The 274,165-nt window shown below is 42.9% G+C and overlaps 4 protein-coding genes, 1 long non-coding RNA gene and 1 other non-coding gene across 12 annotated transcripts; 2 read left to right on the forward strand and 4 right to left on the reverse strand.

The window, feature by feature from the left end:
• Positions 1-52,117: 52,117 nt before the first annotated feature.
• Positions 52,118-65,069, reverse strand: LOC110497573. Its single transcript, XR_002469688.2, has 4 exons — positions 64,876-65,069; positions 62,676-62,944; positions 60,616-60,894; positions 52,118-52,411 (listed from the first exon to the last, which is right to left on the reverse strand). It is a non-coding gene; the product is annotated as an uncharacterized LOC110497573 (long non-coding RNA).
• Positions 65,070-69,176: 4,107 nt separating this feature from the next.
• On the reverse strand, positions 69,177-69,249 carry trnar-ucg. The gene has a single exon. It is a non-coding gene; the product is annotated as a tRNA-Arg (tRNA).
• A 3,113-nt stretch (positions 69,250-72,362) lies between these two features.
• fanci (FA complementation group I) lies at positions 72,363-97,147 on the reverse strand. Of its 3 annotated transcripts, none has more exons than XM_021573755.2 (38): positions 96,801-97,147; positions 96,439-96,543; positions 96,074-96,146; positions 95,812-95,942; positions 95,458-95,611; positions 95,299-95,356; positions 93,572-93,613; positions 93,327-93,450; positions 93,151-93,236; positions 92,872-93,004; positions 92,547-92,624; positions 92,153-92,289; positions 91,628-91,811; positions 88,040-88,127; positions 87,720-87,850; positions 87,565-87,635; positions 87,204-87,318; positions 86,916-87,038; positions 86,305-86,373; positions 86,130-86,231; positions 85,752-85,946; positions 84,006-84,124; positions 83,552-83,707; positions 83,268-83,447; positions 82,951-83,117; positions 82,344-82,429; positions 77,953-78,069; positions 77,800-77,851; positions 77,021-77,148; positions 76,681-76,746; positions 75,238-75,334; positions 74,869-75,053; positions 74,429-74,485; positions 74,265-74,324; positions 73,939-74,016; positions 73,744-73,839; positions 73,419-73,520; positions 72,363-73,086 (listed from the first exon to the last, which is right to left on the reverse strand). In XM_021573755.2, exons 2-38 carry the CDS (start codon positions 96,532-96,534, stop codon positions 73,024-73,026), a joined length of 3,999 nt encoding a protein of 1,332 aa, XP_021429430.2. In that variant the 5' UTR covers positions 96,535-96,543; positions 96,801-97,147; the 3' UTR covers positions 72,363-73,023. The 3 variants fall into 3 exon arrangements, with proteins under 3 accessions (XP_021429430.2, XP_021429439.2, XP_036812379.1); XM_021573764.2 differs by having other exon boundaries at positions 96,698-97,147; XM_036956484.1 differs by lacking the exons at positions 95,299-95,356; positions 95,458-95,611; positions 95,812-95,942; ... (1 more) ...; positions 96,439-96,543; positions 96,801-97,147 and adding an exon at positions 94,034-94,068.
• A 1,828-nt stretch (positions 97,148-98,975) lies between these two features.
• LOC110497588 (F-box only protein 31) lies at positions 98,976-126,004 on the forward strand. Its single transcript, XM_021573777.2, has 9 exons — positions 98,976-99,960; positions 101,435-101,506; positions 107,952-108,028; positions 108,227-108,394; positions 109,162-109,236; positions 109,588-109,697; positions 117,253-117,406; positions 122,793-123,229; positions 123,565-126,004. Exons 1-9 carry the CDS (start codon positions 99,540-99,542, stop codon positions 123,785-123,787), a joined length of 1,737 nt encoding a protein of 578 aa, XP_021429452.1. The 5' UTR covers positions 98,976-99,539; the 3' UTR covers positions 123,788-126,004.
• A 9,928-nt stretch (positions 126,005-135,932) lies between these two features.
• On the reverse strand, positions 135,933-174,283 carry ces2b (carboxylesterase 2b). Its single transcript, XM_036956492.1, has 25 exons — positions 174,102-174,283; positions 171,080-171,269; positions 170,814-170,952; positions 170,042-170,175; positions 168,850-169,003; positions 164,350-164,454; positions 164,086-164,187; positions 162,306-162,449; positions 160,213-160,290; positions 159,977-160,124; positions 157,889-158,035; positions 157,691-157,760; positions 150,687-150,866; positions 148,953-149,153; positions 148,601-148,739; positions 145,491-145,624; positions 144,393-144,546; positions 144,105-144,209; positions 143,881-143,982; positions 142,886-143,026; positions 142,092-142,169; positions 141,838-141,985; positions 139,332-139,481; positions 136,537-136,609; positions 135,933-136,448 (listed from the first exon to the last, which is right to left on the reverse strand). The coding sequence occupies exons 1-25, from the start codon at positions 174,178-174,180 to the stop codon at positions 136,265-136,267; spliced, it is 3,279 nt and encodes a 1,092-aa protein (XP_036812387.1). The 5' UTR covers positions 174,181-174,283; the 3' UTR covers positions 135,933-136,264.
• A 12,703-nt stretch (positions 174,284-186,986) lies between these two features.
• Positions 186,987-256,642, forward strand: LOC110497605 (protein BANP). 5 transcript variants are annotated; one of them, XM_036956501.1, is made up of 14 exons: positions 187,057-187,172; positions 188,726-188,788; positions 194,452-194,530; positions 194,898-194,986; positions 195,308-195,507; positions 195,898-195,999; positions 196,250-196,422; positions 201,388-201,627; positions 212,181-212,342; positions 215,000-215,112; positions 217,104-217,175; positions 218,276-218,320; positions 243,816-243,959; positions 255,532-256,642. In XM_036956501.1, the coding sequence occupies exons 3-14, from the start codon at positions 194,461-194,463 to the stop codon at positions 255,646-255,648; spliced, it is 1,527 nt and encodes a 508-aa protein (XP_036812396.1). In that variant the 5' UTR covers positions 187,057-187,172; positions 188,726-188,788; positions 194,452-194,460; the 3' UTR covers positions 255,649-256,642. The 5 variants fall into 5 exon arrangements, 4 of the variants coding, with proteins under 4 accessions (XP_036812401.1, XP_036812389.1, XP_036812396.1 ...); XM_036956498.1 differs by lacking the exon at positions 187,057-187,172 and adding an exon at positions 187,199-187,279 and having other exon boundaries at positions 188,726-188,790; XR_005038448.1 differs by lacking the exons at positions 188,726-188,788; positions 255,532-256,642 and adding an exon at positions 240,728-242,966 and having other exon boundaries at positions 186,989-187,172; positions 243,816-243,952.
• The last annotated feature ends 17,523 nt before the right edge of the window (positions 256,643-274,165 follow it).

Raw genomic sequence — 274,165 nt, forward strand, 5'->3', positions numbered from 1 at the left:
TATCGAGGCGTGATTGACCAATCAAAGCTCAGTATAGTTTCCAGCCACTACTGGATTGGCTGTTGATTCTAGCACTACCTAGCATGTTTGCTAGCACACAAATGAGGGCGAAGCCAGCGTGGCTATTTCAATTATCATTGTATTGTGGATCACGACCATGAGAGAGAAGTTGCACTGTTCACTGCAGCTGTTCGATCCTCTCTCCATAGTCCTAAAGCCAGCCAGCCAGCCAAGCAAACAGCCTTCAAGCCCGCTCTAAGGCGTCCACATGGTTCTAAGCCCGCCCGCGAATGGTCTAACAGTGTTACACTATAGTAAACAAAAATATAAATGCAACATGCAACAATTTCAAATATTTTACTGATTTCCAGTTCATATAAGGAAATCAGTCAATTTAAACACATTCATCAGGCCCGAATATATGAATTTCACATGACTGGGAATACAGATATGCAGCACAGATACCTTAGAAAAAAGGTTGGGGCGTGGATCAGAAAACCAGTCAGTATCTGTTGTGACCACCATTTGCCTCATGCAGTGCAATGCATTTCCTTTGCATAGAGTTGATCAGGCTGTTGATTGTGGCCTGTGGAGTCTTGTCCCACTCCTCTTCAATGGCTGTGTGAAGTTGCTGGATATTGCCAGGAATTGGAACACGCTGTCGTACACGCCGATGCAATTGTGTTAGTTGTCCGTAGCTTATGTCTGCCCATACCATAACCCCACCAGCCCCATGGGGCACTCTGTTCACAACGTTGACATCAGCAAACTGCTTGCCCACACGACTCCATACAAGTGCTCTGTGGTTTTGAAGCCAGTTGGACGTACTGCCAGTTGAAGCCAGTTGGACGTAATTCTCTAAAACTATGACTTATGGTAGAGAAATTAACATTCAATGGTCTGGCAACAGCTCTGGTGGATATTCCTGCAGTCAGCATGCCAATTGCACGCTTCCTCAAATCTGTGGCAATGTGTTGTTTGACAAAACTGCACATTTTAGAGTGGCTGTTTTTTGTCCCCACCAAAAGGTGCACCTGTGTAATGATCATGCTGTTTAATCAGCTTCTTGATATGCCACACCTGTTAGGTGGATGGATTATCTTGGCAGAGGAGAAATGCTCACTAACAGGGATGTAAACAAATTTGTGCACTACATCTGAGAGAAATAAGCTTTTTGTGCTTATGGAACATACACATGCTTATTGCTCACATGGGGCAATCCAAACAAAAGACAACTAACTACAAGCACGTTTATCCTACCAACGGGAAATTAAAAACTGTAATATCTTACGTTTCACCGAGTCGTGGCTGAACGACGACATGAATAACATACAGCTGGCAGGTTATTCACTATATTGGCAGAATAGAATAGCAGCCTCTGGTAAGACAAGGGGTGGCGGTCTTTGTATATTTGTAAACAACAGCTGGTGCACGATATCTAGGGAAGTCTCAAGGTTTTGCTTGCCTTTGCCAGCTCATGATAAGCTGCATACCACTATATCTACCTAGAGAGTTTTCATCTTTATTCTTCATAGCTGTCTATTTACCACCACAAACCGATGCTGCCACTAAGACCGCACTCAATGAGCTGTATACAGCCATAAGCAAACAGGAAAATGCTCATCCAGAGGCGGCGCTCCTAGTGGCCCGGGGACTTTAATGCAGGGAAACTTAAATCCGCTTTACCTTATTTCTACCAGCATGTTAAATGCGCAACCAGAGGGAAAAAAAATTAAAACCATCTTTTACTCCACACACAGAAACTCGTACAAAGCTCTCCCTCACCCTCCATTTGGCAAATCTGACCATAATTCTATCCCCTGATTCCTACTTACAAGTGAAAATTAAAGCAGGAAGCACCAGTGACTTGGTCAATAAAAAAGTGGTCAGATGAAGCAGATGCTAAGCTACAGGACTGTTTTGCTAGGACAGACTGGAATATGTTGAGATTCCTCCGATGGCATTGAGGAGTACACCACATCAGTCACTGGCTTCATCAATAAGTGCATCTATGACGTCATCCACACAGTGACTGTACGTACATACCCCAACCAGAAGCCATGGATTATAGGTAACATCCGCACTGAGCTAAAGGGTAGAGCTGCTGCTTTCAAGGAGTGGAACTCCGACATGGAAGCTTATAAGAAATCCCGCTATGCCCTCCGACAAACCATCAAACAGGCAAATCGTCAATACAGGACTAAGATCGACTACTACACCGGCTCGGATGCTCGTCGGATTCGGCAGGGCTTGCAAACTGTTACAGACTACAAAGGGAAGTACAGCCGAGAGCTGGCCAGTGACACGAACCTACCAGACGAGCTAAATTATTTCTATGTTCGCTTTGAGGCAAGTCTCACTGAAACATGCATGAGAGCATCAGCTGTTCCAGACGACTGTATGATCACACTCACCGCAGCCGATGTGAATAAGACCTTTAAACAAGTCAACATTCACAAGGTACCAGGATGTGTACTCCGAGCATGCGCTGCCCAACTGGCAAGTGTCTTCACTGACATTTTCAACCTCTCCCTGTCTGAGTCTGTAATACCAACATATTTCAAGCAGACCACCATAGTCCCTGTGCCCAAGAACTCTAAGGTAACCTGCCTAAATGACTACCAACCAGTAGCACTCATGTCTGTAGCCATGAAGTGCTTTGAAAGGATGGTCATGGCTCACATCAACACCATTATCCCAGAAACCCCAGACCCACTCCAATTTGCATACCGCCCCAATAGAACCCCAGATGATGCAATCTCTCGTGCACTCCACACTGCCCTTTTACACATGTACAAAAGGAACACCTATGTGAGAATGCTATTCATTTACAGCTCAGCGTTCAACACCATAGTGCCCTCAAAGCTCATCACTAAGCTAAGGACCCTGGGACTAAACACCTCCCTCTGCAACTGGATCCTGGACTTCCTGACAGGCCATCCCCCAGGTGGTAAGGGTAGGTAACAACACATCCGCCATGCTGATTCTCAACACGGGGGCCCCTCAGGGGTGCGTGCTAAGTCCCCTCCTGTACTCCCTGTTCACTCAGGACTGCACGACCAGGCACGACTCCAACACAAAATTAAATCAAATCAAATTTTATTGGTCACATACACATGTTTAGCAGATGTTATTTTGAGTGTTGGGAAATGCTTATGCTTCTAGATCCAACAGTGCTGCAGTATGTAACAGGTAATATCTAACAATTCCACAACAAAACCTAATACACACAATCTAGTAAAGGAATGGATAAGAATATATAAATATAAAATATATGGATACAATAGATAGTATAGTGACAGAGCGGCTAAGATGTAATAGATAGTATAGAATAGATAGTGTAGAATACAGTATATACAAATTAAATAAGTAATGCGAGATGGCATTTATTAAAGTGTCCAATGATATCAAGTCTGTAGGTAAGCAGCTGCCTCTCTGTGCTAGTGATGGCTGTTTAACAATCTGATGGCCTTGAGATAGAAGCTGTTTTTCAATCTCTCTGTCCCAGCTTTGATGCACCTGTACTGACCTCACCTTCTTTTTTTCCCCCCTTTGTTTGTTGAATTTCCCCCCTTTTTCTCCCCAATTTCGTGGTATCCAATTGTTTTTAGTAGCTACTATCTTGTCTCATCGCTACAACTCCCGTACGGGCGGGAGAGATGAATGTACACTGCCCTATCCGCCCGGCCTGCCACAGGAGTCCCTGGTGCGCGATGAGACAAGGATATCCCTACCGGCCAAGCCCTCCTTAACCCGGACGACGCTGGGCCAATTGTGCGTCGCCCCACGGACCTCCCGGTCGCAGCCAGTTGCGACAGAGCCTGGGCGCGAACCCAGAGTCTCTGGTGGCACAGCTGGCGCTGCAGTACAGCGCCCTTAACCACTGCACCACCCGGGAGGCCCTGACCTCGCCTTCCAGATGGAAGCGGGGTGAATAGGCAGTGGCTCGGATGGTTATTATCCTTGATTATATTTTTTCCTTCCTGTGACATCAGGTGTTGTAGATGCCCTGGAAGGCAGGTAGTTTGCCCCTGGTGATGCGTTGTGCAGAACGCACCACCCTCTGGAGAGCCCTGCGGTTGTGGGCGGTGGAGTTGCCATACCAGGCATTGATACAGTCCGACAGGGTGCTCTCGATTGTGCACCTGTAAAAGTTAGTGAGGGTTTTCGGTGACAAGCCCTCACCTCCTCCCTGAAGAGGCGCTGTTGCACCTTCTTCACCACATTGTCTCTGTGTGAGTGGACCATTTCAGTTTGTCCGTGATGTGTACGCCAAGGAACTTAAAACGTTCCACCTTCTCCGCTACTGTCCCGTCAACGTGGATAGGGGGCGGCTCCCTCTGCTGTTTCCTGAAGTCCACGATCATCTCCTTTGTTTTGTTGACTTTGAGTGAGAGGTTATTTTCCTGTCACCACACTCCGAGGGCCCTCACCTCCTCTCTGTAGGCTGTCTCATCGTTGTTGGTAATCAAGCCCACTACTGTTGTGTCATCTGCAAACTTGATGATTGAGTTGGAGGCGTGCATGGCCACGCAGTCATGGGTGAACAGGGAGTACAGGAGGGGGCTGAGAACACACCTTTGTGGGGCCTCAGTGTTGAGGATCAGCGGAGTGGAGATGTTGTTTCCTACCTTCACTACCTGGGGGTGGCCCGTCAGGAAGTCCAGGACCCAGTTGCACAGCGCAGGGTCAAGACCCAGGGACTCAAGCTTAATGATGAGTTTGGAGGGTACTATGGTGTTGAATGATGAGTTGTAGTCAATGAACAGCATTCTTACATAGGTATTCCTCTTGTCCAGATGGGATAGGGCAGTGTGCAGTGTGATGGCGATTGCATTGTCTGTGGATCTATTGAGGCGGTAAGCAAATTGAAGTGGGTCTAGGGTGACAGGAAGGGTGTAGGTGGTATGATCCTTAGCCAGTCTTTCAAAGCACTTCATGATGACAGAAGTGAGTGCTACAGGGCAATAGTAATTTAGTTCAGTTACCTTGGCTTTCTTGGAAACAGGAACAATGGTGGCCATCTTGAAGCATGTGGGGACAGCAGACTGGGATAGGGATTGAATATGTCCGTAAACACAGCAGTCTGCACATGCTCTGAAGATGCGGCTAGGGATGCCATCTGGGCCGACAGCCTTGTGAGGGTTAACACGTTTAAATGTTTTACTCACGTCATCCATGGAGAAGGCGAGCCCACAGTCTTTGGTACCAAGCCACGTCGGTGGCACTGTATTGTCCTTAAAGCATGCAAAGAAGTTGTTAAATTTGTCTGGAAGCAAGACGTCAACATCCGCGACAGGGCTGGTTTTCTTTTTGTAATCCGTGATTTTCTGTAGACCCTGCCACATATGTTTCGTGTTTGAGCCGTTGAATTGCGACTTCACTTTGTCTCTGCACTGATACTTTGCTTGTTTGATTGCCTTACGCAACGAATAACTACACTGTTTGTATTCGGCCATATTCCCAGTTGCCTTGCAATGACTAAATGCGGTGATACGTGCTTTCAGTTTTGCACGAATGCTGCCGTCAATCCACAGTTTCTGGTTAGGGAAGGTTTCGATAGTCACAGTGGGTACAACATCTCCTATACACTTCCTTGTTAACTCGCTCACCGAGTCAGCGTATACGTCAATGTTGTTCTCTGAGGCTACCCGGAACATATCCCAGTCCACGTGATTGAAGCAATCTTGAAGGGTGGAATCCGATTGGTCAGACCAGTGTTGGATAGACCTAAGCACAGGCGCTTCCTGTTTTAGTTTCTGCCTATAGGAGGGGAGCAACAAGATGGAGTCATGTTCAGATTTGCCAAAAGGAGGGCGGGGAAGGGACTTGTATGCATCGCAGAAGTTAGAATAGCAATGGACGAGCGTGTTACTCGCTCGTGTACTGCATTTGATATGCTGATAGAATTTAGGTAGCCTTATCCTCAAATTAGCTTTGTTAAAACCCCCAGCTACAATAAATGCATCCTCAGGATATATGGTTTCCAGTTTGCATAAAGTCCAGTGAAGTTCCTTGATGGCCGTCTTGGTATCCGCTTGCGGGGGATATACACGGCTGTGACAATAACCAAGGAGAGTTCTCTTGGGAGATAATACGATCGGGATTGGATTGTGAGGAATTCTAGGTCAGGTGAACAAAAGGACTTAAGTTCCTGTATGTTGTTATAATTACACCATGAGTCGCTAATCATGAAACATACACCTCCGCCCTTCTCCTTAACTGAGAGATGTTTATTCCTGTCGGCGTGACGCACTGAAAATCCCATTGGCTGTACTGACTCCGACAGCATATCCCAAGCTAACCATGTTTCCGCGAAACAGAGTATGTTACAATCCCGGATATCTCTTGCCCTGATTTCGTTGACTTTGTTAACAAGGGACTGGATTTAGCGAGTAATATACTCGGAAGCGGTGGGTGGTGTGCACGCATCTTAAGCCTCACTAGAAGACCACTCCGGCACCCTCTCCTCCAGCGGCGTTGTTTTTGGGTCGGCCTCTAAAATCAGTTAAAATGCCCTGAATTGTGCAGACAAATGATCCGCTTTGGGAAAGTCGTATTCCTGGTCATTGTGCTGGTTGTGTTGTTAAGTTGACGTCTCTCTGATATCGAATAGTCCTTCCCGGCTGTATGTAATAACACTTAAGGTTTTCTGGGCTAACAATGTAAGAAATAATATATACAAAAACAAAATACTGTACTGTTTCCTATTGTTATTTTACTGCTGCTCTTTAATTATTTTGTACTTTTCTTTCTTTTTTTTGTTGTTGGTATTTTTCTTAAAACTGCATTGTTGGTTAAGGGCTTGTCATTTCACTGTAATGTTGTATTCGACGCATGTGACGAATACAATTTGATTTAGTTTGATTTAAATGATGGTTATGAAATGAACCCAAGCTAGTTTCTCACAAGTGTAGAAGGTTGTGAACTCTGCAAACAATGTTTCCACTTCGATAATGAGAATGTTAAATGACTAATTAATACATGAATTAACAGAAATTAATGTAGCCAAATGACGAGGATTAACGGTACATTTATTAAGCATACTGGTGACATAGGCCATATAATGGGGAATATATCAAATAAAAAAATAATAGCCTGGGAAAACAATTCACACAATGAATCATTGAATGTGCAAGAATTGGAGGGAGACATCCGAGTGCTTTCTGGAGAACTGAGTGCCCAGCCAGGTCACCCATGATTACAAGTCAGTATTAGACGTCCATCCATGTCTCAGGATGTCGGGAGATGATGTGGAAACTGGCCACTAGGGGCCACAGTGGGCACTTTTTCCATCAAGTAGGTTTTGGTTTTGCTAGGGTGTTGTTGATGGGGATGGTGGAGTATAAGTATCTGCCTCTGACACAAAAAGTTGCATGTTTGAATCCAGCAATAGAAAATACCTTTTTTGATTTTTGTTTTAAGCCTATCTCAAACCTTAACCCTTACTTTAACCATTCAGGGTTAATACATAACCTTTTTGGAGTTAATACTTAAACTGAACCTTAAACACTTCAGAATTTGACTTTTGGAGTAACTTCGAAATTTGACATTGGAGAAACATAGATGAACGTCTAATTCTGCCATGAGACTGGAGAGAGACACCCCATACCTTCACCACACCCCTTATTTTCAACATTTTAAATGATATTCAAGACAAATTATCGCACATATTTTAGATGTTTTCACTAGCAGCCGCAACTCAATAATCAGCTTGGCCTATTGCCATGCAGGCTGCCCAAATTGCAGACTTACCAAGTAGGCATGGGCCTACTCACTTGTGTTTTAAAACAATCCACAGCTATTAAAAACTGAAAAATAAGCGAATAATCCTTTGTGGCTAAGTCATGGTCTCTGGTGAAGTATTTTGCATGATTTGATTTAGTAATTACATCATTTTGGCAAAACATCAATTTATTTTTGGGGATGCCAGCATCAGAACAGAGCACCGTGCACCCGCCAATGATCCTTTCCAATTTGCGAGGGGCTGAAACCAGAGATCTGTATATCATTACAAGATGCTCATGTCTCCGCCCCCAAAAATATTTTTGGAGAGTGATCCCTCTCGTTTGTCTCTTCCTCTCTGCTGAAACTAGCGAGCGAAAGAGCGCCCCTCTGTCTTACTAGATGTAGCCCATTTATCTAATGATGTCTGAACAGAAATAGTATGACATGCTATACTCTTTTTTTCCAGACAGAATCAGATATATGGTCTACACATACTGAGACAGAGGGGCGCTATTTCGCTCACTCAAATGCGTCTTTCTGTTGGTGCCTGTCTTGGTCAAATAAATTATCAATATTTCAATATTTTATTTGGAAGTGTAAGGAGGCATGGTAGGCATACACTGCGTATAGCACAATGGTCTGCTGCCAAATGAGGATATTTTACATAACACGTCTTTTGAGGCTTAAGCATGGCCTGGTGTAGCATAAGAAATGCCTTTGTCCTCATAAGATGTAAAATATTCTGATGGCAGCAAACCACTGCAGCGCATGCCCACCGCTAGTGCAAACAATCCATGTTTGGGTCCACCCAGTACTGTGAATATTGCCTCGAATAAGTGGAAATAGCATGGCACCATCACCTCTTACCTTGTTCTTTCAGAGTTTTTGAGATGCTGAATTGGAAAGGCACGTACGTGTGTTGGAAAGTTGAACTGGAAAGTTCATCTGTCCTGTGTTGATAGGGGTGTTCCATATTTCTGGATGGGTGCTTTCTGACAGTGACCTTGACGTTGAAAATGACTATGATACTGCTTTTAGAATAGGGGATTTTCATGACAGTGTCTGGGAGGTAAAAAGCATTTGCCATTTGTGAGAGGAGGATTTTGTCTATTTAGGAGGTATTTGTCTATTTGATGTTTATCAATATAGAAAAAGAACAGGAACCAACTTTCAATTCCATTTAAGTGAAGCAATAGAAAGAGTGTACTGGTCAGAATTTATGAATAAACTGTCTGGCTGAGGCCTTGATATGATGAAACCATGTTGGAGAAGATGTGTAGCCGATATATTTACTTGAATTCGATGGTTGACGTTTAAATATGTGTTTAGGGGTTTCAGGTATCAGTGTGTATCAGTTTCACACATAAAAGTTGTAACCTTAATGTAACCTTTGTCTTTCACAGAACAGAATCAAATTCCTCTGTGGAACAGTCAGAACTGACGCTAGAGCCTGATGTCATCTCCCCCCTACACTTTCAACTAATTTACTTATCCTGCACTGACTCCTGCTGGACATAAACCAGCCTCCTGCTCTTCACCACTCTTTATGGGGTCCTGTTCATGGAATTTATAGTTCATTTGTACTACTTTAGATGGAATCACAACAATAACTTCCTAAGAAACACTGACACTTGTTATCTTTGTTTAATGAAATCACATTTTTATTTCTGCTTCATTCTAATCTCTACGTTATAAAGCATTTAATTAAATCTACCCATTTGAACAACTTCATCACTAGAAGTGTTTGATGAGACTATTATTGTAGTCTAGTAGGTCTACTGTGTAGTCTACTATGTTCTTTGAAACCACTCCAAACAAGAAGCTCCCTCACAGGAAAAATAAAGTCATTCTATATATGATTTCATTTTGCATGTCTGCTGCTTTGTTGAAAACAATTAAACATTTTACATTGAGAATGTGAAGACAACTGTATGTCACTCAGTTGTGTATTTGAATGATTCTTATGTTTAAAAAACTGTGATTTGTTTTAAACAATGTAAGTTATATACCACAAATATGGATATTTGTACTGTTACGGAACTGACTAGACAGCCTACTGTTAACACTTTACATTCTAAGTCTAGGGCTTCTAGGCTTGCCTAATGGTTCTGCAACCTGAATGAATTTGTGAATAAATGTGAGAAGTAAGCATAGGCAACCAGTTGTTGAATGTTCATGTGCCCAGGGAGACAGTAACCATATTTTAGGTCCAGGGCCAGCTCTGTCTTGACTCCTTTCGGTCCTCGAGCCCAAGCGGATTATTACGTTCATATAGTGAAGGAAACAAATACTGTATACTGTATACAAAAAGGAAACTATAAACAGGCATGCCCAAACTAAAGATTCACAACCAAAACTAACTGTTACAGAACCGACTAGTTTCCTTTCTGAGGGAATGGTCTTGATGGCATCTACTTTGATGATGAGATCTACTGGGATGTGATACTGTACTAAACCATTAAAGGCTAATTGCATTAATATCATGAAGACTGCAAAGTCCTTTTGGAACTATCTTTCTGAAGGTAATTTTCTAGTCTAATTTTTAGTTGAGAGAATTTAAATCTAAATAATTGTACACTTTTTATTTTAACTGATTTATGTCATTGTTAAAGGGAAGTGTATGTTTCTGTCACCCCTGTCACCTAAAAAACAGTGTTTCCCTCATACTGTCACGTCCTACATGGAATGGCCAGTACCAGTATTTAGCTATTAGCTTGTCTCCAGTCCAATAAGGGTTGTTTATTGTTATGTCTAAATGGTCTTTGGTTTGAAGAGGCTGAGGAAGGAAATGGTAGTGGAAACTATGTTTACCTCTTCTTTTACATGATATTGGAAGTTCTAATAAAAATGTTATATGATGATGATGATTTCTGCCCCCAGTTACCTGAGGATGAAGAGAACAATCCACCTACCGTGGAGTACAATAACCACATGCGGAACAATGCCGTGTAAGTAGCAGATTTGTGCAACTGTATGATTATGGAGGTTGGATTGTAAGGTTTTTGTTTCTTACACCTCATGGTACACCATGAGAACTGCTTTGGTTCTCATAAGATGTGTTATGTCAAGTATCATCAAGATGGCAGCAGAGCACTGCTATATACAGCGTATAGCCTCTGATAGTGCAAACAATCTATGTTTGGGCCCACACAATACTGTGAATATTGCCTCAAATGTGTGGAGACAGCATGGCACCATCACCCTTACCTTGTTCTTTCTGAGTTTTTTAAATGCTGAATTGGAAAAGTGTGTATGTGTGCATGTTTTATTTTATTTATTTATTTCACCTTTATTTAACCAGGTAGGAAAGTTGAGAACAAGTTCTCATTTACAACTGCGACCTGGCCAAGATAAAGCAAAGCAGTTCGACACAAACAACGACACAGAGTTACACATGGGATAAACAAAAATACAGTCAATAATACAGTATAAACAAGTCTATGTGAGCAAATGAGGTGAGAAGGGAGGTAAAGGCAAAAAAAGGCCATGGTGGCAAAGTAAATACAATATAGCAAGTAAAACACTGGAATGGTGGATTTGCAGTGGAAGAATGTGCAAAGTAGAAATAAAAATAATGGGGTGCAAAGGAGCAAAATAAATAAATAAATAAATAAAATACAGTAGGGAAAGAGGTAGTTGTTTGGGCTAAATTATAGGTGGGCTATGTACAGGTGCAGTAATCTGTGAGCTGCTCTGACAGTTGGTGCTTAAAGCTAGTGAGGGAGATAAGTGTTTCCAGTTTCAGAGATTTTTGTAGTTCGTTCCAGTCATTGGCAGCAGAGAACTGGAAGGAAGGGCGGCCAAAGAAATAATTGGTTTTGGGGGTGACTAGAGAGATATACCTGCTGGAGCGTGTGCTACAGGTGGGAGATGCTATGGTGACCAGCGAGCTGAGATAAGGGGGGACTTTACCTAGCAGGGTCTTGTAGATGACATGGAGCCAGTGGGTTTGGCGACGAGTATGAAGCGAGGGCCAGCCAACGAGAGCGTACAGGTCGCAATGGTGGGTAGTATATGGGGCTTTGGTGACAAAACGGATTGCACTGTGATAGACTGCATCCAATTTGTTGAGTAGGGTATTGGAGGCTATTTTGTAAATTACATTCCCGAAGTCGAGGATTGGTAGGATGGTCAGTTTTACAAGGGTATGTTTGGCAGCATGAGTGAAGGATGCTTTGTTGAGAAATAGGAAGCCAATTCGAGATTTATCTTTGGATTGGAGATGTTTGATATGGGTCTGGAAGGAGAGTTTACTGTCTAACCAGACACCTAAGTATTTGTAGTTGTCCACGTATTCTAAGTTTTAGCCGTCCAGAGTAGTGATGTTGGACAGGCGGGCAGGTGCAGGTAGCGATCGGTTGAAGAGCATGCATTTAGTTTTACTTGTATTTAAGAGCAATTGGAGGCCACGGAAGGAGATTTGTATGGCATTGAAGCTTTCCTGGAGGGTTGTTAACACAGTGTCCAAAGAAGGGCCAGAAGTATACAGAATGGTGTCGTCTGCGTAGAGGTGGATCAGAGACTCACCAGCAGCATGAGCGACATGTGTGGTGTGCAGTGACGTACCGCACTGCACGCACAGGACAAAAAGCAAATTTGAGGAAAACAGCAAATTTCCTGCAAGTTTACACATTTTGCCATGGGACAGAGGGAAAAGGTTGCATTTTTTTAGCTAATTTCCTGCTTTTCTACACACGTTGCTATGGCTTATGACGTGTTCATATACTATCTTTTAGGATGGGGGGCAAAGCTTGTGGACCCCCCGAACTGCGGGGGTGTGTGGTACGCCAAATGTGTGTGTGTGTGTGTGTGTGTGTTGGATCAAATCAAATCAAATCGAATTTATTTATATAGCCCTTCCTACATCAGCTGATATCTCAAAGTGCTGTACAGAAACCCAGCCTAAAACCCCAAACAGCAAGCAATACAGGTGTAGAAGCACAGTGGCTAGGAAAAACTCCCTAGAAAGGCCAAAACCTAGGAAGAAACCTAGAGAGGAACCAGGCTATGTGGGGTGACCAGTCCTCTTCTGGCTGTGCCGGGTGGAGATTATAATGGCCAAAATGTTCAAATGTTCATAAATGACCAGCATGGTCAAATAATAATAATCACAGGCAGAACAGTTGAAACTGGAGCAGCAGCACGGCCAGGTGGACTGGGGACAGCAAGGAGTCATCATGCCCGGTAGTCCTGAGGCATGGTCCTAGGGCTCAGGTCCTCCGAGAGAGAGAAAGAAAGAGAGAATTAGAGAGAGCATACTTAAATTCACACAGGACACCGGATAGGACAGGAGAAGTACTCCAGATATAACAAACTAACCCTAGCCCCCCAACACATAAACTACTGCAACATAAATACTGGGGACTGAGACAGGAGGGGTCAGGGGACACTGTGGCCCCAACCAATGACACCCCCGGACAGGGCCAAACAGGAAGGATATAACCCCACCCACTTCGCCAAAGCACAGCCCCCACACCACTAGAGGGATTTCTTCAACCACCAACTTACCATCCTGAGACAAGGCCGAGTGTAGCCCACAAAGATCTCCGCCACGGCACAACACAAGGGGGGGGCGCCAACCCAGACAGGAAGATCACATCAGTGACTCAACCCACTCAAGTGACGCACCCCTCCTAGGGACGGTATGAAAGAGCCCTAGTAAGCCAGTGACTCAGCCCCTGTAATAGGGTTAGAGGCAGAGAATCCCAGTGGAAAGAGGGGAACCAGCCATTCAGAGACAGCAAGGACGGTTCGTTGCTCCAGAGCCTTTCCGTTCACCTTCACACTCCTGGGCCAGACTACACTCAATCATATGACCCACTGAAGAGATGAGTCTTCAGTAAAGACTTAAAGGTTGAGACCGAGTTTGCATCTCTCACATGGGTAGGCAGACCATTCCATAAAAATGGAGCTCTATAGGAGAAAGCCCTGCCTCCAGCTGTTTGCTTAGAAATTCTAGGGACAATTAGGAGGCCTGCATCTTGTGACCGTAACGTACATGTAGGTATGTACGGCAGGACCAAATCAGAGAGATAGGTAGGAGCAAGCCCATGTAATGCTTTGTAGGTTAGCAGTAAAACCTTGAAATCAGCCCTTGCCTTAACAGGAAGCCAGTGTAGGGAGGCTAGCATTGGAGTAATATGATCACATTTTTTGGTTCTAGTCAGGATTCTAGCAGCCGTATTTAGCACTAACTGAAGTTTATTTAGTGCTTTATCCGGGTAGCCGGAAAGTAGAGCATTGCAGTAGTCTAACCTAGAGGTGACAAAAGCATGGATTCATTTTTCTGCATCATTTTTGGACAGAAAGTTTCAGATTTTTTCAATGTTACATAGATGCAAAAAAAAGCTGTCCTTGAAACAGTCTTGATATGTTCTTCAAAAGAGAGATCAGGGTCCAGAGTAACACCAAGGTCCTTCACAGTTTTATTTGAGACGACTGTACAACCATTAAGATTAATTGTCAGATTCAGCAGAAGATCTCTTTGTTTCTTGGGACCTAGAACAAGCATCTCTGTTTTGTCCGAGTTTAAAAGTAGAAAGTTTGCAGCCATCCACTTCCTTATGTCTGAAACACATGCTCCTAGTGAGGGCAATTTTGGGGCTTCACCATGTTTCATTGAAATGTACAGCTGTGTGTCATCCGCATTGCAGTGAAAGTTAACATTATGTTTTCGAATGACATCCCCAAGAGGTAAAATATATAGTGAAAACAGTAGTGGTCCTATAACGGAACGTTGAGGAACACCGAAATGTACAGTTGATTTGTCAGTGGACAAACCTTTCACAGAGACAAACTGATATCTTTCTGACAGATAAGATCTAAACCAGGCCAGAACTTGTCCGTGTAGACCAATTTGGGTTTCCAATCTCTCCAAAAGAATGTGGTGATCGATGGTATCAAAAGCAGCACTAAGGTCTAGGAGCACGAGGACAGATGCAGAGCCTCGGTCTGATGCCATTAAAAGGTAATTTACCACCTTCACAAGTGCAGTCTCAGTGCTATGATGGGGTAATTTGCTTTCTAATAATCATGATCTTTTCCTCAAAGAAGTTCATGAATTTATTACTGCTGAAGTGAAAGCCATCCTCTCTTGGGTATTGCTGCTTTTTAGTTAGCTTTGCGACAGTATCAAAAAGGAATTTCGGATTGTTCTTATTTTCCTCAATTAAGTTGGAAAAATAGGATGATCGAGCAGCAGTAAGGGCTCTTCGATACTGCACGGTACTGTCTTTCCAAGCTAGTCAGAAGACTTCCAGTTTGGTGTGGCGCCATTTCCGTTCCAATTTTCTGGAAGCTTGCTTCAGAGCTCGGGTATTTTCTGTATACCATGGAGCTAGTTTCTTATGAGAAATGTTTTTAGTTTTTAGGGGTGCAACTGCATCTAGGGTATTGCGCAAGGTTAAATTGAGTTCCTCAGGTGGTTAAATGATTTTTGTCCTCTGGCATCCTTGGGTAGACAGAGGGAGTCTGGAAGGACATCAAGGAATCTTTGTGTTTTCTGTGAATTTATAGCACTTATTTTGATGTTCCTTGGTTGGGGTCTGAGTAGATTATTTGTTGCAATTGCAAACGTAATAAAATGGTGGTCCGATAGTCCAGGATTATGAGGAAAAACATTAAGATCCACAACATTTATTCCATGGGACAAAACTAGGTCCAGAGTATGACTGTGACAGTGAGTAGGTCCAGAGACATGAGTCGATGATGGCTCTGAAAGCCTTTTGGAGTGGGTCTGTGGACTTTTCCATGTGAATATTAAAGTCACCAAAAATGTGAATATTATCTGCTATGACTACAAGGTCCGATAGGAATCCAGGGAACTCAATGAGGAATGCTGTATATGGCCCAGGAGGCCTGTAAACAGTAGCTATAAAAAGTGATTGAGTAGGCTGCATAGATGTCATGACTAGAAGCTCAAAAGACGAAAACGTCATTTTTTTTGTGTGTAAATTGAAATTTGCTCTCGTAAATGTTAGCAACACCTCCGCCTTTGCGGGATGCACGGGGGATATGGTCACTAGTGTAGCCAGGAGCTGAGGCCTCATTTAACACAGTAAATGCATCAGGCTTAAGCCATGTTTCAGTCAGGCCAATCACATCAAGATTATGATCAGTGATTAGTTCATTGACTATAATTGCCTTTGAAGTAAGGGATCTAACATTAAGTAGCCCTATTTTGAGATGTGAGGTATCATGATCTCTTTCAATAATGACAGGAATGGAGGAGGTCTTTATCCTCGTTAGATTGCTAAGGCTAACACCGCCATGTTTAGTTTTGCCCTGCCTAGGTCGAGGCACAGACACCGTCTCAATGGGGATAGCTGAGCTGACTACGCTGACTGTGCTAGTTGCAGACTCCACTATGCTGGCAGGCTGGCTAACAGCCTGCTGCCTGGCCTGCACCCTATTTCATTGTGGAGCTAGAGGAGTTAGAGCCCTGTCTATGTTGGATAGGCTACGTGCTCTGTCTTTTAGTTAATCTGTTCTGTGTTGATAGGGGTGTTTCATAGCTCTGGATGGGTGCTTTCTTAAAGTGACCTTGAAGTTATAGAAAATGCATTTGATGTGTGTAAGAGGAGGATTTTGTCTATTTAGGAGGTATCTGTCTATTTGATGTTAAACAATATAGAAAAAGAACAGGAACCAACTTTCAATTCCATTTAAGTGAATCAATTTGAAAATAGAAAGAGTGTACTCGTCAGAATATTTTAATTAATAAACAGTCTGGCTGAGGCCTTGATATGATGAAACCATGTTGGAGAAGATGTGTAGCCGATATATTTACTTGAATTCGATGGTTGACGTTTAAATATGTGTTTAGGGGTTTCAGGTATCAGTTTCACACATAAAAGTTGTAACCTTAATGTAACCTTTGTCTTTCACAGAACGGAATCAAATTCCTCGGTGGAACAGTCAGAACTGACGCTAGAGCCTGATGTCGCTCCCCCCTACACGTTCAACAGATGAGCCTATCCTACACTGACATCTGCTGGACAGAAACCACTTCTCTCTTCCTCATCACCGTAGACGGTTCTGTTCATGGAATTTATAGTACATTTTTTACTACTTAATTTTATGAAATCACATTGTAGCCACATGTAACCTGTTTGTTCTAAATATGTTATTTCTGGTTCATTCTAATCTCTGCGTTATAAAGCATTGTATTAATTCTACCCATTTGTGCAACCTAGTCACTAAAGTGTTTGATGAGACTATTGTTGTAGTCTAGTAGGTCTACTGTGTAGTCTACTACATTCTTTTTAAACCACTCCAAACAAGAAGTTCCCTCACAGGAAAAATAAAGTTATTCTATCTGTGATTTAATTTTGCATGTCTGCTGCTTTGTTGAAAACAATTAAACATTTTACATTGAGAATGTGAAGGCAATATACACTGTATGTCAATCATGAATGATCCACATGTTAAAAGAACTGTCATATTTGTTTTACACCATTTAAGTTATATACCACAAATGTGGGTATTGGTACTCCTATTGTAACTGCTGTAATCAAGTGCCTTTTTAATATAATGATGATATATTGCATTCAACAGAATGTGACATTTGAACAAATAATAACACTTTGCAGTAGGTGTGTCTCCCTATCTCCCTCAACTCAAACTCAACTCATTACCACGCATTTGGACTTCACCTCGTCCAAGACACAAAATACGTTACTTCTACCCCCTCACCCCAATATGTCACCATTTATTTCACTTATGAAAATCACCACCCAAATGTTCTGGTTTGTCCTCCTCATTTAGCTCTTTAGCTATTGATTTGAATCTACGGTTCATGAGAATTCTTAAAATGTTATGGAAATGCATGGAAGCTGTTTCATAGCACACAGCAAATTGGCCAGCATTAACTAGTGTTTATTTTTCAGTGTTATATTTCTAGTGTTGACTCAGGGGTTAAATGAACACTGTAACAAGTTAAATTAACACTCAGTGATGTAAAATAACCCTAGTTGTAGTGTTATTAACCAGAGTTGAACCAAAACCACAGCCATCATTATCATATTTCCAAACATGCTCTATTAAGGGTTGATTTTTAAATGGTTTGTTTCAGTATCTATGTTTTTGCATGTACATTGATTGACTAAGTCATCTAATGATAGTCAAATATAAATAACATACATTTTTCTAAACTATTCCAATCTGTTACTTGGATTTATTGCACCCTTTACTGAAATGGTTGTTCCAGATTACATGCATTAGGTAATCTCATATCTTTATCTTCACAACCCTATCAGTCATTCTGAATGCTGGTTGCAGGTGAATTAAAATATAAAACGTTGAATATCCCTACTCTGGCTGGATTCCAGTAAGAATTACATATCATTTTGCAAACAGGCATAATGTGACTTGCAAGCCAGATGTGGCCTGTAAACTATGCATTTGAGACCTCTGTATTTGGGTAAAACTAGTAGTGATGTTAAATTTCATACCGGAGCAGTTAACTTCAAAGCAGAGCCACGATGACGGTAACATTTTAATCGGAAGCACGTGATCAATGACTTCCAAAGCTTTGTTTTGTCAAACAACCACCTGATTGGTTTGGCAATGGTTTCACTAGAAGATAAAAAGGCACCTCATCAAAAATAATTTGGCTGTTCTTCATTCTTTTGACCGGCAAGTGCCACTAGTTTACACTGTGTTGATCAAAGCCTTGAGTGATCAAAGCATTGAGTAATCAATCTATTTTCGACACAATTGGCTAGAAAGCCTCAACGATTAAGGAAGATCAGTCTCCCCATCACTAAAAATAAGGCCGTCAAAAGAAGGCCTTATGAAGTTTCTATTGTCTTAAAGAACACAATTGCAATGGCAACACAGTCACTTAAAATCTTACAGAATAAAAGCCACGGGTCTGAATACAAAACTTGTAACGTGATGGGTGTGGAGTCAGGCGCAGAGAGCAGAAGTTTCACAGGAAAAAACGCTTTAATGTCCTCAGTAAACAGGAACAGGTACAAAAATGGGTGAAGCCAAAACACAGGCGCAATACAACCCAAATACCACTGTTAAATAAACCGGACAGCGAAAACCCAAAATGAACAATACACCTACAACAAGCCCGCACAAACACAAGCGGGCTAAACGAACTTAAACAATACCCATCCCAAAACCTCAACAAGGAACAGGTGGAAACAATTACACCAAAACAAACCAAAAGGAAAAAGGGATCGGTGCCAGCTAGTAGACCGACGACCGCCGAGCGCCACCCGAACAGGAAGGGCAGCCACCTTCGGTGATGTTCGTGACAAAACTAAAACAAACACAACTCTGTCAATAGCAAACACATTCATGGGTGAATATGGTAACTCTAAAATTCACTCAAAAGGCACCCTGGGAAATATACAAATAAGACTTAAAGCCACACAGCAGGGCTATTCAATTCTACTCCTGGAAGGCAGAGACATTTCAGGATTTGGATTTTTGTATGGTTTTGTATGGTTCCTAAAATCCTGTTTAGGGTACTTCAGAGATCCTAAAATGGTTCCCCTACCAAACTGTAGCACTCACATATATAATCATGAAGTGCTTTGAAAGGCTGGTGATGGAACACATCAACTCCATCAGGCCATCCAGATCATCATGAAGTATATAAAGGTATCAAAGGGGTCAATTTTGGGACCTGTTCTCTTCACTACTTACATAAATACCATTGGTCAATCTGTTAAAAATGTTCAATTCAATCTATATGCAGATTATAGTATTATGTACGCTATTGCCCCGACTGTTGATCTGGCTGTGTCAAAACTACAGTCAGATTTTATAGCTATGCAACCCTTGCTGCAACCTTTGCTGATTTAAAACGTGCAATTAATACAGGCAAAATGAAATACATGTTGTTTTTAAACTCTCGCAAGAATGTTTAAGATGAACTACATGTTCACTCATTAGATGTTTCTCCAATTGAACGAGTTCCCACGTATAAATACTTAGGCATTTGGATTGATATGGATTTGACGTTTAAAAAACATATAGATGAACTGGTTAAGAAGCTAAGATTTAAAGTGGTCTTTTTCTACAGAAACAGATTGTGCATTTCTCTAAGCAGTAGGAAGTAGATTATTCAGTCAACCTTTTCATCTGTTCTTGATTATGGTGATATTATTTATTATAGAGCACCTGCTACTACTCTTAAACCTTTGAATGCTATCTACCATAGTGACCTTTGTTTTGTTATAGTTGACAGTTTTGATACTCGTCACTGCATCCTGTGTCAGAAGGTTGGCTGGACTTCGCTAAAGACCCGTAGTAGATCTCTTCATCACTCAATTTTTTGTTTACAAGGCCCTACTTCATAAACTTCTGTCTTATCTAACTTTTCTGTTGGAGTAGACACCTGAGTTGCCTAACCAATTCACAGGATTGGTAAACTCTTCTGTTTCCTAGAATCTCCGCTGAGCTAGGTAAATCTGCTTTTAGTTTGATGGTACCGTAATGCTGGAAGAAAATTCTAAATACATTTCATCTTAAAGTTCTGGTACCGTTTGGGCAATTTAGAGTATTGATTGGGGACTTATTTGTGTAGGAATGTAAACTGTTTTTCTGGGTGACTTGTGATGTTTTCAGATGACTGTGTTTGTGTGTGTGTGTATATATATACAGCACCAGTCAAAAGTTTGGACACGCGTACTCATTCAAAGGTTTTTCTTTATTTTGACTATTTTCTACATTGTAGAATGATAGTGAAGACATCACAACTGTGAAATAACACATATAATCATGTAGTAGTGTTATATAAATATTCATACACATAGCTCATATAAACAAAGACATTCCGTCGTAAGAACACATACACCCAGCCATAAGACTGACCCCCTCTTCCTTATATAAACACACATCTCATCTCCCTCTAACTGGCCGGTCCCAAGAGCAAAGAACTTTTGCTGTGCACCAATGGGGCCCGCTCTGGCTAGAGCAAGGCCCGCCTCCAACCCTCCGACCAGTCAAGAAGACCGAAACGGCAAGACTCCACCTACTTTATTCTATGTATAAAAATGTATGTAACCATTGTATAGGCCTCTTTTTCACCTGGCTCCTTGCCGAGTTATGTGAACTAGGTCCGTGCACGTAAAACTGCGGGACAAGATATCTCTGACTCATTAAAACTGTCTTTTGTTACAACTGAAATCCACTCTGTCCAGCGTCCGTGATTTGGTCTCAACTCTCCAGTATTTGAACACTAACAGAATTGGTAGCAGAGGATGGTTGTTCTTGAATTCGATCTATTATAAGTTAGTGTGAGAGGACGAGACTGATCATGGCTAAAAAATCAGACGGAAGAGTGACTTCCCCAGCCATTCATCTTGCCTCAGGAAATCTGATCGGAGCGCTCTATATAAAGGTGAGCAGAGCCCGTTATATCGAAATCTGCATATTGTATTATAGCCTAAACCAAATTTTGATCAGAAAGTACTGGGCGTGAGTATGAATCGGTGCCCAAATTTTTTACATAAGAACCTAAGACATTGATTAAAGATATCTTGTTTTGTAAAGAAATATATATATATATATTCTTATTAATGGGCCTATACTCAGTTATTTTAATAGGAATGTGTGAATTGTGATTGACCAATGTGTTAAATTCCTCCAGGGACCCTATTTGTTCTGAAATCTGCATAGAAAACTGTCCTAATTATATATGTATTGGGTTGTGTATAGAGGTGACGTTAAATAGTGGCTGTGTTTTAACACGTAATGGACACAATTATGGATGTTGGAAATTCAATGAGAATTTCATACGAATGAATGAATTATAGATGAACCGAATCTGCAAGTAAAAATGTCCTATTTTGATATGTTCTGTACTATCGAATAAGGTCTTGTGGAGGTGTGGTTATAGATGAACCGAATCTGCAAGTAAAAATGTCCTATTTTTGATACGTTCTATACTATCGAATAAGGTCTTGTGGAGGTGTGGTTATAGTTGAATTATGGATGAACCGGATCTGCAAGTAAAATCTCCTGTTGATACATATAACATCGAATAGGTCTTGTGGAGGTGTGGTTGGATTGAATGAATCTGCATGAAAAATGCCCTATTAAAAAAGCTGTGTATTATTTAATAGGTTTTGTAAGAGGTGTAGTCGAGTAGATACAGGATATGTAAGTTTGGCGTTCCACAAGACAGAGATCGGGAATGATGTGGCTATTGCACATCAAACAATAAACATAATATGAACCAGAGTTGACATTCCATGATTTGGAGATGGGGGAAATTAAATTGAAAGAAACGTTTGTCGCGGAGTAGGTTGGGATACGTAACTGGGCTATTAGGCACACAAAGCCACCTTAGTATCGAATGGCCGTGCAATTTTGATTGACAGCAGCCGGGCTGGAATACTGATTTTCGTTTTTTTTCATTCCTGTTGATATTGCCTAAAGTTTAAAATTATTCTGACAATTGCTATAGAATCGCTTGAATTTACTGATATAAGTTCATAAAGGAATTTACTGAATTGTTTACAGAAAGTATTTAAATAATTCACTGAACAACTCTTAGGTGTCTAGAAATTCTATCTATATTTCCTAAAGAGCTAGAATTACTCTGAAAATTGTTATAGAACCGCATATATTCACTGATATATTGTTCCAAAAGGAAATCGCAGAATCATTTTTAGAAAATACCTAAACGAATCGCTGAACAAATTCAAATAAAATACCGGAGAAATAGACACGTGGCGGGCGTCACATACTGATAACCCCCTTGGTATGCGAGGGTGGGGGTAGAAGAGATAAGCCATTGCCAGTACAGCAGTATATCTAAGCATACAACGATAGAAATAAACACCACATAGTAAGGATTGAATATACCTAAATAACGCATTATACACATTATCAGACGACTTAGATAAAATGTCTGCAGCCATCACGCCCAAACAAATGATTGCAGTAGAAACTCAAGACCAAGGGAAGCAGCCAGATAACACTCAGATCGTGGCACAGACTGTCTCTCAGATGATCCAACAGCAGGCAGCCCCACCACCCCATTACCCTCCCCCACAGCGGTATATCCTGCAACGGCAACGGGCTCAACGAGGCCCCTACACTGGACCATACAGAGGGGGAAACTACCAGTGGTATAACTGAGGAATTCCCGGTCACTATGCCAGATATTGCACGAAACCACTCTCCCCGCAGCAACAGCAATGGAGAGAAAGAGGAAGAGGACGTGGAGGGGCACCAGGAAGAGGAAGAGGACCCTCTCCTAGACACATGCAGCAGGAGCAGCAAGATTACAACCAACCCTCCCACTTCAACACCTGATCACCCAGTAAGAATGATGAGGATGCCACTCCTGCCGATGACCACACTGTCTGAAGCCCAAGAAGTGTACTGGCTAAAATGCCTACCCACAGGGCCTGCCACCCCTCACATCCAGTTTAAGTTCAACCAACTGAAAGCTCAAATCTACACGCTGCACCCATATAAGACTCCCCAAGCTGAGATCCATTGCACACTCAATGCAACAGAAACTGATGACTGCCTCTACACTGCAGACTGGGACGAAGACATGATGCACCTGACCCCACCTATCAGGTGTTGTACCATTGGGTGTGGCCCAGAGGGGGTGGCAGCACCGGTCATCCTACGATCAAGGAACCTCCATGCACCCCTGGCCTGGACGGCTGAAGCATCAACAGCCATAGCACTCCTGAAAACAGATCTATCAGCGGCAGCAGCTCTGACTGCACCTGACTACAAGAACAAGTTCCATTTGGATGTTTCTGGAAGGGAAGGATTCACCTCATCCGTCCTATTCCAGAAACAAGAGGGGGAGAGAAGGGTCTTGATGTACTACTCTTCAAACTTGACCACATTGAGATAGGACAGTCAACATGCTCCAGATACATTGCTGCAGTAGCAAAAGCTATTGAAAAAACAGCTCACCTCGTGATGTCACCCTTCAATCAGCCATCATCCCTCAACCAGCATCGGCCAAATTAGCTGAAATCATCGGATTGACGCAGGTCCTCATCAGAGGAAAAGGAAAGACTGAATATCTATACAGACTCAGCCCATGTCCATGAAGCAGTCCACACTGATGGACCCAGAACTTTTATGAGAAACACATGGCCCCACACACGAAGGCAAACTAAAGACCCTCCAAAAAGGCCTCGCACATCTGGTGGCACCCTCACATAAAAAATATGACTGACTTATTTTATGACGATGATTTATTTTGTGACGAATGCAATGGTTGTGACAGACACAACCCAAAGACACCATATCAAACACCAATGGGCTCATACGTAATACCTAATGCATGTTTTCAGGATATTAGTATAGACTACACCGACATGGGCCCCGAAAATTTATCTAAAGGCAAACTCTATCTCCTAGTCATAGTAGATAGGTTCTCCAAATGGGTAGAGGCAATAATAACAAAAGGGGAGGATGCTAGGTCAGTCTTTGAGTGGCTACAAACCAAACTAATACCCAGGTATGGCATCCCAAGACAAATCAAATTTGACAAATGGCTTACATTTAACAAACACCTGAGACAGGTGGAAGAAAGATTTGGCATAACCCACAGTTTTGGATCTGTGTACAGGCCCCAATCCCAAAATCTGGTGGAACGTCAAACCAAAAGCAAAAGCTAAGATAGCTAAAGTATGTGCCTCATGGGATAATCATATGCCCGCCCTTGATGTACAACAAATTGTAATGTCTAATTATGTGAAAAAACTGACGGTTCTCTCTGCAGCACTCTCTACCCAGGTTCACAAGGTCCAGGAGGGGGAGCTGCCGGGGGACACGCCACTGCTGAAGGTAAAGGTTGGTGACGGGGTGAGGGTTACAGTCCACAAGAGAAAGTGGCTGGAACCCAGGTGGACTGGACCGTACGAAGTGAAGGAGGTTACTTCACACTCAGTCCAGGTCAAAGGTAAATCAGGCACACCTTGGCACCGCCTTACACATTGCACCCCAGCCCCAATTCCTTCTAGAACACTGACTGAAGTCAGAGCTGATTTGAGCGGCCTAAATTTGATTCCAAATGAAGACACTCCTTCCTCAGGTGATGCGGCATCAAACTCCGCCTCCCCTGAGAAGGGAACCTCGCCCAGTTAGAGGGAAATTTCTCCCTCTCTGGGTGAGGCTGGGGATATCTGGTCCCTTATTTGTGATATTCCTACTGATATTTGGAGTAACCCTAGGACTTTCACATGGTTAATTGAACAACTATTTCACCCTGCCACATCACATACACCAACCCCTACACATGTCCCTAACTCCTTTCCTGATATCACTCCCTCCAATCACTCCCGTCCCAAACGTAGCACTACACCTACAGACCCACCATGCAAACCAGACAAGGTTAGGAGCACCACCTTATGTATACCCACGATTGCAACCGCCACCTTTCTGCTATAGTTTTCACGTCTAATAGACGTGAAGAGGGGGATTTGTTATATAAATATTCATACACATAGCTCATATAAACAAAGACATTCCGTCGTAAGAACACATACACCCAGCCATAAGACTGACCCCCTCTTCCTTATATAAACACACATCTCATCTCCCTCTAACTGGCCGGTCCCAAGAGCAAAGAACTTTTGCTGTGCACCAATGGGGCCCGCTCTGGCTAGAGCAAGGCCCGCCTCCAACCCTCCGACCAGTCAAGAAGACCGAAACGACAAGACTCCACCTACTTTATTCTATGTATAAAAATGTATGTAACCATTGTATAGGCCTCTTTTTCACCTGGCTCCTTGCCGAGTTATGTGAACTAGGTCCGTGCACGTAAAACTGCGGGACAAGATATCTCTGACTCATTAAAACTGTCTTTTGTTACAACTGAAATCCACTCTGTCCAGCGTCCGTGATTTGGTCTCAACTCTCCAGTATTTGAACACTAACAGTAGCCAAAAAAGTGTTAAACAAATCAAAATAGATTTTAGATTTTAGATTCTTCAAAGTAGCCACCCTTTGCCTTGATGACAGCTTTGCACACGCTTGGCATTCTCTCAACTAGATTTACCTGGAATGCTTTTTTAAATGTTTTTACCTGGAATGCTTTTTCTTGAAGGAGTTCCCACATATACTGAGCACTTGTTGGCTGCTTCTCCTTCTTGGTCAAATAGCCCTTACACAGCTTGGAGGTGTGTTGGGTTATTATCATGTTGAAGGAAAAAAATAATATCCCACAAAGCGCAAACCAGATGGGATGGCGTATCGCTGCAGAATGCTGTGGTAGCCATGCTGGTTAAGTGTGCCTTGAATTCTAAATAAATCACTGACCGTGTCACCAGCAAAGCACCCCCACACCATCACACCTCCTCATCCATGTGTCACGGTGGGAACCAGACATGCGGAGATCATCCGTTCACCTACTCTGCGTCTCACAAAGACACTGCGGTTGGAACCAAAATCTCAAATTTGGTCAGATTTGCAGTAACTCAAACATAAAAGCCTGATTCACGCAGTCTCCTCTGAACAGTTTCTGTTGAGATGTTTCTGTTACTTGAAATCTGTGAAGCATTTATTTGGGCTGCAATCTGAGGTGGAGTTAACTCTAATGAACTTATTCTCTGCCCCAGAGGTAACTCTGGGTCTTCCTTTCCTGCGGCGGTCCTCATGTGAGCCAGTTTCATCATAGCGCTTGATGATTTTTTGCGACTGCACTTGAAGAAGTTCTTGACATTTTCCACATTGACTGACCTTCATGTCTTAAAGTAATGTTGGACTGTCATTTCTCTTTGCTTATTTGAGCTGTTCTTGCCATAATATGGACTTGGTCTTTTACCAAACAGGGCTATCTTCTGTATACCACCCCTATCTTGTCACAACACAACTCATTGGCTCAAATGCATTAAGAAGGAAAGAAATTCCACAAATTAACTTTTAACAAGGCACACCTGTTAATTGAAAGGTCACTACCTCATGAAGCTGGTTGAGCTGATTCAGCCGACAGAAACTTTCAACCGGTTCTTGACGCTACCCATCCCTTAAGCGGGATAATTGTCATGAGCAACCGCTGAATAGCATAGCGCCCCAGTCAAATAATATTACAAAAAATATGCATATTCATGAAATCACAAGTGCAATATCGCAAAACACAGCTTAGCCTTTTGTTAATCCACCTGTCGTCTCAGATTTTGAAATTATGCTTTACAGCGAAAGCAATCCAAGCGTTTGTGTAAGTTTATCGATCGCTCGACAAAACATTAAGTACACACAAAATCAGAAAAGCAATCAAATTAATAGTTTACCTTTGATGATTTTCGGATGTTTTCACTCACGAGACTCCCAGTTACACAACAAATGTTCCTTTTGTTCCATAAAGATTATTTTTTATATCCAAAATACCTCCGTTTGTTTGGCGCATTATGTTCAGAAATCCACAGGAAAGAGCGGTCACGACAACACAGACTGATTCCAAATAATATCCGTAATGTCCACAGAAACATGTCAAACGTTTTTTATAATCAATCCTCAGGTTGTTTTTAAAATATATAATCGATAATATATCAACCGCAACGGTCTTGTTCAGTAGGAGAGGGAAAGGAAATGGCTGTCCGAACTCTGTTGCGCGAGCAAAACTCATGTGACCACCTGACGCGATGTTATCTTTCTGGCTAATTTAAAAAAAAATAAAAGCCTGAAACTATGTCAGTTGACACCTTGAGGAAGCGATAGGAAAAGGAATCTGGTTGATATCCCTTTAAATGGAGCAATGGGAGGCTATGGAACATGGAGTTTTCAAAATAGAAGCCACTTCCTGGTTTGATTTTTCTCAGGGTTTCGCCTGCAATATCAGTTCTGTTATACTCACAGACAATATTTTGACAGTTTTGGAAGCTTTAGAGTGTTTTCTATCCTAATCTGTCAGTTATATGCATATTCTAGCATCTGGTCCTGAGAAATAGGCCGTTTACTTTGGGAATGTTATTTTTCCAAACATAAAAATAGTGCCTCCTAGCTTCAAGAGGTTTAAGCAACGAGTCGGAGTCAGAGGCCGAGCCTTCTCTGGTCTCTCCTCCACCCGTTACGGGGTCTGAGACGTCGAAGTCTCCCACCATTAGCTCTGACAAATTGAAAATCCTGGTCATTAGCGACTCCATTACCCGCAGTATTAGACTGGGGCGGCAGGGTAGCCTAGTGGTTAGAGCGTTGGACTAGTAACCGGAAGGTTGCAAGTTCAAACCCCCGAGCTGACGAGGTACAAATCTGTCGTTCTGCCCCTGAACAGGCTGTGCCTAGGCCATCATTGAAAATAAGAATTTGTTCTTAACTGACTTGCCTGGTTAAATAAATGTAAAAAAAAAAAAAAAACTTAAAAATAATCATCCAGCGATCATACACTATTTACCAGGGGGCAGGGCTACCGTCATTAAAGATAATCTGAAGATGGTGCTAGCTAAAATTGGCGAGTGTAGAGAGTATAGGAATATTGTTATCCACGTCGGCACCAACGATGTTAGGAAACAGTCAGAGGTCACCAAGCGCAACATAGCTTCAGGATGCAGGCCTCCTTATTGGAAACAGCAGGGCTTTCTCCTATAGAGCTCAATTTTTATGGAATGGTCAATAATGGAATGGTCAATTATGGAATCTTCAATAATGTCGGCACCAACGATGTTAGGATGAAACAGTCAGAGGTCACCAAGCGCAACATAGCTTCAGGATGTTGTTTCTCTCTCTGAGAGACGCAGACTCGGTCTCGACCTTTAAGTCATTATTGAAGACTCATCTCTTCAGTAGGTCCTATGATTGAGTGTAGTCTGGCCCAGGGGTGTGAAGGTGAACGGAAAGGCACTGGAGTGATGAACCACCCTTGCTGTCTCTGCCTGGCCGGCTCCCCTTTATCCACTGGGATTCTCTGCTTCTGATCCTATTATGGGGGCTGAGTCACTGGCTTACTGGTGCTCTTCCATGCCGGCCATGCTAGGTTCAGTTTGTTATATCTGGAGTACTTCTCCTGTCTTATACGGTGTCCTGTGTGAATTTAAGTATGCTCCTTCTAACTCTCTCTCTCTCTTTCCTTCTTTTCTCTCTTCTCTCGGAGGACCTGAGCCCTAGGACCATGCCTCAGGACTACCTGGCCTGATGACTCCTTGCTGTCCCCAGTCCACCCCAGTCCTCCTGCTGCTGCTCCAGTTTCAAATGTTCTGCCTGCGGCTATGGAACCCTGACCTGTTCACGTGCTACCTTGTCCCGGACCTGCTGTTTTTGACTCTCTATCTCTCTGCCGCACCTGCTGTCTCTAACTCTGAATGATCAGCTGTGAAAAGCCAACTGACATTTACTCCTGAGGTGCTGACCTGTTGCACCCTCTACAACCACTGTGATTATTATTATTTGACCCTGCTGGTCATCTATGAACGCTTGAACATCTTGGCCATGTACTGTTCTAGTCTCCACCCGGCACAAGCAGAAGAGGCCTGGCCAACCCTCAGAGCCTGGTTCCTCTCTAGGGAGCTCTAGGGAGTTTTTCCTAGCCACCGTGCTTCTACATTGCTGTTTGGGGTTTTAGACTGGGTTTCTGTATAGCACTTTGTGACATCGGCTGATACAAAAGGGGCTTTATAAATACATTTGATTGATTGATTGATTGTTTGTGTTGAGAAACCATCCGTCTCATAACCTCAGATCTTACCAATGGCTGTCAGGGAACACCAACATCAAGAAATCCCCCAAATTGCAGTCTGCAATTACACTATATTCGACACCCTAGGTCCACTCCAATTTGCATACCACCACAACAGATCTACAGATGATGCTCATTTGCATCTCATGTGCACTCCAGTCTGCTCTCTCCCACCTGGACAAGAAGAACAGTACATGAGAATGCTCTTCATCAACTACTTCTCAGCTTTCAATACCATAGTGCCCTCCAAGCTCGTCACCAAGCGCTGGACGCTGGGACTGAACATCTCTGCAACTGGATCCGGGATGTACTTGACTTCCTGGACTTCAGGTGGTGAGTGTAGGCAACAACAACTCTGCCATGCTGACCCTCAACACAGGGGTGTGTGCTTAGCCCCCCCCCCCTCCCGTACTCCCTGTTTTCCCACAACTCTGTTGCCACGCACCCAGTGGAGAGGGCCAAGAGCGTCAAGTTCCTCGGTGTCCACATCACTGAGGACTTTAACATGGTCCTCTCACACCAGCACAGTCGTGAACAAGGCACGGCAGCACCTCTTCTCCCTCAGAAGGCTGAAACGATATAGCATGGCCCCTCAGATGTACCATCGAGAGCACCCTGGCTGGTTGTATCATCGTCTGGTATGGCAACTGCACCGCCCTCGACCGGAAGGCCCTACAGAGGGTGGTGCGGACGGCCCAGCACATCACTCGGAGCAAGCTCCCATCCATCCAGGACATACAGTTGACGTTGGAAGTTTACATACACCTTAGCCAAATACATTTCAACTCAGTTTTTCACAATTCCTGACATTTAATCCTAGTAAATATTCCATGTCTGAGGTCAGTTAGGATCACCACTTCATTTTAAGAATGTAAAATGTCAGAATAATAGTTGAGAGAATTATATTTTTTCAGCTTTCATACTTCTTTCATCATATTCCCAGTGGGCCAGAAGTTTACATACACTCAATTAGTATTCCTAGCATTGCCTTTAAATTGTTTAACTTGGGTCACACATTTTGGGTAGCCTTCCACAAGCTTCCCACAATAAGTTGGGTGAATTTTAGCCCATTCCTTTGTAGGCCTCCTTGCTTGCACACGCCTTTTCAGTTCTGCCCACAAATATTTTATAGGATTGAGGTTAGGGCGTTGTGATGGCCACTCCAATACCTTGACTTGTTGTCCTTAAGCCATTTTGCCACAACTTTGGAAGTATGCTTGGACCCATTTGCGACCAAGCTTTAACTTCCTGACTTATGTCTTGCGATGTTGCTTCAATATTTCCACATAATTTTCCTTCCTCATGATGCCATCTATTTTGTGAAGTGCACCAGTCCCTCTTGCAGCAAAGCACCCCCACAACATGATGCTGCCACCATGTGCTCCACGGTTGGGATGGTGTTCTTCTGCTTGCAAGCCTCCCGCTTTTTCCTCCAAACATAGCGATAGTCATTAAGGCCAAACAGTTACATTTTTGTTTCCTCAGACCAGAGGCCATTTCTCCAAAAGTACGATCTTTTTTCCCAAGTGCAGCTGCAAACCGTAGTCTGTCTTTTTTATGGCGATTTTCCTTGCTGAGCGGCCATTCAGGTTATTTCGATATAGGACTCGTTTTACTGTGGATATTCCCCCAGCATTTTCACAAGGTCCTTTGCTGCTGTTCTGGGATTGATTTGCACTTCTCGCACCAAAGTACGTTCATCTCTAGGAGACAGAACGCGTCTCCTTCCTGAGCGGTATGACGGCTGCGTGGTCCCATGGTGTTTATACTTGCGTACTATTGTTTGTACAGATGAACGTGGTACCTTCAGGCGTTTGGAAATTGCTCCCAAGGATGAACCAGATTTGTGGAGGTCTACAAAACAAATTCTGAGGTCTTGGCTGATTTCTTTTGATTTTCCCATGATGTCAAGCAAAGAGGCCCTGAGTTTGAAGGTAGGCCTTGAAATACCTTAACAGGTACACCTCCGATTGACTCGAATTATGTTAATTAGCTTATCAGAAGCTTCTAAAGACATGACAGCATTTTCTTGAATTTTCCAAGATGTTTAAAGGAACAGTCAACTTAGTGTATGTAAACTTCTGACCCACTGGAAGTGTGATACAGTGAATTATAAGTGAAATAATCTGTCTGTAAACAATCGTTGGAAAAATTACTTGTGTCATGCACAAAGTAGATGTCCTAACCGACTTGCCAAAACTATAGTTTGTTAACAAGAAATTTGTGGAGTGGTTGAAAAACAAGTTTTAATGACTCCAACCTAAGTGTATGTAAACTTCCGACTTCAAGTGTACATGCCAGGCGGTGTCTGAGATAAAGGCCCCAAAAATGGACAAAGACTCCAGACACCTGAGACATAGACTGTTCTGCATGCTCCCACCGGCAGACGATACCGGTGCATCAAGGCTCAGACAGTCTCCTAAACAGCTTCTATCCCCTGGCCATAAGATTGTTAAATGGACATTGAGTAAGGAACTGGCACGGACCTGTATATACTTGCTTTCTTCAACCTATATGGTAAATCTTGTGTGTTTTTTTTATTGTTATTTGTTTTTTTCTCTTTTCTATTATTATCACTATCACTGCATTATTGGGAAAGAGCTAACGAGGTAAGAATTCCACTGTACTGTTTTACGCCTGTTGTATCCTGTGCACACGGCGAATAAACTTTGAAACTTGAAACTACAGCATCGCTCTCAAGAACCTTATTTGGTTCTAACTTGCACCTCTATTTTTAAGAGTGTAAAGTCAATCTCCAGGTTCTGAACCAGATCCTCCACAGTCCTCTCCAAAGAGATCACACAGGGGTCAGGGGTCATGATGTCATTCCCCAATGCTCTCCTGGGACACTAGAGTCAGCTACACACGCACGGGAGGGAGAGATCATGTCCATATGCTCTCTTGGGAGACTAAAATGACCACTGGGACAGGAACACATCAGAACCCAGCCCGCAGCATCAGTCTCAACACGCCCCAAAAGGTTCAAAGGTTTGATCAAGTACAAGGTCACACTCAGACCTCCACAGTCACATGAATGATTTCACAAAGGTTTCAGGATTAACATTTTCATCTAAATCTCAGTTAGCTCAGTATGGATAACTGTAGAAACAATTTGTCCCACTGAGTAGAGAAACAGTAGGTGAGACGATTACAGCCTTTCTTACTTTTGGGTACTGCATTAGACCCTCTGAATCACGCTGCCAGATTATACTGAGGTTCACTGTATTTTTTCACCACAAAAATGTTGCCATTAATACAAAAAGATACAGTCTAACAGAAGATCTCTGTTGTGCGTGTTGTTTTACCTTGTTACAATAACAGCAGCATCCACTATTTATTTATTTTACTACTATGCATCAATATGATCTGCCATTATGCATTTACAGTTCCCTCTGCAGTGATGTTCTATTGCCCCCCTGAGAGTGTAACTCATGATGGCTCTGAACAAACTTTATTTGACTCTATGTAGACTGGAAACCACATATCCTGAGGCTGCATTCATTGTAGCTGGGGATTTTAACAAGGCTAATCTGAAAACAAGACTCCCTAAATTGTATCAGCATTTGGTTTGCGCAACCAGGGCTGGTAAAACCTTGGATCATTGCTATTCTAACTTCCGCGAAGCATATAAAGTCCTCCCCCGCCCTCCTTTTGGAAAAGCTGACCACGACTCCATTTTGTTGCTCCCTGCCTACAGACATAAGCTAAAACAAGAAGCTCCCGCGCTCAGGTCTGTTCAACGCTGGCCCGACCAATCTGATTCCACACTCCAAGACTGCTTCCATCACGTGGACTGGGATATGTTCCGCATTGCGTCCAACAACAACATTGACGAATACGCTGATTCGGTGAGCGAGTTCATTAGAAAGTGCTTTTAACCAGGGCAAGGTGACCGGAAACATGACCAAATACAAACAGTGTAGCTATTCCCTCCGCAAGGCAATCAAACAAGCTAAGCTTCGGTATAGAGACAAAGTAGAGTCGCAATTCAACGGCTCAGACACAAGAGGTATGTGGCAGGGTCTACAGTCAATCACGGATTACAAAAAGAAAACCAGCCCCGTCACGGACCAGGATGTCTTGCTCCTAGGCAGACTAAATAACTTTTTTGCCCGCTTTGAGGACAATACAGTGCCACTGACACTGCCCGCAACCAAAACATGCAGACTCTCCTTCACTACAGCTGACGTGAGTAAAACATTCAAACGTGTTAACCCTCGCAGGTCAGGGACGGCATCCCCAGCCGCGCCCTCTGCACAACGCCGGGGGCAAACTACCTGCCCTCCAGGACACCTACACCACCCGATGTCACAGGAAGGTCATAAAGATCATCAAGGACAACAACCACCCGAGCCACTGCCTGTTCACCCCACTATCATCCCGAAGGCAAGATCAGTACAGGTGCATCAAAGCAGGGACCGAGAGACTGAAAAACAGCTTCTATCTCAAGGCCATCAGACTGTTAAACAGCCACCACTAACATTGAGTGGCTGCTGCCAACACACTGACTCAACTCCAGCCACTTTAATAATGGGAATTGATGGAAATTGATGGAAAATATATCACTAGCCACTTTAAACAATGCTACTTAATATAATGTTTACATGCCCTACATTACTCATCTCATATGTATATGTATATACTGAACTCTATATCATCTACTGCATCTTTATGTAATACATGTATCACTAGCCACTTTAAACTATGCCACTTTGTTTACATACCCTACATTACTCATCTCATATGTATATACTGTACTCGATACCATCTACTGCATCTTGCCTATGCCGTTCTGTACCATCACTCATTCATATATCTTTATGTACATATTCTTTATCCCTTTACATTTGTGTGTATAAGGTGGTAGTTTTGGAATTGTTAGGTTAGATTACTCGTTGGTTATTACTGCATTGTCGGAACTAGAAGCACAAGCATTTCACTACACTCGCATGAACATCTGCTAACCATGTGTATGTGACAAATACATTTGATTTGATTCTATGTTGTGAGTGCAGATGATTCCCACACATCAGTAGCAGCGAAGCATCCATCTCCTCTCCCTCACAAAGGCAGGCTTGGAGCTGTTTTATTTTGTCATCTGTAACGCTTTGGAGTAAAGGAGATAACGGAGCCACAAGTGCTTAAATTAAACCAGATGCAGTCCTGCTGTGAAAAATTGGTGAGCCACTCCCCCCTTCAGACACTGACTGCACTCTTCCCCCTCCGCACACACTTGCATCTGCCTGTGCCCGTGTGTACACACACAGACACACACACATTCACACACACATGCGTACACAGACACACACACAACATTCTCCCTGACACCCACCTCTCTATCGCCCCTCCTGCCATTCCAAACTCAGCTCATGTTTATTCATCAGCCACTTAAAGGACCTTGTTTAAACTAAATCAGAGGCTCTTTTTATGGTCCTACTCCTTACCCCAGGGGTCAGACAAGTTGGTGCTGAGGGGGACATGACCCTGGGGGCACAGAGTTGAGGCGGGAAGGTGGCACAGAGTTGAGGAGGGAAAGGGCACAGAGTTGAGGAGGGAAGGGAAAACAGAGTTGGGGAGGGAAGGGGCACAGAGTTGAGGAGGGAAGGGAAAACAGAGTTGAGGAGGGAAAGGAAAACAGAGTTGAGGAGGGAAAGGGAACAGAGTTGAGGAGGGAAGGGAAAACAGAGTTGAGGAGGGAAAGGGAACAGAGTTGAGAAGGGAAGGGAAAACAGAGTTGAGGCGGGAAGGGAAAACAGAGTTGAGGAGGGAAAGGGAACAGAGTTGAGGAGGGAAAGGGAACAGAGTTGAGGAGGGAAGGGAAAACAGAGTTGAGGCGGGAAGGGAAAACAGAGTTGAGGAGGGAAAGGGAACAGAGTTGAGGAGGGAAGGGAAAACAGAGTTGAGGAGGGAAAGGGAACAGAGTTGAGGAGGGAAGGGAAAACAGAGTTGAGGAGGGAAAGGGAACAGAGTTGAGGAGGGAAAGGGAACAGAGTTGAGGAGGGAAGGGAAAACAGAGTTGAGGCGGGAAAGGGAACAGAGTTGAGGAGGGAAAGGGAACAGAGTTGAGGAGGGAAGGGAAAACAGAGTTGAGGCGGGAAAGGGAACAGAGTTGAGGAGGGAAAGGGAACAGAGTTGAGGAGGGAAAGGGAACAGAGTTGAGGAGGGAAAGGGCACAGAGTTGAGGAGGGAAGGGAAAACAGAGTTGAGGAGGGAAGGGGCACAGAGTTGAGGAGGGAAGGGAAAACAGAGTTGAGGAGGGAAAGGAAAACGGAGTTGAGGCGGGAAGGGGCACAGAGTTGAGAAGGGAAGGGAAAACAGAGTTGAGGCGGGAAGGGAAAACAGGGTTGAGGAGGGAAAGGGAACAGAGTTGAGGAGGGAAGGGAAAACAGAGTTGAGGAGGGAAAGGGAACAGAGTTGAGGAGGAAAGGGAAAACAGAGTTGAGGAGTAGAGAGGAGCAAGGGGAAGGAGACCCAACTATACTATAATTTGGACAGAGACACTGACCTAAGTGATGGATAAGACTGAAGGGGGGAGGTGGTGGGGAAAATGAAGAGGAGTAGAATGTGAAAGAGAGTTAGAGAGAGAGAGCAAAAGAGAGACAGACAGAAAGTATTCGAAAGACAGAAAACGAGAGAGAAGGTAAGAACAGCTTGAAAGAGAGAGCAGGAAGAGACAGAAAAAAAGAGTGAGGCTTCTCTTCTTCAGAGCTGATGACTGACCTGCCTTCTAGGGTCAATCAAGACTGTTGATTGACAGGTGTGCAGAGTGAAATAAAAGGGTCAACTCAGGTACCGCTTGCCGTGCAGAAGCAGAGAGAACAGTCTATGGCTTGGGTAGCTGAAGACTTTAACGATTTTCCAGTACTTCCTTTCCTGGGCCTTCCTTGCATTGTAGATATGTGTTGTGAAAGCTGTTGTAAAATGTAATCTAATGTTTTTAATTGTATATAACTGCCTTAATTTTGCTGGACCCCAGGAAGAGTAGTTGCTGCCTTGGCCCCTCCTGCCATTCCAAACTCAGCTCATGTTTATTCATCAGCCACTTAAAGGACCTTGTTAAAACTACATCAGAGGCTCTTTTTATGGTCCTACTCCTTACCCCAGGGGTCAGACAAGTTGGTGCTGAGGGGGACATGACCCTGGGGCGCAGAGTTGAGACGGGAAGGTGGCACAGAGTTGAGGAGGGAAGGGAAAACAGAGTTGAGGAGGGAAGGGAAAACAGAGTTGAGGAGGGAAGGGAAAACAGAGTTGAGGAGGGAAGGGAAAACAGAGTTGAGGAGGGAAGGGGAAGAGAGTTGAGGAGGGAAAGGGTCCTACAAGGCAGGAATCTCGGCCCCAGTGATGTACTTGGCTGTCCGGACCACCCACTGTAGCGCCATGCGATCGAGGGCGGTGCTATTGCCATACCAAGCAGTGATGTAGCCAGTCAAGATGCTCTCAATGGTACAGCTGTAATACTTTTGGAGGATTTGAGGGCCCATGCCAAACCTTTTCAACCTCCTGAGGGGGAAGAGACACTGTCGTGCCTTCTTCACAACTGTGCGCATGTGTATGGATAATTTTATGTCCATAGTGATTTGGACATCGAGGAACTTGAAGCTCTCGACCCGCTCCAATGCAGTCCTGTCGATGTGGATGGGAGGCGTGCTCCCATCCACAGCGAGTATAGGAGGGGACTAAGCACACACCCCTGTGGGGGCCCTGTATTGAGAGTAAGCGTGGCAGAGGTGATGTTGCCTACCCTCACCACCTGGGGTCGACCCGTCAGGAGGTCCAGGATCCATTTGCAGAGGGAGGTGTTCAGTCCTAGGGTCTTAAGCTTGGTGACGAGCTTGGAGTGGATAATGGTGTTGAATGCTGAGCTATAGTCAATGAACAGTATGCTCACATAGGTGGGTGTGGGCAGTGTGGAGAGCAATTGAGATTGCATTGTCTATTCTATGGATCTGTTGGGGCGGTATGCATATTGGAGTTGTGGAGTTGATTTGTGCCATAACCAGCCTCTCAAAGCAGTTCATTATTACGGATGTGAGTGCTACAGGGTGGTAGTCATTGAGGTATGAAGCCTTAGAGAATGATGGTGATCATCTTAAAACGTGGGGATTACAGACTGGGGCAAGGACAGGTTGAAAATTACTGTGAATATGCCATTCAGCTGTTCTGTGCAAGCTCTGAGAACACACCCTGGAATACCGTTGGGCCCCTCGGCCTTGCGGGTGTTGACCTGTTTGAAGACCTTACTTACCCAGGCCCTCACACCAGTCCCTCACGCCCCGGCATGATGTTGTTATTGTCAAGGTGTGCATAAAATGCATTGAGTTCATCTGGTAGAGAGGCATTGTTAGGCAGATCATGGCTGGGTCTTCCTTTGTAATCTGTAATGGACTGTAGCCCCTGCCAAACGCAGCTGGCATTAGAGCCTGTGTAATATGATTCCACCTTATTTCTATATTGTCCTTTTGCATGTTTGCTGACTCTGCAGAGGTCATACTGGGACTTCATGTACTTATTCCTGTCCTCAGCCGTAGCCTCAGGGTTGTCTGTGGTAGCCATGTGTGTGGTAGGCCTGTCCTTTAGTTTGGCCCCAACCTCAGTGTTAATCCAGGGCTTTTTATTGGGAAAGCAGCAAACCTTTACTATGGGGACAACGTCGCCGATGCATTTCCTAATGAAGCCAGTGACGTAGGTGGATAGCCCGTCGATGTTGTCGGCGGAGTCTCAAAACACATTCCAATCAGTGCTAGCAAAGCAGTCCTGTAGCATAATCTCTGATTCTGGTGACCATTTCTCAAACGGAGCGAGTCACAGGTACTTCCTGTTTGAGCTTCTGCTCGTAAACAGAAAGCAGGAGTACAGGAGTCATGGTCTGATTTGCCAAATGGTGGACACGGGAGGGCCTTGTATGCTTGCTTGTGGTTAGAATAACAGTGGTCTAGGATTTCCTCGCCCCTAGTGGCGAAGGAGACATGTTGATGGAAGTTGGGCAACACGTGTCTTAATGATGTGGAATTAAAATCGCCGGCACCCAGAAAAGCAGCCTCCAGATGTAATTTTTCCTGCTTGTTTATAGCCCCATACAGTTTGTTAATTGCCAGCTTTTTATTTTTCTTGTCCTGAGGTACAATGTATACAACAGTCATGATAACAGCTGAAACCTCCCTCAGGAGACAGAAGAGTCGAGAATCCATCGAGTTGTCCGAGATGCATGTTTCAGAAAAGCAGAGAATATTTCAGTTTCGCGAGTCCCGTTGGTACCAAATCCGCAAACGGATATCATCCATCTTATTGCCAATTGACCAGTAGAACGGAGGGGAAAAGTTATTGTTAGTTTAAAAAAGTTATAGCTGATACATTTCGTGAAATTAAAGTAAAAAGAATCTACAAAATAATCACACAATAGCTAAATTGGGTGACGCTTATGAATGATAAAGATCTGCATCTCATCTATTAAAATGTTGTTACAAAGTTATAGTCTGTTAGTAGTCTGCTGTACTTGGAAAAATAACTGTGACATAGAGTAGACCGCTTACAAGTAAGCCCATTAAACCTTATGAGCATGAATCACCATTCATTGAGTGATTATTTTTTATTGGGGATAAGAAGGTATTCATTTTTTTAGATCTAGACAATGAACACCTCCCGCCACAGTTGGTGACAACCTCTCGATCAGCTGATAAACAAGTTCCATCTTTATCAATCAGACTCTTAATCCGATTTTATATATTGGTGTATTCAAATGTCAACTCCAGAAAGTTAACTTTATGAGTTGCACGTCTCAGACCCTCACAGTGTACAGAGGTATTCAGGGCCTTATGTTCAGTCTCTCATAAAGACACTTGTAAAAACATCCAGAAGTCCATAAAAGTGTTCATAAACTCTATGTATACTCTCTTCGCATTATCCTCAGCCTCTCCATAGTTTTCTCAAAACAAGCTTCAGCCTACTGTCTGACCAAACATATCTTATTAGGAGATGTGGAATGTGATGGATACATAAGACTTCTATCCATGCCACACACATCCAACAGTAGCGCATAGGAACGGTAATCCTTCCACCCCCCACCCTTTTCTGCTCTGTCACAGCCCACTGACCACCACCACTGCCCAGCCCTGGCCGCCCCAGGCCGCTAACTGGCCCCAGAGGTTGGTTAAGTGTCCCTATCGGACCACAGTGGAGAGGAACAGCAGATTAGCCATGATCCTATCCATCTTATCCACTAGCGGTCAGCCCCTTCATACGCTCTGTTACACCAGTGTTTAAAAGGAGGAGGTTTGTCCATTCAGGCCCTGGCATATGAATCCCAGACGCAGCGCACAAGAACAGGCTCTTTCAGCCACAGAAAATAGGCCTTTTTGGCACCTTTTATTCTGGTTGCTAAGGACCCCAGGGTTCAATGGCGAGCCCCTGTTGTGAAGGGACAATGGCCCGCCGTCGCCCGACGACGGTTGCCAGAGGAGGCATAATGTATGGGGAGGGACAGCGGGTGTTGTGGCCAGACGAAACGTCTCTCTTAAGACCGGCAGGATCTGGTGATTGACAGGTGGCTATATGCTCCAGTGCTGATCGCCCAGGAGGTCTGTATGTGTGTGTGTGTTTGTGCACTACCAATAAAATAGCATTGGTGAAACCCTGAGAGTTCAATAGGATGGGGTCTCTCAAGTTTCAACTTCTAGCACATATTCTGGTCCATAACCAGCCCAGTTCACTATGGCCTTAAGTGGGAAGTATGCTCCATCAGTCAATCAAGTGCCACCTACAGTAAACTCCCAGTGAGTCCACTATATGTCTGCTGACTGTCTGGGCCCCACCAGAACATCCATCACAGCTCTTTGTTCCCCCTAGTCACGACCAGGTTCCCAGGGCCCTCAGACTGCTTTGTAAAATGCAAAGTGAATCAATGTGGTGTTAATGTACATTCTATTGTCTAAAAAGACAGTGCAGATATACAGTGTGGGATTCTGATTTCATGTGTTTATTTGCACATAAGGATATAATGTGTTTATGCAGTTAATATATGTGTGTTTGTGTATGCTAGTACCTCTTTATCTTTGTCTGTGTACCCGCTTTACACATCCCTGTCTGGGAACCAGCACCCCGCAGTACCCAGACAGTCCCTCAGCAGTCCCCCTGTTCATTTGGGCCCAGGGGGTAAGGGAAACCAACAGAGGGGTGGAGTGGGGTTGGGTGAGGAGCTCTCAACCAGACATTTGGAACAGTCTGGACCCTTCTCTCCCAGACAGGGACCCCTAGCACCCCCAAATGTGCTCAATATGCTCCCATCCCTCTTTCCCATTGACCTTGACCCCCCTGTCACAGTGGCCCTCCAGACAGACTGGAGTCAAAGGTTAGCCTGATAGCCACACATCAGACATGGTTGATGGCCCATGCCTGCATTGATGTGCATGGGAAATAATAGTAATCAGATTGAGAGTCAGCCTGTTGGAATGTGGCTAGTGCATTCCTATAGACATGAACCCAAAGACTTCAAATAATTGCAGCAATAAAGCGCATGAACAATCCATATCATATGGCCAATGGATTTATTTTTAAAAGCATTAGCTTATGTTTAAGCACATGACAGGACATATTGCTTTATAATTGCTAATTGTTAATGTTGTTGTTAAAGGGCGACTGTCTCTAAAATTAACTTCTTGTTGAGAAAATGGCCTATGTGGGATCGAGTCAAAATTGACTACAAAGTGTGAATAGGATAATTTTGGTCATAGTCAGTCTCGTCCAAAACTGAGATTTGCAAGAGGTTAGGAAAAGATTGTATGCCACAGAATGAAGGGTACCGTAACAGTTTTCCATGGGTTGGGTTAATTTTAATTCTGCCCACATGTCCACAGCACCCAAGTAATCATCAATTTGGAGCACAGGTGCACACCACCCGATCATAATGTCCATGGTCAATTCAATATCCCTATGGGGCTAGTTAGGGACCATCAGTAAATTACACTATGTACAAGCAACAATATTTCAAAAGGTAACTAGCTCCAAATTTAGATTACTTAAAAACCTCAAACCATAAACTATACATTGTATAAATCCATATACAAATATTGAAAGCATGAAATGAGACAACTGAAAGATGTGCAACATTAAAATATTGTACCATTTACATTCTGTGATTTATTGACGGTCCCTAACTATCCCCAGAGATAGGCTGTCCAAAGTCAAACCAATTATTCCAAGATTGCACACCGGCTGGCTGAAATGAATTGGCTAAATCATTTGGCTAACTCTTCCCACCTGCAAACACAGACAATAGACTCCCACATCAAACCACACCCCGAAACAGACTCACGTTTGAAATCAGTCATGGCCGCTAGCATTTTTTTATGATCCAAATCTAAAATGAATAAGGAAGTGTAGTCGCCCTTCTGTAAAACGGTATAGAATCACCTTGATCCCCTCTGTCAAAGACGCTTGGACCTTCTTTTTGGATTTTTCAGTGGTATCGTTAACAAACAGGCCCCATAACGAAAATGAGAATTAAAAGCAGGTTCAGCCCCTGGTTCGACTGTGATCTTGCAGAGTTACTCCACCTCAAGAATTGAATTTGGCAAAAGGCTCGGCACACGCATACTAAGGCTGACTGACTCTCGTTCAGGCAAATGAGAAATAATTGCACTTAGGTTATCCGGAAGACCAAAGTTAGTTACTTTAAGGAGCAGTTCTCTCTCTGTGGGTCTAACCCCAAGAAGTTCTGGAAAACGGTTAAAGACCTGGAGAATAAACCCTCCTCCTCACAGCTGCCCATGTCCCTTAAAGTTGATGATGTAGTTGTTACTGACAAGAAGCACATGGCTGAGCTCTTTAATCACCACTTCATTAAGTCAGGATTCCTATTTGAATCAGCCATGCCTCCTTGCCCGTCCAACATTTCCTCATCTCCCACCCCTTCTAATGTGACTATCCCCAATGCTTCTCCCTCTTTTTCCCCCGCCACGCTACAAAGTTTTTCCCTGCAGGCAGTCACTGAGTCCGAGGTGCTAGAGGAGCTCCTGAAACTTGACCCCCAAAAAACATCTGGGTCACCGCCAAGGTTATCTCCGACCTTTTTAACCTGTCTCTCCTTTCTGGGGAGGTTCCCATAGCTTGGAAGGCAGCCACAGTTAGTCCTTTATTTAAAGGGGAGATCAAGCTGATTCTAACTGTTATAGGCCTATTTCTATTTTTCCTTGTATCAAAAGTGTTGGAAAACATGTTAATAATCAACTGACTGGCTTTCTTGATGTCTGTAGTATTGTCTCTGGTATGCAATCTGGTTTACGCTCAGGTTATGGATGTGTCACTGCAACCTTAAAGGTCCTCAATGATGTCACCATTGCCCTTGATTCTAAGTAATGTTGTGCTGCTATTTTTATTAACTTGCCCAAAACTTTTGATACGGTAGACCATTTCATTCTTGTGGGCCGGCTAAGGAATATTGGTGTCTCTGAGGGGTCTTTGGCCTGGTTTTCTAACTACCTCTCTCAAAAAGTGCAGTGTATAAAGTCAGAAAATCCACTGTTTTAGCCATTGCCTATCACCAAGGGAATACCCCAAGGCTCAATCCTAGGCCCCACGCTCTTCTGAATTTACATCAACAACATAGCTCAGGCAGTAGGAAGCTCTCTCATCCGTTTATATGCAGATGATACAGTCTTACACTCAGCTGGCCCCTCCCCGGATTTTGTGTTAAATGCTCTACAACAAAGCTTTCTTAGTGTCCAACATGCTTTCTCTACCCTTAACCTTGTTCTGAACACCTCCAAAACAAAGGTAATGTGGTTTGTTAAGAAGAATGCCCCTCTTCCCACCAGTGTAATTACTACCTCTGATGGGTTTAGAGCTTGAGGTAGTCACCTCAAAAAAGTACTTGGTAGTATGGCTAGACGGTGCACTGTCCTTCGCTCAGCACATATCAAAGCTCCAGGCTAAAGTTAAATCTAGACTTGGTTTTCTCTATCGTAATCGCTCCTCTTTCACCCCAGCTGCCAAACTAACCCTGATTCAGATTACCATATTACCCATGCTAGATTGTGGAGACATAATTTATAAATCAGCAGGTAAGGGTGCTCTCGAGTGGCTAGATGTTCTTTACCATTCAGCCATCAGATTTGCCACCAATGCTCCTTATAGGACACATCACTGCACTCTATACTCCTCTGTAAACTGGTCATCTCTGTATACACGTCACAAGACACACTGGTTGATGTTTATTTATAAACCCCTCTTAGGCCTCAGTCCCCCCTTTCTGAGATATCTACCGCAGCCCTCATCCTCCACATACAACACCCGTTCTGCCAGTCACATTCTGTTAAAGGTCCCCAAAGCATATACATCCCTAGGTCACTCCTCTTTTCAGTTCGCTGCAGCTAGTGACTGGAAAGAGCTGCAACAAACACTCAAACTGGACAGTTTTATTTCAATCTTTTCATTCAAAGACTCAATCATGGACACTCTTACTGACAGTTGTGGCTGCTTTGCGTGATGTATTGTTGTCTCTACCTTCTTGCCCTTTGTGCTGTTGTCTGTGTCCAATAATATTTGTACCATGTTTTGTGCTGCTACCATTTTGTGTTGCTACCATGTTGTTGTCATGTTGTGTTGTTACCATGCTGTGTTGTCATGTGTTGCTGCCTTGCTATGTTGTTGTCTTAGGTCTCTCTTTATGCAGTGTTGGGTTGTCTCTCTTGTCATGATGTGTGTTTTGTCCTATATTTATGTTTTTTATTTTTTTATTTTTTTATTTTTAAAACCAGCCCCTGTCCCTGCAGGTCTTTGGTCGTTTGGTAGGCCTTCATTGTAAATAAGAATTTGTTCTTAACTGACTTACCTAGTTAAATAAAGGTTAAATAAATAAAATAAAGTGACCTCAGACCTGTAAAATATGACAGACAATTTTCTATTCAACTTCATTATTGGATTTGCTATTAAATATATATAGTTTCAGCCACTGTTCTTAGTAACGTTGTTCTGTTTCTGTATCCATAACTCATAGCTCAAATACACTCTACCTTTTACCTTTGGTGACTCCCCCTGGTTTCAACCAATACTTATTTCACTCTCATCCCTGCCTCTTTGTTGTGACTGATCTTTAACAGAGAGGATGGGCTTCATTCTCACTGCACTGATCACCTGGTCAGTCCATGTATCATGTAGCTCAGATGGCTCCCCCTCTCTCTGACTGTCAGCATCCTTTCTTTCTCTCTCCTCCTCTCCATCTATCTCTCTTCCTTTCTCTCTCTCTTTTTTCTTTATCTTTCTCTCTCTCTCTCTCTCTCTCTCTCTGTTTTCCCTCTCTATCTCCTTCTTTGTCTCTGGAAGATAAATCCTGCCATTAAGAGCTAAGATAACATTAGGAGATATGCCACCAATCCAAACACATTTCAAGCCAGGGGCAAACACAGACAACATGAATCTTATTCACTGGCTAATAAATGAGTAGCTCTAATGAATCCTGAGAGCTCTTTTCAGGTGTGCAGCGCTACAGAACGTTCAGATAGAAATGTATTGTGTAGAACAAACCTGGTTGACTGCCATGTTGAATAGGAGGCACATTTCTACATGCAATGTTTGGAATGTTTCACCTTTCTGAAAACACCCATAATGAGTTACTCAAATTGGTTTGATTATTTTCTAGAGTGGCGGATGAAATTGCACTTTTCTCATTCAACCTCCTTAGTGCATAGCCTACAAGCAGTAATGGGCTATTTGTTTGTCTCTTGCTGTAAGAAGGAGGGAGACTGAATGTATTCAGCATTTCTCTCCTCCACCATTGGACATCAACATTAGACCCATGCTGACTCCAAAGGTTCCCACAGTTGTGTTAAGTTGGCTGGATGTCCTTTGGGTGGTGGACCATTCTTAATACAGACAGGAAACTGTTGAGCGTGAAAAATCCAACAGTGTTGCAGTTCTTGACACAAACCGGTGCACCTGGCACGTTTCAGCATATTTTAGGCAGTTTTGCGCCATAAGAAATTGCTTTGCAAACAAGTATAAATACGAAGATTAAAAACATATGTTTTTATGCAAAACTGCCTTAAATATGCTGAAACGTGCCAGGTGCACCTATATATATATATATATATATATATATATATATATATATATATATATATATATATATATATATATATATATATATATATATATATATTTATAGACTATTATAAATACTAATTTACAATATACTGGAAGAAAATTAACGAAAATGTGTGCCAAAATCTCTATTTCCCTCTCTCCCTCTTGTTTTCGTTTAACAGCATTTACGGCATTTGCCTTCATCAGAAGGAAAGGCCTGTACAATAGCCAGAACAAAACAGTCTGAGAAATGATTGCACTGATAAACGTCAACTATTTGACTGTGAAATATTTGTATCCCACTTTCGACTAAAATGTTTTCTTTCTCAATTGAATAAGAGAGCATCAGAACATTCCCTTTCACTTGCAGAAAGGCTTTTCAAGACGTTTTGTTGACATATTCCAAGTTTGATAACAATTAGCCCTACCATTAATTGCTAATATGAGGATTCAATCAAGAAATGGAAAGGGAATACACTTTTTTTTGATTTGCCATTGTGTTGTAGCAAGTGTTACTGTTCGAAAATCAATTCGAACAATATACTGTAATTTCGTAAGAAATGCGAGAATGTAAAATACAACATTTATATTCCAAATATAGCAAAACGTTTGAGGACAAGGAGCTATTCATATTATAGGCCTACATGTTATGCACCAATTGTACAGGTCTAAGGTAAGATTTTTTAAGACAATGATGTTGAATAAATTATATTCACACCTTGTTTTGAGCCCTACTTATGCTCTGGGAAGAGAGCCAAACATCGCTCGCCTCCAGTAGGGCTACATTACCCAGCTGTTAAATGTTCCAGTTTATAGGTATTACTAACAGGGCGTCAATTATTCTGAGAGTGAGGCTTACGTTGTATCATATAGCAAGTGCCACGGACTTAAGAGCATTTACCCAATCTAATGCATTGAGAGAGTGATGTCTGACATTCTTACTAATTGATTGTGACCTTACATTAATTGCATCTATTATTAAATGCAAGTTATTCGACGATGTCATAACAATACATCGATGAAAACGCATACGACCTAAATAAAACGGTTATTATTGAATATATAAAGACACAAACTGGAACCATATCATGTGCATAAATACAGATTAAATAGGCCTTCGCTGTTTGTGTCTGGTCCTGAATTGCAAGCCAGTTACAGATTAATTGGAAGTAGTTTATGTGGTTACTTAGCACTTCGAATCCATACCATAAATTAGCCTCTCTGACATATGTAGTGGTATTCCTAATTAATCTTCCCTTTCTCCCAATAGGCCTTGGCTACAAATAAGGTGTTGCTGGTTAAGTGGCCTAATGTTTTGTGTCAATATTTCATTCAAACCAATTGCAAACAATGAGATGTCCTGAATTAAAGGTACAAGGCACAAATTGTCAAGGAAGCTTAAATTAAGTCAATTTTCTCAAAAGGTGTAATTAAATAGGCCGAGATGCACATTCTCTGTTATGAAGGGCTTTTTTTATCCATATTCCTGACATTCATGTGAGACTGGATTTTACAGCCTGAAATGTTTCTTCTCCATGCATGAAGGTGTCAGTCTTTCAAGCCAGCCCTCAATGACAGCATCTGAGACTCCATTGCTGAGAAGATTGAACATTTCACTGAAGCTCTGTCACTATCTCTTTGATACAAATATTATCCTCTCAGACCAGCTTTCTGCATCACGTTTTATGCCTATTGCATTATCCTTATTATAATTCACACCTTTGAATTAGCTGTTCCAGTTCAGTGACACTTTGGAATTGAATGTGAAATTAGTGATTATGATCAGTGACACCAGTCTGTTACTTTTACCATTCTAATTAGGATTAGCCACAAACAGCTTAGTGATTATGTGGAGGCCCAGGTTCTTTAGGAAGAGAAAGGGGCCCCTGTTGTCTCATACCAGCTCCTCAGACTCCTCCAACATCCAAGTCCAGATGCCCATAAACTGGATGAGGGTTGGGTACCCTATAGTTTGGAATTGAGGTTGGTGTATGCCTTAAACAAACTGCTGTACCCCCAGTCTGAAGAAGTGGGGGGTGAGGATGTGTAGAAGGGATACAGCAGTTTGTAGGATACATTACATCAGCCTGATTAGGAGTTTAGGCATGGCACAGATCTGACGGCAGCTCTCGAGTGATACTATTTACATCCCGAGAGAGAGGTCAATGGGTCAGAAAAGTTCACAGGACCCATGCCTATTTTCATGCTAACGGCTGATACACTCACTGTATAGAAACATTAACAAATCCTATTCTCTACTGTGAAACTTACTTCCAGCCCCCACAGACTGCTGAATTGGAAAATAAACACAATCTTCCGATTGTTTCTTTCATTTACTACTTGCCATATAACATTTTTAAAACTATTCCCTTTTCACAGGACAACGTGATTTTAACATTGTGCAATCATCAATTATCCATCAGAAAATAAACAAAAGTGTAGTTACTACAGTATTATACAGATTACCACATATTATGCTTGAAATATGCCTGAAAAGCTGTGTGGTAAATATCCCAGTAAACACACTCTGTAAAATGTCCCATTATTGCTCCCTCTAGTAGTCTCCTGATTGTGGTAAATAGGCTGTAATCACTAGTTAGTTTAGTTAGGTCATCACTATGTAGTGTTTGGTAAAGCCTGGTCATCAAGGACTTCCCCAAGCCTCTGCCTGTCTCTCTCAGCCAAACGGTCACTGGGGAATGGCAGGAAATAGCCACTTAATTACTGGCCCTTGATCGCTGGCTGTGACCCCTGACCTTGATATCTCGCTGGCACTGTTTATTGTCCTCTGGGGGACTGTCCAGAGTTGACCTCCTGACCCCAACCTCTAGCCGCCACAAGGACATTATACCAACAGGTCCATGTGCCTAGGACCCACTTTGTCTCATCAAAGAGTATGCTTTCATCACCTCAAGCTGCTAATTTAACTGACTCAATACTAACAAAGGAGGTGGAGAGTAGGCAAACTTTTCAATAAATAAATATTACATTAAATTATAATAATATACATATATAAATTATTCTGTGTTTTCCTTTGTTGTCCAGTCAAATGAGGCAAATTACGTCCACTTGTGATCATGAACTACAATATAGACCATTATATTCATGATGAAGAGAGCTTGCTGCCTTATATTTCAGGAAATATTTTTTATACATGTGAAATACATGTGAAATGTCACAGTAAATTTGTAAGATTACTTGTGCAGTTGTGTAAATTCTGTCTTTGGGAGATGAAAGAAAATATAATGATTTATCAATTTAAGAAAATATTTGTTAGAAAAAAAAATCTAAATGAATAATCATAGTTTATAACAGTTCTGCAATTGTATTACATTTCAATGTATTTCAATAATTTCACTCCAACAAAACATCAATAGTTGCACAGTTTTTCAACTTAAATTAAGCAATATCCTAGACAACTTTGTAAGTGTTATCAACAATACCAATGATAAGCATTCATTTACTACATTTTGTCTGTCACCAACAAACATGTTTTGACTATAACAACACAAAGAAATAATCCCCTCTTGACCTTACTCCTGTCCACATGTCGTTGAATTTGGACTGATTGAGGTCAAGGGTGAGATATTGGAGGGTCCATCAAATCAGACCTACACTGTATAATCCTAATCCAGATTTGGTGTAAAAAAAAATGGTGTCACTAATCAAGTCTGTTAAATCAAGAATTAGGAGCAGCCTCTTGTCAGAGTAAACAACTCCATCAAAACACGATTCTAACTTCAGATTTACCCTATTTCAGAAATTATAACATTAAATATGAGAATATTCGATTACCTTAGATTTAGTTTACTAATTGACATTTTATCACGTGTCTGAGGCATAGAAATTCACACAAAAAAATACTGAATTCGTATTTTCTAGCACTTTTTCGTATGTTGTCTAGGCATACGTTTTAACACAGTACAAAATACCCTGCCACCCTGCAAATGCCAATTTTAATATCAGGGGAAATTTAGTAAGGCGGGTGCTTGGAAAGCCTACTGTTTCCCACACACCGGGAAATGGGGCGGATTCCGTGCACGTCCTAACGTCTGGTCCTCACGTCACTGCCATTCAGTAGCCTAATGGCAGCTGGCGGTGGGGTCACGCGGAGACGCTTTCTCACACATATGCGTGTGAATCTGTCAAAATACCAGACAACCTGATTGATAAGAACCACTTCCAGAACGCACCGTCTGTCTTGTCCACAATTGTTTTTTTACTCCCGCCTGCATAAATTATTGTGTTATAAGCCTAAATGCAAAAGAAAAGAGCTGAAGCCTAACCCATTGTATTTCAACAGTGTTGTTCGTGTGGCGCTGTCCAATGTACCAATGTACTTAAACAAGACGGCTAAATTATAGGTTGCTTGCTTAGTTGACACTGGCCAGCTTCAAAGTTTTTTTGCAGCATGGTAGATTACAATTGTTTTCATCACCATACTCCTGTGCTACTTTTCTAATTCCGGTTTGGGGCAGGTGTCCTTGGTCCTACTCCCCACCCAATGTGTTATTTTGGTTCCCTACATTTGCCTTTACTTAAAATATTGATAAACATGAAGCAAGACACAAATTATCATTGTACAATGCAAATTGTATAATTCTATTGAAAATAATGCAAAATCCCTTTCTTCAGGGTTTGTAAACAGCATTGTCATCCACATAGTTGCATGTATGCACACGTACACGCATGCACACGTACATGTACATGCACACACACATACACATACAGCAATGTCATCCACATACAGTGCCTTCGGGAAAGTATTCAGACCCTATGACTTTTTACACATTTTGTTATGTTACAGCCTTATTTTAAAGTGGATTAGAAAAAAATCCCGAGCATCTACACACAATACCCCATAATGACAAAGCAAAACACTGGTTTTAGAAGAAATAAAATTAAGAAATACCTTATCTATATAAGTATTCAGACCATTTGCTATTAGACTTGAAATTGAGCTCAGATGCATCCTGTTTCCATTGATCATCCTTGAGATGTTTCTACAATTTGATTGGAGTCCACCTGTGGTAAATTCAATTGATTGGACGTGATTAGGAAAGGCTACATAAGGTCCCACAGTTGACAGTGCATGTCAGAGCAAAAACCAAGCCATGAGGTTGAAGGAATTGTCCGTAGAGCTCCTAGACGGGATTGTGTCACGGCACAGATCTGGAGAATAGTACCAAAACATTTCTGCAGCATTGAAGGTCCCCAAGGACATAGTGGCCTCCATCATTCTTAAATTGAAGAAGTTTGGAACCACCAAGACCCCGACTTTCTAGAGATAGTCTCCTTGCCAAACTGAGTAATCGGGGGAGAAGGGCATTGGTCAACCCGATGGTCACTCTGACAGAGCTCTAGAGTTCCAGAAGGACAACCATCTCTGCAGCACTCCACCAATCAGGCCTTTATGGTAAAGTGGCCAGACGGAAGCCACTCCGCAGTGAAAGGCACATGACAGCCCGCTTGGAGTTTGCCAAAAGGCACCTAAAGGACTCTCAAACCATGAGAAACAAGATTCTCTGGTTTGATGAAACCAAGATTGAACTCTTTGGCCTGAATGCCAAGTGTCACGTCTGGAGGAAACCTAGCACCATCCCTACGGTGAAGCATGGTGGCGGCAGCATCATGCTGTTGGGATGTTTCTCAGCAGCAGGGACTGGGAGACTAGTCAGGATTGAGGCAAAGATGAACTGAGCAAAGTTTAGAGAGATCCTTGGTAAAAACCTGATCTAGAGCACTCAAAGGTGAAGGTTCACCTTCGAAAAAGACAACACCCAGCCAAGACAAAGCAGGAGTGGCTTCGGGACAAGTCTCTGAATCTCCTCGAGTGGCCCAGCCAGAGCCCGGACAAAGCTGTACATCCATGCTCTCCATCCAACCTGACAGAGCTTGAGAGGATCTGCAGAGAAGAATGGGAGAAACTCCCCAAATACAGGTGTGTCAAGCTTGTATCGTCATACCCAAGAAGACTCGATGCTGTGATCACTGCCAAAGGCGCTTCAACAAAGTACTGAGCAAAGGGTCTGAATAATTATGTAAATGTGATATTTATGTTTTTATTTTGAATAAATGCAAAAAATGTAAGTATCCTGTTTTTACTTTGTCATTTTGGGGTATTGTGTGTAGATTGATGAGGGGAAAAACCGATTTAATCCATTTTAGAATAAGGCTGTAATGTAACAAAATGTGGAAAAAGCACACACACACACACACACACAAACACATACATTTTCAGTACTTTTACATCAAATACAGCTGAGTATATGACTGTCACTTGTGATTTGAGAGCATAAGTGGGTTCATAATGTTTTTCATGATTATTTAATTGAATCAGTAAAAGAACAACAAAATCAATCAAGGGTGAAAGTCAAAGTGTGAATGTATTCCATGAAAGAAATATCAGATTTCTCCAATATTTTCTAGTCTCTTGTGATTTGGTTCTGGGTGCTGAGATTAGTATTTTCAGATATTGTCCCACCCCCATTCTATGGAAGGAGATACATTTTTTGGGGGGGGAACCAACGTATCTCTTAAGCAGTGGCGGTTCTAGCTTTAATGGCTCCCTGGGTGAACCCCCCCCACCCCCCCCCCCCCTGACTGTCATTTTTATTCAGACATTAGGAACAACACAAATAATCATAGCATTTAAAACTATATAAATATATACAAAAATAAGACTCAAATAATAAATATCAAAAAGAAGTAACAAAGACAAATAGAAACACATTGTAGTATATAAATACAATTTAAAAAAATAATCAAATCATTACACTATTACCCTATTGCTAACAAAAAAACACACAAATAAAACTAAATTGCACAAATCTTCCCTCTTCCTTGTCGTGGTCCTCTGGTTGTATAAACTTTGTATGACAGTGACAGAGATGGTTTCCAATAGTCTGATTGTTGTTTAGTGGTTTGGTCCATACTGTACCAGGAACACCAATAGAGTATGCAGAATCTCCCTCCCTACTGACCACTCCACATCCAAACCTGAGAATATAGGACAGAAATAAATGGTTAAGAATCATTAGCATTAGAATGAGGACAAGAGCTACAAAACCTGCAGTTAATAGACAACCACACGAGCACACACACAGACATGCACACACGCATGTATGCAAGCTTATTGGCAAGCTTATAGGAAGCTCAGATGCTCAATCAAGCTGAACGACACCCTACAAGGTTTAACTATAAATGCATTTCACTGCCTACCCGAAACACTTACACAATCTGTAACAATGCCAGATCCTTGGTCAACATGATAGCCACCTCCACAGTCCACTATCGTTATTTAGGCTACCATAACATAATTCATCTTTATTTTTTTGTTAATTTTAGACACTTTCAAACATTTATTCAAGCCTGAAAATGCAAACAGTATTTTTCAATATTTCAGCATGCACTGCACTGTGTGCGTTTCCTCTCCTCCATTTTAACTCTGTATGAATGGAGCTCTGTAGGCTTTAATCACTTCAGGGAGCCGGCCCAAACTCTTTCTCTGTCAATTTTCACCCACTCACCCATTCAAAAAGTCTCTTTCTCTCACCAGATCCACAATGCAGGGTTTGTCCTCTCTCTCTTTGTCCACCTCTGATATATTTTTTGACTGCTCCCACTTCTCAGACGGCATGCAGCGTATGCAAATAGAGACCCTTTCATTTGCAAGACCCCTCCCCTGAACGGGTACAACCTCGAAGGGAACCACACTCACACACGAACAGACTTACAAATGCAAACACTGGCACATACAGACTGACATATCAGTTATTTTACACTGAAAAGTAAAACTGTTATCTGTCCTGGCCTTACCACAGCCATAAGGTGGTTCTGTAACACTGGAGGTTTATGCCATCCAAATGAATCCTCAATTCAACACAACAATATAAGACAATACAACAGAAGCATTCTACTTCAAATATTTGTAGGCAAAGCATGCAGTGAGTGGCAGAGGGAAAAGTTTTAATGTAGGGTCGAGGATGCATGGATTCTCTTCTATATGGTGAGGGTGTTGTTGTAGACTTTGAGGTAGAGTCTAGACAGGGATCAAGGGTGGGGGTTACCCTACACAGATCTACGGAGGGGTAGATTGAAGGAGGGGCCAGACTGGAGCTATGGAGCGTAGACTGAGTACTTGGGTTTTGGGGGTGAACTGTGTGCCTATGGTGGGTTAGATTGTGTGTCTGAAGTTGGGGTGCCAGTGGGGGTTGGGTAACTGGAGTTGTAGTGGGGGGTGGAGGGATAGACTGGAGCTGTAGTGGGGGGTGAAAAATAACCTCACACTCAACATCAACAAAACAAAGGAGGTGGAGGGATAGACTGGAGTTGTAGTGGGACTGGAGCTGTAGTGGGGGGTGAAAAATAACCTCACACTCAACATCAACAAAACAAAGGAGATGATTGTGGACTTCAGGAAACAGCAGAGAGAGCACCCCCTATCCACATCGATGGGACAGTAGTGGAGAGGGTAGTAAGTTTTAAGTTCCTCAGCGTACACATCACGGACAAACTGAATTGGTCCACCCACACAGACAGCGTCGTGAAGAAGGCGCAGCAGCGCCTCTTCAACCTCAGGAGGCTGAATAAATTTGGCTTGTCACCAAAAACACTCACAAACTTCTACAGATGCACAATCGAGAGCATCCTGTCGGGCTGTATCACCGCCTGGTACGACAACTGCTCCGCCCAAAACCGTAAGGCTCTCCAGAGGATAGTGAGGTCTGCACAACACATCACCGGGGGCAAACTACCTGCCCTCCAGGACACCTACACCACCCGATGTCACAGGAAAGCCATAAAGATCATCAAGGACAACAACCACCCGAGCCACTGCCTGTTCACCCCGCTATCATCCAGAAGGCGAGGTCAGTACAGGTGCATCAAAGCAAGGACCGAGAGACTGAAAAACAGCTTCTATCTCAAGGCCATCAGACTGTTAAACAGCCACCACTAACATTGAGTGGCTGCTGCCAACACACTGACTCAACTCCAGCCACTTTAATAATGGGAATTGATGGAAATTGATGGAAAATATATCACTAGCCACTTTAAACAATGCTACTTAATATAATGTTCACATACCCTACATTACTCATCTCATATGTATATGTATATACTGTACTCTATATAATCTACTGCATCTTTATGTAATAAATGTATCACTAGCCACTTTAAACTATGCCACTTTTGTTTACATACCCTACATTACTAATTTCAAATGTATATACTGTACTCGATACCATCTACTGCATCTTGACTATGCCGTTCTGTACCATCACTCATTCATATATCTTTATGTACATATTCTTTATCCCTTTACACTTGTGTGTATAAGGTAGTAGTTTTGGAATTGTTAGGTTAGATTACTTGTTGGTTATTACTGCATTGTCGGAACTAGAAGCACAAGCATTTGTTGTAGTGGGGGATGGGGGATAGACTGCAATTGTAGTGGAGGGATAGACTGGAATGGTAGTGGGGTGGAGGTGGAGGGATAGACTGGAATTGTAGTGGGGTGGAGGTGAAGGGATAGACTGGAATTGTAGTGAGGGTGGAGGGATAGACTGCAATTGTAGTGGAGGGATAGACTGGAATGGTAGTGGGTGGAGGTGAAGGGATAGACTGGAATTGTAGTGGGTGTGGAGGGATAGACTGGAATTGTAGTGGGGGTGGAGGTGGAGCGATAGACTGGAATTGTAGTGGAGGGATAGACTGCAATTGTAGTGGGTGTGGAGGGATAGACTGGAATTGTAGTGGGTGTGGAGGGATAGACTGTAATTGTAGTGGGGGTGGAGGGATAGACTGCAATTGTAGTGAGGTGGAGGAGGATGGATAGACTGGAATTATAGTGGGGTGAAGGTGGAGGGATAGACTGGAATTGTAGTGGGGTGGAGGTGGATGGATAGAATGGAATTGTAGTGGAGGTGGAGGGACAGACTGCAATTGTTGTGGAGGTGGAGGGATAGACTGGAATTGTAGTGGGGTGGTGGGATAGACTGGAGTTGTGGTAAGGAGGTGTCTGATGAGCATAAAGCCCTCCTTCCCTCAGAGCTGACATCCCCCAGCTCTGGGCCTGTGCCGTGTGTGTGTGTGTGTGTGTGTGTGTGTGTGTGTGTGTGTGTGTGTGTGTGTGTGTGTGTGTGTGTGTGTGTGTGTGTGTGTGTGTGTGTGTGTGTGTGTGTGTGTGTGTGTGTGTGTGTGTGTGTGTGTGTGTGTGGTGGGGCTGATGTGTCTTAGACAGCTCAGCCTTCTCACTGGTGCACTACCCTCCCCTAGCAACCTCCACAGGGGTCAAAGGGAAAAACAACTCCTCCGCACCACCTCCAAGACCACCTCTCCCACTGGCCAGACACGAGGCAGTTTGACAGCCATGAACATGAACTTGACGAACTTGAACCATAATAAAAAAAATGTAGAAACAAAAAAGCCTGCTCATTATATAACTTTTGATAAGACGGTGATATTTGTCAAAAATAAATTGTGTCAAATAATATAGAATCAGTAGTAGAATGATCAAAATGGAGAAAGAACCAGTATGCAGTATCAGTAAGAACTGAGCGTTAGAAATCTATACAGTGTTGACACTGGAAAACTGACACTCCTCTTTCTAAGTGTTCCCTGCTTCTCTCAGTTCGCAAACCTGAAGTATTTCAGAGAAGGAAAAACACAATAATTACAGAACTGTAGATAGTACTATACAGTAGCTATACATCTTCAATCAGATTAAGAGATATGCAAAGATTTTTAAAAAACAGGTCACCCCATCCTCCCTCCTCCAAACTTCATCTTCCCCTAGTGTGATTATACAGTATAAGAGTACTGTAAGCTCAGTCACCTAATTCTCTACTTTCATTGGAGAACAGAAGACCCTTGCTCCAGGACTACTAGGGGCAGACAGACATAATCTGAAAAGTCCTGGATATAGATATTTCTCCTGTGTCTTCCTCTATAAGATACTTAAAGACAAGGCTTTGTGCTAGATTAGTCTCGGCAAGAGTTACATTAAGGAGGACTGATGAGGCCAGCCTGACCCACATTGGACCCACAAATAAATGCGCACACACCCAGAGACGACCCATGAGCCAGGGTTAATATATATCAGAGTGAACGTTTATACTATCCACACAGCGAGAAAGCAGTCCAGAGAGGTAACTGGGGAGCTGAACTTATTTCATTACCTGTTTGTGGGCTACTTAACTTACCTATAGAGAATGGGAAGTGTAGGAACACACATATTTGGGCTCCCGAGTGGCGCAGTGGTTTAGAGCACTGCATTTCAGTGTTAGAGGTATCAATACAGACCCTTGTTCGATTCCAGGCTGTATCACAACCGGCCGTGATTGGGAGTCCCATAGGGCGGCACAGGGTAGGGTTTGGCCGGGGTAGGCAGTCAGTGTAAATAAGAAGTGATGTGCCTATATAAATAAACATGATCACTTTTTGTTTTGACTCTCAATCACTGAAATAACTCCAAACATTAGAAAATACTTTATTCAAATAATAAAATAAATTTAGAAAAAATATCCAACAGGTCCAGAAACCTCAAACAACAGTTATATGATTAAATTAATGCTAGGCTCCAATATATTTTCTAATTCCTTCTATGGTGGTCACCAAAGCCCACACATTACATCCCATATACGGATAGCTACATTTGTTCAGAGATTAAGGTAAAATCTATGGTTGAGGTATCCATACACGGGAGGGGGAATCTTGGGAACATTTAGATCCCAAATCCTCTTGACACCATGTCTTAGTGCCACTGACCTTCATGACCAATCACTGAATGGACATGACCACATTCTTGATTGAAACCTGTTTTTTTGTTAAAGAACAGATTTAAGTCTTCCTCCTTAAGCATCTCAATACTGGCACGTTATAATGACCATCAAGCTATGCCACATTTGACTTGTTTTGGATAATTTTGGTATTTTGTGTTAGAGTTGATTTTCTGTTTTCTGTTTTGATAACAATTGAGGTTTTACTTCCATACCAAATGTATATGATCTGGAACTGTTGGACAGAATGTATTATATATGAACTAACTGTGTTCTTTCCTTCATTTAATGCAACGATGGCTTAGTGTATCATTAAAGAAAACACATAGGGGAACAGTGCATGTCTGTGAACACTGAACAGATATGCATGGACAGTACTGGGGCTGGATGGGGGGTCTAAATGCATGCATGCCCGCTTCCAGTATTTGAAAGAAAAACGTGTCTCACTAAATACTAGTAGAGTGAGCATGAATACATTTAGATCGCCTGACAAATCTGCCTCGGTCGTCACTGTGCCCCTGCCAACGACTGTACCATCTGTCACATAGAGCTGCGCACACGCCCGCGCGCACGCACACACATACGCGCGCACGCATGCGAGCGCACACACACACACACACACACACACACACACACACATCCCCCTAATGCTCCATTACTGATATGCAATTCCACACATAGAGATCCTTTGGAAGAGCCTGCGTCTCACTGTTCCTCTACTTACAGTAGCTTGTGCTCTACGCAGGGAGACAGAAGGAAGAAAGATGGCAGCTCACCCTCTACACACTGTCACTTGTCTCTCTCCTCCTCCCACTTAGCATCTCTCTGCATCTCTCTCCCTGTCCTTTTCCACTCCTTTCCACCCATCTGTCTTTCCCCCTTTTCGATGAACAACTGTCATCAGAAATGGCATTCTATAGTTGTTTTTACCTTTTCAAAAAGCAGATTGTCTGTCAAACAGGTTTTCTTTCTCTCTTTGTTTGCTATAACACAGTACACCACTTTAATAGAAAAAGAGATTAAGTATAATATGAGCAAATTGTCTCTCTCTTTCTGTCTCCATCATAGCTCCACTTATGCTGTATAGACATAAAACAAATCGCCCTAATGCAGTTACAGTACATATAGAGCTGTGAGTATCATTCATCTGAATAAAAAGGCAATACATTATGGGCAGGTTCTGATTAAGTCTGTTCCTGGACTGAAAAGCATGCTCAATGGATATTCTCTATTTAAAGTGTATTTTAGTCCAGGACCAGTCTTAATCTGGGTCTGAGAAACCAGCCTTCCAAATATATACGACACATTCGTTAAACCTGCATGATGAAGAAGATGGATGATTAGTCTGCTGTTTAAACACACAGGTTTGCTGACAATGCTCAGTCAATCAATACATCACTTTTCATCTACTTCACCCAAATTGACTACCATTAGATTTCCTCTGATACGGCCAGTGTTTCAGTGTCTTTTCTTTATCTTTACCTGGTTCCTTTGTGGAACCCGTACCATGCACCCCAGAGATAAACAGAGAAAAATTAGGTAGAGGAGGAGAACTTGGCAGAGAAGAAGCACGTCAGACCCACTAATAATACTGAAACACTCCCTGGCTTTGTCTCCAAATCTATTTGATCACTTAAGGCAACACAATCTAGAACGCAAAATACAATACGTTTCTCATACAATCAAAATAAGAGTGATGAGTAACATTTCACTGTGTAAACCTACCCACCATCCCTCAGCCACCCAGCCAACATATCAAATGCACATATTAAACACACACCACACACACATTAAACTCAGTCGCTCACAAGACCCTCCTGATCGGCTGTGAAAGTCTAATGTCTGTGGCATCTGCTCATAGTCTAGTCTGGAGGGCCTTTCCCACCCTGCCCCCGGCCCCAGGCCCTCCAGACCCAGGGCCTGCCGCACCACCAGCCCTTACAATGGTGGGAAAGCATGGGCTTTTTTGAAGGGTGGGTGAGTGGGGTGGGGTGCGGTGGTGGGGTGGGGGTGGGGGTGGGGGGGGTTAAGAGGGGGTAGGGGTGGATGAACAGCCATTGAGGGGGAGAGAAAGTGGGTCTGAATGATAATGTGAAAACGGAAGGCTCTGTTCATTAACACGCGAATTCAGGCTGCAGCTGCACATTGGCCCTTTAAGGAGACTCTCTCTCTCCCCGTTTCAGGTTGTGGCAGAAACAGCCAGGGGCACAGGGCGTTATTCATATCAGACACAAGTCTGATTTTGGTGTGAGTGTGTTTTGCATGTTCATAGAGCTTAATTACCACAGTAGTGGATACATTGAAAGTCATTTGATTAGGATGGCGAACACACACAACCATGAATCAAGGCAGTTGTGCAATATATGCAATGCTATTTCTATAATAGTTGTGAATATAATGGTCTTATCACCAATATTTGGGAGTAGAGTATATACAGAAATGTGGGAGTAATTTATGAGTAAACTATGCTCACACAGATGCAGACACGCACGCATGCACACACACACACACACACACACACACACACACACACACACACACACACACACACACACACACACACACACACACACACATTTGATTCAATTTTATATAGATTAATATTAATAAAATAATAATTTGAGAATCGCAACACACAATGCAATTAACAGCCGAGCATGAGCCTTTCCTGTTTTACAATCGAACTTGTTCCTGTGAGTCTTTGTGGATAAGAGTATCTGCTTAATTACAAAAAATGTCAATGTAAATCATGCTTGAAGTGTGTTTGATATTCTCCCACGAAAGGTAAATAATTATTCTAGATCAATTATCATTCAACAACTGCACTGTATATTAGTCTTCATCTGAACAAAAACATAATGAGAAGAAGATTGAGAATTAATTAATAACTATTTGCATCAAGCAAACCAACCATCAACACAACCCACACTAGCATATTTTCCTAGAGCACTAAGCCTTTAGCCTTTCAGAACAAAAATGTCCCTGCCACCCTCCAAAACACAACAAAGAATAACCAACTATTATACAGTTACATTATTACATAACATAATCAATGGCTTCTCAGAATAACATATTCTACTTGAGTGGGAGGAATAGGCCTTCAGCATGTGTTCCTCTACTGTAAACTAGGAAAAGACGTTGGGGGCGGGAGGGGAGTAAAGAGTAAAAAGCCGCCATGACAAGAGAAAATGGCAGGCTTTCTTGCAATCCTCCAATCGGTGCCAGCTCATTCATTTTGTTTGCCTCCCAGCCCTCTGCCTCCTCCACCTAGCCCCAACCCATTCTATTCTAATTAGTAGTATCAGATAGGGCGAGGGAAGAAGTGTGAGGTGTGAGGAAATAGGGAACACCCTCCTCTATTCATCACCCACAAACTATTTTTCACCCCAACCCCACCAAACACAGGACCATAATGCAACTCACGTCGTATGCCAGCCCAGCCATCTTAGGTGCTGCAGCAATGTCTCCCAAGATGGCTCCTCTCTGCTCTCAGCGTGCCCATCCTCTGGAGATCTGGCTTTGTCCCCATCTTGGCATAGGCACAGTGTCTCTTGTCTCCCATTTTGCAGTACAGATGGCATTAGAGGCCAGTGGGTAAAGGGGGTGGGGTATTGTGTGGCAATTCTCCTCCTCATTTGCTTTTTTTGATGATTCTGTCCCCTATTTGAGCTCCTTGATCACACCATGTTGTGAATGAGTCGCCTGTGAGGAAGGTAGGTGGAGGAGAGAGGACATGAGAATTAACAATAAAAACAGACACTATGTTATGAGGTTATTATTGCAGATCTGAAACCATGGCAACTACCTCTGCAGTTTATTTATAAGAGACAAATGTGAACACAACATTCCTGTATTGTTCCTTTAGTTCACTATAATGATAACATACAGAAACCAATTCTACAGTGATGTAATACACATTCTACTAACACAGTGATTAAGTAATTATTTCATACAATACGTCTAATACACATTCTACTAACACAGTGATTAAGTAATTATTTCATACCATACGTCTAATACACATTCTACTAACACAGTGATTAAGTAATTATTTCATACCATACTTCTCCACATATTCTACTAACACAGAGGTGAATTGTCTGTCAGCTGCCTCTGGAAGATTGTATGGTAAGCACACGCACACACGCCTCTCCCAGAAGCCTCTCCCCAAATCATAATTTTTACATCATACAACCAGGCTAACAACACCACAATTAATGGAATCAAAGGAAATCTAAATTATTGCAAGATTTTGTGATGGTATACAGAATTCCCAGAATACTGTGAAGACCACACTGAGTGAAAGCATTGGCCCATACCTGCAAGGGAAAAGACCTTGGACTTTTCGCATAAATCCAATCTCCCTATTTGGATCAAAGCAATTAGCCAGGCATGGACTGACAGTGAGCTTCACTGCAGCAGGTAGTTAAGGGGATGAATGAAAACTCATCTCACTTTAGAGCTCTCTAGGCTTTACAATCTCAGTTGCTTAATTCTCTGCCCAAAGCATACAGAGTAGGTGAAGTACCAAGTTCAGATGTTCAAGCCCTGTATCCCGGATGCCCCTGCCCTTGTTATTGAGAGGTAGAGGTCGAGGTATTGGTAGAATTACTCCCAAGCTCTCAGATGCACTTTAATTTTAACTGCAGTCTGCAAGTGTTTTTCTTACCCATGGGTGTATTCTTAGAGTAGGCCTAAACCATTCAACTTCAGTTGCATTGCTAGTGTATTGTTTATTCAAATAGCCTACACTGCCTGAAACACTTAGTGCTTTGACCATTATTTCAAACATCCTTACATTTTTTGTTTTCCTAATGGCTTGAACAAGGAATAGGCCTACTATAATATTTTGCCAAATTGTAAGAGAGATTCATTTCAGTTAGGAGGCCTAATTATGTACACATTGGTGGTGATGACGCTAGAGAGCGCGCGCCGTTCTCTCCGAGTGGGCGCGAGCTGTTTAGCATTCAGCACCATATTCTAGAATGGACGGGACAGCTCCCAAGTGGCCAGGCTCCGCGGATAATCGCCCCAAGAAGACAAACTAATCCAACCAATCGAAACAGATTCATACAACCCCGACTAATGCCACCAACCAAAATTAAATCGAAATCGAAAAACATTTGTCAACATCAGGCCTATTTATTTATTACAAATGTTAAGAGAGGCCTGTAGTCCTTATTAGGCCACAAACATAGTCATTAGGAAACAGCCAAATATGCCAAGAAAAACTGTCGAGAGGGCCATATCAAAACTAAGAAATGTTTTACGATGTCAGTGAGTTGGGAGAAAAGTAGGCTGGGCTGTTCATATTTTTTGTCTGAAATTAAAAAGTCTGCCATTTTTTATTGTTGATTTGATTCGATTTGTAAGCGTTTTACAAAATATTAAAAACACCATAAATTTGTACCAATTCCATTGCAATCAGTGTGACAACAAATATGTTAATTGTTTTAAAATTAACAACATGACGTGTTGCTTACCTTTGAGGTGGAACTTGACGAAACTTGTCAAAAGGCTTAACTTAGTTTTAGGCATACCCTAGGCCTTATTTTCCACCGGAACAAGAATGTGGAAGTAATTTCTACTTTCGGTTATCTAGCTTTATGACAGGTATTTAACACTCATACAGCTAGATAACCAAAGACAGAAAACGACCTCCGGTTCACATTTTCGTAGACTACTTTATCTTGCTGCCTCAGACTCATGACGGATTGGTGAGCGGGTAGTGATGGCGTGCTTCATCAGACACCTTAAGAAAGGAAGAATTACATATATGATTTAAATATGTTTATGACCATTAGGCTATACATTTCCTTTAAAATGATGGCCGAAAATAAGAGGGGAAGAATTATTTTCTATTCTAGAGATGTCTATTTATTCTATTCGTAGATGTCCATGTGGCGTGAAGACAGGACACTGACAGCAAAGCAACAAAGTCATTTTTAAAAGACCAATAAGACCTGGAATAACATGGACTATAAGTGTGTTTATACAGTTTGGCTTGTAATTACAATATAGCACCACTTCTTTCAGGCTATGATAACAAAAAGGCCTATACTGATACACATTATTATTAATAGGCATGTCATTCGATTATATTTACTTTTCTAATATCTATAATAGATTCCAAATAAAACAGAATCAATACTAAGTTCCATTAACAAGTAGCCTATAAAATATATAGGGCTACAATCGATTCGAGTTAAAAACTACATGGCCTTTGATTGAATAAAACATATATGTATGTGTAGCTTACCAAAACAAAAAACAAACAAAAAACAGTACGAACAGAGAGGTTCATCATTTGTGTTTGTATCATATGCGCATGCGACCTGGTTTATGTTGAGCCTATATTTCTCTTTCACCAAATTAAATTATTCAAGTATCGTAATTTAGGGGATATCTCTACAACATTTTGGAGATGTTTCCTTGCCAATTTGAGATGTTTTCATTTATCTCGGAGAGAGAAAAATAATGGATATTTTCCTGTAGTCTAGTAGAGATCATAGTCTAGTAAAATAGTATATTATTGTGTTATATCTTGAAAATGACAATTGTAATATTAGTAGGTAATTCAGTAAATGTGATGTGAAAAGTGTTGATTAATTAGCATGACACTGACCTAACCAACAGGTGCTTTGTTACATTTAATTTGGCTAAAATAATTGGACAACACTTACACAGAAATTAAACTATTTTGCTTCCACTGAAAAAAAGGCTAAATTACATTTCTATTTACGAAATTACTAATTAGTTGTGTAAGGGTTTAGGCTGCATAGGGCGTACTGGTTTTGTTTGCATTTGGTCAGTTATTTTCCTTCTATCCATTAATAAATAGGTTACAGAACTACAACCAAATTGAACAGGTCCTTGTCTATAATCAAATTACATAGGCATATAGACAATTGAAAGCAGGCCTAGGTTTACTTATATTCTGGGATTCTTCTTAATCGCAATACTTATTTGTTGTGTATATAATTTTAAGAACAACAACACTAGGCCTAGTTGTGCATACTAGCTTCAAAAACTGATTTGCTCATAGCCTATACGTCCCTGTTTAGAAGTTTAACATATTTAGAGGATGACTTGGACGTGCAATGAAAATGGAGAACAGATCGCACAGGTCTCGGCCCTTTGCCATGCTTCGGTTCAACCACGTTCCGATCTAAAAACCACAAACATACAAGACATGAAAGGAGACCTATTTAACAGACTGTCATATGATTGCAGAGTTGCCTTTGTGTGCTTCTAGGCCTGATCACTTTTAATGAGACTTCGTGCCAATGACCTGCTTTCTGAACCAAGGGCTATTCTCATCAAAAGCAAGGCTATAACCTACACAATTACTGTACTGTAATCTATTACTGAAAATAACACAGTAGGCCTACACTGTTATAATCCTTTGGACAAGAATGTAGGATTATTTTATATTTGATGTAAAGAAATAACATATACCCCAATCTGCTCAATGTCACCGATGCCAGAAGCGCACGCCTATTTCTAAACATGGCACAACTAAAAACCGATAATTGTAAGTAAAAGGCGACCACCAGCAAATCCGACACATCCAAGGTAGCAGGCAGACCATGGAAATGACGAGAGAACAGATTAATTGTAAAATGCAATCAATCCATGGAATAAGATACCATGTCAGTTCTTAGTGATGCTGATATGGCTTACTTGTGTTTTAGGTCCAAGATAAAGAAATATATTTTTGGAATCCCTTTTATTTAGTCTTCAGTTCTATCTTCCCTCCAAGTGCGTATGTCTGGCTAATTCGCGGTCTCACTCTTCATCTGTCGATCCAATCATTGGATAAATACGCACGGTCTTCTCCGGGTTAGTCCGTCTCCTTCACTAGTCCTCCGAGCTCTACTCGTCTGCTGCGCGCGTCCTCTGTTGACAATTTACGGCCGTCGTGACGTCATTCCAGTGACAGTTCGTTTTATGTCCAATCACAGAACCAGATGTAACCAATGGTTTTTATGTGCGCATGTGTTCGTAAAGTGCATGGGAGCCACGGGTATATAGTCTTTAAATTTCTTATTAACACTTATTGAGTTACTCCATTATCAAGTCAGTGCCAATTGCGACACCTTGGGAATCCAAATGTGCCGGTTATTGAAGCGTTATTGTATGCTTGCGGTTATGTTAAGGCAATGCAATCTACACGGAGCAATCTACAGTATAATATATTTGGTGATTCCCAGTTATGGCTTCTTACAACAAACGTTATGACTCATGTTTACTCTATAAATGTAGGCCATCACATAGCCATATAGGGAAAGCCATCACGCAGACACAAAACTAAGAGGTATTTGTAAATTTCACTTGATAGCTATAATAATTTATGCGTAGGCCTAACTGGTGCGTAAAAGGCGATTTTTCATCCAGCAACATTGATTACAATATGGCAACGTACACGTAGGTGATTGATTAATGTCATAGTAGCCTAATTCAGTAACATTCAATTCTAACTGATCTATGGCTGAATGATGACTCAATTCCTATATGGGAGTTTATATTTGATTCGAAGCCATTATATTATTTGAATTGGTGGAATTTGAACTCAGACTTTATTTTTCCATTTGACTAATCTGCCATTAATTAAATTATGACTTTTCTCTCAGAAGTTGGTCCAATGTTCTGGTGTTTATTTTGTTTGTGAACACAAACAACACTTATTGTGGTGTAAATTGAATATATGTCCCTATAAACTTTCCAATTAAATAGATGACTAATGCGCGTTGAAACAGCCTATATGAGTGATGTTTTGAGAATGGCTTTGTCCAAATAACTGTTCGAGCTTGGATATTAATTTCCTGTCAAAAGGGACATGACTGTCTATCTCCCAAAAAAAAACTGTGAGCATGTGTAGCCTACAGTTAACCACCTTGCATGGTTTAACTGTATAGCCAATCAGCCAGATGGTTCAAGATTGACGTCAAAATTGGATGTCTATCCATGTCCTGAGGACGTCAGGAAATGCCTTCAAAACTGGCCACTAGGGGCAGAATTGCGCACAATTATCAGAGTTTCTACACCCAGAGGCGCAACATCGCGAGACTAAGAAGCCAATCTTACTGAAACATACAGTACTCTAGTTAAAAATTGGACACACCTACTCATTCAAGGGTTTTTATTTATTTGGACTATTTTCTACTTTATAGAATAATAGTGAAGACATCAAAACTATGAAATAACACATATGGAATCATGTAGTAACCAAAAAAGTGTTAAACAAATCAAAATATATTTTAGATTTCAGATTCTTCAAAGTAGCCACCCTTTGCCTAAATGACAGCTTTGCACACGCTTGGCATTCTCTCAACCAGCTTCACCTGGAATGCTTTTCTAACAGTCTTGAAGGAGTTCCCACATATGCTGGCTGCTTTTCCTTCACTCTGCGATCCAACTCATCCCAAACCATCTCAATTGGGTTGAGGTCGGGTGATTGTGGAGACCAGGTGCAGCACTCCATCACTCTCCTCGGTCAAACAGCCCTTGCAAAGCCTGGAGGTGTGTTGGGTCATTGTCATTTTGAAAAAAAATGATAGTCCCACTAAATACAAACCAGATGGGATGGCGTATCGCTGCAGAATGCTGCTGTAGCCATGCTGCTGTAGCCATGCTGGTTAAGTGTGTCTTGAATTCTAAATAAATCACAGAGTGTCACCAGCAAAGCACCCCCACACCATCACACCTACTCCTCCATGCTTCACGGTGGGAACTACACTCTGCGTCTCACAAAGACATGGCGGTTGGAACTAAAATCTCAAATTTGGACTCTTCAGACCAAAGGATAGATTTCCACCGGTCTAATGTCCATTGCTCATGGTTCTTGCCCTCAAGCAAGTCTCTTCTTATCATTGGTGTCCTTTAGTAGTGGCTTCTTTGCAGCAATTAAATCATGGAAGGCCTGATTCACGCAGTCTCCTCTGAACAGTTGATGTTGAGATGTGCCTGTTACTTGAACTCTATGAAGCATTTATTTGGACTGCAATCTGAGGTGCAGTTAACTCTAACGAACGTGGCTCAAACACATTAAGAAGGAAAGAAATTCCACAAATTAACTTTTAACAAGGCACACCTGTTAATTGAAATGTATTTCAGGTGACTACCTCATGAAGGTGGTTGAGAGAATGCCAAGACTGTGCAAATCTGTCATCAAGGCAAAGCGTGGCTACTTTCTCCTCCCTTAAACAATTATTGCCTCCTTCTGAAAATATTACTTTTCCAACAATTATTGCCTCCTTCTGAAAATATTACTTTTCCAAGCCAAAATCTATTTTTAGCCTCCTTGAGAGACATGCTAAGCCCTGTACTCCCTCCACTTCAAACTCGGTCAGCCCAAACTGTTCTTCTAACTGAAGTCTACATCAAATGGGCATTACTGGTGTACAAAAATCGGTACAACGTTCTAGTTGAGTGACCCCCAAAAAACACAGCTCAATCAAAACCGGCAAACGTATAGCAGAGCACTTTTGACACACCCACTCCTTTCCACACGCCCACTAATTTCCTTTCGACACACCCACTCGCCCATACTCCAATCGCCATATTGGGATGCAGCTACCCCCTGTCACGCCCTGATCTGTTTCACCTGCTCCTGTGATTGTCTCCACTCCCTCCAGGTATTGCTTATTTTCCCCAGTGTATATATCCCTGTTTCCTGTCTCTCCGTGCCAGTTCGTCTTGTATGTTTTGTCAAGTCAACCAGCGTGTTTTTCCCGTACTCCTTATCCTAATCTCCTTTTTCTAGTCCTCCCGGTTTTGACCCTTGCCTGTTTCTGGACTCTGATCTGGTTTTGACATTTTTGCCTGTCCACAACCATTCTTTTGCCTACCCCTTTGGATTATTAAACATTGTAAGACTCCAACCATCTGCCTCCTGTGTCTGCATCTGGGTCTCGCCTTGTGCCTTGAAAACCCCCTTCTCAGATTGTTGACATTTAAGCTATATTTTGTCTCCAATGTTTATTGATAACAAAGTTGCACAATGCACACATTTCTCTCAAATACATCGTTACAGTTGTTGGTTAGCTAGCACATTTTAGCCATAGACGTGGCAGTCAAAACACCGCAAAACAAGACTTGGTATCAAGAACAAGATCAAACGAGCCACTTATGATTCAACACATGGCAGGCAGTTTCTTGTCATTGTTGCTAGCTATCTGACCATCCAGAATCACAACAACACATGGACTTCTGCCCCACTGATGTATGCTCATCGTTCGTGACACTGTCAGCTAACCCAGCTATAACAAAGCACATGGAGCAGGGCAGGGGCCAAGTTCTTGCCGGTGACCCTACCAGAGCTACGAGACTGTGACCTACTGGTGTCCACGCATTCCACTCCCTTTGCACCACAGTGGCAACATTTTAATGCATTTCATTTTTTTTTATGTAGGCTTACATTTGACAGAAATTATGAAAACAATGTCTTATAACATGCCCACATGTAGTCCAAATAGCTGATTTATGCCACGAGAAATTGACATATAATAAACGTAAGGTCATTCTACTGGGCCTATCACCATCATGACTTTGTATCATGAATATCGGCCTATCTAAGTAAAGCAATGAAAGCCCAGTTGTGTTAATTCGTTCTGAGATTTTGTTATTGATGTGTGCCTTCCTGCATGCAGAGGTATATTTTCAGTTTGAATGGACAGACTGACCCCTAGCGATGGTTTTCCATAAGAATTTTTTACATTTTTTAAATCATACTTTGGTTAAGGATAAAGGCCAAATCAATTGAATAGCTCAGCAAGTTTACTTTGCAAAGAGCATGAAGTGCAGAGAATGTTATCAAGAGATGGATTTTGCTATTCAGGAATAACTAAGAGACGAACATATCGTTGATTCCCATACTATTTGCCTGTTTGTTGTATGTTTGTATCCGTGATCAATCACATTGACTGACGAAGCAAGTCGTGCATGTCGTGCATCCATTTATCGGTCAATCATTTCCAAAAAACCGACCCCGGCAGGACTCGAACCTGCAATCTTCTGATTCGAAGTCAGACGCCTTATCCATTAGGCCACGAGGCCGTTAAGTAGCTAATGAAAACACGCTGTAATATTCGATAATATTATTTGTTTTAGCCAGTGACTAATTGATTTATTTAACATATTTTCGTCAAATACTGGCCATGTACTTTGCAAAACATTCGCTTTATTTTACACACTCAGGCAAGGGGAGGTCATCCCTGCCACTGGATATCGCTAGATACCTGGTCTGCTGCAATGTTTCACAATCCATGCCTGGAAATCCCGATTAACATTGTTTAAATGTGTCACATTGATGCGAGTTGAGGATTGCAAAACGTTGGCTAGGAATTTTAGGGATATTTTTATTCTGTTGTAAACAGCATTCTGACCATTCTCTGCAATGCCACTTGTAGTTATAGCAGTTTTCTAAAGTAGGCCTATTTAGCAATCATCATGTTTTCATGTTGATTATCTTAATATTACATTTAATGTTTATTGATTATTTTATGGCTTTTATTGGATGGTTTCGTTATGGTCACAAAGTTGACTCTCTCTCCATTAAGGTTTTCATCTTGCTCCTGACCAATGTCCAAGGGGAGGAACAATTGACTGTCAGGACTAGTGAGACAATTCTGCATCTTCGTCCCCTCTGGAGGCCTTTATCCTATGGGGGACACTATGCCGCACCTCCTACTCCACCTAGCAGCCCCATTCTCTCCAGGGCTCCCACCCCCCAGAAACCCGCCTGAACCCGCTCAACATCCAGATGCTGTCCCAAAACCATCAGAAGCAGATCTTCCGCGGCGCATAGCAGGAGTACAAGGACGAGAAGGTGAAGTGGAGTATCAGGCACCTGCAGAGGCACCAGCTGTGGGGAAAGAGGTCTCTGCTCCCTGGCATGAAGCTCCAGCTGCCCCACATGGAAGGGAAGGACATCGACGGCCAGTTCCGCCTGCTGGCTCAAAAGCAGAGCCTACCCTACCTGGAGGCTGCCAGCAAGCTTCAGCAGGCCCCGCTGCCGCCCATGTCCCAGGACCTGGTGTGGGAGGTGAGCTGGATGCGCTACAGGCCGGATGGGGAGGCCAGACGGGTGGATTTCCCAGACGAGGCAGGCCACACTGGCTGTGGCTGTGTCTACCACTGCCTGGTGAGACTGAAAGAGAGGACCAAGACCCTCTACTGTGGGAGGGAGGGTTTTACGCTGGAGGAAAATTATTACTTTATTTCAGTACAGGACAGTTTATATCACTTCTTAGTATTTGTAACTGTAAAATTATCTGTAAATGTAAAAATGATTCGTAAATGTAAAAAATACTGAAAGGCTTTTGTAGTGAGGTTAATAGATGGTGTATAATATTGTGTTGGGACTGGGCAGGAATGATTGCAATTATTTAACAAGGACTATTCATTCTGAGCCGGAGTGGATTGCAGTTTCACTGAATACTCTGTATTCTATCATTCTGTTTCCTGACAGGTACTCGTGGTCCAGCAAGCGTCTGATAGAGGAGAGATACTCCTGATCCAGCCAGCTGATGCCTGCTGACCTCATCCCCTTGGAGACCTGGACAACTTTTGAACTTTACCCCTGTCCCGGGCTGCAGGATCAGCAGACCGTGAAGGATGAGTTCTGGAGAACTTATGCAAACACAATCATAAAAGCACATAAAATGTACATAATTATAACACACACACGTAACACACACAAACACACACTTGTTGTAGATGAAAATATTAACGTGTGTGTGTGTCAGTTCATCACCAGCAGGGTGAACTGGGTGGTACAGAGTTTGGCGGTGGACTACTCCCACTCTTATGCTGGTGGCCGTAAACTGACTGATGGAGGAGCATGACATCAACGGATGCTTCCTGTATTAGTATCAACAACGAGGTGCGCTACCTGGTCCGCAGTGAAGAAGGCTACTGGGCAGCACTGGCTCTGCAGATCACCAACCTGCTCATTCACTGTCTCCTGCTGACTTCTTGCCAGGTCACCCTAGCAAAAGATCTAACATCAATTGGTCTTTTCGGGCTAAATAATACATAAATGACCATGTGGTCATTTAAATGGTTGGGATGTAGCTAATTGTAAGTTAAAATTGAAAGTATTGTCATTCATAGCCAGTGAATTACTCGTTTTACATGTCTCAAACGTCTGTTCAATAAGCTGCTTATGTGTTCGTCCATCTTTTATCGTTGTGCTTTAAAAGTGTATGTTTGCCCATGCGCTGAGTATGCAGGACATGCCCCAGTCATTGGCTTTCTTCAGTGCCGTGGACATTGACCAGTGTTTGAGCAAGGAGGTGACCATGGACTGTGTGACTCCCTCCAACCCCACAGGGCTGGAGTGCAGATATTGCCTACCAGAGGGTGTCTTGTATATCATCATTGTACTTCATTCTTTAAAGTCTTTGCGTTATAATATTGTAGTGTGCATGTGATGGCAATCAGATCTATATTTAACAAAAATATAAACACAACATGGAACAATTTCAACTATTTTACTGAGTTACAGTTCATATAAGGACATCGGTCAATTGGAATAAATTAATTAGGCCCTAATCTATGGACTTCACATGACTGGGCAGGGGCACAGCCATGGGTGGGCCTGGGAGGGCATAGGCCCACCCACTGGGGAGTCAGCCAATCAGAATGAGCTTTTCCACACAAAAGTGCTTTATTACAGAAATACTCTGTTTCATCAGCTGTCCGGGTGGATGGTCTCAGACGATCCCTAAGGTGAAGAAGCTGGATGTGGAGGTCCTCGATTGGAGTGGTTACATGTGATCGGCAAATTCTTTAAAATTACATAGGATGCAGATTGTGATGAAGAAATGAACATTAAATTATCTGGCAACAGCTCTCTGGTAGACATTCCTGCAGGCAGCATGGCAATTGCACGCTCCCTGTAAACTTGAGACATCTGTGGCATTGTTGTGACAACTGCACATTTTAGAGTGGCCTGTTATTGTCCCCAGCATATGGTGCACCTTTGTAATGATCATGCTGTTTAATCAGCTTCTTGATATGCCACACCTGTAAGGAGGATGGATTATCTTGGCAAAGGAGAAATGCTCACCAACAGGGATGTATACAAATTTATGCACAAAATCTGAGAGAAATAAGCTTTTTGTGCACATGGAAAATGTATTTAAGTTCATGAAACCAGAAAAAAATCTATTTCACACAATTACATTTAATGTATAATTTTTCAGATTGTAAAGTAACAAACATGTTTACATAATGGCATTTTTACTGTAAATTAATAATTACAGCAGAAATGCTCTTACATGCTCTCAATCTTCTTAGTAAAAGCGTTTAACAAATGATCATAATGCAAAACATCGTTTTTGATCTTTCTCTGTACAGTATGTATACCTAGAATAACAACATTGACTCTTCACCAAATCAGACATCACCAAAGGCTCTCTGGGAAAAGGGAAATAACAGGGTGAACCGAGCAGTCCTCTATGATGTAGCTAGTGTAGCCAGAGGCTTCATGGGATAGATACACAAGTCCTCCAGAGCTGCCCCAACCCAGGCACTGATTCATCAAACCAATGACGTCAATAGGAACTACTGGTTCTATGCAGGTTCATGATAATAAGGCACTAAATAGAAGAAAACGGTCCGAAGCGGGGCTATCTGAACTTGTCCAATAAGAAACACACATTTTTGTTGTCTGATGCAAAACATTTTGCTACGGTGTGGCCTAATGAGCACGACCCAACTCAGCAGATCATCAGAACGCATCCGGATGAATGGGGGCAACTCCAGACTGGTTAAGAGAGGAGTGTACTGAGAGGTTTAGAAGGGCCAGGGTATTATTGATTTCCATTACTGCTTCTTCCTCTTCTTCTTGGGCTCCTGGCTCTGCTCTGGCTCCTGGGAGGCTATGGTCTAAAGCGAGAGGAGAGACAAACCAGCACTTACACATGTATCCTCCTCAAAACGCACTTGGATATGTGGTGTCAGACACTGACGAAATGAATTACTTCAGCTCAGACCATTGGGTTTGGGAAACACACAAAAACGATCCATGGAGTTCTAACTTTTGAATGTGGGCGATAGCAGTAGATGTGAGGAATGCGGGAGTATGGACAGGACTAATTAAGCATTAGTGAATTTGGTGTGACAAGTCATGTTGGGGCTGAGTGAATAGGAGACTAAATCAAAAGTTTTAGATCGCCGTCATCTATACAGTATGTGTCAGTGGTATGGTTGATGCTCACTTGCTGACTGTTGTCGTGCTCCTGCAGCGCTGCCTCCAGAGTGGCTGCGTTGATGCGGAAATCTCTGGACGTGCTCAGTTTCATGTACTGCATCAGGTTCACCTACACAACAATAACACCCAGACACCTGTTTCTCACTGTAGTTACAATAATGCTGTGCTTTGGTTAGTTCTGGAGATTGGTCTGTTACTGAGAAGTGCCCATACGGCTCTATATCTTCTAATTGTGTCCTCCATTCCAGATCTTGATTTGTCTGGTTACAAGCAGCTACACTCATCAATTCAATGTGAGACAATCTCCCATCCCAAACCACTCCCTTACATACCTTTGATTTCTTGGAGAGGGTGATGAGGTATTTCTCATACTGTTCTATACTGTAGATCAGGTTGGGAATGGCCTTGGTCTCACGTAGGAGTTTGGCCTTGAGAATGGGAGAACAGCACACATGGTTTTAGTTAGACCAAGGCTCCGAAGATCAGTTGAAGTGGTTGTAAATAAAAGGTCTAACAGAAACTCTTACTGATGCTGTAGCAGTGGCCTCCCCCTCCTTTTTCTTCTTCTTTTTATCATCTGCACCTCCACCGGCCAGCTCACCACTCTGCAGGAAAACACACATCTCAAAGGTCATAACAACAAAGGCCTCCTAGCTAGAGGACAGTGTCAACAAGAAATGTTTAATTAGCATTTGCACCGGGTGAAAGTCTATCCCTTGCTGAAAAAAACAAGTGCAGACACTTAGTAAATCTGGCCCATACTGTCAAATGTCGAGGACAGAAACAAATGATGCCACCTGCTGGCAGACAATGGCTGATGGGGAGGCTAGATTACGTCAACACGAGGCTATACCTGCACGTAGGTGATGAAGGAGTAGCACTGTGGAGTCAGGTGAGAGCCGGACAGTTTGACCTGGAAATACAGGGGTATTAGAGATTTTAGTGGACACACGCACACCTGGGGCTCATATGACAGGTAAAACAGTAATGTACATTGGGACAATGTTGCAGACTCACCAGCTTCTCCACACGTGCTGGAAGCAGGCCCTGTTGGCCTGAGCACAGTTGGATATACTGCAAAGGAAAAGATAAGTGGGTAATTCATTTTAGAGGGAATATAGTAGGTAGGTATAGTGAAGTCAGACTTACATATTTGACCAGGGTGGTGAGGATGGTGTATGTAGGTATAGTAAATGTTAACTCGAAATGACACAACGACAAGGTTCCAGTTTAACAACGTTTACTATACCGTATTAGCAAACTACATAGTTGCCATTGCACTCAGGCCAGGTTCATCGACAACGAGACTGCTGCGCAGGCGCACTAATAACAGAGTGATAGTCCCGTAATAACAGAAATATAGGGATACTTAAAACATGAACTTAACAGTTAAGTCAGACCAGGGTGGTGAGCATGGTGGATGTGGGTATAGTTAAGTATAGTTAAGTCACACTTACATATTTGACCAGAGTGGTGAGGATGGTGTATGTACGGCTCAGCTCTCCCAGCAGTGTGTTGGTGCAGACTCCAGATGGCAGGGCGGTCTGGACCAGCTCGTTCAGGGCCGTCAGGAGAGTCCCCAGCTGCAGCGTCAGCGCCTTCTCCACTGGGTCCTGCTGGCCCGCAGCCTGGGTGGCATCACCTGGAAACACACACATGAAGATGAAGGACAAAGATGGTGCATGTGTGTGTGTGCAGACAGGACGGGGACGGACAGAAAGACAAAATAGGGCAACTACCACATTCACACACAGGTTGCACATATCCTCTCCCCTGCTACTCATCCTTCCCAGTTGAGGACTAGTCATGCGGTGTGTGTACCGTACCAGAGCTGAGCCTGTCAGGGACCAACTGGCCTTTCTTCTTGGTGATCAGCCAGTCCACCTCATCCAATACTTTCCCCACCTGAGACAGCACCAGGAGCTGAAAGAAGAGAAATAGGACAAAGGTTAAGTAAGAATTTTGTCCACAAATGTACCGAAATGTCTATTATACAGTGCATTGTGAAAGTATTCAGACCCCTTCACCTTTTCCACGTTGTTACGTTACAGTCTAAATCTAAAATGGCTAAAATACAATTTTCTTCATCAATCTACACACAATACCCCATAATGACAAAGCAAAAACTGTTTTTTTTAGAGATTTCTGAAAATATATTAAAAAAACAGACACCTTATTTACATAAGTATTCAGACCTTTTGCTATGAGACTTGAAATTGAGCTCGGGTGCATCCTGTTCCCATTGATCATCCTTGAGAGATGTTTCTACAACTTGATTGGAGTTCACCTTTGTTAAATTCAACTGATTGGACATGATTTGGAAAGGCACACACTTGTCTATAAAAGGTCCCACAGTTGTCAGAGCAAAAAACAAACATGAGGTCAAAGGAATTGTCCGTAGAGTTCCGAGACAGGTTTGTGCTGAGACACAGATCTGGGGAAGGGTATCAAAAAATGTCTGCAGCATTGAAGGTCCCCAAGAAAACAGTGACCTCCATCATTCTTAAATGGAAGAAGTTTGAAACCATCAAGACTCTACCTAGCGCTGGCTGCCCGGCCAAACTGAGAAATTGGGGGAGAAGGGCCTTGGTCTGGGGGGTGACCAAGAACCCAAAGTTGCTTCAACAAAGTACTGAGTAAAGGGTCTGAATACTTACGGAAATGTGATATTGCCATTTATGTTTAATACATTTGCACAAATTTCTAAAAACCTGTTTTTGCGTTGTCGTTATGGGGTATTTTGGGTAGATTTGATGAGGAAAAAAATGAATAAGGCTGTAACGTAACAAAATGTGGAAAAAGTCAAGGGGTCTGAATACTTTCTGAATGCACTGTATATAAATAGTTACAGATTAGTGAAGGCCATCATATAGTTATTTTGTTAAATACTTTCCCTTATTAACTGAAATCAAACTTTTTCAAATCCATTTTAGCTGTCGCGCTAGGTGTTTGGTCCGAACAGATCCACAAATCATGGGAATTTGTCACGCAATGCAGACCCCCCCCGAGGGCCCTGTTCCCTCCGTGGCTAAAGCCAGTGTGAGAAACGTGCTTAAGGTAAGTCTTGTAGATCTTGAAGGATGGGATAGGTATAATCTGTCTAAAATCCTGCCGAGCATTCCAAAAGCTAAATGGACATAACTGTGAAGTTAACACCAAGAATTTACTTTTAGATCTACACGTGCCTAGGGGTAAGGGTCAATTAGGTAGGAAGGGTGAGACACAATAACACTTTGCATTTAAAATGCAGGTAGGTAAGCGCCACTCACTGTTGTCGGCGAGGCGGTCTTCATGTTGACGATGGCAAAGTGAGACTGCTTCTCCACTTCCAAATCCTGTTATTGTATAATTAAACCACAACAGTATGGCTACAGTAAAACAGGATTGGGGTCAATTCCACTTCAATTCAGGAAGAAATTGAATTTCAGTTTAATTCCTGAATTAACGGAATTGAAATTGACCCCGACACTGCAGTAAAGGCAAAAAGAGCGCTGACATTTTCTCTCTGATCATAATGATTTCTTGTTTCGGGTCAAATACTGTGACCGTCTGAAGGCTGTTGTCAGTGAGATTGCCTGGAGATACAGTGCGGTCTGTAGCAGTCGGTACCTGGTCGATGTCTCCCAGCTGACTGTGTATGTCTTGACAAAGCTCCCACAACAGACTGACGGGACTCTTGTAGAGCACGTGCAGACTGAAGAGCAGGGAGAGCAGGCCTTTACTGAACGCTATGTCCTCTGGAGGGAGGGAGGAAAAGAAAGCCAGAGAGAGGGAGTGAGTGAGCGAGCGAAAGATTGAGGGAGGGAGTAAGAGAAATAAAGAGGGAGGGAGTGAATGAGGAAAAGAAAGGAAAAAGAGACATAACCACTTCCCGTTCTACTAAATGCAGAACTCTTAGCAGCATTAATGCCAAACTGATTCTTAGGAACAAAAGCTCTTGCGTATGTTGTGACAGAATTCAAATGGCTCCATTGTGTCAGTTCAGACCTGTTCAATCTGCAGTGTTTTATAATCAATTAATTTAATTTTAATCAAAATTGCACTATTGATATGTGCAATATCTCATGCCATGAGAGTAACATTCTAACCTAATAAGGGTCCCCTAGGAAACTCTGACCAACACTTTCATTCCTACAACGTCTACTGTACCTGGCATTTTCATTAGTTGTAATGCCAAACAACACCAGCCATAGAATCGGAATACATGTTTTATTTCTATGGTTCCAACAATTCACCAAAGGGTTTTAATCTAAATCACAAGTAAAATCACAATCGCAATAGTTGGCAAAAAATAATTAAAGCAATTTGATTATTTGCCCATATCATGCAGCCTTGGGCCTAGGGTTCAAAACTGCAACACTTTACCTTGACTGTTGCCATTTACTCACCAAAGCTGGTCTCCTTGCAGATTTTCACTGTCCATGTGATCATTTGAACAAACTGGGAGAGAGAGAGCGAGAGGGGTGAGAGTGAGCAGGAGGCCTAGCCCACTCATCTGAGTCCTCACTGGCTCTATGAAGTGCACTTGGGAGGTTGCCTACCTGCTGGGAGGAGGGTTCTAGCTGGCGTGAGAGCACACTCAGGATGTTTACCAGGATCTGAGCCTCCTTGCTGCTGAAGTCCTCCTCCCCTCCACTCAGCTGGGTAAACAGTGCCCTCTGTGGATGGACAGGGCAACAGCGTTAATTTTGGCACTTTTCTTTTAGATTTAGCCTAGTCTTAATAATTTTTGCAAATGCCTTTTCATTTTAGTCACATCACATTTTGCATTGCCTCATTAAAATCACTGACTTCCATGTGCACAAACATACAGTACCAGTCAAAAGTGTGGACACCTACTCATTCAAGGTATTTTCTTTATTTGTACTATTTTCTACATTGTAGAATAATAGTGAAGACATCAAAATTATGAAATTACATGAAATCATGTAACCAAAAAAAGTGTGAAATCAAAATATATTTTATATTTGACATTCTTCAAAGTAGCCACTCTTTGCCTTGATGACAGCTTTGCACAATCTTGGCATTCTCTCAATCAGCTTCACCTGGAATGCTTTTCCAACAGTCTTGAAGGAGTTCCCACATGTGCTGAGCACTTGTTGGTGGCTCCAACTTGGCTGGTTTTCCTATACTCTGCAGTCCAACTCATCCCAAACCATCTCAATTGGGTTGATGTCGGTTGATTGTGGAGGCCAGCTCATCTGATGCAACACTCCATCACTCTCCTTCTTGGTCAAATTGACCTTACACAGCCTGGAGGTGTTGGTTCATTGTCCTGTTGAAAAACGAATGATAGTGCAAACCAGATTGGATGGCGTATAGCTGCAGAATGCTGTGGTAGCCATGCTGGTTAAGTGTGCCTTGAATTCTAAATAAATCAGTGTCACCAGCAAAGCACCCCCACACCACCTCCTCTAAGCTTCATTGTGGGAACCACACCCGGAAATCATCCGTTCACCTATTCTGTGTTTCACAAAGACACAGGGGTTGTAACCAAAAATCTCAAATTTGGACTCATCAGAACAAAGGACAGATTTCCACCGGTCTAATGTCCATTGCTTGTGTTTCTTGGCCCAAGGAAGTCTCTTCTTCTTATTGGTGTCCTTTAGTAGTGGTTTCTTTGCAGCAGTTTGACCATGAAGGCCTGAATCACACAGTGTCCTCTGAATAGTTGATGTTGAGATTACTTGAACTCTTGTGAAGCATTTATTTGGGCTGCAATTTCAGAGGCTGGTAACTCTAATGGCAGTCCTCATGGCGATCCTCATGAGAGCCAGTTTCAACATTGTGCTTGATGGTTTTTGTGACTGCACTTTAAGAAACTTTGACTAACCTTCTTGTCTAAAGTAATGATGGACTGTCGTTTCTCTTTGCTTATTTGAGCTGTTCTTGCCATAATATGGACTTGGTATTTTACCAAATAGGGCTTTCTTCTGTATACCACCCCTAACTTGTCACAACACAACTGATTGGCTCCAAAAATTAACTTTTAACAAGGCACACCTGTTCATTTAAATGCCTTCCAGGTGACTACCTCTTGAAGCTGGTTGACAGAATGCCAAGAGTTTGCAAAGCTGTCATCAAGGCAAAAGGTGGCTACTTTGTAGAATCTCAAATATAAAATATATTTCGATTTGTTCAACACTTTTTTGGTTACTACATTATTCCATATGTGTAATTTCATAGTTTTGATGTATTCACTATTATCCTATAAAGTATAAAATAGTGTGAACAAATCAAAATATATTTGCAAACTCTTGGCATTCTGTCAACCAGCTTCAAGAGGTAGTCACCTGGAAGGCATTTAAATTAACAGGTGTGCCTTGTTAAAAGTTAATTTGTGGAGCCAATCAGTTGTGTTGTGACAAGGTAGGGGTGGTATACAGAAGATAGCCCTATTTGGTAAAAGACCAAGTGTAATTTCATAGTTTTGATGTATTCACTATTATCCTATTAAGTAGAAAATGGTACAAATAAATAAAAACCATGGAATGAATAAGTGTGTCCAAACCTTTGACTGGTACTGTACATACTCTTGTCCTACCAACATATTTGTATGCATTACATCCTATTCTCTTCCCAACAGCAGAAATATTACAAAAATATATAGGAACATATAATACTTATCTGGCCATGTAAATGTCTAATTTAGCCTACATAGATATTGCACATTACATACAAAACAAACAGACACACGCCAGAGAGACAGAAGCAAAATCACCAGATGGTGCCACAAAGAAAGTATTGTCAAAGTAGTATGAGTTGCACCTCCGTCAGTCGGTCGTGTCATTGCCATTGTAATCAATGTTCCACAGACGCTGCAGACACATTGATGTCCAGAAGTAGAATGGGAGCTAATGACTGTTTCGCCCAGTGATGTAGTCAAGTCACTAAACCAAGTTCGAATCGAGTCCCAAGTCCCCTGTGCTCAAGTCAGAGTCCAAGTCCAAGTTCTTTCTGTGCCACGTTCTTGAACTTTGGAGATAGAAATGCCATGAATAGAGAAAACGTTATTCCTTATTCATCATGTCTTATTCATCATGTTTGTTCTACATAGCATACTTCCATCTGAACGTTCCAAAACTGCTGAACGCACCCCAGGTTGTTAGCTATAGCTAGCTAATGGAGTAACATGACTGAACAAGGTGTAGCCTAACAAATGGTCAACAGTCCGGTCCACAAGTAGCCTAGTTTTAGAACGGTCCGCGATATGCTTTATGAATATAAAATGCGGCCCACCAATGCACAATAGAAATAAAAAGAACGTAGCACCACTATTATGGGTAATTTATTTTGTGCGTTAATCTCTCAAGCCATTTTCTGGGTAAAAGAGAGAGACTTGGCTACGTAACCTGGCTATGAAATGCAGTGGGGAAAGTGGGAGGGTTGAGTGAGACTACAAATGCAAAGACAGCCTACTTTTCTAAACTCAAGGGAGAGAAAAACAGAGCTCGACTGTTGTTAACTATTAAACTCAATGCTGCTATTGTTTTTAAATTTCAAAAAGCAGCTTGTGTTTCTTAACCAGGCAAAGGGTAGTGGCTGGTGGTTACCGGTTAGCTGCGGGGAAGCAAGACCTGCTCGATGTGTATAATCAGATCTGGAGCGAAGCCTTTCTGCCCACACTCATTGCTTGCGCTCACCAGCTGATGTTGGCTGTGTGTGCGCATCCTTCCCATTGCTGAACAGAACTTCGCTGATCTTGGAATTCTTGACAGGCTGCCCCCAGGTGGTAAGGGCAGGTGGCAACACATCCGCCACGCTGATCCTCAACACGGGGGCCCCTCAGGGGTGTGTGCTCAGTCCCCTCCTGTACTCCCTGTTCACTCATGACTGCATGGTCAAGCACGACTCCAACACCATCATTAAGTTAGCTGATGACAACAGTGGTGGGCCTGATCACCGACAACAACGAGACAGTCTATAGGGAGGAGTTCAGAGACCTGTCAGGAATTATTCTGAGACCTGTGGTGCAAGGACAAAAACCTCTCCCTCGACATGATCAAGACAAAGGAGATGATTGTGGACTACAGGAAAAGGAGGACCGAGCACGCCCCCATTCTCATCGACGAGGCTGTAGTGGAGCAGGTTGAGAGCTTCAAGTTCCTTGGCGTCCACATCACCAACAAACTAACATGGCCCAAGCACACCAAGAGATTTGTGAAGAGGGCATGACAAAACCTATTCCCCCTCAGGAGACTGAAAATATTTGGCATGGGTCCTAAAAGGTTTTACAGCTGCACCATGGAAAGCATCCTGACAAGTTACATCACTGCCTGGAATAGCAATAGCTCGGCCTCCGACCGCAAGGCACTAGAGGGTAGTTTGTTTGGTCCAGTACATAGCTGGGGCCAAACTTCCTGCCATCCAGGACCTCTATACCAGGCGGTGTCAGAGGAAGGCCCTAAAAATTGTCAAAGACTCCAGCCACCCTAGTCATAGACTGTTCTCTCTGCTACCGCACGGCAAGCAGTATCGAAGCACCAAGTCTAGTTCCAAGAGGCTTCTAAACAGCTTCTACCCCTAAGCCATAAGACTCCTGAACATCTAATCAAAAGGCTACCCAGACTATTTGCATTGCCCCCCCCACACACACTTTACACTGCTGTTACTCTCTGTTATTATCTATGCATAGTCACTGAAATAACTCTACCTACATATTACCTCAATTACCGTGACTAACCGGTGCCCCCTCACATTGACTCTGTACTCTGTATTTTACTGCTGCTCTTTAATTATTTGTTAATTTCATTTATTTTTAGGTATTTTTCTTAAATATGCATTGCTGGTTAAGGGCTTGTGAGTAAGCATTTCACTGTAAAGTCTACAGCTGTTGTATTCGGCACATGTGACAAATAACATTTGATTTGAACAGAATGATCTAGAATCTATCCAAGGTCACATCCTGTACACTTTCACACTTCAGTCACACCTGGAACTGGCGAATGTAGAAAGCAATCTTCTCTGTGACGCTGGCATTCCCTGGCCCGTGATCACTCCCTTCCTCCACAGAGAGATCTGAAAGGAAACCACCACATTATATGTTTTTACAAACTGTTACGGACAAGACATCTGTTATTCACAAAATCATATCTACAGGAACCGACTTTGACGAGGAAGCCATTCACAAGAACTTATTTAATTCATTCAATTGACGGGTGTGAATGAACAGTTCTGTTTGGTAGTTCAAAGTGTGTGGAGTCAAGACTTGGACTTTAAGGAAACTCCCTGCCCTGTTCTGAAAGCATTGTGAATGAGAGCTGTCTGGGGATTTTAGTATTGTGGTCTCAAACTTGCTTCATTGTGTCTGTTCCGAATGTATGATCATGCGTTTTTAAACTGGAGACATCTTGGGCAGCTCTCCCTTATAAAAAATATTCTGTATCTCAATGGGATATCCACTGTGGTTTTGCATTGATATCAATAGATTATTTGAAAGATACTTTAAAGTTTCAACTATCTCATTTCAGGATTTGAGCTTTACAGAAGACCCCTTGGTGTGACGCATTGAGAATGAGAGCAGTTTGTGTGTGTCCCACCGATGGCAGAAAGGAGCTGGGCCACCCTGGCTGGGTAGCGCTGCTGCCCGGTGCTGAAGATCCTCAGCAAGCCCTCCAGACACAGCAGGGACACACTGCAACGCTTCTCCTTCTTCCCAGCATCCTCCACTGCACACGGGATGTTGGTGTACCGCCACATCAAGACACTGGGGGAGGAGGCGGAATAAACCAGTTGAGGTCACAGAGAATATGACCAGTTGATGTCATAGAGAACCTAACCAAGCGATGTCATAGAGAATCTTACTAGGTGGTGTCACAGAGAATATAACCTGCTGATCTCTCAGATAAAATCTGACCTAGTGATGTCACAGAGGTGGTGGAAGGTCTTGTCTGTGTTCTGTCCGTCTGGACCGTCAGTGTGTCCAGTTTCCTCCAACTGTGTAATCTTTTGCAGAGCCACGTTCACAGCGTAACGCAGGAAGTCCCCACTAGATCGCAGCACCAACAGAGCCTCCTCTCTGCTCTGAGCGCTGTCTCTGGAAGAACACACACACTTTCAGGTACTGTATGACTTTGAACTAAAATGTGGCACTTGTCTATGCAGCCTTGACAGGAAATACATTCCCCCATACACACACACCTGAAGAGTGCAGTGAGCAGTGTTGACACAAAGCCCATAGACAGCAGGCTTCGGGGGCTCTTGCTGCTCTTGCCCTTTCCAGACTTCTCCTTCAGGATCTCAGACAGCTTGTTATAGCGACTAAACAGCTCCAGGAGTTCCTCGAAAAGACTCTTACTGCAACACACACATTGTCATAGTAAAAGACAAATTCACTCACTGTCTCACAATGTAGCATATTATCCATCCCAGTCCTACATATCCTCAAGAGTTTTGTTGCTTGACACATTGAAATAAATACAAATCCTAATCAGCACGTTTCCCACTCTTTTACTTCACGGGGACGGAGTATCCGAAAAAACATTCCTAATTTCTAAACATTGATTTAAGCATCTGAGCACACAAGTTCATTATTCAAAACACTGATACAGTAGCTTCTCCCACAGATCCAGTGAGCCAGACTTCTTCAGGTTACCTGTAGTTGGCCTTGGTGAAGTTGTATTCGATGAGCACCTCGTACACTCCCATCACCAGCACGGCATAGATGCTGTTCTTCACCCCCACACTGGACAGGGAGAATTCAGCTGACTTATCCTAGAGGGGGGTTTGCACAGATATAACATCACTTCAGTCACAGTGTACTGTTGATGTAATCTCTGCCACTGGACAAGCCATCATTGTAAATACAAATGTTTATTAATTGACTTACCTGTATTGATAAAGGTTAAATAAGGAAGATTTATATATCCTCCCTCGTGTACACGTACAATTCAAAACACTATGTGCACGTTTCAAGTTGATAGAGCGAAGAGAAGTTAAGTTATTATGGTTTAATTGGACACAAATGTGTTTCTTTATAAAGATGCCTTATGGGTCCTTGAGGAAAATTTGGTCCTTATGACAAGAATCAACGCTATACCAAGTTTTGTGGTTGTACGTCAAAAGGGGCGAAGGGGCTGAGCCTTAAACTTAAACCAATTGGTGACGTTTTTTGGTGTCTGAGAGTAGCGGTGTTGATATAGCCAAAGTATACTTTTTAACCAATCGGGCAATGAGACATTGCAAAATAAATCATTCCATCAGAAATAATAGGTTTGCTTGCTTGCAGCGTCGCTGCCAGCACCACTAATAAAATACAGTACTCTACTGCTGTTCATTCTACCAATCAAAAGCATTCCGCTTTTCTCCCCTGTAAGATTTTATTAGAGTTGACCTTAACCACAGATTACACTACCATTAACCACAACCTTAGATATTACTACAGTACTCCTTAAGATAAACTAAACTAATCATAACTACATATTTTTAAATGTTTATTTGAGAGAAGGTTGAAAAAAGGCCCAAAAAAGACTTGTAATGATACTGTTGGAATCGGCTAAACTTTGATAATTGAGGTAGTAAATGAATGTTAGGAAATGAAAGAGACTGGCTGTTGTGTTACAAGTTAATGGTTTTCTGAAGAAAGACAGAAGGCTTTGGAATGTGTTTGATGGAGGAGAGGAGAGTGATGTGTTGATATAGGGAAGACAGATGGATATCTGTGGATTTGGTGAAGGAGGGGATGAGATCAGGAGGTGAGGTCAGTTCCCCTTAAGGGAGTAATCAGGATTAGTATCTGGTTACCTTCTTTCCTGTGGAGCCATAAACTGTAAGGAGGAGGAGTGTCTTAAGTAGGATACATATAAACTGTGATATCTGAAATGTTTTGCTGTCTGATTTCAGCTGTACAGAACCTTTGGGAATAATTACACTTGGTTAAAGCTTCTCCAGTGTCCGTGGGTTATTTACTCTGAAAAATGAGAACCTAACAGTACAGATGGCATACTGCGACGCGTGTGGACCAAACAGGACTTTCTGTATGTGACCTGCTGTAATATAATATGCGGATTTCAGGGCTCTACTCGCATACACACCTAAATATTTTGCTGTGCGACCTGGACATTAAATTTGGGAGCATCAGTGAGCCTAAAAAAAATCTGAATGTTAGCTTTATTACCTCAAATATTTTTCATTGTGCTCCTACATTTCTTTGTGTACACCTACATTTTTCAATTGACACATGGTCCTTGTAAAATAGGTCAGCGTAGAGCCCTGGATTTGCTCCTACCTGTATATACAGGTAACTGCCAAATAATGGAAACACTTGAGTAAATGATGGATACAAAGTATATTTAAGGTGCTTCACAGACTGTTCTATGAAAGTCACTACTCTGATACACACCAGCTCAAAGTCCTCCAATTCACACTTGATCATCCGGCGCGTGATGCTCTCCAGGATGCTCTGCAGCTCGTCCTGAAATCCCCCTTCCTCTTCATCATCATCATCATTGTCACTCCCGCCTGCGTTGGGCCGGGCTGAACGGCGCATGCCCTGGTACCACAGCAGGCAGTGGACTGTGCAACTCAACAGATGGGCCTGAGAGGAACAGGAAGAATCTATGTCTTGATGTTCTTGTGGACCTACGCCACACACATACAAGCATGCCAGACAAGGGAGAGAAAAGCAGAAGAGTAGAGTGCTGCTCACTAGTTGGGCCACTTCTGCACACACGCACTCACGCACACACGAGCACGTGACACAATAGGTAAAAGTTAATACCAGAGGCTCCTGGAGGAAGACTTGGTCTCCTTGAGCACCGATGCATAACTCCAGCTTCACTGGGGGCAGAAGGTCCTGCTCTGGCTCATAGTACCGCCTCACCTAGACAGAACACACGCGTCAAATCACAGTGCAGTATACCACATGCAATTACACCTTAAGATATCACACACACCTGCGAGAGCAGGGTCTGCATGATGGAGCTTGCTAGTTGAGAGTTGCGGCGGAGGACATCATGGAAACCCTACAAATAAGGCACACATGACAACCTTGTGTTAGAATATAATATGTATACTGAAAAATATAAATGCAAAAATGTCAAAGATTTTACTGAGTTACAGTTCATAGAAGGAAATCAGTCAATTGAAATAATTCATTATGCCCTAATCTATGGATTTGACATGAATTGGCATGGGTGCAGCGACTGGGGAGCCAGGCCCAGCCAATCAGAATACGTTTTTTTTTACACAAAAGGGCTTTATTACAGACATAAATAATGTGTGTATATGGAGATTGCATGGCTGTCGATTTTATACACCTGTCAGCAACGGTGTGGTTAAAATAGCAGAATCCACTAATTTGAAGGGGTGTCATACTTTTGTATATACAGTGTAAGTACTGTACATTCAGTCTTATAACACTTATCAGCCAAAGCTGGCATTGTGTAGCTTCATCCCAAATATTTTTTGTGCTGTTTTGTGAACACCTATGGTCACTGTCTTGTAATGGTCATTGGTACGAACAGATCTGGGACCAGGCTAGATGTTGTGGTGTGGCGGTTCCGACCTCGTAGAGCATGAGTCGTACATCGGCCTGCTGGCCCAGACATCGGCGCAGGCTGCTGAGGATCTCCAGGCAGAAGGCCTCGTTGGCAGCAGAGTTGTAGCGGGAGTGAACGTCCACCTGGACCTGGGCACAGGACACGTCACAAATGAATGGACCAATAGAAATTCCCTCATAATGGCTTGAATACATGAACGAAAGTGCAGGGGTACACTCAGTGTGCACCCAGTCACTATGAGTGGTGGTACTGATATCAAGACACTAATATCAGACAGACCGAGACACACACACCTGGCTGGAGGAGATGGCCTGGCTGGCTTGGCTGGACGCCATGCTACCCAGGACCCGGAAGTTCTTCAGCAGCAGCAGGAAGCCCGTCACCGCAGACTTCCTCCCATCCAACTGGCTGCAGGGGGTCAAATGACAGGAAAGATTAATTGAGTATGAGCCCAGGGGCTGTATGAATCAAGTGTCTCAGAGCAGGATTGCTGATTTAGGATCGGTTTGGTTTTTTACATCACAATGAAGGAGACAACATGGACAGGGGTGACCTGATCCTAGATTAATACTCCTACTCTGAGACACTTGATACATACGGCCCCATCTCTGATCAGAGCTATGTCTGGTTAGGACAGAGGGAGGGGGAACTTACCTGGAGAACATGGCCTTCCTCAGAACGAGAATCAGAGCATCCTTCATGGACATACTGACCTTCAGCAGAGGCTGGGGACACCACAGAGAGAGAGAGATCACACAAGCAGCCCCTGCACTGGGCCTGGTGTGTGTGTGTGTGTGTGTGTGTGTTACCTGGACAGCCTTGAGTAGCCCCTGCACAGTGGCCAGTGGCAGGTAAGACAGGTGATCAAACGTCTCTGTCACCTTGGATGATGACTCCAGAAGGATCATGGGAGCCGAGACCACAATGTCCGAGAGGAGATCTGATGATGAAGATGAGAGAGAGAAATCAGACAACATCCAGAAACAATCCCTAGCCCCAACCGTCTGGACACGTGGAGATCGGAGAGGATTGGACATGTGTACGCAAAAGGTCCAATGCCAAATAGCAACAAGCAAATAAATACAACTATCCCATCAGAGCGCAAGGAGAACAAGATAAGTATATTTACCTATGAAATGAGTGACAGGGGAGGCCGTTTTGGTGACCAATCGGTTCAGGACTTGCTCCAGAATCTCACCCCTGATTGGCTCATGCATCTGTTTAAATAAACCAAAGAAAGTGGTTGAAATTAGAGGTCGACCGATTAATCGGTATGGCCAATTAATTAATTCATAACAATCGGAAATCTGTATTTTTGGGCACCAATTTTTTTATATATATATTTTTATACCTTTATTTAAAAGGTACACATTCTTATTTTCAATTACGGCCTAGGAACGGTGGGTTAACTGCCTTGTTCAGGGGCAGAACAACATATTTTCACCTTGTCAGCTCGGGGGATCCACAATCTTGCAACCTTACAGTTAACAAGTCCAACGCTCTAACCACCTGCCTCTCATTGCACTCCAAGAGGAGCCTGCCTGTTACGTGAATGCAGTAGAAGCCAAGGTAAGTTGCTAGCTAGCATTAAACTTATCTTATAAAAAACAATCAATCAATCATAATCACTAGTTATAACTACACATGGTTGATGATATTACTAGTTTCTCTAGCGTGTCCTGCGTTGCATATAATTGATGCAACGCTGGGGGATGATTTAACAAAAGCGTATTTGCGAAAAAAGCACAATCGTTGGACGACTGTACCTAACCATAAACACCAATGCCTTTCTTAAAATCAATACACAGAAGTATATATTTTTAAACCTGCATATTTATCAAAAAGAAATCCAGGTTAGCAGGCAATATTAACCAGATGAATGTGTCACTTTTCTAGCGTTCATTGCACGCAGATTCAGGGTATATGCAACAGTTTGGGGAGCCTGTCTCACTGCAAACTAATTTGCCAGAATTTTACGTAATTATGACATAACATTGAAGGTTGTGCAATGTAACAAGAATATTTAGACTTAGGGATGCCACTCGTTAGATAAAATACCGAATGGTTCCGTATTTCACTGAAATAATAAACGTTTTGTTTTCGAAATGATAGTTTCCGGATTCGACCATATTAATGACCAAAGGCTCGTATTTCTGTGTGCTATTATATTATTAAGTCTATGATTTGATAGAGCAGTCTGACTGAGCGATGGTAGGCAGCAGCAGGCTCGTAAGCATTCATTCAAACAGCACTTTCGTGCGTTTTGCCAGCAGCTCTTCGCAAGCACAGCGCTGTTTATGACTTCAAGCCTATCAGCCTAATGGCTGGTGTAACTGATGTGAAATGGCTAGCTAGTTAGCGGGGTGCGCGCTAAATCAAATCAAATCAAATTTTATTTGTCACATACACATGGTTAGCAGATGTTAATGCGAGTGTAGCGAAATGCTTGTGCTTCTAGTTCCGACAATGCAGTAATAACCAACAAGTAATTTAGCTAACAATTCCAAAACTACTACCTTATAGACACAAGTGTAAGGGGATAAAGAATATGTACATAAAGATATATGAATGAGTGATGGTACAGAGCGGCATAGGCAAGATACAGTAGATGGTATTGAGTGCAGTATATACATATGAGATGAGTATGTAAACAAAGTGGCATAGTTAAAGTGGCTAGTGATACATGTATTACATAAGGATACAGTCGATGATATAGAGTACAGTATATATGTATGCATATGAGATGAATAATGTAGGGTATGTAACATTATATTAGGTAGCATTGTTTAAAGTGGCTAGTGATATATTTTACATCATTGTCCATCAATTCCCATTATTAAAGTGGCTGGAGTTGAGTCAGTGTGTTGGCAGCAGCCACTCAATGTTAGTGGTGGCTGTTTAACAGTCTGATGGCCTTGAGATAGAAGCTGTTTTTCAGTCTCTCGGTCCCAGCTTTGATGCACCTGTACTGACCTCGCCTTCTGGATGATAGCGGGGTGAACAGGCAGTGGCTCGGGTGGTTGTTGTCCTTGATGATCTTTATGGCCTTCCTGTGACATCGGGTGGTGTAGGTGTCCTGGAGGGCAGGTAGTTTGCCCCCGGTGATGCGTTGTGCAGACCTCACTACCCTCTGGAGAGCCTTACGGTTGTGGGCGGAGCAGTTGCGGTACCAGGCGGTGATACAGCCCAACAGGATGCTCTCGATTGTGCATCTGTAGAAGTTTGTGAGTGTTTTAGGTGACAAGCCGAATTTCTTCAGCCTCCTGCGCCTTCTTCACGATGCTGTCTGTGTGGGTGGACCAATTCAGTTTGTCTGTGATGTGTACGCCGAGGAACTTAAAACTTACTACCCTCTCCACTACTGTTCCATCGATGTGGATAGGGGGGTGTTCCCTCTGCTGTTTCCTGAAGTCCACAATCATCTCCTTAGTTTTGTTGATGTTGAGTGTGAGGTTATTTTCCTGACACCACACTCCGAGGGCCCTCACCTCCTCCCTGTAGGCCGTCTCGTCGTTGTTGGTAATCAAGCCTACCACTGTTGTGTCGTCCGCAAACTTGATGATTGAGTTGGAGGTGTGCGTGGCCACGCAGTCGTGGGTGAACAGGGAGTACAGGAGAGGGCTCAGAACGCACCCTTGTGGGGCCCCAGTGTTGAGGGTCAGCGGGGTGGAAATGTTGTTGCCTACCAACACCACCTAACAGCTTTTCAAACGTCACTCGCTCCGAGACTTGGAGTGGTTGTTCCCCTTGCTCTGCAAGGGCCGCGGCTTTTGTGGAGCGATGGGTAATACTGCTTCGAGTGTGGCTGTTGTCGATGTGTTCCTGGTTTGAGCCCAGGTAGGGGCGAGGAGAGGGACGGAAGCTATACTGTTACACTGGCAATACTATAGTGCCTATAGAGAGAAATAGTCCTATAAATACTATATTAACTATAACCTAAAACCTCTTACCTTGGAATATTGAAGTCTCATTTTAAAATTAACCACCAACTTTCATATGTTCTCATGTTCTGAGCAAGGAACTCAAACGTTAGCTTTTTTTACATGGCACATATTGCACTTTTACTTCTCCAACACTTTGTTTTTGCATTATTTAAACCAAATTGAACATGTTTCATTATTTATTTGAGGCTAAATTGATTTTTATTGATGTATTATATTAAGTTAAAATAAGTGTTCATTCAGTATTGTTGTAATTGTCATTATTACAAATTTTAAATACAAAAAATAAAAATTGGACAATTAATCGGTATCTGCTTTTTTTGGTCCTCCAATAAATAGGTATCGGTATCGGCGTTAAAAAAATCATAATCGATCGACCTCTAGTTGAAATATCAGATGAACAGGAGATATCTTACAGGAGAGCTGCTTTAATATTCAGTGTTCCAAAATACATTGCCTGTTACAGCACTCTAATATTATAGCCTGGTTAAAGCAGACTGAATTATGCGCTCACCATTGTTTCACTGAGCGAAATATTCGGTCTGGTTTAACCAGGTTAGTCCTAATAAAATCATCTCTTTGAAAGGCAACTGGGGATCAGAATCATCCCAAATCAGATATAGTGCTTCAGCTGAGAACTAACAGATGGATCATAATCACTATAATGACATTAGCACGTGGCTGTCACTTCAGATCCTGTTCGTTATATAATCTATTCATTAATCACCGTCAGTCTACATTAAGTGATCCAGGGGAGGAGGCCATAGTCACCGTACCTTGAAGCCCTCCAAGAGGATGTGTCCCCCCAGCCGACAGGCCTGCTGTGTGGGTGTTTTGGCTGTGGCGTTGGCCCCTTCGGTTGCAGTCTTCCCGAACGGTCCTGCCTTGGGGCCAAAGGCGTCCATAAGGATGAAACCCAGTTGGACCAGCCCCTGGGTCACATGGTCCCAGCCAAACACACTGCAGGGGTCAAAGGTCAGTGATGGTGTCCTTAGTTACCACACTAAATCAAATCAAATTTTATTTGTCACATACACATGGTTAGCAGATGTTAATGCGAGTGTAGCGAAATGCTTGTGCTTCTAGTTCCGACAATGCAGTAATAACAAGTAATCTAACTAACAATTCCAAAACTACTGTCTTGTACACAGTGTAAGGGGATAAAGAATATGTACATAAGGATATATGAATGAGATGATGCTGGAGTAAGGATCAGTTCTCCCTTTTAGATCATAATGAATAAGATTATATGCTAGATCAGCACTCCTACTCCAAACTGCTTTCTGAATACGAGCCCTGACCTGTTCTTGACAGTGTCCAGGATCATCTGAGCAAGGCTGCAGCGCTGAGGCAGCAGGTCCTGCAGGAACTTGGAGCCCTGCTGCAGATGCTCATCCTTGAAGCCCTTAGTGATCGTCCCCTTCAAGAAATCAAACAACTATACCACCAGGGAGGGAGGGGGTAAAGGGTAGAACAGGGAGGGTCAGAGAGGCTCTTTCCCCAATGGTCTTTCCTCAATTCCTTGCGTACAGTCTCCTCATTGGAAACGTAGTTTTAAGCTCCTTCCCCTCTAAATCTTCTCCTCCCATGCATTTTGAGAAGCATGCAAAGAGAAGATGCGAGGAACATAGGAAAGACAAATTGAGAAAGATCATTTTCTTTATTTTTGTGATTGGAGGTTGTCTGGGTTCCTACCTGCTCCTCGTAGCGTTGAATCCTGGCCACCGAGAGCAGCAGAGCAATGCTGAACGGACAGAGCTCCCCCTGGCACCCCTGCAGAGGACAGAGACCAAACACACAGTCAATACTGTCTAAGCACCATACTGAACATTATTCATCATACATACGGGTGACTAAATTCCTGAATATCTGGATAATAACAATGTTCAATTTATAGACAATTTAAAGCCTCACCCCAAAAGCAGTTTGAACAGCACACCAATAAAACACCCATTCTTTATCATTACTGTCAATCTATTTAAGGGGTGGGTGAGAGAGTATGTGAGAGAGTATCTGGGACCTTAACACTTTTCAGGAACTCCCTCCCTAGCTCCTGGTCAAGCCGCACTGCAAAAACTATGTGCAGGATGGCTGTGCCCTCCACATGCCTCAGCTGGTCCTGAGGAATGGACTGAACCTCCACGTCCATAGTCCTGCGTGTGTATGTGTGTGTGAGTGAGTGAGTGAGTGAGTGAAAGAGAGAAAGAAAGATCGTAGAGTCTTCTCATCAAGGAAGTTCACACACAGCTTGTCATTGAATTAGACATTATGGATTATTGGTGTCATAATGCTCACTCACTCTCCATCTTTCTGTTCCTCTTTCTGGCGAAGATCCTGCTCTTTAAAGTAGCTGATGATTCCTTCCAGGACCTGTTTCTTACAGCCCTGGTAGACAACACAAACACAAGAGGTTGTTCATTCACCAAGCTATGTGGAAACATATAGGACATTGTACATACAAACAGACACACATACCTTAGCAGCCAGCAGCAGCAGCTGGTAGACCAAAGGTGGGATCTCCTGCAGGTCTAGTTTGAGGAACATCCTCAGGACCTTCTCGACCAGGAACTGCAGCTCCTCTGGTGCCAAGGGCACATCCCTGGAGAAGATTGTTTAAGGCAGGGTGTTGATGCACTCATTAACTTAGTGCCAATGCACTCATCAACTAACATCAAACATTTCTATTGAAACCAAGTGAAGCCCAATTCTTTCAGGTTTACCTGAACATAGTGGTCAAGTGGATCACACACTGTGGGTCCCATCTGTAAACACAGAACAAATACATCTATGTTGCATTGACCATAAGCTCTGTGTGCCATATCAGTAAGCAACCATGGCTCCCTGAAGTACATCCAACTGTTTACATCAAATATCCTTATGTGAAATATATCCATATATCCCTCTTAACAGTGCGCTGATATGAGACTATTATAACAGCACCTTAAACACAAGCCATTATAAGACTGGTGTCAGGATCTGAATTAATTGTTTGTATGGTAACCCTTAGAAGAAGAGTGTCCCTCAATGTCATGAGGGAGCTTTCTAAATGTAATTTCCAGTGTAATCCAGGACTTTACCTGCTAGTGATAGGATTATTATATATATTTTTTAATCGAGTTACATATCGGGATATTACTTTTGCCAATATATCGCAACATTATTTTTGCGCTAGTCAGCTGTACCTGCATAGCTTGCTCTCCATCTTTTTAAATAGTGAGAATTTGCTTCCAGCACTTTTATTTCAATGACTGATCAAAACTTGTGTTCTCAAAGCGCCCTCTTGTCCCTCTGCAACAGACATATGGTGAGCAGTATGTTAGAAACATTTAATTGCAATAAAATAGCAGTATTGAAACGCAATATATATATATATATATATATATATAGAGAGAGAGAGAGAAAATCGTGAGAATCTAAATACACATTGTATCAGTACCTAAGTATCGTGATAATATCGTATCGGGAGTTCCCTGGCAATTCCTAGCCTTGGTCATTTTCATGAAAAAGGACCCATGAGCAGCAACATGTGAAATTCATGGGAGCATATCAAATATATATATATATATATATTAAATTAAGGTATATATCTGGGTTTCCCAAACTCGGTCCTCGGGACCCCAAGGGGAGCACGTTTTGGTTTTTGCCCTAGCACTACACAGCTGATTCAAATACTCAACCAATCAACAAGCTTTGATAATGTGAATCAGCTGTGTAGTGCTAGGGCAAAAACCAAAACGTGCGCCCCTTGGGGTCCCGAGGACAGAGTTTGGGATGTGCTGGCATATATACATTTTTCCTTCAAAATATTAGGAATAAGCAAAAGCTTTGATTTCTGCTCAAACAGATGGAAAAGGGATCTCAGAAAACATCTACCAGAAAAAAAATTAGGTCTTAAAAAGTATAAGAAATACATCAAATCACAACAATGTTGAAATAATGATCCCCAAAAACTAACATCAACACAAATTTAAATGATGGATAAATGTTTCTGCCTTCTGTAAGTTTAAGAAACCTTGCCTTAATTCCGGTAACAAAAACCCACTTATCGAAGATATTTTCTCTCCCTCATGAGAGAAGGTAAACCTATCAATTAGTTTGTGTTTTTACTGATATCAATTTTGTTATTATTAAGTGATTAAAACTCGAAATTACGTTACAAAAATTTAATTTTTAAAATATTTTTTCATCGGTAATGGAATTTCTGCAAATGAATTGGCTACAATGGGAAATCATAGTAGTCACAAACCACAGTTGGGTTCACCAGTTTGAACAACACAGTAGAATACAGTAAAGAAAATCAGAGTATAGTGTGTTTTTGTAAACGTTTCTGTGAAATTGTTAAAAGTAGTCCTTGTGCATGGAGTTGTATAGTTTGTTAAACTTTTAAATCAATGTTTTTTATTTATCTCTGCGCAATTCCGTTACCATGGAATCGCCCCCCTATTACCTGCTGGAACAGAGGCTGTTGATGAGCTGCTTCTTGTACTCTTCCCCACTGAGCTCACCTGTAGATATATCAGGGTAGAAAATAAGGGTATAGAAGACGATTTAGACAATTCTGTAAGGTCAGGTTTCTGCATTCATGGTTTTGAGTTTGGTTTTGTACCTTTGCCATAGGATAGAGCCTCAGTGGCAGCCAGGGCAGTGAGGACTGTGGGGAAGAGCTCCAGGGATTTGCCACTGCCCATCTTACCCAACTTAATGGCATCAACGAAGAGAGACGCCAGCTGTGCCAGGGAGGGGCCGGGCAGGTTGTGGGTCTAGGATGAGAAAATACAGGGACAGGGTTATTGGAACAGATGAGTCTAATTATCAATACCAAACGACTTAAGTTTAAACATGAAAGAAATGGCAGAAACAACCCTGCTCCGGTTTGTGAATAAATAAATCTGCCTATGAAACTGCGTAGCCTAATTAATGGCCGCGCGCAAAACAACCTTTGTAATAAATATCACTGTACCTCTAGCATCAGCAGTCCAATGATGTCTGATGCCACCTCTGTTTGGAGATCTCCAGACTCACACAGGGGGATGCAGTGCTGGTACAGGAGCAGCCTGCGACTCGCTCCCTCTGGGGCACTGGGCGGAGAGCCTGAGAGAACACACACACTTTGAGACACCATACTTCAACATTGCAGAAGCATCCAAAGGAAATACCATGAGACAATGACAAAGGCCTGGGTCATAGTGTCAAGAAATGTTTTGTATATCACACATGGTTACCTTTGAATATGGATTTGACCATGGCTCCAATGTCCTTCCCCTTCAATGCACTGTTTGTGACAACAGTGGTCAGCTAGAGGGAAAACACCCAGAGATTATTCAAGAGTTGGGTAAATAGTTTAGCCTGGTTGCCACTCTGTTTCTGCTCTCTTATGGAAACTTCTTATGGAATTGACATGGCATGACAATGACAGTTGGCAAGACGGCACAAACAGATCTGGGTACTATGCAATAGGTACAAAGTAGTAATACAATGTGTCAACTAATACATTATTGAAATGTGGTCAAATGAATAATGTGTATTACAAGATACATTATCATAATTGTGTTGTAGGGTGTTGGGAAAATTTGTGTTGACTGGTAACCTGGTCATCAGTCAGGGATGAGAGGTACTGCTGCAGCTCAGGGATGCGCTCTCCATCAGACAACGAAACTATCTTTTCCATTATGTCAGCTCTCATGTTGGACGTCTACAAGGTAAAATACATACACTTTCTGATATGATTTGCAGTGTATTGCACAATGTTCAATAGGGTGTTAAATTATAACAACGTTGACAAAGTTAGCTAGGTACACCACTGCCAGTTCACTACTAATCATTGGCTTTAAGATAACATTAACTACCTCACGTTAGGCTAGTTAGCTATCGCGCTTCCAGTCGTGTGAAAAAAGTTGCTTAACAAACTTTCAGATGACACTACAATACCACCACTTTGGTTGAACCTACCTTTGCAGGTCCTAATTTTATTTTATCGAGTAAAACGGTTTATTTTTGTATTTGTCGGACAATTTCACCAGTAGCTAGCATGCCAGCTTCTACTAACGTTTCGAATTAGCAGCGAAATGAAATTCCGTTGTCACTAGCTAGTTACCACATTCACAAAGTGAAAATGTTCAATATCGTAAAAATGTATAAAAACAAAAAGGTCCTTTTTGTTTTTAATTTAATGTTAGGCATAAGGTTATCAGTGTGGTTAGGGTTAAAGTTAGATTTTAAGAAGATACATTTTAGAAATAGTCGGAATTTAGCCATAATGATGACTTTGTGGCTGGAGTAACTAGTGACGACCGAAATTCCCGCCAGTAAACCTTTTCCTGTTGTCAATGTGTGCATGCCAGTGATTGGCTCTGTGTGTGTATGGAACGCCCACCATGTGCTGCCTACAAATGTCTATTTCTTTACAATAAAAAAGAAAAGCAGACGAGTTAGCTAATAGCTCATTCAAATTTCCAACGATTAGCTGGTTAGCTATATGAACTAATGAAATATGCATATTCCCACGTTGTATACCAGGTGTTAGCTGGATAATTTATCTGACAGTGTCAAGGTAACGTTAACAGACAAGACAGACGAGATATGGAAAAACATTCACTTAAACTGTCTTGTTTGCTAGCAGGTAACATCAGTGCATTAGGCTACATCGCGTTAGTACAGTTGGCTAACAACTTAGCTAGCTACAGTACTTAAAGTAACAGTAGCAAGCTGTGTTTTGACAGGTTGTCTAAATAGTTTGTCACATCATCATCATCAAAATAGTCTGTCAGACCCAATATTTCCATACTTGTGTGATTTCATAGTAGGCCTATGTTTTGTCACACCCAGCTATCTAACGTTGGATACTTTGAAATTACTTAAACGTTACTGTGGCTAGCTAGCAAGACGTTTATATTGAATAAACATGTACTTCTGTGTGTGTTCTAATGTGCTGAGGAAGCGAAGATGTTAGGTAAAGGTTAGATGCCATTCATTTAATGTTCCATCTATACATCCAATCAGCTCACTGTTTTAAAATGTACATCCTATACTCATCCTCCCTCTTATTTCTATAGCAGACATGGTGGCCCATCTTCAAAAAGTTACCAGATGAGAGCCGGTCTGGCTGCATCACCACATGTAAAGGCAGCTGCACTGGAAGATCACCAAGGACTTCAGCCATAGCCTGTTCTCGCCACTTCCGTCTGGCAGACTATAACGGAGCATCCACCACCTCGCCATGAGACAGTGGAAAAGCCTGGCTATCCACCTGCAGAACCTGCTGTTCACCTGCACCGTAAGAGACTATTTCTACTGACTCTGTAGCAGTATTGCTTCCATCCCTCTCCTTGCCCCAACCTGGGCTTGAGTCAGATCGACAACTTGAACGGATCGACAACTTGTCACCCACAAAGCATCGTTATCTATCACTCCACAAAAGCTGTGATCTCCACACCTGTGTCCAGCTGGGCCTCTGTTCATGACCTCCACATCTATGCTCCGTTGTCCCTCAGTCATCCCCATCCTCTGCTCTACTCCAGTTGCTCTCCATTTTCAGTAAATTATATATAATTGTAATTATTTGTTCAATTGTTTGTCCCTCTGTGGTGTTTATTTAACTGTATATACAGCATAATTTTTCATTGATGTATTACTCAACAGTATGTCCCCCTTCCTCTTAATTCACTCTGAGCAAAAAAAGCCCTTTGCTGAATTCTCTAATTACATTTTGATCAATTAATGTGCGTTTTTGAAAGCTCCATTGTATAAACTATTTAATTGTCCTGTTTGTGTGCCTTGTGCACTGATTTCAAACAATTATTGTATATTTGTCATTCTCATGTCTTCCTCCAATTCTGTGTTTTCAATTGATTTACAATCAAAACAACTTATCTAACATTAGGTTTATAGATGTGAACTTGATATTAAATGTATAGATTAAGCCATTTCTCTTATTGAGATAAACAAGATTTAACTACTGTGGTGTTTTTTGTATGTTTTTATTTAACCTTAATTTAGCAAGTCAGTTAAGAACAAATTCTTATTTACAATGACGGCCTACCCCGGCCAAAACCAAACGACGCTGGGTCACATTTAGGCAACCCCTCTATAAATTCGAATCCTGAAGCGGGTGAACGGTTTGACAAAAAGAGACCGGTTTTCATAATAAAAATGTATGGATGATGACAGATTTACGGGGTAAAAGGAACGAGGACTGTCGGAAGAAGCCCGATGCTATTCTACTCTCAGATTTTCACACGAAAGGAAAATAAAGCATAAAACAACAATTCAACAAATACGTCAGCCGTGTCCGGATTCCATAAATGTTGATCCTTCGTAGCAAATGCCCCTCGAATTGGCTAAACTTATTAATTCCCGGTGGCATGACCTCGACTAATGTTATGTCAAATTGATAACGCGTTTGACTCCTGACTAACGTTTTTTTCCGCATCTAGGTAAATTGTATTTAGACAGATATTACTACATTCCATCACGCATTTACAACGCATGTAAAATGCATAGATATACAGTATATCCACGTTTATCTGGTTGAAACCTGGTTGACAATTCAATTGGAAGTCCCTACGTAGCTACGTCAACTTTGCGTCATAGGTTTCCGCCCAGGCACGCAAGGACGGGGGAGATAATCGAAACTGCAGCTAGTACAGTTGTTGTGGTGATGTAATGTTACCCTTTTGGTGACTACTACGGATGGCTGTGTGTGCCAGGCTCTGCGGAGTGGGTCAGTCGCGGAGGTGCAGGCGGCGACAGCGGCATAATCAACAGGACCAGGGAAGCGACTCCGACATGGACGACGAGGAAGGGGTGCGGATTGTGGGCAAGACACAAGCCGTCACTGGCGGCCCCGAAAACCCCTCGGCCGCGGCAGGGCCGAGTGTGGCCCACGAAGCCACTGCTGAATGTGGTCGTGCAAATGTCAGACTTTCGTATGGGCAAAGTGCAAGCACCGGACCACCGAACCCGCAGTCCCTGTTGGATCTGCCCCCAGAGCTTTTGGTGGGAATATTCTCCTCGCTGCCGGGCACAGAGCTTCCAAACCTTGCGCTCGTCTGCAAGACATTCAGGCAAATCCTCAGCACAGAAACCATCTGGAGAAGGCGATGCACGGAGGGTAAATAATGCGGTGATCGCTCATCATTGCAGATATTCTTCTATCATGTCCTATGCTAAATGTGGCGTTTTATCAAACGGGAATTGACAGTAGCCTATATGATTTGGGACGTAGGTAAGTCTATAGGTTGGGCCAGGGAAGGGTCCGGGTATTGCGTTGTTGTTGGTTTTCTGAAAGCTTTCTTATCGACCAGTCTACGGGCACCGAGAAGGAACTTTGTTGATTGCTGTTATGCAATGCACTGTTCCAACCTTTGCTTTGAACACACCATTATGAAAGACTACATTGCCTCAACTATCCTTGTCTTCTACAACCCTATCTAAATATCATAACCCATAGACATAAATTACTGTAAAAGGGTTCATGTAGCGCTACCTCCTGTCAATTATTCAAATCGGAGGTCCAGAGTACTGCTGGTTTTGACTTACCTTATAATTATTGCACCCATCTGGTGTCCCAGGTCCAAATCAGTCCTTGATTAGAGGGGAAGAATGAATTGGCTTCAAGGTCTAGATTTGAATTTGCCTGGTATACACCATGTATTGGATTTAGATTTTTCTTACTACGTTCGTAGTATCCAATCCATTATTGGGTCAGTATTGCTTTTGAAATGTGGGATGTGCATATCTCATACAAGACTGGGGGGCTTGATCTGAATGTGTTTAAGCCCAGTGGTTCCCAAACTGTGGGTCGGCAGGGTGGCCGCGGGGTCCCCCCACATTGTTTTCACTGCATAGCTTAGAGAGCTGTTTTATAACTTGTCAGAAATGTCCAGATCAACAAGCCCATGTCAGCTAACATTTTTTTACTTAGTTTTTTTAGCCCATATATATTGTTGTCATTTTTAATCACTCAAATATCACATGAATATACACAGACATGCCAATATGTATAGAATTGCAACAAAATTAGTTTTAAAAGTGAACATTTTGTGTCATGAACAGTGCTTGTGCCCATAGAAATAGACGTGGGGGCGCGGGATGTTCCACAATGCTGGAAGGGGGCACCTCGAGTTAAAAAGTTTGGGAACCCCTGCTTTAGCCAACGCTTGACTTTTATTGTCATGCCATCATGTTTTGCACAGTTGCCTGGTCACTAGATCTGTATGCACAATTAGCTTTGACCAGGGTACTGTCACAACCTACTTTGTCCTTCAGTGTCACATGTCTGTTTTTATAGAGAATGATAGAGGCCACTGGGGAGTGGCCAAAAGTCCATATTGGCATGGGCAGAGCTGTTGAGGGCTTCCACTATTTTAATGGAGGCAAATAGGTGGGACTTCCAACTTCATTGGCTGATCCCTCCTGGTGACCCTGTTGGAGTCATGTCCAACTGGGTCATCAGGAGGGATTAGCCAATTGTAAAGAAGTACATTTACTACTTCAAAATGGAGTAGTCAATTTATATAATGGCACAGATACAAAGATGAGTCATCTATCTATCTCTATGGTCTGTCTCTATCTCTCTCCCACAGAGTTTGGCATGAGGGAAGACCTGCGCAAGATAGAAGTGGTGGGTGTGTCCAGTCGGGAGCTCTATGCCAAACGTGAGTCTCTCTGTAAAACCCAACCCACTCCCTCACCCCTACCAACTCGCTCGGGGGGTCCTTCATTGTACCATGTTGCTGACGAAACTCAGAGGGTGACTTCCAGAGAGTGGCGAGGGGATCAATAGACCCATAAACTTCGGGACACACTCCTGACTTGAATGATGCAATTCATGGTCCACTTTTAAATAATACATTTAGTATGATATTCAAATGAACTAACCCCCCTGTTGTTTTACAAGATTTAGACCTCTGTAACAGTTAAACATTTCATTTGGGAGGTATTTAACAGTGGAGGCTGCTGAGGGGAGGACGACTCATAATAATGTCCAGAATGGAGTGAATGGAATGGTATCAAACACAGTTTCCATGTGTTTGATACCATTCTATTCACTCCATTCCAGCCATTACGCTCCATTCCAGCCTTTATTATACGCCCTCCTCCCCTCAGCAGTCTCTACTGGTATTTCCTCTGTTACATGTGTCACGTTGTGAAATCAGACAAACAATTCAGGTGGCTTATAATTAGGAACACCTAGGGCTGTTGCGGTGACAGTATTACCGCCACACCAGCGGTCACGAGTCATGAAGGCAGGCAAATTCCAAGTGACTGTTTAGTCACGATAATTAGGCTTTTCCAAGCTCTGATGCTGCTGATGGTCATTAGTAGCTTACCAAACTTGCTTACTGCCTGGTCCTCTGCACTCTATTGTCCCTCTAATCACTTTGACAGCAATGCAAATATAATAGAAAATCTAATCAAACACGTGATGAGAGCCTATGAGCTCATCTTGCGCAACATTTCTATAGGCTATGTAATTGCGTGAGAAAACAGAGTGATGGCCTCTAAAAAAGAGTAGGATCCCATCAGCTTTCTATAGGCTAGGCCTACAGGAGTATAGCCTACCTGGCTGGTATGAAAATTAACAATGGGAAAAGCATCCTCCATTCGCTATTTAAGTGCATAGATGACATGTATGTTTTCCTGCTGCCCCTGTTTCGAGACAGGTGCTTGATAATGGCCCATTCTAAATAAAACATTTCGCACATGTTATTTAGTATATGTAAAAACAAGATTAAATCAAGAATAGTTTGATGGCGACAATATTAGCTGATCACTAGTGAGTTATATGTTATCACTTGTGAAGGGGCAAGGGGGTGATTTGGGATTCAGCCACTCTAACTAAAACATCCAAAATACACTGCTCAAAAAAATAAAGGGAACACTTAAACAACACAATGTAACTCCAAGTCAATCACACTTCTGTGAAATCAAACTGTCCACTTAGGAAGCAACACTGATTGACAATACATTTCACATGCTGTTGTGCAAATGGAATAGACAACAGGTGGAAATTATAGGCAATTAGCAAGACACCCCCAATAAAGGAGTGGTTCTGCAGGTAGTGACCACAGACCACTTCTCAGTTCCTATGCTTCCTGGCTGATGTTTTGGTCACTTTTGAATGCTGGCGGTGCTTTCACTCTAGTGGTAGCATGAGACGGAGTCTACAACCCACACAAGTGGCTCATCCAGGATGGAACATCAATGCGAGCTGTGGCAAGAAGGTTTGCTGTGGCTGTCAGCGTAGTGTCCAGAGCATGGAGGCGCTACCAGGAGACAGGCCAGTACATCAGGAGACGTGGAGGAGGCCGTAGGAGGGCAACAACCCAGCAGCAGGACCGCTACCTCCGCCTTTGTGCAAAGAGGAGCAGGAGGAGCACTGCCAGAGCCCTGCAAAATGACCTCCAGCAGGCCACAAATGTGCATGTGTCTGCTCAAACAGTCAGAAACAGACTCCATGAGGGTGGTATGACGTCCACAGGTGGGGGTTGTGCTTACAGCCCGACACCGTGCAGGACGTTTGGCATTTGCCAGAGAACACCAAGATTGGCAAATTCGCCACTGGCGCCCTGTGCTCTTCACAGATGAAAGCAAGTTCACACTGAGCACATGTGACAGACGTGACAGAGTCTGGAGACGCCGTGGAGAATGCCTGCTGCCTGCAACATCCATGCCAGCATGACCGGTTTGGCAGTGGGTCAGTCATGGTGTGGGGTGGCATTTCTTTGGGGGGCCGCACAGCCCTCCATGTGCTCGCCAGAGGTAGCCTGACTGCCATTAGGTACCGAGATGAGATCCTCAGACCCCTTGTGAGACCATATGCTGGTGCGGTTGGCCCTGGGTTCCTCCTAATGCAAGACAATGCTAGACCTCATGTGGCTGGAGTGTGTCAGCAGTTCCTGCAAGAGGAAGGCATTGATGCTATGGACTGGCCCGCCCGTTCCCCAGACCTGAATCCAATTGAGCACATCTGGGACATCATGTCTCGCTCCATCCACCAACGCCACGTTGCACCACAGACTGTCCAGGAGTTGGCGGATGCTTTAGTCCAGGTCTGGGAGGAGATTCCTCAGGAGACCATCCGCCACCTCATCAGGAGCATGCCCAGGTGTTGTAGGGAGGTCATACAGGCACATGGAGGCCACACACACTACTGAGCCTCATTTTGACTTGTTTTAAGGACATTACATCAAAGTTGGATCAGCCTGTAGTGTGGTTTTACACTTTCATTTTGAGTGTGACTCCAAATCCAGACCTCCATGGGTTGATACATTTGATTTCCATTTATATTTTTTGTGTGATTTTGTTGTCAGCACATTCAACTATGTAAAGAAAAAAGTATTTAATAAGAATATTTAATTCATTCAGATCTAGGTTGTGTTATTTTAGTGTTCCCTTTATTTTTTTGAGCAGTGTATATTATTGGGACTTTAAGTTTTTCCTGACCAGACCCTGTGACCTGACCTGGAAAAACTACAATACAGACTACAATAGGCATCTTTTTCCACACTGACTAATTAAACCAAGTCACGCTAGGGTCACTTGTGCATTGAAGGTCCAGGAATAATACCACAAACTGTCACTTTCTGCAAACCATTGATGATGGTTTCTTCCTCCAAATTCCAGCATCTTGACTAGCCTCGAACTCATCTGGACAGGGGCTGCTGTTAAACACTTTCCAGTGGTTAGCACCCTTGGAGGGATATTCATGCCTTTTTGTAGCTGTATGGGTCATCTCAAGATTGCATGTGGGAAATTGCTCCTTGGGGTGTAGATGGTGCCTACTCAGCATCTACGTCATGACATTATCAGGCCTTTTACAGGATTAGGGGTAGGTTGGGTATGGTTGTAGTATTGTGTGGTTGGTCATTGATAACAAACCCTGTACTACGACTAAGACAGGCTAGGTGTTTCTCGATCCTCAAGGTCCTTTCAAGCTCTCTTTTTGTTTCCCTCTGTCTAATCTCTCTCTTCTGGCTCCCACTTCCCCTTCTTCCCTCAGTGGTGGTACCAGTGGTGTGCTCCGGGACCCTATGTGTCTGCCGCTCCCCTTCTCTCTCTCTTTACCACCAATATAGAAACCACCTCACACATGTAAGAGGTGTTTCAATTGTTCACTAAAATGTTTCAACGAGGCCTCCCAGGTGGCGCAGTGGTTAAGGGCGCTGTAGTGCAGCACCAGCTGTGCCACTAGAGACCTTGGGTTCGCGCCCAGGCTCTGTCGTAACCGGCCGCGACCGGGAGGTCTGTGGGGCGACGCACAATTGGCCTAGCGTCGTCCATGTTAGGGAGGGCTTGGCCGGTAGGGATATCCTTGACTCATCGCGCACCAGCGACTCCTGTGGCGGGCCGGTCGCAGTGCACGCTAACCAAGGTTGCCATGTGCACGGTGTTTCCTCCGACACATTGGTGCGGCTGGCTTCCAGGTTGGATGGGTTGTGTTGTGTATCGGAGGACGCATGACTTTCAACCTTCGTCTCTCCCGAGCCCGTACGGGAGTTGTAGCGATGAGACAAGATAGTAACTACTAAAAACAATTGGATACCACGAAAAAGGTTTATTTTTTTATACATTTTTTATTTTTTTATTTTTTTACAAATGTTTCAACGCTGGAAATACAGACGGACGGAGACATTAGATGGAAGAGACATTAGAGACATTAGACGCCAGAAAGACTGATACAGACGGGACACTGAACAGACTAGATGGAAGGATGGACAGAAATATGGATATATACTGAATTTAAATATAAACAAGTGTTGGTCCCATGTTTCATGAGCTGAAATAAAATATCCCAGAAAAGTTCCATATGAACAAAAAGCTTTTTTCTCTCAGATTTTGTGCACCAATTTGTTTACATCCCTTTTAGTGAGCATTTCTCATTTGCCAAGATCCATCCATTGCCACAGATGTCTCAAGTTTTGAGAGAGAGTGCAATTGCCATGCTGCCTTCAGTAATCTCCACCAAAGCTGTTGCCAGAGAATTGAATGTTCATTTCTCTACTGTAAGCTGTCTCCAACGCCATTTTAGAGAATTTGGCAGTACGTCCAACCAGCCTCACAACCGCAGACCACGTGTAACCACGCCAAACCCAGGACCTCAACATCTGGCTTCTTCACCTGCGGGATCATCTGAGACCAGCCACCCGAACAGCTGATGAAACTGAGGAGTATTTCTGTAATAAAGCCCGCTTGTGGGGAAGAACTCATTCTGATTGGCTGGGCTTATGCCCTCACAGGTCCACTCAATGCTGCGCGCCAGCCCAGTCATGTGAAATCCATAGATTAGGGCCTAATTTATTTATTTCAATTGACTGATTTCCTTATGAACTGTAACTCAGTAAAATCGTTGAAATTGTTGCATGTTGCATTTATATATTTGTTCAGTATGTGTATATATCCATACTAGTCCAAAGTTTGGACACACCTACTCATTCCAGGGTTTTTATTTATTTAGACTATTTTCTACATTGTAGGTCTGTCAATCCGGAACTTTAAAAAAAACATCAAGCGCTATGATGAAACTGGCTCTCATGAGGACCGCCACAGGAAAGGAAGACCCAGAGTTACCTCTGCTGCAGAGGATAAGTTCGTTAGAGTTACCAGCCTCAGAAATTGCAGCCCAAATAAATGCTTCACAGAGATCAAGTAACACACATCTCAACATCAACTGTTCAGAGGAGAATGTGTGAATCATGCCTTTAATGGTCAAATTGCTACAAAGAAACCACTACTAAAGGACACCAATAATAAGAAGAGACTTGCTTGGGCCAAGGAACACGAGCAATGGACATTCGACCGGTGGAGTCCAAATTAGAGTTTTTTTGCAGAGTAGGTGAACGGATGATCTCCGCATGTGTGGTTCCCACTGTGAAACTTGGAGGAAGAGGTGTGATGGTGTGGGAGTGCTTTGCTGGTGACACTGTCTGTGAATTATTTAAAATTCAAGGCACACTTAACCAGCATGGCTACCACAGCATTCTGCAGCGATATGCCATCCCATCTGGCTTGCGCTTAGTGGGACTATTATTTGTTTTTCAACAGGACAATGACCCAACACACCTCCAGGCTGTGTAAGGGCTATTTGACCAAGAAGGATAGTGATGCATCAGATGACCTGGCCTCCACAATCACCCAACCTCAACCCAATTGAGATGGTTTGGGATGAGTTGGACCGCGGAGTGAAGGAAAAGCAGCCAACAAGTGCTCAGCATATGTGGGAACTCCTTCAAGACTGTTGGAAAAGCATTCCAAATGAAGCTGGTTGAGAGAATGCCAAGAGTGTGCAAAGCATCATCAAGGCAAAGGATGGCTACTTTGAAGAATCTCAAATATAAAATATATTTTGATTTGTTTAACACTTTTTTTTTTGGTTACTACATGATTCCATATGTGTTATTTCATAGTTTTGATGTCTTCACTATTATTCTACAATGTAGAAAATAGTAAAACATTTACAAAAATGGAATGAGTAGGCGTGTCCAAACTTTTGATTGTTACTGTATAAACTATCAGCATATGAACTACAGGGACATGTACAAGCACTGTATATACTGTTGCACAAGCCTGACCTGACTGTCTCGACACGCGTGTGCTAGTGTGTGACTGACTCCCATACGGACTTGTTTTATGTTATTGCAGCCGGTTGTGACATATACCATTTGTTTACTGACTGTGTGATGTGGTTTTGAAGTGAATGCACTTTGCCCCTTACCTTTAACTGGGACATCTGACGACTAAAACTGGTACTGAAAAAAATCACTGTATGTGTGATGTGTGCATTTAACATGCTTGTCAACATGGTTAGTGCTTGGTGACAGCGCCCTGTTTAATTTGTCTACATCATGCACTCTTTTGGAACAATGGAAACCATGCCCTTGATATAACTTCACGTGTCACCCGTCTTCTCATGTGAGTACAATAACAATGTGTCCCCTCTGCCATATCTGCTGTCCATGAGTTAAGGCCAGACCTCGACTATGGTATGTTAAGTTGTCATCAGTTTCTCAGTCTAAATTCTGTTATGTATTGCTGTGATACCCTGTGATTGAACTGTTCACCACTTAGTGTTTAACCCTTTGTTGCACTGTTGTGTTGCAGTGCTGCACCCATACAGACACATCCTGGGTCTTTGGCAGCCTGACATAGGGCCGTACGGAGGGCTGCTCAACGTGGTGGTATGTAATCAGAACACACACTATTGTGTTCCTTCTTTGTCACATTTAAATAAATAAAAAGTGTATTTTAAATTGTTCAGCCCACCTTGTTGTAGAAATGAGTCTTTTCCCATCAAAACATTTTATTTGTGCTAGGTGGTGATCACTTTTTCCTTTTCTTCTCTCTCTTTACTTCTCTACTACACCATCCCTCTCCAGGTTGACGGGCTATTCATCCTTGGCTGGATGTATCTGCCCCCCCACGACCCTCGGGTCGAGGATCCCATGAGGCGGCGGCCACTCTTCCGCATCCACATGTTGGAGAGCAACAAGGCAGCAGTGGAGTGTATGTACGGACACAAGGGCCCTCACAAGGGGGACGTCCAAGTGAGTCCATTTTCTTCTTTTGTGTTTTGAATGGGCGTAAAACCAACATTGGTGATTTATTGTACAGCCACCTGCAGTTCTTTTTAGAGGGGCAATCTGCAGTTGGCAAAAATCTGAGGGATAGGCCTGGAGAAATGTAACCACTCTTAAATTCATGAGCTATTGATGCAAGGACAATATCCACAGTATCGAAATTATGGTGTTAACCATATTTTGAGTCTATACGGTATTTGTTTATGTTTACATAAACAAGCTGATATTTTGGGTTCTGATTGGGTTTGACAGTTGAACTAAGCTTGCGAGTCATTTCTAAGTTCTATTTCAATCAATTAGTATATACTGTATCATTCATTTATAAGTTAAAAAAATGGATGTTGCAACTGTGGATTTCCCCTTTAATGTTTGCTCAGGAGTATAATTTAACTGATCTACTGACCTGGATGGCATTCTTTGAACCAGCAAGTCCCACCCAGTCAACTACTTTAAAATGTTGTATGTCTTTTGTCACCAGTTTTTGTTGCTTTTCCAACTTTGTAGTGCCCATAAGAGGGACTGTTAGGTGAGACCGACAACACAACTGATTAATCGATAATATATAATATATAATAAGGGAAATAATGATGCGCTTATTGTGCTTAAATAGTCATAATCATCACTGATGTTATCCTTTTGTAATGTGTAAGCCGGTGCACTCACTGTGTGGTGAAGTAGTCCCCTGTCTTCCATGGCTTTGTGATTTAAGATGGGATGTCTTCTCCTATTTCCAGACTGGGAAGAAGGACGAGTTCTCGACCAAGTGCAACCAGACAGACCACCACCGCATGCCAGGGGGGAGGCAGGAGGTGAGGAGGGGAGAACGATCTCTTGTAACTTCGCAACAGTTTGTATATTGTTCTCACATGGCTGAGGCAACTCAGTATCTGTCAAATTAATTAATTAATCAATCACATATTTGTATAGCACTTTTTGCAAACACATTTAACCTCAAAGTTATCATACTGAAAGTGTTCCGATTGTCTAAGATTTGTGTTGAATCAAGTCATTCAGCAGATGGTAAATGATTATCAAGCAGGCAAGAGTGACTGCTATGCATTGTTACAGGATAGATACTGTGATGACAGTTGATTTCGATAGGGGATTGGGGCAAATCGGTAAGTGGGCATGACCGTGGGTTTTTGATGTTCTGTTGGCAGGAGTTCCGGACGTGGCTTGAGGAGGAGTGGGGGAGGACACTGGAGGACATCTTCCATGAGCACATGCAGGAGCTCATACTCATGAAGTTCATCTACACAAGCCAATATGAGTAGGTTTTCCTTATGACATAGTCCAGGGGTTCCCAAAATTGGGTCAGGGGTGTGTGCAGGTACTGCAGGGGGTCCGTGGCCAGATATCTTTCTCTCTCTCGTGTGTGTGTGTGTGTGTGTGTGTGTGTGTGCTACCGTTCAAAAGTTTGGGGTCACTTAGAAATGTCCTTGTTTTTGAAAGAAAAGCAACAAAAAAATTGTCCACTAAAATCATATAAAATTGATCAGAAATGCAGTGTAGACATTGTTAATGTTGTAAATGACTATTGTAGCTGGAAAAGGCTGATTTTTAATGGATTATCTATACAGGGGTACATAGGCCCATTATCAGCAACTATCACTCCTGTGATGGTTACACACTTCATGAAGCTGCCCGTTGAGGTCTTGTGAGGCATCTGTTTCTCAAACTAGACACTCTAATGTACTTGTCCTCTTGCTCACTTGTGCACCGGGGCCTCCCACTCCTCTTTCTATTCTGGTTAGGGCCAGTTTGCACTGTTCGGTTAATGGAGTAGTACGCAGCGTTGTACGATATCTTCAGTTTCTTGGCAATAACTTTCCTCTGAAACTCATCAGTCTATTATTGTTCTGAGAAATGAAGGCTATTCCATGCGAGAAATTGCCAAGAAACTGAAGATGTCGTACAACGCTGTGTACTACTCCCTTCACAGAACAGTGCAAACTGTCTCTAACCAGAATAGAAATAGGAGTGGAAGGCCCCGGTGCACAAGTGAGCAAGAGGACAAGTACATTAGAGTGTCTAGTTTGAGAAACAGACGCTTCACAAGTCCTCTACTGGCAGCTTCATTAAATAGTACCCGCAAAACACCAGTTTCAACGTCAACAGTGAAGAGGTGACTCCGGGATGCTGACCTACTAGGCAGAGTTCCTCTGTCCAGTGTCTGTGTTCTTTTGCCCATCTTAATCGTTTTTATTTGTATTGGCCAGTCTGAGATATGGCTTCTTCTTTGCAACTCTGCCTAGAAGGCCAGCATCCCGAAGTCGCCTCTTCACTGTTGAGGTGTTTTGCGGGTACTACTTCTACTTTTCTGCGTTTCTAACCTGAATGTAAAACCACATCAACAACTTTTTCAAACTTTTTATAAACAGCTGAATGTTTGACCTCTTTCCAAACAGGTTACACAAAACGTTGGAGGCTATGACATCTTCGTCTTCTCTGCTATTCAAATCTGTTCGCGGAAAAAAAATATCCAGTACGGATTTAACCGTACAGCTGTTTTAGTAACTGCATTTAAAAAAAATCTAACTTTTTCCAAAGAACTGCTGTTTTTACCACTCCCCCAACAAGTCAGACAACTTTTAACGTATTAAATCTTCCTCTACTTCTCTGCTATTCAAATCTGGAATCAGAACAGAATTATTTTACAGCTGTTTGTAGGAGGTTATGCATTGCTATGCATACTAACAAAAACTTAAAGGCTATGCATCTTGTTCTACTTCTCAGAAAATAATGATACTACTAATCAAGAGGTACAGCTGTTTAAGTAACCGCATCACCTAATTTAGCTGACTTCCCACTGTTGAATTAGCTGCCATGGAACCTTCAAATTATAACAATGGGGCAGCACATAAGAGCTATTATGCCAAACAACTAAACTCGCCTACCACTGCCTGTAGTTATCTTTTATCTTTAGTACTGGTCTGTAGGCTAAAATTCTGTGCTCGCCACCTACTAGAACCAAGGAATTTTCAAAAATTTCTTGACTATAACCCGAAAGTAGGATTGGAGACGACTTTCTTTTGATTTAAAACATTCTTTGTGTGGAGTAAAGAAGGACATACTGACTTACACAACACATTCACAACTCCCATTTGACCGAAAATGTCAATTTATTCACATTCCATATCTTATCTTTGCATTCATCTCTTCATCCATTAGGTGCCTCTGTTCTGGACCTGTCATAAATTACATCCCTAATTTAAAATGTCGACACAAGAAGAAGGGAATGGGTGTGTGGCGAAGACTCACTATAGGTGCATCTTTCTCCAGAATGCGCTCTGTCTTCCGCTAATTCGTGCGCATCATTGTGTGAATTCTTTGCCCTTTGTTTGTTAATGTATCTTTTTTTTATATGGGATATTTTACTTCAGCACTCGTAGAAGTACCTATCCTGTGTGCAAATGTAGGCCTATTGAAGTTCCTATCTGGGGATGACTGAGCCTAGTATTTCTGAGCTGCGGAACTTCTCAAAATATTTTTTTCATCACCTCACACCGAAGGTCAACAGAGTGTTTTACATCCATTGCAAATGACAATAGTTCCTCACTGCATTTGAAAAATGACCCCAACCCTCTCCCCACTGGGCAAAAACTGAATCAACCAAAAGTATTCAGACCCCTTGACTTTTTCCACATTTTGTTCTAAAATTGATTAAAATATGTTTTTCCCTCTTCAATCTATACACAATAACCCATAATGACAAAGTGAAAACAGTTTTTTAGAAATGTTTGCTACTTTATTAAGAATAAAAAAAGATTACTTACAGTGCCTTGCGAAAGTATTCGGCCCCCTTGAACTTTGTGACCTTTTGCCACATTTCAGGCTTCAAACATAAAGATATAAAACTGTATTTTTTTGTGAAGAATCAACAACAAGTGGGACACAATCGTGAAGTGGAACGACATTTATTGGATATTTCAAACTTTTTTAACAAATCAAAAACTGAAAAATTGGGCGTGCAAAATTATTCAGCCCCTTTACTTTCAGTGCAGCAAACTCTCTCCAGAAGTTCAGTGAGGATCTCTGAATGATCCAATGTTGACCTAAATGACTAATGATGATAAATACAATCCACCTGTGTGTAATCAAGTCTCCGTATAAATGCACCTGCACTGTGATAGTCTCAGAGGTCCGTTTAAAAGCGCAGAGAGCATCATGAAGAACAAGGAACACACCAGGCAGGTCCGAGATACTGTTGTGAAGAAGTTTAAAGCCGGATTTGGATACAAAAAGATTTCCCAAGCTTTAAACATCCCAAGGAGCACTGTGCAAGCGATAATATTGAAATGGAAGGAGTATCAGACCACTGCAAATCTACCAAGACCTGGCCGTCCCTCTAAACATTCAGCTCATACAAGGAGAAGACTGATCAGAGATGCAGCCAAGAGGCCCATGATCACTCTGGATGAACTGCAGAGATCTACAGCTGAGGTGGGAGACTCTGTCCATAGGACAACAATCAGTCGTATATTGCACAAATCTGGCCTTTATGGAAGAGTGGCAAGAAGAAAGCCATTTCTTAAAGATATCCATAAAAAGTGTCGTTTAAAGTTTGCCACAAGCCACCTGGGAGACACACCAAACATGTGGAAGAAGGTGCTCTGGTCAGATGAAACCAAAATTGAACTTTTTGGCAACAATGCAAAACGTTATGTTTGGCGTAAAATCAACACAGCTGAACACACCATCCCCACTGTCAAACATGGTGGTGGCAGCATCATGGTTTGGGCCTGCTTTTCTTCAGCAGGGACAGTGAAGATGGTTAAAATTGATGGGAAGATGGATGGAGCCAAATACAGGACCATTCTGGAAGAAAACCTGATGGAGTCTGCAAAAGACCTGAGACTGGGACGGAGATTTGTCTTCCAACAAGACAATGATCCAAAACAAAAGCAAAATCTACAATGGAATGGTTCAAAAATAAACATATCCAGGTGTTAGAATGGCCAAGTCAAAGTCCAGACCTGAATCCAATCGAGAATCTGTGGAAAGAACTGAAAACTGCTGTTCACAAATGCTCTCCATCCAACCTCACTGAGCTCGAGCTGTTTTGCAAGGAGGAATGGGAAAAAATTTCAGTCTCTCGATGTGCAAAACTGATAGAGACATACCCCAAGCGACTTACAACTGTAATCGCAGCAAAAGGTGGCGCTACAAAGTATTAACTTTAAGGGGGCTGAATAATTTTGCATGCCCAATTTTTCAGTTTTTGATTTGTTAAAAAAGTTTGAAATATCCAATAAATGTCGTTCCACTTCATGATTGTGTCCCACTTGTTGTTGATTCTTCACAAAAAAATACAGTTTTATATCTTTATGTTTGAAGCCTGAAATGTGGCAAAAGGTCGCAAAGTTCAAGGGGGCCGAATACTTTCGCAAGGCACTGTATATCAACCGATCGGGAGTCTCTTAGGGCAGCGCACAATTGTCCCAGCATCGCCCGGGTTATGGGAGGATTTGGCCTGGGTAGGCCATTATTGTAAATCTAGAATCGGCTTCCTATTTCGCAACAAAGCATCCTTCACTCATGCTGCCAAACAACCTCGTAAAACTGACTATCCTACCAATCCTTGACTTCGGCGATGTCATTTACAAAATAGCCTCCAACAGTCTACTCAGCAAATTGGATGCAGTCTATCACAGTGGCATCTGTTTTGTCACCAAAGCCCCATATACTACCCACCACTGCGACCTGTATGCTCTCGTTGGCTGGCCCTCGCTTCATATTCGTCACTGGTCACCATAGCAGCACCCACCCATAGCATGTGCTCCAGCAGGTATATTTCACTGGTCACCCCCAAAGCCAATTCTTCCTTTGGCCGCCTATCCTTCCAGTTCTCTGCTGCCAATGACTGGAATGAATTGCAAATATCACTGAAGCTAGAGACTCATATCTCCCTCACTAACCTTAAGCATCAGCTGTCAGAGCAGCTCACAGATCATTGCACCTGTACATAGCCCATCTGTAAATAGCCCATCCAACTACCTCATCCCCATATTGTTATTTATTTTTTTGCTCATTGCACCACAGTATCTCTACTTGCACATTAATTTATTGCCTTACCTCCCTAATCTTACCTCATTTGCACACGCTGTATATAGATTTTTTCTATTGTGTTATTGACTGTACGTTTGTTTATTCCATGTGTAACTGTGTTGTTGTTTTTGCCGCACTGCTTTGCTTTATCTTGGCCAGATCGCAGTTATAAATGAGAACTTGTTCTCAACTGGCCTACCTGGTTAAATAAAGGTGAAATAAATAAAAACTCACAGAGAATAATATTCGGTAGCTTCTAGCTATGCTTGTATAACTTTGGATTTGCTTGTCTTTGCAATTTGTTTTTACATTTTTGCTCGTTAGCATTTAACTAGCATGTGATTTTTTTATTAGTTGTGCAAATTTTGTTAGCAGTCTACTAATAGAGGCCCAATGGGCTTTTCTTTAATTTGTAGCGCCCCCTTGTGTGCCATGCCAGTAATACTGTAAATCCCAGAAAATAAGAGAAGGAAGGTACACTATATATACAAAAGTATGATGACACCCATTCAAATTAGTGTATTTGGCTATTTCAGTTACACCCATTACTGACAGGTGTATAAAATCTAGCATACAGTTATGCCATCTCCATAGACAAACATTTTCAGTAGAATGGCCTTACTGAAGAGCTCAGTGACTTTCAACGTGGCACCGTAATAGGATGCCACCTTTCCAACAAGTCAGTCCGTCAAATTTCTGCCCTGCTAGAGCTGCCCCCGTCAACTGTAAGTGCTATTATTGTAAAGTGGAAACATTTAGGAGCAACAACGGCTCAGACATGAAGTGGTAGGCCACACAAGCTCACAGCACGGGACCGCTGAAGCACGTAGCTCGTAAAAATCATCGGTTTTCGGTTGCAACACTCACTAACGAGTTCCAAACTGCCTCTGGAACAACGTCTGCACAATAACTGTTAGTCGGGAGCTTCATGAAATGGGTTTCCATGGCCGAACACAGCCTAAGATCACCATGCGCAATGCCAAGCGTTGGCTGGAGTGGTGTAAAGCTCGCCGCCATTGGACTCTGGAGCAATGGAAACGCGTTCTCTGGAGTGATGAATCGTGCTTCACCATCTGGCCGTCGGACGGACTAATCTGGGTTTGGAGGATGCCAGGAGAATGCTACCTGCCCTAATGCATAGTGCCAACTGTAAAGTTTGGTGGAGGAGGAATAATGGTCTGAGGCTGTTTTTCATGGTTCGGGCTAGGCCCCTTAGTTCCAGTGAAGGGAAATCTTAACGCTACGGCATACAATGACATTCTAGACGATTCTGTGCTTCCAACTTTGTGGCAACAGTTTGGGGAAGGCCCTTTCCTGTTTCAGCATTACAATGCCCCTGTGCACAAAGCAAGGTCCATACAGAAATGGTTTGTCGAGATCGGTGTGGAAGAACTTGACTGGCCTGCACAGAGCCCTGACTTCAACCCCATCAAACACCTTAGGGGTGAATTGGAACGCCGACTGCGAGCCAGGCCTAATCGCCCAACATCAGTGCCCAACCTTACTAATGCTCGTGGCTGAATGGAAGCAAGTCCCCGCCGCAATTGATCCAACATCTAGTGAAAAGCCTTCCAGAAGAGTGGAGATAGCAGCAAAGGGGGGACCAACTCCATATTAATACCAATGATTTTGGAATGAGATATTTGATGAGATATTTGGTCATGTAGTGTATGACTATGAAAATCTGGATACCGCCCAAGCCAAGTGATGATGTGGAAAACTGATTGGGTTTGCAAAAAGTAAGCAATGTAAGGGAATTTAGACTTTTTTTCACCAAACTTTTAACCTAATTCCAATGACATGGTGACATTTGTTGTTGGTTGACAACTCAACCAAATGTAAATCCAAACTAGACGTTGAACTGACGTCTGTGCCCAGTGGGTCCTTCTCGATAGGCCTAAGTAACCACCGTGCTTCAGTGTGAAATAGCAACCTATTGCTGATCCCATATCTCCAGTGAGAAAGTCATAAAATAGGCCATCTGAACATTTACAGTTATGTCTGTTCTGAGCTCATTGGTGCGGGAAACGGTCAGGGCCCAGTTGAAACAATGTTGCAAGTTTGCTATAGCGAAAGCTCAATCCAGACCAAGAGAGGTTGAAAGGCAGAGGAGAGCACTTAACGCTTTTGACTTAACCAACCGCCATGCATAGCAAATGTGATTTAAAGAGGATATTTAAGCCTATTTTCATCAGGATGTTGTCTTTCGGATTTCGGATCTGGTCAATATTTCACATATTTTCCGTCAAATCCGAGGTCCATGGCCACCGAGGTTGATCCAAACCAGGATCCGAGGGTCAACTGCAGAATTTTGCATCCGACCTGTTCATATATCTGGTTGGTAATCGGGTTAAGGTATATTCGTGAAGACCTCTAGTTAATATAGCTAAAACAAACTTCTAAACTTCTTCCACTAGAGGCGCCATTGTATTTCCCTCCCCAAATGATAGCATAAACTTTTCTAATTCCTTATGTGTAATTATTACAGTTTGTATATACTTTGGTTTTCTAGTAGGATAATTTGAAAGTGTAGTAGTATTATTTGTGATGAAATATGTGATCCAACTGCCCCACACTCTAAAGTAAATATTGTCTATAAGACCAGACTTGACTTTATTTCACCACTTCACTTAAGTAAAATGTTTTAAACTTCTTCCGTCACCATAAAAATATTTTTTCAAAGAGCTGAAGCAAGTCGCACAATTTTTCTTCATGGAAAATGACCATCTAGTTGGCTTCATTAATGTTGATGATGCTGTAATGTTATTTTCTGACAGTAACTGCCTGACGTACCGGCGGATCTACCTCCCTCCACGACTGCCCTCTGATCTGTTGCAGCCGGGCCTGTTCAAAGGCACCTACGGCAGCCACGGCCTGGAGATCATCATGCTCAGCTTCCATGGGCCTCGCGCCAGGGCCACCAAGCTCACCGTGAGTACCCCACCTCCACCGCACCCCGGCTGGGCTCCCACCCCGCCTAGCCCCTAATGTTTCCAAACCAACAGTTTTTGGAAATGGAAAACCAAATTAAATGTTATTGGTCACATACACGCTTAGCAGATGTTATTGCGGGTGTAGTGAAATGCTTATGTTTGTAGCTCCATCAGTGCAGTAATATCTAACAATTCAAATCAAATTTTCAAATCAAATTTATTTATATAGCCCTTCGTACATCAGCTGATATCTCAAAGTGCTGTACAGAAACCCAGCCTAAAACCCCAAACAGCAAGCAATGCAGGTGTAGAAGCACGGTGGCTAGGAAAAACTCCCTAGAAAGGCCAAAACCTAGGAAGAAACCTAGAGAGGAACCAGGCTATGTGGGGTGGCCAGTCCTCTTCTGGCTGTGCCGGGTGGAGATTATAACAGAACATGGCCAAGATGTTCAAATGTTCATAAATGACCAGCATGGTCGAATAATAATAAGGCAGAACAGTTGAAACTGGAGCAGCAGCACAGTCAGGTGGACTGGGGACAGCAAGGAGTCATCATGTCAGGTATTCCTGGGGCATGGTCCTAGGGCACAGGTCCTCCGAGAGAGAGAAAGAAAGAGAGAATTAGAGAGAGCATATGTGGGATGGCCAGTCCTCTTCTGGCTGTGCCGGGTGGAGATTATAACAGAACATGGCCAAGATGTTCAAATGTTCATAAATGACCAGCATGGTCGAATAATAATAAGGCAGAACAGTTGAAACTGGAGCAGCAGCACGGCCAGGTGGACTGGGGACAGCAAGGAGTCATCATGTCAGGTATTCCTGGGGCATGGTCCTAGGGCTTAGGTCCTCCGAGAGAGAGAAAGAAAGAGAGAAGGAGAGAATTAGAGAACGCACACTTAGATTCACACAGGACACCGAATAGGACAGGAGAAGTACTCCAGATATAACAAACTGACCCTAGCCCCCCGACACATAAACTACTGCAGCATAAATACTGGAGGCTGAGACAGGATGGGTCAGGAGACACTGTGGTCCCATCCGAGGACACCCCCGGACAGGGCTAAACAGGCAGGATATAACCCCACCCACTTTGCCAAAGCACAGTCCCCACACCACTAGAGGGATATCTTCAAAGACCTCCGCCACGGCACAACCCAAGGGGGGGGGGGGGGGGCCGCCGCCGCCAACCCAGACAGGATGACCACTTCAGTGAATCAACCCACTCAGGTGACGCACCCCCTCCAGGGACGGCATGAGAGAGCCCCAGTAAGCCAGTGATTCAGCCCCTGTAATAGGGTTAGAGGCAGAGAATCCCAGTGGAAAGAGGGGAACCGGCCAGGCAGAGACAGCAAGGGCGGTTCGTTGCTCCAGAGCCTTTCCGTTCACCCTCCCACTCCTGGGCCAGACTACACTCAATCATATGAACCACTGAAGAGATGAGTCTTCAGTAGAGACTTAAAGGTTGAGACCGAGTTTGCGTCTCTGACATGGGTAGGCAGACCGTTCCATAAAAATGGAGCTCTATAGGAGAAAGCCCTGCCTCCAGCTGTTTGCTTAGAAATTCTAGGGACAATTAGGAGGTCTGCGTCTTGTGACCGTAGCGTACGTGTAGGTATGTACAGCAGGACCAAATCAGAGAGAGAGGTAGGAGCAAGCCCATGTAATGCTTTGTAGGTTAGCAGTAAAACCTTGAAATCAGCCCTTGCTTTGACAGGAAGCCAGTGTAGAGAGGCTAGCACTGGAGTAATATGATCAAATTTTTTGGTTCTAGTCAGGATTCTAGCAGCCGTATTTAGCACTAACTGAAGTTTATTTAGTGCTTTATCCGGTTAGCCGGAAAGTAGAGCATTGCAGTAGTCTAACCTAGAAGTGACAAAAGCATCGATAAATTTTTCTGCATCATTTTTGGACAGAAAGTTTCTGATTTTTGCAATGTTACGTAGATGGAAAAAAGCTGTCCTTGAAATGGTCTTGATATGTTCTTCAAAAGAGAGATCAGGGTCCAGAGTAACGCCGAGGTCCTTCACAGTTTTATTTGAGACGACTGTACAACCATTAAGATTAATTGTCAGATTCAACAGAAGATCTCTTTGTTTCTTGGGACCTAGAACAAGCATCTGTGTTTTGTCCGAGTTTAAAAGTAGAAAGTTTGCAGCCATCCACTTCCTTATGTCTGAAACACATGCTTCTAGCAAGGGCAATTTTGGGGCTTCACCATGTTTCATTGAAATGTACAGCTGTGTGTCATCCGCATAGCAGTGAAAGTTAACATTATGTTTTCGAATAACATCCCCAAGAGGTAAAATATATAGTGAAAACAATAGTGGTCCTAAAATGGAACCTTGAGGAACACCGAAATTTACAGTTGATTTGTCAGAGGACAAACCTTTCACAGAGACAAACTGATATCTTTCCGACAGATAAGATCTAAACCAGGCCAGAACTTGTCCGTGTAGACCAATTTGGGTTTCCAATCTCTCCAAAAGAATGTGGTGATCGATGGTATCAAAAGCAGCACTAAGGTCTAGGAGCACGAGGACCGATGCAGAGCCTCGGTCCGATGCCATTAAAATGTAATTTACCACCTTCACAAGTGCCGTCTCAGTGCTATGATGGGGTCTAAAACCAGACTGAAGCATTTCATATACATTGTTTGTCTTCAGGAAGGCAGTGAGTTGTTGCGCAACAGCCTTTTCTAAAATTTTTGAGAGGAATGGAAGATTCGATATAGGCCGATTTAGTTTTTTATATTTTCTGGGTCAAGGTTTGGCTGTTTCAAGAGAGGCTTTATTACTGCCACTTTTAGTGAGTTTGGTACACATCCGGTGGATAGAGAGCCGTTTATTATGTTCAACATAGGAGGGCCAAGCACAGGAAGCAGCTCTTTCAGTAGTTTAGTTGGAATAGGGTCCAGTATGCAGCTTGAAGGTTTAGAGGCCATGATTATTTTCATCATTGTGTCTAGAGATTGTGTCTTTCTAATAATCATAATATTTTCCTCAAAGAAGTTCATGAATTTATCACTGCTAAAGTGAAAGTCATCCTCTCTTGGGGAATGCTGCTTTTTAGTTAGCTTTGCGACAGTATCAAAAAGGAATTTTGGATTGTTCTTATTTTCCTCAATTAAGTTAGAAAAATAGGATGATCGAGCAGCAGTAAGGGCTCTTCGGTACTGCACAGTACTGTCTTTCCAAGCTAGTCGGAAGACTTCCAGTTTGGTGTGGCGCCATTTCCTTTCCAATTTTCTGGAAGCTTGCTTCAGAGCTCGGGTATTTTCTGTGTACCAGGGAGCTAGTTTCTTATGAGAAATGTTTTTAGGGGTGCAACTGCATCTAGGGTATTGCGCAAGGTTAAATTAAGTTCCTCAGTTAGGTGGTTAACTGATTTTTGTCCTCTGGCGTCCTTGGGTAGACAGAGGGAATCTGGAAGGACATCAAGGAATCTTTGTGTTGTCTGTGAATTTATAGCACGACTTTTGATGATCCTTGGTTGGGGTCTGAGCAGATTATTTGTTGTAATTGCAAACGTAATAAAATGGTGGTCCGATAGTCCAGGATTAGGAGGAAAAACATTAATATCCACATTATTTATTCCATGGGACAAAACTAGGTCCAGCGTATGACTGTGACAGTGAGTGGGTCCAGAGACATGTTGGACAAAACCCACTGAGTCGATGATGGCTCCGAAAGCCTTTTGGAGTGGGTCTGTGGACTTTTCCATGTGAATATTAAAGTCACCAAAGATTAGAATATTATCTGCTATGACTACAAGGTCCGATAGGAATTCAGGGAACTCAGTGAGGAACGCTGTATATGGCCCAGGAGGCCTGTAAACAGTAGCTATAAAAAGTGATTGAGTAGGCTGCATAGATTTCATGACTAGAAGCTCAAAAGATGAAAACGTCTTTTTTTTTTTGTAAATTGAAATTTGCTATCGTAAATGTTAGCAACACCTCCGCCTTTGCGGGATGCACGGGGGATATGGTCACTAGTGTAGCCAGGAGGTGAGGCCTCATTTAACACAGTAAATTCATCAGGCTTAAGCCATGTTTCAGTCAGGCCAATCACATCAAGATTATGATCAGTGATTAGTTCATTGACTATAATTGCCTTTGAAGTAAGGGATCTAACATTAAGTAGCCCTATTTTGAGATGTGAGGTATCATGATCTCTTTCAATAATGACAGGAATGGAGGTGGTCTTTATCCTAGTGAAATTGCTAAGGCGAACACCGCCATGTTTAGTTTTGCCCAACCTAGGTCGAGGCACAGACACGGTCTCAATGGTGATAGCTGAGCTGACTACACTGACTGTGCTAGTGGCAGACTCCACTATGCTGGCAGGCTGGCTAACAGCCTGCTGCCTGGTCTGCACCCTATTTCATTGTGGAACTAGAGGAGTTAGAGCCCTGTCTATGTTGGTAGATAAAATGAGAGCACCCCTCCAGCTAGGATGGAGTCCGTCACTCCTCAGCAGGTCAGGCTTGGTCCTGTTTGTGGGTGAGTCCCAGAAAGAGGGCCAATTATCTACAAATTCTATCTTTTGGGAGGGGCAGAAAACAGTTTAACCAGCGATTGAGTTGTGAGACTCTGCTGTAGAGCTCATCACTCCCCCTAACTGGGAGGGGGCCAGAGACAATTACAATTATAAAAAAAATTATAATTCAGTCTCTCGATCCCAACTTTGATGCACCTGTACTTACCTCGCCTTCTGGATGATAGCGGAGTGAACAGGCCGTGACTCGGGTGGTTGTTGTCTTTGATGATCTTTTTGGCCTTCCTGTGACATTGGGTCCTGTAGGGAAGGTCAAAGGTAGTTTGCCGCCGGTGATGCATCGAACAAACCACACCACCCTCTGGAGAGCCCTGCGGTTGCTGTACCAGGCAGTGATGCCTGACAGATGCTCACAATTGTGCATCTGTAAAAGTTTGTCAGGGTTTTGGATGACAAGCCAAATTTCTTCAGCCTCCTGAGGTTGAAGAGGCACTGTTGCGCCTTCTGCACCACACTGTCTGTGTGAATGGAACATTTCAGTTTGTCTGTGATGTGTACGTAGAGGAACTTAAAACTTTCCACCTTCTCCACTGCTGTCCCTTTCGATGGATACGGAGGTGCTCAATCTGCTGTTTCCTGAAGTCGTTGATCAGCTATTTGTTTTGTCGACATTGAGTGAGAGGTTATTTTCCTAGCACCACACTCCCAGGGCCCTCACCTCCTCCCTGTAGGCTGTCTCATCATTGTTGGTAATCAAGCCTACTACTGTTGTGTTGTGAAAACAAACGTCTCTATTACGTCCCTATTACCGATGTTTGGGTAGTACCTCTTCCATTTCAAAATGTTTTCCCCCCTACTGAACATGCCCCTGTCCTTTCTCCTCCCTCCCAGGGGGATCCCAACGTTCCAGCAGGCCAGCTAACGCTCGATGTGGACCTGAATCGGCCTGTGCATCTTCCGGACCTCGAGCACCAGCGCAGCGTGGAGGAGCTGTCTCGCCTGGTGCTGGGGGTGCATGAGGAGGCGCAGCAGGAGGCGCAGAGCCCAGATGTGGCCCCCCAGGGGGTTGCTGTTGGAGAGGGGTCTGTGGCCCCCCAGGGGGTTGCTGTTGGAGAGGGGGCTGTGGCCCCCCAGAGGGCTGCTGCTGCAAAGGGGGCTGTGGATGGTGACGGGGCAGAGGGTCTGGAGTTGGCTATGGAAGCCCAATCAGAGAGCCGCCAGCCTGGGCCCAGCAGCAGCAGCAGTGCTCCCTCGGAGGCCCAGCCCTTTGTCCTGCCTCTGGGGGTCATGGCCCGCAACGAGGTGTACCCCCGTACCTGCAAGATGTGGTGAGTCCATCTATTTCACACATGTTCAAGTTGTTTTGCACATGTCCTCGTATAGCCAAGAGTGCTTGTCAAATGTAGCTGCATAGCGGAGTGAGAAGAGATACTCACACATGTATGTACACTTCTAATAGAATATAATGGTAATTTAGAAGACTCCTTCATCCAAATGGACTTAAAGTTAATGCATGTATTCAGTATATGTGGCCCATGTGGGAGTCAGACCCACACAACTCAAGTGTTACAAGCACAACACTCCGGCCATCTGAAACATTGGATCGCAACATGTAGACTACGCAACAGGATATCTTGATAATTTTTTTCTTCATCAATTTCAGTTTCTACGGGACAGGCCTGATTGCCGGCCACGGCTTCACAAGCCCGGAGCGCACGCCTGGCCTCTTTATCCTGTTTGACGAGGACCGCTTCGGCTTCATCTGGCTAGAGCTCAAGTCGTTCAGCCTATACAGCCGCCTGACCGACCAGCTGGCCCACGCCTATGCCCCCAATATGGAGCTCTTTGAGGCTATGCTGCGCAACATGCAGTCCTGGACATCTTGATGGGGCAGATCCACACGTCTCGTACAAACATGTTTACTTAGGCCTCTACACACACCCCGATGTGTTGACTGCACCTGGAATACCTCTAGGCCCCTAGTTTGTAAACTATAAGTAATTCCCATAGTTTTTTTCCTGATTAGGTCATGTGGTTAGGAAAAACTCTTGGCCCTAATTATCACTGTTATGTATGTATATTTTCCCTCTATAGACCCCGAAAACACAACACGATATTTACCCTCACCTATCCCTGTAGAATCACTACTGTATGCGCACACAGCTTTACAACCCAAACACCTCGACACCGTCCCACACATTTCTGGGCCTGGACAGAAACAACCTTTAGCCCCCTACCCCTTAGGCACCTAAAAGTCCCCCTAGCCTATCGGAGGGAAATGTGGAGATAGTACCATATCGCTTATTATCTAATAGTCTCTCCCTGTCCAATGTTTCCCCTCCTCTTACCTCCACTTGACCTCAGTATCTCTACTGCTGAGGCATGTCCACAGGTCATATGATATGACACTAAGGCTGCGTTTACACAGGCAGCCCTATTCTGATATTTTTTCCACTAATTCGTCTTTTGACCAATTTGATATTTTCACATCAGATCTTTTTCACAGCTGATCTGACGGTCAAAATACCAATTAGTAGCTTCCTGTGTAAACCCAGCCAAAGGCTTCCTCAAAAGCTTCTTATTTATTTTTAAACCAAAGAAGAGGATTTGTTGACGTTTCATCCCACAAACTCTAGAACAAAGTATCTGTGCCTCTGACTGCATTTTTAGCCAAATTCTTTTGCTTTTTTTCACTCATTGATCTTTGGACCACTCAGATCAGCTTTGAAAAAGATCTGATGTGATTCGTCAAAAGACCAATTTATTGAAAACAAATCAGAATTGGGCTTCCTGTGTAAATGCAGCCCATGAGTTCTAACTATATACCATGTCTGCATTGCCTAGGGATTTCCTATTCATTCTACTAAAGCTATTATTGTGTAACTATTTGAATGCCTCATGTTTGGATGCATGCAGCATTTAATTTGTTTAATGCCACCTGTCTCTAATTATCTTATTCACAATCCGATTAAACACTTTTGGTTTGCTGTATATTGCTTATAGTTTGGTGCACAGATGGCATTATGGAATTGGAAAAGACTGCATCTCAGGCACTTTCACTCTTTTCGTGACTCGGTCAAGGAAATTATACTGTAACTATGTTAATATTACACAATGGGGCATGTGCATATCAGAAACGATTACGTTTTATTTGCAAAATACTTCTGATGGATAGTATGTAGTAAAATGGAAATGTTGAATGAATGGAGATTTGAAAATTGCGTGTTTGGTACAAGCTTGTGCTGTACTGTAGCTGTATCAGCCATTCTTAGTTGGACTGATAGCATTGTCATTTGGATGCTTTTAATAACAGGGTGTTATAAAGATATTGCAACATCCTCAATAATAATGACCGTTTGCAAAACATTGCACAACACAAAATGTAATTCAAGGTACTCTCATACTTTACATTATTTACATTGTGAAAAATGTGTGTTTGTCTCGCATTAGCCAACAGTGGTCTCCTATTGCAAGTGAACTTTTCTAGGCAGGTCAGTGGATGGTTGTCTCTCAACTCCTCTATGGGTCCCTTTCCTTGACTCCTTTCCTTCATGACCACAAATGGACCAGGAGGGTTTTTCCACCATATGGCTTTCACCAGTCTTTTCCTGTCACCTGACATGTCAGTGATCATGGAGGGCAGGACATAAGGAAAATAAGCTAGTGGGCAGTATTGAGATAGTCACTATCTCATGGGAGGCTTCATTCAAAGCAGTACTTTTGTATTAGACTACAGCTTTACTAACATTAGCAAAAAACTAACTCTATAGAGAGTAAATAAGTAATATATATTAATGAAAGGAAACTATTTAATAAGTATGTTTTGATATTTTTTATTTTTGGGACAACTAGACATTTTTTAATCATTGCTTGTTGATTTGTGTTTTGTAAGCACATCGCTCATCTGTTTGTAACTAATGCTTCTGTGCACCGCTGTTTAAATGAATCACATTTGTAAATTGAGTCTTGCGCTTTATAAATTGCCAATCCCAGTGGCACGACTCCGCTGGAAACCGTTTGACCTGGTGAGCTGCTCTTAATCTGATTTCAGGGAGCTTTGCAGCCTACGTGCTCTTTCTCTTCTCAATAAAATAAACAACACATTTCTACTCTCTTTTTCCACACAATAATGCTGACATTTTCCATTTAAAATAAGCGCACACATTTGCTCATTCTGCCTCTTGGATCTAAAAGCACTTTCTAAAGTGTTAGTGCAATCTGGGACGTTCCTACATTAAACCCTGACGTAACCCTTACTTTTGACTTGGGCAGGAGCTCACTGGAGCTGAGTACCTGCACCTCAAATGTTCTACTTGAGCTCCTGTTCCTCTTATAGAATATTAGGTCAAAGTATTGTGGAGCTCCTGCACTGAAATATAAAGCCAAAATGAGTACCGTCACTTATCAGTCCAACTCAAGTACTGCCCTTATTAACCTTAACCATTTTAAAGGGCAACTTCAACGGGGTGAGACGTCCCAAGGATTCCGGGTAGCATTCTAAAGCCTGTCGCATGCTTGTCGCATGTTAGTTTTGGTGTTCGGTAGGTTTATTTTTTCGGCTGTTCAAGCAAACAACATTTTTACCTGAGGGAAGCCGAAGTTATGCCCCCTCGTCTGTAGTTGGTCAACAGTACTAGGTCTGTCTACTCCTAGTACAAGTGGGAACTATGTACAGGATTCTTCGAGCAAGTGTTGGTCATTAAATGCAGACAAGTTTTCATGCAATTTTTTTCACTTGAAATACTGCACCAAACATCTTAGTTAAAAGAGTGTCTGAGACCTTGGCAGAAACATAAAAATAAATGACAGATTTCTTTATTTATCTTAGATTAATTATTTTGAGGAAGTGTATACTGGCTATGTTGCTATGGCATATCAAGAGGGACAAACAGTAATACACTACCATTCAAACGTTTGGGGTCACTTAGGAATGTCCTTGTTTTTGAAAGAAAAACACTTTTTTGTCCATTAAAATAACATCAAGTTGATGATCAGAAATACAGTGTAGACATTGTTAATGTTGTAAATGACTATTGTAGCTGGAAACGGGTGATTTTTAATGGAATATCTACATAAAACCCTTTTGCAATTTTGTTAGCACAGCTGAAAACTGTTGTCCTGCTTAAAAATCTGCCGTTTCCCGCTACAATAGTAATTTACAACAGTAACAATGTCAACACTGTATTTCTGATCAATTTGATGTTATTTTAATAGACAAAAATGAGCTTTTCTTCCAAAAACAAGAACATTTCTAAGTGACCCCAAACTTTCGAATGTTAGTGTATATTGTTGCTTTTTTTTCTAGTTTTTCAAGTGAAGGTATTTTAAGGGTGTTTGCAAGCACAGAAGTACCCAGGCCAAATAGCCAAATGGTTTTGGGAATGGCCAGTAAAAGTTAACATTGATCCACTTAGGCAAAAAGGACAATGTCTGAGTTGAATTCAATAAGAGAAAATATGCTAAATGTAGAGTTGAAAATAAAGAGAAGGGAGAGCCAGAAAAGTTATGTTTGGGAAAGATTTTAAGTGTTAAAAGACGATGATAGCAGTGCCTATGTTATGTGTGATTGTGAGGCCCTATACAAATTAGACAGTCACAAGAAGGGGACTTCAAATAGGCCTATGGTACACCAAGATAACTGTAGCCTGCTGTTCAGATTGGTTAAATGGAAACTTAAATCTGGTCACTGACTAGGTCTATGACCTCTCCAGTGGTGGCTGGTGGGAGGAGCTATAGGAGGGGCTCATTGTAATGGCTTGAATGGAATACATGGAACGGAGTCAAATGTGGTTTCCATTTGTTTGAGTTTTATACCGTCCCAAAAATTCCATTCCAGCCATTACTATAGCTCCTCCCACCAGCCTCCTCTCTCATGTAATATTAAAGACTAACTCATGCATAATTATGTATTTCTTGCAGTAAAAGTATACACCAAATGTACATTTTGACTCAGGAACAGGAGTAGAGAGATTTTTTTCTTTCAGCATCTTGAAAGAATGTTAATGCACATTTAGGGACCATCTGTAGAGGTGCTATTATATCAGCATCATAAAAGCTGATCGTATTTCAACCACTTTAAATATGCATCCAAGCCAAACTGATATCTAATGAGAAACATGTTGGGTAGTTTTCACAGCTTCCTAATTCCTTACAACTGGTCAAACTGCTTTTTGAATTTTTTTCTCAAATCTTACCCATTTGTTTATTTTTATTTTTTTCATAGCATTTTCTTCCGGGTCCCAAAACTTCTTTGCTCCGCTTAAAAAGCAAAGAAAATGTTACTAATGTTCTATAATTTGAAATTTTTCTGGTGAGCAAGGGTTTATTTAGTCCTTTTGGGCAACATATAATGACAGAAGAGAATCTTATAGACAAGGTGAAAAACAAATAGCTTACCAAAATGTTGGAAACTATAAGCAAAATCATATCTAAATTGGGCCCCAAAAAATACTCCACCCCGTCAAAAAATAGTTCTGTCGTCTGACTGTAGCCTACAGGGTATTTTCTATTTTTGCCGGTCAGGGTTGGGTGCGGGCCTCAGATTTTCACTTCATCACCATAGGCCAGATCCCGACCTGAGTTAAGCGTGTGTAAATGGAACGTAATATTTTTATGCACTTTTCTCTCTTGAATTTAAGTCTGAGAATAGTGCTATTCACCTGCTATTTGTTTTGGGTGGATATTGAATAAATGAAGGTGTGGCGGAGGTGTGTCTACAGATATGCTGTATTCTGACTTTTACATAAATCCCAAATAATTCCAATGTGTCCACAGTGTTTTTTGCTCCCAACTAAAACAGTGCACGACAGGAAACTACCAGTGTGTACTAGCTATTGCTACTTACCATTTTCGCCCCTTCCTCTTCTGTGGGGTTTATCGGTGGTTGGCATCCAACGTTACAGTGCATTACCACCATCTACTGTACTAGAAGGCCCATGCCTCCTACCTATGTACTGGAGTCATAGCTTAAAAATGGACCCATAAAAGTATAAAGAGGGGTTCCTGCAGATGCAGGAATGCCCACATGCAGGAATTTCTCGAATTGCGGGCTGCAGTTGCACCCTTCTCAATAACTCCACCTCCATGCAAATATAAATGCACGTGTTTAATGATACAGTATCTATGCTGCAATAGTCTATGTGCCAGGGGGCTAGAGACAGTCTGTCCTATTTGGTGAAGTTCTCCTGTTTTATCTGTTGTCCTGTGTGAACTTAAGTATGCTCCTTCTAATTGTCCCATCTCTCTCTCTCTCTCTGAGGACCTGAACCCTAGGACCAGGCCTCGGGACTACCTGGCCTGATGACACCTGCCTGTCCCCAATCCACCTGGTCGTGCTGCTGATCCAGTTTCTGCTGTTTTGCCTGTGGCTATGGAACCCTGACCTGTTCACCAGAAGTGCTACCTTGTCGTGCTTGCTGCTCCAGTTTCAACTGTTCTTCCAGAGGCTATGGAACCCTGACTTGTTCACCAGACGTGCTACCATGTCTCGGACCTGCTGTTTTCTAACCTCTCTCTCGCCCTCCCACTCGCCCTCCCTCTCGCCCTCCCTCCCTATCTCACCTGCTCTCTCGACCTCTAGCCTGTAAAGTTGATGAAAAGCTGTGCCATTATGCAGAATTTAAATTGTATTGCCTTTTAACTTGAAGGAATGGTCACTTGAATGTCTTAATTATAGGCTACCCCAACTTTCTCTGTATCCTATTTATATCATGTTAAATATTAGTCACTATCAGTATCGACCTTTAGTAGGTATAATAAGAACACATATTCAACTGCCAATTTACTGTTAGTTCCCTTCAGTTGTGTCATGACTGTCCACGAGAATCCAAATAGGTCAGATCAGGTTTACAATGATTAACTTCAATCAGACCCCCTTTCACCCACAGAGCGGGAGGAAATAACTAGATGGGATTAACAACTCGTGTCCCGTTGTAAATCAAGGGGAGAAGATTCAGGTCTCCCGCTCCAATATTCACCAAAGGAATGTCCTTTGTTTCAAGATACTTTTCCCGCCGAAACTCTAACACGTTCAAAGCAAATACTGGAACAATATTTCTAACATAGAACGTGGGGAATGGTCAGAGGCGATCTATAGAACACTAATGTAATTTTGTTTGTTATTTTATGATGACATAAAATATGTTATAGGGGAAATACTGTAACTTGGAAAGTACACCCACTACCACACTATGTGTTGTGCATGTAATATAAAACATGATGAAAGTGTTTTTGTTATGAGGGGGATGTGACTTGAGAAGCTATAAGAGATCATTGTTTTTATATACCCGTGCACAGTAAGTAGCCACCGCCCTGAGTGAGGTCAGAGAGCATGTCAGCCTGACGGAACCTCCCCTTTCAAATAAACTGTATAAAATGATGGGTTAAGAAATGAACATGCTAGACCAGAAAAGTGGCAAGCTGCACATTTAAAGTGGTTTGAACTTTTAATATCAACACGAGGTAGAGACAATAAACTCACCTCAGCCACCGTGCTTCTACATCTGCATTGCTTGCTGTTTGGTGTTTTAGGCTGGGTTTCTGTACAGCACTTTGACATCGGCTGATGTAAAAAGGGCTTTATAAATACATTTGATTGATTGATACTACTCTGCTCAAACCATCGTATTACTCTACTCTCATCACTCCACTGGGAACCGTCAACACGGCTGGCTAGCCTATCTTCAAAGAAGCATCTTCAAGAGCGAATTGAAGGAAAATAAATTATGTAGTTCTGTTCAGGACTGCACGACAAGTCACCGGATACCGGACAACTACAGAGGAGAACAACAGTAGAAGACTTGTTGGAACCCTTTTGGACAATCAGAGCCTTACAAGCGTGCCGCGAAAAGGCCCAACTCCTTTTCCACCGAGAGAGACCCACGGTGGACTCAGGCATTTCATGTAAATACATTCATGATTTCTTACTCAAAGCGGGCAGTGGTTCGTGTGCAAAGTCTATGGTTACTGTAGGTGAGTGTTGTTTCTAAATGTACCAATGTTAAGTGTTTCTGTCTCTCTCACCCTCACCATCTCTTTTGTAACAAGCAGCCATATTGTTGTCATTCTGCTAGGGACCTGTTTTTAACTTAAGCGTGTATGTTTATCCTGTGTTGCCATTTAATTAGCTAGTAATAAATAATTAAACCAATTTGTGTAGTACTGAATTAGTAAGGCTCTGGTTTTTGCAGATGCAAGGAGGTGATGACTGTTCAGAATGGTGATATGATACGAGGTTATAAATAATAAGTTGACTGTTTATAGATGTGATAGGTAAAGACCTTTTAGAGTTTAATTCGGGAGATGGTAACTCTTTAAAGAAACACTCTCGTGGTGCCCCAGATCCTAATGAGTTCATTGTTTACATGATTAATTTAAATCCTGTAACAATTAAACATAGTTAGTTTATTAGATAAATAACAGTCCTCAGATTGTTAGTCAAGTCACGACAGCTGGTGTAGCCTACATTATCATTCAATATAATTACATTGTTTCTTTAACTTAATTTGCTTCCCCTGTAAACGCCATCACAGCCATGTGGTTGTTGCTGAGGATCATTTGTAACAGTTGATAATATAAAAAAAAAGACGTTCTAATTAAACCGTTATGGTGCGGAACGCAGATCAAGCCGTAACTGTTTGAAGTCGATGCATGGCGCAATACTTGGCTGTGTCATCACACAGTAACCACACATGGTTAGTGCAGGCAATAGATGAGGGTATAGTCTACTTTTGAACACTAATCTACCTATTATATTTATATGTACACTAATCTTCCAACATTACCATGGGTTAAAAAACAATGTAGCAATTTTTTGAATGAATTCCAACCATAATTTTCTTTATTTTGTGCGTAAAGGCTCTCCAAACCTGTTTTTATTATTCATAAATACTTTCCAAACCCTAAATAATCTACAAGAACAAAGTATTTTTTAAATCTATCAATTGGTGGTGAAACTGAGATGAATATGCATATATTTAGATGGCTTTCTTTCATTGATCCCTAATATTCTGAACCTTTTCTCTTCATGTATTCTATTGAGTCTGTCAACAGAATTTGAACTGAAAGTATTTAAAGGGATTTAAAGGGGTGGCTAAGATAAATGCACTTAGGCACCTTCATAAGGCAAGTCTGAATACCAACTACTGGGAAGTGCATTGGAAAGGCATGCATAAGAAATGCGTAATTTCCTAAATCGTAATCTGGCCCATACACAGTGCCTTCGGAAAGTATTCAGACCCCTTGATTTTTCTCACATTTTGTCAGGTTACAACCTAATTCTTAAAAAAATGTTTTTTAAATCCCCTCATCAATCTACACACAATATCCCATAACAACAAAGCAAAAACAGGTTTTAAGAAATATTAGCAAATTAATTACAAATAAAAATGGAAATATCACATTTACATAAGTATTCAGACCCTTTACTCAGAACTTTGTTGAAGCTCCTTTGGCAGCGATTAAAGCCTTGAGTCTTCGGTATGACGCTACAAGCTTGGCATACCTGTATTTGGGTAGTTTCTCCCATTCTGTTCTCTACAGATCCTCTCAAGCTCTGTCAGGTTGGATGGGGAGCGTTGCGGCACAGCTATTTTCAAGTCTCTCCAGAGATATTCGATCGGGTTTAAGTCCGGGCTCTGGCTGGGTCGCTCAATGACATTCATAGACTTGTCCCGAAGCCACTCCTGCATTGTCTTGACTGTGTGCTTAGGTTCGTTGTCCTATTTGAAGGTGAACCTTTGCCCCAGTCTGAGGTTCTGAGCAGTCTCGAGCAGGTTTTCATCAAGAACCTCTCTATAGTTTGCTCTGTTCATCTTTCCCTTGATCCTGACTAGTCTCCCAGTCCCTGCCTCTGAAAAACATCCCCACAGCATGATTCTGCCACCACCATGCTTCACCGTAGGGATAGTGCCAGGATCTCCAGGCGTGATGCTTGGAATTCAGGTCAAAGAGTTCAATCTTGGTTTCATCATACCAGAGAATCTTGCTTCTCATGGCTTGAGAGTCTTTAGGTGCCTTTTGGCAAACTCCAAATGGGCTGTCATGTGCCTTTTACTGAGGAGTGGCTTCCGTCTGGCCACTCCATCATAAAGGCCTGATTGGTGGAGTGCTGCAGAGATGGTTGTCCTTCTGGAAGGTTCTCACATCTTCACAGATGAATTCTAGAGCTCTATCAGAGTGACCATCGGGTTCTTGGTCACCTCCCTGACCAAGGCCCTTCTCCCCTGATTGCTCAGGCCACTGTGTTCTTGGGGACCTTAAATGTTCCAGAAATGTTTTGGTACCCTTCCCCAGATATGTGCCTTGACACAATCCTGTCTCGGAGCTCTATGGACAATTCCTTCGACATCGTGGCTTGGTTTTTGCTCTGACATGCACTGTCAACTGTCCCCGTCATTTGCGTGAAGAGAATACAGAGAAAAAGGAGGAGATCTGGCTGGGTTATGGGAATTCGTAGGCGAGCGAGTAAAACGAAAATGCCGTCCATTCTATTGGCAAACATGCAATCATTGGAAAATAAAATTGATGATCTACGAGCAAGATTAATCTACCAACGGGACATTAAAAACTGTAATATCTTATGTTTCACAGAGTCGTGGCTGAACGAAGACATGAACATCATACAGCTGGTGAGTTTTACACTGTATAGGCAGGATAGAACAGTAGCCTCTGGTAAGACAAGGGGAGGCGGTCTATGTATATCTGTAAACAACAGCTGGTGCACGATATCTAAGGAAGTCTTGAGGTTTTGCTCGCCTGAGATATAGCATCTCATGATAAGATGTAGACCACACTATTTACCTAGAGCGTTTTCATCTGTATTTTTCGTAGCTGTCTATATGCCACCACAGACTGATGCTGGCACTAAGGCCACACTCAATGAGCTGTATACCGCCTTAAGGAAGGAAAACGCTCATCCAGAGGCGGCGCTCCTAGTGGCCGGGGACTTTAACGCAAGAAAACAAATCCGTTTTACCAAATTTCCACCAGCATGTTAAATGTGCAACCAGAGGGGAAAGAAACTCTAGACCACCTTTACTCCACACAAAGGGATGCGTACAAAGCTCTCCCTTGCCCTCCATTTGGCATATCTGACAATAATTCTGTCCTCCTGATTTCTGTTTAGAAGCAAAAATTAAAGCAGGAAGCACCAGTGACTCGGTCAATAAAACAGTGGTCAGATGAAGCAGATGCTAAGCTACTGTTTTGCACAGACTGGAATATGTTCCGGGATTCTTCCGATGGTATTGAGGAGTACACCACATCAGTCACCAACATCATCAATAAGTGCATCAATGATGTCGTCCCCACAGTGACTGTACGTACATACCCCAACCAGGAGCCATGGATTACAGGCAACATCCGCACTGAGCTAAAGGGTAGAGCTGTCACTTTCAAGGAGTGGGACTCTAACCTGGAAGCTTATAAGAAATCCCGCTATGCCCTCCGATGAACCATCAAACAGGCAAAGCGTCAATACAGGACTAAAATTGTACTACACCGGCTCCGATGCTCGTCGGATGTGGCAGGGCTTGCAAACTATTAGAGACTACAAAGGGAAGCACAGCCGAGAGCTGCCCAGTGACACAAGCCTACCAGACGAGCTAAATTACTTCTATGCTCGATTCGATGCAAGTAACACTGAAACATGCATGAGAGCATCAGCTGTTCCGGGCGACTGTGTGATCACTCTCTCTACAGCAGATGTGATTAAGACCTTTAAACAGGTCAACATTCACAAGGCTTCAGGGCCAGATGGATTACCAGGAAGTGTACCCCGAGCATGTGCTGACCAACTGACATTTTCAACCTCTCCCTGTCTAAGTCTGTAATACCAACATGTTTCAAGCAGAGCACCATAGTCCCTGTGCCCAAGAACACTAAGGTAACTTGCCTAAATGACTACCGACCCGTAGCACTCACGTTTGTAGCCATGAAGTGCTTTGAAAGGCTGGTCATGGCTCACATCAACACCATTGTCCCAGAAACCCTAGACCCACTCCAATTTGCATACCGCCCTAACAGATCCACAGATGACGCAATCTCTATTGCACTCCACACTGCCCTTTCCCACCTGGAAAAAAGGAACACCTATGTTCCGACGAGACAGCCTATATGGAGGAGGTCAGAGACCTGTCCGTGTGGTGCCAGGATAACAACCTCTCCCTCAATATGATCAAGACAAAGACAAAGGAGATGATTGTGGACTACTGGAAAAGGAGGACTGAACATGCCCCCATTCTCATCGACAGGACTGTAGCAAAACAGGTTGAGAGCTTCATGTTCCTTGATGTCCACATCACCAACAAACTAACATGATCCATGCACACCAAGACAGTCATGAAGAGGGCACGACGAAACCTATTCCCCCTCAGGACACTGAAAACATTTGGCATGGGTCCTCAGATCCTGAAAAGGTTCTACAGCGGCACCATCAAGACCATCCTGACTGGTTGCATCACTGCCTGGTATGGCAAATGCTCGGCATATGAACGAAAGGCACTACAGAGGGTAGTGCGTACGGCCCAGTACATCACTGCAACCAAGTTTCCTGCCATCCAGGACCTCTACACCAGCCGGTGTCAGAAGAAGGCCCTAAAAATTGTCAAAGTCTCCAGCCACCATAGTCATAGACTGTTCTCTCTGCTACTGCATGGCAAGCAGTATCAGAGGGTCACATCTAGGTCCAAGAGGTTTCTAAACAGCTACTTTCCCCAAGCCATAAGACTCCTGAACATCTAATCAAATGCCCCTCCCCCCCAAGGTGGACTCCAATCAAGTTGTAGAAACATCTCAAGGATGATCAATGGAAACAGGATGCACCTGACCTCAATTTCGTGTCTGAATACTTATGTAGATAAGGAATTTCATTTTTTTATAAAAGTGCAATTTTTCTTTAGATAAAAACCTGTTTTCACTTCGTCATTTTGGGGCTTAGTTTGTAGATTTTTTAGTTTCACAGAAAATATCCAAGGCATGTCATGCTCGCTACGACTAGAGCCCCCTCAAATAATTCCAGTGAATAGCAATGGGTTGGAAAATGAACAGTCGGTTTTATTCAATGAACAGTACAATTTGGAAATTCTCCATGTAATGCTATAAAATCAACTTGGATTAGTAAGAATCAATGGGGTATCTCACTGTAGAATAATGTTTCCTTAAAATTTTATCTGAGATTCTATTCATACAGTACATTCAGTGCATCCAAATTATTGTTAAATTGTGCTCTAGGTCATGTACACTGTGCTCATGATCATGCAATGCCTGCAGATTTAAATTGTTAGCAATAATACTGTACATTTGAAGTTTGATTTCAGTTAACAGTCTGAGTTGATAAATAAAAAAAACTTTTGAGATGATGAGCCTTACAGCTCGCTGTGCTTAATCTTCTCTTGAACCAAATGCACTTTCTCAGGGAGGATCTTTGTCATGAAGGTGAAGCGGTCCCTCTTCAGGTGTTGACCAGGTACCTGCTCCAGCCCTATCCCCAGGTAATCTCCTTCTGGTCCGTACTGTGGCCACTGAACCAGGCCGACCCCGTTGGGAGACCTAAACACAGTGAAGTTAATAACATATAACTGTTACCTATTATTTTTGTTTAAACAATGTGTTTTAAAAACATAGAACAAGCTCCTACCCTGTACGAGCAAAGTTGCCCCAGTAACTCATCATGATTCCGCTTAGCTGTTCATCTTCCTCTGTACATAAGGCTGAAAGAAAAAAATTCAGAGTTAGTAAACTCAGCAAAAAAATAAACATCCCTTTTTCAGAACCCTGTCTTTCAAAGATAATTATTCAAAATCCAAATAACTTCACAGATCTTCATTGTAAAGGGTTTAAACGCCGTTTCCCATGCTTGTTCAATGAACCATAAACAATTAATGAACATGCACCTGTGGAAATGTTGTTAAGACACTAACAGCTTACAGACGGTAGGCAATTAAGGTCACAGTTATGAAAACTTAGGACACTAAAGAGGCCTTTCTACTGACACCAAAAGAAAGATGAACAGGGTCCCTGCTCATCTGCGTGAACGTGCCTTAGGCATGCTGCAAGGAGGCATGAGGACTGCAGATGTGGCCAGGGAAATAAATTATAATGTCAGTACTGTGAAAGACAGCGCTACAGGGAGACAGGGCGGACAGCTGATCATCCTGGCAGCGGCAGACCACGTGAAACAACACCTGCACAGGATCGCTACATCCGAAAATCACACCTGCGGGGCAGGTACAGGATGGCAACAATAATGGCTTGAGTTATACCAGGAACGCACAATCTCTCCATCGGTGCTCAGACTGTCCGCAATAGGCTGAGAGAGGTTGGACTGAGAGCTTGTCGGCCTGTTGTAAGGCAGGTCCTCACCAGACATCACCGGCAACAACGTCGCCTATGGGCACAAACCCACTGTTGCTGTACCAGACAGGACTGGCAAAAAGTGCTCATCACTGAAGAGTCGCGGTTTTGTCTCACCAGGGGTGATCGTCGGATTCGCGTTTATCGTCAAAGGAATGAGCATTACACTGATGCCTGTATTCTGGAGCGGGATCGATTTGGAGATAAGGGTCCGTCATGGTCTGGGGCGGTGTGTCACAGCATCATTGGACTGAGCTTGTTGTCATTGCAGGCAATCTCAACGCTGTGCGTTACAGGGAAGACATCCTCCTTCCTCATGTGGTACCCTTCCTGCAGGCTCATCCTGACATGACCATCCAGCATGACAATGCCACCAGCCATACTGCTCGTTCTATGTGTGATTTCCTGCAAGACAGGAATGTCAGTGTTCTGCTATGGCCAGCAAAGAGCCCGAATCTCTATCCCATTGAGCACGTCTGGGACCTGTTGGATCGGAGAATGAGAGCTAGGGCCATTCCCCCCAGAAATGTCCAGGAACTTGCTGGTGCATTGGTGGAAGAGTGGGGTAACATCTCACAGCAAGAACTAGCAAATCTGGTGCAGTGCATGAGGAGGAGATGCACTGTAGTACTTAATGCAGCTGGTGGCCACACCAGACACTAACTGTTACTTTTGAATTTGACCCCTCCTTTGTTCAGGGACACATTATTCCATTTATGTTAGTCACATGTCTGTGGAACTTGTTCAGTTTATGTCTCAGTTGTTGAAACTTATGTTCATACAAATATTTACACATGTTAAGTTTGCTGAAAATAACCGCAGTTGACAGTGAGATGACGTTTATTTTTTTGCTGAGTTTAGCTAGTTAGTGGTGAGTGCTTATGACATAGACTACATGACCAAAACTATGTGGACACCTGTTCGCCAAATATCTCATTCCAAAATCATGGGCATTAATATGTAGTTGGTCTCCCCTTTGCTGCTACAAACAGCGTCCACTCTTCTGGGAAGGCTTTCCACTAGATGTTGGAAAATTGCTGAGGGGACTTGCTTCCATTCAGCCACAAGAGCATTAGTGAGGTCGGCACTGATGTTGGGCGATTATGCTTGGCTCGCAGTCAATTAATCCAAAACGTGTTCAATGGGGTTGAGGCCAGTATTCTGTGCAGGCCAGTCAAGTTCTTCCACACCGATCTCAACAAACCATTTCTGTATGGACCTCGCTTTGTGCACGGGGGCATTGCAATGTTGAATCAGGAAAGGGCCATCCCCAAACTGTTGCCACAAAGTAGGAAGCACAGAATTGTCTAGAATGTCATTGTATGCTGTAGTGTTAAGATTTCCCTTCACTTGAACTAAGGGGCCTAGAATGAAAAATAGCCTCAAACCATTATTCCTCCTCCACCAAACTTTACAGTTATCACGAATTCATAGTGCTCCGCCAAACCCAGATTCGTCCGTCGGACTGCCAGATAGTGAAGGGTCATTCATCACTCCAGAGAATGCATTTCCACTGCTCCAGAGTCCAATAGCGGCGAGCTTTACACCACTCCAGCCGACACTTGGCATTGTGCATGTCTTAGGCCGCTCGGCCATGGAAACAATTTCATGAAGCTGCTTCCAGAGGCAGTTTGGAACTCGGTAGTGAGTACTGTAACCGAGGACAGATGATTTTTACGCATTTCAGCACTCGGCAGTCCTGTTCTGTAAGCTTGTGTGTCCTACCACTGTTGCTCCTAGACATTTCCACTTCACAAAAACAGCTCTTACAGTTGACTGGGGCAACTCTAGCAGGGCAGAAATTTGACAAACTGACTTGTTGGAAAGGTGGCATCCTATGACGGTGCCGTGTTGAAAGTCACTGAGCTCTTCCGTATGGCCATTCTACTGCCAATGTTTGTATATGGAGATTGCATGGCTGTGTGCTCAATTTGATATACCTGTCAGCAACGGGTGTGGCTGAAATAGCTGAATCCACAAATTTGAAGGGGTGTCCACATACTTTTGTATATATAGTGTACATTATTTATGGCAAAGATCAGGGGTATTGCAGGTAGAGTTGGTAGAGTATTTCTTTACCATCAACTGTAACATGTGATGTTGTGAAGCAGTATCCAAAAACAAACATAAGCTCATCTCCATGGTCAGACCCAACGAAACTCGGCCTCATCTTCTTAAGCATGCTGGGAGTTTGCTGGAACTCATACAGGTACATAGGCACACCTGCATCTGTTGTGTGGGACAAGACAATAACAATTATGGAAAGATTGCACACAACCATCTCGACAAACTAAGAACATTGATGAAACATAACTGCAAGCAGCCATGGCAGGGTTCGAACTATGGCCCCACAATCAAGAGAAATTGGACACATCACTCTAGGATGAGCTGCTTCTGTACTCTTACCATGCATGCCGAATATGAGAACTAAAAATCTAACAGATCATGCAATATGCTTTTGATGTACAGGTTACTGCCAAAATAAAGGAAACACTTGAGTAAATGAGTGACACAAAGTATATTGAATGCAGATGCTTCCACACAGGTGTGGTTCCTGAGTTTATTAACATCCCGTCAAGCTTAGGGTCATGTATCAAAATGTCCAGTTGGCCGTTCTTTTGGCTACCATGGCTAGACTTTGAAAGAAGGGTCTCACGGGAGCATAGGGGGGTTTAAAGTGTGTGTGTGTGTCTCAGTCACCAGATCTCAACCCAATTGAACAGCGGCGCCTGAGACAGCGTTTTCAAACAAAACGATGATGGAATTTTTTGTGGAGGAATCCTTCCATTAGAGTTCCAGACATTTGTAGAATCTATGCCAAGGCGCATTGAAGCTGTTCTGGTGGCTTGTGATGGCCCAACACGTTATTAAGTCACTTTACGTTGGTGTTTCCTTTATTGCTGCAGTTACCTGTATTTTGGACAATTTTTATGATGTTGAGTACTTTAAACATCTTCTTCTCCAGAACTACTGGACCAATTGGTACCAAGTTTGGTATATAGCTTCTATAGAAGCACATCTTTTTTCCCCCAGACTCTACCTTAAACAACATGGCCACTATAAGCAAATGAGCTTGCATAATTGTTCTTTCCTGTCCCAACAGCGCCATCATAAGGTCAAACCTAGACTCACATCTCTGAGCATGTTTGAAAAATTGAATTGCCAGGTCAAATAGATCAAGAGATATAGCGCCACTGTATGGTGGATCTCAATGTGCGTGCTTATGTTGAGTCTTAATAGTGTGTATCAAGTTTTGTTACAATACACATTTTTGTGTCTGATTTATATGCATTTATGTGCCAGACAACGTCCTTGTTAATGTTTATTGGCAAGTAGCGGCCATGTTGTTAGACTAACCTTGGTCCATAGATGCTATATATCAAGTTTCGTGCAGATCGGTCATTTGGTGCCGAGTATTAGCGTTAAGTGTTAAAAAAAAAATTAAACACGGCGGAAACTCCATCATATTGGGTTCTTGAGGCAAATTTGTTTCATGTTATGAGACGGATCAATGTACCAAATTTCAGGACTCTAGGTCACACTGGGTAAGGGCTTGACCTTTCAAAAATGTGCATTTTCTTTTTTTTACCCCTTTTTTCTCCCCAATTTCGTGGTATCCAATTGGTAGTAGTTACAATCTTGTCTCATCGCTGCAACTCCCGTATGGACTTGGGAGAGGCGAAGGTCGAGAGCCATGCGTCCTCCGAAATACAACCCAACCTAGCCGCACTGCTTCTTGTTGACACAACGCACATCCAACCCGGAAGCCAGCTGCACCAATGTGTCGGAGGAAACACCATACACCTGGCGACCTGGTCAGCGTGCACTGCGTCCGGTCCGCCACAGGAGTCGCTGGTGTGCGATGAAGGAATATCCCTGCCGGCCAAACCCTCCCTAACCCGGACGACGCTGGGCCAATTGTGCGTAGCCCCATGGAGCTCCCGGTCGTGGCCCGCTGCGACAGAGCCTGGGTTCGAACCCAGAATCTCTGGTGGCACAGCTAGCACTACGATGCAGTACCTAAGACCACTACGCCACCCGGGAGTCCCCCCCCCCCCCCAAAAAAGTGAATTTTCAATTGCGTGTTATAGCGCCACCATGTGGCCAATTGGCATGGCATTGCGTGAGGGTTGTGGCCCATGACTCTTTACCATCATGCAGGGTTGCATCCTCCTAGGCCTTATTATCTCACAGGAATTTGTATTTTTTCACCAAATTAATTAATAACAATCAATGGCAACAAATACAATAGGGTTTCACCCAGCTTAGCTCCTTGAACCTCTAATAATTAATTGATTAAAAGGGAAATTCAGGATTTTCCAACTTGATTTACAAGAGTTTCACTACGCCCGCAATAACATTTGCTAAATATGTCTATGTGACCAATAAAATGTATTTGATGTCAGATGGAGTTGATTTGGTCATGATGAAATTATGACCCCTATCACTTCCATTGATTTTATCTAGCAGTGACTGAAGTTTAAACTTGTAGCGGCTTGGATTAGAGTTTCTCCTGGCCCATTGACTACTTTCAGGATGAGGAAACATCTACATCCACTTTAATGTCCTTGACTCCTGAGCTTACCTCTGTGGAAGCCTGCTGTTTTAAGAGCAGGAATGGTAAACAAAGCATCCCCAACCAGCTCAATGAACCCATCACGGTTTTTAATCCGATCTCCAGAGGTTCCCAGGTATTCATCTGCTATCAGCTCAGTTATCCACTGATCCTTAGGCTGAATGAGACAAAGGCCATTCAGCGTAGCCACATCATGCATTGTAATCAGTAATGAGGCATTTCATCTGAGCAATTTCTTGGCAGGTGTGACTGCATATATTTACATCAGGGTAACATAATGCCAAAAGAGGCATGACCTGCTCCCGGTCTATTCCATCCACCCAACCAGGAGGTGCCATCATCTAGGGAGTACAAGGAGTACAACATTCAACCATTGTAATTGGAAAATGAAAATCAAGTCAGTGACACTGTCACTCTTAAAGGGATAGTTCTGGATTTTTGCAATGAGGCCTTTTATCTACTTCCCCAAATTCAGATGAACTCGTCGATACCATTTTTATGCATCTCAATGCAGTTTGAAAGAAGTTGCTAATTAGCTCTAGTCAATGACTGGAAGTCTATGGGAACAGCTAACATGCTAGTTAGAATTTACTTGCGAAACTACCTTTATGTACCTTCATATTGGATGCAGATACATAAAATGGTATCCACGAGTTCATCTGGCTCTAGGGAAGTAGATATAAAGGGCATTGCAAAAATTCCAAACTATCCCTTTAAAACATGTGTCGCTCAATGTAACGACATTGTATTAACATTTTACACAGTACGAGTGGAACGTTTTTTTGTTATTACAAAAGTGAAAGTGACCTCCCCTCATACCACTTGTATATTAATAAAAACATTACTACATTCCTATGCATTTGAAAAACAATTGCTAAAGAATGATATAACATGTTAATATGGCCTAAAGCTGTAACTGTAGTTGATGAAACCGTCCCTAATTAGCAGAAAGAACAACTTTCTGTTAACTTAATGTTCTTAACTTAAAGTGTTATCCAAGTCACATCCAATATTCAGTTGTTATGCATATTAAAATACATGTTCAATGCTGACTTACGTTCGCCAGTAGCCAACCTTCATCAGTATTGGTGCCCGTCAGAAACGGCACCTTGTGCATCTCGTGGTTATGGAAAGTCTCAGTCAACAACTTGGGCAGGAAATGCCCACCAACAGTCACACCTATTCGCAACATTTTGTTCTTTAAAAAGACAAATGTTGAGAACATAATTATTCAGGGGCTGCCAGATAAAAAGTGCAAAATCACACTGCATTCAAGCAGTATGCCTCTGGGGAAAGTTTAAGCTCAGTACTCGCTCACAAATATGGCTCGCTGGAAAACACTGTAGGCTATGTTGGGCCGGCTTTAGCCTTTTGGATGCCCTAAACGAGATTTGGTTGTGGGGCTTCACACCTTGTGGCAAAATATGTTGGTGGCCCCCCTCTTGATGGTGGAGATAAATATTTTATTTTTAAAGTACATTTCCAGCAATTCTACACATTATGCCATAAGGTGTAGAGAAAATACTGCAGTTTCAAAGCACAATTTCTGCAATTCTACACATTTTGCCATGGGGGGGAGAGAAAATATTGTAATTTTAGAACAGTCAAGCAAACATATTCATTTTGCCATGGGTCAAAGATAAAAAATGTAGATTTACAGCAAATTTTCTGCAATTCTACCCATTTTGCCATTGGGTGGAAATCCATTTGTGCAGTTTTAAAGCTAATTTCCTGCAATTCTACACATTTTGTAATGACTTATGCCATGTTAATGTGATATACGAGTGAAAATGACTAACAAAATCCTTGTCGATATTCGGCCATGATTACTACAAGTTTAGAAAACTGGCTAGACTAGCTACTAATCTAAAAATGTTAACAAGAGAAAATGGCACCTGGTGTATTCTACTATTCTTACTCTCAATAGTAAGCAGAGACCCCGACTGAGTTACAAAAAAAGAAAAAGCTAATATAACTAAGCCTAAAAGTTTGTTGTGGCTTTTATAATCAGAGAACAGTGCTCAAATAATTCTGGTGTCCAGGACATCTCACCTGTTTATGAACATTAACTATGTCATCAGCAGTCAACTTCTCCACACAGTCTGCAATCTGCTCTGTGTTGCTGCTGTTACAGCCCAATGTGGTTGCCACCATCTATGACACAAACAAAATAATCACTTGCCATGGTTGTGATGAAAAATAGGAAATTGATGGTGTGATGTATACCTATGACAGTGTTTACCTTTTTTTTGTGGCGAGAAAGAGTTTGAAAATACCTGGGCCACAGACAGGGGGTCGGAATTTATGATAGCGTCCATAGCTGCAGTACCACTCTCAGCTATCGCACGATGGAACAGACCAGCAGACAACGGTGAATGAAGCTAGCAAAAAAGAGAACATGTTTAGAGCCTGTTCAACAGCACAAACAATCTATGTCTGTATATGTGTGTGTGCGCTTCTGTGTAGGTGCGTTTCTGTGTGTGTGCGCTTATGTATGTTTGTGCATGTGTGTGTGTGTGTGTGTGTGTGTGTGTGTGTGTGTGTGTGCGTGCGTGTGCCCTCACCAGTAATGATACACTCACTCCACCAGCAGACTCTCCAAATATGGTGACCGACTTGGAGTCGCCCCCAAAGTTGTGGATGTGCTCCTGGACCCACCGCAAGGCTTCCACCTGGTCAAGTAGTCCCATGTTCCCTGGGGCATACTTGTCTCCTGTGCTGTATGGAAGAGATGGGAAACTTAAGTCAAATAATGTCTTCAACATAGACCCAAAACAGGTGAAATAGACATCAAATACACTCATTAACTATGTCACCAAAACTTTACAATGTTGATCAGTGGTGGAAAAAGTACCCAATTGTTATACTTGAGTAAAAGTAAAGATACCTTAATAGAAAATGACTCAAGTGAAAGTCACCCAGTAAAACCCTACTTGAGTAAAAGTTTAAAAGTATTTGGTTTTGAATATACTTAAGTATCAAAAGTAAATGTAATTGCTAAAATATACTTAAGTATTAAAAGTAGAATTATAAATCATTTCAAATTCCTTATATTAAGCAAACCAGATGGCACGATTATTTTTTCTTTTTGTATTTACAGATAGACAGGGGCACACTCCAACACTCAGACATAATTTACAAACAAAGCATTTGTGTTTAGTGACTCAGTCAGATCAGATACAGTAGATATGACCAGGGATATTCTCTTTAAGTGCGTGAATTAGACCCTTTTCCTGTCCTGTTAAGCATTCCAAATGTAATTAGTACTTTTGAGTGTCAGGGAAAATGTAAAAGTAAAAGTTGTCAAATATAAATAGCAAAGTACAGATACCCCAAAAACGACTTATGTAGTACTTTAAAGTATTTTTTCTTAAGTACTTTATACCACTGGTGTTGATCCTGAAAACCCATTGGTCATTAAGAATGAAAGCCTATCCAACTGACATACAAGAGACAAAATTCACAAATTCTAAAGCACAAGAGCAGAGTCATGTCTTAAGTATAAAACTAACAGTGAATCAATGATTCATGCCTTCTGAGAGTGCTATAAAGTCAAAACATGATCGGCAGAGGTAGATTTCTTTTTTAAAGGTGTTGTGCCAAATGTTTGTCAATGACGGCTGCAGAAAAGTTGGTTCCAATTGTGTGTGGTTCAGTCTTACCTGAAGAACCCCAGCAGTCCCAAACGGTATTGGATCACCACCACAACCACATCCTGGTATGCAGCCAAAGCAGAACCATCATATGTTGATGCAGAACCCATGGTGAATCCGCCACCATGGATCCAAACCATGACCTGAGAAACACAAGCAATACATACTGATCATCTGAACACAAGCTGTACCAGAGTGATTGATGATTAATTGATTAGTGGCCTACCTTTTGTAGGCCCGCGCATCAATTTCCCCCCAAAAAACATTTAGTTGTTTTTTTAGGAACTCAGTCTGGGTCTCAACTTACTGTTAAGAGTTAGAATAGTAGAATACACAATGTGCAATTTCAAACTTCTGTTGTGCATCAGCAGTTTTTATCTTGTTAGGTCAGTCACTGACTTTACATCTGCATTGCTCACTTTTGGGGGTTTTAGGCTGGGTTTCTGTATAAGCACTTCATGACATCTGCTGATGTAAAAAGGGCTCAATAAATACATTTGATTGATTGAATGACAATCCAAAAAAAATTTATTAGATTGGAAAATTAGTCTAGCAGCCAGCTATCTAAATTTGTAGCAATCATGGTTGAATTACCAACTGGGTTGCACCCATTGATTTTGTTAGTCACCCTCACTCATATAATATATTCAAAACTATGAACATTTCTCTCCACCCCATGGCAAAATGAGTAGAATTGCATGAAACGAATTGCTAAATCTTCTTTTCGCTGTCAAGAGTATTTTGCTAAGCAAGATGGAGGTGCCCCTCAACAAACTTTTGCTTAGGGCCCCAAAATGCTAGCGGCAGTTCTGACTGCATGTATGGGTATGGATGAGGGTGTCATGACGTTGGCTTGATGGGGGAGGTTTATGACCCCCATAAATACCTTTCCCCTTTTTCTCTCTCCACTCTACCGATGTGACTATTGAAAATCCCTTTGTTAACAGGGAGAGTCTGGTGACATCAAAAGATGGGAAATAGAACCATATTTTGGTTGGTACTTAAGGAATATGAGATCAGTTGTTGTCTGAGACATTATTACTAATGACAGGATGTTAAGGGAATTTTTATCAATGATGACTAATTATGTATACATTTCAATCAGGACTGACTAGTCCAAATGCTATTATGTACTGTACACAATGAATTTTCTCTCCTGCTCCCATTCCAAATTGTATATAATATAGTCAGGAGTTTAGTAACAATGACGGTCTGTTCCTTTGTACAAATGAATGAACTATCTCCAGACTGTCTAGAATGCTGATTTACAATGACTGACCTTGGCTTCAGGTGAGGAGGCAAGGCTCGAGAACTATAGGGCCTCTCTACCCGTGTAATGAAGAGAGAGAACATTTAGAAAACGCTGACGTCATTTTCAGTTTATAACCTGTGGAAAAATGTGTATGTACCAGTACTCTCTTGAATTAAACGCTGTTATCTGACTTTTAAGACTGGGGCTCTGTCCATTCTTAAAAATATATAGGGTCTTACAAACCCTTCGAATGCATTGACAGAGTATTTAATTCTGATTGGGAAATAATACAGAGGAATTTAGAATTCCTTCAACACAGGATGACATAAACTGTATCTTGGAAAGTCGACACATTCTAGTTATCAGATTCACATGGAATGCAATTTGTGCAATTTAAATGATTAAATATGAAACTATTTGTGAAAAGATTAAATGTAATTTTAGCTTCTTAATGAGAGAACGGTTTGTCAGAAGAACACCACTCTGCTCACTCAGAGGCCCCGCCCATATGAACAGACACTGGGTGTAAACTATGAAACACAGCCCTCTCTCCCAATCCTATATAAGCCCCTTGACGAAAATGTAACTTTCTGTTCCGAGGACGTTAGGGCAACGGTCCTATGTTAAAAGGGCTCAGATAATAACCTGTTCCAAGGACGTATGGACTTGAGATCCCCACGTTGAAAGGACAAAGACCACCTACAGAACTAAGCCAACCTTAGAGAACCTAACAAAATTAGCATCAAATTTCAATGTGAAGGGGACAACCTACACGTCGGAAGGATGAATTTCAACTATACCAGCCAGAATATAGCATGGGCATATAGCATGGCAACTTGGTAGGAACTTTGAACTCTTATTCACTAAAGAAGTGATACCTCCTAGCCGTCGCGTTAGCGGAGCATCTGTAGACGTGGGCTCGGAGAGGACGGACAGAGTATCTTTTCTACCACAACACGACGGTACTACCAAGTATCCATTCTACCAACAGACATTCTTCAAAGGACAACCCGGCATCCCATCTACGACCAACCGATCGAAGCGCAGCTCAGAGTAAATATTTATTGCATTTTCCTTTTTCAAATGGGTGGTAATTTAGAATGCATAAGATACTGTATTTACAATAGAGTAGCTGCCTACGGCCCGATAGAGACATAGCTTCTCCCTTTGTTCCTTAGTCTTCCCGCTCTTTCATTTAAAATCCCACCCCCTTTCTTTGTGTAACCAGCTGTCATATCTGTTCTGTCCGCTAAGGACGTTTTCCTTTATGACATCAATTGTAATCAACATTCTGTGTATATGTAATTCTGTGTGATTATTTAGGTATTTAGTAAATAAATAATTAAACCAAATTTTGTATTGCTGATTTAACTTGTTAGCCAGGGTTTGTGAAGAATTTACAACTTTCAGATGAGACTAAACAAGGTGACGATTAAATATTGACTGCTATTGATGTAAAAGATTACTAGGTCTTTAAGAGGTTATTTGGAAGATAACAGCTCTATAAACATTATTTCGTGGTGCCCCAACTTTTTTTTTCTAGTTAATTACATTCACCTGATTCGCTTAATCAGGTAATATGAATTACAGAGAAACTATTTTATAGAATAGCACGTCATATCACTTAATCCGGCATAGCCAAAGACATGACAAGGGTAAGCAGACCCCCCAGCCACTGCGGCCCCTCATGATAAGTTCCGATTTACTTGTGGCCCCCAGCCCCATCAAAGTTGCCCATCTATGGCCTAGTTGAATCCTGTGTGGTAGTGCATGGCTAGAACAAATATGTGCACCTCTTTGGGTACCCAGGACCAAGACTTGATAACTTGATAAGTTATAATCTGTGTGTGTCTGCTATTAAACTTACAGGAAGCTTGGTATTCTCAGCAGGTTTAGCCGGGGTGTATATGTTGAGGTAAAGACAATCTTCTGACACTGCTGGGATTTCCACTTTGATTGACCAGTTGGACACAAAGTCTACTGTACGCTGTCTGTCTTGAAGACACCTGTAAAACACAGAACACCTTTTTAATATCCAAGTTTCTCTGCGCATTGTATAAGCCAGGTAGTGGTTTTCACATTCTGCTTGCCTCACTGTGTACATTGACTGTGCTTGATTAGTTGATTTTTCAAATTATTTACTGATTATTGATCTAACCTTTCTTCAACCAAGAACTTCCTTGAGATTAATTGTTTGTTCATGACCTTGCTGATCTTACATGAGAGGCTGCTGGGTGGCGTCCCTTACTCTCTCCCATCCCTCCACAGGCTGGGGTGGGGTCAGTCTCAGTGGGCCAACAGGTGGTTTGGCAAACGGCACACCCAGGTAGGCCTGTACCACAGTCTCCTTCCCCTTTACGCTCACATACTGCCCTCTCAGACCCCCCAGTTTGGTCTGGACCACCGGCCCAGTTTTTGGCCTGTTGAGAAATCCCCAGTTGACATTGCTTTACATGAACTCTGAATGATGTTCTTCAGTGGACAATGACAATGTCGGAGGTAAGGATACATTCAGAAAACACACAAGGACAGAGAAAGCAGGGAAGGCCATAAAACAACTAGAAATGCTCCACTTTACAAGAACAAAAGCCTTTCCGCTGAAAATAGTAGGCTTAAGAGCCCTGGCGGATGCCCTAAGATCCTAAAGGGACCAAGAGAATTAAGTCAAGTATGTCAAGTAGTCACTGTTTTAACTCAAGGAATTTCGTCAATCAAATGTTTCATTCCAGTAAGGAAATGGTATCTGTTTGGATCAGGGGTAATGAAAGGGAATAAAAGGAGTACACCCTTGTCCAAAACAAAGTCCCCAGCTCTTGACACCTTGAAGTTTTTCCCCACACATAAATTATACCAATGCGATTACAAATCGGATGAAGAGGAAGTACTGGATGAAACGGCATCCGACAAGGTCAGATTGCTCAAAACTCTAAATCACAAAGAAAGAAATGGTACTCAGTTGTCCCACGTCTCCCTGATATACAGTGCATTTGGAGAGTATTCAGACCTCTTGACTTTTTCCCCATTTTGTTACATTACAGTCGTATTCTAAAATGGATTAAAACCTACACACAATAATCCATAATGACAATGCAAAGAACAGGTTGACATTTTTGCACATTTATAAAAAAGAAAACATAAAAAACATCACATTTACATAAGTATTCAGACCCCTTACTCAGTACTTTGTTGAAGTACCTTTGGCAGCGATTACAGCCTCAAGTCTTGGCTTTGAAGCTACAAGCTTGGCACACCTGCATTTTCTCCTATTCATCTCTGCAGAGTTGGATGGAGAGCGTCGCTGCACAGCTATTTTCAGGTCTTTTCAGAGATGTTCGATCGGGTTAAAATCCAGGCTCTGGCTGGGCCACTCAAGGACATTCAGAGACTTGTCCCGAGGCCACTCCTGCGTTGTCTTGGCTGTGTGCTTAGGGTCATTGTCCTGTTGGAATGTGAACATTCACCCCAGTCTGAGGTCCTGAGTGCTGTGGAACAGATTTTCATCAAGATCTCTCTGAGCTCTAGCAAAATTCATTTGACCTCATGGCTTGGTTTTTGCTCTGACATGCACTGTCAATTGTAGGATCTTATATAGACAGGTGTGTCTTTCCAAATCATGTCCAATCACCTGAATTTACCACAGGTGGTCTCCAATCAAGTTGTAGAAACATCTCAAGAATGATCAATGGAAACAGGATTTACTTGGGCTCAATTTCGAGTCTCATAACAAAGGGTCTGAATACTTATGTAAATAAGGTATTTCTCTACCAAACTTTTTTTTAAACCTGTTTTCGCTTTGTCATTATGAGGAATTGTGTGTAGATTGATGAGGACATTTTTTATTTAACGCATTTTAGAATAAGGTTGTAACATAACAACAGGTGGAAAAAGGGAAGGGGTCTGAATACTTTCCGAATCCACCGTAAATTAACATAAATAAAAGAATGGCACCCTACAGATCACTTTGCTCCATCTTCTCTCGACCCAAACGTAGTTTCTCAGGAACAGTCTGTGTCAGGAAGGTGAAGCGGTCCCTCTTCAGGTGTTGACCAGGTACCTGCTCCAGCCCTATCCCAAGGTAATGTCCTTCTAGTCCATACTGTGGCCACTGAACCAGGCCGGCCCCATTAGGAGACCTACACACACACACACACACACACACACAATTGTAAATAATACTCTGTTCCTACAAATTTATTTGGTTCTACAGATACAGTGGCAGCAAAATATATTAGCACCCTTACACTTTTCTTAAATAGTTCCATAGTTCTTGTCAAATAAGTTAGAATAAAAAAAAAAAATGTGTGACGTGGTGGAGTTGGACCCAGGTGCAGAGAATGGACCAGATGAGGAATCAATGGTTCAGGATAAACGTAAATACTTTACTGAAAATAAGGTAACAGAAGGATCACAGTAATACTGAAAAAACAACAAAGGAGAGACTCACCGATGGAGAGAAGACACTCACCGATGCCCCCAACAGAGAGCAGAAGGTCTTCCAATACCGTGAGACGAACTGGGTCCCTGATCTGAGACAATGTCCTGGGGAAGTCTGTGTAGTCGAAAGACATGGGTAATCATGAGATCAGCGGTCTCCTTCACTGATGGCAACGTGGGTAAGGCGATGAAATGGGCTGCCTTGGAGAACCGATCGATGACCACCAGGATAGTTGTAAGCCCTTGAGATGGAGGTAGCCCAGTGATAAAATCTCCCGACAGATGAGACCAGGGCCGGCTGGGGATGGGCAGAGGTTGGAGCAACCCGGCTGGTCACTGACGTGAAGACTTGCTTTGGGCACAGATGGAACAGGCCGCAACAAAGGATCTCACATCCTCATTGATGTTGGGCCACCATTATTTCCGCCTCAGGAACTCTAGTGTCCAATTAACCCCTGGATGCCCAGTTAAATTTAGAGGAGTGTCCCCATTGTAGTACTCAGGACTGGGCTGAGTGCGGAATGTAAAGTCTGTTAGTGGGTCCCCCGCCGGGGTCAGATTCTCAGGTCTGGGCTTGTCGGACCGTGGTCTCAATACTCCATATCACAGGGGCCACAATGCATAAGCTGGGGATGATGGACTCAGTGTCCCTCTCCTTGTTAGAGACATCATGTTGGCAGGACAGGGCGTCTGCTTTCTGATTCTTGGATCCCGGGCAATAGGCTAGTGAGAAATCAAACCTGTTAAAAAACAGAGCCCACTTAGTCTGGCGAGCGTTCAACCTCTTGGCTTCTTGAATGGAGATCAAGTTCTTATGGTCCGTGCAGATCACAAAAGGATGAGGTGCCCCCTCCAACCAGTGTCTTCACCCCTCAAGGGCCCACTTAACTGCCAAGAGCTCCCGGTTGCCTACATAGTAGTTGCGTTCCGCTGGCGAGAACCGTTCGGAGAGAAAGGCAGTTCCTTGTCCTCCTAGTTCTGCTGTGAAAGGACCGCCCCCACTCCGGTGTCTGAGGCGTGCACCTCTACCACAAAGGGACAAGTCGGATCAGGATGAACGAGGATGGGTCCAGAGGTGAAACATTCCTTGAGCTCCATGAATGCCCTTTCAGCCTCGGGGTCCAGCGAAAACGGGTCTTGGACTTACGGGTTAGGACCTTGAGAGGCGCTGCCACCGCACCAAAGTTGTGTGTAAAATGCCTGTAAAAATAGGCAAACCTGAGGAACCGCTGGACCTGCTTGAGTGAGATGGCAGGGGACCAGTTGGCGGCCGCCTCAATCTTAACGGGATCCATTTGGATGCCTGCAGTAGAGATAATGTGACCCAGGAAGGAAACTTGGGATATGTGGAACTCATGCTTCTGTATCTTGACATATAGTTGACTCTGCAGGAGGCATCTCAGTACTTGGCGAACATGCAGTATGTGTTCCAGAAGGGTCTTGGAGAAGATCAGGATCTCATCGAGGTAAACAAAAACAAACCGATTCAACATATCCCTAAGAGTGTCATTGACCAATGCTTGAAAGACTGCCGGTGAGTTTGATAATCCGAAGGGCATGACTAAATACTCATAGTGGCCACTAGGGGTTGTGGAGGTCCAGTTTGGTGAAACTCCAAGGCAGCGGACATCAGGGGTAGGGGGTAACGATTCTTGATTGTAATTGTGGCCGCTTGCCTCTTACTGAAGACCTCCCGGAGGTCGAAGTATTCAGGAGGGAGAGAGGAGAAGTCTTGGTCTTCAATGGATGCAGGAGAACACAGTGAGGCTGTTGGTGGAGGTCTGAGACATTTAGTCTGGCAGTCCTTACCCCAGTCTAGTAGGTGACCCGTGGACCAGAAAAATAGTGGGTTATGTAGCGTTAGCCAGGGGGTACCCTAGGATAAGGGGGTTCTTGGAAGCCGTTATCAAAAGAAAACTAAGAGTCTGAGTGATTCACCCCAACTTGCAGTAGAATGGACTCTGATATTCTACCTGCCCGGAGACATTGAGGGCTCTGCAGAGGGATGGGACATTTCACTCAGGAGATTTGTAATTCGAAGTCTTGATCAAAGAAGTTATCTGTGACCCCGGAGTCCACGAAAGCTTGAATCTGTTGCTGACGGTTGTCCCAGTGGAGGATTGCAGAAAGTAACAGACGGTGACTGGGTAACCGGGAAGTAACTGAACAGCTAGTCAGGGTCTCCCCTTGTCCTGGCGAGCCCTGGCGTTTCCTGTCAGCTCTGGGCATGTAGCACGGAGTTGACCGCGAACTCCGCAGTAGAGGCAGCAGCCTTCGTGCACGCACCTGTCTTGCTCTTGTGTGCTCAGGCATTTGCGTCCCTGTTGCATTGGCTCTGCAGGTAGCTTAGTGGTTAGAGCTTTGGGCCAGTAACCAAAATGTTGCGGGATCGAATCCCTGAGCTGACAAGGTACAAATCTGTCATTCTGCCCCTGAGCAAGACAGTTAACCCACTGTTCCCCGGGCGCTGAGGACGTGGATATCAATTATGGCAGCCCCCGCACCTCTCTGATTCAGAGGGGTTGGGTTAAATGCGGAACACACATTTCAGTTGAAGGCATTCAGTTGTACAACCTTCCCTTTCCTCAATGCTGAGTCCGGGGGGGGGGGGGGGGGGGGGGGCAGCCGCTGGTCTGGCCCGAGAGCAGAGAGAGGATGTAGGCAATCATGGCCCGATCAGTGTGGAACAAGGAGGACTGCAGCTCGAACACCAGAGAGCACTGAGTGAGGAAACCCTTACATCTTCCTGGGTGGCCGTCATACTGCTCAGGGGCTGGGATCTTGGGATCCCGGTGCAGGTTCCTTGGAGGAACTACATGTGCATGTAGCATGTAGCACTGGGCGATGAGACTTGGGCATTGGCTCCTCCTGGTTTGGGGGTGTGCCGTGGACGGAAGGAATCGGTGAGTGCCCGGAGGGTCTCGGAGATCTGGGAGAGTTGTTCTTGTTGTCTTCTCAACAGTGCTCCTTGGTGGGTTATGACCTCTTTAATATGGTTGATCTCCACTGGGTCCATGTTGGAGCAGAATCTTGCTGTGACATGGTGGGGTTGGACCCAGGTGCAGAGACTGGACCAGATGAGGAACCAATGGTTTAGGATAAACGTAAATACGTTACTGAAAATAAGGTAACAAAAGGATCACAGAAATTCTTAAAAAATAGCAGGACTAGGACTAGAAAACTTACTCAGGCGACAAACACACGGGGCAACCAAAATCAAGCTTCTGCAAACAAGGACAGAAAACACACCTCTTCTAAAAGGGAAATCATAACGAAATCATAAGCAACACCAGAGTAACAAAAAAGTCTCTAGGGCAGTCTCTGCCGCCCTCTGGTGCCCAGAGAAACCATGACAATAATTTGGTCTCTACACATTGCATCTTGGATTTTTAACATTGCAGAATCAATTTTGGTTTTTGAAACTTAAGTTCACAATTTTAATTTAGAAAAGAAAGAAAAGCTAATACCTGGTGGCTCAGTCTTTGGCCAAGATAACTGCTGACAAACACTTCCTGTAGCCATCAATGAGCTCTCTGCACCTTTCTAATGGATGTCTGCCTCGTTCTTCAGCTGCAAACTGCTCCAATTCTGCAATGTTTCATCTTGAACCATTCTTGGGTACTTTTTAAAATGTTTGGGGTCCTTGTCCTGCTGGAAGACCCAAAACCTTTGACAGAGTCCCAGTTTTGTGGACACTGGGTTGAATATTGGACTCCAAAATACATTGATAATCTGCTGATTTCATGATGCCTTGCACACATTCAAGGCCCCAGTACCAGAGGCAGAAAATCCACCCTAAAGCATTATCGAACCTCTCTTGTGCCACCTGTTGGCAAACCTACTTGAAACACCTGGTGCAGTTTGATGCTGAAGAGTGGGACAAACTTCCATTAGAAAGGTCAAATAAAATAAAATAAAATGTTAACGTTTACTTACACATATTTATCAGATGTTATTGCGGGTGTAGCAAAATGCTTGTGTTCCAAGCTCCAACAGTGCAGTCATGTCAAACAATACACAACAATACACACAAATCTAAAAAAGTTAAATAATGGAATTAAGAAATATATAAATATTAAGACAAGCAATCAAATCAAATTGTAATTGTCACATGCGCTGAATACAACAGGTGTAAACCTTACAGTGAAATGCTTACTTAGAAGCCCTTAACCAACAATGCAGTTTTTAGAAAAAATAAGTGTTAAGAAAGTATTTACTAAATAAACTGAAGTAAACAGTAAACTGGGATAATGGGCACAGGTTAGTCGAGGTAATTGAGGTACATGTAGGTAGAGTTAAAGTGACTATGCATAGATAATAAACAGAGAGTAGAAGCAGCGTCAAAATGTGTGTGTGTGTGGGGGGGGGGGGGGGGGGGGGGGGGTTGTCAATGCAAATAGTCCGGGTAGCTATTTGGTTAGCTGTTCAGGAGTCTTATGGTTTGGTGGTAGAGGCTGTTTAGAAGCCTCTTGGACCTAGACTTGGTGCTCTGGTACCGATTGCCGTGTGGTAGCAGAGAGAACAGTCTATGACTAGAGTGGCTGGAGTCTTTGGTGATTTTTAGGGCTTTCCTCTGACACCGCCTGGTATAGAGATCCTGGATGGCAGGAAGATTGGCCCCAGTGATATACTGGGCCATACGCACTACCCTCTTTAGTGTCTTACGGTCAGAGGCCGAGCAGTTGTGAGGATACTCTCGATGGTGCAGCTGTAGAACTTTTTCAGGGTCTGAGGACCTATGCCAAATCTTTTCAGTCTCCTGAGGGGGAATAGGTGTTGTCGTGCCCTCTTCCTGACTGTCTTGGTGTGTTTGGACCATGACAGTTAGTTGGTGATGTGGACACCAAGGAACTTGAAGCTCTCAACCTGCTCCACTACAGCCCAGTCAATGAGAATGGGGGTGTGCTCGGCCCTCCTTTTTCTGTACTTCCACAATCATCTCCTTTGTCTTGATCATGTTGAGGGAAAGGTTGTTCTCCTTGCACCACAGGGTCAAGTCTCTGACCCCCTACCCATCGGCTCTCATTGTTGTCGGTGATCAGGCCTACCACTGTTGTGTGATCTGCAAACTTGATGATGGTGTTGGAGTCGTGCTTGGCCATCCAGTCATGGGTGAACAGGGAGAACAGGAGGGGACTGAGCATGCACCCCTGAGTGGCCCCGTGTTGAGGATCAGCGTGACGGATGTGTTGTTACCTACCCTTACCACCTGGGGTTGGCCCCTCAGGAAGTCCAGGATCCAGTTGCAGAGGGAGGTGTTTAGTCCCAGGGTCCTTAGCTTAGTGACGAGCTTTGAGGGCACCATGGTGTTGAACGCTGAGCTGTAGTCAATGAATAGCATTCTCATGTATGTGTCCATTTTGTCCAGTTGGGAAAGGGCAGTGTGGAGTGCAATAGAGATTGCATCATCTGTGGGTCTGTTGGGGCTCTATGCAAATTGGAGTGGGTCTTGGGTTTTTCTGAGATAATGGTGTTGTGAGCAATGACCAACCTTTCAAAGCACTTCATGACTACAGATGTGAGTGCTACGGGTCGGTAGTCGTTTATGCAGGTTACCTTGTCAGTGTCAGTGAAGACACTTGAAGACACAGTTGGTCAGCGCATGCTCGGAGTACATGTCCTGGTAATCCGTCTGGCCCTGCGGCTTTGTGAATGTTGGCCTGTTTAAAGGTCTTGCTCACATCGACTACGGAGTGCGTGATCACACAGATGTCCGGAACAGCTGGTGCTTTCATGCATGCTTCAGTGTTGCTTTCCTCGAAGCGCACATAGAAGTAATTTAGCTCATCTGGTAGGCTCGTGACACTGGGCAGCTCACTGCTGCACTTCCCTTTGGAGTCTGTAATAGTTTGCAAGCCCTGACACATCTGATGAGTGTAAGCAGGAATCAGGAGGATATGGTCAGATATGCCAAATGGAGGGTGAGGGGGAGCTATGTACCCATCTCTGTGTGTGGAGTAAAGGTGGTCTAGAGTGCACATGTAACATGGTGGTAGAAATGAGGTAAAATGGATGTAAGTTTGCCTGCATTAAAGTCAATTATGTTTTTTGCTGTTCCCCAAATAGCATTTTTTTTTATTTTTATTGTGTCGAAATGCAGTCACTGAGCTTCAACTTCCCTCACACCCCCCTTTGCCATACCCAGGTTTAGCTGAGCTTCAACTTCCCTCACACCCCCCTTTGCCATACCCAGGTTTAGCTGAACTGACGCGACTGTGGTTACAAAAGTGTTTGTCAGCAGTAAACATGGCCAAAGGCTGCGCAACCAAGTGTAGGCTATTGGATGCAAATAATTTTGTCCTTGCCTTTTGGTTTCCTTACTAAATTTTAAACTTAAGTTTCTCAAATCTAAATTGGTTCTGCAATGTTGAAAATCCAATAACAATGTGTGGAGATCCAATTCTTTCCTTTAATTTCTACTTATTTTAGAAGAAATTGGGAATTATTTAAGAAAAGTGAACGAGTGCAAATATATTTAGCCGCCACTTTATGTTCTGGAAACTGATGAAAAACAGTTCTTTACCCTGTACGCGCAAAGTTACCCCAGTAACTCATCATGATTCTGCTTAGTTGTTCATCTTTCTCTGCACAACCTGAGAAAAAGAGTAATGAGTGGTGAGTGGTGAGTGATTGTATGAAATAGAGTATTTATGGAGAACTTGGGGAACTGGATTGATGACATGCAGTACGATAGATTCAAGGTTGAGGTTAATTCCTTTACCATCCATTATAAAATGTGATGTGAAGCAGAATCCAAAAACAAACATAAGCTCATCTCCATGGTCAGACCCAACGAAACTCGGCCTCATCTTCTTAAACATGCTGGGAGTTTGCTGGAACTCATACAGGTACATAGGCACACCTGCATCTGTTGTGTGGGATAAGACAGTAACATTTAGGTTAATTGGCCTCTGGAAATAGACTTGAATTCTGTACGGAGACCTCAGAATGTGATTTCTGATATACAGTGCATTCGAAAAGTATTCAGACCCGCTCACTTTTTGACATGTTGCTACATTGCAGCCTTATTCTAAAATGGATTAAAATGATTTTTTCCCCTCATCAATTTACACACAATACCCCACACTGATGAAACAAAAGCAGTTTTTAATAATTATTTTGTAAATGTATAAAAATACAAATAAATGAAAAAAACATTGAAGCAACTTTGGCAGCGATTACAGCCTCGAGTCTTCTTGGGTATGATGCTACAAGCTTGGCACACCTGAGTTTCTCCCATTCTTGTCTGCAGACTCTCTCGAGCTCTGTCAGGTAGGAAGGGGAGCGTCGCTGCACAACTACTTTCAGGGGATGAGATGTTCGATCGGGTTCAAGTCCGGGCTCTGGCTGGGCCACTCAAGGGCATTCAGAGACTTGTCTCGAAGACACTCCTGCCTTGTCTTGGCTGTGTGCTTAGGGTCATTGTTCTGTTGGAAGGTGAACCTTTTCCCCAGTCTGTGGTCCTGTGTACTCTGGAGCAGGTTTTCATCAAGATCTCTCTGTACTTTGCTTTGTTCCTATGTCTCTTGATCCTGACTAGTCTCCCAGTGTCTTCCCCACATCTTGATGCTGCCACCACCATGTTTCACCGTAGGGATGGTTCCAGGTTTCCTCCAGACGTGACACTTGGCATTCAGGCCAAAGAGTTCAATCTTGGTTGCATCAGACCAGATAATCTTGTTTCTCATGGTCTGAGAGTCCTCTAGGTGCCTTCTGGCAAACTCCAAGCAGGCTGTCATGTGCCTTTTACGGAGAAGTGGCTTCCGTCTGGCCACTCTACCATAAAGGCATGATTAGTGGAGTGCTGCAGAGATGGTTGTCCTTCTGGAAGGTTCTTCCCATCTCCACAGAGGGGCTCAGGAGCTCTGTCTGAGTGACCATTGGGTTCTTGGTCACCGCCCTGACCAAGGCCCATCTCCCCCGATTGCTCAGTTTGGCCGGGCGGCCAGCTCTAGGAAGAGTCTTGGTGGTTCCAAACTTCTTCCATTTAAGCATGTTGGAGGCCACTGTGTTCTTGGGTACCTTCAACAATGCAGAAATGTTTTGGTACCCTTCCCCAGATCTGTGCCTCGACACAATCCTGTCTCTGAGCTCTACGGACAATTCCTTCAACCTCATGGCTTGGTTTTTACTCTGACATGCACTGTCAATTGTGGGACCTTATATAGACTGGTATGTGCCTTTACAAATCATGTCTAATCAATTGAATTTACAATCGTGTCTCATCACTGCAACTCCCTAACTGGCTCGGGAGAGGCGAAGGTTGAGTCATGCGTCTTTCGAAACATGACCCGCCAAACCACGCTTTTTAATACTCGCCCGCTTAACCCGGAAGCCAGCCACACCAATGTGTCGGAGGAAAAACAATTAAACTGACGACCGAAGACTGCCTGCAGGCGCCTGGCCCGCCACAAGGAGTCGCAAGAGCTCGATGAGTCAAGTAAAGCCCCCCCGGCCAAACCCTCCCTTAACCCGGACGACACTGTGTCAATTATGTGCCACTCTATGGGACTCTTTGTCACGGCCGGTTGTGACACAGTCCAGGATTGAACCTGGGTCTGTAGTGACGCCTCAAGCACTGCGATGGAGTGCCTTAGACCGCTGCACCACTCAGGAGGCCCCCTGTTTTTCTTTTTTTTTTAAATTTGCAACAACAAATTTTTTTGTCATAATATTGTGTGTAGATTGATATTTAATCAAGAATAAGGCTGTAACGTAACAAATGTGGAAAAAGTCAAGGGGTCTGAATACTTAACGAATGCACTGTACCAGTTCTAATCCTGAACTCTATGGGCCCTAGTGCTCTTACCTCTGTGGAAGTTTGCCATTTGGAGGGCAGGAATGGTAAACATAATGTCCCCAAGCAGCTCAGTGAACCCATCACGGTTTTTCACCCGATTTCCAGAGGTTCCCAGGTATTCATCTGCTATCAGCTCAGTTATCCACTGATCCTTGGGCTGAAGGAGACAACAACCATTCAGTGTAGCCACATCATGTATTGTCATCAGTAGTTAGACAATATCATCTGGTGTGCTTTTGTCTTACATCTGGGTAGAACATGGCCATCATGGGCATGACCTTCACCCGGTCCACTCCATCCTCCCAACCTGGAGGAGCAAAGAACTATGGGAGAAAACACATTACTACTTTTCTAAAAATCACTATTTAAAGAGAAAAAGAGGAGTACAAAGCCTTACAATTTAATAAATCAACTCATCTTTGGCAATAATGTTAATACGTTAAAGGGGAATTTAGTAGTTAGTTGGTCATTTAGTCATTTTATTCTTTAATCTAATATCTCCACCATGAGCGTAACCCTAACCCTGAGATGCGTGCGTGTAACTGGTGTCACTGTTCTAGTTTAACAGCTTTGCTTCCTCCCTCACCTTCCTCTGACTGAGCTTGAACTAGGGTACTCTGCCTCGTGAACACATGTGACCACTTGCTTTGACAATGTACATACCAGTCGCACCGCTGAAAATGATCTGATTCAATAGCACCATTTCAAGTTGTGAATTTATCCAGTATCATCTTAATATGGTACATACACTTGATGCATAAATCATGCAATAGTGTAAATGGAAGATAAAATAAAATTTGGGTTGTGCAAGCATTGAGCAAGCGATGTGTCTAAACCGGAGTCAAACTGCACTGAACAAAAATATAAATGCAACATGCAACAATTTCAATGATTTTACTGAGTTACAGTTTATATGGAAATCTGTTAATTGAAATAAATTAATTAGGCCCTAATCTATGTATTTCACATGACTGGGAATACAGATATGCATCTGTTGGTCACAGATACCAATTGTGTTTGTTGTCCATAGCTTATGCCTGCCCATACCATTACCCCACCACCACCATGGGGCACTCTGTTCGCAATGTTGACATCAGCAAACCCGGGATTCATCCGTGAAGAGCACACTTCTCCAGCGTGCCAGTGGCCATTGAAGGTGAGCATTTGCCCACTGAAGTTGGTTATGATGCCAAACTGCAGTCAGGTCAAGAACCTGGTGAGGACGAGTAGCATGCAGATGAGCTTCCCTGACAGTTTGCGCAGAAATTATTTGGTTGAACTAACCCACAGTTTCCTCAGCTGCCGGGTGGCTGGTCTCAGATGATCCTGCAGGTGAAGAAGCCGGTCCTAGGCTGGCGTGGTTACATGTGGCTGATTGGACACGGAAATTAACATTCAATTCTCTGGTAACAGCTCTGGTGGACATTCCTGCCCTCAGTATGTGTCACGAATCCCGCTGAAGATGGTGCCTCTTCCTGTTCGGGCGGCGGTCGTCGTCGCCGGCCTACTAGCTGCCATCGATTCCCTTTCCTTTTGTTTCTGTTAGTTGGGTCTAATTGGTTACACCTGTTTTGAGTTAAGTTTTGTTTGTAGGCTATTTAAGGGCACTAGGCCCGCTGGTTATTGTGCGGGCTTGTTCTCTGTTTTATGGTGTTGGTTGATTATTGTGATCTCTATTTTTCCGGACAGTTTTGTCCTGTTTCTTCGGACGGGTTGTTTCATGTGTCCTTGTGTTTTGCATGTCCGTTTTTCCGCTGTCATTGGAATAAAAGATCCATGTACCTCCACCCACCATTCGTAGAAGTCATAACAGCATGCCAATTGCATGCTCCCTCAAAACATGAGACATCTGTGGCATTGTGTTGTGTGACAAAACTGCACATTTTAGAGTGGCTTTTTATTGAGCCCAGTAGACGGTGCACCTGTGTAATGATCATGCTTCTTGATACACCACACTCGTCAGGTGGATGGATTATCTTGGCAATGGAGAAATGTTCACTAACAGGGATGTAAACAAATGTGTGCACAGAATATGAGAGAAATAAGCTTTTTGTGCATATGGAAAATATCTGTGAAATGTTATTTCAGCTCATGAAACATGGGACCAACACTTTACATATTGGTTTATATTTTTGTTCAGTATATGTAGCATAGCACTAAAGCTGAGGATGTCACAGGATTATATACACTCCTCACCATTAGGGTTCATTGAATGCTTGTAACTACTATTCTTTCTCCTGTGTCACTAAATCACATTTTCCATAAAACTTTGGAAAATGCCTAACATCTAGCATTGATTGTTGAAACATATTTAAATCGTCTTTCAAAATCAACTCACCTTTGCTAAAAGCCAGCCAACTTCGTTGTCATTGACTCCAGTCATAAACGGCACCTTGTGCATCTCATGGTTTTGAGAAATCTCCATCGCCGATTTGGACAAGAACTGCCCGTCAGCAGTCACACCAAAGAATAGCATTTGATTCTTTAAAAAGATAAAAACATGTCAACAAGACATTACAAACAAGCAAAGGCCCTCTAGAAAATGTGGCTGCAAAATATTACCAGATGAAAGGGAGTTGGTTATCATAATCTTTGATATTACCTTCTAATGCTCATGAAACAATAATAGTCTGTTATGCAATCTCTATCCACATCATACCTATTTCATGTCACAATATGCACATTTCTAGGCTCAGTGGTTTTGTTCATCTACCTCCCAATGCAGAACAGCAGAATATGTTAATATGCTGGTTGTTTTGTATGTATATATTAATTAAGTTTGGTTTTCATTGCATTTTTTATTTAACTTTTTATTTTTCATATCTGAGTTTTGACCACATACAACATGCATGCTGACTCACGGTTGCAAGACTGTGATGGCAGGTCTGTTTGTTGGGCTTGGATAGATAGCTGCCATCACAGTCCTGCAACAGTGGCTAATGTGTAGCTTGCTAGCTAATGTGTTGTAATGTGTTGGCTTTTTTGTTTCACCTAACAGTTTTTGTTTCACCTGCCAGTTCCTGTAAGGATAGGGACTGTGTGTGGAGATGGGAGGCTGATGAGGCTCATAGTGGGGACTTTTCCGGACCCTGGCTGAGGTATGGTGTGCTTTGGCACTTCAGCTGCTAAGGCCTCACCCAGGTGGGTGTTATGCTTTCATCCACGGAGGACTAGATACCTTCAGAGGAGTGGCTATTGCAAAAGAACTGTGAATGTCCTGGGTGGAAAGGTGCCCTGATAAAAAGCTCCTGACCTGTCTGTCAGACTGACCGTTTTTCCCCTGGCCGTAACATCAATTCCCCCTCTGCTCAAGCCTTGTCCAACAGTTCCACTCAAGCCCTGCCCAACAGCTTCTTTCAAGTCAACTGCTTAACAGCTTATATATTTAGTTTATTGGGTTTTAGTACCATATAAAATCATACAAAACATTGAGAACACCTGCTCTTTCCATGACATAGACTTCCCAGGTGAATCCAGGCGAAAGCTATGATCCCCAATTGGTGGCACTTATTAAATCCACTTCAATCCATGTAGATGAAGGGGAGGAGACAGGTTAAAGAAGGATTTTTAAGGCTTGAGATAATTGAGACATGGATTGTGTATGTGTGACATTTAGAGGCTGATTGGGCAAGACAAAAGATTGAAGTGCCTTTGAACGGGGTATGGTAATGGGTACCAGGCGCACCGGTTTGTGTCAAGAACAGCAACGCTGCTGGGTTTTTCATGCTCAACAGTTTCCTATGTATATCAAGAATGGTCCTCCGTCCAAAGGACATCCAGCCAACTTGACACAACCGTGGGAAGCATTAAAGTCAACATGGGCCAGCATCCCTGTGGAACGCTTTTGACACCTTGTAGAGTTCATGCCCTGATGAATTGAGGCTGTTCTGAGGGCAAAGGGGAGGGGGGGGGGGGGGGGGGGTGCAACTCAATATTAGGATGAATGTTTTGTACACTGTATATTTTCACACTGTAAATTGTACTCTCAATTCTCATGTCCTCATTACAATTCATACATGTTGTATGATGATAAGTATAACCAAATGTTAAGATTGGTGTCCTTCCCAAAGACATAGCTAGAACCCTGGCAAGATATGATACTGTCCGGGATATCCCACCTGTTTCTGAATGTTCATAATGTGATCAGCAGGCAACTTCTTCACACAGTCTGCTATCTTCACTGTGTTGGTGCTTTCACAGCCAATCAGGTTTGCCACCGTCTATGAGACAAGACCAATAGAATAAATCGTCATGGTTGTAATGACTATCAGGACATTGATGGATGACAACTATTGAGTGGGCAGTACATTTGTTTAAATATGTGCAATACTATTTATGTCTCTCAGAGTACTGAGCTTGGTGGAGAGAAAGTTTGAAAATACCTGTGCCACAAGCAGGGGATTGGGATTGAAGAGCATTTTCATTGCTGCGGTACCACTCTCGGCTATTGCGCCATGGAACAGACCAATAGACAATGGAGAGAGAAGCTAGCGATGGAAAAAAACCAAGAATCAATAAGCTAATCAAGATAGTGATGTCTCAAAACATAAAACCTATATTTCAGGGACACTCCAATTAGTATGATATGTTACGTTTCGTATGGTATATATTAATTTGGGAATGTCCATCATCCATTTCGCATGATATGTTACGACAGCGGTTCGCAAACTAGGGGCCGAGAACCCATGTGTGGTTGCCTGATATGAAAATGGGGTCATGGGAGAATTTCCGAACAAAAATACATGCAAAAAATATATATAATATTGTCTTTGTATCTCAAAATCATTGTAATGTGGTTAGCCTTAAAAATGTAAATGAAAATGATTCAAATCTAAAAGATACAATTCAACCAGAGAGCACCCTTAGATCATGGGAAAAGGCCACGCTTGACCGTTGCACTTGAATCATTCCCACCATGAATGGCTAGGTCCGCTTCGCTATGAAACCACACACTATTGTAGGGACTTTGATATTACCGCAATTGATATGGTAAAAACAATATGTGGGGAGGCAGAGGTACAGAAACTCACATCAATACCTTTGTCAGATAGCACCGTTAAACAAAAAATTAATACTATCACTAGCAATCAAGAGCAAACTGACTGAACGACTCAAACTCCTGTTAGCTGTGAGGGCCGGAATGCCCATGCATTGACTTTTGTTCACTATACATGTCGGTGGATGCTATTCATGAGGACATATTGTCTTGTCTCACGATTCCCGAGCATGAAACGGCAGAAGGGATGTTCAGTGTGCTGCGTGGTTATATGAACAAAAAACAGATTGTATATGTGACCCAATTCATGAAACTAGGCATATGTCGCAAGTCACGACAGGAGAGCTGTTTGAACGTAAAAAATGTTTTTTAATCAAAATGCGTTTTTTTTGGCAGTAATGCCTTCTCGAACATGTGAACTTTCATGTGCCTTAACAACAAACTTGCATGACATCTGTAAATACGACAGAAACCTTCCCACTAGCCATGACTTGCTGAGATTATGAGTGGGCTGGACATGCCAAGAGAAGAGTTCGGATTGGTCAGCCATATAGTAGGCTTCTGTCTATTTGAGCTGTGGAATTAGAGTATGAGATGGATAAAACACCAGTCTCCAGATTACATCTTCAAACTAAGGGCAACTGTGGCATGGCATCAAAGACAGGGAGACGAGTCCATCATGCATGATGATGTACACAGGTAAGATAGTCTAGCGTTAGCTAGCTACATTTTCAGATATTAAATGTTTCACAGAAAGTGGTTTCATTTCAAGCTAAAGTGTACTGTTAGCTAGCTCGGTAACGTTAGCTGGCTGGCTCCCTTGCTGACATTATTATTTGAATCCCAGATCTGTTTCACAGAAAGTGGTTTCATTTCAAGCTAAAGTGTACTGTTAGCTAGCTCGGTAACGTTAGCTGGCTGGCTCCCTTGCTGACGTTATTATTCGTATCCCAGATCTGTTTGCTTTGCCAGATAGAGCCTAATGTTAGCTAGCTAACATTGAACCTGGTTGGTTAGCTCCCAGCATATTCATGCAGTACAGTAACGACATGATTTGGCACTATATTCATTGTTGTTTAACTGGCTAACTATAGCTGGCTTGCTCGTTAGCTAATGTTACGTGACGTGTCATTTTACACGTTGTTTGCCAAGCTAGGTTCATTGTTTACCTAGCTAGCTACATGTATTAAGCTAAAGTGTAATGTTAGCTAGCTAACATTAGCTGGCTGACTCCCTAGCTGGCGTTGTTATTCGTATCCCAGAGCTGTTTGCTTTACTAGTTACAGCCTAATGTTAGCTAGCAAACATTGAACCTGGTTGGTTAGCTCTCACCATATTCATGCAGTGTAGGACGACATGATTTGTCACTATGTTCATTGTTATTTAACTTCCTGGCGTTAGCTGGCTGGCTCGTTAGCTAACGTTACGTGACCTGTGATGTTACACGTTGTTTACCTAGCTAGGTTAATTGTTTACCTAGCTAGCTAGCTACATGTCTTAAGCTAAAGTGTAATGTTAGCTAGCTAACGTTAGATGGTGGCTCCCTAGCTGATGTTGTTATTCATATCCCACAGCTGTTTGCTTCAATAGTTAGAGTCTAACTTTACCTAGCTAACATTGAATCTGGGTGGTTAGCTCCCAGCATATTCATGCAGTGTACTGTAGTAACAACATGATTTGGCACTATGTTCAATGTAAATTAACTAGCTAACTTTAGCTGGCTGTCTCATTAACTAACGTTGCGTGACGTGTGTTATTTTACAAGTTGTTTACCTAGCTAGGTTAATTGTTTACCTAGCTAGCTACATGTCTTAAGCTAAAGTTTACATCACGCGTTGAATATGGCCGATGTCAGTAAAGATCTGCAAAGAAGCCTAATGAAATTGTTGCAGGCTGTTTTCATGTTGTTCATAGGTAAACAAATCATCGGCCAGAGCATCAAGTGTGCGCTCTTAACGCCCCGAGGTCGAAACCAGATGGGTGGGGCTAAAGCTTAAGAGGGTGTGAACGATGCTGAATCGGTGTAGACAAAGAAGAGCTCTTCACTAGATACCAAAACATTCAAAGGTCATTTTCTCATAAGTGAGTTTACAAGTTTATCCTATTTCAAAGCAGAATTACTTTCCCATTGTTCCTCAACAATGCAATATGATATTCAATTTTGTAGCTCTGAGTCTCTACTTTTATCCAATGTAAAAAACACAATTTCACATTTTGCTACATAAGACCGAATCCAGGTGGTGAGTCACATATGGGATTGAATGGTAGTCTTTTGCACAGATGGGGCTACAACTATCATGGGATGGCGGGCAGGCCTCTGCACTCTAGTTATGAATGTGTTTCTCTCTGCCATATGTACGCATTGTATGATACACCGAGAGCAACTGGCAGAAAAAGAGCGCAGCAGGTATCTTCGATTGTAAACTACATCAAACCACATTCACTGCACGCAGGTCTGTTGGCAAACAATTGTGCAGATATGGGATCAAAGCATGATAATGTTCTATTTCACACCGAGGCTTGGTGGTTATCGAGGGGGAGAGTTGGAAAGATTTTTCTCATTGAGAGAGGAACTTTTGCAATTCACATCGGATGTTAAAAAAAAAAACAGACTTGGTTGACGTTCTGTGTAATAGAAAATGAAATAACAGAAAACATCATCAGTAAGTGTCCCACACGAGTGATAACTGCTCACCTCCAACGCTTGGAAGAGCACTTTGGGATGGACCTACTTCACAATCCGTTTGACTGTGATCCTGGCTCATTTGACATTCCAGTAATTTAAATCAAACAGCTGATCGACCTGTCATGTGACCGATTGCTGCAGACAAAGCATTCACGGGCCACTACGGAGGAGTTTTTGTTCCTGACTCAAAGGGAACAGCCTGGCGTCTCCCTCTGAGCATTAATGATGCGTTCAAAACAACTGGACACTCGGAAATCTCAGACATCAGTGCCTTCAATACAACTGGGAACTTGGAAAGAAACGAGCTCCGGGTGGGAAAAAGTATTTTGAACGGACATCCAACTCGGAATTCCAACTAGGGAACTCGGGACTCTGTCTAGAGCTCCGACTTTCCAACCTAAAGATTATTGATATCAGGATTTGACTTCGTATTTTTCAGAGTTCCCAGTTGTCTTGAAAGCACCATAATATTCATTGTAGGCTACCCTTCACCAGCTCATATCTGTGAAGCTGGATTCAGTGCTTTTGCCTGCATCAAACCAAATATTGATCCAGGTTGGATGTGACAGCAGAGATGCGTACTGTCGACCATGCTCACTGACATTGAGAAGGTCCGTATCCATATCCCCAAATAAAAAAAGTAAACATCGGTTGTTGATTTTTTTTCACATGGGTGGGGACACGAGAATTTTCAGATATCAAAATGGGGTCATGGGCCAAAAAAGTTTGGCAACCCCTGTGTTACAAATTTCAATTTGTATGATACTGTATGATTGGAATTGCAATTTATAAAATATGTTACGATTTGCAAAATGATATGTTACGAATTCCAATTTGTTGCAACATACATTTTTGCCTGAAGTAACCTTCTGTCCTATGTAACCATTCCAAATGGAACATATCATACTAATTTGAGTGTCCCGGATTTACTTTTACTATGTTATGTCTAGTCTATGAGACCAGGCTGATATTTCACTCAAAATATTATGCAATATACTGTATTGATGGAAATATTTTTTCATACAAAATTATTTGGTAAAATAAGTGTTACAATATATAAATTATAGACAAAATGTTTGATGCATTATATTTTACAGTTTACATAAATTGCTAAATATGTAATATATTTTGGATCTGTGTGTGTGTGTGTGTGTGTGTGTGTGTGTGTGTGTGTGTGTGTGTGTGTGTGTAGATCCTCACCAGTAACGATACGCTTGCTCCACCAGCAGACTCTCCAAATATGGTGACCGACTTGGAGTCGCCCCCAAAATTGTTGATGTGCTCCTGGACCCACCGCAAGGCTTCCACCTGGTCAAGTAGTCCCATGTTCCCTGGGGCATACTTGTCTCCTGTGCTGTATGGAAAAGATGGAAAACAAGCCCAAAACAGTGACATGTTTTATTTAACTAGACAAGTCAGTTAAGAACAAATTCTTATTTTCAATGACAGCCTACCCCTGCAAAACCCTCCCCTAACCCAGACGATGCTGGGCCAATTGTGCGCCGCCCTATGGGACTCCCGATCACGGCCAGTTGTGATACAGCCCAGGATCGAACCAGGATCAAACCAGGGTCTGTAGTGACACCTCTAGCACTGAGATGCAGTGCCTTAGACCGCTGCGCCACTCAGGATCCCTATTTTCAACCAGTAACTATCAGGAAATAACACTGATCACACTTTGGCAGTGTTAGTTTCATCAGCTGTTGTTCAGTATGATACAAAACACAAGAAAAACACATTTTGGACTGCACTGGGCCTTTAACAGTACAGCTTCTTTCCTCACAAGTCCTTACTGGCACTTGAACTTGGATCCCCTGCCTCGCAAAATCACACTACAGAATGTTCTTAGCCAGTTGCGCCATGGCAAAAATATCAGTTCAGCAACTCAAGTGGAGACAAATCCAACACTTGTATAGGGGCAACTGTGCAATGTTAAAGGCCAAATCACCATTACGGAATGTCAAACCAAATAATGAAGTTGATTTGACCATGACATTTAGAAAATTGCACAGTTGTCCATATCACTTCCATTGATTTCTAGTTAGCGGAGGCTAAAGTTAGCTGACATTTGTTGTGGCTGTTTAAAGAAAAGCGAACCATGGATTACAGTTTCTCCTGGTTCATAGACTACTTTCAGGGTGAGGAACCGGTTGTGAAATACTGCACATCCAAATCAAACCACATTTTGTGCCAAATTCAACAGGTGTACACTTCACAGCGAAATGCTTACTTACGAGCACATTCCCCCAACAGTGGTGCAGAGTTTAAACAATTAAGACAAAAAAATAAATAAGCAAATCGTAACACAACAAAAACAATAACGAGGCTATATACAAGGAATACCCCTTTAAAATATCCAATTGTGTGTGGTTCTGTAGTAGTTCAGTCTTACCTGAAGAACCCCAGCCATCCCAAACGGTATTGGATCACCACCACAACCACATCCTGGTATGCAGCCAAAGCAGAACCATCATATGCTGATGCAGAACCCATGGCGAATCCGCCACCATGGATCCAAACCATGACCTGAGAAACACAAGCAATACATGCTGAAAAAAGTTCATACCAGCTGCATTTAGATTCACTTTGCACTTACTTTGCACGTACATATGTTGTATTATATGACTTCAGGTTTTTTGTATTTTTTAACTTATCTTATGTTGAACTCAAATTGCCCTTCATGGACAATAAATATTTACTGAGCTGAACTATGCTTATGTGTGGCCTTGTAGCCTTTGATAATCTGGAAGTTTATAGCAGTTATCGTTAACTTTGACTAATGATGAAAACAAATTTCCTGCACAGCTTCACTGCACATTGACAAGTATTCCACTTAGCATGAGTCATTCACTACGATAACTGACTGAAAAAGTATGATTATTTATCATAATACAATTCACAAACATAATACATTTCAGTAGCCTACACACACCTGACACATTTGTATTGAAAAAGTGCGTTGCTGATGAGAATAACATTAAAGCACAAAAAATAAATTAAAACCCAGTAGGCCTACCGTAATACAGGAAATATCATCTTTATTATTAAATTCTGCCACTACCGCGGTGTGACTTAACTTTCTGGAGCCCACAACTCTATATTGTTTCAACAGCATCACTGGGAAGTCAATCAACTGTTGACTATATGTGTCTGATATTACTTACATGAAGCCTTGTTTTCTCAGCAGGTTTAACTGGAGTGTAAATGTTGAGATAAAGACAATCTTCTGACACCTCTGGGATTTCCACTGTCATGGACACATTGGAGTAAAGGTCTTTTGTAATTTGTCTGTCTTGAAAACACCTGAAAAACATATTGAAAAACTTATTGAGAAGTCTGATTTTATTCAATCTCAGTGTTTGTCTAACCCTTATTCAAATAGCCAGAAACTTGAGATATATGGTTTGTTTGTGACCTTGCTGGGTCTTACATGAGAGGCTGCTGGATGGCGTCCCTCACTCCCTCCCATCCCTCCACAGGCTGGGGCGGGGCCAGTCTCAGGGGGCCGACAGGTGGTTTGGCAAACGGAACACCCAGGTAGGCCTGAACCACCGTCTCCTTCCCCTTTACGCTCACATATTGCCCTCTCAGTCCCCCCAGTTTGGTCTGGATCACCGGTGCTGTTGAGATGTTAAGCAGTTAGTTATAGGTGTGTTACTTTCGAAAAACAGCAGAGATGTATGGTTACTCCTTTTCATTGAGTAAAAATTGGTTTCAGAACACCCTTTAAAAGTGTATAATCCAGTATGTTTATCCAGCTCATATACCATTCTTGTGGACAACTCATGTCAACAGCTTTGAATGTAACCCTCTGTCTATGCTGTATATCTGTGCTATAGCAATAGGCCACAGTATGTCGAAAGTACCTCTCCCATAGCACTAGCATAAAATGTGTTTTTTTAATTGCATGAACACAAAGTACATTATTGCATGACGAAAAAATCCAGGTCAAACTAGGGATTATTAGACAAAGAAAACACATACAGTGCCTTGCGAAAGTATTCGGCCCCCTTGAACTTTGCGACCTTTTGCCACATTTCAGGCTTCAAACATAAAGATATAAAACTGTATTTTTTTGTGAAGAATCAACAACAAGTGGGACACAATCATGAAGTGGAACGACATTTATTGGATATTTCAAACTTTTTTAACAAATCAAAAACTGAAAAATTGGGCGTGCAAAATTATTCAGCCCCCTTAAGTTAATACTTTGTAGAGCCACCTTTTGCTGCGATTACAGCTGTAAGTCGCTTGGGGTATGTCTCTATCAGTTTTGCACATCGAGAGACTGAAATTTTTTCCCATTCCTCCTTGCAAAACAGCTCGAGCTCAGTGAGGTTGGATGGAGAGCATTTGTGAACAGCAGTTTTCAGTTCTTTCCACAGATTCTCGATTGGATTCAGGTCTGGACTTTGACTTGGCCATTCTAACACCTGGATATGTTTATTTTTGAACCATTCCATTGTAGATTTTGCTTTATGTTTTGGATCATTGTCTTGTTGGAAGACAAATCTCCGTCCCAGTCTCAGGTCTTTTGCAGACTCCATCAGGTTTTCTTCCAGAATGGTTCTGTATTTGGCTCCATCCATCTTCCCATAAATTTTAACCATCTTCCCTGTCCCTGCTGAAGAAAAGCAGGCCCAAACCATGATGCTGCCACCACCATGTTTGACAGTGGGGATGGTGTGTTCAGCTGTGTTGCTTTTACGCCAAACATAACGTTTTGCATTGTTGACAAAAAGTTCAATTTTGGTTTCATCTGACCAGAGCACCTTCTTCCACATGTTTGGCAAACTTTAACCGACACTTTTTATGGATATCTTTAAGAAATGGCTTTCTTCTTGCCGCTCTTCCATAAAGGCCAGATTTGTGCAATATACGACTGATTGTTGTCCTATGGACAGAGTCTCCCACCTCAGCTGTAGATCTCTGCAGTTCATCCAGAGTGATCATGGGCCTCTTGGCTGCATCTCTGATCAGTCTTCTCCTTGTATGAGCTGAAAGTTTAGAGGGATGGCCAGGTCTTGGTAGATTTGCAGTGGTCTGATACTCCTTACATTTCAATATTATCGCTTGCACAGTGCTCCTTGGGATGTTTAAAGCTTGGGAAATCTTTTTGTATCCAAATCCGGCTTTAAACTTCTTCACAACAGTATCTCGGACCTGCCTGGTGTGTTCCTTGTTCTTCATGATGCTCTCTGTGCTTTTAACGGACCTCTGAGACTATCACAGTGCAGGTGCATTTATACGGAGACTTGATTACACACAGGTGGATTGTATTTATCATCATTAGTCATTTAGGTCAACATTGGATCATTCAGAGATCCTCACTGAACTTCTGGAGAGAGTTTGCTGCACTGAAAGTAAAGGGGCTGAATAATTTTGCACGCCCAATTTTTCAGTTTTTGATTTGTTAAAAAAGTTTAAAATATCCAATAAATGTCGTTCCACTTCATGATTGTGTCCCACTTGTTGTTGATTCTTCACAAAAAAATACAGTTTTATATCTTTATGTTTGAAGCCTGAAATGTGGCAAAAGGTCGCAAAGTTCAAGGGGGCCGAATACTTTCGCAAGGCACTGTAAATAACGATAAGGGGGTTACATTTCAAGGGATACCGAATTTCCATTGGAGCAGAGAATGGTCACATGAAAATAAAAAGTAGTGCGACATTGACTGACAGCAATTACTTCTCAGATGTTTTGTTAATTAATAATGATTCGAAAATGCCTTTCCAGTTGCATGTATATGATATTTACCCATATTAATGATCACATTTATTACGTCAGAAATGTTATCTTGAATACCATCTATATAAAAACGATAGGAGTGTTATTTCAGGAATTACCTAAATCAAGTCTCCAAAAACCTTGTGCTTATTTCTATCCCATTATAAATGTGTTATTAAACTAACTTTTGGAATAGACACCGGCGGGAATGCACTTTTAACCAATCAGCATTCAGATTAGACACTAATGCATATAATGCAGGAGTCACATCAGTTAACACAATTTGAATTAACATTCTACATTACCATGGAAATTATTGCAGTCATTGCGAGTGTATAAATGAGTTTACCAGTCAAATTGCCATGGTTAGAGGTTCCAAGCCCGTTCTATTCATGCTATTTTTATGTGTGCTGCTGCTGCATAGTGGTCATTCAGTCAGCTGTTCATTCGACCCCCCCCCCCCCCCCCCCCCCCCCCCCCCCCCCCCCCCAAAGTATATTTTTATTGTTATGACGGTTATTTTATTTTCATGGCGTCTTCATCCATAACCATCGGTTACACGGTTATACGGTAATTGTGCCAGCCCTAGCCTATAATGTGTAAACTTAACTATCAATCTGCTACACAGCCTACGGTAGTTAGGCAACATCCTGTATCTTCTATATTTCCTGACCACAGTTGTTGGCCTATGCAATGTTTCGACGACTGTTATCAGCTTACTTACCATTGGATTCGGCCAAAGTATACAGAAATAGTAGGCCAATTGACAGGGAAAGTCTCAGTAAGCCTGAAGGTTCCTTCATGGCCGCAACATTCAATGATTTGAGTGCTCAGCGACACGCCTATTGTTATGCAACCCCAGACCTCAACAGAATGCGGGAAAGAGTAGTACTGAAAGTATTTGCTTAGGCTTTATAGAGTTACCCTTACAGGTGTGCCCTTTACCTTTGTCCCTAATAGGGAAGGTGGGGAAATGTATTGTTGGTGTGAGCTGTTGTCCTTAAATGACCAAAGCCATGACTTTGAGGTCATGTTAATTGCATGTACACCCAGAAAAAAAAGAAACATCTTTCAAAGATAATTCATAAAAATCCAAATAACTTCACATATCTTCATTGTAAAGGGTTTCAACACTGTTTCCCATGTTCAATGAACCATAAACAATTAATGAACATGCACCTGTGGAAAGGTCGTTAAGACACTAACAGCTTACAGACGGTAGGCAATTAAGGTCACAGTTATGAAAACTTAGGACACTAAAGAGGCCTTCCTACTGACTCTGAAAAACACAAAAAGAAAGATGCCCAGGGTCCCTGCTCATCTTCGTGAACATGCCTTAGGAATGCTGCAAGGAGGCATGAGGACTGCAGATCTGGCCAGGGCAATAAATTGCAATGTCAGTACTGTGAGACGCCTAAAACAGCGCTACAGGGAGACAGGAACACACAATCCCTCCATCAGTGCTCAGACTGTCCGCAATAGGCTGAGAGAGGCTGGACTGAGGGCTTGTAGCCTGTGGGCACACAGGTCCTCACCAGACATCACCAGCAACAACGTTGCCTATGGGCACAAACCCACCATCAATGGACCAGACAGGACTGGCAGAAAGTGCTCTTGACTGAAGAGTCGTGGTTTTGTCTCACCAGGGTGATTGTCAGATTCGTGTTTATCGTCGAAGGAATGAGCGTTACACCGAAGCCTGTATTCTGGAGCGGGATCGATTTGGAGGTGGAGAGTCCGTCATGGTCTGGGGCGGTGTGTCACAGCATCATCGGACTGAGCTTGTTGTCATTGCAGGCAATCTCAACGCTGTGCTCTACAGGGAAGACATCCTCCTCCCTCATGTTGTACCCTTCCTGCAGGCTCATCCTGACATGACCCTCCAGCATGACAATGCCACCAGCCATACTGCTCGTTCTGTGCGTGATTTCCTGAAAGACAGGAATGTCAGTGTTCTGCTATGGCCAGCGAAGAGCCCGAATCTCAATCCCATTGAGCACGTTTGGGACCTGTTGGATCGGAAGGTGAGGGCTAGGGCCATTCCCCCCAGAAATGTCCAGGAACTTGCAGGTGCCTTGGTGGAAGAGTGGGGTTACATCTCACAGCAAGACCTGGCAAATCTGGTGCAATCCATGAGGAGGAGATGCACTGCAGTACTTAATGCAGCTGGTGGCCACACTATATATTTTAGGTTCATGTTTTTAGCCTACCACTGTACATTATTCTGCAATGGACATTTCTTTGCTCCTTCACGTTTTAGAGATGTGAATGTAGCATTTACAAATAAAAATGTTTAGCCTTTGCCATTATTGTTATTATTATGGCATAGGCCAACATACATACAACCTAAAGTTGTACGCTATTTTTGCTGCATTTGTTTCACCTTACCAGTGTCGTCACTAGGCTATACTGTATACACCACAGCTCTAGGCTACAGTATACAGTGGGGCAAAAAAGTATTTAGTCAGCCACCAATTGTGCAAGTAAGTTCTCCCACTTAAAAAGATGAGAGGCCTGTAATTTTCATCATAGGTACACTTCAACTAAGACAGACAAAATGAGAAAAAAAATACAGAAAATCACATTGTAGGATTTTTTATGAATTTATTTGCAAATTATGGTGGAAAATAAGTATTTGGTCAATAACAAAAGTTTATCTCAATATTTTGTTATATACCCTTTGTTGGCAATGACAGAGGTCAAACGTTTTCTGTAAGTCTTCACAAGGTTTTCACACACTGTTGCTGGTATTTTGGCCCATTCCTCCATGCAGATCTCCTCTAGAGCAGTGATGTTTTGGGGCTGTTGCTGGGCAACACGGACTTTCAACTCCCTCCAAAGATTTTCTATGGGGTTGAGATCTGGAGACTGGCTAGGCCACTCCAGGACCTTGAAATGCTTCTTACGAAGCCACTCCTTCGTTGCCCGGGCGGTGTGTTTGGGATCATTGTCATGCTGAAAGACCCAGCCACGTTTCATCTTCAACGCCCTTGCTGATGGAAGGAGGTTTTCACTCAGAATCTCACGATACATGGCCCCATTCATTCTTTCCTTTACACGGATCAGTCGTCCTGGTCCCTTTGTAGAAAAACAACCCCAAAGCATGATGTTTCCACCCCCATGCTTCACAGTAGGTATGGTGTTCTTTGGATGCAACTCAGCATTCTTTGTCCTCCAAACACGACGAGTTGAGTTTTTACCAAAAAGTTCTATTTTGGTTTCATCTGACCATATGACATTCTCCCAATCTTCTTCTGGATCATCCAAATGCTCTCTAGCAAATTTCAGATGGGCCTGGACATGTACTGGCTTAAGCAGGGGGCAGGTCTGGCACTGCAGGATTTGAGTCCCTGGCAGCGTAGTGTGTTACTGATGGTAGGCTTTGTTCCTTTGGTCCCAGCTCTCTGCAGGTCATTCACTAGGTCCCCCCCCCGTGTGGTTCTGGGATTTTTGCTCACCGTTCTTGTGATCATTTTGACCCCACAGGGTGAGATCTTGTGTGGAGCCCCAGATCGAGGGAGATTATCAGTGGTCTTGTATGTCTTCCATTTCCTAATAATTGCTCCCACAGTTGATTTCTTCAAACCAAGCTGCTTACTTATTGCAGATTCAGTCTTCCCAGCCTGGTGCAGGTCTACAATTTTGTTTCTGGTGTCCTTTGACAGCTCTTTGGTCTTGGCCATAGTGGAGTTTGGAGTGTGACTGTTTGAGGTTGTGGACAGGTGTCTTTTATACTGATAACAAGTTCAAACAGGTGCCATTAATACAGGTAACGAGTCGAGGACAGAGAAGCCTCTTAAAGAAGAAGTTACAGGTCTGTGAGAGCCAGACATTTTGCTTGTTTGTAGGTGACCAAATACTTATTTTCCACCATAATTTGCAAATAAATTCATTTAAAAATCCTACAATGTGATTTTCTGGATTTTTTTTTCTCATTTTGTCTGTCATAGTTGAAGTGTACCTATGATGAATTACAGGCCTCTCTCATCTTTTTAAGCGGGAGAACTTGCACAATTGGTGGCTGACTGAATACTTTTTTGCCCTACTGTATATGGCTCTGACACCATCTGGCTGATTAACTGTCACTCACTTACTTAACTAAACCTTTGTACTATGCCCTATTATGCAAAAGGGTACACAGACTACTTGTCATTGTTTGTCTATCAGTTAATGATCCACCATTAGCCTGCCTTGCACCTTTGGCCTGCATTGTAACAGGTGTCACACCACAACAAAAATGGTGATGTTTTGAAATTAATGTGAGTAGACTACATGAAACTTCACATGGGCTATGCAATGCTTGAAATGACTGCATTATGTGTCATTTCAATGTCAATTCAGTCAACTGATATTCTTTGAGGGAAATTCATAGCTTCCACCCCATATGACTTGCATGAATACAACCAACTGTTCATGGACCTCGCCTACAATCCACTGCAATTCCTTTTGTATCTTTGACTTAGTCTATTTTCTATTAATTTGAATTGACTTTACATTAAAAAAATACTTCCTTAACTTAAATAGCTTCCATTCCATTTGACTTGCATAAATACACCCAACTGTTATTGGTTCAGGGACTTCTTCCCTCCAATCCATGGCAAATATTTTTTGACTTTGTAATTTTTTAATATGAATTTTAATTGAATTAAATGAGAAACCTCCTTAAAGCTGCAATATTTAACTTTTTGAATGACGTGACCAAATTCACATAGAAATAAGTGTTATAGATCTGTCATTCTCGTTGAAAGCAAGTCTAAGAAGTGATAGATCTGATCTAGGGGCACTATTTCTATGCTTCCCGTTCTTAAGTTTTGTTTTTGTCTTTTACTTTTGGGTTTTGAACACCATATACAAACAGCTGAAAATACAATGGCTTTGGTTATGGAAAATATATTTCACAGCAGTTTAGATGGTACAATGATTATCTTCACAATACTTGATTGTTTTGTCACATAAACTGAAATTAGGTGAACTATTACAATTTTAGCAACCCAAAAATTATGGAGCAGTTTCACATTTTTGTATTTAATAACATTTTAAATTTAATGGATTTTAGCTGGAGAAGTTAGCGTATTTTTTGTTGTTGATTGGGCGCCATTTAGGTTTACTGACTGGATTCTGTCTTATGTAGCAAAATGTTATTTTTTATGTTTTATTACATTGGAATAAAGTAGAGATTCCGAGTCACAAAATGGTATATATTACAAAGCTATTTGAGGAACAATAGGAAAGTATTTCTACTTGAAAGATGATACACTTGTAAACTCACTTTTGAGAAAAGGGCCTTTGAATGATTTGGTACCTACTGAAGAGCTCACCTTTGTCTACACCCATTCAGCATTGTTCACACCCTCTGAAGCCAGCTCCACCCCTCTCTTTAAATCAAATCAAATCAAATGTATTTATATAGCCCTTCTTACATCAGCTGATATATCAAAGTGCTGTACAGAAACCCAGCATAAAACCCCAAACAGCAAGCAATGCAGGTGTAGAAGCACGGTGGCTAGGAAAAACTCCCTAGAAAGGCCATAGCCTAGGAAGAAACCTAGAGAGGAACCAGGCTATGAGGGGTGGCCAGTCCTCGTCTTGTTGTGCCGGGTGGAGATTATAACAGAACATGGCCAAGATGTTCAAATGTTCATAAATTACCAGCATGATCAAATAATAATAATCACAGTAGTTGCCGAGGGTGCAACAAGTCAGCACCTCAGGAGTAAATGTCAGTTGGCTTTTCATAGCCGGTCATTGAGAGTATCTCTACCGCTCCTCCTGTCTCTAGAGAGTTGAAAACAGCAGGTCTGGGACAGGTAGCACATCCGGTGAACAGGTTCCATAGCCGCAGGCAGAACAGTTGAAACTGGAGAAGCAGCACGGCCATGTGGACTGGGGACAGCAAGGAGTCATCATGCCAGGTAGTCCTGAGGCATTGTCCTAGGGCTCAGGTCCTCCGAGAGAGTGAAAGAAAGAGAGAATTAAAGAGAGCATACTTAAATTCACACAGGACAAGAAATACTCTAGATATAACAGACTGACCCTAGCCCCCCGACACATAAACTACTGCAGCATAAATACTGGAGGCTGAGACAGGAGGGGTCAGGAGACACTGTGGCCCCATTCGATGATACCCCCGGACAGGGCCAAACAGGCAGGATACAACCCCACCCACTTTGCCAAAGCACAGCCCCCACACCACTAGAGGGATATCTTCAACCACCAACTTACCATCCTGAGACAAGGCCGAGTGTAGCCCACAAAGATCTTCGCCACGGTACAGCCCAAGGGGGGCGCCAACCCAGACAGGAAGACCACGTCAGCAACTCAACCCACTCAAGAAACGCACCCCTCCTAGGGACGGCATGGAAGAGCACCAGTAAGCCAGTGACTCAGCCCCTGTAATAGGGTTAGAGGCAGAGAATCCCAGTGGAGAGAGGGGAACCAGCCAGGCAGAGACAGCAAGGGCGGTTCGTTGCTCCAGAGCCTTTCCATTCACCTTCACACTCCTGGGCCAGACTACACTCAATTATATGACCCACTGAAGAGATGAGTCTTCGGTAAGGACTTAAAGGTTGAGAACGAGTCTGCGTCTCTCACATGGGTAGGCAGACCATTCCATTCCTGCCTCCAGCTGTTTGCTTTGTAGGTTAGCAGTAAAACCTTGAAATCAGCCCTTGCCTTAACAGGAAGCCAGTGTAGGGAGGCTAGCACTGGAGAAATATGATCAAACTTTGTTGTAGTCAGGATTCTAGGATTCTAGATTCACACGAGGTCATGTGAGTAGTGTAGTAAAGATTAATACTAAAAGTGGTGGTAGCCCACAATAAGGAAAAATTCCAGGTAAACAAAGTGTCCAGAAAAAAATATTTTATACATTTTAGATGATGCTTACCCAGACACAATTATCTAAATTGATGGGTAATCTGAAATAAATGCTTTAACCCCCAGCCACATCCAGTGGTGGAAAAATTACTAAATTGTCATACTTGAGTAAAAGTATAAATAATTTCAAACTCCTTATATTAAACCAGACGGCACAATTATTTTTTTTTATTACATTTTTATTGACGGAAAGCCAGGGACGCCCGGGTTTACCTCTCTTCCTGCTCCATCTGGGCACAGTCAAAGACACCCAGAACACCACCCTTATGGAATGCGCCTTCCCCTGCCGATTTCACAATGACCCTGGTCTCCCCTCTCGGTGGACTTTGTCACTGACCTTACCCCCTCCCAGGGGAACACAATCGTTCTCGTTGTTGTGAACCGGTTTTCCAATGCTTGTCGCCTCCTTTGCCTGGGCTCCCGTCAGAATGACATTGTGTCAGACCGTGGCCATCTTCACCTCACGCGTACGGAAAGTGTTCATGGAACGCCTGGAGGGTCACAGTCAATCTCACCTCTGTGTACCGTCCTCAAGCTAATGGGCAGGTGGAGAGGGTCAATCAGGAAGTGGGCAGGATTCTGAGGTGTTACTGTCAGGACCGATCAGGGGGGTGGGTGGATTTTCTACCTTGGGCTTACTACTCACAGAATTCCCTCTGCCACTCCTACACTAACCTCACTCCTTTCCAGTGCGCGTTGGGGTATCGTGTTGGGGTATCGTCAGTCGAGGATGCCTGGTCGTTCTTTAAAAGTAATTTCCTCACCATCTTAAATAAGCATGCCCCTTTCAAAGAATGTAGAACTAAGAACAGATACAGCCCTTGGTTTACTCCAGACCTGACTCCCCCCGACCAGCACAAAAACATCCTTTGGTGGACTGCACTAGCATTGAATTGTCCCCGCAATATGCAACTTTTCAGGGAAGTTTAGAACCAATACATGGAGTCAGTCAGGAAAGCAAAGAAGAGCTTTTTCAAACAGAAATTTGCAACCTGTAGCTCTAACTCCAGGAGAATTAGAGCACCTCCTCCAAGCTGCCCACTGCACTGAGGCTAGGTAACATGGTCACCACCGATGAATCCACGATAATCGAGAATTTCAATAAACATTTCTCTACGGCTGGCCATGATTTCCTCCTGGCTACCCCAACCCTGGCCAATAGCTCCGCACCCCCCCGCAGCGACTTGCCCAAGCCTCCCAGCTTCTCCTTCACCCAAATGCAGATAGCAGATGTTCTGAAAGAGCTGCAAAACCTGGACCCGTACAAATCAGCTGGGCGTGACAATCTGGACCCTCTCTTTCTAAAATTATCCGCTGCCATTTTTGCAACTTCTATTACCAGTCTGTTCAACCTCTCTTTCGTATTGTCCGAGATCCCTAAAGATTGGAAAGCTGCCTCGGTCATCCCACTCGTCAAAGGGGGTGACACTCTAGACCCAAATTGTTATAGACCTATATCCATCCTGCCCTGCCTTTCTAAAGCCTTCAAAAGCCAAGTTAATAAACAGATCACTGAGCATTTCGATTCCCACCGTACCTTCTCCGCTGGTCACGGTTTCCGAGCTGGTCACGGGTGCACGTCAGCCACGCTCAAGGTACTAAACGATATCATAACCGCCATCGATAAAAGACAGTACTGTGCAGCCGTCTTCATCGACCTGGCCAAGGCTTTCGACTCTGTCAATCACCGTATTCTTATCAGCAGACTCAATAGCCTTGGTTTCTCAAATGACTGCCTCTTCTGGTTCACTAACTATTTCTCAGACAGAGTTCAGTGTGTCAAATCGGAGGGCCTGTTGTCCTGACCTCTGGCAGTCTCTATGGGGGTACCACAAGGTTAAATTCTCGGGAAGACTCTTTTCTCTGTATATATCAACGATGTTGCTCTTGCTGCGGGTGATTCCCTGATCCACCTCTACGCAAACGACACCATTCTGTATACATCTGGCCCTTCTTTGAACACTGTGTTAACTAACCTCCAAACGAGCTTCAATGCCATACAACACTCCTTCTGTGGCCTCCAACTGCTCTTAAACGCTAGTAAAACCAAATGCATGCTTTTCCACCGTTCGCTGCCCACACCCGCCTGCCCGCCTGACTAGCATTACTACTCTGGACAGTTCTGACCTAGAATATGTGGACAAGTTGTCTTACTTGAACCAAATCGGAATATTCAGGGGGGAATGCTCACGGTGGAGACCTGGTCTGGACCAAGGCACCAACGGAAACCCCTAAACACCTCCCTGAGCACTCACGCGACCATCCCGTAAGAGCCCTCCGCTACCATGAGACAGTGGGGTCATGACAGGCTAACCAGGGAAGGCCTAGCACCACGGGAAACGCAGGAGAGTCAATGAGGAAGAGACTGATTCTCTCCTTGTGACCCCCCTGTGTCACCATACCCAGGGGAGCGGTGGCCTCCCTAATAAACCCGAACCCTAAGGGTTGGCTATCTAGTGTGTGAACTGGGAAAGGAACAGTCACTAGAACAATGGGGATCCCTAAACTATGAGCGAATGCTCTGTCTATAAAATTCCCAGCCGCGCCTGAATCGACTAGCGCCTTATGCTGGGAATGAGGGGAAAACTCAGGAACAATTACATGCAAAAAACTGGTGTGCAACAGAGGGCTCTTGGTGAGAATGGTGCCGGCTCACCTGGGATGAAGCTAGAGTGCCCTGCCTGCTGCCTCGACCCCCAGAGGAACCAACTCGACACCGGCTGGCAGTGTGACCTCTGAGGCCACAGATGATGCAGGCGAAGGCCCCTCCTCCGGCCTCCCTACACGCAGCACCTCCCAGCTCCATAGGTATCGGAGCGTTGGTGCTGGAGGATCGAACCAACAGAGCCCGATCTGGACATCCGCGGGTGGCCAGCAGGTTATCCAGTCGGATGGACAGGTCCACCAGCTGGTCAAATGTGAGGGTGGTGTCCCTGCAGGCCATATCCCGACGGACATCCCCGCGCAAGCTGCAGCGATAGTGGTCGATCAGGGCCCTGTTGTTCCATACAGCTTCGGCTGCCAGGGTCCGAAAGTCCATTGCAAACTCCTGGGCGCTCCTCGTCCCCTGCCGCAGGTGGAAGAGACGTTCACCCACCACTCTACCCTCTGGCGGGCGGTCGAAGACTGCCCGGAATCAACGGTTGAACTCCTCGAAGTGGTCCAGCACCGCCTTCTACCCACACGGCAATGGCCCACTCCAGGGCTTTCCCCGAGAGGCACGAGACGAGGGCGGACACCCTCTCACGGCCTGAGGGAGCTGGGTGGACGGTTGCCAGGTATAACTCCAACTGCTACAGGAAACCCTGGCAGTGGGCAGCCGTCCCATCGTACTCCCTGGGGAGGGCGGGACGAATCCCACTGGAACCGGGTGCAGGGGGAGCGAGTATTGGAGGCCCCTGTTGTGCTGGCGGGGGTGCTGGAGGGACTCCCTGTCTCTCCCAGCGGTCCATTGTTTGGACGAAACGGTCCATGGCGGCGCCGAGATGGTGGAGCATCGCTGCGTGCTCCTGGACACGCTCCCCTACCCCTATAACAGGGGCACCTGCTCCTGCTGACTCCATCGAGGTGGGGTATTCTGTCATACGGTGGGTGTAGCTGGTGCATGGAAGTCAGACGCAGGAGAGCAGAGATGAGTGGACAAAGAAGTGCTTTACTGAGGCAATAGTAAGAACAGAACGCAACCGCGTCACAAAAACAAATGCCCAAAGAACAAGTGAGCCAGCACAAAGTACAACAACCAAGTACAAAGTACCAGTTGCCACAAATCACGGGTACAAATAAAACCCGGCGCAACCCATCCGGAAGCATGCCGACCTAGACAATAAACAATACCCCACACAGACATGGAGGGAACAGAGGGCTAAATACACATAGTAGTCATGAGGAGATGTAAACCAGGTGTGTGGAAAACAAAACAAAACAAATGGAAAATTGAAAGGTGGAGCGGCGATGGCTAAAAGACCGGTGACGTCGACCACCGAATGCTGCCCGAACAAGGAGTGGGACCAACTTCGGCGGAAGTCGTGACACAACTACAAATACCTAGGTGTCTGGCTAGACGGTAACTCTCCTTCCAGACTCATAATAATCATCTCCAATACAAAATCAAATCTAGAATTGGCTTCCTATTTCGCAAAACAAAGCCTCCTTCACTCAGTCGCCAAACATACCCACGTAAAACTGACTATCCTACAGATCCTCGACTTCGGCGATGTAATTTACAAAATAGTTTACAATACTCTACTCAGCAAACTGAATGCAGTCTATCACAGTGCCATCCGTTTTGTTACCAAAGCCCCTTATACCACCCACCACTGCGACCTGTATGCTCTAGTCGGCTGGCCCTCGCTAAATATACGTTGCCAGACCCACTGGCTCCAGGTCATCTATAAGTCTTTGCTAGGTAAAGCTCTGCATTATCTCAGCTCACTGGTCATGATAACAACACCCACCCATAGCACTCGCTCCAGCAGGTATATCTCACTGGTCATCCCCAAAGCCAACACCTCCTTTGGCCACCTTTCCTTACAGTTCTCTGCTGCCAATGACTGGAACAAATTGCAATAATCGCTGAAGCTAAAGACTTATATTTCCCTCACTAACTTCAAACATCAAGCAGCTAACCGATCGCTGCAGCTGTACATAGCCCATCTGTAAATACCCAACCAATCTACCTACCTTATCCCTATATTGTTTTGTTTACTTTTCTGCTCTTTTGCACACCAGTATTACTACTTGCACATCATAATCTGCTCATCTATCACTCCAGTGTTAATATACTCAATTGTAATTACTCCGCTACCATGGTCTATTTATTGCCTCCTCACGCCATTTGCACACACTGTATATAGACTTTCTTTTTTTTCTGTGTTATTGACTGTACGCTTGTTTATTCCATGTGTAACTCTGTGTTGTTGTTTGTGTCGCCCTGCTTTGCTTTATCTTGGCCAGGTTGCAGTTGTAAATGAGAACTTGTTCTCAACTAGCCTACCTGGTTAAATAAAGGTTGAATAAAAAATGTTAAAAATCAGCCGACCCTGGCACCTTGGTATCGGAGCCAGACTAGCGGGCTGTGCGTCAGCACAAGGAACAGGCCGACCACCACCGCAGTGAGGCGCCTGTTTCCTCTCCTGGGAACCGGGTCTGTCTCTCTACCTGGAACTTGCCCCTCCGCCTGCCCTGCCCGAAGCTGAGCCCACTGTTTGTGGGGCCGTTTAAAGTCCTGAGGAGGGTTAATGAGGTAACGTACTGTTTGCAACTCCCTGCTGATTACTGCATTAACCCGACTTTTCATGTGTCTCTCCTCAGACCAGTGGTGCCTCGGTGTGTGTACTCGGTCCGTGAAGTCCTGGATTTGAGGCATCCGGTGTGGTGTATCCAGTACCTCATCGACTGGGAGAGGTATGGCCCAGAGGAGCGTTGCTGGGTTCCTGCGATGGACGTCCTGGATGCTTCCCTGACCAGGGATTTTCACAGTTGGTGCCCTGACCGACCCGCACCACGTCCCTGTGGTTGTCCCCGAGGCAGGTGTCATCCCACTGCTGGTGCAGCGCGTCAGGAGGAGGTACTGTCACGGATCCCCCCGTAACTGCTGCTCATTCCATTCACCAGCTCCGGAGGTCTATTTCACCGGCCTTCTAGGCGTCACTGAATTGGTTTCAATACCATCGACCCTGGACTGTCTTGTCTCATTACGGACACCTGCTTCCCATTCCCCCTGATTAGTATGTGTATACTGTATATGTGCCCTCTGTTCCCCATTGTCCTTGTCGATTATTGTCCCATGTCCGTTGGTCTTGTGCTCTGTTGTATCGGCTTTCGTGCTGCGTGTTATTGTACACTTGTTATGACGTGTCTCATCCCGTATTATTTAGAGGTTTACATCTTGCTCTTTTGTTTGGGTTACATCCCTGTGTTATATATATATATATATAACGCCTGTCACCTATCATTTTACAGCGTGACACTCTTATCTGCTTGTCGTCCCCTTATGCCAAATGTTGTACATCTCAGTTGTCAGTAGAAACCACATTCTTTTAAGCTTATCAGCCATATCATCTATGTTTTTTAGAAGGCAGTATATGAGGCTGAATGAACTATTTCACTGCCAGACAAGGCTCTGCTGAGAGCCAGGTGTAGCAGTGGTAAGGTGTTGGGACTGCTGTTTAGACTCTTCTGTTGGGACAGCTTTATGTAGGCCCTAACAGTTTGTGGGCAATTAATGTGCAATTAATGTATTGTTTAGTGTTGTGTAGTGGCTTTGCTGGCATGCATCCCTCACAATTTTTTGTTTGTTTGCCCTACCAAGATTTACATGCTAAAATTGCCACTGTGTAGGAACAATAGTGGATCAATATATTAGTCATCTGTTTTATTCTTGACTTGCAGTGTATACAGATGGTTTAAAGGATCCCATAACTGAGAAGACAGGACCAGGTGTTAATGTTAATCTATGCAAGAGACTGACAAATTATATATCTGTATATTCAACAGAAATGGTTGCGATAATTGTTGGATTGCAGTGGATAGGAGGTGCAACCAAGAATATGTTATTATTTTGTGAAATGTATGATGTAGAAAGATTGAGGTTGTTCACAGGGTCAGAGAGGTTGGACAAGAATGGGGAGTGGGTGATATTTTGGGTGGGGGTGATGGGAGTAGTTAAGTTTGTAGGTAATTATTACATTTTTGTTAGAAAATCAGGGTTCGTTAAGAGAATATAGTGGTATAGATTGGTCGTGATCGGCCTCACACTCCTGTACAGTAGGTGGCGTTGTATGCACATGTCAGTTGGTTGCGACCCCCCCCGAAAAAAAGAAGTCGAGGAAGCGAGCCGACGTTCAGCCTTTTTCTCTCGCGAGGAAGGACGCCGTTATCGGAATCCCTACAAACAACACGAGAATTCATCATTCACACGGTAATATAACCCAATCTAACACCGTACATATCTCGTGAGCCAGAAGTGAAGATACTGGGTGCTTTCAACCCGCATTCAAAATGTTATTTCACAGGACTATTAATATGGTACCAACTGCAACATACATCTATTCCGCTGCCACGGACGGACATTGAGGCCTAGCTAGCTACCATTGCGCGATTGTGTCTTCTGGCTAGTAGCACGCTGCAGCTATTCCGTCTACAACTCGCTAATGTGCGCAAGCTAGTTAACCTGATGGAATGGCAATGGTTTTGCCCGGATACATCACATTTAACTACACTGCTATCTGTGACTGAATTTGTAGCCTGTTCTGGAAGACATGTCAGCGATGTGTTTCCCTATTTACTCTGCACAGATACTAGCCCAGCTAACTAGCAACGTAGCGCACGCCTGCTGACTCCCCAGAATGGTTTCCAATTCACATTTTTATCTAAGAACCAATAGCTACTACAGTACATCACAATGTATTGACTAATCTAGGCCTATCTAGAATATAAATGAGACTTGTCAGCGAGTGAATGTACAGGTCACAAGCTAGCTAACGTTACATGCTATGGTAGACAATCATGATTTAGGACAAGGCGGGACTCTTAAAACACGCCACTTGGATACTGCTACGACCGGAAGTGACTTTCCGTTACAGGTTAGGAGAGCATTTTCGCGAACTAACCATAATCTAACCTAATTATCATAACCTGCTGCATATATTCTCCAAACCAACTGTAAATTATAACCTGTAACGAAAAAGTAACATCCGGTCGTAGATCTGTCGAAGTGGCGTGTTTTTAAGGAGTCCCGTTTTAGATGGCTAATAATCAATATCAAGAAGACCTATAATACTTGTATCTGCAACTTTGTCTTAAAAGTTAGCTTTCTAGCTAACATTGTCTTCAACCATGATCTAGCTAATGTACATGAACAGCTCGTTGTCTGGAGCCTCTGGTCCATTTGTCCGTTTGATCAAGTTCAGAAATAATTTGAGTGCCTGTCATTTATAGTTATGTTGATATTGTCAACATGATAATGACCATTACTCAGTTTAAATTGTTAATGAATAAAGTAATTTATTTTTATACCCATTCACCAAAATCCACAAACCTATTTTAATTGAGGTTGTGGTTGACTTTTTGTGCCACTAGGCACTACACAATATCCCACGATTACCCTGCAAAGTTAGACCATGACACATGCACTGACTGAACCGTTCTCCAGTATATTCAACTAGTTAAACATCTGTGGAACTGTGAAAGAAGAGCAATTAATGTGCAAACTGAACTTTTCAAATATGTTTATTTCAAGGAACCATAGGGTACATCATTCTCAGTAGTATAAAGAAACTTCCTCTCCTTTTCAGATGCACCCACATTAGGAATCTTGCTCAACAAGAAGCCAACACGATTGAGTAGCTTATAAATAATAAATACAGTTATGTGTCCAATGACTCAGACCCACTCAGGTAAAACTTCACCCCAGCACACAGTGAACAGAGCAGAGAAAATAAAACGTTCTTTCTCAATTGTCTTCGTTTCCAGGGCCCTATCCAGAAACACCCCCTACCCTCTGGACACTTCTGGAGATTTGAGAGGGTTGAATAGGTGTAAGCAATATGGCAAACATTTCTTCTAGCATGTCAGAGGTCAAGGTGGATCTATCACCATGTATACAGTACCAGTCAAAAGTTTGGACACACACACCCACTCATTCCATTTTTTACTATTTTCTACATTGTAAACTATGAAATAACACGTATGGAGTCATGTAGTAACCAAGAAAGTGTTAAACAAATAGCCACCCGTAGCCTTGACAGCGTTGCATACTCTTGGCATTCTCTCAACCAGCTTCATGAGGTAGTCACCTGGAATGCATTTAAATTAACAATTTGCCTCAATTTGTAGTTCCAACCACCGTGTCTTTGAGACGCATAGTAGGTGAACGGATGATCCCCGCATGTGTGGTTCCCACTGTGAGGTATGGAGGAAGAGGTGTGGGGGTGCTTTGCTAGTGACACTGTCAGTGATTTATTTGGAATTCAAGGCACACTTAACCAGCATGGCCACCACAGTATTATGCAGCAATACTCCATCCCATCTGGCTTGCGCTTAGTGGGACTATCATTAGTTTTACAGCAGGACAATGACCCAAAACACACCACCAGGCTGTGTAAGTGGTTTTGACCAAGAGGGAGACTGATGGAGTGCTGCATCAGATGACCTGGCATCATAAAACGGCTCCCTAAAACACTTCTGCGAGCAGGCCTTTCTAATCGACCTGGCCCGGGTATCCTGGAAGGACATTGACCTCATCCCGTCAGTTGAGGATGCCTGGTCATGCTTTAAAAGTAACTTCCTCACCATCTTAGATAAGCATGCTCCGTTCAAAAAAATGCAGAACTAAGAATAGATATAGCCCCCTGGTTCACTCCAGACCTGACTGCCCTCGACCATTCTGTGGCGGACTGCAATAGCATCGAATAGTCCCAGTGATATGCAACTGTTCAGGGAAGTCAGGAACCAATACACGCAGTCAGTCAGGAAAGCAAAGGCCAGCTTTTTCAAGCAGAAATTTGCATCCTGTAGCTCTAACTCCAAAAAATTCTGGGACACTGTAAAGTCCATGGAGAACAAGAGCACCTCCTCCCAGCTGGGCTAGGTAACATGGTCACCACCGATAAATCCATGATAATCGAAAACTTCAACAAGCATTTCTCAACGGCCGGCCATGCCTTCCTCCTGGCTACTCCAACCTCGGCTAACAGCCCCCCCCCTCCCCCGCAGCTACTCGCCCAAGACTCCCCAGCTTCTCCTTTACCCAAATCCAGATAGCAGATGTTCTGAAAGAGCTGCAAAACCTGGACCTGTACAAATCAGCTGGGCGTGACAATCTGGACCCTCTATTTCTGAAACTATCCGCCGCCATTGTCGCAACCCCTATTACCAGCCTGTTCAACCTCTCTTTCATATCGTCTGAGATCCCCAAGGACTGGAAAGCTGCCGCGGTCATCCCCCTCTTCAAAAGGGGAGACAACCTGGACCCAAACTGTTACAGACCTATATCCATCCTGCCCTGCCTATCTAAGGTCTTCGAAAGCCAAGTCAACAAACAGATCACTGACAATCTCGATTCACACCGTACCTTCTCCGCTGTGCAATCTGGTTTCCGAGCCGGTCACGGGTGCACCTCAGCCACGCTCAAGGTACTCAACGATATCATAACCGCCATCGATAAAAGACAGTACTGTGCAGCCGTCTTCATCGACCTGGCCATGGCTTTCGACTGTCAATCACAATATTCTTATCGGCAGACTCAGTAGCCTCGGTTTTTCTAATGACTGCCTTGCCTGGTTCACCAACTACTTTGCAGACAGAGTTCAGTGTGTCAAATCGGAGGGCATGTTGTCCAGTCCTCTGGCTGTCTCTATGGGGGTGCCACAGGGTTCAATTCTCGGGCCGACTCTTTTCTCTGTGTATCATCGATGATGTTGCTCTTGCGGCGGGCGATTCCCTGATCCACCTCTACACAGACGACACCATTCTGTATACTTCTGGCCCTTCTTTGGACACTGCTATCTAACCTCCAAACGAGCTTCAATGCCATACAACAATCCTTCCGTGGCCTCCAACTGCTCTTAAACGCTAGTCAAACCAAATGCATGCTTTTCAACCGTTCGCTGCCTGCACCCGCACGCCCGACTAGCATCAACACCCTGGATGGTTCCGACCTAGAATATGTGGACATCTATAAGTACCTAGGTGTCTGGCTAGACTCTAAACTCTCCTTCCAGACTCGTATCAAACATCTCCAATCCAAAATCAAATCTAGAATCGGCTTTCTATTTCGGCTTTCTATTTCTAAAGCCTCCTTCGCTCATGCCGCCAAACTTACCCTAGTAAAACTGACTATCCTACGATCCTCGACTTCGGCGACGTCATCTACAAAATAGCTTCCAATACTCTACTCAGCAAACTGGATGCAGTTTATCACAGTGCCATCCGCTTTGTTACTAAAGCACCTTATACCACCCACCACTGCGACCTGTATGCTCTAGTCGGCTGGTCCTCGCTACATATTCGTCGCCAGACCCACTGGCTCCAGGTCATCTATAAGTCCATGCTAGGTAAAGCTCCGCCTTATCTCAGTTCACTGGTCACGATGGCAACACCCACCCGTAGCACGCGCTCCAGCAGGTATACCTCACTGATCATCCCTAAAGCCAACACCTCATTTGGCCGCCTTTCCTTCCAGTTCTCTGCTGCCTGTGACTGGAACGAATTGCAAAAATCGTTGAAATTGGAGACTTTTATCTCCCTCACTAACTTTAAACATCTGCTCTCTGAGCAGCTAACCGATCGCTGCAGCTGTACATAGTCCATCGGTAAATAGCCCACCCAATTTACCTACCTATCCTACCTATCCAATTTACCTACCTATCCCCATACTGTTTTTATTTATTTACTTTTCTGCTCTTTTGCACACCAGTATCTCTACCTGCACATGACCATCTGATCATTTATCACTCCAGTGTTAATCTGCAAAATTGTAATTATTTGCCTACCTCCTCATGCCTTTTGCACACACTGTATATAGACTCTTTTTTTTCTTTATTGACTTGTTTATTGTTTACTCCATGTGTATCTTTGTGTTGTTGTCTGTTTACACTGCTATGCTTTATCTTGGCCAGGTCGCAGTTGTAAATAAGAACTTGTTCTCAACTAGCCTACCTGGTTAAATAAAGGTGGGGGGAAAAAATCTACATTCACCTGACCTCTACCCAATTGAAATGGTTAGGGATGAGTTAGACCGCAGAGTGAAGGAAAAGCAGCCAACAGGTGCTGAGCATATGTGTGAATTCCTTTAAGACTGTTGGAAAAGCATTCCTCATGAAGCTGGTTGAGAGAATGCCAAGTGTGCAAAGAATCAAAAATATATTTTGATTTGTTTAACACTTTGTGGTTTTTACATGATTCCATGTGTGTTATTTAATAGTTTTGATGTCTTCAGTATTATTCTACAATGTAGAAAAGTCAAAATAAAGAACCTTTGAATGAATAGGTGTGTCCGAACCTTTGATATTGTCTCAATGCTGCAACTACCCAATGGGCTCAGGAGAGGCAAAAACATGACCCGCCTAACGGCGTTCCTTAACACCCGCCTGCTTAACCCGGAAGCCAGCCACACCAATGTGTCGGAGGAAGCACCATTCAACTGGCAATCGGTGTCAGCCTGCACCCTGTCCGCTAGGGCGCGATCAGCCAAGTAACATGACCCAACCACTATTGAAACAAATGCATACCAGATCCCAATCAAATTGTAATTGTCACGTGTACACTTTAGTGAAATTCTTAATTACAAGCCCTTACCAACAGAGCAGAGTTAAAAAATTAAAACAAAATGCACAAGAATGAAGCCATATGGAGGGTGTACCAGAAACATATCAATGCGCAGGGGTACTTGAGGTAGATATGTACAGTTGAAGTCGGAAGTTTATTTACACCTTAACCAAATACATTTAAACCCAGTTTTTCACAATTCCTGACATTTTAATCCTAGTAAAAATCCCCTGTCTTAGGTCAGTTAGGATCACCACTTTATTTTAAGAATGTGAAATGTCAGAATAATAGTAGAGGATGATTTATTTCAGCTTTTATTTCTTTCATCACATTCATTCCCAGTGGGTCAGAAGTTTACATACTCAATCAGTATTTGGTAGCATTGCCTTTAAATTGTTTAATTTGGGTCAAACGTTTCGGGTATCCTTCCACATGCTTCCCATGGTAAGTTGGGTGAATTTTGGCCCATTCCTCCTGACAGAGCTGGTGTAACAGAGTCAGGTTTGTAGGCTCCTTGCTCGCACACGCTTTTTCAGTTCTGCCCACAAATTTTCTATAGGATTGGGGTCAGGGCTTTGTGATGGACATTCCAATACCTTGACTTTGTTGTCCTTAAGCTATTTTGTCACAACTTTGGAAGTATGCTTGGGGTCATTGTCCATTTGGAAGACCCATTGGTGACCAAGCTTTAACTTCCTGACTGATGTCTTGAGATGTTGCTTCAATTTCCACATAATTTTCCTACCTCATGATGCCATCAATTTTGTGAGGTGCACCAGTCCCTCCTGAAGCATTGTTTTTTCTTCAGACCAGAGGACATTTTTCCAAAAAGTACAATATTTGTCCCCATGTGCAGTTGCAAACCGTAGTCTGGCTTTTTTATGGCGGTTTTGGAGCAGTGGCTTCTTCCTTGCACTTTTCGCACCACATCTCTAGGAGACAGAACGCGTCTCCTTCCTGAGCGGTATGACGGCTGCGTGGTCCCATGGTGTTTATACTTGCGTACTATTGTTTGTACAGATGAACGTGGTACCTTCAGGCGTTTGGAAATTGCTCCCAAGGATGAACCAGACTTGTGGAGGTCAATTTTTTTTTTCCTGAGATCTTGGCTGATTTCTTTTGATTTTCCCATGATGTCAAGCAAAGAGGCACTGAGTTTGAATGTAGGCCTTGAAATACATCCACGGGTACACCTCCAATTGACTCAAATGGTGTCAATTAGCCTATCAGAAGCTTCTAAAGCCATGACATAATTTTCTGGAATTTTCCAAGCTGTTTAAAGGCACAGTCAACTTAGTGTATGTAAACTTCTGACACACTGGAATTGTGAAACAGTAAATTATAAGTGAAATAATCTGTCTGTAAACAATTGTTGGAAAAATGACTTGTGTCATGCACAAAGTAGATGTCCTAACCGATTTGCCAAAACTATAGTTTTTTAACAAGAAATGTGTGGAGTGGTTGAAAAATGAGTTTTAATGACTCCAACCTAAGTGTAGGTCAACTTCCGACTTCAACTGTACATATAAGCAAGCGTAAAGTGACTAGGCATCAGGATAGATGATAAGAGTAAAATGAAGAACAGGGTAGCGACACTATATGTTTACTGTGTGTATGTCTGCGGCATCTATGAGCATGTGTGTGTGTTATGCGTTTGTGTGAATGTGATTTAGAGTCAGTGCAAGATGGGGTCAATGCAGTGAGTGGTGGTGTCTGCCAAACTTGTTAAATAACTCATTCTTGAATCAAGAGGTCCAGGTAAACAAAAGGCACAACCTGTGGTTTGTTTTCTTTTAAAACAAGCCCTTTTGGTTTGTTTGCTTATTACTGTCAGTGATAAATTCACTGATGTTGAGGTTGAACAGCCTGAGAATGTCAATTCTCTTTTATTTGCAATAATGATGTTGTTTTGTGGCTCTCTGGATTTACAGGTCTGAGTGATGTCGGACCAAGATTTGGCAGATATGGTACAGATAGCAGTGGAGGACTTGGGCCAAGGCGACCAGACTGGTAAGATCTTTATTAAAGACCACAAAGCTCTGTCCGATCACCATAACTAGGGCCATGTGACCTGACCAGGAAAACAATTAGGGGGAAATTGCTGGCTCAAGATAAATGTAATGCTCATCCCTCTGAAGTTGTCTATTTACAATCATTTGCCTGTATTGTAAAGGACCACTGACTGGCTAATGGTTCAGCTTTACTTTTGGCTTAAGTTGTTTTATCTTCATGGTAGCTACGAACCATTTGTGTACATTTGGTTAAATCGCTTGATTTGGAAGAGCTACTTATAAGCGTCAACAGTGCATCTGGTAGTTTTTTTTCATCATCGTGTGTATGTTTTACTGTGCTTGACTGCATTTGGGATTTGTTTTAGATGTTTTGGACAATCATGAAGATTGTGATGACAAGCCTGACAGGAAAAGGCCAAGGGTGGACAACAGCTCCCAGGACACATCTCTAAAGGTAGTTACTCCTGCACTACATCGTGGTCGTGGGTATACTTACCTTGCTGTGAGTGATTGGATTCAGTATGTACTTACAAGCTGAATCAGTCATGTGAGCATGTCAGCTTCTTTGTCCTCTGAATATAAAGCATAACTTGCATTTATAAAGGCCTACTTTAGTGATTTTTACAAGGTCTCTAAGCTCTGCATTGTAAAAGGGGAGCTCACTTCATCAACCACCAATGTGTAACATGTATCACCCACCTTTTCTTAGACACACACAATGAACTGTCTTTCCCTCTGCCTCTTTCCCTCTTCCTCTCTCCCTACATCTCTCCAGACCTTGTTGTACTCCATTAGCCAGACGATCTGCCAGCGTCTGGACAACATGGAGGCTAAGCTGCAGATGGTGGAGGCGACGTGCCGGGCCCTGGAGAGGAAGCTGGATGCTGTGGTCAACAAGAACCAGGCGCCCATCCAGGTCCCCATGGTGGCCGGCTCCCCTCTGGGTGCCACCCAGACCTGGAATAAAGTGCGTTGGTGAGTTGAGGTTTGCACCTGGGCCCATACTCATTAGGGCACACCGTAGCACACATTTTGCAACAGACAAGTTATTGGACAAGTTTGGGTAGTCTTTCCCTGTCGTTTTATTCCGCTTGGTGCCTAATGAACACGACCCTGGTTAACACTGAGGATCGTGGTGGGATAAAATGCTGGGACTGGGACTGGTCAGGGTGAGATCAGGGTGGTACACTGGGGGATGATGACACTGGTTGATTGGTGCTTTGAGGGTTAGGGAGTTGTGGCGTAGTACTCATTCTCTTACAAGTGAGTGCTAGAGTAGAATGCACCTATTCCCATGAACACAATTTGACACTGGAGCCTGTTGAGATATTAGACACTGAAGAATTCCCCGTCTGCCCCATGCAGTGTTGTTCCACAGACCAATGTGATAGTGAGCCAAGATCGACCGAAGGGCCAGGAGGAGCCAGTAACTCGAGGGGCAGATTCCCTGGAGAACCTCCTCAGCAAGTGAGTGACCGACACCTGTTTTCTTCTGTCATCATGCAGAATGTAGAATTGAGTATAGAACAAACACTGTTGTGCATGAAACTGTGATCCCCACTAAAGTTTGTTCAACACAGAACCCACATAAAACAATGGTACTCTAAACCCTGCAGAGTTTAGTGGCTCACACAGAACACAATGGAACACATATGAGCTCGGCTCACGTCCCTGTGTTGATATGGGGCTGTAACTCAGCCTGTGTGTGATCCGTCAGCACGGTGGGCGGGCGGAGGCAGAACACGTTCCTCGTGAAGGTGCCGGCGCCGGAGGACAGCCAGGAGGACCAGGAGAGCGGTTCAGAGGCCAGTGACTCTGTGTCCAACAGCGGCCAGACCAACAACGCCCAGAGCACCCAGAACGTCACCCTCATCACCCTCAACTCAGAGGGTACGGCCCTGTCAGAATACGTGCACACATACACAGAAACCAAGAAACACACACACAAACACATCCATATATTTATATGTACATATTCTTATTCATTCCTTTACACTTGTGTGCACAAGGTAGTTGTTGTGAAATTGTTAGATTATGTGTTAGATATTAGTGTATGGTCAGAACTAGAAGCACAAGCATTTCGCTACACTCGCATTAACATCTGCTAACCATGTGTATGTGACCAATAAAATTTGATTTGCTTTGAGAATGACATGCGTGTCCCAAACATGGCTTAAAAAGTGTAAAGAAACAAGTCACTTGCTGAACTGTTCATCAATGTGAATCCTACTTCCTGCTTAATGCCCAAATAGTACAGTCGTGGCCAAAAGTTTTGAGAATGACACATTAATTTTCACAAATTCTGCTGCCTCAGTTTGTATGATGGCAATTTACATATACTACAGAATGTTAAGATGAGTGATCAGATGAATTACAATTAATTTCAAAGTCCCTCTTTGCCATGCAAATGAACTGAATCCCCCAAAATAATTTCCACTGCATTTCAGCCCTGCCACAAAAGGACCAGCTGACATCATGTCAGTGATTCTCTCGTTAACACAGGTGTGAGTGTTGACGAGGACAAGTCTGGAGGTCATGCTGATTAAGTTTGAATAACAGACTGGATGTTTCAAAAGGAGGGTGGTGCTTGGAATCGTTGTTCTTCCTCTGTCAAACATGGTTACCTGCAAGGAAACACGTGCCGTCATCATTGCTTTGCACAAAATGGGCTTCACAGGCAAGGATATTGCTGCCAATAAGATTGCACCTAAATCAACCATTTATCGGATCATCAAGAACTTCGAGGAGAGCGGTTGTTGTGAAGAAGGCTACAGGGCGCCCAAGAAAGTCCAGCAAGCGCCAGGACCGTCTCCTATAGTTGATTCAGCTGCGGGATCGGGGCACCACCAGTACAGAGCTTGCTCAGGAATTGCAGCAGGCAGTTGTGAGTGCATCTGCACACACAGTGAGGAGAAGACTTTTGGAGGATGGCCTGGTGTCAGGATGGGCAGCAAAGAAGCTACTTCTCTCCAGGAAAAATATCAGGGACAGACTGATATTCTGCAAAAGGTACAGGGATTGGACTGCTGAGGACTGGGGTAAAGTCATTTTCTCTGATGAATCCCCTTTCCGATTGTTTGGGGCATCCGGAAAAAAAGCTTGTCTGGAGAAGACAAGGTGAGCGCTACCATCAGTCCTGTGTCATGCCAAAGGTAAAGCATCCTGAGACCATTCATGTGTGGGGTTGCTTCTCAGCCAAGGGAGTGGGCTCAATCACAATTTTTCCTAAGAACACAGCCATGAATAAAGAATGGTACCAACACATCCTCTGAGAGCAACTTCTCCCAACCATCCAGGAACAGTTTGGTGACGAACAATGCCTTTTCCAGCATGATGGAGCACCTTGCCATAAGGCAAAAGTGATAGCTAAGTGGCTCGGGGAACAAAACATCGATATTTTGGGTCCATGGCCAGGAAACTCCCCAGATCTCAGTCCTTTGAGAACTTGTGGTCAATCCTCAAGAGGTGGGTGGACAAACAAAACCCCACAAATTCTGACAAACTCCAAGCATAGATTATGCAAGAATGGGCTGCCATCAGTCAGGATGTGGCCCAGAAGTTAATTGACAGCATGCCAGGGTGGCTTGCAGAGGTCTTGAAAAGGGGTCAACACTGCAAATATTGACTCTTTGCATCCACGACAACCACCTGTCTTGGTGTATAATGGTGCTGTGTTGAAGTGTTGGGATGTTTCACTCTTTAATCATTACCAGCATAGACATCTGTGGTGAGGCATCTTTGGTAGCTATTGTCTCACTCAGACTGTTTTGAAGTCCTCGAGGATGATGTCTCACTCTGTCGGGACTCAGTGGCTTTCCCGGTGGTCATGGAGAAGCCTGAGGAGAGGAAAGGTTTCTGACTGCAGCGCATGCTGTTGTTTTTGTTATTGTTGTTTGGGCTGTTTTGAGTGGTTTCTTTGAGTTCCTTCGTTAGCATCAAATACAGTTATTTTGGCATACATTCATTCATTTGCAGATGTGAGTTTCCATGACATCGTGTTTTAGTCAGCATTAGCCGAAGGGCACCATGTTTTTCTTAAAAAGGAAACATGCATTTTACTCTCAATGTCACTGTCAGCCGTCTGCATCTCCACACCTCTCCATAGACAAAGTGAGCTCGCAGGTTACTACTCTTTATATAGATTTAAAATAGGCAGTTGGTTGTTTCACTGATAGGTTCCTTGTTGAACTCTGTAATGCTCCATGGAGGTGTCATGCTAATGTTTGAGAATGTCACAACAACGCTCATAATTACCTCCAGAACTGTATGCTGGTGTAGTCTTGATGCTCACCAGAAGGTTGGGCTGTGGTATCAGCAAAAGCAGAGATTAGGAAGGTGTAGGCCTATCTGAAGTTTCAGTGCATGCGCTGTGGGATATGTGTATATACGAAGACTACAAAAATACATATTCATAACATTGAGCCCAAAAACCCTCACACATGAAGAGGCATTTGATATATTACAGCTGCTCTCCCTGACATATACATTAATTCAGTCAGTCAGTCAGTTGAAGTCAGAAGTTTACATACACCATAGCCAAATACTTTTAAACTCAGTTTTTCCATAATTCCTGACATTTAATCCTAGTAACAATTCCCTGTCTTAGGTCAGTTAGGATCACCACTTTATTTTAAGAATGTGAAATGTCAGAATAATAGTAGAGGATGATTAATTTCAGCTTTTATTTCTTTCATCACATTCCCAGATGGTCAGAAGTTTACATACACTCAATTAGTATTTGGTAGCATTGCCTTTAAATTGTTTCATTCGGGTCAAACGTTTCGGGCAGCCTTCGACATGCTTCACACAGTAAGTTGGGTGAATTTTGGCCCATTCTTCCTAAAAGAGCTGGTGTAACTGAGTCATGTAGGCCTCCTGCTCGCAGCACACGCTTTTTCAGTTCTGCTCACAAAGTTTCTATGGGATTGAGGTCAGGGCTTTGTAATGTCCATTCCAATATCTTGACTTTGTTGTCCTTAAGCCATTTTGTCACAACTTTGGAAGTATGCTTGGGGTCATTGTCCATATGGAAGACCCATTTGCGACCAAGCTTTAACTTCCTGACTGATGTCTTGAGATGTTGCTTCAATATATCCACATCATTTTTGGAGCAGTGGCTTCTTCCTTGCTGAGCGGCCTTTCAGGTTGTCAATATAGGACTCGTTTTACTGTGGATATAGATACTTTTGTACCTGTTTCATCCAGCATCTTCTCAAGGTCCTTTGCTGTTGTTCTGGGATTGATTTACATTTTTTGCACCAAACTGCATTCATCTCTAAGAGACAGAGCCCGTCTCCTTCCTGAGCGTTATGACGGCTGTGTGGTCCCATGGTGTTTATACTTGGGTACTATTGTTTGGTACCTTCAGGCGTTTGGAAATGTCTCCCAAGGATGAACCAGACTTGTAGAGGTCTACAATTGTTTTTCTGATTTCCCCATGATGTCAAGCAGAGAGACACTGAGTTTGAAGTAAGGCTTTGAAATACATCCACAGGTACACCTCCAATTGACTCAAATGATGTCAATTAGCCTATCAGAAGCTTCTAAAGCCATGACATAATTTTCTGGAATTTTCCAAACTGTTTAAAGGCACAGTCAACTTAGTGTATGTACACTTCTGACACACTGGAATTGTGATACATTGAATTGTAAGTGAAATAATCTGTCTGTAAACAATTGTTTGAAAAATTACTTGTCATGTGCAAAGTAGATTTGCCAAAACTATGACTCCAACATATGTGATCTTCCGACTTCAACTGTATAAACTACCGTTCAAAATGTTGGGGTCACTGAGAAATTTCCACTTAAAAAAAAGAGAAGGAAAGCACATTTTTTTGTCAATTTTTAAAATAACATCAAATTGGTCAGAAATACAGTGTAGATATTGTTAATGTTGTAAATGACTATTGCATCTGGAAACAGCTGATTAATGGAGAACATTAGAGTGTCTCGTTTGAGAAACAGACGCCTCAAGTCCTCAACTGGCAGCTTCATTACTGGTTACACACTTAATGAAGCTGCCAGTTGAGGACTTGTGAGGCGTCTGTTTCTCAAACTAGACACTCTAATGTACTTGTCCTCTTGTGCACTGGGGCCTCCCACTCCTCTTTCTATTCTGGTTAGAGCCAGTTTGCACTGTTCGGTTAATGGAGTAGTACGCAGCATTGTACGATATCTTCAGTTTCTTGGCAATTTCTCGTATGGAATAGCCTTCATTTCTCAGAACAATAATAGGCCGACGAGTTTCAGAAGAAAGTTCTTTGTTTCTAGCCATTTTGAGCCTGTAATCAAACCCACAAATGCTGATGCTCCAGATACTCAACTAGTCTAAAGAAGGCCTGTTTTATTGCTTCTTTAAATCAGCACAACAGTTTTCAGCTGTGCTAACAAAATTGCAAAAGGGTTTTCTCATGATCAATTAGCTTTTACAATGATTAAACTTGGATTAGTTAAGACAATGTGCCATTGGAACACGAGTGATGTTTGCTGATAATGTGCCTCTGTACGCCTATGCAGATATTCCATTAATAATCTGCCGTTTCTAGCTACGATATTAATTTACAACATTAACAATGTCCAGACCGTATATTTACAACATTAACAATGTCCACACTGTATTTCTGATCACTTTGATTTTATTTTAGTGGACAAAAATTTGCTTTTCTTCCAAAAACAAGAACATTTCAAAGTGACCTCAAACTTTTGAACTGTAGTGTGTGTGTGTGTGTGTGTGTGTGTGTGTGTGTTATGTTTTTTAGTATAGAAACAGACCCACACATACAAAAGGCTGGGAGCAGCTTTAGGGGTTTTATCATTACCATTATACTCCCACCCATGCCCCCTCTTTCTTTATAGATGACTACCCAGCAGGTACGTGGCTTGGCGACGAGAACAATGCAGAGATGCGCGTGCGCTGCCCGGTGTCGCCGGGCGACATGCTCCACATCAGCACCAACTGCCGCACGGCAGAGAAGATGGCACTGACACTGCTGGACTACCTATTCCACCGTGAGGTGCAGGCTATCTCCAACCTGTCGGGCCAGGGCAAGCACGGCAAAAAGCAGCTGGACCCACTCATGATCTATGGCGTACGCTGTGAGTCACGCACACCTTTTCACTCCAATACTCACACTGCTGTTTAACCCAGTACAGACTAAGCTGGTGCGGGGGGGTCATACCAAGGGTCATATAGCTATTTGAATTTTGAAGACCCCTTTAAGTATTAAAAAAAAATATACACATACACAACCGTTCAGAAGTTTGGTGTCACTTAGAAATGTCCTTGTTTTTGAAAGAAAAGCTTTTTTTTTTTGTCCGTTTTAAAATAATATCAAATTGTTTAGAAATACAGTGTAGACATTGTTAAAATTGTAAATTACTATTGTAGCTGGAAATGGCTGATTGTTTATGGAATATCCACATAGGCCTACAGAGGCACATTATCAGTAACCATCACTCCTGTGTTCCAATGGCATGTTGTGTTAGCTAATCCAAGTTTATCATTTTAAAAGGCTAATTGATCATTAGAAAACCCTTTTGCAATTATGATAGCACCTCTGGAAACTGTTGTGCTGATTTAAAGAAGCAATAAAACTGTCCTTCTTTAGACTAGTTGAGTATCTGGAGCATCAGCATTTGTGGGTTCGATTACAGGCTCGAAATGGCCAGAAACAAATACTTTCTTCTGAAACTCGTCAGTCTATTCTTGTTTTGAGAAATGAAGGCTATTCCATGTGAGAAATTGCCAAGAAACTGAAGATCTCGTACAACGCTGTGTACTACTCCCTTCAAAGAACAGCGAGAGAACAAGTATATTAGAGTGTCTAGTTTGAGAAACAGATGCCTCACAAGTCCTCAATTGGCAGCTTCATTAAATAGTACCCACAAAACAGTCTCAAGGTCAACAGTGAAGAAGCGACTCCGGGATGCTGGCCTTCTAGGCAGAGTTGCAAAGAAAAAGCCATATCTCAGACTGGCCAATAAAAATTAAAGATTAAGATGGGCAAACGAACACAGACACTGGACAGAGAAAGATTGGAAAAAAAGTGTATTGGACAGACTAAAGTTTGATGTGTTTGGATCACAAAGAAAAACATTTGTGAGACGCAGAATTTTTTTTACATTTGCTGGAGGAGTGCTTGATGCCATTTGTCAAGCAATGTGGTGGTCTGATGGTGCTTTGGTGGTTGTAAACTGGGAGACTTGTACAGGGTAAAAGGGATCTTGAAGTAAGTCTTTCACTCCATTTTTCAATGCCATGCCATACCCTGTGGACGGCGTTTAATTGGAGCCTATTTCCTCCTAGAACAGGACAGTGATCAAAAGCACAGCTCCAAACTATGCAATAACTATTTAAGGAAGAAGCAGTCAGCTGGTATTCTGTCTATAATGGTGTGGCCAGCACAGTCACCGGATCTCAACTCTATTGAGCTGTTGTGGGAACACCTCCCTATCCAACTTGTGGGAGGTGCTTCAGGAAGCATGGGGTGAAGTCTCCTCAGATTACCTCAACAAATTGACAACTACAATGCCAAAGGTCTTCAAGGCTGTAATTGCTGCAAATGGAGGATTCTTTGACAAAAGCTCATTTTGAAGGACACAATTATTATTTAAATTAAAAATCATTATTTATAAACTTGTAAACGTCTTGATTATGTTTTCTATTCATTTTACAACTCATTTCATGTATGTTTTCATGGAAAACAAGGGCATTCCAAACCTTTGAACAGTAGTGTATAAATGTGTGTATATGTATGCATGTACAGTGGGGCAAAAAAAGTATTTAGTCAGCCACTTAAAAAGATGAGAGAGGCCTGCAATTTTCATCATAGGTACACTTCAACTATGACAGACAAAATGAGAAAAAAAATCCAGAAAATCACATTGTAGGATTTTTAATGAATTTATTTGCAAATTATGGTGGAAAATAAGTATTTGGTCACCTACAAACAAGCAAGATTTCTGGCTCTCACAGACCTGTAACTTCTTCTTTAAGAGGCTCCTCTGTCCTCCACTCGTTACCTGTATTAATGGCACCTGTTTGAACTTGTTATCAGTATAAAAGACACCTGTCCACAACCTCAAACAGTCACACTCCAAACTCCACTATGGCCAAGACCAAAGAGCTGTCAAAGGACACCAGAAACAAAATTGTAGACCTGCACCAGGCTGGGAAGACTGAATCTGCAATAGGTAAGCAGCTTGGTTTGAAGAAATCAACTGTGGGAGCAATTATTAGGAAATGGAAGACATACAAGACCACTGATAATCTCCCTCAATCTGGGGCTCCACGCAAGATCTCACCCTGTGGGGTCAAAATTATCACAATAACTGTGAGCAAAAATCCCAGAACCACACGGGGGGAGCTAGTGAATGACCTGCAGAGAGCTGGGACCAAAGTAACAAAGCCTACCATCAGTAACACACTATGCCGCCAGGGACTCAAATCCTGCAGTGCCAGACGTGTCCCCCTGCTTAAGCCAGTGCATGTCCAGGCCCGTCTGAAGTTTGCTAGAGAGCATTTGGATGATCCAGAAGAAGATTGGGAGAATGTCATATGGTCAGATGAAACCAAAATATAACTTTTTGGTAAAAACTCAACTCGTCGTGTTTGGAGGACAAAGAATGGTGAGTTGCATCCAAAGAACACCATACCTACTGTGAAGCATGGGGATGGAAACATCATGCTTTGGGGCTGTTTTTCTGCAAAGGGACCAGGACGACTGATCCGTGTAAAGGAAAGAATGAATGGGGCCATGTATCGTGAGATTTTGAGTGAAAACCTCCTTCCATCAGCAAGGGCATTGAAGATGAAACGTGGCTGGGTCTTTCAGCATGACAATGATCCCAAACACACCGCCCGGGCAACGAAGGAGTGGCTTCGTAAGAAGCAAGGTCCTGGAGTCAGTCTAGCCAGTCTCCAGCCAGTCTCCAGATCTCAACCCCATAGAAAATCTTTGGAGGGAGTTGAAAGTTCGTGTTGCCCAGCAACAGCCCCAAAACATCACTGCTCTAGAGGAGATCTGCATGTAGGAATGGGACAAAATACCAGCAACAGTGTGTGAAAACCTTGTGAAGACTTACAGAAAACGTTTGACCTCTGTATAAGGCCATAAGCAAACAAGAAAATGCTCATCCAGAAGGGGTGTTCCTAGTGGCCGTATTCCACTAGGAACCGTGTTCCTAATGCAGGCAAACTTAAATTTGTCTTACCAAATTTCTACCACCATGTCATGTGCAACTAGAGGGAAAAAAAAACTCTGGACCACCTTTACTCCACACACACTGATGCATACAAAGTTCTCCCTCATCCTCCCATTTGGCATATCTGACCATAATTATATCCTCCTGATTCCTGCTTACAAGCAAAAACTAAAGCAGGAAGTACCAGTGACTCGCTCAATACGGAAGTAGTCAGATAACATGGATGCTATGCTACAGGACTCTTTTTCTAGCACAGATTGGAATATGTTCCGGGTTTCATCCAATGGCATGGATGAGTATACCACCTCGGTCATCGGCTTCCTCAATAAGTGCATTGACAACGTCGTTCCTACAGTGACCGTACGTACATATCCCAACCAGAAGCTATGGATTATAGGCAACATCCGCATCGTGCTAAAGGCTAGACCTCCCACTTTCAAGTAAGTGAGACACGAATCCGGACCCTTATAAGAAATCCCGCTACACCCTCAGACGAACCATCAAACTGGCAAAGCGTCAATACTACATCGGCTCTGACGCTCGTCAGATGTAGCAGGGCTTGAAAACTATTACAGACTCCAAAGGAAAACCCAGCCGCATGCTGCCCAGTGACACAAACTTACCAGACGAGCTAAATGCTTTTTATGCTCAATTCGAGGCATGCAACTCTGAAGCATGCATGAGAGCACCAGCTGTTCTAGACGACTGTGTGATAACGCCCTTGGTAGCCGATGTGAGCAAGACCTTAAAACAGGTCAACAGGTTTCTTGGCCCAAGCAAGTCTCTTCTTATTGGTGTAGTAGTTTCTTTGCAGCAATTTGACCATGAATGCCTGAATCACGCAGTCTCCTCTGAACAGTTGATGTTGTGTCTGTCACTGGAACTCTGTGAAGCAGTTATTTGGGCTGCAATCTGAGGTGCAGTTAACTCTAATGAACCTATCCTCTGCAGCAGAGGTAACTCTGGGTCTTCCTTTCCTGTGGCAGTCCTCATGAGAGCTAGTTTCATCATAGCGCTGGATGGTTTTTACGACTGCACTTAATTTTCCGTATTGACTGACCTGCATGTCTTAAAGTAATGATGGACTGTTGTTTCTCTTTGCTTATTTGAGCTGTTCTTGCCATAATATAGACTTGGTATTTTACCAAATAGAGATATATTCTGTATACCACCCTACCATGACACAACACATCTGATTGGCTCAAACGCATTAAGAAGGAAATAAAAGATTGCACTATTTAACTTTAAACAAGGCACACCTGTTAATTGAAATGCATTCCAGGTGATTAGCTCATGAAGCTGGTTGAGAGAATGCTATGAGTGTGCAAATCTGTCATCAAGGCAAAGGCTGGCTACTCTGAAGAATCTCAAATATAAAGTGTATTTTGATTTGTTAAACACTTTTTGGGTTACTGCATGATTCCATATGTGTTAACGTCATAGTGTTGATGTCTTCACTATTATTCTACTATGTAGAAAATAGTAAACATCAAGAAAAACCCTTGAATGAGTAGGTGTGTCCAAACTTTTGACTGGTACTGTGTGTGTATATGCCTATTTTACATGTATTTACAGTGCATTTAAAAAGTATTCAGACCCCTTCCCCTTTTCCAAATGTTGTTACATAACAGCCTTATTGTAAAATTGACTCCATACTATTTTCCTTATCAATCTACAGACCCCATAATGACAAAGTGAAAACAGGTTTCTATACTTTTTTGCAAATTTGTAAAAAAAACAAACAGAAATACCTTATTTACATAAGTATTCAGACCCTTTGCTATGAGACTCAAAGTTGAGCTCAAGTGCATCCTGTTTCGATTGATCGTGCGAAATTCAATTTAATTGGACATGATTTGGAAAGGCACACACCTGTCTATGTAAGGTCGCATAGTTGACAGTGCATTTCAGAGCAAAAACCAAGCAATGAGGTCGAAGGAATTGTCCTTAGAGCTCCAAGACATGATTGTGTTGAGGCACAAATCTGGGGAAGGGTACCAAACAATGTCTGCAGCATTGAAGGTCTCCAAGAGAACACAGTGGCCTCCATTCTTAATTTGATGAAGTTTAGACCCAACAAGAGTTCCTGGAGCTGGCCGCCTGGCCAAACTGCAATCTTGGAAGAGCCTTGGTCAGGGAGGTGACCAAGAACCTGATGGTCACTCTGACAGAGCTCCAGAGTTCCTCTGTGGAGAAGGTTATCCTTCTGGAAGGGTATACCACCTCTGCAGCACTCCACAAATCAGGCCTTTGTGGTAGAGTGGCCAGACGGAAGCCACTCCTCAGTAAAAGGTATATGACAGCCCGATTGGAGTTTGCCAAAAGGCACCTAAAGGACTTTCAGACCATGAGAAACAAGATTGCCAAGCATCATGTCTGGAGGAAACCTGGCACCATCCCTATGGTGAAGCATGTTGATGGCAGCATCATGCTGTGGGGATGTTTTTCAGCGGGAGTGACTGGGAAACAGGATCCAGGGTAAAGTGCAGAGAGATCCTTGATGAAAACCTGCTCCAGAGCACTCAAGACCTCAGACTGGAGCGAATGTATACCTTCCAACTGGACAACGTCCCTAAGCATACAGCCAAGACATTGCAGGAGTGGCTTCGGGACAAGTCTCTGAATGTCCTTGAGTGACCCAGCCAGAGCCTGGATTGAACCATATCAAACATCTTTGGAGAGACCTGAAAATAGTTGTGCAGCGACGCTCCCAATCAACCTGGCAGAGCTTGAGAGGATCTGCAGAGAAGAATGGGAGAATCTCCCCAAATACAGGTTTGCCATGTTTGTAGCGTCATACCCAAGAAGACTTGATGCTTTAATCACTGCCAAAGGTGCAAAGTACTGAGTAAAGAGTCTAAATACTTGTGTAAATGTTATATTTGAGTTTTTAAATTATTTGTAAAAATAAATGTGCAAACATTTCTAAAAAACAGTTTTTGCTTTGTCATTATGAGGTATTGTGGGTAGATTGATGAGGATTTAAAAAAAATTGGTTTTAGAATAAGGCTATAACGTAACAAAATGTGGAAAAAGTCAAGGGGTCTGAATACTTTCCGAATGCACTGTAATCCCTTATTCTTAGTACTAAACGGTCTCCATATATACTTCCAGACATTTTTTAAAACTGGTCGGGGGACCTTCAGACGAGTCTTGTGAGGCCTATTGGTCGTCCTAGAGCTAAACGTGTTCATGAGAGTCTCACCTTTCCACAGAGGACTCATATTAGTGTTTAGTTCAAATTGTTTGAACGCTACGTACAGAAGTTAGCAGATCGGATCTTCCGTCAGACGAGTCCCAAGACACTTGTGGGGGTCTAAAAACAAAACTGAGAACACCATCGTGTTCGTGGGAGTCTTTCTTTACATAGAGGGGTCATAATAGTTTTGTAGGCCAAACCGTTCAGATGTTAGACAATTCTTTTGAGAAGAACGATTTTTGGGATATCTCATGGTCTGACAAACACCGCTCTGTCACCTTTCACCGCAGATGTGGAAGTGCGACATCGACGGAGGAGGTGGGTTGAGACGCATCCAATGCAAAAAAAAAATTTCTCTAGCTTAAACTGACAGATTTTTATGGGGATTTTTTTATAATGCTAATAAGATATCTATGGGGGCGTGGACATTGACTCTATGGGTTAACCAACTGACAGAAAACCAACCAACCAACTAACAGAAAACCAACTAACTGAACATCAAATTCCCTTCCATTGACCAACTGACCATCTCAACCCCTGCCACTGAGCATCTGACCAATCTATCCCCATAGATGTATCATAGGCAGTGTTCAATCAATTCACCCTTTAGCCCTTAGGTTCCCAGCGGAGGGAGACAGCAGATCGGAGGGGAGCCAGGGAAAGGGAGGGCAGACAGCAGAGCCAACGGAGGGGAGCCAACGGAGGGGAGCCAGCGGAGACAGCGGAAGGGAGGGAGGGGGGAGGGGATGGAATGGAGACGGGAGGGAATCCAGTGGAGGGGAAGGGAGCCAGCGGACAGGGGGGAGGGTGGACGTGGCTGAAGGAGTTTTTATTGGGAGAGTGTGTGGGGGGGGGGGGGGGGGGTGCACAGGAAATGGACTCTGTCACCCCACATGTATTACTGTCTGCTGATCGCAGGTGCTGTGTGTGTGTGTCTACTTGCCTTGTGTGATGCAGGTGTCTTGTTTTGTGTGTCTATGTAATTCAGGTGTGTATGTTTGACCTGTGTGTGTGTGTGTGTGTGTGTGTGTGTGTACCGGTTTCCTCATGCCTTAGTGGATTGGTCACAAACCTTTTCTGAGCCAAGATTATTTTCTGAGTCAAAACGAAGGCCGAGATCTATCACTCAGATTTGTTTTTAAAACATTACTTAAAAAACTTAAGCCTATGTAACATTAACCTCTTAAAAACGGGCCTGTAGCAATGAGGTTTGTGTAGTTGGCTATAGGCTCAATATTGGCTATTCTTAAATAGCCCTGCCAATGTTGTTCTTCTCAGACGGTTTTAACATGATTTTTTTTAACTATATATTATATCCTATTGCTAAACAACCGACATGTACGTGTTTGTGAGAGTCTCACCTTTCCACAGAGGTTCATATTAGTGTGTAGTTCAAACTGTTCGGATGCTGCAGACAGAAATTGGCAGATTATATTTTAAAACGTGAGGTATATGATCACACTGGTCATCGATCATTTATTGCATTACTTGAGGCATAAATTGAAGTCATTTGCATTTTAAAAAATAATAATTTTGAGAATAAGAACTGCTGCACCAAGTCATGTTATACATGTGATTAGAGAGCGGGAAATACTCCTCGTTGTTAGAAAGACACAACATCTGACTTGACCCTCTACACACTCACTGACACTCCAACATACAAACACTCAATTCATTATTTGCTCACACATACATAATATGCACATATATTTATACTGATTTTACACACACGCACAGCCAACCCACTTACATACAATCATCATATACACTACTGCAGCTCCATTTATCATATATCCTGATGCCTAGTCACCTTACCCCTATACATATCCACCTCTATCACGCCAGTATCCCTGCACATTGTAAATATGGTGCTGGATCTGACTGACCTTGTGTATAGTATGCTTACTAACTTTTTCTTTGTTATTTCTAGTTTTACATTGTTATTGATTACTGCACTCTTGGGTTTAGAGCTCGCAAGAAAGGCATTTCACTATACTTAACCAAGCAAGTCTATCGATACACTTTGTGGAGTGAGTGGATAAGGAGAGGGCGTTTTATGGCTTGTAAGTGTTGAATAAAGTGTTGACAGTGCTGAATAAAATCTTAATCATGAACTCACTCATAAATACAGCAGCCATTTGCTGAATTCGTTGATAGTCTTGCTCTCGGCATGTTTTGAAATCTCACACAATAGAGATGACTATCAACTTCGCTGTGGGCTGGTGGAAGCTGCAGACACTGATCTGAGCTATCTGATTGGCCAGCGGTAGGCCTATAGGTGCACTTGATTTGCTCTCTGGGTCTGCCGGATAGGCGGAGTTTATACCTTCAGATCCATGAAACGCCACGCATTGCATTTGAAGTGTGTGTGGGGAAATTTCTCAGTGACCCCAAAATATTGAACGGTAGTATATACAGTTGAAGTCGGAAGTTTACATACACTTAGGTTGGAGTCATTACAACTCATTTTTAAACCACTCCACAAATTTCTTGTTAACAACTATAGTTTTGGGAAGTTAGGACCTCTACTTAGTGCACAAGTAATTTTTCCAACAATTGTTTACAGACAGATTATTTAACTTATAATTCACTGCATCACAATTCCAGTGGGTCAGAAGTTTACATACACTAAGTTGACTTTGCCTTTAAACAGCTTGGAAAATTCCAGAATATGATGTCATGGCTTTAGAAGCTTCTGATAGGCTAATTGACATCATTTGAGTCAATTGGATATGTATTTCAAGGCCTACCTTCAAACTCAGTGTCTCTTTGCTTGACATCATGGGAAAATCAAATGAAATCAGCCAAGACCTCAGAAAAAACATTGTACACCTCTGGAGCAATTTCCAAACGCCCTGAAGGTACCACGTTCGTCTGTACAAACAATAGTACACAAGTATAAACACCATGGGACCACATAGCCGTCATACCGCTCAGGAAGGAGACACGTTCTGTCTCCTAAAGATGAACGTACTGTGGTGTAGAATGTGCAAATCAATCCCTGAACAATAGCAAAGGACCTTGTGAAGATGCTGGAGAAATCCGGTACAAAATTATTTATATCCACAGTAAAACGAGTCCTATATCGACATAACCTGAAAGGCCGCTCAGCACGGAATCAAATCAATCAATTTTATTTATATAGCCCTTCGTACATCAGCTGATATCTCAAAGTGCTGTACAGAAACCCAGCCTAAAACCCCAAACAGCAAGCAATGCAGGTGTAGAAGCACGCTGGCTAGGAAAAACTCCCTAGAAAGGCCAAAACCTAGGAAGAAACCTAGAGAGGAACCAGCCTATGTGGGGTGGCCAGTCCTCTTCTGGCTGTGCCGGGTGGAGATTATAACAGAACATGGTCAAGATGTTCAAATGTTCATAAATGACCAGCATGGTTGAATAATAATAAGGCAGAACAGTTGAAACTGGAGCAGCAGCACAGTCAGGTGGACTGGGGAAAGCAAGGAGTCATCATGTCAGGTATTCCTGGGGCATGGTCGGAAGAAGCCACTGCTCCAAAACCGCCATAAAAAAGCCAGACTACGGTTTGCAACTGCACATGGGGACAAAGATCGTACTTTTTGGAGAAATGTCCTCTGGTCTGATGAAACAAAAATAGAACTGTTTAGCCATAATGACCATTGTTATGTTTGGAGGAAAAAGGGGGAGGCTTGCAAACTATAGTTTGTTAACAAGAATTTGTGTGGTTGAAAAAATAGTTTTAATGACTCCAACCTAAGTGTATGTTAACTTCCGACTTCAAGTGTGTCTGTGTGTGTGAATATATGTATGTATATACAGTATTTCCTGAGCTTTTAAAAATATCCTAGATATAGAACAGACCCTTGTTTCTTACGATTTATTTTTTTACTGTCTTTTTTGCCATTTTATGAATGTATTATTCATTCTGTTTCTCTGTGCTATAGAAGTAAAAGTCAAATAAAATATTTTAGCACTTAAAATTATTATTTTTTAAAAACTAGGGCTTAAAATTCAAAATCTATCTAGAGTTAATGTGCTTCTGACATTTTGACAGCTCCGGCAGAGTTGCATTGATAGTGGGACAAGGTTGCACTGTTCAAACTATACACACAGACTTGGTATGAACTGCTGTCCATCCTAAGCAAGGAATGTGACTTATTCTACCTTGTCATGGTGATTTAGCTTAAGTTTAAGATTACAATGGTTCTTAAGATTGTTAAATTACATGACCCTGAACTCATGTGCCCTCTGTCATTGGTTTCCTCAGGTCACCTGTTCTATAAGTTTGGCATCACTGAGTCAGATTGGTACCGTATCAAGCAGAGCATCGACTCCAAGTGTCGCACTGCATGGAGACGTAAGCAGCGCGGCCAGAGTCTGGCAGTCAAGAGCTTCTCCAGACGTAGTGCCAACGCACCGGGAAGCTCAGGTAATTTCTGGAAATAGCAAGTGCGTGTGTGTCTCACACGCACACACATCTTTTCACTTATTTGTATGTAAGGAATCCAGTGAGTAATGCAGAGTGTAGCAGATGGTTATAATCTCCACAACACAACAACGCCTCCTGTCCTCCCCTCCCTGAGATCCATCACCTCTCAACCCTGACCGGAGAGAGTGGGACAACAAGGGAAACCCAAATATCCTGTGAGCCAACTGTGTGTACATTGTAGAATCACAGCCCGCTCTCCTCCCAGGCCACACACACCACTATAAAGTAAACACACACACACACTCCAGAGCAAGTTCTCTCATACTCCTCTTAATAAAACTGCATTGGAATTAAACTAATAGGCTGGAAAGAGGTGGCTGGGCCTGTTTTTAAACAGTTATTTATTAATGAACGGGGAGAGAGGGCTAACACAAAGTACTGTCTCCACGAGCCACCTGGCTCTCACCTTCACTACCAATGACTGGGCTGTGGAGGATTTATATACTGCAATACTTGGACTGTGTCCCAAATGGCAACCTATTCCCTATATGGTGCATTACTTTTGACCAGGGCCCATGGGTCTCTCTCTGGTCAAATGTAGTGCACTATAGGTAACTCACATAATAAAGGAAAATCCAACATAAAGTGTCTCAATAGAGCATTGGACCACCGTGAACCAGAACAGCTTCAATGCACCTTGGCATAGATTCTACAAGTGTCTGGAACTCTATTGGAGGAATGCGACACCATTGTTCCACAAAATGTTTTTGTTGATGGTGGTGGAAAACACTGTCTCAGGCGCCGCTCCAGAATCTCCCATAACTGTTCAACTGTGTTGAGATCTGGTGACGGAGACGACCATGGCATATGGTTTACATAATTTTCATGCTTATCAAACAATTCAGTGAACACTCGTGCCCTGTGGATGTGGGCATTGTCATCCTATGGGGGCAAAGTCATGGTAGCCAAAATAATGGCCACAAATAATGACCTGCCCAGCATTTTTATATATGACAGGAACCAGATCTGTGTGGAAGCACCTGCTTTCAATATACTTTGTATCCCTCATTTACTCATGCGTGTCCATTATTTTGGCAGTTACCTATATATAAGGTAAAGGGTGTCATTTGGGACATGTTAATGCTGTAGGATGGGAGAAAGAACTCTCACTGGCAGGAAACACAACACATGTCCATGATATGAGCTGCACCAAGCAGATATCTGTGCTACATGTTTTGTCTATCATGATATAATTATTTTGAGTGAATTCTTTAGGCCTACTTTGTCACTTCTCAGTGTGGTGTGATTTCCTCAATGTAGGCCTCCATCAATCTAGCAACAAAAAAAGCATTCTCATAGCGAGCAGGCACACACGCATGCACCAGTGTAAACACACACACACACAGTGAGATAATAGATGAAGCTGTGGTGGGCCGATGGGGGACGTTATGGTGTGTGATTTAGACTGAGTTGTGGGTGTTTAGACTGAGGCAGGGGGTTTATGTTTGACGGCTCATTCGTGTGTGTGTGTGTGTGTGTGTGTGTGTGTTTTGGATTGCTAGCTTGAGAGTCCTTGTGTTATTTAGACATGTTTGATACAGTGTAAACACACTGCATCACCCAGCAGATGGCCTGTGCTCAGTTTTCCAAAATCCTCTTAAGGCTAAGTTCATCGTTAGAACCTTCGTAGGTGCATCGTTTCCCAAAACCATTGTCACTAAAGTTGCAATTGAACGCTTGTTAATCATGGACTGCCTTAGACCACTCGTTGAGCAGTTAAGTGCATGTTTAGATGCATTTTCCGCAGACCTCTACTAAACAGAATCAAGATGTTTATCTGTCTCTCTGTGACTGCCGATAACTTCAAAACAAAGTTGACTACAAATACAAAGTTACCAATGTCTTTGCAGTTGTTACAAACAAGTGAATGATAAAAATATGCTAGAAATGAAAACCAAGAATACTGTATTAAAAGATAAATAGTCTACCAAAAGTATAGGCTACATGAGCCTATATATTTCAATGATATTGATATCAATTTCATGTCCATTCAATTTAGTTTTATTTGGCTACTGTCTGTATTTTGTTGCCTCAATATATTTGATGACGTGTAGCTAACAGGTGTGCCTTATCTTGATATAGTGCAATATTATTGCGTAAGCATTAGAATAAGCTGCCTCAATATTTGCTGCCATAAGTGATAATATCTCTCTAGGAGCTGATCCGTCATCAGTATTGTGGAATAATTCTGATACGGTGATCGGAAAGCAGCACTGCCTTTCTTTGGAACCTATCATTATCAACACATGCCTCAACAAGGCACTTAGCAAACTTTCTTTCGGCGTGGTGTTTTGGAAAACACATGTTACATCTTCGGCCATTGCGAGAACGATACATTGTTAAAACACTCGTAAGCCTAAGTTCCTTCGCTATTGTGAAACCAGGCCATGGGCCGTTGCCAAGTGTTCCTTCAGAGGTGAAAGGGGCTCTTCTTTCAGCCTCCAGGCGTGTGCTAACCCCCCTCCTCCCTCCAACTAATGGATCTGGGGGAGTCTTATCAATTTTCTGATCCTAGATCTGTGACTAAGCTGGGCAACCTCTACCACACCTTACTGTTGTTAACTCATCTGCCCTGTGCTCATGCCCCTCCTCCCTAGAGGGTGGCGCTGTGGTGGAGGCAGCCCAGCAGACTCTACACTACACCCTGGCCAACCAGACTGTCCAGCAGGTCCAGATCCATCGCATAGGAGAGGACGGACAGGTGCAAGTGGTGAGTGTCACTGTCTCCATCCTCTATCTGCGTCTCCTCTCTCCTTCCATCTCTCATTCCTGCTCTACTGCCCGTTTTCTCTGTTAATCTCTCTCATCCTCTTTCACTTTCCTTTGTCTCTAACCAGACCTATTTCTCTCTGGAGTCTTTTCTCTTTTTCTCCTCTCGTGACCCCTATCTTTCATGTTTGTCACTACTTTCTCTTATCCTCTTTTTTCCCTCTCCTTTTTTGCACTCCATATCTCTCTGCCTTCTGTCTCGATTCTCTCTGTCTTGTTCTCGTTCTATCACTCTCTTCTCTCCACACACACACACACAACCCTCCTCCAGTTTCTTAGTCATCTGAGAGTCCCAGAGTGAGTCTCTTATCTGTGTTGTGTGGGTAGATCACCTCACCCTACTATACTGAGACTGTCCACCGCTCCACAGGAAGACAGTGTGTCAATGAAGCAGAGTTCCATCATGCTCAGGGATTCGATTGAACAACCTTATACAGCTGTAGGCGCCAGAGGTCACACTCAGGCCCACCACATCACTATGGGTGGGTGGGCCAACAGGAAGTAACCTGTGTCTGATCATTTTCTGTTCCCTGTGCACCTTCATTGAGTCACACTGTGGCTTTATTCCAATGTCCACACTATTACTTAGAATCAAGAAATGTGCTTTGACCTTTTCAGTGTTAATGAGGGAAAGGACCAACAAGTAAATCTTATGTATGCCATTCAAATGTGTTGAAGCCCAACTAAGGAGCAAATACTATAATCTCACCACTTCCACCGGGCTGGACTGTGTTACTGAGGGAAGCAGCAGCTTGATAGCCTGAATGCCAGTCTGTTTGTGCTATCATGCCAACTCATGCCAAAATTATGTGTATAAGCTATTTGAAGATTGCTGTGAGGCCAGTCAGACTGTTTGGCTTGACAATGACAGCAAAATAGTTGGCAAGAGCACAAACAGATCTGAGATTCAACCTGCTAGCCTGGTTTATCGTAAATGTTTATACGCGGTATAGAGGCAGAGAGCGTTGCGGAAAGTGCTGTTAACATTATAATCTCTATCATGTCCGTGACCTGTATATACTCCAACGCTTTCTCAAAAGTCTGGAACCGGTTTCTCAAAAATGGCGAGTGTAGTAATGCATAAAAAGACAGGATAAGGCTGGAATTCCACTCTTGTGGACCAAAAAATAAAAAAGGTAACAATCATTCTTTGTGTTTCAAATGAAAAGTCCATTTTAGTTTTGAGTCAAAATGCAACATTACACAATTGTCAGACTTTTTGATTGATCTTCCTGGTAAACTCCTACTCTGCTTTTATTCAAAGATGATCAGTCCCTCATGTGTTATTAAAGAGGAAGGGGGAGGAGAGGAAGTGGTATCAGGGAGTAGACCTGGGTTCAAATACTATTTACTAATGTAAATACTCAAACTGTTTTTAATTGAGCTTGTCTGGCTTAATGGACAGATGTAGTAGGTGGAGTTTGCAGTTTTAGGACTATCTGGCACTCTAGAGCAAACGTTCAAAGTACATTTTGAAAGATTTAAAGTAGTATTGGACTCCAGTCCTCGAGTACCCTCAACAGCACATATTTTTGTTGTTTCCTGATTCAACTCATCAAGGGCTTGGTTAGTTGACAAGTTGAATCTGGTGTGTTGTACAGGGCTACAACAAAAATGAGTGCTGTTGGGGGTACTCAAGGTCGGACGATAGTTGGTAAACACCGTTCTAGAGTATTAGTTGGTGTAGCCGAGCTTAAAATGTACGAGTGCTGCTAAAAACCTGACAGCAGCGAGGTTCAGACTAGGGTTTGATGGTGGAGGGGGAAAGTGGACTCACTAACTATGTGTTAACGGTGCCAGAAGAGTAGTGCATATTATAGTACACACATACACACCTCATATTGTGAGCTCTCTCTTTCTCTCTTTTCTTTCTTTCTTTGTCTGTCTGTGCCTTTCTTTCTTTCATCTTGTTCTCTCTCTCTCCATTATCAGATCCCTCAGGGACATCTCCACATTGCCCAGGTGCCACAGGGGGAAGAGGTGCAGATCACACAAGACAGTGAGGTAAGTGTTTCTGTTTGTCCCTCTGTCTGTTTGTCTGTCAGTCCATCCGTTTGTCTGTCTGTCTATGCGGTCTGTCTATCCGGGTATCCCAGTCAGTAAATCGGAAGTGCACGGTAATAGTCAGTAATGGTAGCAAGTATTAAAGTCATTAGGCAGGAGTTCACCGCAAGCAGATGTTACATGTTAAGAGTGCTTGTTTATATCTACTGCCTGCTTATGCATGGGTCATTATACTATTTGTTTCCACATAATACCCAGATGGCCTGTGTCTCTCACCAGGCAGCCTTGCATGCACACAATGGCTTGACTCTATGAGAATCTGACCCAAAACCACACCAAGTGTCTGAGAAAGAATTCTTTGCCTCAGCATCATAGTTAAACATTTTGTTTAATAAGATGTGGGGAGAGAGATATTTATTTCAAGGCGCCACTGCGCGCGCGCACACACACACACAAACTTGAGTAGACACATACATACGCTCATATATACACACAAACTTGAATATACACACAGACACGTGCACACACACACACTTGAATACTCACTCATGCACAAAAGCATACCTAAACTCACACAAACAAATAAATAAACACCGGCACTCATGAAAATAGGGCTGACACACTGACCAGGTATTCTTAAAGAGGTTCTTAACCTGTACAAGCAAGGAGTAGCGAGAAGGAGAGAGCAAGAGAGACGGAGGAAGAAAAGCTCCAAAAGCCTTTCTGCTCTTTGTGATTGGATGACAGAAATGTTTTTGCTGTTGTCTCTCCTTCCCACTCAATGATCTTGTTTGTTTTGGGAGTTCATAGCTTAGCAACAAAATCCCACTTCTCCCAATTGCCACTCAGTGTGTGGAACAGGGCACTCATCAAAGCCATTGGCATGTTGGAGAAGGAAATGAGGCTATTTGGGAGAGATTACCATGCTGCCTGTCCATATGGCAGCTGAGACTGCATTGGATATGTATGAAATACAATTATAAACTAAAATAGCGCAGAGGGAATTAATGGGGCTTATTTGGGCTTGTTTTTAATGTGGTGTTGCTAATGTCATGTGACTGTGATGCTGTCTGACTGATCTTGCTCTCTCTCTCGCTCAGGGGAACCTTCAGATCCACCAGGTGCATGTTGGGCAGGATGGACAGGTAAGTCCCTTCACTCCCGACAGTAACTCTCCCCTCAGGTTTTACCCCCAAATTTCTTTACAGAAAATATTTGCAATGAAACACGAACTAGCGGTCGTTATTGGACGAGTCCATGTTGCCCATCCCTGTTTCAGGTCGTTTTGTTCTGTTTGGTGCCTAAAATAACAAAATGAACCATGGAGGTTTAGTTTAGTTCCCACAAATTCTTCATTACTTCTGGGTTACCTCCATGTGCTGGTCCTCCTCTTTCCTGTGGATCCTTCAAACACACATAGAGAGGAGCTACAGCATTTATCCATCCCTGTCTGATCTTTCTCTCTCTCGAATGTCTTTCTTTCTCTCTCAAATGTCTTTCTCTCCTTCCCTCTCTCTCTCACTTACCCAGCCTCTCTCGCTGTCTGTCTCACATACTTTCTCAACTTCCTGTCAGTCTTTCCCCTCTGTCCATCACTCCCTTCTCTCTTTGTGGGTAGAGGAATGGATGGTGTGTTTGGTGCCGAGGGCCCTGTTCTTCCTGTTTCTGTTCTTCCTGTTTCTCTGTTCTTTCCTCTGGGATCAAATAGAGACTCATGATCAAAGCACAAGGGCTGTGTGATGATCACAGATCACACATCACAGATGGGCGCTGTGCAGACCAGGCATTATTTCATATTCATGATCTCATTGCGATCGTCTAGAAGCCTGGCCGTAGAGGAAGTGTCTCACTCTCTGTCTCTCGCTCCCTAGACTGTTTTTCTCTCTCGTGTGTGTGTGTGTGTGTGTGTGTGTACAGGACCGATTGTGTGAAGTTAAGTCTTTCTCAGCCTATGAGAACTGTTTTTATTAAACCCAAGCTATTTTTAAGCCAATTAGCTCACCCCTTATTCCAAGGTGCTCTCTGTGTTTGGAGAGGAGCGAGAGTTGGGTAAGGAACTCCAACAGTCATACCAACTCCAAACTCTAGACTAGAGTTAATGGCCCTAGGGCTGCCAATGGTACTTTCCACAATATGGTAGTTTATCAGTTATCAACCGATATTCAACTCCATCTGTTCTCAGTATCTCCATAACTCCTTGAACTCAGTGACTCTCAAATGAGTGTAAGTTGAAGTCTAGCCTTGTTGACTTTGAAGGCAAAAGCACTAACACATCTGGGACCAGGCTAGCTTGGATCAAGAGTTATTGGATCCATTTGTCTGTTCTAGACAGGGCCTCATTGTGAGTCTCTGTAATGACACCTGTGTGTGTTTGTGCGTGTGGCATGGTTTTGGTTTGTATTAGATCTGCATTTCAAGCGGCATTGTTTTTTACATGTGTTCTCATTTCCACAGATTAGGTATTTGTCCCTTACCCCTTTACAGAAACACACATACACACACACACACATCCTCAGATGAACCGGTCATTGAGTCCGGTGGGCGTGATGGCACAGCAGCATTCCGGACTGTTTATCTTTTGTATCTTGGCTCCGGTTACGACTCTGTTCTGGTTCTGATTTTGAAGCCTCCTTAACCCAAGTTCTACAGTAGTTTTACAACCCTGTTTCCGATGTTATTCAGCAATAACCTGTTATTAACTGTTAGGCTCTCTGCCAGTACGTCTCACTTGTCAGGATAGGGCTAGTTCCTCACCGGTTTGACTATCAAATGTGCACACACACACACGCTCACACTCATCCACCACCACGGCATGTAGCCTAGCGGTTAAGAGTGTTGGGCCAGTAACCGAAAGGTCGCTGGTTCGAATCCCTGTGCTGGCAAGGTGGAAAAATCTGCCGTTCTGCCCTTGAGCAAGGCAGTTAACCCCCAACAACAACTTCTCCCTGGGCGCTGATGACGCGGACGTCGATTAAGGTAGCCCACCACACCTCTGATTAAGAGGGGTTGGGTTAAATGCAGAAGGCACATTTCAGTTGAGTGCATTCAGTTGTGCAGTTGACAAGGTATCCCCCTTTCCCACCCACACACCGCAACACACACCCCCACACACTCCTCTGTAAGCCTGATGTATAACACCAACTCCTGCCGTTAACCCTAATTCCTGCCATACTATCTCCTCTGAAGAGCAGAGTGTGTTAGAGCTTGGGTTGCAAAATAAAAAAGTTAGCTTATAACAGTGAACCTTTTTTGTGGGATACACATAAGGCAATTCTAGGTTTTGTGGCATATTTTGGTTAAACTTCCCCAATTCATTGGAATTGCAACCCTCTGCATGCACAGTGCATCCTTCCATCACATGTGCAGTGCGTTCTTCCATCACATGTACAGCTGATTCTCAAGATCTTGTCCACTAATGAGATGCTATTGATCCCATACTACTAAACTGTCTGAGCCAAGGACTACATGCTTTCTGGTAAGTTTTGATTACAATACTGGGTGGGGTGAATATATTTTATATGACATACATGCTTTTTTGTTAACTAGTAACACCCGGCACAACCAGAAGAGGACTGGCCACCCCTCATAGCCTGGTTCCTCTCTAGGTTTCTTCCTAGGTTCTGGCCTTTCTAGGGAGTTTTTCCGAGCCACTGTGCTTCTACATCTGCATTGCTTGCTGTTTGGGGTTTTAGGCTGGGTTTTTGTACAGCACTTTGGCATCAGCTGATGTAAGAAGGGCTTCATAAATATATTTGATTAATTGATTTCTGTCTCCGTATGGTAAGTATATCCAATGCCAAAACATCTCAATTTAAATGCTATTAATATTAATTTGCATATATTTCCATTATTTCCCATATTCCCGTTAATTCCCATGGAAAGTTTCCACCTTTTGAATAGTCCCCAAAATGTGCAACCCTAGTTAGATTTAAGTGTCCCTCCCAGTGCCCGAGTGTCGCTGACTAGGGTTGTGTCCCAAATGGCACCCTATCCTCTACTATATAGAGTACTACTTTTGACCAGAACCCTGTAGGCCCTGCTCAAAGGTAATGCACTACATGGGGAATAGGGTGCCATTTGGGAGGCACACTAGCTGTGTATAGGGACTTAACGAGACAGGACCTCTATCCCCCTGGCAGAACATGAGACCCTTGTCCAATAAAGACCCACTCTTTTCTTTTCCCACTTAACTTTATAGGTCCTATTTTGATTGTGTCTGTAAAATGATATGAGGCTAGCGCCAAAACAAACACACACTGACTTATTCTTCTAACCTTGTGTCCCAGGTCTGGCTTTTCACACACACACACGCACACACACACACACACACACACACACACACACACACACACTCAGATATGGACATACACACAGTGACTCAAGGGTATCTTCCCCTCCTTGCTAGTGTGTTTTCCCAGGGAGTGAGACAGGAATAGCACTAGCTAACTCTGTCAGTATTGTTCTCATATGAGCTTGGTGTGTTTTTATGTGTGACTGATTGCTTTGAACGTTGATGCAACCCAGATCAGATTAAAGGATATACACACACACACACACAGAGAAAGGCACAGAGGAACGGAGCGTGAAGTTGTTTCACTTCTGACTTATGAGTCACTTACTTCTAAGTGAAGTCAGGTTTGTCAGATGACCTGGATTTGATTGCATCCCGGATTGTGTTCTGTTCATTGTGCGTCGGTAATGATGATTACTCTAACATGGTGAGAGCACAGCACACATTGCCAAAAGACCAACGCACTGCATCTCAGTGCTCGAGGCGTCACTACAGACCCTGGTTTGATTCCAGGCTATATCACAACCGGCTGTGATTGGAAGTCCCATAGGGCGGCGCACAATTGGCCCATTGTTGTCCGGGTTTGGCCGGGGTAGGCCGTCATTGTAAATAATAATTTGTTCTTAACTGACTTGCCTAGTTAAATAAAGGTGAAATAAATAAATAATAAATGAATCTACTACAATATACAAGGCCTGTTTCTGAGTACGTAGGCTACAGCTACACTTAATATCTGTGTGATGTCATTGTTGCTCCAGCGCAGTGGGATACTGCTCACTCAGGCTATGTTAGTGTAGCCTATATCACAATACTGGAAGACCTCCACATCCCCTCCCTCCCTCTCTCTCTCTTATCCTGGGCTCTCCTCTTCCCTTTTGGTTATAGATAGGGCCAGTCTATCAGGCAGCAGGGTGCTTCCTTCTGCAACGCTCACTACCTCTCGTCACAGCTGCAGACTGCTGCCCCCTAGTGACGGGATGGTTGATGAGTGTGTGAGGGTGGTGTGTGTCTCTGATGGTGGGAGGGTGGGTGCGTATGTGTGTGGTGGCGGGGATGCTATGTTTCATGTGGTGACTGGTGTTTCTGTGGCAGTGGGATCCACTGTGGTCGCTTGGGTGGCTTGTGTAAGGGGTGTGTATTCTTGGTCCAGACAGAGCAGTTGTATTATAGGCCTGTGTCATTGCAGTGTTGTGTGTTTACATACTGGGGTTGTGACTCCCTGTTAGAGGTCTGCAGGGTAGTTGATGGGTGAGGGTGGAAGAAGGGCTTTGGGGTTAAAGGGGAACAGAGAGAGGGGAAGACAGCGATAAGACAGTTTTAGCCAAACAGAGAGAGTTTTTAAAAAGCTGAGTGGGATGCAGACTGACCCCCATGTCTGCTCCCTCCTTGCCCTCTACCCTTCTGTGACGGTACAAAGTCTCCGGACATTTACTGCTTGTAAAGGTACAGTGGCACGGTATAAAACTCACTGTGTGTGTGTTGGTCTGTGCGCTTGTATGTGTGTGTATCCCTCGTATTGGAGAGGGAAAGAAATTCTTGCTGACACTGAGGGGAAATAGAGAGTTAGGCAGAACTCTGTGTCACGCACACACAGAGCTAGATACGAACACACGATACCCGATACCTGTGTGGAACTCCTCTCACACACACACACACACACACACACACACACACACACACACACACACACACACACACACACACATATAAAAGGAGTGACAGTAAGTGCACCTGCTATATGGTCATACAGTTGAAGTCGGAAGTTTACATACACTTAGGTTGGAGTCATTAAAACTCGTTTTTAAACCACTCCACACATTTCTTGTTAACAAACTATAGTTTTGGCAAGTCGGTTAGGACATTTACTTTGTGCATGACACAAGTAATTTTTCCAACAATTGTTTACAGACAGATTATTTTACTTATAATTCACTGTATCACAATTCCAGTGTGTCAGAAGTTTACATACACTAAGTTGACTGTGCCTTTTTAAACAGCTTGGAAAATTCCAGAAAATGATGTCATGGCTTTAGAAGCTTCTGATAGGCTAATTGACATCATTTGAGTCAATTGGGGGTGTACCTGTGGGAAAATCAAAAGAAATCAGCCAAGAGCTCAGAAAAAACATTGTAGACCTTTACAAGTCTGGTTCATCCTTGGGAGCAATTTCCAAACACCTGAAGGTACCATGTTCATCTATACAAACAATAGTACACAAGTACAAACACCATGCGACCACGCAGCCGTCATGCCGCTCAGGAAGGAGACGCGTTCTGTCTCCTAGAGACGAACGTACTTTGTTGTGAAAAGTGCAGTCAATCTCAGAACAGCAGCAAAGGACCTTGTGAAGATGCTGGATGAAACGGGTACAAAAGTATCGATATCCACAGTAAAACGAGTCCTATATGGACATAACCTGAAAGGCCGCTCAGCAAGTAAGACGCCACCGCTCCAAAACCGCCATAAAAAAAGCCAGACTACGGTTTGCAACTGCACATGGGGACAAAGATCGTACTTTTTGGAGAAATGTCCTTTGGTCTGATGAAACAAAAATAGAACTGTTTAGCCATAATGACCATTGTTATGTTTGGAGGAAAAAGGGTGAGGCTTGCAAGCCTAAGAACCCCATCCCAACTGTGACGCACGGGGGTGGCAGCATCATGCTGTTGGGGTGCTTTGCTGCAGGAGGGACTGGTGCACTTCACAAAATAGATGGCATCATGAGGCAGGAAAATTATGTGTGTCTTCCAAATGAGCAATGACCCCAAGCAAACTTCCAAAGTTGTGGCAAAATGGCTTAAGGACAACAAAATCAAGGTATGGGAGTTGCCATCACAAAGCCCAGACATCAATCCTATAGAAAATGTGTGGGCAGAACTGAAAAATGGTGTGTGAGCAAGGAGGCCTGCAAACCTGACTCTGTTACACAAGCGCTGTCAGGAGGAATGGGCCAAAATCCACCCAACTTATCGTTGAAGGCTACCTGAAATGTTTGACCCAAGTTAAACAATTTAAAGGCAATGCTACCAAATTCTAATCGAGTGTATGTAAACTTCTGACCCACTGGAAATGTGATGAAAGAAATAAAAACTGAAATAAATCATTCTCTCTACTATTATTCTGACATTTCACATTCTTAAAATAAAGTGGTGATCCTAACTGACCTAAGACAGAGCATTTTTACAAGGATTAAATGTCAGGAATTGTGAAAATCTGATATTAAATGCATTTGGCTAAGGTGTATGTAAACTTCTGACTTCAACTGTGTTTGTATGCATTCCTTAAGTGATACTGAGGTGACCCACTTGGTGCTCAGGCAGGAGGAAGTGGCTTTGAAACCCCACATCCTCTCTTCCTGTCTTTCGCTCTCCCCCTTCCATGCAACCTCCGGTAGAGCCCTCGGGCCAGGCCTCATCCTGTCAGGCAGATGTTGCATAACACCTGGAACGTCCTGAGGTTCAACTGTTGTGTTCTTGTGGATAAGCAGTGTGGGAACCGGGTCAGGGAACTCAGTGGTCCCAGCCGGGCCGGACGGCTCAGTTTGTCCTGGAGTGGGTCAAGAACCCCAAGCCCCTCTCACTTCCCCAAGCCTGTCTGTCAGTCAGGGGCTTTAATCACCAGAGAGCGGGAGGGAGGGAACGGGAGCGGGAGGGAAAGGGAGCGGGAGGGAGGGAAAGGGAGCGGGAGGGAGGAAGGGGGAGGGAGGGAAAGGGAGCGTGAGGGAGGGAAAGGGAGCGGGAGGGAAAGGGAGCGTGGGAGGGAAAGAGCGGGAAGGAGGGAAAGGGGGAGGGAGGGAAAGGGAGCGGGAGGGAGGGAAAGAGAGCGGGAAGAAGGGAGAGGGAGGGGAAGGGAGCGGGAGGGAGGGAAAGAGAGCGGGAAGAAGGGAGAGGGAGGGGAAGGGAGCGGGAGGGAGGGAAAGAGAGCGGGAAGAAGGGAGAGGGAGGGGAAGGGAGCGGGAGGGAGGGAAAGAGAGCGGGAAGAAGGGAGAGGGAGGGGAAAGGGAGCGGGAAGAGGGGAAAGGGAGGGAAAGAGAGCGGGAAGGAGGGAAAGGGAGAGGGAGGGGAAAGGGAGCGGGAGGGAGGGAGGGAAAGGGGAAAGGGAGCGGGAGGGAGGGAGGGAAAGGGGGAGGGAGGGAGCGGGAGGGAGGGAAAGGGGGAGGGAGGGAGGGGAAAGGGAGCGGGATGGAGGGAAAGAGGGAGAGGGAGGGAGGGAGAGAAAGGGAGCGGGAGGGAGGGAAAGGGGGAGGGAGGGAGAGAAAGGGAGCGGGAGGGAGGGAAAGAGCGGGAAGGAGGGAAAGGGAGTGGGAGGGAGGGAAAGGGGGAGGGAGGGAGGGGGGGAGCGTGAGGGAGGGAGGGAAAGGGAGCAGGAGAAGTGGATGGAGGGGGGGGGGGGGAGATGCAAAGTAAGTGATGGAGAGGATGGGACAGGTGGAGTTAGTGACAAAGAAAGGAACAAGTGGAGGTAGAGTACAGAGTAAGAGAGAGAGAGAGAGGGAGAGAGGGGGGTGGATGGGACAGATAGAGGGACTATTAGAGGTAGAGGGATGAGAAAAGGGAGAAGCAGTACCATATTGTTGCAGGGCTCTTTGGAGCTCAGCTCCCTCTGCTTCTAACACTGGAGTTCTGGGCTGGCTTAGCTAATTTCCCAGAGAACATAAGTAAAGCACCAGGAAATTGCACTCGAACAAGTAAATGCCATTGGCAGCGTGGTGTGTGTGTGACACTGACCATACCAATCACTCATTGCAGGCATTTTGCTGTTATTGTTCAGTTTGATAATTAGCCTGTACTAGAGAAATGTTTGAAATTGAATACATTTGCTAATGTTTATGGGACTGGTGGTGGTGGAAAGGATAGTAATAAAATAACAGTGGTGCACAATGTTTTAAACTTAGCACTACCATCGCTCTACTGTTCCTGATGTCTAACACACAGAGCAGATGCTGGGGAGGTCTACAGGGTTAAGAACATAGCACACTCCGGATCGAACCGCTGGACCACAGCTGGAATTTGTATTTAATCGCCCTATTTCTCCCTGTCCAAGAATGTTGTTGATAATATCATGGGAGGGCTTGTTGAGTATTTTGAGATCCAAAATGGAGGAGAGAGAGCGTGAATGGAGAAGACAGGCAGCGGCTCCCCCCGTAAATTACATCCACAAGGGGAGTGGAAAGCGAGTGAGAGTTGCATACTTGGAAACAGTGATGTACATACAGAGTATGTTTTGTATCCATGTTTAGTGTTTGTGTAATGCATGTTAGTGGTGTAGGATTTAAAGCTTGTGCTATTAAAGAGGCTCACATTTCAAAGGAGCAGTGTTTTAATAGGGAGTCTGCACTGTCTCCTATAGACCTATGGCATTATAGGAGGAATATAAGGGGCTTTCTTCTCAGATCACAGATCATTCTGTAGATATCCAAGATCAAATATGGAGATAACAGATTACATGTCAAAATGTGTCTGTCTACTGTCTAGATGGTGTATGCTTTGCCTTGCTGTGTAAGTGTTGGTGTTCATATCATTGTGTGATGTGTGTGTGTGTGTGTGTGTATATGAGAGAGTGAGTGAGTGAGGAATGGATAGTAAAGATGTTCTCTATGTCCCTTGTAGTGGTACTTTATGCCCCTTGTAGTGTGTATGGGCAGATAAGATCTGTGGAGCCTGCCTGGTTCCCTGGTAGTGTGTTAACAAGAACAAGATGTCTCTGGTAACAACTTCACTGTGCCTGGAGCATCACTACCACACCAGACCTCCAGACTCCTGCTGGGTTTGAGCCCACAGCTACCCCAGGAAGATGCACCACAGCAGGGCTTAGAGAGGGATGGAGAGTCTCTAATTATACCCTATTCCCCATTTTGGGGGGGGTTAATTGTAGCTACCACTTAAGTCAACAATTTCCTCAGTCTCCCATTGACATCAATTCATGAATAAGGGAAAATGTGACACAAAGTTGTCTGTAGGCAAGTAGTGACAGCATGCAGAATAATTTGTTGCGTACTTTTGTCGCAGCTAGGAGGTAGCATGAGAAGCATCGTCCCAAAAAATGAATGTAATCCATTGTACTGATATTAGCAAAGCTGCATTGCAAGCCGAAACCTCAAAAACACTTCCAGTGGGCCACAGTCCACTGCTGCTAAATTAATACAGGGGAAACACTGACTTCAAACTAAGTTTTGTAGCGTCAGTATTCAAGAAGAATCTGTCCATGTTTTCTTTTCAGTGAGAATGTTGTTATTTTTTGCATCAAGCCACCTGTGAGTTTGTTCACAGCTCTGGTAATCAATCTGCGATACACCTTATTGTCTATGTTACAACAAAAAACAGACAGATGTGGCTGTGAGACTGCATAAGGAAGTAGTTCCAGTTTTGAGTAACAAAATTCCACAGGAATGCAAGTTTAAAAAAAATCAAACTACCAAACGTAGTTTGAAGTGTTTTTCGGCTGGCAATGCAGCTTTGCTTACATCGGTACTATGAATTACATGCATTTTTTTGGGATGATGCTAATAATGCTAACACCTGGCTGTGGCAAAAGCAAACTATTTAAACCGTTTGTGGATACTGTCACTACTGGCCTACAGACACAGTTCATCCACAATTGAGTTATCTCTTTAAGAATATACACGGCCAATAGACACACCTTATCCCATCACACTTTGATGACACAAGCACTTAAAGATGATCCAGAGGATCCTTGTAAAGGGTCTGTTTTATATTTATACAGTGTATATAGCCATGTTATTTTTGACTAGTTATTCAATGTGTATTTATTCCTCGTCACGTTTTAATTTTGTTTTAAATCTTTAACTCTGCATTGTTTGAAAAGTACCCATAAGTAAGCATTTCCTGTTTAGTCTACACCTGTTGTTTACGACGCATGTGACAAATATAATTTCATTAGATTTTTTGTTTCCTTTTCTGATAAAGACTACTCTTATAAACAGCAGTAAAACACCCTGAATGGTGGATAAAGAGGCTTTTATTTACACATGTACATAAACCAGAGATGTCCTTTCATGGAAGATATGAAAACCCAGCAGGGAGGGTTGTAATTGTGGACAATGTGGGCTGCGTGTGAAAGTTCAGAGGTGAGGGTGTTGTCGCTCCCTCACAGTGGGTTGGCGGAGGTCAGGACCAGTTTTTGCTCACTTCAATATTTTGTTCTGCGGAGTGTGTATATCAGGTCTACACACTCAATCTAAAGAAACAATCTAATTCGAACCATCGTAAAGTCATCATTGTGGAAAATGGAGACTGGCTGCAAATGCCAGAGCCCATGTGTGTCTGTGTGTAGGTCGATTTATGGGTGGAAAAGAAGAGCGGGGCAGAGGTGTTTGTTTGGGTGGGGTGAGTGTATGCCTCTTTTGACAAAAATGTAGAATTCCTACTAAAGGCCGTTTTTACGTGTAACAGTCCTTCGTAGAAGTGCTTATATTATTGTGTGTATTATTCATCAATTGTGGGAATAAATTAAGATATGGAAGATTTATTTTATTTTATACAGTGGGGAGAACAAGTATTTGAAACACTGCTGATTTTGCAGGTTTTCCTACTTACAAAGCATGTAGAGGTCTGTAATATTTATTATAGGTACACTTCAACTGTGAGAGATGGAATCTAAAACGAAAATCACATTGTATGATTTTTAAGTAATTAATTTGCATTTTATTGCATGACATAAGTATTTGATCATCTACCAACCAGTAAGAATTCCGGCTCTCACAGACCTGTTAGTTTTTCTTTAAGAAGCCCTCCTGTTTTCCACTCATTACCTGTATTAACTGCACCTGTTTGAAATCGTTACCTGTATAAAAGACACCTGTCCACACACTCAATCAAACAGACTCCAACCTCTCCACAATGGCCAAGACCAGAGAGCTGTGTAAGGACATCAGGTAAAATTGTAGACCTGCAAGGCTGGGATGGGCTACAGGACAATAGGCAAGCAGCATGGTGAGAAGGCAACAACTGTTGGCGCAATTATTAGAAAATAGAAGAAGTTTAAGATGACGGTCAATCACCCTCGGCCTGGGGCTCCATGCAAGATCTCACCTCGTGGGGCATCAATGCTCATGAGGAAGGTGAGGGATCAGCCCAGAACTATACGGCAGGACCTGAAAAGAGCTGGACCACAGTCTCAAAGAAAACCATTAGTAACACACTACGCCATCATGGATTAAAATCCTGCAGCGCATGCAAGGTCCTCCTGCTCAAGCCAGCGCATGTCCAGGCCCGTCTGAAGTTTGCCAATGACTATCTGGATGATCCAGAGGAGGAATGGGAGAAGGTCATGTGGTCTGATGAGACAAAAATAGAGCTTTTTGGTCTAAACTCCACTCGCCGTGTTTGGAGGAAGAGGAAGGATGAGTACAACCCCAAGAACACCATCCCAACCGTGAAGCATGGTGGTGGAAACATCATTCTTTGGGGATGCTTTTCTGCAAAGGGGACAGGACGACTGCACCGTATTGAGGGGAGGATGGATGGGGCCATGTATCGCGAGATCTTGGCCAACAACCTCCTTCCCTCAGTAAGAGCATTGAAGATGGGTCGTGGCTGGGTCTTCCAGCATGACAATGACCCGAAACACACAGCCAGGGCAACTAAGGAGTGGCTCCGTAAGAAGCATCTCAAGGTCCTGGAGTGGCCTAGCCAGTCTCCAGACCTGAACCCAATAGAAAATATTTGGAGGGAGCTGAAAGTCCCGAAACCTGAAGGATCTGGAGAAGGTCTGTATGAAGGAGTGGGCCAAAATCCCTGCTGCAGTGTGTGCAAACCTGGTCAAGAACTACAGGAAACATATGATCTCTGTAATTGCAAACAAAGGTTTCTGCACCAAATATTAAGTTCTGCTTTTCTGATGTATTAAATACTTATGTCATGCAATAAAATGCAAATTAATTACTTAAAAATCATACAATGTGATTTTTTGGATTTTTGTTTTAGATTCTGTCTCTCACAGTTGAAGTGTACCTATGCTAAAAATTACAGACCTCTACATGCTTTGTAAGTAGGAAACACTGCCGATTTTTCAGGTTATCAAATACTTGTTCTCCCCACTGTATATACACCAAATTGTTTTTATTTAAATAACTAGATGCAGTACAACCAAGGCGAGGGCGTTCAAAATGATGCTGGCTGCGGATCTGGTTCAGTACTGTAGGTGGCACCATGTGCTCTTTTTAAAGGCCCTAGTATCTATGTACAGCAATGGTCAGCCAGTCAGTGGGACGACAACCCAATTTGGTTTGAGGGGAGGTTTTGGTGGGTGGAAAATTGGAGGGCAATTATAGCTTTATATAGTCGCAGCTACAGTATGCGTAACAGTGCAAATATCACGCAACAGCTATATGGACACTAAATGATCATGGTACTTAATGGTAAGTTTACAAACATGTATAATTGCAACTTGTATCGCATTATGGTAAGTGGTGAAATAAGTATAGCTAATTGTAATGGCTTAGCAGATAATAAGACTATCAGTCTTTACCTGGCTAAAAGATAAGGAATATTATATCAATTGTTTACAGTAAACTCATTCTGCACATTTAGATGAAGTTGTATGGAAAAAGGACTGGGGGGGGGGGGGTCTATTCTTCACATGGGCAAAGAAACTCAAATAAGCGATGATATTAATTAGCAATAACATTGATCCGGATGTTCAAACTATTCAAACAGATCCACAAGGAATGTGGCCCATTAATCTATGTGGTCCAAATAATGATGATCCATGCTTCTTTGTAAATAAATATATTACTTTATCGAGCTTAGAGTCAATACATGACTCAATTATTATGGTGGGAGATTATAATACGGGTTTAAATACCTCAATGTACCGTAAAGGAAATCGCACTACAAACTATCACCCTCATGCACTTAAGGAAATCACGAATATCATGGATTTATTAGTGGCTATATGGAGGCTTAAATATCCTGACCTAGTGAGATAAACATGGCGGAGTTTCAATCAAGCTAGTCGTCTTGACTACTTATGTCATTCTCGCTGGCACAAAAAAAATGTAAAGTGTTGATAGGGGACAGAATGTGGTTGGACCATCAAATAATTGGTATACACATTACTTTTACAGAATTTCCACATGGGCGAGGATATAGGACATTTAATCAAGGCCTACCGGATGACAACTTGTTTTTAACCAAGACAGAAGAATTTATGACTGACTTTTTCCTACATAACATACAGTGCATTCTGAAAGTATTCAGACCCCTTCCCCTTTTCACATTTTGTTACGTTACAGCCTTATTAAAAAAATCCTCAATCTACACACACTACCCCAGAATGACAAAGTGAAACTTGACTTGGAAAAGCACACGTGTCTATATAAGGCCCACAGTTGACAGTGCATGTCAGAGCAAAAACCAAGCCATATGGTCGAAGGAATAGTCCATTAGAGCGCAGAGAGAGGATTGTGTCCTGGCACAGATCTGGGGAAGGGTACCAAAACATTTCTGCAGCATTGAAGGTCCCCAAGAACACAGTGACCTCCATGATTTCATAAATGGAAGAAGTTTGGAACCACCAAGACTCTTCCTTGAGCTGGCCGCCCGGCCAAATGGAGCAATCGGGGTAGAAGGGCATTGGTCAGGGAGTTGACCAAGAACCCGATGGTCACTCTGACAGGGCTCCAGAGTTCCTCTGTGGAGATGGGAGAACCTTCCAGAAGCACAACCATCTCTGCAGCACTCCACCAATCAGGCCTTTGTGGTAAATTGGCCAGACTGAAGCCACTCCTCAGTAAAAAGGCATATGACAGCCCGCTTGGAGTTTGCCAAAAGGCACCTAATGACTTTCAGACCTTGAGAAACAAGATTCTCTGGTCTGATGAAACCAAGACTGTGAAGCATGGTGGTGGCAGCATCATGCTGTGGGGATGGTTTTCAGCGGCAGGGACTGTGAGACTAGTCAGGATGGAGGCAAAGATGAACAGAGCAAAGTACAGAGATCCTTGAAGAAAACCTGGTCCAGAGTACTCAGGACCTTAGACTGGGGCGAAGGTTTGCCTTCCAACAGGACAACGACTCTAGCACACAGCCAAGACAACACAGGAGTGGTTTCGGGACAAATCTCTGAATGTCCTTGAGTGGCCCCGCCAGAGCCCGGACTTGAACCCATCTCTGGAGAGACCGGAACAAAGCTGTGCAGCGACGCTCCCCATCCTACCTGATAGAGCTTGAGAGGATCTGCAGAGAAGAATGGGAGAAACTCCCCAAATACAGGTGTGTCAAGCTTGTAGCATCATACCCAAGAAGACTCAAGGCTGTAATCATTTCCAAAGGTGCTTCAACAAAGTACTGAGTCAACAGTGAAGAGGCGACTCCAGGATGCTGGCCTTCTAGGCAGATTCCTCTGTCCAGTGTCTGTGTTATTTTGCCCATCTTAATCTTTTATTTTTATTGGCCAGTCTGAGATATGGCTTTTTCTTTGCAACTCTGCCTAGAAGGCCAGCATTCCGGAGTCGCCTCTTCACTGTTGACCTTGAGACTGGTGTTTTGTGGGTACTATGTAATGAAGCTGTCAGTTGAGGACTTGTGAGGCGTCTGTTTCTCAAACTAGACACTCTAATATACTTGTCCTCTTGCTCAGTTGTGCACCGGGGCCTCCCACTCTTTCTATTCTGGTTAGAGCCTGTTTGCTCTGTTCTGTGAAGGGAGTAGTTCACAGCGTTGTACGAGGTCTTCAGTTTCTTGACAATTTCTCACATGGAATAGCCTTCATTTCTCAGAACAAAAAGAGACTGACGAGTTTCAGAAGAAAGTTCTTTGTTTCTGGCCATTTCGAGCCTGTAATCGAACCCACAAATGCTGATGCTCCAGATACTCAACTTGTCTAAAGATGGCCAGTTTTATTGCTTCTTTAATTAGGACAACAGTTTTCAGCTGTGCTAACATAATTGCAAAAGGGTTTTCTAATGATCAATTAGCCTTTTTAAAATGATACACTTGAATTGGTTAACACAACGTGCCATTGGAACACAGGAGTGATGGTTGCTGATAATGGGCCTCTATACACCTATGTAGATATTGTGTTTAAAAAATCTACCGTTTCCAACTACAATATATGTATTTCTGTATTTTCTGTATTCTGTATTTTAGCTTTTCTTTCAAAAACAAGGATATTTCTAAGTGACCCCAAACTTTTTAACGGTAGTGTATAGATATTATATTTATAAAAAATATATTAACCAAAAAATATATGGGGGATTGGATATGATACAGTCAATTTTACACTAATATAAGCCACAATCTATCTGCAAAATGAAAGCTAATCTACACCATAAAAAAATATTATAATAAAAATTGTAAAAAAATGTGACCTTTATTTAACTAGGTTATTTCAGTCATCTCAGAGACCAACCGAAGACCTTTTGATTCTACTGGTCCTGGATCAGAATTCAAATTGATCTGGTCATAAAACCACACTAGCCTCTACTGAAACTGACTCCACAGTCTGCTGAAAGGTTTGGGAGTGGGAGGAGGAGCCAAAGAGAAAATATAAAGCAGGGCATGGTTTAATGCAGGTCTGTAGACTGTTTAGGAATGGTGTCACTGAGTGGGTTGATGAGAAACCGTAGATGGAATGGAGAGTGTAAGTGCCTTTTAGGACAAATACAGATATACAAAGATTAGAGCTTTATTTCAATTTGTGCGATTCCTCACACCCTCTTTCCTCGCCGCCTCCTCTTTCAGATATGAAGTTGGTGGTTACATGACAGTGCCAGGAGTTTTAGACTCAAGATTTAGGTAGAACTGTTTCCTTGAGTCTACCTACTTAGTTACACGTTTTTTTTTTTTTTTTTGGTCAGGTCATGTGGTTAGGCATAATCCTGGGCCTTAGTTATGACTTGAACAGAGTCACTCCTGTAGGCATTCCACTAAGACTAAAAGCGAAATATTAAATGTATAGTTTGGGATTTTGGCAATATCTACTTCCTCAGAGTCAAATGAACTTGTGGATAACAGTTTTCTGTCTCTGCTTCCAGTATGAAGGAATTTAGAGGATGTTGTGTGAGCCAATGCTGGAAATCTTTGGGATCACTAGCATACTAGCTGGTCCGGAAGACTTAAGCTGTGTTCGAATACCCATACTAACATACTGTATACTACATACTTAATGAGTATATACTACATACTGTATACTATTAGTTACATTTAGTATACTGTAAAGGAACGGTATCCTCTCAGTTGAGCATGCTAGCGCTTTGCCTGTCTACTGGAAGTTTAAGTTGTTGCTATGCAACCTCTTGCTAGCTTTTTAGCATAACAAATGACTATCTAGACATTTTACGATTTCGGATGTGTTCATAAATTCAATCTGGAGTGCCAGAGTGTGCTCAGAGTGCCCCCTGGGCGTTCATAAATCCAGAGCGTGTAGGTGAAAATTCATGACTATGGTTGATTTTCCAGCCGCTCCCTCTGTCCTTTTGTCCCCCTCACACCCCAAATCATATTTGTCCTGGCTGGCTCAGGAAGGCTGCAGCAGTTGCAGATGTTGTTGACGGCTATGAAGTAGGGAGGAAGTTCCAAATACTCCAGAATCCTCTTCTCTTTTTACATGTTTGATCTGAGAGGATAGCAGTGATTCCACTGAGGCTGATAGAAAGCAGATTGGAGTGGTGGATTTATTTGAGCTGTGCCTTGTAAAAATGTGCTGTGTGTGTGTAGGTCTTTGTGTGTTTTTAGGTTTGGTTGAGCCAAGTGGGCTGCAATGAGACAGAGGTGGAATGAGAGTGCGAATGAGGGCTCTGACAAAACATACATGCATGTAGATAAACACAAGCACCTCCACACAGATACTCAAAAACATACACACACACACACAAAGCATTATATAATTATTTTTTATCTAAAGAGATTCTGATGCAATTACACCACAGTCCAAAACTGTAACAGTTGAAGACCGAGGGGTGACATAACAAATATGCTTTTCTTTTGTTTTCGACTATCTTATTGTCCTCTATCTTGCATTATTCAATCTGAACCATATTCACATGCTCCCAAAAGTACCATTCAGATTGCAACAACAGAAAGGGCCTTGTTTGCACAGTTGGTTATTGTGTTTCAATCTGGCCTTCTCCAAATGTTTTTTTGCATTAAGCCACTGTTGTTGTTTAGTTCTGTCTTCTTTCGCCCATTGCTGTATTTCTTCAGTATCCCGTCTCCATTACTGTTGAAAGCATGAAAAAAAGATTGGCATCAACAACAAAAAAGAAAGCTTTCTCCACTTTTTTGTTATTTTCAGGTCATAGCAACTAGCAAACTCTGCTGAGTTGAATTTGAGATGCCTCTTGATTGTTCAGCGTATTTTCTTCTCCAGCTCGCCTTGGCACGGAAACAGCGTGGGCTTGTCTGATGCAGCCTTCTAATCCTCCCCACACACACACACACACCTCAGTGAGCCCTGCTGGTACAGTACTGGTGTGATCAGCCAGTTCTTATTATTTAGGGACCCAAATCCTGCAAGCCGGAGTTCAACAGTAACTAATGCACTTAAGAGCCACCAAACCACATTCTGATTTGTGCTGCTTCTCTCTCGCCAAGTTTTATATTTCTTACTAGGCATTTCTTTGACAACTCATTGCAAGTTGATGTGATTTCGACTTGTGCGAACTTGGGCCTAAACACGAATTAGGCTATTGAAAGCATTGGAAGAATTGTGTGCCTGTGTATAAGTCAGAATATGGCACCGAATGGTGTGTGTCACTCGGACTGTGTGCCAGTGTTTGTCAAAGAGTGTGTGTGATGGTGTGTTGTTTACTTCATATTGCTTACAGATCTCCATCATGTGTTTGGGTTATATGTGGTCATTGTGTATCTTGTGAGTGTCAGATCCATAATTTCATACGACAGTTTGTGTTTTTGATCAGAATACATTCTCCTTCCAGACATATCAGTCTAAGCCCAGATATGGGAGATGATGGCTCTTTCTCAATTCGTCTTTCATCAATGACTTGTCCTCTCCTCACCTCTTTCTCAAACCTCATTGGAGGAGAAGCCCTCCCCTCTTACCTTTTCCTCCAATGAGTTCTGAGAAGTAGGTGAGGAGAGGTTTTGAGGAATCAGAAGTGGTTCCTGGGAGACTTACTGTAGTGATGAACCCTCTGCTCTCTGTGTGCTCAGATCCTCAAAGCTGAGAATCCTAACAGCTCTCTCATGAAGGGTTAAAGTCCCAACCTTTTAGTTGAATCGGACAAGTGGTAGTCAACCCTTGAACCCCGTTGTCCTTAAATATACTAGTAGATTTAGCAGCACACAATCAAACACTACACTTAGCAAACTCAATCACACTTAGAATTTCTCTTAAACTGACAAGACCAGAATCATTTAATAGTTATTCACTCATCATTAAGCACACCTGCAATCATAAATAATTTTAGTCCACATAGACAACATATAGTGCATTTGGGAATTTTTCAGACCCCCTGACTTTTTCCACATTTTGTTACGTTACAGCCTTATTCTAAAATAGATTTTTTTTAACTCATCAATCTACACACAATACCCCATAATGGCAAAGTGAAAACAGGCTATATTACCTGTCTATATAAGGTCCCACAGTTGACAGTGCATGTCAGAGCAAAAACCAAGCCATTAGGTCTAGGTAATTGTCCGTAGAGCTCAGAGACAGGATTGTGTCAAGGCACAGATCTGAGGAAGGGTACCAAAACATTTCTGCAGCATTGAAGGTCCCCAAGAACACAGTGGCCTCAATCATTCTTAAATGGAAGAAGTTTGGAACCACCAAGACTTTTCCTTGAGCTGGCAGCCCGGCCAAACTGAACAATCGGGGAGATGGGCCTTGGTCAGGGAGGTGACCAAGAACCCAATGGTCACTCTGACAGAGCTCCAGAGCTCCTCTGTGAGGATGAGAGAACCTTCCAGAAGGACAACTGGCTCTGTAGCACTCCACCAATCAGGCCTTAATGGTAGAGTGGACAGACAGAAGTCATTTCTCAGTAAAAGGCACGACAACCAGCTTGGAGTTTGCCAAAAGGCGCCTAAAGGACTCTGACCATGCTGTGGGGATATTTTTTAGCGGCAGGGACTGGGAGACTAGTCAGGATCGAGGGAAAGAGCAGAGTATAGATGAAAAGTATAGTATTGATGAAAACCTGTGCCAGAGTTCGATCGGGTTCAAGTAAGGGCTCTGGCTGGGCCACTCAAGGACATTCAGAGACTTGTCCCGAAGCCACTCCTGCTTTGTCTTGGCTGTGTGCTTAGGGTTGTTGTCGTGTTAGAAGGTGAACCGTTGCCCCGGTCTGGGGTCCTAAGCGCTCTGGAGCAGATGTTCATCAAGGATATCTCAGTACTTTGTTCCGTTCATCTTTCCCTCAATCCTGACTACTCTTTCAGTCCCTACCTCTGGAAAAACATCCCCACATCATGATGCTGTCACCACGATGCTTCACTGTAGAGATGGTGCCAGGTTTCCTTCAGACGTGATGCTTGGCATTCAGGCCAAACAATTCAATCTTGGTTTCATCAGACCAGAGAATCTGGAGGGGCTTCCGTCTGACCACTCTACCACAAAGGCATGGTTGGTGGAGTGCTGCAGAGATGGTTGTCCTTCTGGAAGGTTTTCCCATCTTCACAGAGGAACTCTGGTGCTCTGTCACCTCCCTGACCAAGGCCCTTCTCCCCCGATTGCTCAGTTTGGCCGGGTGGCCAGCTCTAGGAAGTCTTGGTGGTTCCAAACTTCTTCCATTTTTAAGAATGATGGAGGCGACTGTGTTCTTGGGGACCTTCAATGCTGCATACATTTTTTTGGTACCCTTCCCCAGATCTTTGCCTCGAGACAATCCTGTCTCTACGGACAATTCCTGCGACCCTATGGCTTGGTTTCTGCTCTGACATGCACTGTCAACTGTGGGACCTTATATAGACAGGTGTGCTTTGGGCTGGGCTCCTTAGTTCCAGTGAAGGACAGCATACAATTATATTCTAGACGATTCTGTGCATCCAACTTTGTGGCAACAGTTTGGGGAAGGCCCTTGTTTCAGCATGACAAGGACCCCGTGCACAAAGCGAGGTCCATACAGAAATGTTTTGTTGAGATCGGTGTGGAATAACTTGACTGGACTGCACAGAGCCCTCACCTCAACCCCATCGAACACCTTTGAGATGAATTGGAATGCCGACTGCGTGCCCGACCTCACTAATGCTCTTGTGGCTGAATGGAAGCAAGTACCCGCAGCAATGTTCCAACATCTAGTGGAAAGTCTTCCCAGAAGAGTGGAGGCTGTTATAGCAGCACAGGGGGGACCAACTCCATATTAATACCCATGATTCTAGAATGAGATGTTTGACGAGCAGGTGTCCACATACAGTAACAGTCAAAAGTTTGGACACACCTACTCATTGAAAGGTTTTCTTCATTTTTTCTACATTGTAGAATTATAGTGAAGACATCAACACTATGAAATAACTCTTGGAATCATGTAGTAACCAAAAAAGTGTTAAACAAATCAAAATATATTTTATATTTGAGATTCTCAAAAAGTAGCCACCCTTTGCTTTGATGACAGCTGTGCACAGTTTTGGCATTCTCTCAACCAGCTTCACCTAGAATGCTTTTCCAACAGTCTTGGAGTTCCCACAAGCTCCTTCACTCTGCGGTCCAACTCATCCCAGACCATCTCAATTGGGTTGAGGTCGGGGGATTGTGGAGGCCAGGTCATCTGATGCAGCACTCCATCACTCTCCTTCTTGGTCAAATAGCCCTTACACAGCCTGGGAGGTGTGTTTTGGGTCATTGTTATGTTGAAAAACAAATGATAGTCCTACTAAGTGCAAACCAGATGGGATGGGGTGTCGCTGCAGAATGCTGTGTTAGCCATGCTGGTTAAGTGTGCCTTGAATTCTAAATAAATCACAGAACGTGTCACCAGCAAAGCACCCCCATACCATCACACGTCCTCCTCCATGCTTCACGGTGGGAACCACACCTGCAGAGATCAACCATTCACCTTCTTTGTCTCACAAAGACACAGCGCTTGGAACCAAAATTTCTCATTTGAACTATGAAGCATTTATTTGAGCTGCAATTTCTGAGGCTGGTAACTAATGAACTTATCCTGTGCAGCAGAGGTCACTCTCATAGTGCTTGATGGTTTTTGCGACTACACTTGAAACTTTCAAAGTTTTTTACATTTTCCAAATTTACTGACCTTTGTCTTAAAGTAATGATGGACTGTCGTTTCTCTTTGCTTATTTGAGCTGTTCTTGCCATAATATGGACTTGTTCTTTTACCAGATAGGGCTATCTTCTGTATACCACCCCTAACTTGTCACAACACAAATGATTTGCTCAAATGCATTAAGGAAAGAAATTCCACAAATGAACTTTTAACAAGGCACACCTGTTAATTGAAATTGCATTCCAGGTGACTACCTCATGAAGCTGGTTGAGAAAATATATTTTGATTTGTTTAACACTTTTTGGTGACTACATGATTCCATATGTGTAATTTCATAGTTTTTATGTCTTCACTTTTATTCTACAATGTAGATAATAGTAAAAATACAGAAAAACCGTTGAATGAGTAGGTGTGTCCAAACTTTTGACTGATACTGCACTTTTGGTCATGAGGTGTATCTAGCTAAAGCCAACTTCATAAAATTGCTAGGTGACTAGTATTACAGAGAAACATTTTCATTTTATTTATTAATCAAGAAGGTATCAATAGGCTACATAGCTTGATCAAATTAATTTACTAACATACCTCCTGTGAGTCCTGCCTGTGAGTCACCGGCAGCTTAAATCAAATCAAATGCTATGTGTCACTCGGCACTCACGCTCCTTCTCTACTGACGAGACTGTCTGCAAGCACTAGAGTATCTAACGTCTATGCCTAGCATATCTTTGCTCCGTGGTGCAAATTGGAAGGAACCATTTACTAGGGAGAAGGGGGGTACTCTTTGCCTGGTCCAATCAGTGTGCCCCCTCCACCAAATGTAGCTGACAGATCTTTTTATAAATAATTATATAAATAATTAGGATAAAACGTGGGCTTAAAAATTCAGTTAAATTAATTACCTCTGCCTACCTACTACATTCCAAGCGTACTCTCACGACATTCCTGCTCCACCTGTATGTAAATAACTAGGGTCAGTTTTACTTTAATTATTTGTCTCTCAGATTTAGAGGCCTGTTCAGACAAAGTGTGTATCCCTAATAAACAGATTAGCCTAGTGCGTCTTTCTACAGAGTTCATATGACTGATGGTCTATCCGCATTTATTTCACAGCTGTTTTGTCTTTTTGTGCAGGGCTGGGCTGACTTGCCTGAAGACTGGAAAAGGGTTGAACTTTTGATGGACCGCAGATGGATATGACAGAACGTGTAGATGAATATGACAGAACATGTAGATACAGATGCATATGACAGAATGTGTAGATGCAGATGCATATGACAAAACGTGTAGATACAGATGCATATGACAGAACGTGTAGATGCAGATGCATATGACAGAACGTGTAGATGCAGATGAATATGACAGAATGTGTAGATGCAGATGCATATGACAGAACGTGTAGATGCAGATGACAGAACGTGTAGATGCAGATGACAGAACGTGTAGATGCAGATGCATATGACAGAACGTGTAAATGCAGATGCATATGACAGAACGTGTAGATGCAGATGAATATGACAGAATGTGTAGATGCAGATGCATATGACAAAACGTGTAGATACAGATGCATATGACAGAACGTGTAGATGCAGATGCATATGACAGAACGTGTAGATGCAGATGAATATGACAGAATGTGTAGATGCAGATGCATATGACAGAACGTGTAGATACAGATGACAGAACGTGTAGATGTAGATGCATATGACAGAACGTGTAGATGCAGATGACAGAACGTGTAGATGCAGATGAATATGACGGAACGTGTAGATGCAGATGCATATGGCAATGTCTCTGTGGTCAGTGTATTTATTTTCTCACAGTAGGGTCAGTTTCCCTGTGGTCAGTTTTTGTATAGTCCGTCTGTGATTACCGTTATTCAGACTACGATCTATTGCCCTTCAGTCAGTCAGTGTACGTTCACTCAGATGTCACTCACTCAGCAAGACCCCTCAGATCAAGGCTATTTATTGCCCTCTAAGTGGTCAGTGTATATATGGACCCTTTGTCCAATCACATACACTCCCTGTCAGTGTGTGTTTATAGTCCCACAGTCCATTACAATAATTACAATACCACAGAGCAGTGGTCCTGGAGCAGATTTGAGGAGTTAAGTGCCTTGCTCAAGTGCACAATGTCAGTAGGTAGCACATGGAATATTGAAGCCAGGAAGCCTCCAGCTGCCGGCTCATTCCCTGCAGAATTCCTCCGTCAGCCTTGGGATTTGAACCGGCAACTCTCTGTTTACTGGCCCCCCTTTTCAAGACTACCTTCACCCCCCAATCACCCTCTCTGTAGTTCCCTATGTTGCATCCGTTTTGTGGCTCTCATCTGGCTAGTGTAGCCAGGGAGTCTTCCTTCTCATCTAATAGTTCCCATCAGCCCGGCTGGGACTGGCGTGTCCTGGTGAGTCGGCATCAGACATTGTGGTGAAAAAGAAAAATATGGCAAAATCTTCCGGAGCCTGACACAACCCACCAGGCTCCAGGGGGGTTAACACGACTCACGAATCACGTAACCGAGTCACCAACTTCAAAGCGAAGGTTGTGGTTTGGTGAGGGGGTGGAACAGGGCGGGTTGATACGGTAAGGGGGGCACAAACAGCATCTGTAATTGGGGTTTGAGGTTTGGGTTTTTTCTGCAGACAAGCAGATTCTGATTCATCCCCAAATTGTGAATGTCTGTTAAGCCTGCACCCAGCTGCTCTGCTCTACTCCACTCCACTGGCATGGGAGTAAGTCAGACTGGTTAAAGCTGGAGACAAAGCACACATGGGAGTAAGTCAGACTGGTTAAAGCTGGAGACAAAGCACACATGCAAGAGGCCATGTAGGTCATGCAAGGTGGAGAGAGAGACATGTTGTAGTGCTGTGTAAGGTAGTAATCGCAAGAGAGATGCATGGTTTTATTTAAACGCACACACATCGAGTTCACTTAATATTTTCCTCCATCAATCTTGCTGGGTCAGGTGTGACAGTATGATTGTATGTTAGCTTGGCATGTCTGTTCAAATATTCCACAACTTATTACAGTAGGCCTACTGTATGTTATTAAATTAGGCCTAGACATCATAGCTCTTACACTAGGGCCTTGGGGCTATAGGGTGTGTGTGTGTCAATGTAAATCTACAGGAATACTCCATACCATGTTGCAGCTGTACTATCCTGCTCTGTTATTAGTGAGTGTGTTAAATGCCGAGCTTTGGCACAGCTTGGCTGTAGTTCAACACAACAGGGTTTAGGGGTCTCCCCTTCTCTAGATGTTTCTCTCTTTCCCTCTCCTCTTTTTCTTTTTTTCCCATCTCTATCTCAGGTGGCGATGAGAGTGACATGTTCAGTGATCTGTGTGTCCCGGTACGCTAGCCTGTGCTTGTTACACCCTGATAGCTGTGTCTAATGAAAGAATGTAAACACACATCAGATCGGGCATAAATACTTCTGTCTGCTGTTTATTGTTAATCGGCCTCTCTTCAGGGAAGTGTAGCCAGTCAGTGAGTTAGAGAGCAGATCCTGGCAGTAAACTCTTGATTCAAAGCATTAGCTAGTTGGCAGAGGCAGCCAACAATGGCTGCATCTGAAATGGCATCATGTTCTCTACATAGTGCACTACTACGTTTGACCAGAGCCCTATGGCAGTACACTATAAAGGTAATAATAGGGTGCCATTGTGGGTACTGTAATGCTAAGCAGACGTCTTCAAAACCATAGTGGCTGCTCTCTCTCTCTCGAAGATGATGTGATATCATCAGAGAGAAAGCTAGGGGTTGTGTGTGTGTTAAGGTTTGAAGCCATGTTTGATGTACAAACAGACACATTGGCTGACCCTTGCACAAGCTCTCACCAGAGCCAATGTTTTTCTTGCAGTGAAATTAATCATAGTTTTGTGATTAATTAGACAAATCATAGTCTTGCCATTGTGATAATAAATATTTGCTCCAATTGAGCATTTTTCCAATTCCATCTTATATTAATCATTTCCCTCCCTCCCTCCCTCCCTCCCTCCCTCCCTCCCTCCCTCCCTCCCTCCCTCCCTCCCTCCCTCCCTCCCTCCCTCCCTCCCTCCCTCCCTCCCTCCCTCCCTCCCTCCCTCCCTCCCTCCCTCCCTCCCTCCCTCCCTCCCTCCCTCCCTACCTACCTCCCTCCCTCCCTCCCTCCCTCCCTCCCTCCCTCTCCTTCCCCCCCCACTCTCCTCCCCCTGGTCAGGTGCTGCGTGGGGCCCAGCTGATAGCGGTGGCGTCAGCTGACGGGGGGGCCACAGCAGTGGAGGGCTCCCCCCTACAGGCCAGTGACATACAGGTGCAGTATGTCCAACTGGCCCAAGTCAACGACCACAACGCTACTGTACAGGTGAGGAGCACAACCTGTCGTTGAGTCTGGCGGGCCTGACGGCAGCATTCCTGACTGTTTTTGTTTTGCATCTCAGCTACGGTTCCGACTTAATGTTCGCTCAAACTCCTGAGACACACCTGTGACATTTACATTTCCACACATCCAGTAGAGTAGACTTCAAACATACATGGTGTATAGAATTGTCTATTTTCTATGCTATTCTGTACGTACCTGTGAGACGTATCTCCCCAGCCCAGGCCATATCTGTGAGCTCACCCAGAGGCTACATTTGTATTTATTAAGGATCCCCATTAGCTGCTGCCAAGGCAGCTCCCTTGCTGCACAGCTCCCTTGCTGCACAGCTCCCTTGAACACAGCTCCCTTGAACACAGCTCCCTTGCGGTGAGGTGAAACAGGTCCTCAACACTAATCTACACCAATCGCACTACACAATGCATTTAGTTTTTTTAAACAAAGCATAATACATATCCTCTCTCACACCCTCTCTCTATCCATCCATCCCCCAGGAGATCATGAATCATTCCCCGATGGTGCCATTAAAGAGTATCAAAGGCAGGGTGGCGGGCGGTTTACACTGGTGTTTTCAGACATCAGGAGAGAGCAAGGGGCTGATGGAGCCATCACAGGTTCTGGGTCTGAAGTGGAGGGGGGTGGATTAGTGTAGGATATTGTGGAGGTGAGGGGGAAATGGATGGAAGGTGTAAGCGTTTACAGATGTAAGGGGAGGTTAGAGTGGGTGGTTGATAGTTATGGGTTTTATGTGTAGGGGGTGTTTCAGATGAGATGTGACAGATAATTTTGTCAAGTGTTGGGGATGTTTGGGGGGGTGGTTGAGTTGAGGGAGGCAGAAGTATAGAGGGTTGGGTTCTAAATATACCTAAGGACAGTTAAGGGCTCACACCAGGACATTCTGGGCTCTATTTAAACAAACCTAATGCATTAGCGTTATAGGTTCGGGGATGTGTCAAGTATTCTTTTCTATTTTCTGAACCAGAATCATGGTCGCACTAGCTGGCGCAAAAGGGCTGGGTTTTGATGAATAAACACGTTTCTGGCCAATCAGAACATGTTCCATGGCTAAATACAGTGTATATATACAAAATTATGTGGAGACCCATAGATGCCACCTTTCCAACAAGTCAGTTCGTCAAATGTCTGCCCTGCTAGAGCTGCCCCAATGAACTGTGTTATTGTGAAGTGGAAACGTCTAGGCGCAACAACGGCTCAGCCGTGAAGTGGTAGGCCACACAAGCTCCCAGAACGGACGGGAGCACTGAGTGCTGAAGTGCGTAGAGAGTGTAAAAATCATCTGTCCTCGGTTGCAACATTCACTGCTGAGTTCCAAACTGCCTCTGGAAGCAACGTCAGCACAATAACTGTTTGTCAGGAGCTTCATGAAATGGGTTTCCATTGCCGAGCAGCTGAACACAAGCCTAAGATCACCATGCGCAATGCCAAGTGCTGGAGGGGTGTAAAGCTAGATGCCATTGGATTTTCATGGTCAGGCTAGGCACCTTAGTTCCAGTGAAGGGAAATCTTAACGCCCGATGCCATTGGACTCTGGAGCAGTGGAAACGAGTTCTCTGGCAGTCCGAGTGGACTGCAGTCACCATTTGGCAGTCCAATGGACGCATTTGGGTTAGAAGGATGCCAGGAGAACGCTACCTGTCCGAATGCATAGTACCAACTATAAAGTTTGGTGGAGGAGGAATAATGGTCTTGGGCTGTTTTTCATGCTTTGCGCTGGGTCACTTAGTTCCAGTGAAGGACAGCATACAATGATATTCTAGACGATTCTGTGCTTCCAACTTTGTTGCAATAGTTTGGGGAAGGCGCTTTCCTGTTTCAGCATGACAAGGACCCCGTGCACAAAGTGAGGTCCATACCGAAATGGTTTGTCGAGTTCATTGTGGAAGAACTTGACTGGCCTGCACAGATCCCTGACGTCAGCCCCATTGAACACCTTTGGGATGAATTGGAACGCCGACTGTGAGCCAGGCCTAATCGTCCAACATCAGTGCCCGACCTCACTAATGCTCTTGTGGCTGAATGGAAGCAAGTCCCCGCAGCAATGTTCCAACATCTAGTGGAAAGCCTTCCAGAAGAGTGGAGGCTGTTATAGCAGTAAAGGGGGGACCAACTCCATATTAATGCCCATGATTTTGGAATGAGATGTTTGACGAGCAGGTCTCTAATATACTTTTGGTCATGTAGCGTATGTGGTTGCTTCAAGTTGTCTTTACATTGTTTTATGTATTGCGTTGTCATCAACTCCAATTCAAATGTTAGTCTGTTACAGCCTAGTTGGTTAAATAGCCTGCCCCATATTTGTTAAACATGTTTTGTTCTAATTGTATTGCTTCAATATAGAAATACATTGTTAAATATAGGCTATATCATTCACACTCATAGGGGCTAGGCCTACTGTAAATTGCAGTCTGGAACTGGACATGCCACTTATAGTCAATAAGCAAGATTAAATTCACTAGGCTATTGATAAAGCCCCAAATATTGAATAAAAACATAACGACAACTTATTTTAAATAAGCTGGGCATATATTAGAGACATGGCATCTTAGACTACAGAGGGTTGTACTTAAATCCAAACTTTTCACAGGAGTCGGGTAAAGCTCCAAAATATAGAGAAAGGGGGCATGTCTACTCATCGCTATACGCAAATGTAATGTTTAGAAATATCAAGGAACCATCTTACATGTCGTATTTTCACTTCTCCAGGAATAGCAGACGAAAGTGCATTGCATTCGAGTCATGTACCATAAACCCATGGACAGTGAATCTTTTGTAATTCATTTGATTAAAAAACAAAAAAACAAATCTATTTTTTAAACCAACAATAATATTTCTAAATAGGATTTGGTCCGAAGCATGATATCATAAATCGCTTCTCGTTCCATGGCACTGTGTGCACACGTAGGCCTAAATGTCTATACATAACATTCGCATGTCTACAAAATATTACGCTTCTGTCAATTGTATCGTGGTGTCTATGTTCGAGACCGATTCAGAAAATAATCTGATGTTGATATGGCATTATAGGAGGACTGAATAGTGTGGAGGGGCACTCCTTGGAAATTGGGATGGATAGCCTACTTGAACAAGCGAAATGCAGGTATGTGAATTATGAATAATGAAAAAGCATGGAGAGTAAAATATTTCAATTGACCATTTAAAAACCCTTTATTCATAGGCTACTTTTGGCTAATGGCCAGTATAAAAAGACGCAACTATGCAATGCTAAACCAGCCTTGATTAAGGGGAGGGTAGGCTATGCTTGGTTTTCAATAAAATTGAACTAAAAATGGGGAGAAGCCAATCGTGTTTTTGTTTCTAAATACGAGATTCACCGGCACATCTCTCCTTCAATGGGCACTGCGAATCATGGCTGGGTAGGCGGCGCTTCCGTTGTCAAAATCCATGCCATTATCAACTGCGTTACCGTCAAGCCCTGCTTTTTATGGGTCTTTTGCACTTGTTTTTAAGGGCAATTGTCACTTTTGCGGTTGTTTTTAAGGACACGCCTCAAATATTGGCACCCCTCCCACCTGTTAGACAGGTAAATTGCCGAACCTGACGTCAGGGCTGGAAAAGGCCAGCCCGCCACTTTTTACCTGATCAAACTAACGTGCTTTTTACACTTGTGCCTCCTTAGCACCAGCCGGGAATAGAGTCGTCAGTCTCTCACTTCCCCTTTAAATGACACAAACATATATTGTGCAGTCTCCCAGTAAGACTGGCTATGCGGCGCACTGCCATATTTCTCCTTATAATTACTGCCATGTTGAAATCGAAATACCAGCGTAATACCTAGCAATTTCATCAAACTGCTTACAGGTACTCAACACACAGCTATTCTCCCTATTGTAATGCTTTCACTCAAAGCTAATGCCCTTATCCTTTCAGTCCTACAGCTGGTGTTTAGTAAACAGTCATTTAACAATGTGAAATGTACAGACGCAGCTTCAGAAAGAGGAAAGTAATAATTACTAGATTAGCTTTGAATCCCTTGATGGTTGAGCTCGGGGACTGGGAGCCATGTGTTGAAAGCAGGAAGGGTGCACATGCACCCACAGAAGACCCTCCTTTAAGTGGCCTGCTTGGCACGTCCAGAAACGAAGGAGACTTTTTCCCTCTGTTTTTCCAAAACCATGTTAACTGTCACATCCTCCATAATGCTCACTTTTCACTGAAGTCACATGTTTTTTTTATAGGTATCGCTGATTCGTCTCATGCTTATCAAAGACATTGTTTTCATGCTGTGCAACATTATAAAAAAATTGGACCCTAAAAAAAGCTTTGGCTCTTTAAAATGTATTTGTTGTTTGGCTGTTTGTAGAAATGCCAATCCTACCCAGAGTTTGAGTAATTTGATTCTTGTTCATTTAGAGTGAGTAGACTTTCTGCTGGCTAAATGCAGGCATGTGCAGAGAGTATCCTGCCTCACCACCTATCACTCTTCTGGGCAACTATACTAAACAAAAATATAAACGCAACATGTAAAGTGTTGGTCCCATGTTTCATACAATTTCTATCAAATGTTGTGCACAAATTTGTTGACATCCCTGTTAGTGAGCATTTCTCCTTTACCAAGATAATCCATCCACCTGACAGGTGGCATATCAAGAAGCTGATTAAACAGCATGCTCATTACACAAGTGCACGTTGTGCCGGGGACAATAAAAGGCCACTCTAAAATGTGCAGTTTTGTCACACAACACAGTGCCACAGACGTCTCAAGTTTTGAGGGAGTGTGCAATTGGCATATTGACTGTAGGAATGTCCACCAGAGCTGTTGCCAGAAAATTGAATGTTAGTTTCTCTACCATAACCCGCCTCCAACATCATTTTTAGAGAATTTGGTAGTACGTCCAACCGGACTCTCAACCGCAGACGACGTGTGACCAGCCCAGGACCTCCACATCTGGCTTCTTCACCTGCGGGATCGTCTGAGACCAGCTACCTGGACAGCTGATGAAACTGTGGATTTGCACAACCAAAGAATTTCTGTCAGAAACCGTCTCAGGGAAGCTCATCTGTGTGCTAGTCGTCCTCACCAGGTTCTTGACCTGACTGCAGTTTGACGTTGTAAGTGACTTTAGTGGGCAAATGCTCACCTTCGATGGCCACTGACATGCTGGAGAAGTGTGCTCTTCACGGATGAATCCTCGTTTTAACTGTACCGGGCAGGTGGCAGACAGTGTGTATGTCTTTGTATGGGCGAGCGGTTTGCTGATGTCAATGTTGTGAACAGAGTACCCCATGGTGGCGATGGGAATATGGTCATTTGAATGCACATGATACCGTGACGAGATCCTGAGGCCCATTGTCGTGCCATTCATCTGCCGCCATCACCTCATGTTTCAGCGTGATAATGCACGGCCCCATGTCGCAAGGATCTGTACACAATTCTTGGAGGCTGAAAATGTCCCAGTTCTTCCATGGCCTGCATACTCACCAGACATATCACGTTTGGGATGCTCCGGATCGACGTGTACGACAACGTGTTCCATTTCCCACCAATATCCAGGAACTTCGCACAGCCATTGAAGAGGAGTGGGACAACATTCCACAGGTCACAATCAACATCCTGATCAACTCTATGCAAAGGAGATGTGTTGCGCTGCATGAGGAAAATGGTGGTTATACCAGATACTGACTGGTTTTCTGATCCGCACCAACCCCCACCGTTTTTTTAAGGTATCTGTAATCAACAGAAGCATATCCGTATGGAGTCATGTGAAATCCATAGAATAGGGCCTAATGAGTTTATTTCAATTGACTGATTTCCTTATATGGACTGTAATTCAGTAAAATCTTGAAATTGTTGCATGTTGCGTTTATATTTTTGCTCAGTGTAGCTGTATGAGGTATGGCATCCTCGGTCACCACTTGTGTCTCTGTCAGCGCTCTAATTTGTCCCACCCGTATCCCCGTTCGTCTCTTGGAGCAATGGATATCCTTAATTGATTAATTTCTCCCTCCCTGACCAGCCTGGGGTTTGTTTGTGATATCATCAAATATATAGACAGTTGAAGTTGGAAGTTTACATACACCTTAGCCAAATACATTTAAACTCCGTTTTTCACAATTCTTGACATTTAATCCTAATAAAAATGTCTTTGGTCATTTAGGATCACCACTTTATTTTAAGAATATGAAATGTCAGAATAATAGTAGAGGATGATTTATTTCAGCTTTTATTTCTTTCATCACATTCCCAGTGGGTCAGAAGTTTACATACACTCAATTAGTATCTGATTAAATTGCTTAACTTGGGTCAAACCTTTCGAGTAGCCTTCCACAAGCTTCCCACAATAAGTTGGGTTATGTTTGGCTCATTCCTCCTGACAGAGTTGGTGTAACTGAGTCAGGTTTGTAGGCCTCCTTGCTCGCATATGCTTATTCAGTTCCGCCCACAAATGTTCTATAGGATTGAGGTCAGGGCTTTGAGATGGCTACTCCAATACCTTGACTTTGTTGTCCTTAAGCCATTTTGCCACAACTTTGGAAGTGTGCTTGGGGTCATTGTCCATTTGGAAGACCCATTTGCGACCAAGCTTTAACTTCCTAACTGATGTTTTGAGATGTTGCTTCAATATATATACACATCATTCCAGCCTCATGATGCCATCTATTTTGTGAAGTGCACCAGTCCCTCCTGCAGCAAAGCACCCCCACAACATGATGCTGCCACCCCTGTGCTTCACGGTTGGGATGGTGTTCTTCGGCTTGCAAGCCTCCCCCTTTTTCCTGCAAACATAACGATGGTCATTATGGCCAAACGGTTCTATTTTTGTTTCATCAGACCAGAGGCCATTTCTCCAAAAAGTACAATCTTTGTCCCCATGTGCAGTTGCAAACCATAGTCTGGCATTTTTATGGCGGTTTTGGAGCAGTGGCTTCTTCCTTGCTGAGCGGTCTTTCAGGTTATGTCGATATAGGACTCGTTTTTACTGTGGCTATAGATATGTTTGTACCTCTTTCCTCCAGCATCTTCACAAGGTCCTTCGCTGTTGTTCTGGGCTTGATTTGCACTTTTCGCACCAAAGTACATTAAGGGGCGCTCTTTTAATTTTTGGATGAAAAACGTTCCCGTTTTAAACAAGATATTTTGTCACGAAAAGATGCTCGACTATGCATATAATTGATAGCTTTGGAAAGAAAACACTCTGGCGTTTCCAAAACGGCAAAGATATTGTCTGTGAGTGCCACAGAACTGATGTTACAGGCGAAACCCAGATAAAAATCCAATCAGGAAGTGCCGCATTTTTTGAAACCGCCTCATTCCAATGACTCCTTATATGGCTGTGGAGGATCTAGGAGAGCTTACGGTTTCCACGTTTTCCCCAAGGTGTCTGCAGCATTGTGACGTATTTGTAGGCATATCATTGGAAGATTGACCATAAGAGACTACATCTACCAGGTGGTCGCTTGGTGTCCTCCGTCGCAATTATTGCGTAATCTCCAGCTGCAGTATTTTTCCGTTTGCCTTTGATGAGAAACCAACTGCCAGGAATGATTTTTCATCTAATAGAATTGTGAAAAACACCTTGAGGATTGATTCTAAACAACGTTTGCCATGTTTCTGTCGATATTATGGAGCTAATTTGGAAAAAAGTTTGGCGTTGTGTTGACTGCATTTTCGTTTTTTTTTCTTAGCCAAACGTGATGTGATGAACAAAACGGTGCTATTTCTCTTACACCAATAATCTTTTTGGAAAAAATGAACATTTGCTATCTAACTGAGAGTCTCGTCATTGAAAACATCCAAAGTTCTTCAAAGGTAAATTATTTTATTTGAATGCTTTTCTTGTTTTTGTGAAAATGTTCCTTGCTGAATGCTAGGCTTAATGCTATGCTAGGCTATCAATACTCTTACACAAATGCTTGTGTAGCTTTGGTTAAAGCATATTTTGAAAATCAGAGATGACAGTGTTGTTAACAAAAGGCTAAGCTTGTGTTTCAATATATTTATTTCATTTCATTTGCGATTTTCATGAATAGGAAATGTTGCGTTATGGTAATGAGCTTGAGGCTATGATTACGCTCCTGGATACGGGATTGCTCGACGCTAGAGGTTAATCTCTAGGAGCCAGAACGTGTATCCTTCCTGAACGGTATGATGTCTCTGTGGTCCCATGGTGTTTATACTTGCGTACTATTGTTTGTGCAGATGAATGTGGTACCTTCAGACATTTGTAAATTGCTCCCAAGGATGAACCAGACTTGTGGAGGTCTAAAAAAAAACAATTCTGAGGTCTTGGCTGATTTCTTTTTATATTTTTTTTGACAGTAGGCCTTGAAATACATCCACAGGTACACCCCCAATTGACTCAAATTGTGTCAATTAGCCTATCAGAAGCTTCTAAAGCCATTACATCATTTTCTGGAATTTTCCAAGCTGTTTAAAGGCACAGTCAATTTAGTGTGTGTGAACTTCTGACCCACTGGAATTGTGATACAGTGAATTATAAGTGAAATAATCTGTCTGTAAACAATTTTTGGAAAAATTACTTGTGTCATGCACAAAGTAGGTGTCCTATCCAACTTGCCAAAACTATAGTTTGTTCATTTTCAAGAAATTTGTGGAGTGGTTGAAAAACTATTTTCAATGACTCCAACCTAAGTGTAGGTAAACTGTAGGTAAACTTCCGTTTTAGCTTTAATTTCTCAGAACAAGAATAGACTGATGAGTTTCAGAAGAAAGGTCTTTGTTTCTGGCCATTTTGAGCCTGTACACGACCCCACAAATGCTGATGCTTCAGATACTCAATTAGTCTAAAGATGGCCAGTTTTATTGCTTATTTAATTAGAACAACAGTTTTCAGCTGTGCTAACATAATTGCAAAAGGATTTTCTAATGATCAATTAGCCATTTAAAATGATAAACTTGGATTAGCTAACTCAACGTGCCATTGGAACATAGGAGTGATGGTTACTGATAATGGGCCTCTGTTCTCCTGTGTAGATATTCCATTTAAAAAATCAGCCTTTTCTAGCTACAATAGTCATTTAAAACATTAACAATGTCTATACTGTATTTCTGATCAATTTGATGTTATTTTATTGAACAAAAAATGTGCTTTTCTTTCAAAAACAAGGACATTTCTAAATGACCACAAACCTTTGAACAGTAGTGTGTATATATTTAAGCAATAAGGCGGTGTGGTATAATGGCCAATATACAATGGCTAAGGACTGTTCTTAAGCATGACGCAATGCGGAGTGCCTGGATACAGCCCTTAGCTGTGGTTTATTGGCCATATGCCACAAATCCCAGAGGTGCTTTTTTGCTATTATAAACTGGTTACCAGCGTATGTAGAGCAGTAAAAGTAAATGTTTTGTCATCCCCGGGTTATACGGTCTGATATACCACAGCTGTCAGCCAATCAGAATTTAGGGCTCGAACCACCCAGTTTATAAATATATATACACCATAGGTATACATGATTGCCACCCAGCTGCACTCTGGTTCCATTTCACCTCTCTATTTTTCTCTCTCTCTCTGCAGGAATCAGACTGTTGTTTGTGCACACTTTGTGAATGGACTCTTAAAGAGCTTCACTATTTATTCTAATGGTTGATTGTACACTGACAGCTTGATAGAAATCAACAAAGTTGACTGGGCCCTGATCAATCTCCAATTTACTGCTCCGAAGAGATGAAATGAAGCATCTTGTGTTCAACAAGGGCATATGGACCAGGAAGGGGAGAGAATACAACTGTTGAACAGCCCGAAAAATATAGGATACTGTACATGCTGTTCTTTTAGGCTACTCAAAGTGAGACAACTCTAATCCATTGTCTTTTAACAAAGTCCCACTCCTTATTTCTAAATTCAACAAAACTGTGGCCACCAAAATGCTACTTGGTTTTGCTATAAAGCTGAGGGTTTGGGATTGGAGAAATGTAGACTAACAACTCTCAAATTCATAGATGGAGATGAATAGTAAAAAAAAAAAGAACAGACTGCAAATATCACAGAGTGATGCTGTAGCTCGATGTTTCTGTTGCAGGGCCAATTTCATGGCTGTTACTAATATCGATGTCAAGAGAGTTTGTGGACCCGTACTTCACACAACCAACATTGGGCAAAGCAAATACACAGTAGGCTTGTGAGGAGATGTACACTATTAGTCAGGTAAAGCGCAAGGTCGCCCCTGAAATAGCCAGTACTTACCGATTGGTTTGCCACCTTTCCAGTTCAAAGGTCAGGAAAAGGTCACAACCGCTTTTTCCCCTCTCCCCAAAAAGTGTTGAACACGAGCGATTCGCTCTAATCTGTTTTCCCGAACATATGGGAGCATTTATAACTAAGAGCTCTTGATTAATTGCTTTAGCTTTTCCTTTATTTATCTAAAAAAAAAAAATCCCCACTCTCTTTATTCAATAGTTTCCATTACACAAGCTATATCAAATAAAGTAAAAAAACGGACTCAAATAAGATAATAGTTCAGAATAGGAAGGCCTGTTTGCCCTGGTTTGGCGGCGCCTCTTGACAGATCGGTGTTTAACATTTCTGACATTAGCCTTGTGATGGTTCAGACACGGGTCAAGTCTATGGCTGGCCCTACTACAACCCAACAGGGTCTGGTCCCGGGCGGGATTCTCATACAGTGCCAGAAGCATCTGTTATATACCAGATGAAAAACAATTGGCCATCATATGGAGAGAGGAATAGGAAAGGTTTTAGTTGGACACCTGGGTCATATTCATTATGCACCACACGGTAGAAAGCTGACTGAAACAAGGTACTACCTGTACTTGCTCAATTACAACCGCTTGTTTTCGTTTTCAGTTGAAAAAACTGCTATGGTGTGATATGTTAAAACTTATTAGGTGTGTTTGGTTGGATGCTGTAGCTAGATGTCTCTGTTGCAGGGCCAATTTCATGGCTGTTACTAATATCAATGTCAAGAGAGTTTGTTTTAATCTAGTGAAACCACTTCAGTGTGGATAGAATAATGTTGTCCAGATCAGACACCAGATGGTATCCACGCACCTTTGTCTTGTGTTGGCTAGTCTGGTGCACCTGTGCGCACTAGCCTGTGTGAGCACACGCTGTGCTGTTTTGAGTGGAGGATTAAAAGATGCAGGTGTGCTGTTGGGGAGAACTTTGGCATCTCGGCTTGGAAGGAATGACTCACCAGACCAGACTCACTAGGTCCTCTCTTTCTCTCCTAGCACAGTGACTCATCCTTGACTATTCTCATCTTTTACTGGGGGTTACCCATTCCACATCTCCATGCCTCTCTGAACTGAGGTTGGCCCAGGAGATAACATGTCTGCTTTTTATTTATAACTTGTCTCTCTTCTCTCTTTCTCCCTCAATTTTTCTTCTCTCTCCATCTTCCCTCTCACCCCTCTCCGCTTCCTCCGCTCTCCTCCACTGACTCTCTTCTCTGACTTCCTACCTTTCTCACTGTCACTCTTTCATCCCCTCTCTCCCTCCCGTCTCTTTCCCCCACACCCACTCCTGCATTTCTCCTACTCCTCTTCCTCCCTGGTTTCTTCCCCAATCATCCCCTCAATCCCCCTTTCCCCTCCCAGGCGGCGGAGCTGGCCCCAGCAATGCAGGGTGAGATGGAGGTGAAGGAGGGATCCCTCCATCTGCCAGCGGGGGAGAACGGGGAGGTGGTGCAGATCGTCACCTCTGTGGGGACATAAGGGCCCCCGAGGGCCTCGAGACAGAGAGAGAGAGATGGCCAGCACCCTACGACAGAGTTACAGAGGTGTAGGTGGAAGGGATGGAGAAGTGGGGGTGGTCCATAGACAATATACAATTAAATACAATTTTGTAAATTGTAAATTAAATATAATTAAATAAATAAGAGAAAGTTAGAAAATGTCAAAAGAACAACAGCAAAGATCAAGAGAAGTGGTTTTGTTATTTTATATTGACTTGTCCAGCAACCACTCGTTCATTGTCAACCAACAGTATGAAAATGTTCATAGAGCACACAGGCTTTCATAGCTTCTATCAAGAACTAGTTAACTCACATTGTCGTCATCAGAAGAGGACCCGGAGACCTGGCCTGGGCACATTGCAGGGGATTAAACCCTACCCATAAAGGATGCTGCTCAGGCAGACCATCACTACTTACACCTCAGCATCAGCATAAAATGTTTACATCAACTCTGGGAAAGCATGGAGCTATTAGAAGTTAAGCCACTCGGCTCAATATCCCTCTCTTGAGGGGTTACAGTAGGCTAGGCTAACCCCCTGGACTCGTACTTCATACAACCAATACTGTGCTGTTCTCCTCTCTAGCATCCTGCAATCGTGTCATGCTGGACTGCAGTGGAAAGTAATACAAGCCTAACGGTACTTACTAATGGTTGCGTTTTCTTTGGCTTTTTTTCTTTCTCTCTGTTTGTACATCATTTCTGGGATGGACCCTTACTTTCTTCGCCATTTTTCCTAGCTTTTTTTTCATATTGGTTAACCCACATAGCTTTTGTTTGTTTGTTCCATGTACATCATTGTACCACGTCTAAATGTTTGCGGAGCTTTGGTTGGAGGTAGACAACCACGAAATAGCAAAGATGATGTTCATGATAATACATGACAATGAGTTACATGTAGAGTTTTTTGTTTTTCCTGCTGTATTTCTGTGAAGGATACATTCGTGTGAATAAAATGTTTTGTGGTTGCCACAAATGTGTGTTTTGCTCTTGCATTTCAATGGTATTTTCATCTTCTCTCCATAGACAGTGGTCGACAAACTCCAAAACAAGCTCCAAAATGTTCAAGATGTTGACTTTGACATGTATTTTTGAATCCTCTAGTACAGAAATATCCTTCTGTGGAGATGTTGAGAGAGTAAGGGGTCACATGTTATTACATTAGCTTCACATGAAAATGTGTTTTCAGGCCTCCCGGGTGGCGCAGTGGTTAAGGGCGCTGTACTGTAGCGCCAGCTGTGCCACCAGAGACTCTGGGTTCGCGCCCAGGCTTTGTCGTAACCGGGCCGCGACCGGGAGGTCGACGCACAATTGGCCTAGCGTCGTCTGGGTTAGGGAGGGGTTGGCCGGTAGGGATGTCCTTGTCTCATCGCGCACCAGCGACTCCTGTGGCGGGCCAGGGGGCAGTGCGCGCTAACCAAGGTTGCCAGGTGTTTGGAGTTTTGTTGGTTGGGTTGTGTATCGCATGACTTTCAACCTTCGTCTCTCCCGAGCCCGTACGGGAGTTGTAGCCATGAGACAAGATAGTAGCTACTAAACAATTGGATACCACGAAATTGGGGAGAAAATGGGGTAAAATTTATAAAAAAATGTTTTAAAAAAAGTGTTTTCAGAACACTTCACATGAAATTCATGTGGGTATTTTTCGTAAGGGGAGTGTTCTGTAACGCACTTGAGTGTTTGGGTCTATGGTGTGTGATGGTATGCTATTGCTGTGCTATTTTAGAGCTAGTCTGTTATGCCATTTCAATTTGCGATTGAGTTCAATAATGTTGTGCAATACTGTTTTAAGAGTGTTCAATGTGCTCAAAAGGCCTATCCTCTCTAAGAGGGAAGACAAACCATCACAAATGACGGCTGTGTGCAAGCGGTTAGCCGTCCTTTCGCCTCTGACCACAGAACATCAGCCATTATTTTCTATGAATTATCTAACAATTCTACATTTTGAATGGCCAGTGTTTGTCGACACTCAGCAGGTGATCTACTGCACATGGCCGATGCTCGTGTTGGTCTGTCTTCCATCTAATGCAATGCAGGTAAACAAACCGTATCAATGTATTGTAACGCTACAAAGAACCATGATACACTGATAAATATTGATAGCGTTAGACATGCTCAGGGTGGAATATACCTGGGGCGGCAGGTAGCCTAGTGGTAGAGCGTCTTGCCAGTTAGTGGAAGGTCGCTGGTTCGAATTCCCGAGCCGATTAGGTGAAAAATCTGTCGTGCCCTTAATTGCTCCTGTATGTCGCTCTGGATAAGAGTGCTCTAAATTACTAAAATGTACATTTTCAGTGGAGTAACTTTACTGGATGGCTTATGTTATCTGATGTAAGTTTCCACACTTTGTCAGCTCAAATAGATTAATTCTACTGATAATGTGTTCACTCATTACCTACCTTCAAAGCATTCACTTTCTCTGAGTGTGCATGCACACGTGTGCATGCATACAACATTTATGTGTAAGGAACAATTCTGTTCCAGTGATGAATATCTAAGAGGAGATAAATGGAGCTCTTTGGAAAACATTTTTGTGCTTCAGGCAGATTTCCCACGCACAGTGTGATGTAATGGTGTATTTTGGAGCGACAGCAAGAACCAGTCGTACTTGGACAGCAGAACTTGATAACATCTCTCCGCTGTTTCCTTTTATTTTCTCTGTGTCTGTCTGCTTCCACTCTGCCTCTTCTCTGTTTTCAATCCCACTTGGGTTCTCTTTTTGTCTCTCACTCTTTTTCCTCTTTCTAACTCTCTGACTCTGACATTATTTGACACTGTGGAGCAGTAAGTCTTGGCATGGACAACCCCAGCCTCCCCCTGGTCTGCTTTCCCCCCCTTCCTCCATCCCTCTGAATCCAAGGGGGACTTGGCCGTCCTCTTTCTTGAAGCTGAGGAAACAGCCTTGGATGTAACGGCTTGGACCCTTCACTTTTTATAACCCTGGGCCCTGGCCAGGGGACTGGAGTGGTTGCCACGGCAACGACATGGGCCTTCTGGACGCCGCCACAGTAATCTGCTGAAAAACAGCGATGAATGATGGAGGGATGGGGTGGCTGAGTTTAAAGGAGGGAGAGATGGGCAGAGACCAGAGAGGGTGAAATGACTCCCTTCTCTCAATACCTACCTACATGTTCCCATGTTATTTTGATGGCAGGCCCATCCACCCTGATCGTAGATTGGTATATGCTTAGCCAACTCCTCGTTGTATGTATGGCATGACAATGGCCGTCAGGGGAGTTGGCTAAAGCACATTCTGGGACCAGGCTACCAGGGAACTATCCACCTCCATGCCTTGGAAATCTCCCCCCTAGTGAAGCTTTACAATAAGGATAAGGGTTATCCTGAGATACGTAAAATGCAGAGAACATAGTTTGGACTGAAATGAAAATAAAAATAAAAGCCCAACATAAAGGGTTTCCAGGGAAATAAATCAGCACTTGTTATAATCTTGTAAAAACAAAGCCCCCCCCCCCCCCGAGCCAGGATGTCTCTGACGCTGGCTCACGCTCAGCTGAAACACCAGGGCAGAGGAGTCACTGTTTATGGCTAACACATTTCCTCAACACCCCTTTTATATCTCCCAGGCTCTGAAATACTGTGTGTGTTAAATTCTCTTTCCTATAAATTATCTTTCCCTTGAAGTAATTGCCAATATAACATGATGGGTGAAAACTGTGATTAAATTTAAACCATTGCTTACACCTATTCAATTGTGTTGCATCAGGGAAGTGAATAAGGAAATATGCATATTGAGTGTTTGAGTAAGCCAGGCCAAACCCACTGGGCACACCACATATTTTCAACGTGGATAACTTGGTAATATTTGGTTGAGACGGTGATCAGAGATTACAACCTATATTCACCCACGCAAAAAGACAGTCAAAAGTTAGTTGAATTTCCAATGTGTTATCACTATGCTTACAACCATTTATTAAAAGCACAACCAAATGGAAAAACATTGTCAGATGTTTGGTTTAGTTTTCACCCAAATGTCTATCACTGCGCTTTCAACCATTTAAAAGCACAGCAAAGTTTAAATGGGAATACAATGCCAGATATTTTGTTTATTTACACAACAGATTATGGTATCACTGCTTAATCTAATAGCATAACCGGATGAGCTGGATTGCAGTTGAGATTACATTAAAAAATACATGGTGCAAGTGATTAATGCCGTTCAAGATGATTTATGTTTTATCACACCTGCCCAGACCCACTAGTCTCCACCCCTAACTCCCTATCACTTTTTGCCACATGGCCTCAGCCTGCACAATTTTGTTTCTCTCCATTGCCCACACTCTTGACTTTTTTGTTTTGTTGATAATAAAGCATTTGACCTTTCAATTCTGTGAATGACGGAGGATTGGCTGATTTCCAGTTTGAGTATATTTTTTAAAAGATAATTGATGAGAAGAGTATTGTCTAACTACTACTGTATAGATCTTCACAATTGTGGTAATAATCTGTGCGGAATCTCGAACGACAAAATGAGATACCTGAGATACCTCCATCAGGTATCTCAGGTATCTCATTTTGTCGTTCGAGATTCCGCACAGATTATTACCACAATTGTGAAGATCTATACAGGACCCATGCAGGCTATCTTGAACATGAATGCTTATATGGTAACATTACAAGAAATGTATAGTTACAATAACCAACACATGTGGCCATGGATGTGTTACTCATTTTAATGTTAAATGTTACATTAGTTTGTAAGATAGCCTTCACTTTAGGCTATTTACTGTATTATAAAAGTAATATTGAATTGTGTTTGGTTGACAATGCAACCAACTATAAACATTTAAAAGAGATGTATCTACTGCTTGGATAGTTCCATCTGAACAACTGGCTTAATTCCCATTCCCAATTTGTATTTTTGGTTGAGCTGGAGACATGAAACCAAATATCAACATTTGTGGGAGATTTATGTTCTGCTTGAATAGTTCCATCTGTGCCACTGACTTGAATTCCATTTGTAAACAAATTAATAACTGATATGTTGGATTCACGTCTCCATATCAACCAAACATTTTAGTAAAAAAATAGGACTAAATCAAACTATAGTGTTCTATTAAACCTACCCCTTGGAATAACTTTGATAGCAAATCTATTTAGTTTTTAAGTGGAGACTCTACAACAATCATTCTCACAATAGCACGTGGTAATAGGCAGTGACAAACGTCATAGCTAAGCAGGCCTGGGTTTGGTTAAAATCTTGGATGGGAGACCAGAGGGTTGCTGTAGATAGATCAATTCTCCTTTTCTGATAGTGGATATAAAGTACAAATTCAACATGAAATTTGGTTATCATGATGATATAATCCTGTGATTTCACCCTCAAAACAACAAATCCAATGTATGTTCTATGTAGAGAGCACGTCAAAATAAGCTGACAAATTAAGTTGAAACAATTTTGATTTAACCAGTTTGTGCCCAGTGGGAAAACACAGAGGAGAGCAAAACATATTTGAGAGGACCGCACATCAAAAACCATCCAAAAAAGTATCTGAAATGTATTGTGAAGCTTAACAAAGTCACTTATAGATGATTTGAACATGATGCGTGAAAAATGCTAATATCGGTACCATGACTTTAATGGGATTTTTTTTATAGCATTTTGGAAACAGTGCCATGGAAACTAAACCAAAGCTTGGATTGCTGTACCTTGTCCATAGACTGCTTATAGGGTAAGAAAACCAATATGTAATTTTGTGTAAACTATCCCATATTGAATTAAATGTTTGAATAAGTCTGACAGTGTGCTTAATTTGTTACATTAGGCACAATTTATGCATCATTTCAACTCCGAGAAGCTGTTTCATATGAAGGAAAATGCCTGTTGTGACAATTGTTTTTAGGGAGACTTTTTGTACACAAAATTTCAAAGTGAGATTGTTGGATATTTTGACATTGCATCCTCTGAGGCTTATCCCCTTATTTTCGCACCTGGATTGGGCGGAGTAGCCTAAACATGCAGTGATGAGTGAGATGCGGATGCACATAGCCTAGTTTGGCATCGAGCCCTCTAAAAAATGATTTGTGATAGTCTCGGTCCTATAAGAATATATGACTCAAATTACAAGGATCAGCATCAGTAACCCTTACCTAACCTTAACCTTTTTACATTCCAAATTCAATTGGGCTAGGGACATCTCAATGATTCCAGATAGCAAGGACCGTTTTCCTATATACCAGCTGTAGTTAAGCCACAGATAGAACAATGAGACAGGTGTTTCACCGCATGTGTATATAAATGTGAAGCATCCGGTTGGCGTTTCCACTCAATACCAAATATGGCGGTGAGAGGAAGCACAGTGGCTGGCAGTGGGAGAAGATGGAGAAATATGGAGGTTCTGTCCCCAACCAAGGAGGGCCTACAGCAGCACCTAGATCTTCTGCACAGATTCTGTCCAAACTGGGCGCTGAGTAAATCTCAGTAAGACAAAAAATAATGGTGTTCCAAAAAAGGTCCAGTTGCCAGGACCACAAATACAAATTCCATCTAGACACCGTTGCCCTAGAGCACACAAAAAACGATACATAATTTGGCCTAAACATCAGCGCCACAGGTAACTTACACAAACCTGTGAACGATCTGAGAGACAATTCAAGAAGGGCCTTCTATACCATCAAAAGAAGCATAAAATTTGACATACCAATTAGGATCTGGCAAAAAAATACTTGAATCAGTTATAGAACCCATTGCCCTTTGTGGTTGTGAGGTCTGGGGTCCGCTCACCAACCAAAAATTCACAAAATGGGACAAACACCAAATTGAGACTGCATGCAGAATTCTGCAAAAAAGGTCCTCTGTGTACAACGTAAAACACCAAATAATGCATGCAGAGCAGAATTAGACTGATGCCCACTAATTATCAAAATCCAGAAAAGAGAGGTTAAATTTACAAACACCTAAAAGGAAGCGATTCCCGAATCTTCCATAACAAAGCCATCACCTACAGAGAAATTAACCTGGAGAACAGCCCCGTAAGCAAGCTGGTCCTGGGGTTCTGTTCACAAACCCAAACAGACCATGCTGCATCTCAGTGCTAGAGGCGTCACTACAGACCCTGGTTTGATCCTGGGCTATGATCGGGAGTCCCATAGGTTGGCGCACAATTGGCCCAGTATCTTCCGGGTTAGGGGAGGGTTTGGCCGGGGTAGGCCATTGTAACAAAACAATTTGTTCTTAACTAACTTGCCTGCTTAAATAAAGGTAAAACCAAAATATACACTACCGTTCAAATGTTTCAGGTCACCTAGAAATTTCCGTGTTTTTGATTTTTTTTTTTTTTTTTGTCCATAAAAATAACATCATATTGATTAGAAATACAGTGTAGAGTAGACATTGTTAATTACTATCTCAACGCCAACAGTGAAGAGGCGACTCCGGGATGCTGGCCTTCTAGGTAGAGTTGCAATAAAAAGCCATATCTCAGACTGGCCAATAAAAATAAAAAATTAAGATGGACAAAAGAACACGTAGACACTGGACAGAGGAATCTGCCTAGAAGACCAGCATCCCAGAGTCGCCTCTTCACTGTTGACGTTGAGACTGGTGTTTTGTGGGTACTATTTAATGAAGCTGCCAGTTGAGGACTTGCGAGGCGTCCGTTTCTCAAACTAGACACTAATGTACTTGTTCTCTTGCTCAGTTGTGGACCAGGGCTTCCCACTCCTCTTTATATTCCGGTTAGAGCCAGTTTGCACTGTTCTGTGAAGGGAGTAGTACAGTAGTGTTGTACAGTACAAGATCTTCAGTTTGTTGGCAATTTTTCGCATGGAATAGCCTTCATTTCTTAGAACAAGAAAAGCCTGATGAGTTTCAGAAGAAATGTCTTTGTTTCTGGCCCTTTTGAGCCTGTACTCGAACCCACAAATGCTGATGCTCCAGATACTCTGGAGCATCAGAGTATAACTAGTATAACTAGTCTAAAGATGTCCAGTTTTATTGCTTTTTTAATTAGGACAACAGTTTTCAGCTGTGCTAATGTAGCCGATGTGAAAATGCTAGCTAGTTAGCGGTGGTGCGCGCTAGTGGCGTTTCAATCGGTGACGTCACTTGCTCTGAGACCTTGAAGTAGTGTTTCCCCTTGCTCTGTAAGGGCTGCGGCTTTTGTGGAGCTGATGCTTCGAGGGTGACTGTTGACGTGTGCAGAGCGTCCCTGGTTCGTGCCCAGGTCGGGGCGAGGGGACGGACTTAAAGTCTATACTGTTACACTAACATAATTGCAAAAGGGTTTTCTAATGATCAATTAGCCTTTTAAAATGATAAACTTGGATTAGCTAACACAACGTGACACAGGAGTGATGTTTACTGATAATGGGCCTCTGTACGCCTATGTAGATATTCCATAGAAAATCAGCCGTTTCCAACTGCAATAGTCATTTACATTAGCAATGTCTACACTGTATTTCTGATCAATTTTATGTTATTTTAATGGACAATTTTTTTTATTTTCTTTCCAAACAAGGACATTTTTAAGTGACCCCAAACTTTTGGACGGTAGTGTACATACAGTCGTATGAAAAAGTTTGGGCACCCCTCTGAGGCTGCATAATAATTTACTCTGTCGTCACAGAAAATTATCACAGTGGCATGCCATTCATTTTCTAATAAAAGCTGAGTACTGGGGTATTGTCCAGACCAAGATTTTTAGATGTGAAAAATAGACCATGCAAAAATGTGGGAACCCTTGTCATTCTATTGATTTGAATACCTGTAACTACTTAGCACTGATTAATTGGAACACACAATTGGTTTGGTGAGCTCATTAAGCCTTGAACTTCATAGACAAGTGCATCCAATCATGAGAAAAGGTATTTAAGGTGGCCAATTGCAAGTTGTTGTTCTCTTTGACTCTCCTCTGAAGAGTGGCAACATGGGGGCCTCAAAACAACTCTCAAATGACCTGAAAATTAAGATTGTTCAACATTATGGTTTAGAGGAAAGCTACATAAAGCTATCGCAAATATTTAAGCTGTCAGTGATTGAGAAATTTGGTCATTACAAGGGACGTTATGCATGGCGGCAAAAGATCACAGAGTTCCAAGAAAAACACTTGCTACCCACAGTAAAATTTGGTGGGGTTTCATCATGCTGTGGGGCTGTGTGGCTACTGGGAATCTTGTTAAAGTTGAGGGTCGCATGGATTCCACTCAATATCAGCAGATTCTTGGGAATAATGTTGAAGAATCAGTCACAAAGTTGAAGTTACGCCAGGGCTGTATTTTTCAACAAGACAACGACCCAAAACACTGCTTAAAATCTACCCGGGCATTTATGCAGAAGAACAACTACAATGTTCTGGAATGGCCATCCCAGTCCCCAGACCTGAAAATCATTGAGAATCTGTGGGATGATTTGAAGCGGGCTGTCCATGCTCGGCAACCACCAAACCATGTTTTGTAAGGAGGAATGGTCTAAAATACCTTCATCCAGAATCCAGACACTCATTAGAGGCTATGGGAAGCATCTAGAGGCTGTTATTTTAGCAAAAGGGGGCTCTACTAAATATTGGGGTGCACCTGTCTAATTGTTTTGATGCATATTGCACATTTTCTGTTAATCCAATAAACCTAATTTGACTACTGAAATATTACTGTGTCCATCAGTTATTTAATAGATCAAAATGAAATTGCTGATCCAAACACAATATTATTTATAAATTAAAATCATGGAAATTGTCAGGGGTGCCCAAACTTTTTCATACGACTGTATATATATATATATATATATATATATATATATATATATATACAGTGCCTTGCGAAAGTATTCGGCCCCCTTGAACTTTGCGACCTTTTGCCACATTTCAGGCTTCAAACATAAAGATATAAAACTGTATTTTTTTTGTGAAGAATCAACAACAAGTGGGACACAATCATGAAGTGGAACAACATTTATTGGATATTTCAAACTTTTTTAACAAATCAAAAACTGAAAAATTGGGCGTGCAAAATTATTCATCCCCCTCAAGTTAATACTTTGTAGCGCCACCTTTTGCTGCGATTACAGCTGTAAGTCGCTTGGGGTATGTCTCTATCAGTTTTGCACATCGAGAGACTGACATTTTTTCCCATTCCTCCTTGCAAAACAGCTCGAGCTCAGTGAGGTTGGATGGAGAGCATTTGTGAACAGCAGTTTTCAGTTATTTCCACAGATTCTCGATTGGATTCAGGTCTGGACTTTGACTTGGCCATTCTAACACCTGGATATGTTTATTTTTGAACCATTCCATTGTAGATTTTGCTTTATGTTTTGGATCATTGTCTTGTTGGAAGACAAATCTCCGTCCCAGTCTCAGGTCTTTTGCAGACTCCATCAGGTTTTCTTCCAGAATGGTCCTGTATTTGGCTCCATCCATCTTCCCATCAATTTTAACCATCTTCCCTGTCCCTGCTGAAGAAAAGCAGGCCCAAACCATGATGCTGCCACCACCATGTTTGACAGTGGGTATGGTGTGTTCAGGGTGATGAGCTGTGTTACTTTTACGCCAAACATAACGTTTTGCATTGTTGCCAAAAAGTTCAATTTTGGTTTCATCTGACCAGAGCACCTTCTTCCACATGTTTGGTGTGTCTCCCAGGTGGCTTGTGGCAAACTTTAACCGACACTTTTTATGGATATCTTTAAGAAATGGCTTTCTTCTTGCCACTCTTCCATAAAGGCCAGATTTGTGCAATATACGACTGATTGTTGTCCTATGGACAGAGTCTCCCACCTCAGCTGTAGATCTCTGCAGTTCATCCAGAGTGATCATGGGCCTCTTGGCTGCATCTCTGATCAGTCTTCTCCTTGTATGAGCTGAAAGTTTAGAGGGACGGCCAGGTCTTGGTAGATTTGCAGTGGTCTGATACTCCTTCCATTTCAATATTATCGCTTGCACAGTGCTCCTTGGGATGTTTAAAGTTTGGGAAATCTTTTTGTATCCATATCCGGCTTTAAACTTCTTCACAACAGTATCTCGGACCTGCCTGGTGTGTTCCTTGTTCTTCATGATGCTCTCTGCGCTTTTGACGGACCTCTGAAACTATCACAGTGCAGGTGCATTTATACGGAGACTTGATTACACACAGGTGGATTGTATTTATCATCATTAGTCATTTAGGTCAACATTGGATCATTCAGAGATCCTCACTGAACTTCTGGAGAGAGTTTGCTGCACTGAAAGTAAAGGGGCTGAATAATTTTGCACGCCCAATTTTTCAGTTTTTGATTTGTTAAAAAAAAATTGAAATATCCAATAAATGTTGTTCCACTTAATGATTGTGTCCCACTTGTTGTTGATTCTTCACAAAAAAATACAGTTTTATATCTTTATGTTTGAAGCCTGAAATGTGGCAAAAGGTCGCAAAGTTCAATGGGGCCGAATACTTTCGCAAGGCACTGTATGTTTATTTATTTTGCTTTTGTACTTTAACTATTTGCGCATCATTACAACACTGTATATAGGCATAATATCATTAATGAAATGTTTTTTTTCTTTTTGAACTTTCGTGAGTGTTTAAATGTTTATTTATTTCACCTTTATTTAACAAGGTAGGCCAGTTGAGAACAAGTTCTCATTTACAACTGCGACCTGGCCAAGATAAAGCAAGGCAGTGCGACCCAAACAACAACACAGAGTTACACATGGAATAAACAAGGGTACAGTCAATAACACAATAGAAAAAAAATAAAGTCTATATAAAGTGTGTGCAAATGGCGTGAGGAGGTAAGGCAATAAATAGGCCATAGTAGCGAAGTAATTACAATTTAGCAGATTAACACTGGAGTGATAGATGAGCAGATGATGATGTGCAAGTAGAGATACTGGTGTGCAAAAGAGCAGAAAAGTAAATAAAACAATATGGGGATGAGGTAGGTAGATTGGGTGGGCTATTTACAGATGGACTATGTACAGCTGCAGCGATTGGTTAGCTGCTCAGATAGCTGATGTTTAAAGTTAGTGAGGGAAATATAAGTCTCCAGGATCAGCAATTTTTGCAATTCATTCCAGTAACTGGCAGCAGAGAACTGGAAGGAAAGGCGGCCAAAGGAGGTGTTGGCTTTGGGGATGACCAGTGAGATATACCTGCTGGAGCGCGTGCTACGGGTGGGTGTTGTTATCGTGACCAGTGAGCTGAGATAAGGCGGAGCTTTACCTAGCATAGACTTATAGATGGGCTGGAGCCAGAGGTCTGGCGACAAATATGTAGCGAGGGCCAGGCGACTAGAGCATACAGGTCGCGGTGGTGGGTGGTATAAGGGGCTTTGGTAACACAACGGATGGCTCTGTGATAGACTGCATCCAATTTGCTGAGTCGAGTGTTGGAGGCTATTTTGTATCGCCGAAGTCGAGGATCTGTAGGATAGTCAGTTTTACTAGAGTTTGTTTGGCGGCGTGAGTGAAGGAGGCTTTGTTGCGAAATAGAAAGCCGATTCTAGATTTGATTTTGGATTGGAGATGTTTAATATGAGTCTGGAAGGAGAGTTTGAAGTCTAGCCAGACACCTAGGTATTTGTAGTTGTCCACATATTCTAGGTCAGAACAGTCCAGAGTAGTGATGCTAGTCGGTTGGGCGGGTGCGGGCAGCGAATGGTTGAAAAGCATGCATTTGGTTTTACTAGCGTTTAAGAGCAGTTGGAGGCCACGGAAGGAGTGTTGTATGGCGTTGAAGCTCGTCTGGAGTTTAGTTAACACAGTGTCCAAAGAAGGGCCAGATGTATACAAAATGGTGTCATCTGTGTAGAGGTGGATCAGGGAATCACCCGCAGCAAGAGTGACATCTTTGATATAGACAGTGAAAAGAGTCGGCCTGAGAATTGAACCCCATAGAGACTGCCATTGGTCCGGACAGCAGGCCGGACCAATGGCACACTAAACTCTGTCTGCAAAGTAGTTGGTGAACCAGGCGAGGCAGTCATTTGAGAAACCAAGGCTAATGAGTCTGCCGATAAGAATACGGTGATTGACAGAGTCGAAAGCCTTGGGTCTAGAGTGTCACCCCCTTTGATGAGGGGGATGACCGTGGCAGCTTTCCAATCTTTAGGGATTTCGGACGATACGAAAGAGAGGTTGAACAGACTTGTAATAGGGGTTGCAACAATGGCGGCGGATAATTTTAGAAAGAGGGTCCAGATTGTCTAGTAATGTTTACTGTTGATTTTTTACTGTTTATTTCACTTTTGTTAATTATATATTTAACTTTCTTTGGCAATGTATAAATATGTTTCCCAAGCCAAGAAATACCTTTAAATTGAAATCCAATTGATAGATTTTGGCCGATATTCTGCTAGATGAAACATATGATCTCAATACAGTTTTCTGTTTCCAAAACTGGAATCTGTTACGAACATAATGGACTAAGTTTCGTAGACTTTATCGTTTGCCAAAGTTAACAAACAAAAAAATGCGCGGTTCACAAGGAGTGCAAGTGCGATTTGAGTTGATACACACGCGCACTTCAGAGTAGGCGTTCCCTAATGGAATATGCAAGCATATGCTATAACGCGCCAATAGGCTCTTGTTAGGCTCTGCCCACTTCCTTGCTTGTTCTTCACACTATGATTAATTTGCTCCCATTGGAAACAACAGGCTGTATGTAGTCTTGTGTTAGTTAAACAAATCTTTGGTCGTGGGAGGGAACCTCCGCTCACTGGGGCTCGAGCAGGAAGGATGCGCTGCAGGCTTTAGCAGACAAGGAAAGTGTAGTTTACAGTTCTGACGGAAGATAAATGACAGCTCATATTGCAGCCTGGACATCTTACATTTGGAATTCGTAGGTGAGTTTAACCTCAAACGACATTGTATGTGTCCTGTCTTTTCCGAGCCGGTGTTGGAGACCACAGCATTTTACTCAACTTTAACTTTAGGAAGTGGTGACTTGAGAATTAAACAACTTTTGACAGGTTGTCGGTAACCAGCTCGTAACTTGTCAAATTGACAAATAGTTACTTCTTAAATACACCGTTCACGGTGACATTTCGTTTATTGCGTTTACATTGGTGCAGTAGGCTCGTTCGTATGATTTTTAAACGATATTTTGAGCCAATTCATGCGGAGGCATTAGTGGAAATCAAGACTATCATCAGGGCAGGTCTGGTTGTACAGCTAGTCGCTTCGGGGATAATTTTAGCTAACGCCTTGCATTTTGGTACACCAGAAGTACATTAATTTCCAATGGAACTATGCGTTTGCCTTGCAGCATTGCGTTGCAGAGGCAGTGCGTTCTGTGCATACCAGTGGAGACTGCTGAGGGTTAGGACAGCGCATAATAATAGCTGGAATAGATAGGCATCAAATACATGGAAACCTTAGCTTTGTTCGAATACTCGTACTAACGGTTTAGTTCAGTTTTTTTTCCGATTTGAAGAAAATGGCTGAAAATAACTTTAAAGTAATTTTTTGCATGTTATGTTGGCTGACAATTTGTTAGCCACGCTATCCTTACGAACTGCATAGCATTACAGCAGTATGTACCGGTATGTAATACAGTGGGGCAAAAAAGTATTTAGTCAGCCACCAATTGTGCAAGTTCTCCCACTTAAAAAGAGAGAGGCCTGTATTTTTCATCATAGGTACACTTCAACTATGACAGACAAAATGAGAAAAAAAATCCAGAAAATCACATTGTAGGATTTTTAATGAATTTATTTGACTTGATTATTCACATCATTCTTAGACAAGTGGTATAGTCGTTGTTGATTATGGCCAGTGTCAGTAAATGTCGCCATAGCAGCAAAAAAAACCACATAATAAATTGTTTCCGGCAGCACAGTTAGTCACCAACGCTCTGGATAACATGAAAACAGCCTAACCAGCTCTGCTATGGCGAGTAAAGTGGTCAGTGAGGTGCGCTCTGAACGCTCCAAGAGCGAAAAGCTATACATTTACAATCTGACAACTCTCTGGATTTACAAATATAGAATTTACGAACACACCCGAAATCGTCAAATGTTTAGCTAGTCATATGTTATGCTAGCAAGAGGATGCATAGCAATAGCATCATTCACTTAACAATTAATGATTGTTGTTTAACGTGTGCCCAATTTTAAACTGTACATGGAAGTGGTCAGGTTTGTTTTAGACTGAATGTATGTAATGGGGTAATTATGAGGAAGCCAGTTCAATTTGTATTAGCCAGATTTTGGTGTTATGTTGCCATACATATTGGTATGTTCCAGGAAGTGTACTTCAGGTGTATTAATGGGCTCGTTTTGGAGAGCAATGCAGTTCTGTTTTAGAATTCTTAGACAAGTGGTATAGTCGTTGTTGATTATGGCCAGTGTCAGTAAATGTCAGCAAAAAAAAACACATAATAAATTGTTTCCGGGAGCACAGTTAGTCACCAACGCTCTGGATAACATGAAAACAGCCTAACCAGCTCTGCTATGGCGAGTAAAGTGGTCAGTGAGGTGCGCTCTGAACGCTCCAAGAGCGAAAAGCTATACATTTACAATCTGACAACTCTCTGGATTTACAAATATAGAATTTACGAACACACCTGAAATTGTCAAATGTTTAGCTAGTCATATGTTATGCTAGCAAGAGGATGCATAGCAATAGCATCAACTTCCGGAAGACAGGCGAAGCTCTAATACGCTCAACTGAAATGATACCGTTTGTCATGCTCGACAGGGGCATTAATGCAGGAACCAATGGGGTGCTTGAGCGGGGCTCTCATGCAGGAACCAATGGGATGCTTGAGGGGGGCAATCCTACAGATGGAATCCAATGTGATGGTGGTAATGTACCATATACTGTACGAGTGTCCTTTCCTCCCACATATGTACTGGAGTCATAGCTTAAACATTTACAAATAGTAGTATAAAGAGGGGTTCCGATCGTCCCAAATTGCAGGCTGCAGTTGCACACTATTGACTGTAGGTGTGAGTTAGCTTAGTCCAGTGGTTCCCAAACTGGAGCGTGTCCACTAGGAGCGGCACGAGAGGTCGGCAAGGAACTGTCTGGCTTTCAACTTACATCTGGAAGTTGTAATAGTTGAATGTGCAATTATGAAATTGGGTAGTGCATCAGCAGTTGTCCTAGTCAAGTCAGTCATTGCAGACCTTAGAGAGCTATTAATAACAAGTCAAATGTCCAGATCAACTAGCCCAGGTCAGCTGTTTTTTAGCCCATTGATTTTGTTTTAATGTTTAAGTCACCCAAATATCACATGAACACACATTAGAAATTGCAAAAATGTGTGGAATTGCATGAAATTAGCTTTAAAATTGCAAAAAAAAGTCTCCATCCTATGGCAAAATGTAGAGTTGCAGGAAATACGCTTTAAATCTGCAACATTTTCTCTCCGCCATCAAGGGTGGGGTTGTCATGAATGGGGCGTGTGCATATAGAAATATAAATTATTTTGGTAAAAAAATAATCTGTGATGTGAATTTAAGCCTACTCGTCACAAACTTGCACACTGTCTAGTCTGCCATTAGGCCGTATTTCCCTTATGCATTTTGCCATTTCTTCCTAGAAGCAAGCATTATACCGCACATGACTATATTATTCATTAGTTTCTTTGTTAGCAATAAGCTACTGTTTTAAGTTCATGCCCAGTTCGTCAGGAACATTTTTGTATGGAAAGGTATTTCCGTATAATCGGTTTCACACAGAAATGCAGTTATTTTCCTGTCTCAGCCTACCAGAGTGAAGCGTGGTTTCTGTGCACAGATTCATCGTAACACTCACAAGCAAAAAACAGTTTGTTTCATTCTGTTAATGCTTTCCTTTGTTCATACTTCCCACGTTGTGTCGGAGCTCCTTGTGTCTTGTCTTGTCTATGTAATTTGAGTTGTGGGCTGCCGTCATTTGCCAGTTCCATTCACTTAACAATTAATGATTGTTGTTTAACGTGTGCCCAATTTTAAACTGTACATGGAAGTGGTCAGGTTTGTTTTAGACTGAATGTATGTAATGGGGTAATTATGAGGAAGCCAGTTCAATTTGTATTAGCCAGATTTTGGTGTTATGTTGCCATACATATTGGTATGTTCCAGGAAGTGTACTTCAGGTGTATTAATGGGCTCGTTTTGGAGAGCAATGCAGTTCTGTTTTAGAATTCAAGTGGGGAAGCTGCTTGAGCCAGATACACACAACCCAACCTGTAAGATCTATGGAAGCTACAGGGTGAGCCTGTTTTAGGCAGTGAGGTTTGTTATTTTGCTTCAGCAGTAAGTATTGTTCACCTGTTTGTCTTGTAAATATTAATCGCCGGCTATCACTATTGAAAACTGAAAATAATATGGACACCTTTGCACCAGAAGCTTCTGCCCCCTGAATATCTGCCCTCAATACCACATCTCTACGCTACCTATTTCACACAATCACAGTAAGGTACTTCATTGTTTGCTGCATTGGAGGCAGACGTGGGATGCCGTTACCGTGGGTTAATTGGAAGTTGGAGGTCAGGATGCGTTTAGGTTGCAGTCTCCCTTGGGGGTGTAGGTTCTAATCCCATTTCTGACATTCCTTCAGGGACCGCATATAGCCTAGATATACTTTGGGTCGGCAGAGGTGTAGGTGGGTCGCGGGTTGAAATGTTTTGTCCATTTATACCAAAAATGTAATTATTATACAGTCAATTCCTTAAAATTAGATACAAGCCAATACTCTTTAAAAAGTTGGATGTTATTATTTGGTATGAGTGTGTATTGTTCACTGCTCAATCCTTATGGTGTGACGTGATTCACCAGACAGCTGAAATGGTGGGACACAAAGTCAAAAATGGCAGGCCAGAAACCAAAGGTTTGCTGGTATGAATCCCAACAGGAAACTTCTGGTGCGATTCCAGGTGTCCTAGATGTATTGTCCTAAGTACAGCACCAGCAACCTAGTCAAGAAGTTCACCACTCTTGGCCTGTTATTGGCTTAAGAGATGTTGGACTATTAGGTGCAGGGTTCAAGTCCTGAATGGACTTCCCCTGTATTGGCAGCAATATGATACAGTATACAAGAATGTTATATTGTCCATCTGAAGATGTATTTAAACGTTTAGTCAATAGAGTGTACGAAGTTGAAGAGATCTCAACATAATGGAATGCTTGGCCCAATTCTGGGTATATAGTGATAGTGTTTCCTAAGTATTATGTTTTGGAAGACAATGATGACAATGAGGTCAGGCTTTTTTATGAGCCACAATGCATCTCTTAGCTCAACAACTGGTAAACAAGTACTGTTCTTGCAGTTATGAACCCACTTTTGTTGGATATGCTCTGTAACTACAGCAGTTTCATATGAAGGGATTTTTATAATAAGCAATGCAGTCTTAACATCCAGATGTGTATTCAGGTTTTGCAGTTGAAACCCAATCTATTATCAACTTGGCTACCTGTTGCTTTTGCCACCTTGTTTATTATGTCCACATATGCAATTTCCTATTTGTGGCTTCACCAGCGATTTTCAAACACATTTTAAAATGTTTAAAATAAGTGTTGGGGTAGCGCACATCACTTCTAAAATGAGATCATATAAATTAATACATATTGTGCTAACTGAAATCA

Source organism: Oncorhynchus mykiss, chromosome 2 (genome assembly GCF_013265735.2).
Source record: "Oncorhynchus mykiss isolate Arlee chromosome 2, USDA_OmykA_1.1, whole genome shotgun sequence".
NCBI lineage: Eukaryota > Metazoa > Chordata > Actinopteri > Salmoniformes > Salmonidae > Oncorhynchus > Oncorhynchus mykiss.

What these genes read in the sequence shown, in the direction of transcription:
- LOC110497605 (XM_036956494.1), top strand. Translation starts at nt 194,461, where the DNA reads ATGTCGGACCAAGATTTGGCAGATATGGTACAGATAGCAGTGGAGGAC. An exon ending in ACCTGGAATAAAGTGCGTTG is followed by an intron (nt 195,508 to 195,897) that starts GTGAGTTGAGGT and finishes TGCCCCATGCAG; the next exon opens with TGTTGTTCCACAGACCAATG. An exon ending in AGATCACACAAGACAGTGAG is followed by an intron (nt 217,176 to 218,275) that starts GTAAGTGTTTCT and finishes TCTCTCGCTCAG; the next exon opens with GGGAACCTTCAGATCCACCA.
- ces2b (XM_036956492.1), bottom strand. Translation starts at nt 174,180, where the DNA reads ATGAAGGAACCTTCAGGCTTACTGAGACTTTCCCTGTCAATTGGCCTA. An exon ending in AACAGCAGGCTTCCACAGAG is followed by an intron (nt 139,482 to 141,837) that starts GTAAGCTCAGGA and finishes CCCACACAACAG; the next exon opens with ATGCAGGTGTGCCTATGTAC. An exon ending in GGCAACTTTGCTCGTACAGG is followed by an intron (nt 136,449 to 136,536) that starts GTAGGAGCTTGT and finishes CACTGTGTTTAG; the next exon opens with GTCTCCCAACGGGGTCGGCC.
- fanci (XM_021573755.2), bottom strand. Translation starts at nt 96,534, where the DNA reads ATGAGAGCTGACATAATGGAAAAGATAGTTTCGTTGTCTGATGGAGAG. An exon ending in AATTGGAGGACTTTGAGCTG is followed by an intron (nt 84,125 to 85,751) that starts GTGTGTATCAGA and finishes ACCCCCCTCTAG; the next exon opens with GATAAGTCAGCTGAATTCTC. An exon ending in CCTTCATCACCTACGTGCAG is followed by an intron (nt 74,017 to 74,264) that starts GTATAGCCTCGT and finishes GTTTTCCTGCAG; the next exon opens with AGTGGTGAGCTGGCCGGTGG.
- LOC110497588 (XM_021573777.2), top strand. Translation starts at nt 99,540, where the DNA reads ATGGCTGTGTGTGCCAGGCTCTGCGGAGTGGGTCAGTCGCGGAGGTGC. An exon ending in ATCTACACAAGCCAATATGA is followed by an intron (nt 109,698 to 117,252) that starts GTAGGTTTTCCT and finishes ATTTTCTGACAG; the next exon opens with TAACTGCCTGACGTACCGGC. An exon ending in CCCCGTACCTGCAAGATGTG is followed by an intron (nt 123,230 to 123,564) that starts GTGAGTCCATCT and finishes CATCAATTTCAG; the next exon opens with TTTCTACGGGACAGGCCTGA.